Source organism: Onychomys torridus, chromosome 6 (assembly GCF_903995425.1).
Source record: "Onychomys torridus chromosome 6, mOncTor1.1, whole genome shotgun sequence".
Classification (NCBI taxonomy): domain Eukaryota; kingdom Metazoa; phylum Chordata; class Mammalia; order Rodentia; family Cricetidae; genus Onychomys; species Onychomys torridus.
Window position 1 is genome coordinate 55,599,647 of NC_050448.1, and position 288,358 is coordinate 55,888,004.

At 39.3% G+C, this 288,358-nt stretch overlaps 1 pseudogene; it reads right to left on the minus strand.

Moving 5' to 3' along the window:
* Positions 1–42,557: 42,557 nt before the first annotated feature.
* LOC118585163 lies at positions 42,558–43,293 on the minus strand (annotated as a pseudogene).
* Between the last annotated feature and the right edge of the window lie 245,065 nt (positions 43,294–288,358).

Here is a 288,358-nt window from a genome sequence, read left to right on the forward strand (position 1 = left end):
GTGGATATCGCTCTATGTAAATAAAATTCTGATTGGCCAGTAGCCAGGCAAGAAGTATAGGCAGAACAAGCAGAAAAGAGAATTCAGGGAACAGAAAGGCAGAAAGAGAGACCTGGCAACCACCGCCACAACAAAAGATATAGGGTACTTGTAAGCCATGAGCCACATGGCAAAATATAGATTAATAAAAATGGGCTAAATATAAGAGTAAGAGCTAGACAATGGTAGCCTGAACTAATGGCCAAACAGATTAAATAATATAAATGTCTATATGTTTATTTTATAAATGAGTTGTTGGACTAACAGGGCTTGGCGGGGGCTGGAGAGAAGATCTCCAACTACAGTTACATAATTTCTTTCTTTTTTTGTGACCCAAGCCTTTAATTCCAGCAATCCGGAGGCAGAGGCATATTTTCTTTATGATGGGTGGAATGGGGTAAAAATATCAATGTAATTTTCATTTACATTCCTTGATAGTTAGGGACTTCCAAAACGTTTTCATAGACTTATTCACATCTATACTACAGCTTTTGAGAACTGTCTATTTCTTTGGCCTATTTGTTGACTGATTTGCTGGATGTTTTGGGATATTTAGGGCTTCTTAGTTCTGCATATGTTCTAGATATTAATCATCTGTCAGATTCATAGTTAGAAAACTCTTTAGTCTTTTCTATGGGCCATCCATGTGATTGTTTTCTTACCTATATATAAGATATTTCACCTTCATGCAACAAGTGTGTTGATGCCTTTTTTTTTTTGAAAATTCTTTCCTATGCCAATATCTCAAGGTATTTCCCCCAAGTTCACATCTATTGATTTCAACGTTCCAGATCTTCAAACTATTTTAAATTTATTTTGTACAGAATTAAGAGATATGAATCTAGACTCATTCTTCTACAAGTGGATATCCACTTTTCCAAACATCATTTGTAAATCAGACTGCATTTTCTCCAGTGTGTGTTCTTGCCATTGTGAAAAATCAGATGATTCAGCTACACAGGTTTGCTATCTGTGTTGTCTCCTATTCCACTGATCTGTGTCTGCTCCTGTTGCTCTAGTAACATGAAACCAGGCATGGTGATATCTCAGGAGTGATTTGGCTATTCTGGGACTTTTGTATTTCCATATATATTTTAGTCTCTTTTCCTGTTTCTATTGAAAAATATTGGTAGAAGCATGGTAAGGATTTTATGGAATATTTATATTGCCTTTGGTAACAAAATCATTTTCATAATATTAGTGTTGCTGGTTCAAGAACATGGAGGATCTTTCTATCTTCTATTGTCTTTTCCAATCCCTATCTTCAGTGCTCTGAAGTTCTTACTGGGAAAACCCTCCATGTTCTTGATTAGTCATTTTGCATGATATTTCTTTTGAAAGCATTGTGAATGGTGCTGCTTCACTTTTTTCTTTCTCAGAATGCTTGATATGTCAGAAGGTCAATGACTTTTGTATGTTCAATTTGTATCATGATATTTTGCCGATAATGTTAACAGACATGATAGTTTTGAGGGCTGTTTTTCTAACATCCAGGATTATATTACCTTTAATTAGAAAAAAAAATGAGTTTTCATTTCTGTGGCTCTGCTTCCTCCTTGAGATCGTTGGCTACATTTGGTCCACAAGGGTAGAGGGAGCAGAATCAGGGAACAGAGTTGGGATGGCTGTGGGTACAGTGGAAAAAGCCCTCCAAGTGAAGACATTGATGAATTAGCTAGACTTTATTCCAATAGGAAGTATATAGGATTGGGAAGCCTGGGGACAAACCCTAGTTTGCATTAAGTGCCATGGTCCTATCATGAGGCTTCATATGTGGCAGCAGAATCCTATAGCAAAGCTCCTACCATAAATCTTAGTTACCATATATGCAGCAGGGGAAGTTTCTAGCAGGAAAGAGTGCCAAGGATCACCCTAGGAATAAATCAGGCATCCATGCTTAGAGTCAACTTTCAGATTAGGTCAGTCCTCCAGGCCCAGGGACATTCTCCAGATAAGGATAGGTAGAGAACAGGAAATTTCTCATCTGGGAAGGGAGTCCCCATGTCACCAAGCTTTGGAAAAAGCTGACAGGCCATGATAGACTGCAACCTATGACCAGCAAGTCCTTTCAACACATTTCTTATTTGTATGTCTTATTTCTTCCTATTGTATTGCATAACTCAAATTTTAAGTATTGAATTGAAAGTAAAGAAAATGGACACATTTGCGTTTTTCTTAATTCTAGGGGGAATATTATGAAATTTTGCCACTGGATTTTATGTTTGCTTTTGTTTGTCATATGTAGTCTTTATTATGTTGAAAAATGTTAGTTCTGTTTTTCAGGGATTTTTATGATGAAAGAACATTGGCTTTCAAAGATCTTTTCTTCCTCTATAGAGGCGATTACATGATTTCTGTCCTTGAGTTTACTAAGTAAATGTATTGTGTACTGATCTGCCTATATTGAACCATCCTTGCATGCCTGAAATGAAGTCTGTTTAGTCATAACGAGGGATCTTTTTATATGTAATTCAATTTGACTTGTAAGTATTTAATGGGAAATTTTGCATTTTTTACAATGTCCCAAAGATTGCCCATAATATTATTATTTTCTTTTTTATTTCTTGTCTGTTGTTATTTTCATACCAAGTATTTTATGTCAATATAAAACTGTTCTGTATAATAAATTTGATAATGTGCTTTTCCTTTATATTTTTGTAGAATAATTTGAAAGGCATTATTCTTCTTCTGTACAACTAGTGAGTTGTAGTTCTTCTGTATAACTAATGAGTTAATGACAGAATAAAGGAGAATTTTAACATGTCTTGAAATACATGAAACTTCATCACAGTGCTTCAAAACCTATAGAATACAACAGAAGAAATATTAAGGGGAAAGGACCAAGCATGGTGACGCATGCCTTTAATAGGCAGAGGCAGGGGAAATCTTCCATGAATTCAAGGCCAGCCTGGTCTACAAAATGAGTTCCAGGACAGTCAGGCTGTTACACCGAGACCCTTTCTCAAAAAATAAAATAAATAAACAACCAGATAAATAAAAAACTAAAAAATAAAAAAACTTAAAAAAAAAAAGAAAAGAAAGATTAAGGGGAAGTTGACAGCAATTAAGATCTACATTTTAAAAAAAGGGCTGTGGTGGCACACGCCTTTAATCCCAGCACTCAGGAGGCAGAGCCAGGCAGATTTTGTGAGTTCGAGGCTAGCCTAGCCTACAGAGTGAGTGAGATCCAGGACAGGCCCCAAAACTACCCACAGAAACCCTGCCTTGCAATAAATAAATAAATAAACAAACAAACAAACAAACAAACAGACAGATAGATAGATAGATAAATGATTTATTTATTTATTTTTAAAAGGAGAGACTTCAAATAAGCAACTGAACAAACTGAACAAGGAAACTCAAGGGACTAGAAAAGCAAGAAATTCCAAACCCAAGTTAAAAGGAAGGAGTAAATGGTAAGTAACAAACAGGAGCAAACAAAACAAGACATGAACATGATCAGTTATGAACAATGGAACAAAAATTGGATTTTTTAAAATGCAAGCAAAATTGACAAGCCTTCAAGTAACTGAATTGATAAGCCTTCAAGTAATGAATATCAGTAATTTTTTAAAAGATAGTTTTAATATATTTCTTATTTTGTGTTATGCAAAAATTACATAATTTTACCTTATAATTAGAACTCATGCAATAATATTTTACCTTCTATAATAATTAGGCTTGGATAAGAATATACAGTGCTGTGATGCACTGACCCTGAAGCTTAGAGAAAGGCTTCAGTTCATTTTTGACAGTTAGGTAACAGTTGACGACCTTTCTGTGCCCCAGGGCTTCCTGATCTCTCAAACAGTATCTGCTCACCCCACTCAGAGGGTCACTCAGGTACCAGATGGGTTTCCCTTGTTATTCCTTATCAGAACGAAGCATACAAGATTTATAATTACCTAAAATCACTATTAATGACTTACTTCTTACATCTGTCTGCTGCACTGTTGAGAAAAGAACTCCCACATTTCTCATTTCTCTACATGATAAACAGAATAGAAATCCTGTTCGAAAGAGAGTTCATTGGTCTTGGAAACAAAGCACTGATGCTCTCTTCATGCTCACAACATGTATTTATCACATGACAAAGTAACTTTAAGTCTTGGTGTCATTGTTTCATGGGTAAAGTTTGTTTGATCCAAATGCTCTACTTTAAAGATTCACTGTCATTTGTAATAGTATTATCTACTTTCTGTCTGTCTTTCTGTATGTATGTATATATGTATGTTTGCAATGAAGGTGTTTTTTGTTGGTGGGAAGACAACCGCAACTCAGATAATATTTGAAAATGTGTCCAAAAGGTCAAGCTATCTGTGAGTGAAGATGATATGAGTCACGTGACACTGAGATAATTAAGTGGTCAGTGAGACACTCAAAACCATCTCTCAAAGGGCTACTCTAGAGCTGGATTAAAAGAGGTCATGGTATCAAAATCAATGACCACCCAGATGAAAATGTCCACTCAAGAAGTGACCAGTAGAACATCAAGGCTCAAAAGATGTAACACAGGAAGAGATTTTTCCTAGACAGACACAATAGGTTTTAGGGACTGGTCTATTGTGGAAAGTGAACAAATGTTGCAAAAGAGCAAAGTATTTATGCTAAGATATAGTTTTTTCTAGTATCAACATTTTGTAGGTGACATGTCTGACTAATTTTCCTCTTTTAAAATTAAAATCCTGTCACCTCTAATTAACTATTATAAGGAATAAAGCTGTTTTTTAATTGATTTTATTGTCTCATTAACAATGATTATTATATTAGTTCCAGAATTTTTAAAAATGGGATTTAGAATTTACATAATTACAAAGAACAACTACACCTCTTCCACTGCTAACAGTCCTTTTTATTATAAACCCATCACCATTTAGGCAAAATTCATTATTTAGTCATAAGATCAATGTGCTATCATCTGTCAGATTATTGCAAAATTAGATGTTGGGAGGGGTTCCTCAGAGAAACTGAGCCCTGTGATGACTTTTGAAGTTATTTAAAGTTAAGCTCAGGAAATAATTTGTGTTCCATAACTTTTGTGTTTTTTAAGTCAGCCCCACCATGGATAAACTATGAACACAGATGTATCTATGTCTTTCATTTCCTCCCACACACCATCAGTCAGCCAATCACAGATACCAGTCACCTTTCCCTTTGACCTCTGTCCCTGGCTGTACAGAATCCCTGGGAATGTGGTCTTCCATTTATAGATTTTACTCCTGCCCTCTGACACTCAATCTAGGTAAGTGCATGAAAGATACAGGTGGGATGCTGTATGACTGTGTGATATTTTTAAGTTGATTATTATTTTTAACCTTTTTGCTTTTCTGGAGATAGAGATTGAATGAATATATGTCTATAAGATTTTTAATGAACTTTAAATAAAATTAAATATTTATATCATGCATAAAGCAGATTTATAGTGACTTTTAAAATAACACTTATTAGAATAATTTCATTAGTATACTACATACTAGTAATCTCTTCTTAAAGACATGTGAAGTATTGGTAGTGTAAGCTTTATTTATGTTGTGTATTAGCTATGTATTTCTGCAACTAATGACTCTGCCTTCCACAGACAATACTTAACCAATATCTCACTGTATGTATGTCTCTAATTTCATAATTATAACTCCAAAAAGAAAAATAACATAACCAGATAATTGTGGAAAATGTTGGATTGACCATTGTTGAAAGGATTTTTTTTTTTGAGGCTTCTTGAAGGTTTTCTTTGTACCATTATATTTTCACCATACTTTAGTCTTTTAATAAATAAAACAAGGCAGTGATGATTTAAGTAATTTTGTGTGCATTTTACCATTATGCAAGATGTGCATTCACAAAATAGTGAGATGCTGTTTGTTCTTGCAGGAAGGCCTAGCTGTGTGGTGCACTGTACTGGCCTAGTCCACAGTCTCCCACATGACATCCCAGCTGCAGGCTTTCTTTACTCTTACCTTCCTTAGGCAACATCAGCATCAGTAGTCCAAGTTACAACCATTTCCATAGATGGGCTCTAGCCTGCCCTGCTTCATGAAACAGTGATGCTTTCAGAGTTGGGATCATTTCTGATTTTGAAAAATACACACGTGTGCCATCATCCTGAGCTCGGGCCTCTGGTGATTAATACAGTCCTGCTAACTCTACTTACATCAGTGCTGTCTATGGACTCTCAAGACTGTTTGTTGTTGCTTGCCCCTGGCCACTAAACCTAACTGGAAATATTCATGGCAGACTTTCTTTATTAATATTATTATTATTATTATTATTATTATTATTATTATTATATTTGAATGGCTGAAAGACATTTAAGGAATTGCTCAACATCCCTAATTATCTGGGAAATGCAAATCAAAATGACTCTGAGATACCACCTTACACCTGTCAGAATGGCTAAGATCAAAAACACAGAAGACAGCTTATCCTGGAGAGGATGTGGAGAAAGGGGAACTCTCCTTCACTGCTGGTTGGAATGCAAGCTTGTACAGCCACTTTGGAAATCAATATGGTGCTTCCTTAGAAAATTGGGAATCCATCTCCCCAACGACCCAGCTATATCACTCTTGGGCATATACCCAAGGAATGCTCAATCATACCACAAGGGCATTTGCTCAGCTATGTTCATATCAGCATTGCTTGTAATAGTCAGAACCTGGAAACAACCTAGATGCCCTTCAACTGAAGAATGGATAAAGAAAATATGGTACATATACACAATGAAGTACTACTCAGCAGAGAAAAATAATGACATCATGAGATTTGCAGGCAAATGGATGGATCTAGAAAAAATTATCCTGAGTGAGGTAACCCAGACACAGAAGGACAAACATGGTATGTACTCACTCATAGGAGGATACTAGATGTAAAACAAAGATGACTAGACTGCTACACAACTCCAGGGAGGCTACCTAGAAAACGGGACCCTAGGAAAGACACAGGGATCACCCAATGACAGAGAAATGGATGAGATCTACATGAACAACCTGGACGACAGTGGGAGTAATGAAGGGCAAGTTTTGAGGGAAAGAAAGCTAAGGGGAGCGGGAGATCCCAGGTGGATCAAGAACAAAAAGGGAGAACAAGGAATAACAGACCATGATAAATGAAGACCACATGAGAACAGGAATAGGCAGAGTGCTGGAGAGGTCCCCAGAAATCCACTATGATACATCCTCTGTAGACTGCTGGCAATGGTCGAGAGAAAGCCTGATCTGACCTAGTCTGGTGATCAGATGGCCAAACACCCTAACAGTCGTGCTGGAACTCTCATCCAATAACTGATGGAAGTGGATGCAGAGATCCTCAGCCATGCCCCAGGTGGAGCTACAGGTGTCTAATGGTTGAGAAAGAGGAGGGACTGTAAGAGAGTGAATTGTTGAGACCAAGATTGGAAAAAGCACAGGGACAAATAGCCAAACGAATGGAAGCACATGAATTATGAACCAAAGGCTGTGGAGCCTCCAGCTGGATCAGGCCCTCTGGATAAGTGAGACAATTGAAAAGCTTGAACTGTTTGGGAGGCACCCAGGCTGTGGGACCAGGACCTTAGTGCATGAGCTGGCTGTTTGGAACCTTGGGCTTACACAGGGACACTTTGCTCAGCCTGGAAGGAGGGGACTGGACCTGCCTGTATGGAATCCACCAGGTTTAAATGAATCCCCAGGGGAGTCTTTGCCCTGGAGGACATGGGAATGGAGGGGAGGGGCTGGGGGGAAGGTGGGGCTGGGGGCGGGAGGGGGAAGGACAGGGGAACCCATGGCTGATATGTTGAAAGGATTCTTAACTGTGGCATTTTGATTAACATGAACTGCTACCTCTGGCAATGAGAAGCTTCTCTGATGAAGGCTAAAGGCAGAACCAATCTACAGATATAAAAACATGAGTATTTAGAAAGTAGTCTGCTCACATGTACATTTGGCAAAATGATAGACCTATTAGGACCTATGGTCTCCACAGCTACTAATTCATGACCAGGCCTGAAGTACCAAGCATGCATTTCCTCCTGTGGAGGAGGTCTTGATTCCAAGAAAAAAGTGCTTGATTAGCCACATAATATCCATGCCACTATTGTCCTAGTGGTCATGTGTTACCAAGCCGGTTTCTTTTGTAACTCACAGGGTTCATACCTGAGTAAAACTACTGGAGACTATACTGGATAATTTTGTGTCAAATGACATAAGCTAAACCATCTACAAGGAAGGAGCCTCAATTAATAAAATGTCTCCATAATATTGGGTTGTAGGCAAGCCTGTAGGACGTTTTGTTAATTAGTAATTGATGTGCCTAACCACAGTCCTTAGTGCCATCCCTGAACTGGTGATTCTGGGTTCTAGGAGAGAAGAGAATGAGCAAGCCATGGGGAGCAAGCCAGGAGGCAGCACCTCTCCCAGGCCTCTGCATGAGCACCTGCCTCTAGGTTCCTGTCCTGACTTCCTTTGAAGATGAACAGTGATATGGCAGTGTAAGCCAAATAAACCCTTTCCTCCCCAATTTACTTTCGTCATGGTGTTTTATCTCAGCAATAGCAACCATAAGCCAGACAATGACTTTTCTCCAGAGGGTTGAGTGATTGGCTTAAGTAGGCATCTGTAGCACTGCTTTTCAGACTTAAGGAACATCACAGATCAGAGGAGAGGAGATGGCAGAATGTAAGAACCAAAAATCTGGAAGGTGTTTTGTAGAAACAACCTGTTTTAGACATGACATGACCGTTGTATTCCTGAAATCATGGCAGCTACACATGTCCTACAACACAGCCTTGGTGTCCTCAATATCCATTGTGGAAATGTAAAGGATTCATGAGTCCCCACCCCTCCATGAGAGGTAATGAGCATTTAAATAGTGGCTAGAAGGTGAGATTGATACTTTATTCCACAGTATATCCACTGATAAATTGCCCATACACCAATAAATAGTTTTCCATCCATGCTCAAACAAGTAACCTTAATTAAAAATCAGACCATCACACACACAAAAAGACAAGAAAGTAGAAGAAAGACTTGATGAAAGAAGGAGGTGTAGATGTATCCTGCTTGTTAAATAAGAAACACAGAGCCAGTTGCAGAGTTAAAAACCACGAGGTCAGAGCCAAAGCAGAAAACCTTACCCTTCACTGCTTCTGCGGTTCCTCCTCTCCGCCAGAGACCTACTTCTGTGCGTCCTGTCTATTTAAAGACTTTCTGTTCTCCTCCCTCATTGGTTGTAACCCAGCCACATGACCTCCTCATCACTGCCTGTTTGTACAGACCTCCAGGTCTTCTATGGTTGGTATTGAGATTAAAGGCGTGTGTCTGCCATGCTGGCTGTGTCCTTGAACACACAGAGATCCGCCTAGCTCTGCCTCCCAAGTGCTGGGATTAAGGGCGTGCACCACTACTGCTCGGCTTCTGCTCTGGCTTGCTCTGACCTCAAGGCAACTTTATTGACATACAAATAAAATCACATTTCAATACAAATAAAATATCACTATAAGGAGGGTTTCAGCAGTAGATGGAGGAGGGGTAAGAAATGGTAATGGGGTGAAGGGAGGTAGTGACCGATGGAAATAGGAGGTAAAAAGAGGGGAATAGAGATGATTATAGGGGACAAGAGTGATAAAGTCATTATATACTTGTATGAAACTGTCAAATATTAATTAAGAAAGAAAGGTGAGAGAAAGAAAAAATGATTTAGTGTAGTAATTCTTCAATTTTTTAATATGTGCATATACACTGTGCTTGGGAAGGGATACTAAAAATAACTTATAGGACCATCTGGATATTTTTAAGACATTGCATTATCTGATGCATACTAGGAAAACCTTGATGCACATCATCAAGGTGAGGATGTGATTCAGAATCTCGTTTGGTGTTTCTTCTCACTTCTAGGTTATTTCCAATTTTTTTGTCCAATTTTTAGGCTTTAAAAGACAAATAACTCTACTGCAGAGAATGCTCGGTGGTTAAGAGCATTTGTTGCTCTTGCAGAGAACCCAGGTTCAGTTCCCAGCACAAAAATAGAGATTCACCACCATCCATAACTCCAGTCCCAGGGAAACTGGGCCCCTCAGTCACCAGTGAAGCACATAGTGAACACACATGCACGCAAAACTCTTGTGTACACGAATTGAATTAAATGTTTTAGATGTGTTTATAACTGTTCTCACCTCTCTCCATCTCCCCACAAAATACCCTATTCTGCACCTGTTGCAAGATGATATGTTCTCATGTTACTTCCTATGAAATAAGCTCCTAACCATATCAAAGTAATCATGAGCAAAACCTGGGCATATTTTCTCTGGGAGCTGCACACAAATATTTTTAAATAACTGAAATGTTTGAATTGGGATTTTATGTGCTTCTACTTTAAATCCATTTCCAAAATAAATGTGTAGCCAGTAGCAACCTCTGTGCCAACAAATGCACAGGACTCAATCCAGCTGAGTCCAACAATGCAATTACTTACAATGACCAAAAATGGAAGCTGAGTGGGAGGACTCACAACTGTGCACAATTCCCACACTCTACTTGTTGCCTTCCAGCCTGGGAGCTCTGCAGAATGACATAAGCATGTGACCAGAAAGAGTAACTCCAGAAATCCTGGCTTAGCTCAGGGAAGCACTTCCTTTAAAGTCGCAGAACTAGAGATGAAGTAACTGAAATACCTTTGCAAAGTGAGAGAGGGACGGCATTACCAATTAAGGCAGGTTTCCATTAGCTCAAAATAAACTCATTATCATGCTGTATTAGTAAAACATTTTAAAACAGTCAAAGTCTAAAGCTATATTTCTTAGTAATCATGCTAACAAGGATGATGTTGTCCTCTCTTCTCCCTCAATTTAATCATAACATGGAAGTATGAATAATTTATACTAAACTATCCATAATTTTATTAAATAAGAAGTAGCTGATGTAACAGTAACATTTGGAACACAAATATTTTACATACATTATCTTATTAATAAAAAGATTGGTGGAATTTGATAGAGTGAAGCACAGACGGAATACTGTGCTTCCAATACCACAGAAGGAGCACATTTCAGAGCTAGGATTCAGACCCAGCTCTTAGCTGGTGAAACATTGTGATGAAGTTCTCTCCTGCATGGACTGTGAACAAATGAACACACTCCATGCATCACACATACCTAGAGCCACTCTACATGCAGATTTGATCTTTTCATCTGACAGTTCATAGATAGACCCCTGGAATGCTGGATCCTGTGTTTTTTTAGAGAGAACACATATACTAGAGACTCCTTTCAAAACAAAATGATGTCCATTTGAGAAACAGCTCACTCTGCTTTACCCATTTAATAATAAATACTACTCAACTATTCCTTCTCAGTTTAGGCTCCATCTGTAATGTTAAGACTGAAATGACCAAGAAACATCTAGTGAAACCTTTTCATTTTATAGAGAGGAGAAACCAGCAGTATGGACAGCTTCAGCAGCCTTTCCATGGAAAGTCTAGCTCTACTTGCTGTGTCCTTTTGCGGGATGGCTTTTGAGCGCTTGCTCACTCTTCATTTTACATGAGGTTTTAGCAAATAGGAGAGATAAAGGATTGCATAATTGACAAATAAGGCCTTGGAAATAATTCTCATGTAAACAATAAAGAGTATTCATTTCCTTTCATATGAATACTCCCCTCTCTGTTGAGGGCAGGCAGAGTCTCAGCCCTTTGAGTTTCCTCCTAAAGCATACCTTTCAAACCAAGCATTCTCTCTCTCTCTCTCTCTCTCTCTCTCTCTCTCTCTCTCTCTCTCTCTCTCTCTCTCTTTCTATTTTATAAATGCATTTCTAAATTTCCAAGCCAGTTCCCTTTCTTCTATCTCCTCCTAAAATTTGGCCAAATCTTCTTGGCCCAGGAAATAATGAGGAGGAAGATTTCTTTCTAGAATTACCTGCCAGATATGTCATATAGACTTTTCTGTTAGAAGCCTTGAGGTTGATTTCAGGATCTACTTTCATTTATTTTTATTTTTTGCCAAAGCTGAGGACTGAACCCAGGACCTTGTGCTTGCTAGGCAAGTGCGCTACCACTGAGCTAAATCCCCAACCCCCTACTTTCATTTTTGATACTGGTAGATACAGCAATTGGACAGCTGTAATAAGAAGAGATGGGGTATGAACAAAAATCTCAAGATATCACCCCACCTCCATTTGGGGTTTTTGTTGTTGTTGTTATTGTTGTTTCTTGGTATTTTGAGACAGGTTTTTATATAACCTTGGCTGACCTCAAGCACTCTGTGTAGTTGAAGATAACCTGGACTTCTGATCCTTCTGCCTCTGCCTCACAATATTACAGGTATATACCATCATGCCTGACTGAGACGTTGTTCTTGATATCATGTGATTATAGTCAAATCAGTTAACATTTTCCAACCTGGAATTTTTATGTGTAACCTGGAGATAATTGCACATGTCCTGCTTACCTCACATGGTTGATTTGAGATTAAACTTGGTGATGAAGTAAGACTGTTTTCCTAACTGATGGTCACTGTCAATTAAGTTATTCATTTATGCAATTTTTTCAGCTCCTAGCTTATTGTGTCAACTCAATCTTAAGCATTGAGCACATCAAAATGACTCAAAAATATAGGTAAGTAGATAGATAGATAGATAGATAGATAGATAGATAGATAGATAGACTTGATCTCAAAGCCTAAGAGAAATACAGAGAACAATGAAGTATGTAATTAAACTGTGATCAACTGAAAAGAATTCATGAGTTCTATGCAAAACAATAAGAATATAAACTTACCTTGAATTCAGGAAGTTAGACTTTAAAGGAGCATAACCAAATGAAAACCAAGAGGAGGAGGAGGAGAAGGAGAGAAAAGAATGAAAGGAAAAGAAAAGAAGAGAAAAGAAAACAAAACAAAAGAAGACATGGACAGTTGGGTGGAGAAAACTACTCTCATAACAGGGCATAAGACATATTATCTTGAAAGAAATAATTTTTAGTTATATCAAAATAAAAAGCAAATAGAAGAGAATAATGTAAGATAATGGGATGTGAGAGAGCAAGAGAACAAGAGAGCAAGAGCGTGAGCGAAGTGACAGGTCTAGTGAGGAATTAGTTTTCTGCTCAGTGTAATGGGCAATCATCAAGGTATATTAAGGAATGTATTGACACAGCACAAAGTCTTGATGAAGAAATTGTTCAGTTCAACATGGAGTGGTTTTTGAGGTCCCTTTTGTGATAAATGATGAATCATCAAGTCAGACTTGGTAAACTATCAGGAAGAAAAAAGCAGAAACAGAAATAATACTTCTTTATTTAGGAATGGCTGGATGAAGACGATATGTACTGCAGTGAGGATGCAGAACCAGGAGTTAGGAAACACTATGACAAACTTCTGAGGTAGAAATATTGTGTTACTGTGACCTAAGAAGGTACACAGATGAAACTGGGTCTCTGAAATCTCAAATTATCCATGCTTTGGTTTGTATGAGCTCCCTCCAATATGCCAGTACATGGTGTTCAGAAATGACTAGGTTTAGAGTAGTAGTTGTCAACCTTCCTAATGCTAAGACCCTTTAATACAGTTCCTCCTATTGTGGTGACCCTCAACCATAAAATTGTTTTCATTGCTACTTCTTAACTATAATTTTGCTACTGTTATGAATCATAATATAAATATCATATATTCAGGTCATCTGATATGCAACCCCTGATAAAGGGCCATTTCACTCCCCATAGTGGTCTCAACCCACAGATTGAGAACCACTGGTCTAGAGAGTTCCTTCCTCTTGAAAGATAAACATCTTTAGAAAAGAGTTTCACACCTACTTCAGCACCTAAAGTATGTGATATCCCAAGAACCACCTTGAAGTAGAGGTCAAGCCCTGAAGCTGCCAATGCTTTGATCTTAGACCTGCAACCTCCAGAGTAGTAAGAAAAGTTAGAAAAATGCAGTCCTAACAGAACACCCAAAGACAATCTTGTTAGCTTATGATGTCATTTAAATCTTCCCTGTGAATTGAATTAGTCCAGAGCATTTGCATGATATGATTACAAATTCAGAATTTTTAGTCATTATCTCATACATCAGTATACAATGCTTTGGACTCTAATATATATTCCATTTCTGTGAGAAAGTCCATGATCTACAATTTCTAAAATCCAAAATTGGTTTTGTAACTCATTTACCATCAATACTTGGCATATTATAACTGAGTTTAGAATCAAAAGACATCCTGAACTAATGTGCAGCTTTCCAGTCTCTATTTCCTGCAGTTAAGTTTGACAATTGCATGTTTCTTGACAGAACTATAAACATGCTTGATCATAAAGGCATTGCAAATGATCTCTGGCCGCTATAAAAACACCTTTCTAAAAATCTCAAATATCTTCACTAGAGATGACTAAGAATGTCAGATAGTGGAATATGGGCCAGTAATACCTTCCTAGAATCCTGGAGCATGGCACAATCTGTGGTTGACCAAGGATGGGAAACATTCTGCTTCTTTTTTATTGTAGTTTAGTTAGATTAAGGAGCAAGTTGTCACAACAAATGGTTACACCACCTGTCTCAACCCATTCAAGAAAATGGTGTTTGGGCCAATTTAGAAGGTATGTTATTTTTGTTTATTCCTTTATTTGTTTGGTTTGGTTTGGTTTGGTTTGGTTTGGTTTGATTTGGTTTGATTTGGTTGGTTGGTTGGTTGGTTGGTTGGTTGGTTGGTTTGCTTTGTTAAGTGCACAAATATCTAGCATGAGTACAGGTGCTTACCAGAATATCACTGTAATTTTGGTATCAGTTTTGCTAGTGAGAAAAGACATGCCCATCTGCATTACAGGCAAGCTATGCCGGGAAGACATGTGACTGGTAATATAGACTGATCAGAGTTAGAGTGGCTGACAGCACCTTAGATGTCTTTCTGACAGGAATACAAGAACGGAGGCAACTGCACTTTTTGAAAAAGATTTCTAGCCACATTTTCAGAGTTAAGAAGTCAAAATCTCTACTAAATTTGATTTTTATGTGAGCTCAAATCTCTCCTGAAAAGAACTACTATGAGAATTACTATCAAGAGTGTGAGGGTGAAGAACAAAGGATTTGGTTCAGCTGCACAGTGATTGTCTGACTTATAGGAGGGCCTCAAGGTTAATTCCCAGTACTGAAAAAAAAAAAAAAAAAGGACCAAAACTGGGTTGGTTGCAGAATTGCAGAAATTCACATGCACACAGAGGCCAGAAACAAGAAAAATAAGGAAGCATGAACCAACATCATAAACATGAAGCTCTGGATGACCTATTCAGCTCAGTGTATCCATCCACCTACCTATCAGCTATATGGAGATAAGGTGGATTCAAAAAATTAAACACAACTATCAAGACTGAATTAGAAGTTCTGATCCTAAATAATTAGAGAAATGATATAGGGTCTAGACTAAATAATAATAATGATAATTATATCATAATGGCATAGTGTGTGACGGTTTTGGTCAGTAACAGATGAGAGATGTCCCATAAAGTGAAGTCATCTAATGATATAGTAGCTATCTGACCTTGCTGAGTAAAGTATGTGTATAGCTGGGGTTATCTCCTGGTCTTTCCTGGCCCACAGTCAGGACAAATCTCTCTCAGTTGCCAGTCCCACAGCCAAGTAAACATACAGAGACTCATATTATTGAAACTGTTTGGCCTAATGGCTCAGGCTTCTTGCTATCTAGTTCTTATATTTTAAATTAAGCCATTTCTATTCATCTATACCTTGCCACGTGGCTTGTGGCTTACCGGTACTTTACATCCTGCTCCTCATAGTGGCTGCTGGCAGCATCTCCTGATTCAGCCTTCTTTCACCCAGCCTTCTCCTCTCTCCTTGTCCCACCTACACTATCCTTCCTGCCTAGCTACCAGCCAATCGACATTTTATTTATCAATCAATCATAGCAACATATATTCACAGCATACAGGACATCCCACAGCATATGTGATGTTTTCATAATAATGAACTAGTCTATCAGTTCAACCCCTAGAAAACACTCCTATCATTAAGTGAAATACAACTTTATTTTATTATTAACAAATAGTTGGTATTATTTTAATACCTATACGTACTAATACCTCAACTGAAAACCTACCTAATTTATAATCCTCCTGATATTCATATCAGATGTGCAAAGCCAGACATACTGAAAGATCAAATAATCTGCTCTAAGATGCACAATTAATAAGAACTAAAAGCAGAATTCCAATCCCCTGAGCTCTTACGGGACAGGATTTATAGCCAGGTTTATTTCCAAAATAATAACAATTTAAGTGGTATTTGACAATGTAAATGAGATAATTTTCTAATTCTAAAGATGGACTTTGAGATGGAAAAAGGCACTTTTAAGATATACAACACATAACAAGAGAGGATAAATGATTTCTTTTCAATCATCTAGCTAGAGACAGGAAGACCAAATTCTAGGAGACAAAGCTTTGTCTCATCTGTGATTCCAGATGGCTTCTGGAGTTCAAAGAAATATAACTGGAAAATCAATCTCTTCTGAAAATTTTTTTCTCAAATCCAAGAGTTTGCATCCCATAGTGATCAAAGACCATGATCACAGCCTGTGGGATTATACAGACTTCACTCATTTGTGCCACACTGAGCTTTGCTTACTATGACTTCTCATTGCTCCTTTATTGGTGAAATTATTAAGGCCATTCCATGTAGTTAAAAGGGAGGTTTATTTTGTGGGGTAACTTACAAATGAAGGGATAGCTTACAGAGTCTGGGAAAGGCGTGGCGCAGTCCACCAGTGTTCTCTGGAGAACTCTGCTAGGTCTACCTCCAGTGTCCAGGGTCCAGGAACTAAGAGAGCCTGTGCATCTGGAACCTGGGTCTTCAGCATCCTCTCTCAGCCCTGCCTTGTAGGCATGACTGTCACCAAAGCCTCAATGGCGATTGGAGCCTCCAGGTCAAAGCTGGAATGGATATCCACTACACTCATTGCTAGATTTTTTTAAAATTTCTGTTTGTGTATGTGTGATTACAATATGATTACATCATTTTTCCTTTCCCTTTTCTCTTTCTTCCATTCAAGCCATCCCACATATTCCTCCTTGTTCTCTTTAAAATTCATGGCCTCTTTTTTTAATTACTGTAACATATGTGTAATATGTATATATGTGTGTGTGTGTGTGTGTGTGTGTGTGTATATACATATATCCTAAATGCATAAGTACAACCTGCTTGCTGAATATATCCATTTGATATATTCCCTTGACAAATTTCTAACAAAGTCCAAATTATATGGAATTTATTGATTAATACCTATATATTTTCACATGACCAATATCATTTCTCTCTCAAAAGGAGTGTCATAGATATATTACACATATATCTAATCAATCAAGTGACCATATTATAGGTAAATAAATTATATGCAATTCCTATTTGAATTATTAATTTTAAAATTACTCTTACAATATGGTAAAAGCCAGGTTTTATCAAGGGAGATGATTCAGTCAGAAGCATGCTTGGAGCACAGACACATAGGCCTGCCAATCCCCAGCAGCCAGGAATCTTCAAAGTTCTCTCATTCAATGTCTATCCTTCGTTGTATTATGATTTTAGATAAATTATAAATACCAAGTGTCAAGCTGCAGCTTGGCATTTCCCTGAAGAATTTTCACTTTGATCTGGACCCCACTTTGAAATTTAAATGTTATATCCTTGTGACTCACTTAAACAAAATGGTGGAATGCAGGGTGCATTGTAGGTACTATGCACATTTGAGCAAAAAGTTAATGGTTTTAATAACATTCTTTAGAGCATATAAATTGTCACTTCTATATTTTCCAGAGGGGGCCTTCTAGATTTAGTACTTTTTACTGAGTTAATTAACAAGATCCATATCCCATTATAATAAACCTCTTGGCAAAGGCAGCCAGCAGTCACTATCTTATTTTAATAACTGCAATCTTTTCTTACAGCTTATCTATTACCAGAGCCAAGCCTACAAATTTTACTCTCTGCTCTGAGTGCTGACTGTGCAATGTCTTTAGACAGACCTTGCTGCGCTCTAAATCTAGATGAATTCGAGACAAACAGAACGTGTGCAAGTGGTGCAGGGAAGAATTCAAAGTTGAGAAGATTGAACAGATAATTTCCAATTGCATTTTTGCCAGCCTAAATGGGCCATAGTGTGTATTCATGAGTGACATATATTAGCATATGGTGAGGCCAATATATCTCCTATATGGTCATTTGTACACTCAGCAGATATACCAAAGTCCAAGATGCATTGAAATGTATTTTAACATTCATATTTCTAAGGGGTTTTTCATATTTTTTAGTCTTACAAGTAATTGATCATCTGAAACCAATTATTTCTACTCTCCTGCTCAATATTATCTTTTTTGCCAATGTCTTACATAGAAGAGATCCTACACAGGCCACTATGAGTATAATGATCATTGACCTTAATAATTACATTTATTTTATATGACCTTTACTTTCTATCCATCATTTGCTTAGGATATAAGCTTGTGACATTCTGTAGAAATAATAAAAGGGAGAATGAGAAATCTAGCAATGTTTTATCTTTTCAGCAAAATAGAACTTTGCAGGAGGAAAAAATCCTTACAAATAGGGTTCCTGTTTGAAGAAAGGATTTCTCTATTCCCTCCCTAATAGGATATCGCTATTCCCTCCCGTCCTCACAGTAAGAACTAAACTGGGAGCAACAGAGTGGTCAAAAAATAGAAAAAGTGTCTTTCGTTATTGGGAAAATAGGACTATGCTACATTACAAAGTAGGGCAACTAAAATAAAGGGTAAGTCTCCCTTAGCCTATAGAGGTTATGAAGGAATGACAGAAAGAGACTGGGAAGATACAAGGGACAGATGCCTGCACTGGACATCCTTCCCCAACAGAGGCCTACAGCATCTTCTTAGAAGTACCAAGATATTCTTTCCCTGGAGTTGATCAGCCCCCTTGCCTGAAGATACACGGCCCCATCTCTAGTACTACAGCCATTTCCTGCAGTTCTACATCAGGGAAACATGCTCTGTGGTGGGGAGATCCTCATGTCGCTGCTGTGAATGTGGAAGAATCTACTTAAAAAGAGTTCTAAACCTATCCAAGGGATGTCAGTTTTATTCTCTAATATGGATGAAATTCAGGAATGTCAGCTGAGATCGCAATATAGAGTCCAATTAGAAAGACGGAATAATTACAAGAAATGCTACCTCACTCAGACTTGGACTGAATAGAGGGACTGAAAGGAGATGGAATTTCAAACAAACTAAAAGTGACCAGAGATCTTTATTCCAATCCTTGGAATTGATTTGCAAAGGCCAGCACAAGTGAACTTGGCCTGGAGGAAGACAACACCAGACTACCTCCCACTGCACCATTTGAACTAAGGCATAGGCTCCCTCCAAAGAGGACTTAGCCATCATTTATAGAGTCCACAAAATGTCACCTACTTGGAGTTAGAAGGGGAGACATGAAACTTTTTATCACACACATATTGTACAGTATAAAAGGATTCCTTATTACATTTCCACACCTGCTTATATAATGCATTTGATTAGATTCAGCCCCTCTATTACTCTCTCTCATCCTGTCTTCCCTATGCCTTTCATATCTCTAGTATTCTCTTTTCCCCAACTAGTCTCAATATTAGAGAAATATTTAATTTCTGGGTCTGACTTATTTTACTTAACATTGATGATCTCTAGTTCTATTCATTTTCTTGAAAATGATACATTTTTGTCTTTCCTTCTGGTGAATAAACTCACTGTATATATATCATGTGTTAGTCACTGTTCTGTTGCCGTGAAGAGACGCCATGACAAATGTAACTCTTATAAAAGAAAACATTTAGTTGGGAGCCTACTTACAGGTTTAGAGAGTTGGTCCATGATCATCTTGGCCATAACCAGATAGGCATGATCCTGGAGCAGTAGCTGAGAGTGTTACATCCTGATGTGGAGGTAAAAGGCAGAGAGCCTGGGCCTGGAGAGGGCTCTTGAAACCTCAAAGCCCCAGTGACACACCTCCTCCAACAAGATCACACCTCCTAATCCTTCCCAAATGTTTCCACTAACAGGGGAACCAAGCATCCAAACACAAGTCTATAGTGGCTGTTCTTATTCTGACCACTACACATTGTATATTCTTCACTCACACCTCTGTTGATGGGCATCTAATTGGATTCTATAACTTGGCCATTATGAACAGTTCTGCAGGAAACACTGTATGCTGTGCTGCTATAATAATCTGACTGAGTTTTTTAGGTGTAGGACCATACTGTGGTTGTATCATATGAAAAGTCTACTTTTAATATTCTTTTTAACATTTTGCTTATGTATCCCAGACTAGTTTGAAATCTCAATCCTCCTGTCTCAGACTCCTGATTCTAGGATTATAAGCATGATTACTCTGCTGTTTTCATATTTGAGGAATCACCATCTTGATTTTCATACTGACTGTGCTAATTTGCTTTATCACCAGCAATGAGTGTGGGTTCTTTACCCCACCGTACATAAATTCCTATCAGCATTTGTTCTTTAAGATTCTTTTTTCTCCCTCTAATTTCTGAATATACAAACTTCATACTCTTTAAACTATTTTTGTTATTTAAAAATTAACCTGTCACATTAAAAGGCCATAGTCTTCTTATCTCTTTGGACAACATTAATCCTTTCACTATGCCCGTATTTCAAAATCACCAGGAAAAATTCTTGGCAGGAAAATAAACAAGAAAAAAGTACATTCACTGAAAAAATATGAAGACTATAAAGAGTGAGGAAAAAAATCAGTCACTGATGTTTTCACAGAATATTTATATCCCCCCAATTATACAAGGCCAATCAATATGTGAGGTACAAATTCAATTTATCACAAAGCACTCTCAATAAACACTTAATAAAAGTGGAATGCTGTATATTGTGCTTTTGACAATCCTCTCATTAAATATGCTCATTTAATATGCATGTATGTTTACATGTCAACTATGTGTAGGAAAATATGTTAGGTAACCTATAATAGGCTAGATCATGGCAGATATTGTTCTTACTTAGTTCAGCCTCTCCTGAAGAATAAAGACATGAAAGAATGCAAGGTGATAAATAATAAAACAATTTCAGTTCATAATAAACACCAACCCAGAAATACACAAAAAGTCAACAAATCAAAATAAAACTATATTCTTTATTTAGGGTACTTAGGAAAGATCCTCAAGAAAATTGTCTTAAAATTAAGTGATGATATGAGAACACAAAGTTGAGAGAAAAGTGAAAGATAAAGGTAATGTGCTGAGCAAAAGAACTATTCTGTGTCAACTGTATAAGGCCAGTAAGCACTTAGACTGGTCTCAGAACTGGAAACAAAAATAACAGTTGCAAGCCAGCAGAAAGGGGAATATAACCCAAAATACATACACCATAGGATCATAAGAAACCACCATGTGAGTTGCACTCAAGAAATAGGTGCTTTTATTAAAAGTTCCATAGCAACCCTTTGGAGAAGACACTATAGTTTTCATCATCGGTGTTACAGGCTCATTCACCATCTCACAGTGCTGGTAATAGAAACATCAGCAGAAAAAAGGTAGAGGTCATCAGGAGTATGCCCTTAAAGCAGATATTAGAAATTGATTCTCTTCCTCTCTCTCTTCACTTCCAGGCTGCTATGAAGCTAGCATCTGTGCTCTATCACACACTTCCTACCACAATGTACTGTCGCCTCAGCAGGCAAAGGGACTTCTGAAACTCTGAGCCAAGATAAACCTATCTTCCTTGTAACTCAATCATTTCATGTTTTCTGTCACAAGAACCAAAAGCTGACTGATACAGAAGCTGAGGAAAAAGAAACTGATCCAGTTATGAAAAGCTGTAACAGTGTGAACACTGGATAGGACAGACACTGAATGAAAAGAGGTGGGGTGCAGACCACAGTGGAAATCTAAAAACTAGTTTCTAACAGTGCAGAACTATAGATTGGAAGGAATTTTAGCAATGAGGATTACTAATGATTTTAGTTTGCACTTGAAGCAGGGTAGAGACAATAATGAAGGATAATTTATTTGCAGTCAAGAAAAGGATAATTTGAAGTAACTAAATTTTATAAATGTGTGAGAAATTGAAGTGTGGATGAATGATATAATAATTATGAAACTTTAAAATGTGCAGAAGGTTCTTGGGCTGCAGACTTTATTACTGTGGAAAAAAGTGAAGAGTACATGAAAAATGAAGAAAAATTAATGTCCCAAATACCACACAATGATGTGAGGTGGTATTGTCCTGTATTATCAAATCCACAAAGGAATGAATAAAGGAGAGGCACTTAAAGGGTGTAGAGTGTACAGCTTGCCCAAAGGGCACATTAATATTAAGAAATATAGAGTTCACTTCTGTCCAAAGACAAGACCTAACTCAAAGCAATTCAAATCAAGGCTGCCATTGAACAATATCAAACAAATGAAGCCTTGGGGCCAACTGATTGGATTTTTATCTTGTAACTTGAGCCAACTTATCTGAATGTCTTGAGCATGGCAGGTTGTATGTTTATTATATGTCATCAGTTTAGACCATCATGGAGGAGGGAACTGCCTGGTTTCTCCCATCATGTTTATAGTAACTCTGTTTATTAACCTGTTGTACATTAGAGAAGCTGGGTAGCCTTAGAATGAGTTCATGAGCTAGCATTAACCAAGAGATCAGAAAATTGCCAGTGGCCACGGCTTCCTTGTCATTATAAATTAACACATACAGAACCGTCTGGTCTCTGTGATACAGAAAGTTTAATTTTAACCCTTATATTTTTAAATCAACCTAACATAAATACTACATGTCATTGAATAGACACATTTTGTACGTATTTCTTCAAATATTAGTGAACATGGAAAGAGTCTGTAGTTTTATTTTTATTTCTTTTTTGATGATGTTTTATTTAACCAAATGTTTCAAGAATGTTATTATTTATTCTTTTTTGAAGCTAGAGTGAAAGGTGTTGTTTTTCTGATTTCCTTCTCAGTCCATTTGGCATTTACATATAGGAATACTACTGATTTCTTTGTATTAATTTTGTATTGAACAGATATTCAAAGAGTGGACAACTCTGTCTTGTTCCTTATTTTAGTGTAAATCTTTTGAATTTTTCTTTATTTATGTTGTAGTTGGCTATGGGCTTGCTGTGAATCACCTTTATTGTGTTGAGGTATGTTCCATGTATGCCTGGTAACTCCAGGACTTTTACTGTGAAAGAGTGTTGGATTTTGTCAAATTTCTTTTCTGCATCTAATGAAGTGATCATATGTTTTTTTTTTCTTTATGTATGTTGAACACCTCTGGGATAAAACCAACTTGATCATGGTGAAAGACCTTTTTGATATGTTCTTGTATTCAGTTTAGAAGTATTTGATTTGCAACTAACACTTAAAAGTATTAATTGTGAACAAATGGGGTCTACAGTGTGACTTACTACATCACACTAACAGCTTTCATGACGAGATTTTTAATGTTTTCCCTTTTTATCCCTTTTTCTCTTAAATATTTTACTATGGAGGGGGCAGAGGGCAGATGCGAAGGGATGAGAAAATGAATAGGATCAAGATACATGATGTATAAAAGACACATAGAATTTTTTTTTAATTTTGCATCTATTCTTAAAAGAGAGAGTAGTCTTTAACCATCTTGTTTTACACAGTTTTTAGGTAGCAAAGTAACTGAAGCCTTGTAAGAAGAGTTGGGGAATGTTCCTTCTGTTTCTGTTTTGTGAAGTAATTTGAAGAATGTTGGTGGTAATTCTTTGGAAGTGTGTTAGAATTCTGTACTAAAACCATTTGCCCCTACAAATTTTTTGGTTGGTAGAATTTTAATGACTGTTTCTATTTCACTGGAGGATTTATGTTTGTTTAAATTGCTTATCCCATCTTGGCTTAACTTTGGTAGGTGGTATATATTAGGAAAATTATTAATTTTTTTTAGATTTTTCCAATTTAGAGAAATATAGGTTTTTAAAGTATGTCCTTACAATTCTCTGGATTTCCTTGGTATATGTTTTAATGTTCTCCTTTTTATTTCTAATTTTGTTAATTTGGATCTTCTCTCTCTGTCTTTTAATTAATTTGGTTTTCTCAAATTATCAACTGGTTTTTGCATTGTTTTGTTTGTTTGTTTCTATTTTCTTGATTTCAGCCCTGGGTTTTATTGCCATATACTTCTTTGGGTTTATTTCTTAATGTTGTTGTAGAGATATGAGTTATGCTATTAAGTTATTCATATTAGAATTCTCCAAATCTTTTATGTAGGCACTTAGTACTATGAACTTGCCTGGTGAACTACCTCCATTGTGTCCCCTAGATTTTACTGTATTGTGTTTTCATTTTCATTCAATTCTAAAAAGTTTCCTATTTCTCTCTTGATTTTTGTCTTCACCCATTTTTCATTGTGCAGTGAGTTGTTCAGTTACCATGAGTTTGTAAGCATCCTGCTGTTTCTGTTTGTTGTTGTTGTTTATTTGTTTATTTAATATCAAGCTTTAATATGTGGTCATCACATGGGATGCAGGCCTTATTTCACTTTTCTTTGTTTCTGTTGAGACTTGCTTTATGTCTGCTTATAGTGGTCAATTTTGGAGAGAATTCCATGAGGTATTTAGAAGAAGTTGTATTCATTTGTGGTTGGGTGAAATGTTCTGTAAATATCTGCTAAGTCCATTTTATTTATGATGTCAGTGAGCTCCAGCTCTACCCTGTTTAGTTTTTGTCTGGATGAGTTTTTGGTGAGAGTGGGGTATTGAAGGCACCCATAATTATAGGGTGAAGGTTAATATGTGATGTTAATTGTACTAATGCTTCATTCATGAACTTGGTTGCCCTTCTATTTTATGCATAAATACTTAGAATTGTAATATCCTCTTGGTGGACGTTACCTTTGGTGAGTAAGCATTCTTCCTTATCTCTTCCAAATAGCTTTGATTTGGATTCTATTTTATCAGATATTAAAATGGCTACAGAAGCTTACTTCTTGGGTTCATTTGCTTGGAATACCTTTTCCTGTCCTTTTACCTTTAACATGTAACCTTGGTGTTAAGGTGTGTCTCTTAGGTGTAGTGGGAGGATAGATCCTGTTTTAATATCCAGTCTGTCAGTCTGTTTATAGTTATTGGGGAATTGAGACCATTGATGTTGAGAGTTATGAATGAGAATTGTTTGTTGATTTCCATTATTTTACTGTGGTGATGTGGAGTTTTGTTACCCCTCTTTTGATTAGTTGTTTTGGGGTTATTTGTTCCTTATGTTTTTCTTGGATTTGGTTAATGTCTTGAGATTGAGGTTTTCCTTCTAGTTCCTTCTATAGATCTGGATGGATAGATAGATATTGCTTAAATCTTGTCTTAACATGGAATGTTTTTCTTTCTGCATCTATTGTGATTGAATTTTTTCTGGGTATAATAGTCTGTGCTGGTATCTGTGATTTCTTCATGTTTGTAGAACACCTGCCAAAGCCTTTTGGCTTTTAGAGTCTTCATTGAAAAGTGAAGTATTATACTAATGGATCTTCCTTTTCCCTTGCATCTTTTAATATTCTCTCTTCATTCTGTACATTTAGAGTCTTAATTATCATGGGATTTTTTTCTGGTCCAGGCTGTTTGGTATTCTTTATGCTTCTCATACCTTGACAGGACTCTTTAGATTGGGAAGTTTTCTTCTGTTATTTATTGAAAACATTTTCTGGGCCTTTGACCTGGCTTTACTCTCTTTCACTATTCATATTAGTTGTGGATTTTGTCTTTTCACTGTGTCCTTGTTTCCTGGATGTTTTGCTCCTGGATATTTTATATTTAACCTTTTATTTGACTAAAGTATCCATTTCTTCATGTCTACCTGAGATTCTCCCTCCCAACTCTTTAGTATTTGGTGAGGCTCAACTCTGAGGTTTTTGTTTGACTTTCTAAATTTTTTGTTTCCAGTCTTACCTCAGTTTAGGTTTTCTTTAGTGTCTCTATTTTTACATTCATGTATTGGATTGTTCATTTCATCCCACTGTTAGTTTATATTTTCATAGATTTCATTATTAAATTTGTTCATTTCTTTAAGGTCCTTGAACATATTTATAATAGCTATTTTAAAGTCCTTGTCTTGTACTTCAGATATACTGCATTTCTCAGGTCCTACTAAGAGTAGGATACCTCTGGTGGAGGTATACTATTTTGGTTGTTATTGGTTGTGTTTTTCTGCTGGTGTCTAGGCATCTAGGTTTGGGGATGATTGTTTTTCTAGGTGGTAATATCTTGCCTTGTCTTTGTCAGGTGGATGCTGTGTTCTTTGTTTTCTGTTGCCCTCTCGGCCACAGATCTGAGTGCTGGCTGTGTGCTAAAATGTGCGTTGGTTGTGAGTTGTTTGGTAGAGAGCGCTTTTGAGTCTCTGCCACATTTGGTCACCAGTGGCTCTGGGTAGAATGAATTTCTGAGCATTGAAGACTTACACAAAGGAATAGGGTGGCCTAAAAGGGGGTGGGTGCTAAACGGGTCCACAAGATGGAGGAAATCTGAGTTCTCCATAAGATTTGGTGGGGTCTTCAGGGAGCAGAATCAGAGAGAGGGTACAGCTCCGTAGAGGTGGTCTGCTACAGGGGCTGAGGATGAGACTGGAAACTGGAAATCTGAGGACAGGAATATGAATAAAGACAGCCTACTTGTTTCTCGAGCCAAAGCAGGAAAGATTGAATCCAACGAGAGGCTCCATGGAGTCCCTCATGAGTAGAGGCAGTAAAGATGGACAGACTTCTGCTGTTGGTCTGCTTGAAGTCTGGGGATGAGACTGGGGAATTGTATACAGAGGACATGAAGATCTGCCTATCTGATTCCCAGACAGGGGTGCCCAGCCTGGTATCAGGGTAAGAGCACCTCCACATGACACAAAAGGAGAGATAGGATGGCTGACAGAGATCTGTGGACTCCACTGGGAATAGAAGAGAGGAGAGATCCCAGCAGAGGGGCTGCTACAGGGCTGGGGATAACACTAGGAAACTGAAGATGGAGGACAGGAATGTGACTGGAGATCATTGGATCCCAGGCTGATGTGGCCAGTGGGTTTCCAGCAAAGAGTGCTTCTTGGTTTTGGTGGCTGAGCCAAAGTGATGGAGTGAGGGACCTGTGGGATCACCTGTGTTGTATGAGAAAACTTTTCCTGGGAAATTGTGCTCTCTCTCTCTCTCTCTCTCTCTCTCTCTCTCTCTCTCTCTCTCTCTCTCTGTGTGTGTGTGTGTGTGTGTCTCTCCTCTTTCTCTCTTTCCCTCCAGACAAGAAGTCCACAACAGACCAAAGTACGGATACCATAAACGTCCAGGTTGGTCAACCAGTAAGTTTTATTGGGCTTACTTAAAGGAACATGGTGAGAGGTTACTTACAGAAACTGAAATGACTCAACTACAGCTATATCACCAAAACCCATGCCCGCTTTAGTAACAGCTCACAAAACCTGTGAACCTGGAGCACAGTGCACAGCCTGAAGGCAGCTTGACAAAAATGGAGCACATCCTTTTCAAGTGACTCTGGTCTAAACCTCTCCTACACAGCTCAGCCAGTCTCTGCTTTTTCCAGATAGCTGGTCTAGGCTCCAAGGCTTCTTTGTGGTTTTATTGGTCACCCTGAAAAGGAGAGGCCTAATGAATCTAATCAGTTTCAAGGACTTCCTGAAGCTTCTTTGAGTAGTTTACCTTCCTATTTCAGGAGCTTCCTGCAGGATGTAATGTTTTAATCTAGGAAAAATCTTTTACACAATATCCTGGGAATGGTGGCAGTGAGGCAGGAGAGGCCCCAGCAGGTGGAAGGCTACAGATCTTGGGATAAAACTGGGAGATTGGAATTGGAGGACATGAGGGAGAGGGAAGATCACCCACATGATTCACAGGCAGAGTGGCCATTGGTTTTATTGTTGTTTTATTTTGTTTTGTTTTGCAGTTTTATTTTTAACTCAGAAAGTTGATAAGGTTCAGAAAAGCTATGCAAAAGACTATTCATAATTTTAATTTAAATGTGTCATCCTCCTTCCATTTCACAACTGTACTGAATGTGAGTATGAATGTTGTTTGGCAGGCAAACTTTTGAATAGATTTTTAAGAAGTTTCTGTACAACATTCTTTTCTATTCTTAGGAGAATCGCTATAATCACATTCCTAAGAAGCTTCAACAATATAAAAACAAGCTTCCTTACGGGCACACAGAGATAAAAACCCACCGTCTTCCTGAGATTTTTAGGGATTAGATAGAATCACATCCCGAAGACTTTGGGAATATACAATGCTGCCTAGAATAGGTTATAAAAATCCATTTCTCATATTACCAAAACTTTTAACTTTGAGATGTTCACATTCAGAATTTTATTATAAAATATCCAGAAATTGAAAATCTGGTCTTGATCCTATAAACATCCACATGCCACAATGAGTAGTAATTACTAGAGTAAACCACAAACATTTAAGCTCCCAGATAGAAGACTGGGATGTATTATCAACAAAGTCTGAACATATCATACTGGCATAGCCAATAATCTATTTTATAAATTGACATACTTTCAAGTGCAATTCAGTGGACCCAGTCTGAAGTCTCCAGAACACATATTCATGGGAATGGATATTTCACACTTAAAGCACAATACATTTCTCACAAAACACACCAAGCTTTCCTTACATATTTATGGAGTAATTTATATGAAAAAAGGATACATCTCAAAATTTCTAACTGATGTATTCTAAGGAATAAGCCAGAAAAATAAAATATATGTGGCTTATAGTGTAAAAGTCACATTCTAATAAATGATGAATACATGTTTTTATGTTTTAATATACAAAGATCACAAGCAAACTTAATTGGTAATTACTTGCAAGTATTGAACTTAGTGCTTGCAGTCTGCCCTACATCACAGATAAGAAAGACGTTTGTGCTTCTAAGGAATCTTAGAGCACACCTAAGAAGGAAAAAGCAATACAGGAACTAAGTATCTTCTAGGACAATGCAAGTGGATTCAGTAGCCTCTGAGCTCCATTTTGTTTTTGTAGTAGAAATAAGCTCTGCACAGTGAGTTTCTCTGCCTTTGGCAGCAGCACACTCAACAGAAGGAATGTGTTTATTCCCAAAGGTGTCATTTCTTCCCCAATTTATACAAACTTTGTTTCATACTTTTAAAATCATTACAAATAGTGATTACATCTTCTACATTTTTGAGGAATTATTTCCTTATCGCTAGAGAAATATATGCATATAAAAGCTGGAATGAGTTACAGACGTGTCACTAGGGCTCACAACTCAGCTGAGAACTGTGTGTGTTGTTTGTTCTTATAATTTAGATTGAATCCCAAGAAATGCCTTTGGCTACAGATTTCCCTGATATAAAAAGTATTCATAAAAAGGCAGTAGTGGATTTCTTGCTCTAAAGCCTTCTAACTACAATCTTTTTCTTTGTCTGTGGCTGTGGACAAATGCCTTTGTCAATAGATAAGTAAATTACAGGATCCAGCTCCACAGTAATGCGAAAATACCACAGCTGGTCACCACCAACTCTGTTATTAGTGGGTAGTCACAAACGATTCCAGATGATCTTTAATGATTCAGTTACAGCCACCACCATTTCAAAACAGAAAATGATAATTTGATTATTCTGGTTGTTTCTGTTTAAAATGCTGTTTACCAATACATAATGAAATCAGCTCAAGGAGCCGCTGCCTGGGCTGCCTGGGTCGTGTTTCCTTCTCACAATGAAGCAGGAGATACAATTTGACTGCCTACCACCCAGTACATTCATAACAGATTAGCAGTGAATCTGTATATGTTTGGCTGGGAAGTTAACCACTGTTATCTTTGACTATGTGAATAATGGTATAAATGATAAAAATGGAGTCTATGGAAAAGCTACATTAGTGTCACCATGAAGTAACAAATGACTCAATTCACATGACATGTGTATTCCCTGCAATGGTCTTTATTATCCTACTTAGTCAGAGGTCATTGTTTTGTAGAGAGAAAGCCTGGGGTGAGATTTGTGTGTTTGTACTGCATTTTTCATCAATCAAGACTGAGGGAAAATGTGTGTACACGTGTGTGTCCAGCTTTGAAGTGATACACACAAACAACAAAAATGGGCTCAGCAGGCTATCACTGGGCGCAGCAGGTTTCGTTCATATATTTGTGCATGTGCATACACACACATACATAACAATAATCAAAGAAAAAGAGCCTATCAATTTGAGAATTGGGGAAATGGAAGGGATTTGAGGAAGAGCAGCTGAGAGATGTTGATGAGAGGAAAGGTATGAGGGAAAAGAATGTAATTCTATTTCAATAAAACCATATTTTAAAATAAAAATAATCATTGTGGATTTCTGGAGACCTCTCTAGCACTCTGCCTATTCCTGTTCTCGTGTGGTCTTCATTTATCATGGTCTGTTATTCCTCGTTCTCCCTTTCTGTTCTTGATCCAGCTGGGATCTCCTGCTCCCCTAAGCTCTCTTTCCCTCGAACCTTGCCCTTCATTACTCCCACTGTCGTCCAGGTTGTTCATGTAGATCTCATCCATTTCTCTGTCATTGGGTGATCCCTGTGTCTTTCCTAGGGTCCCATTTTCTAGGTAGCCTCCCTGGAGTTGTGCAGCAGTCTAGTTATCTTTGTTTTACATCTAGTATCCTCCTATGAGTGAGTACATACCATGTTTGTCTTTCTGAGTCTGGTTTACCTCACTCAGGATAATTTTTTCTAGATCCATCCATTTGCCTGCAAACCTCATGTTGTCATTGTTTTTCTCTGCTGGATGCAGAGATCCTCAGCCAGGCCCTAGGTGGAGTTCCAGGAGTCCAATTGTCGAGAAAGAGGAGGGACTGTAAGAGTGTGAATTGTTGAGACCAAGATTGGAAAAGCACAGGGACAAATAGCCAAACTAATGGAAACACATGAATTATGAACCAAAAGCTGTGGAGCCCCCAACTGGATCAGGCCCTCTGGATAAGTGAGACAACTGAATAGCTTGAACTGTTTGGGAGGCACCCAGGCTGTGGGACCCAGACCTGTCCTTAGTGCATGAGCTGGCTGTTTGGGACCTTGGGCTTACACAGGGACACTTTGCTCAGCCTGGAAGGAGGGAACTGGACCTGCCTGTACTGAATCCACCAGGTTTAAATGAATCCCCAGGGGAGTCTTGGCCCTGGAGGAGATGGGAATGGGGGGGGGAGGGGATAGGGGGAAGGTGGGGGCAGGGTGGGAGGGGGGAGGACAGGGGAACCCATGGCTGATGGGTAAAATTAAAACACAAATATAATAAATGAAAAAGGAGGAAAAAATAAAATAAAGATAAACTCTACAAAGGGGAGATAAAGTGCAGCATCGACTCACTAGATAGTGCATGCACACATTGACAATTTTAGTGAGAGTGACAGTGAGAGATGTAGTCGGCGTCCCTCTGACGTTCCTCAAAAGTGGTCAGTTTGTGCTGAGATACAGGTTGGAAGGGGACACAGACAAAACAAGTGTGCCAGAAGGAAAGCCCGGCTGCGGTGGAGCCAAGTGGGGAAAGCCAGACAGAGGTCGGAAAGGAAGTTACTAGGCTATAAAAGAGTCAAAAGCATGGCAGAAAAGCTGAGGCCATCAGAAGAGCGAAACATAATAAAAATGAAGGTTAGACTTGATCACTTAATGACAAAGTGCTTCTACATGAAAAATAGCTGTCTGAACCACAACTGAAAGACAAAGTGATTGAAAAATCACACCAAAAGTATCCTCTCCTCAACTTCTTTGAAGAATATCTTTAATCACTAAGACCAACTCTTATCTGTGTGGAAAAGCAGTTAATTTTACAAATGCCTAATTCAGAGAGAATGAAGAAAAATCTCACCCTCACGTGGAAGACACAGACTTCTCGAGAACCCAAAGGCCACAGTCTAAATCAGCATCAAGAAAGCCTTCTCTCCAGTTCAGGATCAAGCAGAGTCAAAAACGCAGCCACAGCTACTGAGGCAGAACGGGGAGTCCTGTTTCCAAATGGCATGGGTGTAAATGAGATGATCATTCCTTTTTAGAATCATGACAAAGAATTTTAAATATGGTCCGAACTGTGATTCTGGGAAAAATACAAACCTGCTGCTGAGCAGAGTGCTGAAGGACATTCCCAGCCCCGTTGGCGCTTTGCGGTGCCAGGCTGTGGAGTAGAAGAGGCACCGAAGCCACCTCCGGGCAAGGCCCACAAACATCTCCCATACAGTCTCCACCTCCCATCCCAGGCTGTTAGCTGGATTCACCTGGGTGCCCACAGAAGCTATCTGTTGATAGAAGAGCCTACAGCCATTATCTACAGACCTGAAGGACTTTCCTTCTCTATCACTAACCCCAAACCACACCTCACTCTGGTTAACACTAGGTAAGCAAAATTTACATCCAGGGAAGACCTGAAACATGGAGTGTAATTACCAACGTAGCTAAAAGAAGTAACACAGATCCTAGTTATATTTAAGGTTATGTGAACAGCAATACTAGGGGAAAAAAATGAGAATTTAAAAAAAAATAAATTATGGAAATATTACTGAACATTTCTTTATTTTTTCGTGGACATTTCTTTATTGGACTGTCTCATAAAAATTTGAAATCAAGTTTATCCACCTTCAAACTCTTTTATGTTTTTAATTAGTTTGCCATATAATAGGACTCCAATTGGTTTACTCGTACTCCATTTTATTCACTCTTTACAATCATTCCCTGTCTCCCCTACTCTCTTTCCACTCCAGTATAGCCCTTTTCTACCCTTATTTGCCTATGTGCCACAGTCCCTCTCATTTTATGCAAGCCCCATCTACAGTCACCTGGCTTTCAGAAGCACCCCAAGTTAAAGACATATGACTAAAGAGTCAGCACTAGCATCCCCATATGAGAAAAAAAATTATCTGAAATTTTATCTGCAAGTTTATAATTTTGCCTTTCTTTATAGCTGAATAATTATGTACCACATCTTCATAATCCATCATCATTTGATGGGCATCTGGGATGTTGCCATTTTCTAGCTATAGTGAATAGAGCTACTGTGAACATGGCTGTGCAAATATCTCTGTAATGGAACCTAAATTCCTTAGCATGTATGGCCAGGAGTTGCATGGTTGGGTCATACAATAGATATGGTAATCCAATTAAAAACATAAATGGGAGTTTGAAGGCAGATACACTGTAGAGTTAGACAATGCCTATCCTAGAATGAATGGGTCACTAAACAAGATGTAGCATCTCTGGGATACCTCTATAGGAGTTGTTGGTCAATGAGAACCTAAAGCCTCCCTGCAATCATATAAGCTCTTGCCATTCATTTTATTTACCCATCAAAACTAGCTGATACAGCCCTATTGCTCAAGATACCACATGCCTTGGGTGCAAGGTAGTTTACTCAAGATGGCACTTAGCTGGTAGCTTACTCCAGGCCAACTAATTTCCATGGTGCAAGATGGTACTTTGTAGGCTTCTAAAAGTGTAAAGGCAGCATCAGTTTTATCCAGGTGTAAATTCTGTGAATTAGAATACCATTCTAGCCGGGCAGTGGTGGCGCATGCCTTTAATCCCAGCACTCGGGAGGCAGAGCCAGGCGGATATCTGTGAGTTCAAGGCGAGCCTGGTCTACCAAGTGAGTTCCAGGAAAGGTGCAAAACTACACAGAGAAACCCTGTCTCGAAAAACCAAAAAAAAAAAAAAAAAAAAAAAAAAAAGAATACCATTCTAACAGGCATAATGCAGCATGGGGTAATCAGCCACTTCTTAATTGGACTGAAGGCCTTCTCTATAAGAGGGAAGAGTCTTGGTTTAGGGGTCTTGACTGATGCTGAGCTGAATTAACACAACATCATCCACCTTCTCAATATCTATGTGTATACCCACAGGTAAAGCCTCCTCTCAGACTCAAACAGAGAAGCCTCTCTTTGCGCTGAATAGAAGTGAACAAAAAGAGCCATGGCTGCACAAGATTCTGAAGGCTCAGCCCTAAATAAGGCATTCACATCCTTTATGCTCAGGGAACACCATGGAAGAAGAGGCAGAAAGACTGTAAGAGCTGAAGATGAGAGAAGCGTTGCAAAATGCAATCTTCTAAGCTTGACACGGCCGTAGCAATCATGAACTTAGCAGCTGTGCCCACTGACTTCCCCATAGTCAGCTCTGGAAGAAGAAGAAGAAGGGATTCATGGCTCCATAGCATCCACTGCTAAACTATTGGAAGCTAACAGATTCTAGAGTCGGGAGAGCAATAGTATCTAGTTATGCACAGGATATATATAGAGAGAGTAGTAAGAATGCATTAAATCCATATGTGAATTTGTCAAAGAACAAGTATTTTTCATAAAATTTAAAATAAATAAAAAATTGAATTAAAAATCATATCTAATTCTAAAAGGAAATTTATGCAAGACATTAAATTTATAAAAGCAGCACAAAACTGTTAACATAAATTATGGTCACAATTTATATATACAGTATAGATTCAGTTATTTTGGAGTGGTGGAATTATGAATAACTTTATGCTATTTCCACCAATTATTCAAACATTTTATACCACATGTTTGCTATATTAAAAAAATATTCTAAGCATGTTTATTACAAGAATGGGGCAATGAAGGAAGAAGCAGCGAGAGAAAGAGAAGAGAAGAAAATAAGAAAGAAAGGCTCAAAGTTTGTGTTTAGGGCACTCAAGCTTTCAGGTATAGCAAGCTACCCTAGCACACAAGTCAGAGCTTCTCAAGCAGGATGCTGCAGACAGGAGCCAATGAGCTGAGACAAGCATCCTCTAGCCCTGGACAGTGTGACATCCTGCCATGGTGTCACAGTGCAGCAAGCACACATATAGGTCACCATCAGCCTTGCTGTTGACCCTGGTGTTCAGTACATGGTTATCTCCAATCTGTACACATAACACAGTGTGAATAACACTAATCTTCATAAATACAACACCTTGGCTATAGGAAAGGAGTGGGCTTTATATGCCCATTACCTACATACATACAGAATCCTGAGATGCTTACATTAAGGGAAGGTGAACTGGGGCTGGAGACATGGCTCAGTCCTTAAGAACATTGCCCACTCTTCCAGGGGACCCTGGTTCAATTCCCAGCACCCAAATGGCAGCTCACAACTGTCTGTCACTTCAGTTCCAGGAAATCCAACTTCCTCACAGACATACATGCAGGCAAAACACCAATGCACACAAAATAAAAATAAAATAATTACTAAATTTTAAAAAAGTGAAGTGAAAACATATTCCCAGCATCAAAGGACCCAAATTAAATCAGTACTGGCTAAAAATGTATTACAATAATATATATAGTAAATCTAGCATAATGATTTTTAATAGAGGCTAAAGTAACAGGTTCATCCTTTACCTGCAAATTTTACTACCAAAACCTGACGGTAGTTTAGCATTTCATTGTGAGACATCTCTCATCACTTAAATCAAGTCATTTTATAATAAGTGTATTTTTGATAGGTAATTTTTATTGTCAGCTTAATGGGGCTTAGAATCACCATGGGAAGCAAATTTACGGGTGTGTATCTGAGTGTGTATACTTCCAGAAAGTTAACCTTAGCATGGAAGAGCTGCCCTAAATGTAAGTGGCACCATTCCATAGGCCAGGGCCCCAGGCTGGATTAAAAAGGGGGAAAGTTAAATTTGTACCAGCATGCATTGTTCTCCACTTCCCGATTATGGATGTAACATGACCAGCCATTACTGCAGACATCATTCCTTTCCTTCCAAACATGGTGGACTGTACCTTCACACTTGAAAACACGCCTCCCTTCCTTTAAGTTGTTTCTGCCAGGCCATTTGTCAACAGCAATGGGGGAAGTACCTAATAAAATAGTAAATGCGTAGATGTCGACAATGTGTTAATGGTGAAAAAACGACTGGAAAATGAGGCAGGGTCTGCTTCCCTGGCAGTGTCTCAGTGGCACAATGAACCACCTGAGAATGGAATACTCCCTGGAGTTCCAGTACACATACTAAAACTTCACAGAATATTTGCATTTGCATGATCCAGGGTGAGAAAAAGGTAAATTTAAAACTCCTTCTTAGCCTTCTCTACTACCATGAGGTGTTATATGATTTCCCAGGAATCCTTTCCTAGTCCACCCCCCATGTGAGGCTAAGTGAGTTCCCAGGAGTCCCTTGACCCCGTGGAATTTACTTCATTATAACCACTGTATACTAAGTGCTTTGCCAGAGATAAGAGAAACTATACCAATGTCACAAAACACACCTGCAAGCTATGACTAAACAAGCAAAATTGTGCACCAAAGTGCAGATCTTAAAAAGAATTATGAGCTTCTCTTCCCCTGCACATGTGCCACCCAAAAAATAAAAATCATCAAATCTTTGGTTTTCATCACACTTTTCAGACATTATGGTTAATGTGCTACACTTTCGAAGTTTAAAACTAAGGTAAATTTAGATTATTTCCAGGGATTCTTTTCTTGTAAAGCAGAAACAGAAATGTATCAAGGTACACTTTTCTGCCTTGGAAATGTGCTCTATCTTAAAGGCCTTAAAACCAGAAATGGCACAGAACTTGTGAAGATGCTCAGTTCTGGAGAGAAGGATACTGGTAAGAAAAGGCTTGGGCCCATGAGGTCAACTCTGGCCTGCCCATTGGGCCAACTAAACCCCAGCTAAAACAGCTTTTCCCAGACCAACATAAGGAGTGAATTGTGAAAAGAGGAGTTATCATCCTGTTTTCTGTGTCTAGCAACCTTCCCTCCAGCTTAGCACCTGGTACTCGGCATTCCAGAGTATGTGCTGGTCTGTATTTTCCAATGGACAGTATGTGTCCTCCATGTGGGTGGGACTAGTAACACATCCTGCCCATCACTGTGTCATCAGCTCTAGGCACTACGATGGTACATGTGAGGTTCTAAATAAATGTGTGTAAATGATTTAATACATGCATGTATTCACATAGAAAGGAAAACCAATCTTAGGTTAGCCCTATCACAAGCATTAGGGTTCAGAAGAGTGTAGAAAATATGAATAAGACAAGGTGTCTTGTAGCAAATAGAAGCCAGTAGCTATAAAAGGATCTAGGAGACAGAAATACTATTTCTCAAGAGTGACAGGACGGCAAGCTGTGTCCTAGGGGAAAGGAAGGATCAGGAAGGCTCTGATGTAAGAAGACTAAGGTCCTGTAAGATGTCCCGAGGGGTCTAAGCATAGGCCTGGAAAATTGGGAAGTAGGTTCTAAGTTAAAAACTGAATGCTACACTTATTTGGCAGGTCAATGCACAGGTGAAATGGGAATATAAATCAAAACATATCCTAGTTAGTAACCACCAGATAGTGAGACCACAGCTGTAGTATACAAAACTCCTCGTATACTGAGGCACATAGTACTGGAGAAGCTTTAATCATGCAATCTATGAACAGAAACATATGCACACATGAGCTGGGTCAGTTTTGTTGTTATAGTTGTTTGAAAACCAAACCTTCGGCTGACATGAAATCTGAAGTAAGTTTTCTGTTAGGATTCTAATAGTTTCATGTTTTAATACAACACATGAAAATTCCATTTATGAGTAATTTAATGATAAGTTTTAAAAGAGAAAGTGATAAGTATTTGAGAACTTAGTCACCAGAAAGGGATACTATTTGAGAAAGACTAGGAGGTGTGGCTTTGTTAGAGTAGGTGTGACCTTGTTGGAGGAAGTGTGTTACTGTGAATGGGCTTTGAAGTTTCAAAAGTACACACACACACACACACACACACACACACACACACACACACACATGCCTATAAATCAGGATGTAACTCTCAGCTACTGCTCCAGTGCCTGCCTGCATGCCACCATGCTCCCTGCCATGATGATAATGGACTAACCCTCTGAAATTGTAAGCAAGTCTCCAACTAAATGTCTTACATTGAAAGAGTTGCAATAGTCATGGTGTCTCTTCACAGCTATAGAACAGTGACTGGGACAGAAGTTGAAGGGATGCCTCTTCTGTACACATGATGATGTCCACATGCTCTGTAATTGTAACATTTTTCATTATAAACCAAAACAGATATACAGATAAAGAAAAGGAGAAAACTAAAGACTAATTCAAATATATGTTAATAGGATTTCAAAAAAAAAAATCAGATCACATTGTCTAACTAGAATGGAGGGTAATGTCAAACTTTGAAATGTGAAAAGGGAGATGAAAATTCTGCTTCCATACAGCACAAGCACAAACACATTTGCTCTTGTAGAATGCAGTCTGGCAGAGCATATTGAGATTAAGGCTGCCTAAGCCCTGCCCTAGAGTTCTCTCATTTGAGTAAGAAAGCCAGATAAATACTCTCTGGAGTCCAAGGCTTTCCAGTGTTCATTATTCATGATGCCTAGGGACTGGAGGGACTCTAGTACTCATCAAGGAGGACACAAGTGCTAATATGTGCTTGATGAGTGTGGTGAATATCAGGCTATATTTCACCATCAGAAATTAGATGACATCAGAGAGTGGCAAATCTTAAATGCAAAAATAAACCTAAGTGGAGTACAAATTCTAGAGGACCAGAGCAGTTGGGTAAACTCAACTCCATATGCCCACAAACCAATACTTTTCAACTTCATCAGCATTCAAAAATATTGTCGAATGTGTAGAATATGTCAGGGTAGATGGCAGAAGCAGAGCATAAAAGGGAAAAGATGAAATGACCATACAGAGAAACTGCTGGAATGGGCCGATTATGACAGCTGCTGAGACGTGAGCCCTGCAGTTCACACTGCCGTCCTACCCTAAGATTTGCACAAGCACCACATCTATACATCTGTATCTGAAATGCAGATGAAAACACAAAAGTAGATTAGGTATGACCTGACCCATGGAAATTTTGTGTGTTGTTCATGTGGTGGACTGAGAGGGTTCCCAAGAGTCAAGACTCTCATTGCTAAAGCAAGGAAGATCCCCTCTGTTTCCAGATAAGCGCTCAGTCTGTTTCTTTGTCTTCATCTCTCCAGTAGGATCATCTCTCTGTCATTTCTGCCCCACCCCCTAAGTGTTCATGGTAAGTCATTACTGCTAAGAGTATTGCTATTTTACACTCTTGTTGTTTACTACATAGGCCAGGCTAAGCCGTAACTCACAATTCCTGCCTCAACATCTCATGTGGTAGGATTGCAGGTGTGCTTTTTGTTGTCAGTCTATAGCATTTCAAAATCATCCTTTTGAAAATACTCCAGGGGTTTCGGAAATTCAGGTTTTTGAAATCCTCATCCTTTAAAAAGCAAATTTCATGTCTCTTACATATAAAACCAATTGTTTGCTTAGAACATTTTATATAACTGATACAAGATTGAAAGAAATTATATACTAAAGCACTACAAAAATTATCAAGACATCAAATTACACAGAACATTGACAAAAATCAAGAAATAAGGTGGAATCCCTTGTCAAAGTTTTTTTTTTACAACAGATAGATGAAAGAGCAATCAAATATAAAAGTCTGAGTAGAAAACCAATACCAGAAGCCAGATAATAATAAATTTATCATTATATTAGAGTCACAATCTTATATACACTTTATTGAAGCCCATATACAGAATTTTTCACTCACTTTCTCATATAAGATACATTAATATTATATAAAGTAACTTCAATTTTACTGCCCGAAATCTAATCTGAAAGGTATGAAATTATTTTTTTATTCAATTATTTGTTTTCATTCTTAAAAGTCTCCACTGGGTTAGTACATTTTTATAGCTTGTAAGATGTGTGTCTTATTTGGAAGACCAGAGCAAGCTGTGCCCATCAATAAATAAATGTTAATATTTGGTCTGCTTCAAAACAAAGTGACAGTATCTTCATCAATGTCTATGTTTTTATTGAATAACATTGAACTCCACAAAAGAATAATTTGATTTTATTCATCCTTCGAAACCATCACATGGCTGGGAGAGCCATCCTAGGACGATCGGATTCATCCTCAAACCTTACACATGTGGTACATACGTGACACAATTGAAGACCTAAGAACTCAACATTAGAAACTTGGAACTGTGGTACATTCAGGATCCTTCTTCTGGCCTAACATTGTTCTACCTTAGTCTGTGGAAAAGTTGTAAGAAAGTGAGTTGTGATGGGAAGAGCTCTGTCCCTTTCCCTGTGCTTCCTAAGGATAAGAGGCCGGAGCAACACTTCTCTGAACTCAGAAGCCAAGCTAAAGAAGCACAGCCAGGAAGCTACCCCAACCCACTGCAGCCAAAGTTGGAACATCAACTTATAGACTGAGGAAGAAAACACTATCAAAAGGGAACAACAGTGAAAATACTTCAGAAAAAAGTAACTAAGAAGAGATAAATCATATCCCAGTGAAGTTTGAAAACATGAGAAGATGAAGAGTTACCATCACACTTTTGCTGCACTCAGTCCAGGAGCTTGTGTCCAGGTAGAAGCCAGATCCAATACCAACATCCTAGCATGGAACTGCAGTAAACCAGGGTAAGCATGTGGACTGCTGAGTTTCCTAGGTATTGGAAGAGGAACATACTTGCTAACCAGGACAGCAGTGTGCCCTCTAACAGGTCATGAAGTTTGCCAGGAATTTGAACACCAGGAGCCCAACAAGAGTCACTTCCTCTATGGCTGAAGAGATGGATCATCAGTTGAGAGCGCATACTACTTTTGTAGAGACCCGAGTCCAATTCACATCAGTCACACTGGGCAGCTCACAACCACCTGTAACTTCAGTAACTCCATCTTTAGGGGTCCCAATGCCCTCTTCTAGCCTCTACAAGTACCTTAAACTAATTTGATAGCTAAACATAGATACATACTTACATAAATAATTAAAAGTAAACATTAAAAACAATGTTAAGGTCATTTTCTTAACCAACCCCACTGTAGAGGGGCCGTAAAAGGAGGAATCTGAAAACTTTCATGTGTGTTTTATGATTTCTCCAGAACTTTCCTCATGTGCAAACCCCTCTCTTCATGATCAAGAAAGTAAAATAATCCTGACCTACATTTTTATTGAATTTTTTTTTTATTCTGATCACTGTTTCCCCTCTCTAATCTCCCAGATCCTCCTCACTTCCCACCCATCTAACTGCATTCCGTTTTTCTCTTTCTCTTTAGAAAGCAAACAGGTAAATTAAAAAAAAATAGAGAGAGAGGAGGAAGAGGTAGGTGGTAACTAATACAGAGACCCAAAACTTGACAGTGCGCAGAGAGTGAGAGACCTTGGAACACTCAGTCCTGAATGAGATAGTTCCATCAAACCTCTCTCGTAGGGGCTCAGAGAACGATGCAGAAAATACATGGGAAGAAAAGAGCCACAAAGGATGAAAGGCACCGAGGGAACAAGACCTTAATGACCCAGCAAATCTGGTGCACATATGAACTCACAGAGACTGACAACATGCACAGGGCCTGCACTGGTCTAAACAAGATGGGGTCCCAGCGCTGAGAAGGGAAGTAGACACAAATTCCCATCCCTAACCCAGAAACTATCTCCAGTCAATAACTGCTCACAAAGAAAAAAGCAGTTTTCACTAACAGAGTATCGTTGGATAAAAACACTTAAAGTCAGTCCCTATGCCCAGATGTAGATGGCCAAAACAAAACTAACTCAATGGTATTTTTTTAATCTCATATTGCTTTCTTTTTTGTTGTTGTTGTTTTGTTTTGTTTTGTTTTTTAAATTTATTAGTCTTTCCCTTATATACTATGGTTTCCAACTGTGTGTTTTTCACAGGGTGTGTGTGTGTGTGTGTGTGTGTGTGTCTGTGTGTCTGTGTGTCTGTGTGTCTATGTGTGTATTTCTTGTGCTTTCCTGTTTTTTAATATCTGGTTTATCCTACACTATAATTTGGGGATTCTGTTATTTTCAGCTTTCTTAAAGAGTATTGTTTATAGTCAGCTATATTTCCTACTAAGCATGCATATCATATGCCTATGATTTTTTTGTTTATTGTATGCTTCATGTTCTACAAGTCTCTGCATGTTTTAAAACATTGGAAATGGTTTTATTTTAAATCAAATCAGTCACAATTTTTTAATATGTGTGCTATTAGCATGTATTTACTTGTATAAATCAATAAAGTTAAATATGATAATTTCATTTGTGCATACAGTCAGTGCTGATAACATCTAGCCCTTTTAACCCAAATTAAGCTCATATGCACCTTCCTAATTTCTAATTGTCACTATTCTACTTTAATTAAAATTTTCTTTTATGGAGAAGCAGGCAGGACTCAGGAGTACACATGTTAGTTGCTGTGAAATAATTCTCTCTTTTTTTTTTTTCCAGAGAGAGACAGCTTTATTGTAGGAAAGCTGTGCCAGCAGGTTTAACACGGGGACACAGTATCAAGGGCACACACAGAGGAAGAGTCTCCTGTTCATATCTGAACCCTTCCAGTCAGTTTCCCATGTGCATCTAGACCTCTCTCCTCAACCTCAGATGTGTCTGTCCTCTTCAGCAATCACCTCCTCTTCAGGGTCTGTCACTGTCCCAAAATAGACACGTTTCAGAACACATGACATCACATAACCCTAGACACGACTCCCTTAATCCCCGACTTCTTCCCTAGTTCACAAGTTCTAAGCAGTCTGGGAGCCCATCTGCTCAGTGGAGGTTTCTGCTGGTGGTGTAGTGGGCAGCACCTCAGGCATCGACTCAGGTGGGGGGCCACCTTCTTCTAGGAGATTTCCTTGATAGAGCCGGCGAAGGCGGGACAGTTCTCTTTCTGGTGGCTGCTGCCAACTGTACCACGGGTACCAAGGTTGGGCCTGACAATAATGTGAGGGCCGGTTGAGTGACACTGACAGCCCCATGGATAGCCCGGAAGTCAGCGTCTCGGGGCTCAACCTGGCTTTTTGGATGGCCTGGGTCAGCTTCTTATGCTGCTTCATACAGACCCCTGTGTATGGGGCGTGGAAGATCATGCCGGTGTGTGCGCAAACAAATTGTTCCAAGAGTTTCACATTCCTAAAGTCAACATGCAACTTGTGATCCCGGCAGATAGAACTAGGATTTCCAGCATCTTTATTTTTAGGAATACGTGTCTTTCGGGTCTGCTGTGGAGGTACACCACCTTTGTGATTGCGGCGGTAGTCGGCCCAAATGGGGCGAGAACCACAGCGGTTCTGGTACTCTTCTGAATCCAGATGTTTCCAAGGTTTGTTCTCATAAGGGGAAATGGGAAGTGAGGATGGAGAACCTTCTTCAGGACGACCTTTGGAGCAGAGAGTCCGGAGGGGAACCTGAACTCCCATAGGAACTTCGCAAGAGGTTAGGAAACCGCCTCAGAGGCGTGTGCGGTAAGGCGGCCCCCATCTTGACGCACGCCCGACGTAGGGCGGCCGTGAAATAATTCTCTTGTACATTGTAAAGATGGGTCACTCAAACTGGTTTAATAAAACATTGATTGGAGTGGCCACCCGTACATCCGGCGTGTGCAAAAACATTGATTGGAGCTGGGCAATGGTGGCGCACACCTTTAATCCCAGCACTCGGGAGGCAGAGGCAGGCGGATCTCAGTGAGTTCGAGGCCAGCCTGGTCTACCAAGTGAGTTCCAGGAAAGGCGCAAAACTACACAGAGAAACCCTGTTTCAAAAAAAAATAAAAATTTAAAAAAAAAAAAAAAAAAGGACAGTAGCCAGGCAAGAAGTGTAGGCAAGGTGACCAAACTAAGGATGATGGGAGAGGAAGGACAGAGTCAGAAGTCACAGCCAGACACAGAGGAAGTAACATGAAAACGTTGACCTGAGAAAAGGTACCAAAACGTGTGGCTAAACATAGATAAGAATTATGGGTTAATTTAAGTGTAAGAGGTAGTTAGTAATAAGTGTGAGCTACTGGCTGGGCATTTATAAATAATATTAAGCCTCCGAGTCAATTATTTGGGAAGCAGCTACTGGGTATTTGGGAATAGGCAGGCAGGAGAAGAACTTCTGCCTACATTAGGTAAGCCCTCTACCATGAACCTATGTTACCGCCCCTACAGTTATTTTATTAATTGTATGTGAAAAATAGCTTTTTTTATGCAGTAAATTTGTAGCACATAAACTTCAGACTTTACTAATGCACTCTTCTTTGGTCAATAGAAATAACAATCAATTATTTGCTAACATAATAATTGATAATTGAGGATCTAGAAAGTACATTCACTAAAAATACATAAAAAATAGTTTATGTTTGGGTAGAACTACTAGTCTAGCAACTTGTAAAATTGTGGTTTAAAATGTGTTGGGAGCATGAAGGTCCTTGTGCCCACAGATCTCCAGGGAAATCAGGAATGTTAAAATGCAGCAAGATCTTTTTTTCTTTAATTTGAGTATGTTATTATTTTTGATCTTTGAAAATACAAAACAATTTTAGCAAACTGAGGCATACTGTGACCACAGAATTCTCATAGGAGCTAATGAGGCTGAACTGTATCATTCTGTTATGATGTTTTCAGAAATATGGCTTCACAACCCTTCTGAAGATAATAAAACATTGGCTTCTACTGCACTTCCTAGACAGAAACTACACACACACTGAACTACCAACTTTCTCATGCAGCCATTTAATACATGTATACCAAGACTTGCATGGAAAGAAAAAGCATACTAGAATGTCAAAACTTGTAAAATTAGGATGTTTTAAAAGTCACTTGAACTTAACTTAGTATCATCCTACACATTTATCTTTGGAGAAATATGGTCTGACATTTCCTTTTCCCCTTGGTACATTGCATATGGAGCCTGTTATATGTATCACCCAAGCTCTGAATACTTCCCCAGCATGCACTACTGTTCCAGCCCCAGAGCCTCAAAGAACATGAGTGTTTCAACACACCATGTTGTTAACGCTAAGAAAGGTCATGCAATGACCATTATGCTTGAAGACTTCCCAGGTTCCACTATAAGTCTTAGGAAAGAGTGAAAATTCAGAGTAAAAAGGTGAATAGATCCTGCAGAGGAGGCCACATGAGCTGAGAAAGCTATAAGCTATCCTGGACAGGAGACCTCAGCAAAGTGTCCATTGGTACCAGATAGATAGACCTCCTTTAGGACGAGAAAGTATTATATACATAGTGCTGCTCAGACCCAGCACAACCAGCTGAACCAAGAGTTTCTTTACCACTTAGTAACAGGCATGTACACAGCAGAGGAGGCTATTAACAGTTAGATTACATGAGCCATGATATGACTATAGCTTGCTTTGTCTTTCATGAGCAACACTAAGGACTACCTTCCTTAATGAGTACAGGAAATCATTTTCTTCTGAGTAACTAACACTAGCCTTTCCCAGGCCCATTATGAGAGAGCATGGTAGCCCACTTGCATCCCGCATCCCTGTGTTCCTTTCTCAGCTGCTTTCCTTGTCCCCTTGAGTTGGCAAGAGACTCAGGACAAAACAAGATCTTTAAGAGACATGAATCTTGATGCTTGGTCCTTGCCTTTCTTAGGGATCATACAGAAGGGATATGAAAAAAATGGAAGTCAAGATAAATGATAGAGTTGCTATGGAATACACTGCCATAATTCTTGTAAAGTTAGTTACTCCTTGTCAATAGAAATGAAATGTCCATAAAGAGGAGGCTAAACAGCTGCAAGATGACTAAATAGAGTTATCTACTGGCCTCCATCTTAGAGAAGAAACAAGGCAACAAATGAATGGCTGACTTTTGGTTATCTGAGGAAGAAAACCACAACTCCACAAGGGATCAATGGAACCCTAAAGTCAGAGACATATGGTATGACAGCAAAGGTACACTTCCTTGGCCAGCAGAGGCTACATGCCTTCAGAAAAAGATAAGCCAGAGAGCCCCAGTAGCTCAGGCTTATTACTAACCCATAATTCTTATCTACATTAACCCATAATTCTTATCTATGTTTAGCCATGTGGCTTAGTACCTTTTATCCATGAAACATTCTCATCTTCCTCTGTGTCTGGCTGGTGACTCCTGACTCATCATCCTTAGTTCTACCTGGCTACTGGCCAATCAATGTTTTATTAAACCAGTTTGAGTTGGACTCTCCTCCCTAGTTGCTGCAGTCTGTTGATCCTGGGAACAGGAATGTTGCAATCATAGGCTTTGCCTGTACCCATGCAAATACTTTGCTTAAGAAGGAAATTGACACTAGGCAGCCATAACAAACCAGCCCAGAGACTCTGTTCCTACAGGATAGTGCCATCTTGGAAGCTGGTACCTACACTAACCTGATGAAGATGGTGTCTTCTGCTGTGCTGTCTGTGCCAGAGACAACTCCAGAACCTCATTCAACAGGCCTAAGGACCATGCCTCTCTGCTCCCATATTGTAGGTGCTACACAGACCCACTGTCCCTTGTTTCATCAGGGCCTATAATCACGGCTAACACATCAGAAGTCAAGGGCTTGGGTATTGCCCTCCATGGAACCTCTGAACATATCCATCTGCTGTCTAAGGCCCTGGTATCACAAATGCTTCTGCAAGAAACTAGAAACAGATGATCTGACAATCTATCCCACTATGCTGTGTATGCAACATCAACATATCAAAGGGATACATGCATACTCATGCTTCCTGCAGCACTGTTTACAGTAGCCAAGAACATGGAATCAACCAGATTGTTCATAAGTGGATGAATGAATGAGTTAATACAGCCTGTTTACACAGTGGATTATTGTCATGGACTAGAGACAGGGAGAAGTTAGACAGTAATTAACCAAAATACAGTTTAATAGTGCTGTAGAGATCAGTAGGGTAACCAAAGTCAATATTGAAAAAAAAAATGGCAGTATCCAAAGGCTCCCAACATAATTGAAATGTTACATGCTCAAGGAAATTAAAATGAGGCTTTTTATCTTGATTTTTATCATTACACATGATATACAAGTGATGAACTGTCATATTTCAAAGTTATGTTTAGATATGGGCAACTAAAATTGTTTAAAAGTGATAAGTAAAGAAGTTTTGGATTGACATGAAATATTCAGCATTGAACGAAAAACCTATATGCTTGAAAACACAGCAAATATCAAAAGCTTCATGCTGGGATGAAGATACACACACACACACACACACACACACACACACACACACACACACACACATCTTTTGTTTTATTGACATCAAGTCCTCAGAAAGGCAAAACTAGAATGATTGACAGCTGACCAGTCATTGCCAGGTGCTGAAAGTGAAGGAAGAAGACTGAGTGTAAAAGAAAGGTTTTGAATAGAATAATCTCCTGCTCTTCACTGTGGTGATGGCTACACAAGCATGTTCAGCTGCACACCAAGAAATGAGTTGATTACAATGAAGTTAAATTACACTACAACTAAAATAAACAAATGGACATCAGTGAATAAATAATAAATGAAATAAAATATTGCCTGGAATTTATGTAACACCAATTAAGATGATAGTGTAAAAGTTAAATAAGTTCCATGGTATTAACTGCCATAGAGAGGAAGAAGGAAGTCAAGAGACAAGTGGCCAGTGTAGAGATGGGATATTAGGTTGTGAACACAAACAGTCTCATTGAGATGGTAACAGTTGAGCTAAGTTCAAAAGCATATGAGGTGAAGTTCCTACAACCCCAGTTTTGTGGGGATGGTGGCTAGAAGCAAAGGCATTGAGATTTAGAGGTCAGTCTGGACTACATGAGATCCTATCTTATAAAACAAAACAAAAAGAAAGGGAGAGAGAGAGAATGAGGGGGTAAGAGAGAGAAAGAGAACATTTACAGAGAGATTTGATAGGTACATAATCTGGTAAGTCTTCTAACATAGTTATCACTAAGTGAAGTTTCTAGGGCTTAAGAAAAGGGTAGGAGAAAGTGAACAGAAAATAGTAATTTAGCATTCTTTAGACAAAGACAAAAATCCTGAGCCTAAAAACCTAAGAAGGTGTTGATGAGTCTTTTATTGTTGTTGTTGTTGCTATTTTAGACATAAAGCAAGATGTTTTTGGTTCTTATAAAGATTTTCCAAACAATACAAGCTCAAATATAGAGGAGAAAATGGAAAGGAATAAAGGACATCTCTTCCCCTCACCCTCGGGATAAAGGCTGGGTAAGGTAGACTGCAGCTAATGGTGTCTTCCACCTGTCTGACCTGGGGCTTTTACAGCAGGAATGGATATTTCTTAGAATGTGGTCATTGGTAATTGACTATTTTATCTTTACAACATTCTGTGCCCAAATAAAGAAAGAAAATACCAAACGTAATCCTGAAAGGATGAATCCCTTTCCAGCACAACCTAGAATGTAATCCCTATTCAGATATGATAAGGAATGCAAACTTTTACCAATTGCACAATTTGGTTCTATTAATTAAAAAATAATAAATTTAGTTTCAAAAATGAGATGATCTGAAATATGTGTACCCTGTGAAGCAGGGCACAGCATGGCTGAGGGGAGAACAGCATAGGTTCTACTGATTCAAACTCACAGGGTACACCATCAACACGCCAAATGGGAAAAAAAAATGCCTGAAAATATTTCTCCAAATATATACCATCTAGAGGAAGATATGGGATGTTTTTATTTAAATATTTAAGTTACAAAAGGCAGTTTGTGACAGGGAGCAAGATGTGGGGTTTTTGTTGTTGTTGTTGTTATAAAGATTTTTCAAACAAATGCATGATACCATCATTTTCAGGTCAAATAAAATATTAGAGCCATTTTGATAAGTTGAGGAATGATGGTTGACAATTAAGCCTGTAACAGACATCTCTCCTCTCCATTTCTTTTATCACGATTTCTATCCTCTGTCTACTCTTCCTCTTGGTGTCTCCCATGTTTATGCCAGTGGCTGCCTGCAATACTGACTTCTGCAGTCAGTTCTGGGACAGCTAATTGTCACCCAGGTCTAGTGAGGAGGATGTGGGATGCTTGGTTCCTGGGGGCGGGAAGGGAGCACAACTCATCTGGATCACAGCGATAATCAAGGCAGAGATCCCTTGGAGTGCTGAGGATTTTAAGTCTGAAAAGAGTAAGACCTAAAATCCCCTAAAGAAGAAATCAGACTCTTCAATTCGACTGTACAGACTTCAGCAGTTCCATTTGCAGATACCAGTATGTCCTCCACATACTGCCAAACTAATATTCACAAAGTACAGCTCACCTGTCATCATTCCAGACTCCCACTAAAAGCACTACGCTCTGTCCTGGGCTCTGCACTAGGAGAATCTAGTGACTATATTAAAAGTAAACTGCAGTGGCTTCTGGAAAGTGAACCCAGGAAAACAGGAATAAAGTCTCATTATGCCAAGGAACAGTTGGTACCCAGGAGATGAGAATAACTTATTGTCCAAATTTAAAGGAGTAGCTATTGCTATTAAAACTATATTTTATAAAGAAAATTTCCCTGCAAAGAGTAGCAAACTATTTGGTTAGAAATGTGATTTAATTTTATCATTTAACATGTGTTTGGGTTTAAATTTGTTTTTTAGAGAGCCATAAGCATACATATTTGTACATTTCCCCAGGAGGGATAAATATTTAATGAACCGGGCTATTCTGAAAGCTACCTGCATGCTCCCTACCAACATATGACTTCTGAAATTCTGAACCAAATAAAGCAGTGTTTAGTGGTTTGTTTTGTTTTTTTTTTTTTCTTTCCTCTCTGAAAGCTACCATTGTTCCATGGTGCCTGAATTTGGCCACATGAAAAAGATACCTTGATTGTTGTCTGTTAGTTATATTAATTAGCATCCCATAAAACCTTTCTTCATGGCTTCTTGGTTTTTTGCTAGCTGCCTTGATATAAGTTAAAAATAAGTAAAGCAGGTTCTAAAGTATATCACAGTGGCATGGCATGTTCCTGGTATGCAAGAGGTCCTGGGCTCCATGTCCAGCACCAAAACAAACAAGAAGTTGGACCAATCATACTGATAACATCCCCTGAGAAGAGGCCATGGTATGTAATTTTCACAGGAAAGCTTTGTAAGTAAGAACAACTAGCCTGGTGGTGGTGGCGCGCCTTTAATACCAGCACTTGGGAGGCAGAGCCAGGCGGATCTCTGTGAGTTCAAGGCCAGTCTGGGCTACCAAGTGAGTACCAGGAAAAGGCACAAAGCTACACAGAGAAACCCTGTCTCCAAAAACAAAAAAACAAAACAAAACAAAAAAAAGAACAACTAAACCCCACACACAAAAGCCACATTAGGGAAAACAATTATGTCCTTGTTTGTACCTTCCCCACATATTTTCACTATTTTTAATATTTTGTTAGAAAACTGCTCATATTCTGCCTTGTCTTTCCCTGACCATCTTTCTCTGCTTTCCCATACTGCATGCGGTCTTGCCCTCTTGGCCTCAGTCCTCCATAGTCAGACATTTCCTTTCTGCCTTCAAATGTGATTTTTGAGAACGTGTTCTCCTCAGGTTCCACCCAGTTTTGTAATTATCACCCCATCTTCTTTTTACCAGTGTTTAAGCCTTCTTTGCCTTCCCTACAGAATAGCGTTCTATTCATTTGCTCTCAACTTTTCCTGAGTTCTTGTTTTAAGGAAAGTTTTGGGTTTTTTTGTTAAGCAGAAAAATCAGTTTGGGGTAGCATTTGGAGCCCCATCTCATGGACATCCAGACAGAATGCTCCATTGAAACTAAGTATTTCTAGATAAAAGTGCACACAAAGCTCCAGTTTCTTGTGAGGAGAATCTATTAAACTGGAGGATTTTAAGAGCTTAGAAGCGTCCTTGAAGGCCATCTAGTATCACCTCCTTTCATTTTTATGGATGGAGGAAGACATAAAGCAGCAGTGATTGACTCCTTTCATGTTTCAGGCTTTGTCTTTTATATTGCTGTTGCTATTATTATTAATATAAATTATATGGGCCAGGTGGTGGTGGTGCACGCCTTTAATCCCAGCACTTGGGAGGCAAAGCCAGGTGGACCTCTGTGAGTTCCAGGCCAGCCTGGGCTACCAAGTGAGTTCCAGGAAAGGCACAAAGATACACAGAGAAACCCTGTCTCGAAAAACAAAAAATATTTATTTATTTATTTGTTTGTTTGTTTATATGTGTATATTATACATGTGTTATTATTACATATGTATTATATATTTCTGAAATCTGTCCTTATACATCCCAAGAGTTAACTATTAAACTTACTGTCTACAGTATTTGCCAACACCCTCCTCAGTGCTGATCCCAGGGAAAGAAAATAAAGAACTGCATGGTTGGAGCACCTGACATCTTCCAAGTACTTCATGCTCCATCTCCTTTGACAGGCAAAGTTTGACAAGGTCGAGATACTAAAGTGATCCTCAATGAAAAGTATTCAACTGTCAAGGATCACAAATCTATGAAAAGACAGAAATGGAATTTAAATCTTGGATTATTTCAATTCAAAATCTGTTTGGAGCTATTGCTTTTTGGCTTGCTGTTCTTCCCTGTGTGTGCTCATGCTACTGATCAGGGCTGTCTGGGAAGCATATGTCCACTTCAGATGTGTTTTAGTGTTGGACATGGAACCCGGGGCTTCGCATATGCTAACCACATAAATTCAGTGTCTCAGTGAGATAACTGGCAATTCCAGAGTCTCCAAGCCAGGTGGAAATTTGTTCTCTTTAATCCTGAGCTTTGTTGCTCATGTCCACATCAGTCTTGAAGCTGTAGGTCACCATGTCTAAGCTGTGATGACCGACAGCCTCTTGGTTTGACTCTGGTATGTTTTTAGTGCTTGAAGTAGCAGTGGCAGATTAGAGAGAGAGTATGGAAGAAAGTGGTAATGATTTAAGTAATTAACTTAAAGGTCTTGGCTTCAAAATTAATAGCCATCATTATTTTTAAAGTCACCTCCTGTGATCTATTCTATGACAAAGGCTTTCCCATTCTTCCGCAGCTTTAATCTTAGTGATTTTAGTTTCTTTTCATTGCTGGCATCCCATTCCAACCCCCTAAGTCAATAGTTTATGATTCATCTTTTCTGATACAAGGATATCTGCTCCTTTTCTTTATTAATAACATTAATTCCTTCATCTGATTCTTTTCTGGATATAAAGAATCACACAAAAAATAGACTGCAGAATCATCTTACAAAAGATGAAAGTCCTTACAGAATATAAATAAATTATTTAGCTTACACACTTTAATGCTTTGGTAATTTAGCATTATGGACTAAATGTCTCATGTCTTTGATCACGAAGCTAACACAGTCTCTCCACGTCATCCTCGGTCTCAGAAAGTCCCATTTGCCTTCATGTGACTAGTTAATCCTGTACCCAAACAGCAGCCTGTGTACAGACCCCTGGGGGCAAACTTGTTTGCTGTGCAAAGGTATGGTACCTGTGTTTCACCTTTGAGCTGTAATGTGAGGGTTATTTAGGGGTGATCTTTTTTATCATTCACAAGACTCCTATTACAGAGGCTGCAGGAAAGATGTGTATGGAATTAAACTGAAGTGAAATTTCATCACAGTCCTATAGTTTGCCTCTGGTGCTCAATTCTCTAAGGAAAAGAAATTGAGATTGAGAAAAAATAAATGAAAAAGAATATAGAAATTGATGTCAGTTAGTGATACCATCTTCTATTTTCAATGATACGGGGGGAACCAAGAAGTTCATGGGTAAACCTAAGTTCTCAGAAGTTAGAGAATAACTAACATACCAAACAAGTGTTTTTAAATGTCTACTCTATGCCAACAATTATGCTATGTGACTGATTGTGTTTGACTGCAGCACAACTTTTGAGTATTTATTATGTTTGCTTTAATAATAAGAAGTGAATCTTTCTTAGGACACTTCTGCATCTCTCTGCAGGCCATGCATTCCAGACATAGTGGAGCTAAAATGTGAACCTTTGTGTGTTTTAAAGCCCCATGCTCTCTCACCTTACCAAGCTCCTTCACTAAACATAAATTACTCTGCACTGATACACAAAATAGATCCTCATACAAACCAATTATCTGAAAGAGAATTACTAACACTGCTCTCCATAGAGAGTTTAGTCTGAGACATTCAGTAAATTGATCAATTTATTAAAGGCTTCAGTCCTAAAGAGTCTGTCTTGTCATCTCATATAAATAACACAGCCAGCTGTGAAGTCCATAACAGCTTGAAAGTAATGAGTCTTCATTTCCAGATGCCAAGGGGACTGTAGGAGATAGAATTGGTCACATGTTTCCACAAGGTGCATACCTCTTCCCTCTGCCTCCTAAGTCAAGCATCAGGGAGGTCACTCAACCCTGTGAATGCTCTAAATAGAAATATAGACAGTGGTTGAAAACTCACTTAGACAGTGAGTACTTCTTCAGCAATAATAACCAGTTAAGAGGGTCTTTTGCTGACATTTTAGTACGCTGACATTTTAGAGTTAAGATTCTCCCTTAGGTGTTCTCAGGAGTAAATATAGACACACCAATTTTAGCTGTTTATGTCAATAAGTAGGTCCTTCTATAAATACTTCACTGGTAGTAAGTTAGTCTTAGATCATGTTCTGGTTGTCTTCTGATGCAGCCAGCTGAAGTCTAGACAAAGTCCAGTTCCTATAGAAGAGTTTCTATAGTAACCAAAGGTTTTAGACTGGAAATAACAAAGAACATCTTGAATTATTTGATGTTTCATATCAGGAAACAGAGGCTAAAAGAGATTGGAGGTAGGGATATAGGGATATATCTCAGTGGTACAGTGTATGATTAGCATTCAGGATGCTTCAGGTTGGACCCCCAATACTCCCCTCACACACATACATAGAAAATTGACTTGGCTGAGATTGTTGATTCTGTGGGAGATAATTGATCTTAAAAATTCCTGGATTCCTTCTACTCTATGGAACTGTCAGCAAAGGCTATAGAAAGCCAAGCAGCAGGGGAGGCAAAGGCAAAGTTAGTGAATGTGGCTAATCTGATTATCATCTGATTCCACAGTAAGCCAAAATGATTTCCTTTAATGCCCCAAAGGTGTCAGTAGCTCACATCCGATTGTTGTTTTTAAATGTCTTTCAACTGTGCACTATCTACTCTGGGCTTCCCATCCAGTGCTTGTTTGGTTTAAAACACTGGACAGTTTTTCTGATCTTGGATTTGTATAATCACACTTCTCGAGGATGTGCACCCTTGTATGGCTGGCTATTCATTTTATAGAAACAAATTCCAAAAGAAGTGAGGCTGTATCACTAACTCAGCAGAAATTTTATCTACTGCTTCTTAAAAATGGTTAAGCCGGGTAGTGTTGGCGCATGCCTTTAATTCCAGCACTTGGGAAGCAGAGCCAGGTGGATCTCTGTAAGTTTGAGGCCAGCCTGGGCTACCAAGTGAGTTCCAGGAAAGGCACAAAGCTACACAGAGAAACCCTGTCTCAAAAAGCCAAAAAAAGAAAAAAGAAAAGAAAAGAAAAAAAGGTGTATTAATCTAGTGTGAAGAATAAAGAATTTGTTAAATAAAGAAATTCATATCAAACAATGCAAGTAGGAGTTTTCAAAGTAGGCTTGCCTATTGAAGCCAGCCAACTACACCATCTGCTCTCATCTCCCAGGTGTCTGGCAGCTTCATTTCTACTTCACTCTTTAAGTAATTGTAAATTGCATCAGTTGAGGGTACTCATTTTTCTCAAAAGCAGTTTAAAAATCATCACTTCCACATTTGTGCTCACCCTGTAGGCCCCATTCTATCTACATTGAAGACTCCCAAACTCCATTCCCTATACCTCTTTTATACCTCAGCACATTTATGCTCATTCCCATATCTGTATGATCTCAAAGGCCAGCCTTCTTAGATAGCCAAATCCCACCCAAATGGTACTGGGCATATGAAATATCATTTTCTGTGACTTTTCTCAAACTTGTGAACTATCGAAATCTCACCCTCCTTCTAGCCTAAGTAACACTTATCCTTTCTGTCACTTTACTGACATTTAGGAACTAGTGAACTCGGTAGACACAGGGAAAACAGCTCCCAGGGTATATTCTGGCCTTTGACATCATTGATCGTATCTTGGACAGCACTGCTAATACAGCTATTCCCTGTAAGGAAAATGCTGGCATGAAATACCAATGCAATAAAATGAGGCCACAGAAGAAATAAGCAGTGATGGGTCCATTCAGAAGGTAGAGGTTTCTCCAGGCCAGGAAGGTAACTATCATGCTAGAGTCTTCCAATAGCATCATCTCCTTCCAGTGAACCAGACCAAAGGTTAACTCTGCTTACTCCATGTCTCTCAGAATGCTTGCCCTAATGCTAGCTATATTATTTGTTCCTTAGCTGCCTATCATTTATCTAGTTATTTATCTTTTAGATCTGAGGTCTCAAAACACTATTTGATATTATGCTCTGTGATCCCAAGGTTAGACATGGCAAACTAGGTTTTTATCCTAGCAGATGAAATCCTGCGGGTTTTTCCAGTAGGGAGAGTAGAGGGGGGTATGTTATGAATTTGCACAAGTGAGCAACCGCCAGCTGGCCAGGCCAGGGTATTCTACACATGAAGATAAACATACTGGGCAAATGCAGAGGGGGTGGCGGTGCATATGGAAAGTCACTCACACCCAGGCGCTGCATCCATGTGGATAGTTTATTATAATAGAGAGATGAAGAGAAAGATAGGAAAGAGGGAAACAAGGAAGAAAGAGGAAGGAAAGAAAACAGAAGTGTGCACACCTCTTGAGGATGGAGAGATAGAGAGAACAAGAGAGAGTATGGAAGAAAGAGAGAGGAAGAGGAGAGGAGTTTTTCCTTGAAAATGGAGGCTTTTATGTCAGGCTGCAGGGCAGTCCCAAGGGCGGGATTTCTAAGGGCTGGTCAGAATACCAATATTCCTCTGTTTTGATTATTATAAAAAGAGGTGAGTTATGGAAGCAAGTGGGGGAACAAGGATGCTCCATTCCTAAGACTGTTTCAAGTTGACAAGGGGTGAAGTGGGGAGAGGGAACCGGGAGTCATGCATCAGGAGAGATCTCAGGTGTGTCTGTTCCTTGGGGGACCTGAGAAGGCAGGTTGCTGTAGCATGAATCTTAAAGAGCCTTGTTAATTAAAACAAACCTGGAGCCAGGTATTGGGGTCAATGCTGGAAGATCAGAGAAGCAGAAGCCACAGCTTCCTCACCTTGCCAATTCCCCAGCTGATCTTGTTTCCTCAGACTGGAAGCTTCTGAGTTCTCATCCAAATGGATCCTAGCTGAACTGCTACTCAAAAGCCTAAAAGCTTAACCAGCTCTAGTTCCTCACACCTTATATACCTTTCTGCTTTCTGCCATCACTTCCTGGGATTAAAGGCTCACTTCCTGGGATTAAAGGTGTGAGTCACCATGCCTGGCTGTTCCCAGTGTGGCTTTAAACTCACAGAAATCCAGATGGATCTCTGCCTCCCAAGTGACAGGATTAAAGGCATGTGTGCCACCATTTTCTGGCCTCTATATCTAGTGGCTGTTCTGTTCTCTGACCCCAGATAAGTTTACTAGGGTACACAATATTTTGGGGAACACAATATCACCAGAGATTGCAGCAGTGATGTTCCAGGAGCTTGGGGGGAAATAATAATTCTACCTGCAGGCAGTCTTAAAAGCTTTGGGACCCTATACTACCCACCATTTTTCTGGCTGGAGGACTGTGAGGGACTCTTTACCCTATTGGATTGGTAAGACTCTTCCCTTCCCTTCTGTCATTTCCCACAACTGAGAATTAATCTTGTTTCGCTCACTGGTACCGAATGTCTTTTGGGCATTAAGCCCCCTGGCCCTATCCCTATGCAACAGCAAGTGGAGATAGCCTATGCCCACTCAACTCCATGGCCCATAGCCTTTGTTATGACTATTCTTGGCTATCTTGCACCTTTATCACTGGCCCTCGCCGACCCTCTGAGATGCTGGAAGTCAGTCTGCTGGGCCTCGTACCTCATTGTGGAAAAAGGGGCCTACCCTCTCCCATGCTCTTCCAGCCTCTGTCATCACCTGACACCGGGTTCCTTTCTGTGACATGGAAAACTGCCTGCCAGGAAAAGCTCACTGTCTTTGCCTGTCTCTTGCCTCTAATTCCTCTCCTTGTCTGTAATTCTATCTCTTAAATCTTTTCTCTCTGCTGCTAATTGCCAGGACCTCCTTCCTGCTCCAACCTCGAGACCTTGGTGCCGAGCCCCGCCCCTCCTCCAGCCTCCCACAGACTCCCGCAGAGATGTCTGTTCACTTGACTATATTTCTGCCACTGCTGCAGCCGCCGCTCATGCTGTTGGGTCAAGCCAGGTGGCGCATAGCCCTCCACCTCCACCATGGCCACTCACAGCATGCCACAGCCCACGAGGGTTCCTCTCTCCCACCCAGCTGCACTGCTACCCCATTTCCCAGGGTCCTCCACAGCACTGCCTCTGAGCTTCAATCTGTAAACTGTTAAAGTTTCCCAGAAGAACTTTCCTCTACCTTCCTTTCAACAAGTCTATTTCCTGTGTGCAAATGGAAATGTATGATTTATGTGGCCACCTACATTTCTTTCTGTCTGACTTTTAAATACTCCACTTTATATATTTCTCATCTGTTTATTTCGGGGAAAATAACCCACATGAACACATGGTCAGGTGCCATATTTGATAGTGGTGATCAGGTGGTCAGGCAGCAGCACCATATTAAATAAGGGCAATCACATGATCAAGGTGCCATCTTAAGTAAGGTCAAAACAAAGAGGCCATATGGCCTTACTGCCATCTTTACTAAGGGCAGCAAAAAAGTCATTCCCTGTCCACAGCTCAAGCACCCAGCCTTCAGGCCATCTCTATGGAGGAGAGGTCAGGGAATCACCTCATACTGTTCATTGTTTCACCTTGTTTTATGAGCTGAGGAAAAGTCCTCCAGTTGTGGCATGGTATTCCCCAGCTGCTGCTCTCAGGCTTGAGAGGGCAGGGCCTGGAGACTCATTCTCCCAACATGCTGGTGATATAACTAGCTTGCCAGCTTATTTCATTGCTTGACTCAGTCGTGGACAGGGGCAACATGCTCCTGTGCTGGGATAATGTAGCAATAAAACGACATGCCTGGGTTCCCTCCTTACCTTTAACTAGCCAGAGTCCTGACCACTGGCACCCTGATTCAGCTTGAAGCAACTATGGAGAATACATCATCCTGTGCTACCTGTTCCCATGACGGGCTGGAGGAATAAGTTAAGGATGGAACCCCCTGGCATAGGGGACCAGATTGGCTATCTAATGTTCATTTATATTTATTAATTAAAATGGTTCTGCAATACGATAAGACACTTGAACTTCTTTATGCAGGGAGGTATTGTATGATCTTAAGAAATTATTATTTCTATATAAGTCATTTAGGATGGAGTTTCTGGTCCACTAAGAGGGTCCTTTTCCTTTTCTCAGAGGGTCCTTTTCTCTGATTTGGGCTGCACCCTGACTCACAAGTCCCTTTTTCCCTGTTCTCATTTGGCTTTGGGATCTCTACCCTGTCACTCTTCTTTGCCTTCCCAGGAGACAGCAAGTCCTAGCCTTATGGAAAATGCTAAGATATGGAAGATTTAGGGAATACTAGCTGACAGTCAGCTATTCATAACTAGTAGACAGGCAGTCCTCAAAAGCTCAGAGATCTGCAGAATATGACATTTAAAATGTTAATCAAAAAAGCTTATTATATTAAACAGACTCCCAGATACTAACAGTGACCCAAGTGCTCTGAAGAAGTCTTCACCTGGACGATGGCAACACTGACCTCTGGGAAAGTTGTTCAAATACAACACCTGCCACCAGGACCTGGCCCAGACTGTGGACAAACAGCAGGACATTTGGGGAACTGATTGCACCCCTTTTTTCCCTACACAAAATAGATCAGTCCTCCCTATGTCCCTCTTCTGTGAGAAAACTCCCACCTTATGGTCCTGATGGGTCGAAAATTGATGCTGTTCTGATACTCTGCCAACAATTTGGAGACCTGGGTATGGCTAACTGAATCTGGACTGGTCACTGCCATTTTTAACAGATTGGAAAGCTACTTGGTCTGCACTCAGATATGATTTATCCTGCTCAGATCTCATTCCATTTGATGATCAGGCTTTGCTTCAGCTGCTTTCTCAGTGCTCTATATAAAACTCACAGATACCCCTCTTCTAGGGCTACTACTAGGTCTAGGCATAATTTACATAAACAAACAGGTATTCCTCATTCATAAACTTCATGGTACAGGTTTCAGATATAACTCCAGAGGTTCAAAGTTTTAAATGCAATTTTGATAAACTAATACAACATTGACTACAAAGAGTTCTTAAGAGTCCTTAAACCCATTTGCTATGATAAAAATCTATTCCAGCTGTCTTACAGATACCTACAGGTTCCTGGGGAAAGTTCTGCTACTGCATCAAGAAATCTGGTCTGATGAAAACTAGCAATCTCCAGAGCCCATTTCTGACCCCATCTATTTTTTGAGCATATTTTGCAAATTCACTGTCCCCACTTGATCTCCAGAGAAACAGCAGATGCCATGGCTTCTATACTCCTGATTTGGCATGTCATTTCCCCCGAAGCTCCTGGAACATCACTGCTGCAACCTGCCTTCTCGGCTCCCTCAAGGAACAGACACACCTGACATCTCCTGCCATGTGTGACTCCTGCTTCCCCCTCCCCACTTCACCCCTTGTCAGCTTGAAACAGTCTTAGGAATTCAGTGCTCCCCTACTTGCTTCCATCACTCACCTCTTTTTATAATAATCAAAACAGAGGAATATTGGTATTCTGACGTGCCCCTAGAAACCTCGCCCCTTGGAGCTGCCCTGCATCCTGACATAAAAGCCTCATTTTTAAGGAAAAACTCCTCTCCTCTTCCTCTCCCCTTCCCTTCCCCCCCCATCTCTCTCACACACACACACACACACACCCTTCTCATGAGATACACACCTCTGCTTTCTCTCCCTTCTCTTTCTTCCTTGTCTCCCTCTTTCCTATCTTTCTCTTCATCTCTCTATAATAATAAACTCTCCAGGTGAATGCAGTGTCTAGATGTGAGTGACTTTCCATGTGCCGCCCCCACTGCATCTGCCCAGCATGTTTTCCTTCACGTGTAGGATACTCTGGCCTGGCCAGCTGGAGGTTTCCCACTCGTGCAAGTTCATAACAGGAAAAAGGGCTAACTTCCTTCCTTGCTATAGTCGTTCTCAATGGCTCATGTTGGGCAGACTCATCCATTCACTTCTCTCTCTTCTCTCTCTGAACAGCCTCCTGTGGCCCTCAGTGGTGGACTTCGGAGCTGGCAGAAGCTGGGTCTTTAGAGGGATCAGCAGCAATCCTATGGGCCATTTATAGTTGTTTGAGTGGTACCCTGTCTTCCAGGGTCTTAGTGTCACGTTCACAGTATTCCCCTTGGCACCTCAAGTCTTTGTTCTCCTGGGGTAAGGACAGTGATGTTTCCTGCAGTTACTAATTCTAGGCTAACCCAGTATTCCTTCCTGTGTTTTCACTAAACCTCGCCACAAGTTCCTTATGCTAGAATAAATATCTTGCTTGACATAGCCGAGAAGCATGTTCCTTCCTATGGGAAAATAGGTATATTATATAAATACTAATCCAAGGGAAACTGATTTAACTCCATTAAAAGAATAGGTTAACACATGAAAGAACACTACTAGCAACAGATACCATTCATACTGGTGATACATTAAGAAAAAACACAATTCTAAATGTGAGTTGGAAATGTACCTAGTACTGTGTGCTTGACTTCATAAAACAAAACAGAATTAAAGAAAGTTCCAGGGAAACACATGATTATAGTGACTTTTTTGTTAATGTCTCGAGAGAGAGAGAGAGAGAGAGAATAAAGAGACAAAAGAAAAACCAAGATTTGGATGATCTGGACACTCCAGTTGAGGGAGGTGGTGGTCAGTGGGAGACAAAGCTAAGCGAAGGAGTTGGGGTCCCTTTGAACATCTGGGCAAGGGGGAGAGGAGAACACACACCTAAAGCACCCAGTGAAAGATGAGAGAAGTGATGGAATTGTGTATGTATGCTGAGGATTAAGACAAGACTTCCTGACTTGATAAGGGATATGAGGGAACAAAGGAATCAAAAATCATATATTGCCGGGCAGTGGTGGCGCACACCTTTAATCCCAGCACTCACTCGGGAGGCAGAGCCAGGCAGATCTCTGTGAGTTCGAGGCCTGCCTGGTCTCCAAAGCGAGTTCCAGGAAAGGCGCAAAGATACACAGAGAATCCCTGTCTCGAAAAACCTAAATAAATAAATAACCATATACCTGGGTCAATGGCAGTGCTCCGTGGTGAGATTACCCCACCTGCAGCCTGCAAATTTAAGATTTAAGGTATCAGGCTATAACAAACCAACTAAGACACTAAAGAGATGTTGTCTTTGTAGTATAATATGGTCCCACCAAAAACTAAGGCCACATACTAACTTCTAAATTCACCATCTTTTACACTAATACTGCCAGGCCAAATATCAATTCCTAATGATTTCTATTAAAAATACACAACAAAACATCCCTCGCTTCCTTATAGTTTAGGGTAATGTGCAACATTTCACGTGTAAGCATATGAAATTAAGAAGGGTAGTTATTGTGCTGGATCTCTCATCCAATAACTGATAGAAGTGGATGCAGAGATCCTCAGCCAGGCCCCAGGTGGAGCTCCAGGACTCCAATTGTCGAGAAAGAGGAGGGACTGTAAGAGCATGAATTGTTGAGACCAAGATTGAAAAAAGCACAGGGATAAATAGCTGAACGAATGGAAGCACATGAATTATGAACCAACAGCTGTGGAGCCCCTAGCTGGATCAGGCCCTCTGGATAAGTGAGACAATTGAATAGCTTGAACTGTTTGGGAGGCACCCAGGCTATGGGACCAGGACCTGTCCTTAGTGCATGAGCTGGCTGTTTGGAACCTGGGGCTTATGCAGGGACACTTTGCTCAGCCTGGAAGGAGGGGACTAGACCTACCTGTACTGAATCCACCAGGTTGAGCTGAATCCCCAGGGGAGTCTTGGCCCTAGAGGAGATGGGATTGGAGGAAAGGGGCTGGGGAGGAAGGCAGGGGCGGGAGTGGGGGAGGACAAAGGAACCCATGGCTGATATGAAAAATTAAAACATAAATATAATTTTAAAAAAATAAGTCTGAGTTACCTCACCCAGAAAAAAAAAAAAAAAAAGAAGAAGGCTAGTTATAAATAATATTGTCAGAAATTGTTCCATTCTCTTCAGACAAGCCAAGTATCTCCTTGTCAAACAACGTTGGATGAGTAAAGTCTCCTTGGCTGGCTGGCAGTGCTAGTTTTTCTGTTATAGAACAGCACTTCAATGATGCTCACTGCTTTGACGCTTTATCACTGTGATCATGTTTTCATGGCCACTGCCTCTAAAATTTCCCATCTGGCCATTCAACCCACAGTAGCTCATTAAGGGTAAGGACGCCATCTCAACAGGCAGTTTTGCTGAAATTCAGAGAAGCAGTATATAGACACTTCCTCAGATGTGAACAATGATAAATTCAAAACCAAACACAAACCTACTTGAGTCAACACTGAGGGAAGGGCCTCCTCACAGCCAAGTGTCAGAAATTTGGAAGAAAACCTGAAAGCAAACTCCTTTTTAACCTTCAAAAAGCAGTGACTCCCAAAGTCGGTTTGTAAATTTGTTCATCTAATTAATACCTCTAATGAGGTATGTGGAAGAATTAAAAAAAAAAAAACAAAAAACAAATGAGTGTATCCAATTACACAGAAACCTCTTTTCTAAACAGCAGAGACATTTTTCATAATTATTTTATGTTACTTAATACAGATGATTTTCATAACAATTAATGGACTAGTTCACTCTAATATCTGTGGTTTTGCTGTTTACCAATCTAGGTAAGAATTAAACATTGGTCTGCAGCCCATTTCAAATGTCTTTGAATTCCGGTGTTTATGGTGATATTTTATTTGTACTGAAATGTGATTTTATTTGTATTTTAATAAAGTTGCCTTGGGGTCAGAGCAAGCTAAAGCTCAAGCTGGACGGTGGTGGTTCAATGCCTTTAATCCCAGCACTTGGGAGGCAGAGATAGGCAGGATCTCTGTGTGTTCAAGGATACAGCCAGCATAGCGACACACACCTTTAATCTCAATACCAACCATAGAAGACCTGGAGATCTGTACAGATAGGCAGTGACGAGGAGGTCATGTGGCTGGGTTTACAACCAATGAGAAGGCAGAACAGAAAGTCTATAAAAAAGACAGGACATAGGAAGTAGGCCCCTTGTGGAGAGGAAAGACAGCAGCAGCAGTGAAGGGTAAGGTTTTCAGCTCTCAGCTATTGCTCTGACCTCTTAGCTATTAACTCTGTATTTGGCTCTGTGTTTCTTACTTAACAACACGGTTACATCTACAGGTGTTTCTTTTGATACTTGTGTTTAACTTTGTGCCACAAAGCTCAGTGGGTGGGGCAAAAAAGCCAACAAGGCACTAATGAAAGAAGTCCATCTTACAGGAAGGAAAGCAGGGATGTTGCTAAGCACAGTACTTTTCCTAGCACCCTGTTTATGCCTTTTTTCCAGCATATCATTTATGAGACCTAAGTGTAGTAGGAATATTAAATGGTCTTATCAATAAAAATAAAACCTGAGGCCAGTTATTGGGGTGATTGCTGGAAGATTAGAGAAGCAGAACAAGCCACAGCTATCTCACCTTGCTAGTTCCTCAGGTGATCCTGTTTCCTCAGGCTGGAAGCTTCTGAGTCCTCATCCCAATGGCTCTCAGCTGAACTGTGTTGCTCCAAAGCCTGAACCAACCAAATGCTTAACTAACTACATGCTTTTTCTTTACTAGTTCCTGGTCCTCACGCCTTATATACTTTTCTCTTTCTGCCCCCACTCCTTGGGATTTAAGGTTGGGTTTCTGGAATTAAAGGCGTGGGTCACCAGGCTTAGCTGTTTCTAAAGTGGCCTTGAACTCAGAGATCTGGCTAGCTCTGCCTCCCAAGTGCTGAGATTAAAGGCGTGCCCAACTTCTGTTATGGCTTACTCTTCCCATTTTCCAGCCACCATTTTTGGCTTTGTTCTAGTGGCTGTCTGTTCTCCTACCCCAGATATGTTTATTTTGGGGAACACACAATATTTCAGGGAACACAATACCCACCACACCTGAGCAGCTGTTGCTCTGCTGATTCACAAGCCAACACTCAACATCCATCCTCTCTCTGCTCTATGTAGATCTCTACATCTCTGGCTTTTTCTCTCCTTAGCACACAAGAGGCATACTATTGAAATGGAATAGTATTACTTAGAATGTAGAGATCTTTTGTTTTATATCTGGGTTGTTTCAACAATGTGCACTATTTCTTATTTTAAAAAATGGATATTCAGTAAAGACAAAAGTCTCCAGAGTGAGTGTAAGAACACAGGCTTCAACCAAACAACTATCCCCAGGCTATGAGGGTGGGAATACAGATTAATTAATGCTTGCCCTGATGATTCTTTATTTCTTTTTTTTTTTAAATTTTTTAATTTTTGTTTTCCAGAGCTGAGGACTGAGCCCAGTGCCTTGTGCTTGCTAGGCAAGCACTCTATCACTGAGCTAAATCTGGGGACCAACCCTGATGATTCTTTAGAGAAGCTTGGAGGAGGAGGCAAGATCAGGAGAGAGCCTGGCTTGAGGCAGCCCTCTGTCAACCCAGACTTCCTGGCCTCTCCTAGAGCAGATTGTGTTGCTCCTTCATGTTTTCTAAATTTACCCTTTTAAGACTTTTAATGGTCTATAGTAAACTGGTTGACCATTTTCTATGTTCTATACCGAAGTATTTGTCCATATCATAAAGTAAATGATAGAAATAATATTATAAATTCCAGAATCCTTGTCAATCCTAGCATTTAAGAAAACAAGTTTATTAGAATTATTCAACAATAGTGTACAAAAACAACTTAAAACTCATCATTAAAAAAATAAATAAATAAAAACCTCATTACTAAACTCTGAGTTGATGTTTCTGAGTGCTGAATTGGACAATTCAGTCAAGTTGCCCCTAAAAGCAGTACATGATCAGATCTGTCGTTTTATTTTGGCAGATGCAGCAGAGAGCTTCAGGTCAGCCATGGGACTGTTTGCCTTACATTTTTCAGAGAGGTGAAACCTCTTCACCGAATCCTCCCTTTAATCATCCCCAAATCCCAAGTTCTATCTTCAGATCCCTGTTCTGATTTAAAAAAAAAAATTCATCTTTTCGTGTACTGTGTGAGTTTGCCTCGGGCTCAACTTAGAGATTTATGAAGAGCATTTACTGTTTGCTTGCTGACACTTCAGAGTGCCGATCCCCAGAAGCAGCATCCACAAGGCTGCGGTGTGTTAAGAGGCAGGGAGGAGACAGACTGGAGAATAAGTTCACATAGTGACACAGCACCCGCACCCTGGGAGCCAAAGCAAATATCAGGAGACTGAAGAAATCTCTTGAATTCAAGTAGCACATTTCATGTAAGAACAGGGGGATATCTGAAGTGTGCACTGTGCTCCCATGTGCCTACCACGTCCTAGTTCTGTATTTCAGAGATGAAATGGGAAGTGTGATGATGGTGGAAATGATGAGTCTTCCTTTTGCTTTGGGAGTTTTGCTTTGACTTTTGGGGAGTGGATTCTAAATAATACCCAATGTATTTTTTGCTAATAATACTTTTCTTAACTTCTCACTGGAACTCAGTATCAAAAAGATGAGAATAATGGCAGAATTCCTCAAAGACAGCCCTGAAGTTTTAATTGCATCGAAAGAAGCAGGTTGCACAGGGTGAATGAAGGCGGTGACTGAGTACAGAAGAATAAAGGACAGCCCAGGAACCACTATCCAGTAGAAATAGCCAAGCAAGTTTATCTCTAGAGTTCAACACTCTAAAATTTCAATATTAAATAATCCCTGAACTTTGCCCCCCAGAGACAAGGTCTGGATTTCTGTATGTCCTAGGCTGTCTTTGAACTCCTGCCTTAACCTCTTCATTAACAGGGATTGTAGGCACACACTACCACACCAGGTTGTATAAAGCCTCACCTCTCCTGACTTCTAAGACAAACAATTCTCTGTCCCTCCTTTAATGATCCTCCTTTTAGGTTCAAACTATTCACCCTACTCATGAATCTTCTTCAGGGTGCTAACCCCAAACAGAATCCCTTAGGTGCTCAGTCCCATTCCTGGAACTTGATCGTAGAAAAAATGTTTTCCCATGTTCCATGATAGGATTTCTATACCCAACAAAGGACCTCAGTTCTAGAAGTTCTCACCTCCATGTTTCATCTTTCTCCTATCATTGCTTTAACAGTCATATGCAGAACACTTTTTACAACCATCACTTAGCGATTTGTGAATTGCAAGCATAAAACATTATCTTGGTCTCCAGGTCTATTCTCTGGGCATCATTCTATCTGCCTCCATAAGAGGTATCTGTGTGTTCCACAAGAATTGAAATCCCTACTCCATACAGAAACTCACATATTTGTTTATAATGAACAAGTCTGAATTTAGATAGTAGTCATATTCACCATTCCCCACAAAAACACTAAACTCAGAGTGACTCCAAACTCTTCTCCTCTATATTAACTCATAAAAAGTCTAATTAGCTTAGATTTTATATGTCATTATTTAGTCCTGTGTCTTACTTCAAGACCCCACAGATTTTGATTAGGATGGCTGGAGTGTCCTCCCAAGTAGCCATCAATGCTTCATCAAGGGGCATCATGATGTACTTCAAAACATTTGGTACAAGAGACATCTGATGTCTCTTGATATAGCTAAGGAATTACAAAAGCATCACTGCTTCTTTTTGTTGGTTAAGTGACTTAACTTTCTTATTCTGCCAAGCATGCAGAGAGAAGAACACTTACCCACAAGACCCAGAAGAATACATTTGAGATGCTTCTTGACTTCCTTGGAGAAAGAAGGCCAGCCTTCATTCCATTTTCAAAGGCATTCTTCATCACTGAGTATCTTATCATGAACAGTTTACAGAGATCCCTGTCATCTGCCTGTGCACCTCCATTGACCATCCCTACAATGCCGAAAGCCACTGATGTGGCACTCGAAGCCCTTACTCTTCTGTTCTGTCCTGGACTTCCTTATCACTGGGATTTATTAAAGTCAAATTACAAACATAATGCCATCTCAAACTTAAGAATGAAGAGCAAAAGTCACCAGTGTCATCTGCTTCCCCATGCTAGTCACAAAAGGGAAGAGCCAATCAATGCTGATAGGCATGCTATTTTTGCAATTAATCAAATTAGTGATTTGTCTCTCTCTCTTTCTCTCTCTTTTTTTTTTTTTTTTGCCAGAGCTGAGGACCAAACCCAGTGCCTTGTCTACCACTGAGCTAAATGCCCAACCCCAATTTGTCTTTTAAAACACAACAAAACCCATTGTATTTGAACTCCCACATGTTTTTACAAAACATTTTCCAAAGTGACATGGGCAGAATAGCAGCATGAATTTTCAGTGAGGGTACCTCAGTCACCAACTCCTCAGCCTTCACTAAGAGATCTGTTTATTCATTTCACACTGTCAGGACTCAGAAATGGATCTCCATTTTTCTTTACAATACCTTCAGGACCTATTCACATAAGGTTGGCCCTAGGGCAGAAGCAAACTTCTCTTCTAAAGATTCTGTCTTGGGGATTCATTTCCAGAGCCCCTGAAACGCTTTGTAGCTAAAGAGACCACTGTTCAAAGAGAGGTCAAAAGCTCAGTAAATCCGCTCTGCCCTTCCCCAGCCTTCTGAAGACCGAAAATCTGTTCAGGAGACTCCATGATCCTGTGCACCCTCTGCCTATGAACTCCTCAATTTCCAGTGCAAGGTCTTTTCAAGACATTCCTCCTCACTCACTTAAAATAAAAGAGGGTCATCAAAGGAGAGTAGCAACACATTCCTTATGCATAATCCTGACAATTATATTGAAAAGAATTGTAGATTTGCCTTAAAAGAAAAATGCTCACCACAAAAAAGTATTTGTCCTTATTCTGGTATCATGATTATAAAAGCACATGACCCATTTTTCTATGGGTAATGTATTTGATAACCCTTCTTCCCAAACTGAAATTCAGATGTTTTCTTTCTGTGACATAGTATGCCAAATGTTTATTTTACTAAGCCCTGTTACATTTCATGCAACAATAAAACAATTCTGAAACACTCACCTGAGCAAACTGCTCTTCCCATTCTCCCCTTCTTGTCACACTTTCCCATCAGAGTTTCCCCTTTGTTCCACTTATTTCCTTAAAGGAAGGGTGGGAGGAAACAGAATTCTGGGAAAGGGGGAGTGGCGGTATCCTACTGAGTTTTGTGTTTGAAACAAATTAGCTAAAGGCATAAAGAAACAAGGAGAAACACTTAGGGGATGCAAATATTTTTAAAGGTTTTATAGATTTTTACACTTGAGAGATCTCAGGGGAGAAAAGTTAAACTGAGTAATTAGCAATGGCACAGATGAATAAGAGCCCTGGAGAAGGGATTCTGAAGACTGTCCCCAGCAAGACACCCAGACTGGTAGCCATTATATGAGACCCAAGCATGAAAAAGGAGAGCTTGTCTACCTAGGTGACTCCTTACAAGATGCATGGCTAGACCACGGTTTTGCATTGTCTGAACCAAATGTCACTAACAAGACATGAAATTTACAAAATGAGTCCTGTGACCCCCTGTCAGCCTCAGAAAATGCAAGGATATCATCACAATGTTAATGGAACAGAGGACAGACCTGGGAGAAGTTTCAGCATGATTTTTAGGAGTTAAGGTTGAAGGTTCTGTGAGGAAGCCAGTACTTTGTTGTATCTGGGCATGGCCAGAAAACATCTGCACTCATATTCCCAATTCTAAGAATCCACACTAGTCCTTAGCGCAGCATGTCTTTCCTGAACATGGGGCCCTAGAATTGACCCAGATAAGGTATTCCTGACTACACTTAAGTGGGTGTTTGAAATAAAACTGAAATTAGAAAATAAAAATGGAGCTATTTTTAATGTGATTTTGTAACTGTCAGTTCATTATTTTTAAAAAATGCATGCAATCTGAATATGCTTAACATCCTAACTTTTTATTAAGACTCATTACCCTTCCCACATATACTATTTGTCATTAGGACCCAAGTATATATTGATCACATTCTTTTTGTAGGACATTGAAGCTATGTCCAGATTACATGGACAGCATTTGCATTTTGAGACAGGGCCTCAGTGTGTAACCTTGTGGGCATGAAATTTGCTATGCAGACCAGACTCACCTTGAACTCATATAGATCTACCTGCTTCTGCCTCCAGAGTGCAGAGAATAAAGGCATATGTCACCATACTAGGTTGTTTAAAGATTTTTTTAAGTGAGAAACATTATAAAATAAAATGTCTCTAGTATTTTCTATTTGAGGATGAGGAAATAACACACTAACAACATGAAAATGAACAAAGATGTGTGAAGTCTATCAATCTGTTACATATCTCTGTGGATATGTAAGAAAATATGGCCAGCCTAAAATGTGTCAGTGAAAACTTTAAATGAGAGACAACATGGACACTGCTCAGAAAAGCCTAAGGCAGGATATACAGCCCCCGCCAAATAGTGCCGATTTCATAGCCATGCCAACTTGGAACTTTTTGATTGCTAAACAATTTCAATATTGGGAATATTTACTAAGCTATCCAAAGACCCACTTCAAACTTGATAATTAGAATCATATTCCATCTTAAATCACACCACTCCTCTTGATCTTACTATTCTTAGACACTTCAAGATGCTCAACGTGTTAGAAATGAACAAAAAGCTAGCCTGGCTGGCACGGTTTGCCAGTCAAAGTCACCGAGGCTGCCTGCTGTTTGCAGCATCACACTATTTTCTTGCTTGAGAATGGAGTCGGGAGAGAACTACCAGACACATTTTTTTTTTCAAGGAGTCTTTTATTCTGTCACTTCTCAAGCAGAGAAAGAAAACAATACCTTTCTTCATCCCCTCCTAGAAATTCTGTGATTTTTTTCCATCAGCCTAGAAACTCTGCTGAAAGTCCCTTTAGTGCACTGGTATGCATAAAGAACTGTACTTCCTTGCTAAAGAAGTGGGAGACAGTTCACTATGAAAGCATATGTGTGATATACTAGCTTACCTCATATAAAGTACACTATTAGATTTCTAAACACATATATTTTAATGTAAGGAAAGTCAAGAGAGTCATGGGTCATGAGATACAAGAGCTTGTGTCCCAATTTGTGTTTTAGTAGATATCTGCCTGACATAAATAACATGAAGCGTAAAAGTTTTAAAATGAGAGGTTCTTAGTCACCAGATGGTATATCCAAGCCACAGAAATATTTAAGACTTACATTTTAGTTCACACTCTATCAAATGACTTTAAAATCCCACTAACAAAAGAAATAAAATCATGATACTTTGGTGAGATATTAACAAGAATATATTAATAGATTTTTAACATATGGACGTATGCCTGGCTCTTGGATATGTTCCAGCAGGGGATGGAGAAGCGGACCAAAAAAGCGAAGGAGAGAAAAATTCAAGAGTGTGTTGTAAAGAAGCAAATGTTCTTTTAAAACACTGTGGACTTGGAAAGAATATAGAAGACCAACACAGAGCTCCTTAAAGCTGGAGGACTCAATGGACACTAGACTCTCCCTCGTCTGTTTCAGAAGTACTGCTTTCACTTTTGTTCTATAGTCAATAGAATCGTTGCTATGGTAAAACACCATAGCCAGCAAGGAGTTGTGGCTGGTGCCACAAGAGGAGTAACATTCCATCACGGTAGGATGGCATGGTAGCAGTACTGGGCAGCTGAGCCATCACATCTTCAACTATAACCACAAAGAAAAAGCAAAGAGGGGACAGGAAGTAGGATGAGGCTACAAACTCTCAGAGCCTGCCCCCAGGCTTTGTCCATCAAAGCTGTACTTCCTCTAGCAAAGATGCATTACCTGACCTTCCCAGGACAGGACCACCAACCAGCAATCAAATGCCTGAGTACACGGGCAACGTTTCTCATTCAAACCACCACAAAATTAAAAACACCTTATGCTGTGATTTAGATTTCAATGACCCCAGTCCCTTTAATTACATGATACTTAACATCCCTTTTGTTTCAAATATTTGTGTAATGATTAGAAAGTGTGAGGGAACGCTTCTCCGGTAGGTTTTATTAGAGGATTATGTGTTTTACAAAACAGAAATAATTTCAATTATTCAGATTTCTTAATTTTCTCTACTCTATAATACACAAACATAGTTTCTTTTCAACATACAATCCTTTAAATATTACATGTAATGACATTAGAGGGATACCCTTAAATTCACTTCGTTTTTGAATAAACTAGTAAGGTTCTATATATTCAAATATTGTCCTTAAATTACTTTTCAACTGCACAACTTAAAACTTAACACTGAAATAATTTTTATTCCATAAAATTAAGAAATGTCATTGATTATCTTCCCTCAAAAGCTATATAAATTGAATATTTTAAAAATATGAAATCTACTACTTTGGTGCCAAGTAAATTATCTATGTAGTAACATACTAAGCTTTTATGGTTTATGTCTGTAACAAGATAAACAGCTAACCCATTCTATCCACATTTCTGAAACTTGCTAACACAAGCACTTTTAATTATTTTGTTATGCCCGGATCATGGGGACCCCTAAAAGACCCGCATTTAAAAAAAAAAAAAAAAAAAAAAAAAAAAAAAAGAGCCTTTATTTCAAGCTCTGAAGCTTGGTCCCTCTGTCTGTCCAACACAGCAGAGAGCCCTGAGCTCAGGTAGGGCAGAGTTTTTAATCATATCAGAGGTTAGTGCCAGGGGATTTCCAGGATCCAGGACCCAGATTGGCTGACAATTGTCTAGGGGTATCTGTAAAACAAAAAAATAGATGTATGCTAGACTCAAGGATATCTGGCCAATTTATCTAATGGTTGGAATGTTTGGGATGTCAGGTACTTCCTCTCACCTGGGTGGATCCCTGGGTGGTATCAGTTTAAGGCTGGATCTGAGTGTTGCCTGCCAGTTAGCCTGTCACAGAAGCTGTTTCTAGGCCCCTAAGCCTGTCATAGCTGCTGTGTGGTCAAGCTATTTTGGGGCCCTCCACAGCTTATTTTTTAACTTTTATTGATTTTGTGTGTGTGTGTGTGTGTATTTCACAACATTCACTCAGATTCCTCTTGTCTCCCTGTCCCCTCTCGGTTGCCCTCTGTCCTTGCCAACACTCCCCCCCCCCCCCCCCCCCCCGCCACAAAACAAAACCAAATTAAAAAGAAAAACAAACAAACAAACAAACAAAATGAGAAGAATCTTGTCATGGAAGCTGTAGAGTGGCCCATTGAGTCACACTGTTTACCCTTTAGTCCATTCATCTTTACTTGCAAGTGCTTATTGTCAAAGTCATTGTCCTGGATCTGGCTGGAGGCCTCTGGTTTCTGTTATGCCACTACCACCATAATGGGATCTCACTAGGGCTCTTCTCTCTTGCATATCCTGTTGTTTTCACGTGTCATGGAGATCCTGCTGTTTTGCATCTGTAGGTTTGTCCCCTTCACATGCTCCAACAGTTCATAGATTCTGTGGATGCTGAGGTGAGCCAACTTATAGCCCTGGTTCTGGTCCTGGATGGTAGCTGGGTTGGTCAGCCTGTCAGCTTTCCCTCATTGTCACTACCTGGGAGAGCTCTCCAGTACTGCCTTGGCTAGTTCACTCAGTGAAGGCTGCAACAAGGAGAGGGTCCAGTTCTGCTCTCCAGCCCTCACAACACCAGGGCCAGCTCTACTGTTTTGCCCAGATGACGTGCAGGGCCCTCTCTCCAGATTGCTGTAGGGGCAAAACATTAAAATATTCCCAATTTAACAACAAAAAAGCAAAACCCAAACAAAGAGAACTGAATAACCTGAATGTCACATTGATACATATGCATATGAAATGGGAGCTTTAAAAATGTTTCCCCATTCATCCTTCACCAATTAATTGACATGATGAATAGTTAAGTAGATAAACATTAGCTATCTACCAACCTATTTCTGCTAACCCCTTCTCCAGGTCTTGGGAATACTACTTTCCTATCTGCTCTAAAGCAGAGCACAGAAGAGAAAGCAATGCTTCCAACAGAAGAGCATGTTGTAAGTTCTGTTCTTTCAGAGTGACTTCCCTAATTTTAAGCGAAGTGGAGTTTTCTCCAAATAGCTGATGCGGTGTTAAGATGACGGTCACAGTCCTCCACAGGCTGTTTTTCAGCATTCCTCTTCTTCGAGTTTATTACTCAAGCCATCTTAGCTGCATGTACTCAGCGACGGTGGTTGTCCCTTTTCATTGAGTGTGAATGAGGGTAATTCTGTGTAAGAATCAGTATACTTGAACTCCAGTGTGTTAATTTTTCTCAGCTTGTCAAGGAAACATCAAAGCCATTTCTTGTGGCCTATTGAGTGCTTTGATAGGAAAGAAAACACAGAAGCGATTCCAGGTTGCTTCGGGCAATTCTGAATCAGATCAGTTGCTCATTCAGACATGAAAATTCCCAGAACTCAAGATGAGTCAAATTATATCTAGATGACAAACTCAAACACAGAAGCTTGAAAGGAGGCAGTCCATGGGGATAAGACAACAAGCCATTGATATTGATATGCATCTTAAATCATAGCATCACAAAGTAAGCATGGGAATTCGTTGTTACTTGTGGTATGCTGCAAAGACTCTTTCCAAGTGGGATTCTGAACATGCCATCTCTCGTAATGTATTACAATATCGGTCTCAAGACAGATACACACTCAGTCTACAGTTCCCTTGTTAAGCAGCAGCACTTACTTCAGTCACATAAGAGCATATCTACCTCATTCAACTGCTCAAGGCAGATACCTTTGGATTTTCTGGGATATATAGCTGCTCCTGAGCTCCCACTTGCAATCATCCCATAATCCCGTGGGCTCCATCACCTGACTGACCCCAGTCCTATCCCTTTCCTTGTTTGCTATGCTGGCTGCTTTATTCTGTCCTTCAGGATGACCCACTTGTACCCCTGCAATTGTCTGGTCTCCATGCCTATGGTGCTTCCTGCAGCTGTCCAACTTTCGGTTCAGGAGAAGCTTTTCCTATAGTTCTCTTGCAAGTTTTCTATAGGCGGTGCTTTGGGTTTTGTTGTTTCTGGGGCTAGGGGGGTTGATTTGTTCGTTTGTGGTTTCGTTTTGTTTTCTGCCTGCAGTATTCACATCCTTCGAATGCAAAGTGTGGTCTTCTTAGCCTTGTTTGCCAAAAAACGCTCTCTCACCATTTTCTACTTTAAATGTTTTTTGCCAGTTCCTTGGGCATATCAGAAAACTTCAGGCTTTCAACTTTATAAAGCTTCTGTTGCCTATACAGTTCTTCATTCCCTAGTCCAGCCCCACCATAGCCATCCATCTAGGAATGTTAGCTTGCTCAAGCAATGCAGATTGTAATGGATCCACACTGTTCCCAGAATGCCCATCCAGCCTGAGCACATACCTGCCCAGCCCCAACAATTGTAGTACATGGATGTCTTTTCTCCTTGCAAGTTCTTTGAGAATGGAAATTGAGTTACAGTTATCATCATATGACCAGCATCCGGTAAAGTCCCTGGGTCATATGACCTAATCAGTGTCTATTAAAGAAGATACTGAATTAGCAACATGAAGTTTTCTTTCTGAGATGAAATCTATATCAAATTACAAATTTGAATATCTCTTGAGATTCCTATAATAGTGATATAAGCAGCTTATAAAATTGGCATTGATTTTGAGCTTTACCTTTTGAGTAGTGAGTCATTGGGATGAAATCAAATCACATATACAGTCATCAAGTGAATAACCACTCAGCAAGGTTTGTAGCTAGGAACAGAACTCAAACAGAGTGCTTACCTGGCATTCCTAAAACCCTGGGCTCTATGCCCTGCACACACACATATATATACAAAGACAAAATAAGCAAAAAGGAAACTGAATTTGATACAGGCTTGTTGGCACATGCTGAGAGGTTGAGGGAGAAGGATCACAAATTCCTAACCAACTTGAGCTGCACAGTGAGACCCTATCTCAATACAAAAATAAATAATAAATACCAGGTACTTGAAAACACTCAAAGCATAAGTTTTATTATTTCCTGTTGAAAAACTATACAAATATTTTTTATGGTTTCTGGTCAGGAAAAAAAATACAAAATAAAACTTCCAAGTACTAATTGTAAACAAAAAGACTAAAAATTACAACAGGCTTTTTTTTTTTTTTTTTAATCTTCAAAAGTGTCTGAAAAAAACAAAGAGTAAGAAGAAGTACCTGGTACATTTCCTTCAGAAAAAGGAAATAACTAAAACAAAACTAAAGTGTCTGCTCTTCTCCAGAAAAGTATGATAGAGAGGAGGGAAAACAGACTGGCCTGACAGGGAGATGAAGACCCAGAATGGCCTTATCATTCGCAGCATACACCATTCTGTCTCCTAGTGAGACTCACCTTGGATTGAGAGAAGCCTCCTGGTAGAGGAAGGACAACAGGAAGCCCTTTTAGTCCCAACAATCACAGACCATGAAAGAATTGTTGCAGAAGCCTAGAGCCCTCACATGTCCTGAGCCAATTTGAGGAGCTACAAAGAAATTCATTCCTGTACTTACCCCAGAGAAAGTGTTCAGCAAGTGGTACCCTGGCTGTCCTAGGTTTTGGTACACATTGTCATGTTAAGAACCATTCACCATAGTTCCTCTGAACAGACAAGCGTCCAGTACACTGTGGCTTAGGATCAAGAAAGCAGCTCCTCAACCTCTTGGAACTCTATGAGGCATCTATGAAACCTACTCTGAATATCATGCTGGGGAACCCTGAGGTAGCCATACTCACTAACTGATGGCCCAACAGCACAGCTGGACAGAGTACTTACCTACTGCAGCCCTCAGAAACATGCAAGCAGCATGCAGGGCTTGTCCTGACAAGTTCTCAGAAAGTATAGAAATGGGACTTCTACTCTTTCTTCAGGCCAGCCCAACCTGAGAAATGTGAACCCACTGAGGCCTCTAAAAGTACCAGCACAGCCTACTTGCCCAGGCCTATCTGTGTGTCCCAGTTCCCATGAAGCCTTCAAACACTGACCAGGCCCTACCTCATGCCATACACCACAAGCACCTCACCTGAAGTGTGCATGACTGTACTTCTATACGACTCCAAAATTGACAGATTCCCTTCAACCATGGCCATGCATATCACAGGCAGAATTTCTAGAGTATCCGACGTAAGAGACCTGGATCTCAGCTTGTGACCAATCCCACAGACACTGCAGTTCAGGCCACTAGAAAACACACAGCTAGTGATGACACTGTCTTGAGCCGAAGGACTTCCCTGGAGATTATACTGGAATGACCACATGGAACCAGAGCCAAGATAACTTGACACTGCTACCCCAGCACACATCTCCAGGAGAAAGCCTTTTGCTGTGAAAGACACGACACAATGGGTACAGGCTCCTGAACTTTTCAAACTCACAAATTGGTATGCAGGAGGCAAACATGGAAAGGATGCACCAGGACACCTCAAAGGAATACATTGTCTAGCAACAGACCTCCAGAAGAAAAGATCAGCAGAATGCCTCAAAAGCAATTCACAATCATGACAGTAAGGAAACTCGGTGAAATACAAGAGAATCTAGACAAAAAGTTCAACATGTTAGAGAAAACAACATGATCTGAGTAACATAGAAACAATTAAAAAAAAGAAAAATTCTGGAGTTGAAGATCAGATAGGAAAAATGGAAACAGAATTAAGTTCCTCACCAAACAAACTCAGCAACAGAAGGGTTTTCTACACTTGGAGAGGGGTCATTGGAATGAATGCCACTGGGCTGGAAGGGAGAGAAAAACAGTGAGGGAAGCTCACAACTCTCACCAAAGAGCGTTATGCAAGCAAATATTCACACTGTAGATGTTCCAAGAGAGCAGAGAGGAAAGGGCATGAAAAATTGATGCAACAGCAACAACAAGAGAGCCAAAAATTCTCCAAATCTTGGAAAAAACACAGACATTCACGTCCAGCAGCTGAGGGTAGCCCCAACTAGAGTCAACCAAAGGGACCCTGTCATAGTTGATTCAAGCTGCCTGGAGTTTATGACAAAGAAAAAACACTAAAAACAAGAGAGGTCTATGGATCTGGGAGTCATCATTACACTAAAGGCAGATTGTGTGGGGGAACTTGACAGACCAAGAAAGAAGGAAATGACACAGCCAAAATCCAAAGAGGATCAGAGCCAGTCAAAACTCTAGACCTAGCGAAGCCACCCTTAAAACATAAAGGACAAGACAGAAGCAGTGTGAAAAATTCCCCACCATTCGATGAGCCTTAAAACAAGGGTGTGGAGAGTTTCCTCTGTGTGAAAGGTAGAAGACAGTGTCAGGAAAAGACACAAAGACAGTCTTAACTAGAAAGGAGATAAACAAAACAGAAATAGAAGAGCATCAAACCTTATTAACACAGAAAACTACTAAAGCATGAAAGACAAACGTGAGAGAAAGAAAGCCAATAAACAAAGCAACCAGCAAAATTGCAATATGGCAGGCTGAAGCCTTCCTTATTAATACTGATCATGGATATAATCACATTAAACTCCACAATTAAAAGAGATAAGAAAAACATTACTATTCTATTATCTGTATAAGTAAACTAAAAGTGAGCATATGAAAAATACCATCTAAATAAATGAAAACCAAAGCAAAAAAAAAAAAATAGCTGTGTATATGAATTAGGATTTAAGTAAAGCTAAAAGCTGTATTGTAAAAAGAAACTCATTATATAATAGCAGTCATTAACTCAGCAATAGGACAGAGCCATTGTGAAAACAGCATACCAAATGCTGAAGTGTTTATGTAAAACAGACATTATTAGAACTAAATGGTGAGACTCGCAACAATTGCAGCTGGTTAGTTCAACATCTCATTTTCACTGACGGACAGATAATCTAGATGAAACATTCACAGAGGAACATTGGAGTTCAACTGTAGACCAGATGGATCAACAGGCATTTACAGAGCACTCATCCCTCAGCTGGAACATGCATTTTCTTCTCATCACACAAAACACATCTCATAAAGTGTTTCATTTATGAAGTCATACCATGTTTTCTTTTTCTCCTACTATAGAGTAAAATTGGAGTGCAGCTATAGAAACTACAGTATTCATAGAAATTAGGTAATACTTTTGTCCCTAATCACTGCGTGGTGAAAAAAAGAGGAAATTTAAAATTTCATAGGAATAGAAATGCAACATATGAAATCTGAGTTACAGAAAAAAAAAATCAGTACTAGGAGAAAAATTTATAGCAAAAAGCATCAGCATTAAAAACCAGAAGGATTTCTCTAAACCACTTAGTGCTGCTATGCAAAGAGCTAGAATGACAAACAAACACAACATTGTTCGAGGAAAGAAATAACAAAGTTTACAGAAGAGCAAAAGGAATGGCCGCTGAAAAACCATGAAGACCAAAAAAATATAAAAGCTGCTGGTTACTTAACAAGACACCAAAAACAAAACAAAGCAAAACAAAAAACAGTCCTTACATAGATGGAGAGACAAACACAAATAAATCAGCATGAGGAATAAAAGAGGAATTTAAAAGTGAAAGAAACCACAAAAACAACAAAAGTGAGCAATTACGTAAACTACAACTGTAAGGGAAATTGTAAGGTTCTAATAATGAATAACAAATCCATCCACCTTGATGAAAGAGCCCCTCATTCGATTCCTTGCTGCTGAAGTTTGCCAAAGTTTGGGTTGTGTTTCATTGTTTTTTGTTTGTTTGTTTTTTGCTGTTTGTGTGTGTGTCTTTGTATGTGTGTTTTGTATATATTCATAGATGGGTGTGTGTACATATGCATGTTCACATATAAGGCAGCTAGAGGTAGACAGCTGGTATCTTCCTCAGTTGCTTTTGGCTCTTTTACTGAACCTGGAGTTCATCCATTCAGCAAGATCGAATGGCCCATGAGTTCAGGAATCTGCTTGTCTCTGCTCCACACCCCTATCCCTGTCATTAAATAAATGCACTACCTCACCCAGCTTAAGGGGGTGCTATGGATCCAACCTCAGGTCCTCATACTTTCATGGCAGACACTTTATTGACTGAGCCATCTCCCTGGGCCTCCCAAAGTTCTAAAGAACCAAAACTAATTCTTCTCAAATTACCCAAAATACTCACATGGAAGAAACTATTCCATATTCATCCTATAAGGCAAGAATAACCCTGACACTAAAACCGAATGGGGATACAGAGAAAGAAAACCACAGGCTAACACCTCTAGTCAACATGGGTATAAAAATTCTTTACAAAGCCCTAACAAAACAAATCCAACAACACAGCAAAATTATTATATACCCTAATTGCCAGAGACAGACCCTACAGGGCAATGATGGTTTATCATAGCCAAGTCAACAAACACAAAACAGAAAGCATCGTATAACTAACAGAACAAGATAGTGATTCCTGGTGTGGAATAACACACTAGCTTAGAAGCGTGGGCCACCAAGGAGTGGTGAGACAAGTAAGGGAATTCCATTGCCACTGAGCAATTACAGAACGTGTATTTCAACACATCAAATGCTTGAAACGTAACGCTACTAACAAAAGACAATTATCGGAAAAATAATGATTAAAGTCACACTCATCCTTCTGAAATAAGTGCAAAATGATAACCCCTCTCCTTTTTCCCTCCCAACTCTGCTCTTTGTCTACACATGTCTTCACTCTTTATCCACTCAACAGCTACTTTTTTTTTTGTATGTTCTACATTCCAGGCACTATGTAAGGCTCTGTCAATCCTGTGAAGAAGAGGACACAAGCCCTCACTAACTCAGACATTATGGTAAGGTGGGAACAAGGGTTACTGCTTTGTAAGTAATGACACTGAGAATGAATCAACTGACTTACTCAGACCCTGGGTAGCAAGAAAGGCCACTTTTAAATCCAGACTTGAATGAATCAAATTATACATTTTTCTTATTATAATTTAGCTCATATTCTATTTAAAAATTAGTACAATTGTTAGACAATCTTTTCTATGAAATATATTTGCATGTTTGCAGAAAACATGTAACATGAATGCCTATGTATGCTGGGTATGCAAATGTCCATCATCAACATGAGAAAGATTTTGATGAAAGCATCAAAATCAACTTTATTTTAAATCTTTAAAATGAAATTATAAATTTTGAAAAAGCTGTGAGAAATATAAGTGCTAAAACATTTAACTTTTAAGATACAGCTGTTGAATTGCAAATTTCATTAATAATAAGATAGATTTAACTGACATCCTATTCATAACCTTACATCACATAATGAGAGTGGAAGTCACTGCAGGCTTAAGTTTGGGAGCCATATTGACATACATTACTATGTCACAGTATCCTATTAAAACATGAAATTACATTGACTATATTGTTATAACACTGTGAATATTAAGATTATATTACGCCTGTAGCTAGAATCGCTTTATTGATAACTGTGCCTCTGAAAATACACTTTTTAAACTCTAAATGTATTTCATTGTTACAGGTCCATGTTATGACTATCAATCCTTTGCGCAGGATAATTGAAAGCAGAAAGTTTTCAACTGTTTTACATAAGCCATTGTTAGTCTCTGGCACATAAAGGTGACATATTAATACTTATTGGGAGGTCTTATGCTTAGAATGGATAGTTATGCTTTGACACTCATGATGATCTAAATGCACTATTGAAAATAACTATTTACAGTAAACATTTCCTTTCCTTTCAACTCGCTGCCCCCTTGCCTAATAAAATAAATCTAACTGTATAATCTAGTAGCAATTTAATAAATAACACTGAATGAATTTGTAAATAGTACCACAGAACAGCTATTACTCCAGGAAAACTGTTTCATCCTTTGATTAGTACCTCTGGTTTAGGGGACACTTGTTCAACATTTATGATACTCATTTATTCACCAGTCCATTGCTTCAGTCAATAATATTTACTTAGGATCAGTTTACTATCTCCAGAAATGAAGTGACTAAAATATTACTTGGTTGAAGAAGATCATGCATAAGGCAGGGAGTGTCATCACTCATAAGGCAGAGAAACATAAATGTAGTCATTGCTGTAGCACAAATGCATGATGTCCCCAAGGTTAAGTGTTCTGGCCGCTGTGTGCCTGGGGGATGTTCACAAAGATATGGAGGGAAGTTACAAAGTTACAGGCATGCTGTTAGAGAAAGGGGACATATCTTTTTTTAGTTAGTTTGTTTGTTTTATTATTTGTTTTTGAGACAGGGTCTCACTATGCAACTCGGCTGGCCTAGAGTTCACTGTGTAGACCAGGTTGACCTCCAACTTGGAGATTGCCTGCCTCTGCCTGCTAAGTGCTGGGACTGAAGGCATGAGCCACCACTGCCATGGCCAAGGGTTATATCTTTCATGAAGAATTAAAAAGAAGAATTCTAAATAGAAGAAAGTGAGGGGGTAAAACCATGATATTGTCAAGCAGTCATCAATGAACCCAAATGAATGTTTGCTCCTATCTGCTCTTGAGTGTGGTATGTTGGTGTATTTGACCCATAACTAGTCTAGCTAACCTAAATATCACAAACTTAATTTTGGAATTTAATAGTCTAGAATATCTTGTATTTAAAAAAAACTAAAAATCCCATTCTGAAAATCCCAACTGAAGAGAAAGAATAGTAGAATTCCTGGAAATATTGCCGGTATAATAAAATAAAATAGAAAACTCATATGGAAGTGCTAGGACATAGGAAAATGCAGGCATTGATGGAGATGATACACATGCAATAAAAGCCAGATGGGTGCACTATCACTATGCCTCCAGGAGAAGAACTTATCTAACTCTCTAGAGAGTGTCATCACTAGATGTCTGAAGAGGAGACCTCTGTTAACATTCTGGAAAACAATTAGGCAGAATTCCCATGGGGGCATAGTCTAAGCATTTTTCATTTTCAATATCCTGCTACCATTAAAGTGTCAAGTGTTAACATTTGTGACAATAAAGTTACATACTTAAAAGGGGATAATTAGAAAGATAAGCAGTGTCCAAACCCTAACATTGAAGCAAGAAAAATAATAAACTCACGTAGAAAATAAAGCATCAAAGAAAGGATTCTTCTTTCAACATTTCAGAAGTCATAGGAGAAGATTAATTACTTTTAGAGAAGGTGAGGAGTCACTGGAAATGGAGGAAAGGCCAGACAAATGGACCACGACAGCCCAAAGCACGTCCTCTGTATCTGTTCCAATTCAGCATCCAAGATGGTCACAGAAAAATGAGCAAATAAAATAAATAAGAGAGGATGATTTGGGGGATACCTACCTCTCTGGAAATCAGCAAGACAGAAATGGAATAATGGCTAATAGCTGGGTGCTTAATAAGTGGGGTTTTTTTGAAACAACAACACATATAACCAATACGTGTGTGCCAACAACACATTTATTAGCTATTACCTTTAATAGAATACTATTCTTTTTTTGCTGATGAAGAAGCAAGCAAAGAGAAGTTAGGTAACTAGCTGGAGAAAGTGTACCATAAATTCCTGCAAAACTAAGTATGAAACACAGCTCAGGGCTTTCCAGACTGTTCATGCATCACTGCTGTAAAGTAAGAAGTCAGCACAAGGCATTATTCCAGTTGGAAGTAGAACAAGCTTCTGGATGGATGCCTTCAACAGCAAACACACATCAGAATCAAGTGTATTCAATGGTAAGCACAAATAAATTTACTCTAGTAGTTACCATAATTACCATTTCCTCACTAAGGTGTGTATTGAGCATCATTTATACCTACCCATATAAAGACATTTAAATAATCTAGCAATATACAAATACATTGTAATTTCATACCTCCTATTTAGAATAAATTCATATTAACATCAGCTAGTGAGTTGATTTCAAACACTAGCTTGTCAGGTAAATACTCTATACAAACCACAGAAAGAAACATATAATCTGGAAAAAAACAATAGCATCTCTGGATTCATGAAAAATCACTTTTAATAGGATATTGGTCAATAAGGCAAATTGCAAAGGGGCTTTCTCAGAATGCTGCTGGCCATAGACAAATCTATGGTGTTGAGTGATGTTTTCAATCTCTTGGCTGCTTTACGGTGATTTGCAATACGTTTCCATAAAAAATAGAAAGCATTTTTTGCTGAAAATAAGATAATTGCTTTTGTTCACAAGGAATCTTTGTGGAATTGTTAAATATTTTATAGTAATTATAGTTAATACAAAATACTACATTGTAAGTACTAGACATTATTGTATGCTTGTCTTACAGATTTTAACAGAATGGTGAGCATTCTCCAAGTCACTGGGGTTTTGTTTGTTTCCTGTGATTCTCTTGGACTCCAGATTGGAACAGATAGAGATGGGGACACATTTTACGTCCAGTAGGAAATGTTCCATGCATAATAGTCTTGGCCTTGTTAAGTCCTTCCTCTGGAGGCACAGTGACTTAGAGTGAACAAATATTAATGAATCAACTAAGCAACTTAGCACCTTCATGTTCACCCCTTTCTGGAGTCTGTTCTATTTCCTTTGTCATTGTCCATATACATGGCTCATTTTCTTTAAGATTCAAAATGGATCTGGAATTCCATGGATCTGGAATTGGACAGAACTGTCTGCATAGGGAGGGTAAACTTGCCTCATTTAAGGAAGAAACATTGATAAGTCCCATTTGGTCTCTATAATAAACCATATCCTTCAGTATCTTCATGAGTGTTGATAAATTGACCTCTGTTTACCCAATCCACATTTCTGTCTCTTAAATGGCTACAAGCTTGAGAGGGTGGTATTTATTAGCTCTCTAAAAGGTCCATATTTAAAATTAAGGGCACCAGAATTTGTAGCAAAAGTAATGCTCCAACAGCAAACTTCAGGAAACCCACGGGGACAGTGGACACATTTACAAGGAAGTAATTAATAGGTGCCCATATGGCACTAAAACACTTTGCAGAAGCCTTGTGTTTGAACACACCATAGAGTAAATCCACTTTGAACACTGCTAATTTAGCTTTTTCTCAACTTCCGTGGAATTTAGTTTTATATGAGCGTTTGCATTGATACACTCTTTCACAAAGAGCCACCTAAAATGATTTTATATGGAAGAAGGTAAAGGTTTTAAGCCAGTTTGATGTCCTTCCTCTGTTCTACAACTTAAAGCCTCCTTCTTCTTTGAGATCAGTGTTTTTTGTACAAAATAGTGGGTGATTATTAGGACATTTTCATGCTTCAACATTATGCAGTCTGCTCATGTGACCCTCATTTCCCTGGCTTCTTCCTCCCACTCACACTTGTGCCCTCCCCTTTCCAAATGACCTCGCTTCAATTTCCATATCATAGATTTATATTTTTTAAAGTATAGATTCCACAGCTCAGGCAAAAGCATATGGTGTTTGTTTAAGGCATTCTGAAAATAATATATCCAATGTAGTCTTTGTTCTCACTCACCCATCATATCTTAGACTCTGAAGGTCTCTATAGCTATAATTCTGGGTGCCACTGTACATAGCATTGTCTGAAAGAAGCAGATGGGCTTGGGTTACCAGGCTCTAGGAACAATAATTATGAATCAATAGCTCACTTAGGACCTTTGTGTGTGCAGCTTGGAGCTTTTTCCTGGCATAAAGTTTGAATGCTGACTCCTATATACTAGACTGAGAGTTTTAGTACATTTCTTTCTTCCAAAATCATTTAACCTACATATTTATCAAGAATAAAATACCTTTAAGGAGAAGGAAGTCTCCCATCTAAATCCATAGGGTACTATGGGCACTCTCCTCTCTTTTCTCTCCTTCTTTTCAATTATATGAGGCACTTCTCCCTTAGCAAGCCATCTTTGACCTTTTGTTCCCTCATTTTCCTCTCAAGATTCAACATTTACCCCAACTTAGCTGTCTATAACCATGGCTACTTACTGTTATTCTCCAATCATAATTTTTCATCATGTTTATTCATAGGCCTCCAGTGCCATTACAGCACTTTATACAAGACAGGTGATTATTATCTACCCATTAATTATTGGACTTTGTCCTCATCCATCAAAATGTGTGACCTAATGCCACTTCAATAATTTAATTTTAGCAGTAATAATCCTACTATTTTATGATTCTATGAAATTCTATTTTTTTGGTTCGACTACAGATTTCATTTGAGACATTTTTCCTCCCCCATACCCATTTCATAATATAATCCTCACTAATATCTCACCGTGCCTTAGCTAACTATTCCACTTATAACAGTTGACATGGGGATACACAGCTTGGAAAACACCATATAAGATTTTCAGATAAACAGAATTTATTCTTCTTCTTCTTTTTTTTTTTTTTTTTTTTTTTTTTTTTTGAGCTGAGGCTCAAACCCAGGACCTTGTGCTTGCTGGGCAAGCACTCTACCACTGAGCTAAATCCCCAACCCTAGAATTTATTCTTATATGCCATAAAATGTAAAGTTTGGATTCTTATATGCCATAAAATGTAAAGTTTGGAGGCATAAATATGTTTATGCTGATTTGACCATGTCATTATATACACACAAATGAAAAAATACCACATGGTGCATGTGATGGTTAATTTTCTTTAACTTGACTATATCTGGAATCACTCAGGAGACAACATACCTCTTGGCATATTTTTTGAGTATGTTTGCAGAGAAGTTTAACTGAGGAAGGAAAACCCACCCTGATGTGGACGATACCCTCCTATGTACTGAACTGCCTGACTGAATAGAAAAGAATAAAAGCAGGAATCCAGCAGGGCACAGCGTTCATCTCTTTACTTCCTGATTTTAGTCAGCTCACACTCCTGCCACCACAGCTGGAGACACTCTAACTGCCACACCTTCCCACTGAGACTGTCTATATCAAAATAAACCCTCCCTCCTTCAATGACTCTAGTACAAAGCACTAATATTATGTACATTTTTATGATTTTACATGTTTATTAAAATTAATTTAATTTAAAACCAAAAAGTTTATAATAAGTTAGCATTAAAGCACACCAATAAAAGTAAATGCATCTGCTTCTAAGCCTAAGAAACTGAGGGCTTTATTTTTATTTTTCAAAATTATAAAATAATTTCATCATTTCTCTCCTTCTACTTAGTTACCTTCCCATGTGTAACCTCTTGCTTTCTCTGAAATTCATGGCCTCTTTGAATTGTTGTTACATACATATATTTTGCAATATATAAATACAACCTGATCAGCCCATATATTGTTGCATAAATATATTCAAGTAATTATAAAGATATATAACTATATTACATTATATATCTATATAATTTCAGGGCTGACCAAGGTATTTGATATCCAACAGTAGGGGGAGGGTGGGCTTTTCCCTGGGGAAGACTATTTTTCCAACACTCACTATAACGTATACCCTAGTTTCCTGTAGTTCTTTGTTTAGGGTTGAGGCCTTGAGAGCTTTCTTCCTTTAATGTTAACATGTCTATTGATATCATTGTTCAGGTCTTGTTGGCAGCCATGTTAGTGAGACTTCACGGGTATATTTTCTCTGACATTTCTAGAAGACACAATCTTACTGCAAACTTCCTATTCTTCTGGCACTTACAATCTTTCTGTTCCCTCTTCCACTAGATCCGCTAGATCTGTAAATTTTATACACAAGAGTTGTGTTACAGTTGTATCACTGGGGACTGGCAATCACACAGTCTCTTGTTCTCTACAAGTTGATATGTAGTGGTTTCCTATAGTGGTCTGCAGCAAAGAGAAGTGGATTTTTTTGTTTTTTATTTTTTGATGAGAGGCAAAAACTACACTTATCTGTAGATATAAACATAAATATTTATATTGTAAGTTCTGGTTGAGTAAAGGGTGGTTGTGGGCTCTCCTCCAAGATCTACCACTTCACTTGTCCCTGGTAGTTGGCTAAATTTCCAGGAGCAGGCATGATTCTACTCTCGCTGAGTATGCCTTAAGTTTTAAAATTCATATGGATCCACAAAGACCCCAGATAAACAAAACAACTTCCAGCAAAAAGAACAAAGCTTGAGGGGTTATCATTCTAGATCTTAAGATATATTACAGAGCAATGGTAATTTGAAAGGTACAATACTGGTACAAAAACAGACACATAGACCAATAATATTAAATATTTAATAATTAAAAATGCCAAAAGCATAAGCTTCTGAAGAAAATAAAACATTTTTAACAAATGATTCTTTGAAAAATGGGTGTCTACCTGAAATTATGTCTGTAACTATCACCTAGAACAAAAACTAAACATCTCAAAAAATAGATCAAAGATCTGAACCCAAAGAAAATATAGACAATACCCTACAATATATCCAAGTAGAAAATGACTAGCACTCTATTTTTCTAAGAAAATAAAGCAAACAATTGATAAGCAAGACTTCATAAAACTGAAACACTTCTGCACAACTATTGAGGAAAATGTTTTTTAATAAAAATTATATATATATATAATTAAAATAAAAATCAAATGAATGATGAGGAAGGAAAACCTTTGTCAGCTATGCATCTGACAGAGGATTAATATCCAGAATATATAGAGAATTCAAAAACAAAGAGTCAGAAAAAGTGGTCCATTCCAAACAGTTCTTAAAAGAAGGAAAAAATAGCTAAGAAATATTTCAAAATATGGTCATTATCCAAAACAATTAGAGAAATCAAATCAAAACAACTTTGAAATTTAAGCTCACCTAGTAAGAATAGCAAGGATGAATAAAACAGCAAATAACAAATGCTAAAAAGGTGTACGGGAAAAATGCTTCTTCTCGGCATATGTCTGGACTTTACAATGTACTCCATAGACACTTAATCAGCCACATTCACTGCTGTTCTATTCATGGTAGCCATGAAAAGAAAACAACCTAAATGTCCTCAAATTGGCAATTGTTCAATGAAAATTTGCTACATATACACTATGAGATACTATTTAGCTGTAAAGAAAAAATAAAATCATTAACTTTTCAATTAAATGGATGGAACTAGAAAAGATCATATTGACTAAGGTAACTTAGATCCCAAAAGACAAACATCACAAGTTTCCTTATATCTGAGGCTCCTAGCTCAATCTTCAGATGTGAGTCCATACCCTATAGCAACTATAGAAACTAGGAGAGTAAAAGGGGACTATTGCTGGGTTAAGGAGGTTGAAGAACAATAGAGAAAGAACTAGTGGGGTATATGTGATCTAAATGTTCATCCTAATACCCACAGATAACTGTAGTTCTCACCTTTTCTCAATGTTTCTTTCCAGCATATGGCAATTATTATAGAAAAACCACAACCAGTCCAAATGCAGAGTTTTGGAGCCTAGCCTCAATGGATAGATGTACAAAACAACTCCTATACCTAAGGCTCAAGAACCATAATGGAAGAGGGGGCAGAAAGATTTTATGCCCCAACCTGGAGACACTCTCTACCTAGAAACCCACTGGCAAAACCAGCCTTGGAATCAGGCAGGTGATCTTCATTTCCTTCCTGTCCTCCATTTCCATTTCCCCAGTCTCATCCCTAGCCCTGCAGCAGACAACCTACAGGGGCTGTCCTCGCTCTCTGACTCCATGCCTGGGGACGCCTGAAATCATTAGAGCAGACCCTGCTTTCCTCCCTTCTGTGATCTCTTTCAGCACCCCTTCTAGCTCACCCCCATTCCTTTATGTCAGCCCCCAATACCCAGAAATACATTTTACCCAAGCCTTCCAGTGGCCACATCTGGCAAGAACTCAGAAGCACTTCTTACCAGCCACCCACAGCCACCACACCTTGCTAAGATCAAGAGAGGGCAAAAGAAACCAAGGAAGGAGACAAAGACAAGATAAGATGTAAACACCTAGGGTTATATTAGCCCAAACCCACATGCCTAGACACCAAGGTGAAAGCACAATCAATAATAACCAGGACAATATATCTCCAACAGAACCCAGTAACCCCACAATAGAAGACCCTGAGAAATGCAATATAGATCAGTCATAAGACAAGGACTTCAAAATCGCTATTGTGAATATTTGCAAGGGCCTTAAAGGGGATATGAATTAATCCATTAATGAAATTCATGGCAACACAAACAGTTGGATGAAATGAAGAAAACAGCTAAAGACTTGAAAGTAGAAAGAGGATCACTAAAGAAAAAGAAAACTGAGTGAAGTCTGGAAATGAAAAATTTAGAAAGTCAAGCAAAAATCACAGAGGTAAGTGTCATCAACAGGGTACAAGATATGGAAGAAAGAACTCAGGCATTGAAGACAAGACAGAAGAAATGGATACCTCAGTCAAAGAAAATGTTAAATCTAAAAATAAAGCCAGACACAAAATATCCAGGAAATCTGGGCAACTATGAAAAAACTAAATCTATGAATAATCGGTATAGAGAAAGGAAAAGAAATCCAGGTCAAAGGCACAAAAAGAATTTCTTTGTTGTTGAAAAAGATTTCAACAAAATCATAGAAGAAAAGTTTCCTAACCTACAGCAGGAGACACTTATAAAGGTACAAGAAGCATACAGAACACCAAATAAGCTAGACCAGAAAAGACCTTCTCCTTGACACATAATAATCCAGATACTAAATGTAGAGCATGAAGAGAGAATATTTAAAGCTGCAAGGGAAAAAGATGGAGTAAAATATAAAGGAAGATCCATTAGCATAACGTCCAACTTCTCAATAGAGAAGGAACTGGATGAATGTTCGACAAGCTCTAAAAGACCATAGATGCAACCTGGACAAATATGGCATGTTTTTGCTTATATGTGGGTCCTAGTGGTTAAATCTTCCATAAGCAGGCTACAATTGGTATAACTACAAGGGTTATTTAAGGAGTAAAGGACTAGGGGAAGGGGAAAAATCTTCCTAAGAAGGGAAAATAAAATAGATGTTTGAGGATGGATGGTCTGGTGACCAGGAGGAAAGGAATAAGAGGATCAAATGTAGAAGAAAAGGAAAGAGGTGGTAAGTAAGTGAATACAGGGAGGGACAAATAAAAGTAGGGATCATTTGTGGGTTGCATGGAAACCTAAAACAGTAAAAACGCCTTAAAATACATACATTTATGAATGAAAGCTAAGTGACATCACCAAATATATGGGGAGACAAAGCCCCAACTAGACATCTCTTGCAACCAAATGAAACCTCTAGTGCAGGGAAAGGGTTACACCTAATTGAGTTGTTGGCCTAAGAGACATTATGGAAATTCCCAAACAACCCTGGCTATTGCCAAGGCTGTTGGTTGTTCTCCACAAACTGATGATAAAGTACCATTGCTAAAGACAACACCTATATAACTCACTGAGAGGTCGAATGTTGTTGGGTGTTTTACTCTTGGCTCTTTAGAAGGGGTCTGCCACCCAGCTCCCAAATAAACACACGGAGGCTTATTCTTTCTTATAAATGCTAAGCCATAGCTTGGCTTATTCCTAGCCAACTTTTCTTAACTTAAATTATCCCATCTACCCTTTGCCTCTTGGCTTTTATCTTTCTTTGTTCTGTATACCTCTCTTTCCTTCTTACCTGTGGCTTGCTGTGTAGCTGGGTGACTGACCCCTGATGTCCTCCTCTCCTTTTTCTCACTTCTTCCTTCTTCTTTTATTCTATCTGCCTATCAGCCCCTCCTATCGTTTCTCTGCCCAGCTATCAGCCGTTCAGCTCTTTATTAGACCAGTCAAATGTTTTAGACAGACAAACTACAACAGCAACACAGAGTTAAACAAATGCAACATAAAAGAACACAACACATCTTTGCATCATTAAACAACTGTTCTACAACATAAACAAATGTAACATATCTTAAAATAATATTCTACAACAGTTGAGCTGCTACCTATTGAGAACCTTCTCCCCTACTGACTAGTGTTATGGTACTGAAAGGTACCCTGCATACTCCCAGATGATAAAAGGTAAAAACCAACAAAGCTACAGACTCTGAGATCTACAATAGTGACCTGCCTGCAAGTTACACTGCTGTGATGGTGATGCAAATGTTGTGAGAGCAAGCAATTCCTATCTGATTAGGATTAAGACCCACCTCCATGAGATGAAACCCCTACCTGACACCATCTATGTGGCACAGAACCTGAGGCTAGATAGGCCATGGACATAAGGGGAAATCAAATAGTATTATTTGGTTAAAGGAATGTATCGATAAAATGAGTACTGAAGACATTCTGCTATACTCATAGATTAGTTTCTTGCTCAGCCATCATCAGAAAAGCTTCCTTATGCAGTAGATGGGGACAAATACAGAGAAACAATTGGACAATGTACAAATAGTAAGAGACCTTGGAACACTCAGTCCTAAATGGGATGTTTCTATCAAATCCCTACCCTTGTACGTAAGGGAACTTTGCAGAAAAGGAAACAATGATTCAGGGCCAGTGGGCATTGAAGAAACCAAGGAAACAAATCCTTCTAGACACATGACTGATGCCTGTATGAACTCATAGCTACTGTAGCAGCATGCATCAGGGCCTGCACAGGTCTAAACCAGATGAGGTCCCATTACTGATAAAGGAAGTAGACACAAGCCCCCATTCATAACCAAAAGGCTATCTCCAGTTTATGGCCACTTGCAAAGTAAAAATTAGTGTTCTCCAGTGGAATCTCACTGGATATATAAACCACACTTAAAGACATCCCCATGCTTAGAAGTTGACAGCCAACAGAAAGCTCAATGATATTTGTGGGAGGTTTTTTTCCCTCTCATATTGCTTTGCCCGAGCATTTTTTTTAACCTTACAGATATTTTGCTTATATATTATGGTTTCCATTTTTGTTTTTATGGGTTTTTTGAGTGTGTGAATGTGTGTGTCTCAGCATCTGTATGTGTTTCTTAGGCTTTTTCTTTACTTTTATGTTTGTTTATTTTGTACTATTCTGGTGTTTTTATTTTATTTTATTATTTTTAGATGTGTATTTGTCTTCTAATTAGAAAAAAAGTAATGATGTGGATTTGTATTGATGGGGAAGTAAGGAGTAGCATGGAGAATTTGAGGTAGGAAAAACCATAAACAGAATATATTGTATGGAAAAAGAACTACTTGAAATTTAAAAAAAAAAAAAAAGAAAGAAAGAAAGATGGTATGAACCCAGAGCATCAGGGAGTTTGGTGTGAGTTTGTGTCTCCTAGAAAGTCAAAAGTTACTTCTGTAAAGTCTCACCAACATGACTGACTACACATGAGCTGAATATTTCCAACAATAATAGGCATTTCCAAATGGAAGGGAGAAAAGACCCACAAGGCCTCAATCCTACACAAAGAACTAAAGAGTACAGAGAGTTGGAGATATAGTCTTCCCTAGGAAGAGAACACCTACTGGCCATCTAATATCCCCAAACCAAATATCCATCCCTAGAAACATACATATAAGTAACATTCTACAGATAGAACAGAGTGTGTTGGTGTATTCAGGAATATATATATATATATATGTGTGTGTGTGTGTGTGTGTGTGTGTGTGTGTGTGTGTGTGTGTATTTGTAACAATCAATGAAACAAGGAGACCATGGATTTGAAAGCAAACAATGAAGTATATACAGAGGGTTTGGAGGGAGGAAAGGGAAGGGGAAAATGATATCATTATAATCTCAAAAACAAAAGAAGTACACAAGTTGTATCCTAAGCATATAGCTTCGGTTTTGGAAGATACAAAAGTTAGGATGCAAGTAGACTGTCCATAACACTATTAAATAATATACTTAAGACAGGACGTTTATTTAATAGCTACTATGACCAGGTTTTATATTAAATACATCATATAAGTTCGCCCAGTTTCTCTTCATGAGGCTGGAATTGTCTCTGTGTTCAATTTTCCAGAGAACCTAGAGGCTGTTTGTGCAGCTTAAGAGCACACACAATGTCACCAAGCTGTGCAATGGCTGAGCTGTAATTAGACCCACAGTCCACCATAGATGCCTGCTCATGTTGTTATCTGCTCTGTGATGTGCTTCTCAGCAGTTTTCCTAAAATAACATAAGCAAACACACTGCAAGAATTGATGTTTCCTACTATATTTAATGGAAGGAAGTGTCTGAACTAGTTTCAATCATCAATTTTCCATCTAACAATTTATGTGACAACTCTGATATATTTCTTTGGTACTGCCTTACAAATATGTCTTTAAAATAATCTCCTTAAACATATATCTCCTAGACACTTATAATGTATTTGAAAATTAAAATATTGATTTAATTCAGGTAACTTTATGATCACCTTGCTTCGTGGAATTTCAATTTTAGGGTGCATAGATTATTCTTCCTCCAGAGGGGCAAAGTCCTCTAGCTACACACAAATCCTGACTGGTTCCTTTTACAACTTTAACCTACTATATTCTGCAATGTTTAGAGTTTCTTTCATTTTTTTTTTATAAAAAAATATGTTAAAAGTATAATCCCATGGTCTCCTTTATTTCTCAAGAAATTTTATAACCAATCAATCAAAATTTATACATTCTACTATACATACACCTATAGCAATCTGCTCAATTTAGATTGACTGAGTCAATTTTTGTTTTGGGTTTTGGTTTTGGTGATTTGGTTTTTTTGTTTGTTTTTTGGAGTGAGTGTGTGATTAAGTTATATGAGTGAAGATTCTCACGTAAAACAAGGTAAAACAGTTGTCTCACTTATCCAGAGGGCCTGCCCCAATAGCTTGAACTGTTTGGGAGGCACCCAGGCAGTGGGACCCGGACCTGTTCTTAGTGCATGAGCTGGCTGTTTGGAACCTGGGGCTTACACAGGGACACTTTGCTCAGCCTGGAAGGAGGGGACTGGACCTGCCTGTACTGAATCTACCAGGTTTAAATGAATCCCCAGGGGAGTCTTGGCCCTGGAGGAGATGGGAATGGAGGGGAGGGGCTGGGAGGAAGGTGGGGGCGGGAGGGGGGAGGACAGGGGAACCCATGGCTGATGTGTAAAATTAAAACACAAATATAATAAATTAAAAAAATAAAATAATTTTTTTAAAAAAGAAGGTAAAACAGTTGCAATGTTAATCAATAATTACAACCAGCTTGTTACTGCTTGTATTTTAGAAATAAGAACTTTTTTTCCCAGAAAGGAGAAAAGGCCCCTTTCCTTTTTTCTTTTCTAATTATGGCAACCAAGGCATGGAGCTAATCACAGGGGCTGTGACAACTGACAAGAGGCCTTGTTTACTCCCTGTGCCATCTGCCACTTCCTCAGCCCTAGAGTCTTCTCACTGATTTCCCTTCTCAGGGAAATTCCCCACCTGCACATGCACACCAGTCCCCCAAACACTCCTCTTTGTATTCTTCTTCCTGAGAAAGGTTGTGAAATGTTGTAGCAATCAATCTTATCTCTCCTCAGCAGAAGACCAGACCTGGGCAGAGCACTGCTGCAGATCTGTTATGTGATCTGTAACTGACTGGCTGGTTTTCTGATAAATTTTGGGTTTGCTGGGCCCTCTGCCAGGCATCTTCCATTTAAAACCACTGGGATGATTAATTCTAATACAGGGTTCTATGCTCAATTTTTAGTAGAGGTCCTTTAGCATTGACTTAAACACAGCCCTCGCAGTGTGGGCACTTGCTGTTTAGCCCTGTGTAGATAAGGGAAAAGACACATAGCTTTACACTCTATGCCAGCACAGAAGACCACCTTCAAATAAGGAACTGCTCCATACCTGTTCTACCTCTTCTTTGTGGATTGAACCCAAGTCTAAATTATGCATAGGGCCTGCTTTAGCCACAATCTCAAAATGAAAATGAACTCCATGACCCTTTCTACTAGTATTCCTTGAGAATTCCATATATGCATACAATGTATTTTGAGCATTTTCACCCTTACTGTCCCCTATCAATGTCCTTCTGGATATCCCATGTCCCCCTCCCAACTTCATGTCTCCTTTTTTTAAGAATAAACTCATTTGGTCCAATTAGTGATGCCCATTTACACATGGTTATTAGGCCATCCGCTGGAGCATGGTCAATGTGGCAGGGGCCATATCTGGAGAGAAAACTCACCCCACCCCACCCCCAGAAGCCATCAGCTGTCATTTGCTCTTCTGCTAAGAGTGAAGGCCCTCCCCCAATCCATGCTGAAATGTTGAATGGCTTCATCTTGTGCAGGTCTTATACAGGCAACCACATCTGACATGAGGTCATGAATGCAACGCTTCTGTCATATCCAGAAGATTGTCTCAGGCAGTCTTTCCCAGCTCTTTCGGTCTTCCCCCTCCACCTCCTTTTGAGATGTCCCCTGAGAACTGGAGATAGGAAATGTCATATTTGGGCCCCATTTATGGCGGAGCGCTCACAAGGACTTACTCTGTACCTTTGACCAGCTGTGGGTCTCTGTATTAACTGCCACCCACCAGACAAAGAAGGTTCTTTCATGAGGAGTGAGAGTGGCATTAATCAAAGGGTATAAATATACAAACTCTGAGGACAATTTGATACTGAGTTAATTTGGCAAAATAATATAATAATAATCATAATAGTTTCACCCCTGGGGCCTATGAGCTCCCCCACCACAGGACCTGGCCATGTTTATGAGTTTCCTCTTGAGGAAAGGTCCTTAAGTCCAATCAGAAAGAGGCTGGTTACACCCACAGTACTCCAGACATAGGGATAGCTTGCCAGGCCAGTTGTTATTGCAGCTCACATACTTCACCACTGGGTAAGACTGCTGATGACTTTTGTCCCTGAACAGACTTAATAACACTTTCTGGAACTGTGAAAGCTGTCCATCGAGGAGGAACCTTTCAGGTCAGTACGAGTTTGACTTCTCCACACCCTGTGACCAAAGTGTGGAGTGTCTTCAACAATAGGATACTGCTACCAAATTCTGGAGAGCAACCAAGAGCCTGTGTTGTTTGGGGTCACCTGGAAATCCCTGAGCAACAACTCAAGAAGAATCCCTCACCTGGCACTGAACTTTTTGTTTGACAACCTAAGGCTTCTGGGAGGGATATTACACCCTGCATAGGGTAATTCTACATCAGTTTTTCACGTGTGTATGTATATTGTGTGAGCACATATGCATACGTTTCAGGAAGCTTATAACTTAGTAAGTTTCCATGTAGCTTTTCAAATTTCCTTAAGTGTTAGTTGTCCACCTTCTTGATTCCCTCCACTGCCCTACCTCCCATCTACTTGTAAGTATACACTAAAAAAAAATCTATGTATGTCGATATGTCATTAAAACTGTGGTTTGCAAAAATAATAACACAGAGTAAATAATGTATTCTCATCCTTGTCTAATGCACACAATAGCCTCACCACTCTCTATTAACTCTGAACTGATTTATTTCATATTGAAAGACTATTCAACAAGTTCAAATACATCTTTACATGAGATTTAGATTACTAATGCCCTCTGAAAAGCTGTGGTGTATCATGTTTCAAAGCAAGTAATGCTTCCTAAATTTTAAATGAATTTTCCTTTTCCAGATGGGTCAGTTTATCTGGTCTTGATTATCTCACCTCACAGAAAACTGACAACTATTTGATAACTGAAATACACCTTTACACTGCAATACTTTAAAACAAGACACTTGTAAGTGTAAGACACACTGGTTCTTCTACAATTTATCCTATGAAATAGTTTATGAATATACTTATATCACATCTGTGTATACATTTAGACACAAATTTGCATATTTATATATATACTAATTCAGACAAAGGAATAAAAGTGTACAAGAAAGTTAAGATTGAAGAGTCCTAACAGTGTGATCAGGGCACTAAAAGCAGAGCAGTAATCCACTGTCTCCTAAAGATCACACTAGATAATGCATGTTCCTTAGTTTTTTTCCATCCACCTTCAAAGTTTTGCTTCTTTGATTCAACATTTTTCTTGCTATTATTTCATAAAATCTAAGCAGTATAATCACATTTTCTCTGTTGTCTCTAACAACAGGAGTTGGAGTCTGACAGGAATTAAATTAAATTTCTAAGCATCCCATATATACTACATAACTGTGTACTTTGGCAAGTACAAGGGAATTGGAGAAATGACTGAGCAGTTAAGAGTACTTGCTGTTCTTCCAGAGCAAGAGTTCAGTTCACAGCACCCACATCAGAAGGGTTACAATAGCTATAACTTCAGCTCCGTGGGCTTTATCTCCCTCTTCTGGCTTCCACAGGCATCTGGCACACACACACACACACACACACACACACACACACACACACACACGCACAGGCATATACACACAGGTACACAGGCATATACACACATAAATAAATAACTAAATAATAACATCTTTAAAAACAAAAGTCTGACATAGTATCTAGAATATGAACAAGAAATTAGAAACTCATATAGATTCACAACCTCCAAAAAGTAGTGGGGGTAAGACATGGAACTACATTGATTTTAAGAGCTTCCCAAGCTTCACTTTATATTTCCACCGAATGCTTACAGGACTTTGCTCTGCTGAGTGAAGTACTTAGTAAGTGCAGGCAGCCAAGACTGCACAGGCTCACCAAGAGTACTCAGAAGGAGCAGGTGTTGAAGGGCAGCATAAGACTTAGAGCGCAAAAAAAAAAAAAAAAAAAAGACTTAGAGCGCCTCAGACATGCCAAGACAGTTTCCTTCCCAACCATGGAAATTCGCAGCAGGCAGATGTCTGCTGGAAAGTGTCCAAATCAAACAAGTCTAATTACGGGTTCTCAGACTGAGGGCATGTGTACAGAGACAGGCCATATTTTCCATATTGTGTTCTGGCACTAGAGAAAGCCCTTGAACAGTAAGTCTAGGAAAACCACCTTTGGCCTCCACATTCACTGTGCAGGAACTTGCTTGTGCCTGGGAATGCAAAATAATGCATCCCAGCACTTTATTCACAAAAGGAAGTACTGGGGTGTGGCTCAGTGATACAGTGCTTGCCTAGCATACATGAAACCCTGGGATCCATCTGCCACATCACAACACACACACACACACACACACACACACACACACACACACACACACACACTTATTATCCAATCTCATGAATTTTATATTAACAAAAAAGTGACCTGATTAATTGCTATTCAATGATGAAATGTTTTTTAATAATTACAAAGTAGAAAAACTGTAATCTCATATTAAATACAGGGTGGGTAAATCAAGAAAGGCAAAGATTATGAAAGTGAAGTATAAATCAAAACTAGGAAAGATTAAAGGAGCCTAAACAGTACATAGCTGTGAAAAGAGAATTGGTAGAAGTTAGAAAATATGTGAATACTTTTCAAAGCTAAGAAAAGTCTCAGTGAGATTTCAGGATTGGAGCATTTGTTCTTCTATTAAAAATAAATTATAAATGGTTCAGTGGTTAAGAACACTGATGACTTTTCCGGAGAACATGGGTTTCTTTTCCCAGTGCCTACAAGTTGGCTCACAGCGCTCTGTAACTCTGGTCCCAGAGATCTGCCACCCTCTATTGGCCTCCTTAGGCACAGCATGCATGTGGTATACAGACATATATGCAGGCAAAACATTTCTACATATAAAAGTGATTTGACAAAAAATTAAAAAGATAGGTGATTAATGAATAGGTTGAATTGGGGATTGGGCTAATGATAGAACTCAGATTTCCAATTGGTTCACCATACAAGTCATTCTTTTGCCTAATTGTGATCTGTAAATGTCCAAATTGTGTAGTGCTGGGTACACTTTAAAGTAAAAGAAACACTACCACCTATGATCCAAGTATTCCATTACTTCCTTCATGTTCTCTTTTCCTATGGCCAAGCTAGCTCCTTCCTGTGCATTTTCTCCCAATTCCTCGCAGTATGCCATGAAACTAGCTGCAGATTGGGTGCACCCATCCCAAGGAGAAGGAACCTCCCTAAATAGGGGTCCTTACCTCTATGGGCCCTGTTTAATCCCACTGATATTCCTCTAAAATATCTAGGGACATTTTTGACATCCCGTGAGATATTTTAAGGCTCATCTGACCTAAATCATGAGCTATGTCGGACACTTACAAGTTTTATTTTGGAAAGTCCTTCAAAGCAGCTGACAATAATGTAAAAAGCCAGACGAGTGCTTGCTGACAGGAGAGATGAACCATTTGTATTAAGAGGGTGGCACAAAGAAAATAAATGGGGATATCAGAGATGAGCCCTAAGTCAGGAGTCACAAGGACAGGCGCTCTAAACTGAAGGCAATAACTTACAGTTGAGCTGTTTCTCAGAGGAGTATCCATGGCTGTTTGCCTCATGCTGAGTAGACACAAAAATGTGTTGTCTGGAGATGGTTAATGAATTGCTGACAGAAGGCCAGTTGAGCTATTAATAGTTATGTGACATGATTCAGCGACTGGTTGCTTCAGCATGGGCAATAGCAGTGGACACAGGGAACACCGTCCAGGGCCTCATTAGCACACTGAGTTCCAGCCCGGCTCTAGCTCTCCTAAAGCCAGCATTTTAACAAGACCCTCAGGTGACTCAGACATCCGAGGAAGTTTGAGGAGCAGTGCTCTGAGAAAGTGGTCCTTTCATTTTCCACGGTGTGAAAAAAATTTCACAATAATCATAAATATGATGTGTAACCTAATCACTCATTCAGTAATCATCGTTTGAAGTGCCTCCTTGAATACATAGCATGAACCAGAACTGTAAGAGGCCACAGGCATTGACAGACATCTTATATTGAAGAAGACAGCTGTGGCTTCATCAGTTACAGAATTATAGAATAGAGGAAAGAGGTAAAAAAAAATGGAAATGTTGATAAATATCAGGCACCTCTGCTCTAGGTGCTAAGTGAGTGTATACAAGAATGAGAGATGGTGCGATGGGTAAAGGCACCTGCTGATGGATTAAGAGTTTTCAATCCTCATGACCCACATAGTGGAAGGAAAAACCAACTTCTTCAAGTTCTGCTCAGACCCCCACACATGCACCACTGGACACATATGTGTGGGAGATATGTACACGCTAAGTTAAATGCAATTAAATAATCTTTTCCTAAAATAATGACAAATTCAGTTTTGCTCAATGAACTGGAAAAGGAAACAAATACAGATACAAATACAACAATTCTTCAAAGCTTATAGGACAATTTAGTTAAAACAACCCCCACCTAAGCTAGCTCATATGTTAGTAGGTCAGCTTCTCATGTGCTAGCTGCTCTCACAATATCACCAAGAAACAATCAGAGTAAAAATCACAGGAGATTGCTGTATTTGGGGCAGTCATTGTGTGAAAGTATCATTCTAAGACTGGAAAAACAATACAGAAACTAAAGGATTACCCGCCTCTGGCAATGTGGATGAAAAGAAAATGATTTCAGAAAGCTCTTACAAATAGGTAGCTTAACAGCCTGCAGCAGCCCCCATGTGCTGAAATTCCCTTTGGCAGAAGCACTTGCCAGATGCAGTCTGAATGACAGACCCACTAATACAACAGGCTGTGTGTGCTATAGGCTCTCAACGGACCCATGAATCCAGAAGGCCAAAGAACAGGCAAAGAATTGAAAACACTCGGCCCATTTGTATTATATATAAGTTTTACTTTCCAAAATTACCTGAACCTTCAGTGAAAAGTCATTGAATAAGTGATTACTTCAAATGTCCATTTGTAGCCATTGGTTCCCTTCTATTGTGCAGCAAGCTGCAGAGAGTTTTACAGACAGATTTTAGTTTAAAGCTCCACTCTCTTTTTCAGTTTTGTGATACAGGGAAAGTTATTTATCATTCGTGAGCACTCACTAGCCTTTTGCTATTTGTTATAAAACAGCGATGGCACCTGCCTCCCAAGATAAGCAAATTCGGTATTAGTGAAGCACCATTTTAAAGAGCTTTACTGAAGTGTGATGAAAAGCAACTTGATCCCCCTGGAATTCTGCACTTGAGGAGGTGAAGGCAGAAAGATTGAGAGTCCCAGATTATCTTCAGCTACATTTAGCAAGTTTAAGGACAACCTAGGTTATATAAAACTCTATCTCAGAAAAGAAAAGAAGAAAATTAATAGATTAATTTCAGTTTTAAGAGAATACCCCCAAGAAAGCATCATAATTATCTATGCCACAAACCTATCTGTCACCTCCAAAAGTTGCTTCCTACCTTCTTTGTGTGTGTGATAAGAAAGAATGCTTAACACAGAACTCTCATCTTAGAATTTGAAGTCCATGCTCTTATCTGTAAGCGTCATGTTGAACAGTGGACCTCTTGCATAATTACTTACTCCTCCTGTGCAACTGAAGCAAACCCTTGATCACACCTCCCTCTCTCTACTGCCCTCTGACCCTGGGAACCAGAATCGGCCCCTCTGCTTTGATAAGTTTGACTACTTTGGGTTCGTCGTGCAGAATTTGTATCTGTCCGGTTGATTTCAGTTATCCCAAGGTCATCCAGGTTCCTCTGTATTGTTATAAATGGTAAGATTTCTTTCTTTGTCTAGATTAATAATAACCCATCATATAAATATATCTCATTTCTTTCTCCATCTGTCAAGAGATACTTAAGTTGCTTCCACATCTTAGTTGTGAATAATACTTCATTAGCTTGAGATTTAGAGAGAGAGACAGAGACAGAGAGAGACAGAGACAGAGAGAGACAGAGACAGAGAGAGACAGAGACAGAGAGACACACACACAGAGAGAGAGAGAGAGAGAGAGAGAGAGAGAGAGAGAGAGAGAGAGAGAGAGATTTCAGATATTTGTTCAAGGTCTTGATTTCACTTCCTTTGGACATGTATCTAGGAGACATATTTCTGGATCAGATAGCATTTCTATTCAACATTTTTTGGTGAACCTTGATATTATTTTTATAGTTGTAGAATCAACTGAAATTCCTAACAATGGCATCCAAGTTTCTTTACTGGTACAGTTTTACTCACAGTGACCTTTTGATTTTGTGAACACATCGTGCTACCAAAAATGAGTTGCTATTTTGCCACCGGGTTTCTCTGCAGCTCCCTGATGATCTGTAGACATTGGCCACTTTTTCATATTCCTACACCACTGCAGTGTTTTACCTGGAACCATCTTTATTCAGTATCATTGTCCAGTTTCAATAAGGTTATTTGGCTTTCTGCTATCAAGTTATAAGAGCTCATAGCATGTTTCTCTATATTAATTCTTTATTAAATGCAATGTGAACAACTTGACATTAAAAATATAATCAAGTTTATTTGATATCACAGAGACATTAATCTTACCCTATAAGCTTCAACAAGATGCCCATCAGCTATTAGTTGATACCTGAGGCAAATTTCTAAGTAGTAAAATTAACTAAGTTAAAACACATTTGGGGAGAACGTTTTAAGTAGAAGAGCATTAGCAACTAGTGTGGAGAAGAAGCTGGAAGGGACAACTTCAGTGACAAAGGAGCTATGTTGATGCTCTTGATACTCCCCCTAGAGATGTGTGCTTGTCCGGGCACTTTCCGTTCTCATATCCTCCTCAGTTTCTACACATCAAATGCCTTACCCTTCTTCATCTGCCTCCAGATGTTCTCCATCTTCCAAGCTCAGACAGTATCCTCCATTCCCTTATTGCTTACACACCGTTATTTTCTTCCCAGTAAGAGAAGCTATAAAAACAAACGCATTTATCATCATACAGTATATTTGTTCCCATTGCTCTGTGTCCCATCAACTAGATTTTCAAGCCTTGCCATGTGAGACATAGTATTTTTGCTCCTTTCTTAAATCTTCAAATGTCCAGAATCAATGGAAAATCCATTTGGCCCTTTAACATTTCACCTTTGCTCCTGATTGGCTCTTATTATTTTTGCTGTGTGGATGAGAGGAAGAGAGGTAGGGGGAGGAGAGAAGAGAGAGAGAGAGATGGAGAGAGTGGATATGGGGATTTTTGTCTCGGTCAAACTTCCAGTAGCATAATAATCTTTGATTCAAAAGTCTCTAGAGAAGAAAGTAATCTCAAGACATCTGTTTGTATTGCATTTGCTATCACTCATCTGAAGATAAGATCTGGTATTTATTTAGTTTATCTTGGACATGGCTTGCTCATTTTTTCCCCCTTTGTTTTAGTAACCAGAATTTTTCCTTTATCCCATCCATATAATCCCTTTAGCTTCAGGGACAAGACACATAGAACAAATCTTTCCCAGATTTCCTTGTTTCCAGACCCTAGATATGACTCACACTGCCAGTGACCTAACAGGGTATAGGATTTGGAAGAAAAGATGCACAACCTACTCCTTTATCTTGCAGAGCAAAGGTGAATGGGTAACAGCTTTAGCCAGTACAGAGGTGTAGCAGTGGCTTCACTCACTTAATGTGATAACTGTCCCTCTGCAGCTGAAAAAAGGTGACCTTGTGAGGTTGGAGACCTAGATTTTTTAGGCCACATCTGAAATCTCAAGTACCTTTACTGATGTTCAATGGCCCTGGCCTTTCTAGTTGTTTACAAAGCTCTCATTCACTATAATAAATCCCCTTTGCTAGAAATACCCAACTAAATGGACCATCGATGATACACAACTATCCCACTCACACAATGCAATTCTTGTCTCAAGCTTGGGTTGTTGCACAGTTGAGGAGCATTTGCCTAGTATGTGCAAGACCATGGGTTCTGTCCTCTATACTGAAATAAAAAATCCTGCCTTGCTAAAAGAAGAAATGCAAGATAATTGTGACCAGTAGATTCTTAATTTGGAACACTTTTAATTTCCATATTACTGTGTTTTAAACCTGTATAAGTAACCCTCTGTGGGCTTCTTTGAGTAACTAATAAGTGAACTCTGCACAATGAGAATTTTCAAGTATGTCTTTGGAGAGAAAAATTGAATAGGAAGAGAAGATGTTATTTTCCACTCTGCAAGCAGCTTGGAAGAAACAGGAAATAATGTGTGGGGTGAGAAGAGGAGAAACGAGCAGCCTGTTCAAGGATGAAAAGAAAATAACGGGAAGTCAGCTGTGCTTGAGAAGCAATCTCTGTAATTAGTGGTAAGTATGCATTTATCATGACTAATTACATCCAAAACTTCTGTCTCATCAGAAACCTCCATCTATGCCAGACATGGAACTGCCTCAAAAGACTCATTCACAAACATTATTTCTTCAGAGAACCTCTTCCTTAAGGACCCTCACCCTGATGTCATTTGGTATGCCCATTCACTGGACACTCACTGGCACTGTTAGTCAATCCCTTAGTCCATACAGACACTTACAAGCAATGGAGGGAGTCATTAATGTCACTGTGCTCACAAAGTGGGACACAGTGTGAGAGGCAGACAAAGCACAGGTGAGTCGAACCATTCCAGATCTTAAAAAGTCATAAACTAAAGGAAACCAAATGATGGATTGATTATATTGTGGATGTAGGAGAACATTATGTAGAGGATGGGATGCAGGAAAGGGCTTTCTAAGAAGACAATATTTAAGCTTATAGTTGGAAAATAATGAGCCAGATATATAAAAACAGAAGAAAAATCTTTCATTTTTCTATTTGGTGCAAAAGTCATGACTATTATCAAGTGAAGAGACCTTGGCAGAGCTGGCTAGAGTTGTGTTTCAAAGGGAAGGGCATGGTGAGCGAAAGGAAGGGTGATGAAAAGCCCTGTGCACTGGAACAAATCTGTTCCTCACAAGATTATGGAAGCGGCCATGGGAGAGACATAAGACCTCATTCTCTTGAGCAGCAACCCATAAATGCAAGGAAAGAAGAAACTTGCATGTGTTTTGCCAAGTTTCAGACACACACACACACACACACACACACACAGAGAGAGAGAGAGAAAGAGAGAGAGAGAGAGAGAGAGAGAGAGAGCTCTTCTCTCACTTGTAATGTTCCAAAAGTGTCTCTACAGTGACATCTGTCCCTATCTTTACAAAAAGAGCACCCAAAATATACTGTGCTGTAATCTGACCTCTGACAAATTTGCCTTGAACAAGACCGTAACAAAGCCAAAACATAATAATTAAGTTGAAAGATGGTCTGTTGTGAAAATTTAATAAAACAATGAATTCGTGTGTTCCCTTTTTCAATTCAAGATCAATGTACATAGGGTGCCACTAATTCTAAAAGGAAGTGTTCTCCATATTATTACCATTAATACTATTGTTGAGATGAAAAATCTGTGAACCTAGATTGGAAGAAAATATGTGCAAAAGATAGAACAGACTTACTCAAAATATAATGACTCAATATTCAACAACAAGAAAACCCAATTTAAAATGAGTTACTCAACAAAAGATTGGATGTTAAAAAGGCATATGAAAATATGTTCCACATGATATTCATCAAGAAAATGCAAACTAAAAGATATTAATGTACTTCTTGTAGGATCCTGGTCAGTTCCCAAGAGTGAACCGTCCTGGAAAGAGGACTTGATCCTTCCCAGGCTCTATATTTCTGTCTTGCTGTGCCTCCGTCACCCATGCTCCTTCCATGACGTCATCTGCCATGCTGTGATATAGCCACACTGTCCCACAACAGAGCCGATCAAAAGTCATGCCATACTCCTGGGTTTCTAGAACTGCGAGCTAAATAAATCTACCAACCACCAAGCCTCTGGTGTTACTTTACAGCAACAGAAAAGAGGCTAAAGCAATCTCTTGTGGATTTTTGTCAGTGCCTGAGAATTAAACTGACATAAAAAAAGATCATTGTGAGACAGGCATGCACACTTAATACACATTTGTTTATGTTTTATATATTGAAGTTATTGGAAGGAAATAAAGACCCAGTGCTGCAAGTAGAACAAATCTTGATGCATTAAGATGACAAAAGCTGTGTATCATACACTTTCCATTACCATCTAGGAATCCCTTCAATGACTTAATCACCACAGACCAAGCCCCATCACTTCTTAGCATCACTGTGCAGTGGACCAAGCTTTCAACACAAGAATATCAGAAGAAATGATCAAACCATATATATTGCATTGCAGAAGAGGAAATTACAGAAGTGTGGCAAGGCAATATGGCTTTGTCATTCATAAATAATTGTTTAGAGCAGTATTTGGGAAGAAAAGACTGTGTGTGTGTGTGTGTGTGTGTGTGTGTGTGTGTGTGTGTGTGTGTGTCTTTGTGTGATCTACACACATTTCACTCAGTGCCGATATTCTGTCCCTAATCATAAAAAATGACACTTCCTTGATATTGAGAGAGTATCCTTCCCCCTGTGAATTTTACTGGCTTTTAAGAAAGAGCACAGAGGTTGGAGTGTTTGTATCCCTCTTGCTTTTTGAATTCTCTACACTAGATATGGCCACTACATTTTCTGTCATAGCCATGGTTCATATTTGCACAAACTTGGCTAGCAACGAAGATATTCTTCAGTAAGGTGAAAGGACAGATCTCTGGTACTCACAAATGGTGAAATTTATTATTCAGTGCTGACAATAGTGCCATAAAAAGAGGTGGCAGAGCTGTGCATTGTTGAGTGAATGAAGCCACACTCAGAGTTGTATGTCCTTGTCCAGTATCTAGACCCAAGGACTCTCCACACCAATAGGAATCCTGGTGTACAGTGTGGACCCTAAGGTGATGTTGTGCCAGTGTCCTTTATGACTGAAATGCTTGTGTCACTGTGGCATGGAATGTGAGTGTGGAGGCTGTGCATGTATGTGAACAAGGAGCATGTGAGAGTACTATACCTACAGCAAAATTTCACTGTACACCTGAAACTGTGCTGAAAAATAAATTCTACCCAAAAGCATATCTCGTGGTCCTCTAGCACCCAGCTAAATAAGGCATCAACTGTCAATGTGCTTCAAGCAAGTAAAGCAACATGATCTAATTCATAATTTTGAAAAATCACTACTGTGAGAGACGAAAATGCAGGGTGACAAACCTGGGAGCCTGGAGTCCAGTCCCGAGAATTTACAGCAGGAAAGGAAGTGAGTGACGGTGACCTGAGTGAAAAGGATGGCATTGAGAAGGAGAGCAATTTATATTTGAAGTAAAGACGACGGGACCAGATTGGATGCAGAAGAAAAGAAAAGGAGTAATCAAGTATCCCAAAAAGACTGAGTGATTGTATCATTTAGAGGAATGGAAGAGAGGGAGGAGAGGTGTGATGATGATGATAGGGAGAGATGTGAAAGGGCCTAGTAAGACTTCCTTCTCTAACTGTGGTGCATATGAGGTGTCCCTTAGCAGTGGCAATGACACTTTAATGACGACACTTGCTAAACTCTAGAAAGAAGTAAGCAAATGTTGTTCCAACATTTTTCTCAGGGAGAAGATGATACAATATAGTTTACAAATGATAAAACTATGAGTTGCTTTCATTGTAAAGTCCACATAGCTCATCAATTCTCCTGGGCTTCTTCTGATACTTTGGCCTCAAGCAGGGCCTATGCTGCTGCTCCTTCAACCAGAACCCCAGAATGAGAAGACATAGGAAAGGTAAGTAATAAATACCTAGTACAAAGGCCACCTTTGTGATATGTGAGGGGTGTTGGCATTATCTAACATTGAGAAAGAGAGCAAGTTCCTAACTTATTTCCACAAAGTGTGACTGGACTGGAGGGATGGAATGGAGCTAGAAAACGGAGACTAGGATCTACACATTGAGCACAGACAGTCCCTGAGGAGCGGGCAGTGTGGGGCTATTTGGGAGAAGGAAAGGGTTTAATTCATAGTTGGTAGAAGAACATATATATGCTTCCTGGGTGGAAAAATAGTATAAAGAATGGAGAGGGGACAAAAATCACTACAAAGAAATGTTAAAAGTTGCGAGTGTGTGAGTCTTAATGACCAAAAAGAGAGTGACTTCTGTTCAAAAGAGGGCACATCTGCCTCTGTGACACAGAAAGGCACAGGCTGTGGCTTCAGGTGGGGTGTGGGTACTGGGCTGTCAATACAAGAACAGCAAGAGGTTATCCTTGACATAGCAAGGGCATCATGGTAGTCTTTCAAAAATGGAAAATTTAAACTTACCAAGGGTATTGGGGAAATTATTAAGACCACTCCATGTAGTTTAAAGGGAGGTTTATTTTGTGTGGTATGGCGCAGTCCGGCGGTGTTCTCTGGAGAACTCTGCTCAGCCTACCTCCAGTATCCAGGGTCCTAGAACCAAGAGAGACCTCTCCTCTCTGTCCTGGATCTTCTGCTTCCTCCCTCCGCCCAGCCTTGTGGGCATGACCATTACCGAAGCCTCAATGGGGGTTGGAACTTCCAGGCCAATGCGGGGATGGCTACCCACTACATCTCCCCCTTTTGTCTAAATAAGAAGGTTTTAACCTAATACAATACTATATACAAAGAAATGGTTATCAAATATTGTCCAGGAGTAATGAGGGATAATGACCTAGATAAGTTGGAATTACAATAAATGCAAACAATATCAAGCAAAAAACACATACTAAAATCCAGGGAAGTCTAGAGTGTGGGTAGGTAGCATGTTACAAAGATCATTCTAAAAGGTGTCCTATCCTAAAGAACCTGAGTCTAATACTTAATGTATTTTATCTAAGATATTATATATGTATAAATACTAAGTTGTAACTATAAAATAGATAAATAGTCATCTATGATAATCATACTCATAGCCATGTTAGTTAAGTCTTCTAGATATACATAGAGATATTTCAGATAGCTAGGTAATCTTCCAATACTTCAAAGACCTACAGAATATGGCATTTAAAATACTTTTAAAATTTAGGCTTTCTGGACAGTGAGACATGTCTGCTCCTGGCAGCACCGATTTACTTCAGAGAGAAAGATGGGCATTGAAGACACTTCATATGGAATTTATCTTCACTTTGGCAAAAATAGCCATTTGGGCAAGGAACTGTTCTTGCCTGGACTGCTTGATCAACTGAAAATGCAGGACCCATAGAAAGGTGACCACTGAACTTTGCTTGACAAAATGATCCTTCAGGTTCCTGTTTCGCAGAGGAAACTGCCAGACATTCTACAGGACACTAAAAAGAGTGACCAAGAGACTCTAGCCCTGTGGGCTGAAGACAGTTGCCCCAACTTTACAAAGGAACATTAGGTGACTGTCCAGGCTGCCAGCTGTCTCTGTCTACCCTACAAAACTCCCAAAAGTTGCTTGCATCCTTCTCCCAGTTCTCAGGTAATATTGTATCCTTCTGAGGTCTTTGATGTGGTTGAAGACTAGATAGTTATAGTTTTCTTAGTTATGATAAAAGATAAGTTAGATATGAAACCTTAGACTCACAAATATAAGATAGATAGGATATCTTCTTTAATATTGTAACTATAATTCTTGCTTGATAATTGTTTTGTTATATGTAATTTTATTATGTAAAAGTTAAAACCTTCCTTTAAAAAAAAAAGAAAAGGGGAAGTGCTGTGGATATAGCTCTGTATAAATAAAATGCTGTTTGGCCAGTGGCCAGGCAGGAAGTATAGGCAAGACACGAGAGAAGAGAATTCTGGGAAGTGGAAGGCTGGGGGAGAGACACTGCCAGCCACTGCCATGACAGGGAAGATGTAAGGTAATGGTAAGCCACAAGCCACGTGGCAAAGTATAGATTAATAGAAATGGGTTAATTTAAGATAGAAGAACTAGATAACAAGAAGCCTGCCACGGCCATACAGTTTGTAAGCAACATAAGTTTCTGTGTGTTTACTTGGTTGGGTCTAAGCGACTGTGGGCCTGGCAGGTGAGAGAGATTTGTCCTGAATCTGGGCCAGGTAGGAAAATTCTAACTACACAAGGGTAATAAATTCATTGCTGAAATTGAATGCTATTACCATGATTATGAACTTTAAAAGGAATCAGCAGAACTATGTGGTGCTATTTTTAAAAATATTCATTCTGTCAGAGCAACCATGGAGCAGAAAATGACTCAGTAAAGAAGTTATTTAGAATTATGACAGAGAAGTAAACAGGAGGGGTAAAAGAAGCAAATAAACCAGAACTGTTACAAAACACCCCTACTTGAACCATGGTCTGGGGTGGGCTTGAGACAGTAAAGACAAGGGGAGGCAGATGGAGTAAAAGTAGCTATGAGAGCTCAGTTTATTTATATCAAAGAACCTTCAAGATTGGAAAGCTAGTAATGAGAAATATATAAGCAACAGAAATGAAAATTGGTCCCTTTCAGGCATACCTGACCAAAGTTGATGGAGGCCAGGGTCTTGGACATATTACCACATGAATGTTAAGCTTATCACAATGACAGTCACAGAAAACAGAGAAAGGCAGGAATGAGCTGGGAGCTACGTGTTTCAGGGACAGAGAAAGATTGGATTAGTAGATGGTGTTGGGAGAGAGTGGTATATGCTTCAAAAATAAGGCATGAATGAGAACAGAGGAAATAAGATCAACGAGGCACTGACAATCAAAGGGGACATTGTTTTATCTACTCTCCTTCTAGGCCCTGGAAGACTCATGGCTAATTTATTAATTAATTAATTCCTCTTGTGAAGCACTGTAGTGTTTCCACAGGTTGAGTGATGCCCAGTGATGGTAAATTACAAAGGGTGCAGGTTATAATTCACCATCAGACCCTAACAAGTAAGTAATGTTCTAGCTAACATGGGTTTTTTGTTTTTCCATATGAAGTTGAGTATTGTTCCTTAGAATGTGAAGAAATGTGTTGGTATTTTGATGAGGATTGCATTGAATCTGTAGGTAACTTTTAGTAAGATTGCCATTTTTACTACGTTAATCCTACCTATTCATGAGCATGGGAGATCTATCCATTTTCTAATATCTTCTTCAATTTTTCCGTCAAAGACTTAAAGTTATTGTCATACAGGTCTTTCACTTGTTTGGTTAGAGTTACCCCAAGGTATTTTGTATTATTTGTGGCTATTGTAAAGGGTGATATTTCTCTGATTTCTTTCTCAGCCCATTTGTCATTTGCATATAGGAGGGCTACTGATTTTTTTTTATTTAATCTTGTATCCTGCCACATTACTGAAGGTGTTTATCAGTTATAGGAATTCCTGGTAGAATTTTTGGGGTCACTTATGTATACTATCATACCATCTGTAGATATCAAAACTTTGACTTCTTCCTTTCTAATTTGTATCCACCTTATCTCCTTTTGTTGTTTTATGGCTCTAGCTAGAACTTCAAGTACTGTGTTTAATAGATACAGAGAGAGTGGACAGCCTTATCTTATTCCTGATTTTAGTGGAATCACTTTGGGTTTGTCTCTGTTTAATTTGATGCTGGCATTCAGATTGCTGTATATTGTTGTATATTCCTTACATCCTTGATGTCTCTAAGACATTTACCATGAAGGGGTCAAATAGCTGAAAGACATTTAAGGAATTGCTCAACATCCCTAGTCCTCAGGGAAATGCAAATCAAAATGACTCTGAAATACCATCTTATACCTGTCAAAATGGCTAAGATTAAAAACAATGACAACAGCTTATGTTGGAAAGGATGTGGAGTAAGGAGAACACTCCTCCACTGCTGGTGGGAGTGCAAAGTTGTACAGCCATTTTTGAAATTAGTATGGCAGTTTCTTAACAAATTGGAAATCAATTTACTTCAAGACATAATGATAACACTCTTAGGCATATACCCAAAGGATGTTCAATCATACCACAGGGACACATGCTCAACTATGTTCATAGCAGCACTATTCATAATAGCCAGATGCCCCTCAACCAAAGAATGGATTAAGAAAATGTGGTACATTTACACAATGGAGTATTTCTCAGTGGTTAAAAAAAAAATGACATCATGAAATTTTCAGGCAAATGGTTGAAACTAGAAAAAAAAATCTTTCTGAGTGAAGTAACCCAAACCCAGAAAAACAAACACAGTATGTACTCACTAACAAGTAGATATTACATATAAAGCAAAGGATAACTACAAGCTACAATCCACATCCCTAGATAAACTAGGTAACAAGGAGGACCCTACAAGGGACACATGGATCACTGTGAGAAGGGAAATAGATGTAGGGACATGCAGAGGGGAGGGGATGTGGAATGGAAACATGAAGGATCAGGATGGTCAACAGGGAGAGCAATGAAAGAGATATCTTGATAGAGGGGACCATTATGGGGTTAGGGAGAAACCTAATGCTAGGGAAATTCCCAGGAAACTACAAGGATGACCCCAGCTAAGACTCCTAACAATAGCAGAGAGACTGCCTGAAGAAGCCTTCTCCTGAAATCAGATTGGTGACTACCCTAATTGTTATCATAGAACCTTCATCCAATAACTGATGGAAGCAGATCCAGAGATTGACAGCCAAGAGTCTGGCTGAAGAGAGGGAGGAGGGATTATATTGACAAGAGGGGTCAGGATCATGATGGGGAAACCCCACAGAGACAGCAGACCAAGCTCATGAGATCTTACAGACTATAGAAAGACAGCTAGGGAGCATGTATGGGACCGACCTAGGCCCTCTGCAAGTGGGTGACAGTTGTGTAATTTGGTCTGTTTGTGTGGCTCCTAGCTGTGGTACCAGGATCTGTCCCTGGCACATGAGCTGGCCTTTTGGAACCTACTCCCTATGGTGGAATGCCTTGCTCAGCTTTGATACAAGGGGGGAGGAGATTTGTCCTGCCTCAATTTGATATGCCATGTTTTGTTGACTCCCATGGGAGGTGTTACTTTTTCTGAGAAGTGGATGGGGGCAGGGCAGAGGGAGCTAGAAAGGAGGTTGGGGAAGGGAACTGGAGCAGATGAGGGAGGGGGAAACTGTGGTTTATATGTAAAATGAATTTTAAAAAATTAATAAAGAAAAGAATGTTTTAGATGCCTATCGATAGGTTTGGAAGCTGTAAATCTGAGGAATACAGTGTGTGACTTCTAAAAGCAAACATCTTCTATAAAAAGATTATTTATAACTGCTTTGCCATGAAGGATAACAAGAATTGAATTACAAGTGTCACGTGTAGTTTATAAAAGCAACCAGAGGCCCCGTTATCATAAAAGGTTAGGAATCAGTAGGATAAAAAAAAAAAAAAAAAAAAAAAAAAAAAAAAAAAAAAAAGGAAGGAACACAATTACAATTTGAAAGCATTTGAAAGGTAAATGTTTGCTTGCACTTGCAAGGTCATTGTATTGTGAAATGGGAGAAGAGCTGGCAGGAGCTTTCTTCACTAGCTACTGCTCATTTATTAGCTACTTAGATCATCTTTAGGGTACCCAGCACAAGGTTATCCACATTTTTTGTGAGAATAGATTCTGACCTTATGGAGGAGATTTATGCTTTATAAAATAAAAATTACTAAGGAAAAGAACAGTCCATAGACAATCACTAAATAGTGTGCTCAGAGCCCAAATGTAACCAAGTTTCCAGAAAATGTAATAATCATTAGAAGTCTCAGGGAGAGCTAATGAGATTGCCTTTAAGCTAAGATCTGTCCTTTATTCTAATGATTTACTCAAGTGGCTTTTATTATAGGAGATTTTGGCATATGAAAACAAGTTGCATTAAACTAATCAGTAAATATAAATGAAAACAGCACTCTTATGACTAAATAGCCATTTTAAGGCGTTATCTGTCCAAAATCACTATGGTAACTTATTTTCAAAGAAGACAGCTCAACTATCAAACAAAAATATCAATAATGTTTACCACTTCAGCTTTTGCCAGGAATTTAACAACCCTGCACAAGCAGCCACGGATCCAGCTCCTTCCCACTCACGAAAGCATAACTGTGATGGGAATGGATATTCATTCAGTGACTGGCAGGGTCTCTGCTCTGGGGAGATCATAGTTTAAGTCAAAGCATGACTAAAACAGGTAGAAAGGAAGAGAATGAATACGTTCCCTCTTTTTTCCAAATCAGTTGCTCAATACACTCCTGACACAGTGTCTAGTAGTTTAAGTCCAGAAGAAGGAGAAAGAAGAGGAGCAGGAGGAGAAGGTGGAGGAGAAAGAGAGGGAGAATGACGTAGATGAAGCAAGCTCAAAGAGATCAGCTGGGCTTCACAGAGGAAGCAAGAAAGGAAATTAGCTTAGATCAGAATAGGCAAAAAGGTCAAATCCTTAACGAAAATTCAACAATGGAACACTATGTAGAACACATGGGTTCCCAAAAGTCCACAGAATAAATATTGTGCTTATTCAAACTTACGTAATGACAAGTGAGTTGAGAGACCATCTTCAAAGAATATAAACACGTGACAAACTAGAGCGTGAGAGACAGGATTTCTTTTCACAGGATAAATTATGTTCTTTGAATTATCTAAGAACATTAAATGATTTTCCACAAAAAGTAGGAGCCCTTTTTCAGAAAAGATTACTATTTATTTACCCTCAAAGATAATATTTAAAAGCTGGCTATGAATCATATATTTTGAAAGAGAACCTGCCAATGCCACGTTACTAATCCTTAACTATTTTCTAAATATTTGTCTTTATACCCACAAATACATGTACTTCTCACCCATAATCAAACTAAAATTAAATTACAATTAAAGTCTTTTGGCAACAGACAGAGACCACTACTGAAAACCACAGCCAGTTGAAATACAGAATTGTAGAACCCAGTCCCAGCAGATACACCTATAACACAACTCTCTAAGGCTCAGGTAACATTGCCGCGGAGGGGGTAGAAAGGTTATTAAGATCAAAGCTTAGAAGATCAAAGAGCTTGCTGTGAGACTGTGTCTCCTAGTAATGTCAGAAGCTACTCCCAAAAAGTCTCCCCAACATGTCTGCCTGAACAGGAATTGAACAAGGACAAGAAAAAATAGACATGCTAAAGTGAATGAGAGAAAGACCACAGTGCCTCAACCCTACGCAACGAACCACGGGCAACTAAGGAATGATAAAAGAAGGAGAAATAGTCTTCCTCGGGGAAGAACACACCAACTGGGTGTCCAATGCCAAATGGTCAGTCCTAAAAACATATGAACAAGTAACATTACACAGACTGTAGAGGATGCATTTATGCATTTATGAATTTACATATATCTATCTATCTATATATATATATATATATATATATAGATATATATATATATGTATGTATGTATGTATGTATTTGCAACACAAATTGCTAAATACTCTTTTAATTAAAAAAAAAAAAAACCAGAGCCGATATTGGAGTAAATGCTGAAAGATTAGAGAGACAAAGGAACAAGCCACTGCCACGTCTCACCTCACCAACTCCACAAATCCTCTGACTGAAATCCTCTGAGTCCACGCCTGAAAGGCTGCAGCCAAAAAAACTGCGGCTAAAAAGTCTTTAGTTCCTGTCTCCTCACACCTTATCTACCTTTCTCAGTCCAGCTGTCACTTCCTGGGATTAAGACATGTGTGCTTCCCAGTACTGGGATTAAAAGTGTGTGCCACCACTGCCTGGCTCTGTTTCTCTCCTAGACTGAGTCAATTTCATGTACTCCAGAGTGGCTTTGAACTCACAGAGATCCAGACAGATCTCTGCCTCCTGAGTGCTAGGATTAAAGGTCTGTGGCACCAGTGCCTGGCCTCTATGTTTAATCTGGTGGCTTGTTCTGTTCTCTGATCTTCAGGCAAATTTTATTAGGGTACACAATGTATCACCACATATATTTGAAGCAATTAATGAAAAAAAAAAGTGGCCACAAATTTGAAAGAGACCAAAGAGGGGTATAAAAGAGAGTTTGGAGGGAGGAAAAGTGAGGAGAAATGATGCAATTATATTATAATCTCAAAAAACAAAACTAAATAAATAAATTTTTATTTAAAACCTGGCTACATAGCTCAGTGACAGAGTACTTATCCAGGAGGTATTGAGCTCAAGGTTCCATCTTGTGTGATTTTTCTAAAAAGTGGGATCCATCTGACAGGTATAGAACCATATTTTTAAAATTAAAAAAATAGAGAGAAAATATATAATGGAAAGTCATTGAAGCCAATGGATGACTCTTACCTTCTACATGCTGCTGTGGACTCCCTCAATTATATGGACATTATATTATAGAAAAGTAGAAATTATGCAGCGTTCCAAAAAGACATACAACGTGACAGTGCTTCTGCCTTAAATGTTCAGTATGAAATGAACAGACCGGGCTCTGGAGGTGCCTTGGGACCACTGCCTATCATAAACTTGCCAAAGCAGCCCTAACATACTGGCAAACTCCTGCCTTGAAATGATGTGCAGGCCTACAGTCAACAGCTGCGAGAAAGGACTGGACAGTCAGGTCACACAAGGTGAGTTAAGTAGGATGATTGACTACAGTTTAAATTTGAAGCTGTAGACAAATATTTCCCTTTTATTAAGTAAAATGGCTTTGGGCGTCAGGGATCATGTAGCCAATTAAATATAATATTTACACTTTCTGTCTCAGGAATCTCAAGGCAGAAACAGATGAAGTTAACACTGTTGTGTATCACTAGTCACATGGGCCTGGAAGCAGTAGGAGGTAACCTGGGGTGGTGAGGTAACCCCAGCAGAAGGACTGTTCACACAGCAGGGCTAACTCTCCAGAGACCCCTCCCACCCCAAGACAGCAGAGATGTGTGGGCTTTCAGGCATGTCCGTTCTAGAATGTAATGTGTTCCTGGTGAGAAGGGGACAGAGTAGCAGTGACCTAATAGTTAACAGACACAGGCCAGGGCTGGGAAACAGTCAGGCTGCATAAAGCCATTAATTTTGAAAGTGAGAACATAATTGGCTGCCACTTACCACCTGTGGTTGATGTTAGTGCTTCAGTAAGAAAGAAGGGGAAAAAAAAAAAAAAAAAGATGATGTGAGGCCAGAGATCCTCGGGACTGTGCGGCCTCCTGCTGGGCCCCTTAAAGAGTGTTGACATTTTGACGGCAGACTTCTCCCCGAGGGGTTGCTCCCTCTCAGTTCTAATTTCTCATATCCTCGCAGGATGAGACTGTAATTTGCTTACCTCACTTTCACCATATTTCAAAAATAGAGAAACCGACCGTGACTTTCTCAGGGCGGCCAAGCTCACTCCAGGGCTTGTCTTCCATCCATTTTTCTAACATAAAAGCAGTGGCTGAAGATAGGGTGAAGACAGTGACCGCAGCAGCTCAGATCTCATTTACTTTGGTGAGGAATATGGGCTTCTGACAGGAAAAGAACATTCTGTCAGAATTGTAAGGGTCCGTGCAGTGAAATTTCTTCTCTTTGTGAGTGTAGCTAATGTCACACTCCTATGTTCTCTTGTACGATGGAGCCATAATCAAGTCATGATCATCATATATGATATACCCTCAAGAAAAGTAGAGTCTAATACAACATGAAAAACAATTCTCATCTCATGGAAATTAATGGCCCACAGTTCATGAAGTGCAGGGGCAGGTGGTTCATAGAAACAGAATTTTGGACATCTGTTACAGTTTACAATTGAATACTTTGATTATTGTACAAGACAATTACTTTTCTATCCCTATGCTTCTGGGCCTGGCCATGATTGAACAAATTTCCTAACTCTTTTCCCTCATTCACTGCCCTTCAACCAAAGAGAAAGGAGTTTACATAGTATTACTATAATGTGTAGAGTACGTGTTACATAAATACCAGGTATTACTTTATTATTTATCAAAACTGGTCAAGGGTTTCAAATTAACCAATGTGAAAGACCCTAATTTCTGCCATGAAGAAAATATTGAGTATATGGTCTTTGTCATCATAATCATCATCATTGTCATCACCATTATTCTTAGCATACAATGAGGCTTCTTTATATATCTCCCCAGATGGACCATTGAAGGCAAACATGATACTACCATGAATTTACATAATGTTATTTGTTGAGCATCTGCATTGTGCAGTGCACTGCAATGTGGATCCATGAGCCATACCCAGGACAAGCTATTGCAGCACTAGCTTTTCTAAGCTAAGCCAGCTGCACAAGTTAATCAGACTCTGTACCACCTGTTATATACCAGATAACTGCACTTTAATGCCATATTTGATTTTCCATTAATTGTTTATTTTATGGAGCCACAGAAAGTTTTCCTTATTTTTTTATAATGGGGAAATTTAATAAAACTTTATTGATCGTTTACGAGGTGTAGTGTTTGCATTTCTATAAATCACAATTGTATTTGTTGAAAGCAAAGTTTCCCATGTAGTATTAGGTTCCATTTATGAATTCTCAATTTTTTATTAATTAACTACTAATATTTTTATTGACTAATTTCAATGGCTTAGCTATGTGATCAGTGATCTTTCAATATAACTTTTTCTAGTATTTTAAAATAAAAGAAAAAATGAAGTCATATAACATATGGCTTCTCAACTGAGATATGAGAATTCCTTCATTTGAGACCAAAGTAAATTTCCTGGTGACACCATGGTGAAATCATAGTGAAATTAGCAACTCCTACTTAAGATTTCCCAGAGATCTTTACATCAAAAAATTAAGTGAAGTTCAGGAGAAGTGACTCAGTGGTTAAGAACACTTACTGCTCTTGCAGAAGACTCTAGTTTGATTTTCAGCACCACAAGATAGCTAAAAACTCTCTGCAACTCCAGTTCCAGTAGATCCTACACCCTCTTCTGACTTCCACAGGCTCTTGCATGCACATGGTGCCCATACATACAACCAAGCACACATTAAATAAATAAATATTTGTAAAACACTAAGTGCACTAAGTGTCTGGATATATTCACATGGAGGCCAATAAGCCTCATTTCCATCACAGCACTCAGTTTGAACATAGTCAGCTGCTTTTCATCTGAGAGAGTAACTAGACAACATATATACATATGTGTGCCACCTTCATATATATATATATATATATATATATATATATATATATATATATTAATGAGTTCCTCTGTAATTCAGAAGGAAGCTGCAGTTCTACTCCAACTGCAATCTCTGCAATGGCAACTGCACTTCATTTTTTTTGTTTTTGTTTTTGAGTTAGGGTCTTGCTCTTTAAACCAAGCTGGCCTAGAATTCACTGTATACCTGTCACTAGCCCTCAAACAATAATTCACTTGCCTCAGCCTCCAGAATACTAGGATGACAAGCATGAACTACACCTCTCAAATGTATACATTGACTTTTATTTTTCTAGTTTTCTTTTATTGAAAATAGTTTTTTTTTTCATACAATATATTCTGATTTTGCTTCCCCTCCCTCAACCCCTAAGAGATTCTCTCCTCTTTTCTTCCCATCCACATCCCCACTCTGTCTTTCACTAGAAAATAAACAGGTATCCAAGGAATAATTTTAATAAATAATATAAAACAAAAACAAATAAATCAGAATAGGATGAAACAAACAAACAAAAGGAAAGAGCCAAAGAAAAAGTAGAAGAAATGTATATAGATGCAGAGACACATAGGTTTGTACACATAAAAACAGAAAACCATAAATCATATACACAAAGGACTTCTAAGATAACAACAACAAAAATGCCCTGACAAAACATTATAAGACAAAGAACTTCAAAAGATGTAGCTGAGTCCATTTTCTGTTAGCCAGCTACTGCTAGGCATGGGGCCTGCCCTCGGGAATGGTTTGTAGCCTGTGAGACTCCATTGGAGAAAACTAATTTTTCATTTGTGAGTGATTATCAGTTGGAGCTAGCTTCTGCATGAGGGTTGGGGGCTTGTGTCCACTTCTCCCAGTGCTGGGTTGTGTGGGGTTCCCATCAGACCCCTTTGTCCAACAACTTGATTAGGTGTGACCCATTTCTGTCACTGGGAGCTTCATTTAGTGACAAGGGATGTAAATGCTGAACTTTTTAATACCTTTATCTTATGTTGAATTTCTACAACAAACTAACTTTTGAGATGCTCAACTTGCTTTCAGAGGAAGGAATTTGATGATTCTTAGGTTACCAAGACAGATGCTGGCAAAGACACACACACACACACACACACACACACACACACACACACACACACACACCTATGTACCAACAAAAATTCCATGTGTGTTAAAGTGTAGATGAAAATTAATGATCTATGGTAATTAATTTCAACTTGTGTTAGCTAATGTAATGAACAAATTATCATCTTCAACAACAGATGAAGAATTTTAAGATACAAAGATGGATTTTGTTTTACACCTTCTAAATTCTTTTGAAATCCACCTGTATGTTTGACACATGCTTTCTGTCAATTAATTTTCTTCAGTAACATCCCCTCATTTCCTCCAGCACACTAATGGATCCCACTGTGTGTTACAAGTTTATGGTTATATGATTCATTTCTATGATAATCTTGCTTTCATTAATATAACAGCTCCAGTCGTAGTACATCAATTCCTGAGATATCCATTTCACATCCTGATGGCTTTTTCAACCCTTAATGGGTTTTAAAAGAGAAAAGTCACATTGCGCTCTCTCTCTCTCTCTCTCTCTCTCTCTCTCTCTCTCTCTCTCTCTCTTTTTCAAAAAGCCTCCAAAGGATACTTCAGAAAACTCTGTTATTTAGAGTCCTCTCAGCAATGGTAATAATTCAAGAACTGAGTGGTCCAGAAATCTGCAGGTATGTGGATCAAGTCCTTGAAAAGATCCCAAAGAATGTAGTGGGAATACTGAAGCTATAGAGAAGAAAAATAAATATTCAAATTTATGATTCAGCACATATTGCTGTGCATTCTGTGCTACAAAGCTAATCCGATACCCATGGGACTGGGTGCTCTAAACTCCAGAGGGTATGCAAATTCTCTAATAGTTTACAAGCAATACTATATCATTGTAAATGTAAAGAAATAACCCTAGCCAGGCGGTTAGGATCACACCTGTAATCCCAGCACTCAGGAGGCAGAGGCAGGTGGATCTCTGTGAGTTCGAGGCCAGCCTGGTCTACAAAGCGAGATCCAGGACAGCCTCTAAAGCTACAGAGAAACCCTGTCTCAAAAGACAAACAAAAACAAAAACAAAAAAAAAGAAAGAAAGAACCCATAGCTTTCATTATAATCTGAAACTGTCTGAATGACCCAAAGGGAGCATGAAGAGAAAATCTTCATCATTAGTTTGTCTATATTTTCAAAGACAACAGGAATGTGGGCCTGAGTCTGACACTAAGTAGTCCATATGCAAATAGAATTTAAGAGTAAATGTAAATTATACATATATCTCTAAACATCCACATCATGAGCATCAATACAAATTAGAAATTATGAAGAAGAAAAACAATACCATTAGAAGTTTTACTTAAGAAGAGGAACTATGGCTTGTAATTAGAATACAGGAGTAGACATTTACATCCTTTCAGTGGAGCCCTATACAAATCAAAGCCATGTTTTCTCAGAGATAAGTTGGACTGTTTGTGGTCACTGGCTGAAAAGAAAATATGCCAAAACCATGTGGCAGTGTGCATAATGTTTTCCTTGGAGGAATTAGTGTGAGAATTCACTTCTCGTGTGAAGCATCCTTGAGGGAAAAAAAAGTCTAGTTGAAGCAAATCCCAATTGGAGCATCAAAAATGAAAGAGAAGTAAATCAATTCAAGTGAGGCACATAGACATTGTTTGATAGTCCTAGGGAAAAAAGTGGTAAGAAAAGGAAGAGTCTGTGTGGGGAGCAAATGGAAAGATTTGGAAGGAAGCAGAAGCCAAGAAACATCCAGAAAGCTAAAAGAAATCAGCAAGCAAGAGTGCTCAGGCGCAGAGCTCAGTCTTGTGGAAGTAAGCTTACATAATTTGAGTTCTCTTTCTTAAGGAAAAAGAACTCCAACTCTCAAGTTTCAAGTTAGGGATAGGGCCTCTAAGGAAACATGAACACTAAGGCACCTAATGATTCTTTGTGTTGGTTTTGTGAAAAGTCATGCTGTAAGTTACCTTGCCCAGCTCTAGAAGTCTGTTAACTTCCACCAAAGTTGTTTTCTCTGTGGTGTACGAGCATTGTCTCCACTCTATATCCAATACAAATTCTCTGAATCCATTTGATTTTTTTAGGCAATCCAAAAAGAGCCCCTGGAAAAGAACTAAGCCCTAAAACAACATTTCAGATGCTGTGTTCATGGCACTTAGTACTACAGTTACTGCCTGGCTTTTCACACAAATCACATTTCAACAAGGGGAAAGTCAGAACAATGGGGTTGAAGCAGGAGGATCTTGAGCTTGAGGGCATCCTAGAATACAGAGCAAGCCTCTGTCTCAATCAAACAAAAAGTCACCCCATTAAGATTGGTGAAAAGTTTGTAGGACCAATCAGGTAAGAAAGAGTTAACTATGGAATGGTTCTCTTGGATAGGATCACCAAATGAAGTTCAAGTTTATATTAGAAGGACTAAATAACAGCATTGCACTAAATGTAGAAAAAAAAAACACAATAGATATAATCTATAGAAGAGCAGGTTTAGAATGAACAGAACAAATAGTTCTAAATTAGGAAATAATTTGACTTGTAATGTTTTTCATAGGTAGTGAGTTCTCTGCTTGGATGTTTGTAGTTCTTATATCACCTGTTTATTCAAAACTCAATTTTTTTTTAATTATGTCTTACTTGTTCTTTGTGCTCTGTCCCTGTATAAGCTCTCATTGCCCCCATGCCTTAGCATGCTTTAGGTCTAGATTTGAATTTTATTTCCTTAGAGATTTTCCAAGTGAACCAAACATAAATGAAAATGAACAATCTCTCCACCTTTGTGTTTTCTTTTCTTTGTCCTGGAAGTCTCATTTTTATATTACACAACGCACTTATTATCAGTATACTAGCCAATGAGTTTTAATGAAATAGTATAGTTTTTAGAACAACATTTCAATTTTTTGTAAAAACATTGATATTGTCCCTCCCAAAGTTCCAGCATGCTCATTTATTATTTGTAGACAACCTGCACTCCCAGCAGCAAGTGATCTCTCTCTGTCATCTGGTCCTACACCAAGATTCTGTGGATTGAGCAGTTTCATAAGTATTCCTTCATGTAGGGTGCTTTTGAGATTCATAAATGCTGTTACACGCAGCAGTTCTTTGCTCCTTTCAATTGAGAAATAATATTTCATTGTGAAGGTATGCTTCATTTTGCTTACCAATTCATCAGCTGAATGTGTGCATTTAGATTGTTTTCAGCTTGTAGCTATTATAAACAAAGCTATCATCAGCATTCATATGGAAGCCCCTACATGGGCTCTTGTTTCCACTTACATTGCACAGACACCTACAAGTAAAATTGCTAGGTCACATGGCAAGTGTACATTTAGCTGTCAAGACATGATAAACCTTCTTCCAATGGGCTGTGTTATATTACATTTTCGTATCCGTGACAGCACCTGATGTATTTCAATTTTTTCTTTTCCTTTGTTTTTGGTTTGTTTGGTCTTTTGTAGTTGTTTTTATTGGAGACAGGGTCCCATGCAGTCCCATCTGGCTTCAAACTTGATATGTGGCCAAAGATGAGCTTATGTCTTTCATCCAGCTTCCTCCTCCCAAGAACTGGAAATTAAAGGCCTGCATGGCGTTACTCCTATGCTCCCTACTATATAGTGTTCATTCTACAGAGAATGATGCTTTTTAGTACTTTTAATTTGCTTTTCCTTGTGACTAAAATTTTAGCTCTCTGTCCAAATCTTGTGTCCATTTGCTATTTTACAGATACTGGATAAGAGTCTTATATCAGCTTATGATGCCTAAGAATTCTGTTCAATTTCTCCACGTCATCATTTCTCTATTCTTATTACTGTTTTCTAAGGAAGAAAAGTTTAATTTTAAATTAAACAGGTTTGATTTGTCATTGTTTTTGTTTTTGTTTTTGTTTTTTCTCTTGCAACTTATACCTTTTATGTGAGGTCTGAGATCTCTTTCAATTAGCTGAAAAACACAAAGGTCATCTCCTATCTTCCCTTCTGGAAATTTTATTCTTTTAGGGCTTACACTTAAAAACATGACCAAGTATGTGTTGCTTTTTGTTATTGGTCATGTCAGAATCTAAGTTCCCTTCTTCCTCGTTTTGTATGTTTTTGTTTCCTTTCATGATGCCCAGAGTTGCAGAACCATTTGCTGAAGAAATTTTTATTTATTTCCCCAAAGAATTCCAGAGGGGCTTTTGCCAAAATCAGTGAACCAGAATGATGATGGGCATGTCAAAATCATGAACACCTGCATAGTCCCTATTGTGCATAACAACTGTTAAATTCATTTCTTTTCATACCCGGAGCATGTACATGCATATGCATTCAGTACATGGACTAAACAAACAGTTGCATATTTACAAAGCAGGTGTCTTGAAAAATGCAAAGGTAAATGAAACCTGAATCTACTAACATAGTGTTTTTATGTTAGGTAGAAAATGGTAATGGTTTTTAAAAAGCAAAAGGTAAATTTCTTGGGAAAAAATTATTAACCTTTTTGTGGGGACACCTGTATAGGCTCCATTAAGACAAAAGCCTCAGGAACTTAATGGATACGCAGATAAGACTGAATTCTATGAATATGAACTAAAGCATGTTTTATCATGGAGACCAAGCTTGGACCCAAGAGACAAAGGAATAAAAAAGAGTGGCCAAGGAGAGCAGCAGGCACATATGGGAGCTATCCAAGGAAAAGAATAAGAACATGGGAGCTGAATTTGAATGCTTAGTGCCAGGTATGAGAATGAGATTTTATTGTCTAAGAAATGGGAGCAATGAGAGTTACTCGTGGTTTATGAACATAAGGTCATGATGGGCCTTCACAGCTGTGCCAACTTCAGTAAAATAAAGCCATAAAAATATTAGACATCACTTTCTGGAGTTATTTTATTTCATCTAGAAGATGCTATAATTCAGTTCTTGCTCTAACTCTTTTAACCCAAGGCCAATTAAGTTAAAACAGACTAATTCTAGCTTTGGTCATTCTTCTTCCTGTATTCATTCTTTTATTTATTCAATATATTTTTAAGTTCCTCCTATCTGTCAAATTTTGGATATACATTTTTCTTATTCTAAATTAACATAGAAATTAGATAGATAGATAGATAGATAGATAGATAGATAGATAGATAGAACTGGAAAGAAGATCAAGACAGAGTAAAAGTAGGTAATAAAAAAGGATGGAGCATGGGAAAATGTCATATGGAACAAGAAAGAAGAGTTTGGACAAGGACTTAGAAGGGAAGTGAGGGGTAGCAGGAAGTGGGCAAAATGACAACTCTAAAAACACTCACTTTATTAAAAATGTCATAGTATTATCTAATACCTTGGATATTACTTTTAAAAATAAATGAAGACTAAACTGAGAACTGAGAAAACCCAGAGATGTCTATAACCTGGTCAAAGGTTTTAATTACTGCCCAAGTGATAGATTTGGCACTAAAGTACCTCCTTACTTGCAGAAGACAGAGACATTGAGGAATAATCCCTACTCAACATAAATGATGGCATTCAAGGTCACAGTCTTGCCATTGTCTTGATGCTGTAAATTATGTCCATTTTTAAGAATTGGGTATGCCAAAGTTACTGTAATGAGGGTTTACTCTAATGTAAACTACCAAGTTAATGTGTAGACAAATTTCTAAAAACGGTCTTATTAAATAAAAAAACACAAAGACAAATATAAGAGTGAAAGCCTTAGATCAGGGAAGTAGGGATAGCTACCAGCCAACCTTAACTCACCAACTCTGCAGCTTCCAAATGCAAGTTACTTCCTGTCTACCCACACCTTTATTGCCTTGCTGTTCTGCCCTCTCATTGGCTCTCTTAGCCCAGCTACCTCGCTTCCTCTTCCTACACAGCTCTGTGACTTTCTGTCTGTCTGTACAGAACTCTAGGCCTCTATGGTTGGCACTGGGATTAAAGGCGTGTGTCACTATGCTTGGCTCTGTTCCCCTAGTGTGGCCTTGAACACACAGAGATCCCCCCTGCTAAGTGATAGGCTTATGGGCATGTGCAACTGCTGCCTGATTTCTTTGTTTACTTAAAGTGGCTTGCTCTTTCCTCTGATCTCCAGGCAAACTTTATTTATTAAAGCACAAATAAACTATCACCACATTAATGTCTTCAAAAAGAATACACTAAAAATTCTACTGGGATCCTAAATCCATATGTGGGTTGTTACATACACATCTTCATTTTTCATTTATGATATTTATGGCATCTTGGGAGCTTGAAATTCTAGATAAAATGGAAGGGAAATAACTGTATGCCATTCTTCATGTGTGACAAAGAAATTCCTAAGAAACTACAGGTGAAAAAGTCCCAGGACCCCTGCGATGCATTTAAAATCCTGAAAAACATATGTAGACTAAACATTTTCTGGAAGGATGTGGTGACAGACACTTGCATTCCCAGTTCTCATTAAGGTGGGAGAATCATGAATCATTCTAGGCTACATATGGTAAGACCTTGTCTCAAATTAGTAGATAAGTAGATGAATACAAAAACGAACAGAACATTTTAGCATTTAACACTATTGCACCTAATGATTATGTCTCAATTGATTCTTCCAATCACAGCTTCAAAATAGTAATTACTTAATCTTAGGAAATTCAGTAGAACATACCATATGGCAGGAATAAGTACATAAGGTTCTTTTATAGTTTTATTGTAAAGGAATTATATATTAGCAAGATACTATAACAGTAGTAGAGAGCCAGCGAGGTCTCATGTTCCCTTACCCAGAAGCTTCCCACTTTACCATTTCATTTCAGGAAGATACAACATCCACAAAAGAAGCTGAGCCTGGTACAGTTCCCAGAGTATTCAGACCTCAGCCCTTGTACAAGCACTTTTGTGTTTGTTCCTCTGTTAGCATACTTCCATCTGTATATTCATGGCATTTTATGTTTTATTTATCTAATAACTACCACAACGGACAAGAACAGGTCCGTCATCACCTCTGAAGAGAAGAGTATCTGCATGTCCATGCCCACACTGCCATCCCTAATTTGCTATGGCAGCGGCCTTTTGTCTCTGATTCTGTTATTCAGAAAGGTAATATATTTGGGGTCCTCTTGAGAAATTGCTCAGTCAGTAAAGTACCTGCTGCCCAAGCTGAGGGCCTGAGTTTGGATCTCCATAAACACCCAGGTATGATGACGCAGGCATGCAATCCCAGGGTCTAGAAGGCAGAGACAGGTGGACCACCAGAACTTGCTACCACCAAGTTGAATCAGTGAGCTCCAGATTCAATGAGAAACCCTCTCTCAAAATACATGGTAGAAAGCAATTAAGCAAATGCCCAACATTGACACACTCATGCATGCAAACATATACATAAGTATTTGTACACATACATAATACACACATGCACATAAAAGATGTAATATAAGTAAACAAGTAGTTTGTAATATTTCATTTTATAACTCAACAGCATTCTCTGGTGTTTCATCTGTGATATTCCATATAACAATGGTCTATTTCTTTTACTTGCTGAGTAGTATTCTATTGTACAAATGTAACCTAGTTTAATCACTTACCCATTGACAGACATCTGGAGAGCACAAGTGAAATTAATGTAAATGCCTGTATACAGGTTTCTGTTTGTTCATAGGTTTTCATTGTTTTGGAATGAATGTCCAAGACAACGCTCACGTATTCATTTAAACTTGATCTAAAGCCATCCACATGCATAGAAAACACCAACCTAATTCTCAACCAATCAGAGAAGTTTGGTTACAAACAACTAAAGCTTGCCAACTAATCAGATCATGTCTACACAAGACAAATACCCAGCTCTGACCAATCAAGCTACATAAGCCACTCCCTTTTTTGCCTATAAAAGCTATTTGTGCAGCTTGCTATGTGGTAACCACCTGTGACTGGCTATTATCAAAAACTCAAACAACTTAAAGGATTTGTTTTGGCTCATGCTTTCAGCGGGCCATGTGTTCATGGTTCCTTGGCCTCACACATATAGGCAGAGCATCAGACAGTGCAGAGGAGATATTTACTTTCTGACCTGCTGGGAAGCAGACAGGAAGATGCAGAAACTGGGTGCCAGGTATAACTTTCAAAGGCCCATGCTTGGTGACCGATTTCCTCCTCAAGTATTCATAAGCTCTTCGGTTAAATTTGTTTCAGGTTTTTATCTTAGGTTTTTGTGAATGGATTGTTTTGAGATTTGGGGGAATGGACTTGTTTCCCTGATTTCTTTCTCAGTATGTTTGCCATTGATGTACAGGAAGGCTACTAATATTTGTATGTTAATTTTGTATTCTGCCACTTTACTAAATGTGTTTATCAGCTCTGAGAAGTTTTTGGTGGGGTCTTTAGGTCTGCATATGGTTCTACACATACATCTGCAAACAGGGCACTTGACTTCTTTCCCTATTTATATTCCTTTGACTCTTTTTCTCATCTTATTGCTCCAGTTAAGACTCAGGCACTATATTGAACAGGAGCGGGGAGAGTGGACAAATTTGTCTTTTTCCTGATCTTAGTGGGAATGTGTTGAGTTTTTTCCCATTTAGCAAGATGTTGGCTGTAGGTCTATCTTATACACCCTTTACTAGGTAAAGATATGCTCTTTTCATTGCTAGCCTCTCCACAAATTTTTATCATAAAAGGATCTTAGATTGTGTCAAAGGCCTTTTTCTGAGTCCATTGAAATCACCATGTGATTTGTCTTTGAGTCTATTATGTGATGAATTTTAAAAAAGACTTAATGCATATTTAGCGAATTTCACATCTCTGGAATGATGCCAATTTAATCATGATGAATGAACATTCTTTTTGTTTGTTTGTTTGCTTGAGACAGAGTTTCTCTGTGTAGTTTTGGTGCCTGTCCTGGATCTTGCTCTGTAGACCAGGTTGGCCTCGAACTCACAGAGATCTGCCTATCTCTGCCTCCTGAGTGCTGGCATTAAAGGCATGCACCACCACTTCCCAGCATGAATGAACATTCTTGAGTTCAGTTTGAAAGTATTTTGTTGAGAATTCTTGTGTTTAAATTTTTCGTTGTGTCTTAATATCATTTTGGCAAGAAAATAACACTGGCTTCATAAAATGAACTTGGAAGCAGCCATTTCTTTTCTATTTTACAAAATAATTTGGGAGCTAATGTCAGTTCATGTTTGAATGTCTGGTAGTATTCAGCAGTGAATCTGTCTGAAAGTAGACTTTTATCTAATTGGAAGGTTTTCTTTTTAATTATTACTGCTTCAATCTTGTTCTCGCTATAGATCTGTTTAAGCTGTTTGTCTCTCCTTGGCTTAAAACAGATCCAGAAAATATCTTGTGTTTAGTATTTTCTAGTAGTAGAATATACATTTTTAATAACGTCCTTGTGATTTTCTCAACTTCATTGGCATCTGTTGTAATACCTCCCCTTTCATCAGTAATTTCATTAATTTGGATTTTCTCTCCCTTGGTTAATTAGGCTAAGGGAAGGTTGTCAGTATTGTTTACCTTTATTTTATTTTATTTTATTTTATTTTATTTTATTTTATTTTATTTTATTTTATTTTCACTTTCATTTTCTGTCCTGCTCATAATTATTCCTCATCATTTACTGCTTGGGGTTTGTTTTGCTCTTGCTTTTCCAAAACTCAAAGCTCCATCATTAAGATACTTGGGTTCTCTCTAATTTTTTTTTTTTAATGTTAGATCTTCAAGGCATATATTTCCTGCTTAAGACTATCTTCCTTCTATCCCAAAGGTTTGAGTATACTTTGTTTTCATCTTTATTCAATTCTAGACATGTAATCCCCTCTTGACTTTATACTGGCCCTTTCATTATCCAATAGTGTGATGTTTAATGTCCATGTGTATTTTCTGTTGTTTCTATGTTACTTCAAATGTACTCCATGTGGTCAGATAGAATACAAGTGAACCCAAGAGATCTTTGTCCCCCAGTGCTGGAGTGCAGGTACATGCCACCATGTTCAGCTTTTGTGTAGGTTCTATGGATCAAACTGAGGCCTCAGGCTTTCATAGCAAGTGCTGTACCCACTGAGATATACCCCGGACCTTTCTGAAACATTTTAAAATGGTTTTTATTGAAGAAAAAATCGTATAATATATTAAATGCTTCCCCCTCTTGCAACTTCTCCTCGTTCCTTTCTGCTTTCCTGCCAACTCAACTTTGTATTCTCCGTCTTTCTCTCTTGATTTTTCTGTTTCTGTATAGCTCCCTATCTCTTTCCCTTTCTCTTTTTCAGACAAAAAAAACCAAAAGGATATTAATCCTCTGCTAAATGTATAGTTAGCAAAGACTTTTCTCCCATTTCAGGCTGCCTTTTCACTGGATTAATGGTTTGCTTCACTGTACTGAAGCTTTTTACTTTCATGGGGTCACATTTGCCAACTGTTGGCCTTATTTTTTAAGGGGTTAGTGTCTTATTTAGAAAGTCATTACCTGTGCCTGTATGTCACGGCATACGCTAATGTTTCCTCTGGTCATTTCAGAGTTTCAGGTTGGGAGCAACAATCAAGAGATCCGGAAAGTGGAGAAACCTTGCACTCTGTCAGCATTCTGAAGATTAACTTCTTTGTGGCCTAGTGACACAATGTGCCAAGCAGCCATGGAAACTTGTTCCTCCATCCAGTGTGTATGAATAATATTCCTATAAACTCAGGAAGTGGTCCCTTCTCCTTTTTTGTTAGATATAATGGTAACTACATTAGTTCTGAGTCCACAGAATATTTTAAATCTAGAGAAAGTAATATTTCCAAAGTTTTCTTATGGACTGCTAAAAGATTATCAATTTTTAATGTATATTAATTGTTATGTGCTCATTAGCTTATAAGCCAGACTTGAAAGGTTTGATGTGCTAACATTTTATTTAGAATGCCATAGTGTCAGACTCATTGTGTTTTCACTCTAAAATCCTATAATAGAGTGGGAGAATATAATTGGAAATTAATATTTTTCAAACGTTATTAAGAAGCAAAACTTGAATGAGGACAGCCAAACAAGCATTAAATGCCTGGTCTACGAATGAAAAGAGCTTTAACTTGAACTTCTACCAAGTCCCTTCTGCCCGTTTTCCCTCCAATACCTACTGTTTGGCTCATCCATCCCTCTTTGTAATATTCAAATTAATGACCTTTCCATATAAGCAGTCCGCTGCAGCAAATTTACCTATGTGTAAAATGAAATACAGCTTATGCAGAAACAGAGTTAACATTTGGCTTACATGAAATCATCTACTTGAAGAATGGCATGAAGTAAATGAATGCCGTGGCTGTAGCCTAATGCTTTATTTATATAAGTAATGTTTCCAGGCAGACTCGGTGTATAAACGCCAGCAAATGGTTTTTAAATGTATGTATACATGTGAAAATTATTAGTGGAGACAGTAGATGTGTTTACAAATAATCAACATAACTTATGAGCAGTAGGCCCCCGTCACATAAGCAGAAGGCAAATAAACTAGTAGACGTCCAAGACAACTTCAGACGAGACCGAGATCAATTAGACCACTTGAAAGTCAGATGATGCTGAGCCTGGGACCAAGCATTGGGACCATCTGGCGGCTGTGAAACCTAGCCATTGAAAAGCTGAGAGGAAAAATCAAAACAAACAAACAAAAAAAAAACCTTAACAGTTGCCTGCCACCTACAGGACAGTGAAGTCACTGCGGGTGAGGTATTTTTGGAACTGTTTCTTAAGTCCAGATCTAGAGAATCTTTTAGAAAATTTCCATTTCTGCATTTATAAAAGGAGCAGCGTGCATGACTGCGTGTGTGCGTGTGTGCGTGTGTGTGTAGGGTGTCAGGAAATGAACTGTATTCTAGTATATGGAAAGGAATTCGTGGGTGCAAAAAGTCGTGTCTCAGGGTCTGACTTTGTGAGTCAAGTCAAAACTGGCAAAAATAAGAGTGTTCAGAATCAGATGTCTTTGTGGAACAGGTTTGGAGATGGACGTGATCCTGTGGAAAAGGCGGGTGGGGCAGGGCAGCCTGGAAAACACCACCATGACAGACAAGCATGTGACAGATCCGCAGTGCAAATTTGAAAGGGGAGTAGTTTCCCTGGGACATTTTAAAGCACACCTCAGAATCTTTCCCACCACTTAAAGGATTGTTTTTTAATCTCAAATTTCTAGAAAGACATGGAGGAAACACCACATCGTTGTATAACGCCTCTGCTGTGTTTCTCACTCTCTAAATCATACAGGTCAAATAAAAGCTATGGAGAAAAAAAATGTGATAAAATTTAATTTGGGGAAGATCATTTCACAAACACTTAAGCTTATTTCTGTCCCAGACAATGACTTCTCACCTATCCAGCAGTGTTCAGCATCCTGGCACAAAGTGCATCAGACATCAGCACACAGATCTGACAATTATACAGTGGAAAATCACATCCAATGTGACACCATTCACAGTTAATTCTGAGGTGGTGTCTCCTATTGAATTATGTTACTCTAGGCAGTAAGCTTAAGTGTCTAACACACAAAGCATTAAAAGTTTCTTTGTAAAAAGGTAAGCTAAAATCACTGGGACATAGGTCTAAGAAAAGAGTTCACAACCCAAAAAAACAGGATCCAAAAAAAATAAAATGGAACATCATATAATGAATATTAAAATCAAAAGCATTTTACCCTTGAAATAGCCTATAAGAAGATGAAATTACGAAGTACAGACTATCTGACCAAGAATAAGTTTGTAGACTATTAAATAACTTTCAAAAATCAACAATAAAAAATCTAAACAGAAAATAAGCAATAGACATTTTGCCAAAGAGGTTCTACATAGAAAAACAAACTCACAAAGTGATGTGCCATGTTACCAGGTTATCATGTTGCAGGATATTGAAAATCAAAACTGAAAGAACATAATGCTGCCCCTGCTAGGATGGCTAAAGAGACAGCAACAGAAGCTGGTGACCATGAGGAAACTCTGCTCTCTTGTGATTTTATTTGAAGCCAATGATTTGATAGTTTTTTACAAAGATAAACATGCAATTGCCATGTAACCCAGCAATGGAATTCTTTGATAGTTATTAAAAATTATCTTTTTTTCAGGAGAAAATACAAATGTTTGTAGCATCTCTCTTTACATCAGTCAAATCTCTATCCAAGAGTAGAGGTTAGAATAATGGTGTGTCATGAACACTGCTCACCAGTAAGAAAGGATACAATGCTGTTTCCTGGAACTTGCAAAGATCTCAAGGATTTGGGATAGAGTGCGGGAACATGATGGGGGCTGCTGTGTGTTATAAAATACAACATGGAATCCCTGCACTTAGAGAACCATTCTCTACCATCATTGTAGTGATGCACACTGGGATCTTTATGAGAAAAGAAAACTTACATTTTATTGAAGATACACATATGCATGTTTTGCACACACACATGCACACACAAATATATGAAAAACTGATGACATATGAGTAGGTGTGTATTGTGTAACTTGAGTAAAGGATGAACAAAAGCTTTATTTTATTTCAATTATATGTACATCTACAATTACCTAAAAATAAAAATTAGATTAATAAGAAGGATATTAAATAATTCACTATAAAAGTGATATAAAATATGAAACACATTCTTAATTTTCAATGAATTATCCAAATGTTGAGTAGGAAAGAATGTGGCAAGACTAATTGTAATACACAGTAAATATATGATTACATGTTTACATATTTTCCCCATTATGGAGGGGTGGGGTTGTGGGGCTGTGTGTTTTATAAAATACAACACAGGGAGTCCTTATACTTAGAGAACCATTCTCTACCATGATTATAGCAGGGCATACTTAGATCTTCACCAGAAAAACTTGCATTTTATCGAAGATACACACAGCCATGATTTGAACACACACATGTACACATGCATACACAAATATAAACACACAAAATTAAACATTTGATTCATGAAAATCCAAATGAACTGATTTCTTATACTTATTTGTTGATTTCTGGAAAAATACTAAAATGGGCAAAATCCAACTGAAGAACTGGTACACAGTAAAACTTAATTAGTAGGTCTCAAATGAAGTGTATAGCTGTAGTTATCTCCAGTCCTGCCCAGGCCACAGCCTCTCAGACCCAAGTAAACACACACAGGCTAATATTATTTAAAACTGCTCAGCTGTTAGTTCAGGCCTACCACTAACTAGCTCTTACACACAGAAAACTCAGATTTCTGTTCACCTATATGTTGCCATGTATTCCATGGCTTTACCTTGTGCCCATTACATGCTGCTCCCTGGGTGGTGTGCTGGCATCTCCTGACTCAGCCTTCCACTTCCCAGAATTCTCCTCTCTCTTTGTCCTGCTTGTACTTCCTGCCTGGCTACTGGCCAATCAGCGTTTTATTTATCAGTCAATCAGAGCAACACATTCACAGTATCCCCAGCAGAGGTGACTATCCACTTGGGCTTGTATGTGTTCTGCAAGAAGCTGGTGTAGGAAAATCAACACTGGAAAGTTTCTGTAACCCAATGTTGGATATCTCTGCCAATGCAATAAACCAAATCAGGCCAAATTAAATTTGATTTATATATGAGCAAAGCATCCCCAGGTGGTCCCAGGGGAAGAGAAGAAACTACAAGGGGAAACCACAAGGTTCTTCCCAAGGAGGGGTTCTTAAATACCCACCAGAGGAGGAGCTGCTGCTTGGCGAGGTGAGGGTGGGATTTGGAATGGGGCCCTAACTGGAGGACCCCAACAAACACCCCCTGTGCAGACATGATGAGGGTTCTGCCCAAGTGAGTCAATACTAAGCATAAAGGGAAGTGAGGCTTTGGATTTTTTCCCGTAATTTCTCAGGTACATGTGAGCCTTCTTGCCCTTGTGCCTTTCACAAAAGCATGCTACTACCGGGGGGGGGGGGGGGGAGCTGAACAAGTGACCGCATATGTACCTTCCAGCATACAAAGCCACAAATCAGTTTACTTCCTTTATAAGTTATCTAGCCTGTGATATTCTGCTATAGTAAGACAGATGAACTAAGACACAATCTCTGATTGGAAAGTCAATTTGAGAGGTTGGTCAGCCCTAGCCTGGAACTTGAAGAACAGAATTTCAGGAATATTATTACCATTATTTTACAAATAGAAGTGTTATACTGTGCCTACACTGTTTATACAAACACTGCCTAGAAGGACCATCTCAAAAAACCAAGGGATGGCAATATATCTCAGTGGTAAACTGCTTGCTTTCCTTGCATGTGGGAGTCCTCAAGGTTGATCTCTAGGCCCACAAGCGAATAAAATGACTTTAATCACAAAGAATAGTAAACACTGTGGGCGTGATTTCAACTTTATCTTTTATACAATTCCAATAAAAATAGCTTTACAAATATCAAATCTCAAAGAACTACAACTCTTAAGGAGAGTCATTCTTTCTATTCCCCTTCAAGTTAGTCAACAGAGTTTCTAGTACCTTCAACCAGCTGAATTTCTAGGTACTAGAAAATTCCATGGGACCACAGATATGTGTCTACTCCACTAGAGTGGATTTTCTTGAAGAATATGTTTAAGTTGAGATTAGATATGAACTTCAGTGGTAAAAACAAAATAAAATTTGTAAGATGTATTTGCAGTATAACACTAGGTCTGGTAGCTTCCACATAATCAGGCAAGTTTTCAAGTATAGCTTACAGGTTCTGTGCTGTTCTGTTCTAATGAGTGTCATACCTACTGTAAGCACTGTAAAATCTCATTAGTGAGTTTGACAAATAGAAGCATTTATAGCTACATGAACTTATCAAATAAGGAATAAGGAATTTTTTTTTGTTTATTTGTTTGTTGTTTTTTATGCCTGGTCTGAGCTTTGACCCATGGTTTTTTGTTCATCTTCTCAATTTAGATAAGACACCTCCCTACAAGGAACAGTCTACAGTTCTGGACATGCTCATGCCTCACTCTGAGGACTTACACAGATGAGCACACCTAGCTGCAGAAGAGAGTAGACATGTGCCCTTCTGGCTCTTCATATGTCAAGCTAAATTCTGAACTAGAGTAGTAGCAACTGTCTTCTCAAAAACAACCCATGGAGAAGCTGCATACACTTCTACACTTGCACACAGTGAGTAGTTAACATCAACATAGTTTCTGCTGTGCACTTTATGGCATCCTGATGCTTCTGTCTTGCCTACCAGATCCTGCACAGTTCTACACAAAGAACAGAAGGGAAAAAAGGCTTTGCTCTTCCTGGCAATTGTCATTACCCTTAAATAATGACTTCATTTCAACATTCAAACTTATCTTCTGAAACTCAGCTCCATCTCTTTATCTCTCCCTATTGATTGAAGTGCTGGAACCTTTGTTATCTTCAAGGATTACTGTATCTCCTGCTTTGACCACATAAGCAAATCTGATGAGCCCAAAATGCAATTTCTCTATCACAGGGATTACTAGATTCTATCAAATGTCTCTACTGAATATTCTGTAGGCATGTTTACAGAAGTAAAGTAGTGGTAGAGGATAGTTTTCACAGTCTGGGAAATTATACACACTTTTCCTTAAAATATATCTGCTTTCATGTTTATTAACATCTAAAAACAATGTCCTGATGAGCACTTGTCTTGTTTGTCTGTGTTCTCATGAAAAGCTTATTGACAAGTTTCAACCCCCTGAGAAAACCCCACACTTGTTTCTAATTCAATTTATTCTGTTACTGTGCTTAAATACAGAATTTTATCTTTTAAACAAATTATCAAAACCTCATTCATGAAGGGAATTAAGATTGTGAAAACCACTTAGGCCTTTGTGTTTGCTATAATATCTAGCTATCAGTATATTTCATTAGGGAAAAAAATACCTCAAGTTGATAGGATAGATCCCAGAAGTTCTTAACTTTTCTGTTGAAATAAAATCATTTTAAAGGAATTGGAGTAAGAATACATTTTTAAAAACTGAAAGACTTTTATAAACTATCATCCTTCAGTTTTTCACTCATCAATTTGTTCACCATATCCCTTAAAGCTAGGAGATTTCCTGTATACAGTGGATGTTCCAGAAGCAAATAAAGAAATATACTAACAGTTTATAAACTCCCATTTTCAAAGTGGTCTTTTGAGCTATTTGCCAAACCAAAGTAAAACCAGAACCTTCACAGGCAAACAGAAGCTTAGCAGAACACCACCAGGAAAATTCCTCACAGACAATACAAGCAGGAGTTTTTCATGGGAAACTTGAGGACAGAAACAGTGGTATGAAAGCATATATTTCCCCAGTGATGATAAATGTGTAGACAAAGGACAAAGAATATCCATAGACACAAAATTAGCTAATATGGTATGATATAAATGTGGGCATTAACCATACAAGTATTGGGTAAGAGTAAAATTATAGAATTCTGCAATTCAATTAATATCAGATCAAATGGACTATTATAACTGCTAAAAATTTTATGCACATATAGCCAAAAATAAAAATAATTGATTAAAAAAAACTAAGGAAAAAATCAAAATACATCACTAAAAAATTACCAAAGGAAAACAACAGAGTAAAAGGATAATGCAGCAAAGAACAGTATTTAACTATCAGTTATTATGTTAAATGTAAATGGATTAAACTTGCCAACTAAAATATAAAGAGTAATTGAATGGATATGTCAACAAACACCAAACTTTATCATGAGCAAAAGATGTTCACTTAAGATTTAAGAGTACATATGAGCTGGAAGCAAAGGTGTAGATAAACATGTTCCATGCACATGGGAACAGGGCAGCTCATAGGGTACCATGCCTCCCTCAGGCAATAGACACTTTGAGACAGAATGTCACAGGTAAAATTGTTTGTCTGATAAGGGTATCACCTTTGTAGAAACTGACAAATACAAATGAGGCTAACATCAGAGCACTGAAATACTGAACACAAACCTTGACAGATCAGAAGAAGGATAAGTACCACAATAGATTAAAAGTAAGACCCACCAATATCTCATTATAATAATGAATAGATCAGACCAAAAAACCTAATGAGAAAACAAAAAAACTTGAATATATCATGAACCTAATGGCCTAATGTACTTAATTGTCCCATTCAACAGCTATTCAAACCCAATAATCTCTAAGACAGATCATGAGCTAATTAAAACAAGTTTTACAATTTAACAAGATTAAAATCATGCATGATTTTTTTTCTGAAAATGTTAGGATGAAATTGATAACAAATAGCAGGAAGATAATAAAATTTCATAACCATGTGGTTGAATAGAGATACCTAGCTCTTATATCCTCATTCTCCTCCTCCTCCTCCTCCTCCTCCTCCTCCTCCTCCTCCTCCTCCTCCTCTTCTTCTTCAGGAAAACAAATAAATTGCATTCTACAGTAAGAGGCACTGGAATCCAACAAGGGAGAGACAAAAGTGCTCTAAGACACAGAAGCTGGTGACAGTGAAGAGTGAAATAGGATTCCGTAACAGCCATGACCCTAGTTTCCTGACAAGCAGACTCCTTTACTAGAGGAGATAGGATGAACAGGAGAGTCATTGTGGCCCCATCTCATCTCTATAAACATTGATGATCCCTTGGAAAGGAAAGATCCACAGTCAGCACATGCTTAGATCCTAGTGAAATATTTCACATTTATTCAGCACAAAGTTTGCTTCTGAAAAAAAAAATTACATTTTCTCTCCATAGCCCCTAGGACATAGGTGGTGGAGCATGGACAACATCCTGGGTGCAAAGAAACTATGCCATCCACCTCTAACCAGGAACTGTTCTTAGGCCTTTGTACCGCAAGCATATTTTCTGTCACATTCCTCCCATTGCTACCACTGCACCCAGCCCACAGTGATCCCAAGCTGCCTCCACATAGTTCATCCAATCTACATAAACAGCTGCTCTGAGCTACTGCTGGGTCTGAAGATATAAATCGCATTATATAAACCCCAACCTCCAATGCCATTATCAGCCTGTAGTTCTCCCAAGTCTCCCAACATAGTTGCTCAACACTGACCTACCAGTGTGACTACATGGTCATTCTGTACTACATGCCCCTGACATTGCCAAATTGTTTGGATCATACCTGACCTGAGCCAGCAACAAGGTGAACAGCATGCCAATACTGCTGAAGAACCATTCACTATTCCTTATATTGTAAGCATCCACTATGTTTTACATTATTAGTGCCGCCACTTCCATCACACAATGGACACCCAAACCAGTGCAGTATACCATACCATCCTGGGCCAACAGAGTACTATCTCTTTCACATGGCCTCTAGAAACAGAAGGGTTGTCCCACCCTTCTGCTACAGAAACCATGAAGAAAGGCATTGTTTATAACTAAAGTAGTCACAAGAAGCCAATGTTATGTCCCTCAATTGAAAACATGGCCACAGTAGATTACCAGAGAGTCTGAGTTATATCTTCAGAAGCCACTTAGGATAATTAGTACAATTTTAAAAGCAGCAGAGATGAGTGCCCTACAAATGCAAAAAGCCCATTTATAAATATGGGAAAAAAAACAGGATAATGCTAGTTCCAAGTACTCATGATAGCTCTGTAGTAACAGATATCAAAGAAAGGGATATTGACAAAATGCCAGTTAAAAATTTAAAATCATAATTACAAAGAAAGTGAATGAGAACCAGGAGAAGATGGACAGGCAATTCAATCAAATTAGAAAAGCAATTTATGATGGTCATGAGAAATTCAGCAAATAGAGATAATGAAACAGAAGTGATGAAGGACCCAGTGTAATATCTAAATATGTTCATATACTAAAAACTTGGTGCCCAGTTCTGGAAAGTTTAGAAGCAGGACATAGTATATCTCTGAGAACATGATACTCCTGACCTCTTCTCTCTGCTTACCTGTTGGCCATGGCATGAAAAACTTTCCTCCTCCATCATATACCCCTGCTGCTATGATGCCCAGTCAAAGCACATGAAACCAAGTAATTATGAGCTGACTCTTACAATCACATGACAAATAAATTATTCCTTTCTTGAGTTTAGAAATAACTACCACACTCAATAAGTCAAAAAATACCATTGAAAGCCTTACAAGATAGCAGAAAAACATCTGAAGAAACATCTCTTAAGAAATTTGCATAAATGAGCAAAAAGAAAAAGTCTTTTGAAATATCCCAGTAAAACAACTGAAGAAAAAAAGAATAAAAACAGCCTCCAAGACTCTTGGGGCACCAATGAATAGTGTGTGTTGGGCGGGGAGAGTTGTGTTTGGGTCTATCTGTAGGTAAAACAGTGGAGATAGAATAGAAAATGTGTTTGATGAAAGCATCATTAATCTTTGTAAAGACTGAAATTTAGGTAAAAGAGTCCACAGAATTCCAAACAGACATAACCAATGCAGAACATTGCATGGCATGTTGCCATCCAATGCTGAAAAGTACAAAATAAATAGAAAATTCTAGAACATGTAAAGAATAGTTTTAAATCACATTTAATGGCAGCCATATTGGACTAACATCAGATTTTACAGCCAAAATCCAGGAGTAGAATTATTTGTACAAAAATCTAAAGCAACAACAATGAAAAGATGTCAAAAAAGATGCTCTCTGGAAATACAGAAATAAATAACTTCCAAGACATAGAAAAATGATAGAATTAAATATTAGACTAGAGTCACAAAAGATATTTGGTGGGGGGGAGTCATTTATGAAGAAGTGAAAGAAAGATACATACTAACATAAAATCACATGAAAGGATGAGAAATGCTAGAGAAATAGAAATACAAGAGAGATTTTTAAAAATGGATCTGTAAGTAAATTGCTAAATCACCATGCTGGAGAACAAAAGAAAAAGAACAAATGATATTGAAATTGCATAGTTTTTTTTTTTTTTAATTCCTAGCATACTAATAGTAGATCCCATACACTTACTTTTCTATTGCTATGATGAAACACCAAATCACAGAAATTTATAAAAGGGTTTATTTCAGCATATGGTCCCAGTGTGTTAAGAGTCCGTGATGGGACTGGGCGGCAATGGCGCACACCTTTAATCACAGCACTCGGGAGGCAGAGTCAGGTGGATCTCTGTGAGTTCAATGCCAGCCTGGTCTGTAGAGTGAGATCCAGGGCAAGCACCAAAACTACACAAGGAAACACTGTCTCAAAAAATAAAACAAACAAACAAAGAAGAGTCCATGATGGCAGAGTGGAGGTGTGGTGACAAAAGCAGGGAGGATGAGGAGATGAGGGCTCATATCTTGGACTGCAAACACAAAACAGAGGAAGTGAACTAGGAATAGCGAGAGTCTTTTACCTCTCAAAGTCTGCCTCCAGTGACGGATGTCCTTCTGTCCAGCAATGCCTAACCTCCTAAGCCCCCCAAAACAATGCCATCAACTGCTGATCAAGCACTAAAATACATGAGAATAGGTGGTACATTTCTCATCCAAATAATTACACCCTACTGTATAAGAATACAGATTGTCAACACAGATGTAAAAAACAAGGTGATGTGTTTCAAACACACACACACACACACACACACACACACACACACACACAGAGGCATGCATGCACATGCACACAAACACAAGGAAAGAAGAAGAGACATACACAGACATGCACACATACATACAGAAAGACAGACACACTCCTAATTACTCATTGACACATACAGACAAATAAAAGTGATCAAAAAAGATAATCCAGGGAGGGTGTTAGGCAAATGTGTGAACAGAAGTAGCTGTATCTACATAAAATAAAATAGGATTTGGAATAACAATGGTAAGAAGAGTTGAAGGTCATTACATAATAATAAATGGGTTAATTCACTAAGAAGACATAGTAATTATAAACATACAGATAGTGCTGTAGCAATCAATTTCATCATTAAGTCTAAAGGGAGTAATGAGCTCCAGTATAAAACTATTTGAGGATATCAACACCCTGCTTTCACCAACAGAAAGACAATGCAGAGAATAATGTCAACAAAATCATAAGAACTAAAATATGTCATAGACCAAATGAACCTGACAGACATTCAGAGAATATTTTGAACATTTCAGTCCACAGCTGTAGAATACACAATCCTTTCTCCAGTGAATGATACAGTCCCTAAAAATAAACCAATATTAGGCTACAAAGCTAGTCTCAATAAGTACAAAAAGATCAAAATCATATCAGGCAATTTTTCTTAGCAGTGAAATAGAACTAGAAACAAATAAGCAGAATCTAGATATTATAAAGGCACATGGAAACAAACTGAATGAGCAAGGGGTCACTGCAGAAATCAAAAGGAAAACCTGGGCATGTCCTCAAAATAAATGGAAACCAAAATAATACCAAAACATGTGGGGTACAGCAAAATAAACCATAAGAAGATGGTGTATAGCAATGAACATCTACAAACATAGAAAGATTTCAAATGAACAATTTAAGGATGCACTTCAGGGTCCTAGAAAAGAGAAAACAAAATAACCCCAAACATAGTAAAAGAAATTAAAATGAAGCAGAATATAATAGACAAAAAAAAAAAATCAGCCAGGTGTGATGGCACACAGCTATAATTCTAGCTTTCAGGAAGCACAGGGAGAAATGTAGAGACTTTCCAGTATGCCTGGGACACAAAGTGAGACATGTCTCAAAAATAATGATGATGATAACACTCAACAGTATAAAGAGTACATCATTTTGAAAAATGAGTGGAAAGAAGTAAAAATGGCCGCTGATAGCACAGGAGCATAAGGGACCACCATCACAACTCTACACCTGTGTTCTGGGTTCACCTCTGTTGCTGTGATAAAATATCCTGACAAAAAGCAGCTAAGGGGAGAAAGGATCTATTTATCATAGTTCCCAGTCCCATGTCACAGACTACAGAAGCGGAGAAGTCAAGATGGCAGGGACCCCAAAAACGTAGTTGTATCACATCAAGAGCAGAGGGAAATAAGTATATTTGTGTTTTCTTTCTTGCTGGCACTCACCTTGGCATCTCCACACATATAGGATTTTCTTGCTTAGGAATGGTGCTGCCCACAGTGGGCTGGGTCTTCCCATGTCTCTTAACTTAATTAAGACTGCACAGACAGTGACATTCTGAATAGGACTCAAATATCCCCAGAAAGAAATGGTTAAAGAAGAGAAGGCCATGAGTTTTTGAAGAGGAAAGTGTCAAGCATGGGAGCAGTAGGAAGGAGTTGAAAATAATGTGATGATATTTTGATTTGAAAGTTTTAAAGGCAAGAATGTGGTTGATGAGATAGCTCAGCAAGTAAAGGTGCTTGCCATGCAAGCCTGGCTGCCTGAGTCTTATTTCTCCAACCCAAGTAAAGGTGGGAGGAGGGAAGGAATGCTACAAAGCTTTTCTCTAGCCTCCAACCATGTGCTATGGCATATATGCCCACACACTCACTCCATGCATGTGCACACAATAATGATGAAGAATTAAATCAAAATTAAGAATTAGTCTGAACTGCCTAAAATTTAAAAGTACATCCAACAGGAGAGGGAAAATTATTTGTCAGATATTCAGTTGGGTATTAATAGCCAGAATGTGTAAGAAAAGGAGAAAATATACACTCAAAGAACAACACATAATCCAATCAATGAACAACACAAAAGTGAGCAAATACTTTTCAAATGAAGACAAGTGCATGATGAAGTGTTCAACATCCTTGACCACCACAAAAATAAATTAACCAAAACTGCTCTGAGAATCCATATTATCCCATTCAGAATGGTTATTACCAAGGGAAAAAAAGCAGCAAATATTGGCAAGGATTCAGGAGGTGGAGAATCCATATATGTCAGTGGCAAGAGTGTAATTCATTTAGAAATAGAACTGTCATACACTCCAGCTAGACCATTGTTGGGTATATACCAAAAACTTCAGTCTACTTACTATAGAGATACCTGCCCATATATACAACCCTTGTGATGTAGGGCACCTTCAATGACCTAAGGACCTCCCACAGGAGCCCACTGTGTATAGGGTTTTTTGTCTCCTAGTCACTGCAACAGTGCCAATCCCTTAACACATGGCATTTGTCTATACTGTACTGATGACTACGACAATAGGCAGCAACACTTGAAAGAGCTTTTCCACTGAGAGTCAGCTGGCCTTTGAAAGAAAAGGTTGGGGAATTAGGGAACCAAACAGCTTTTCACCACCCTGTTAATGCTGAAAATGTATGGCAGTGAAAGGAGTCAGCTGATTGGAAGAAAGATGCTCTTTGGGAAAGGCCACTCATAGCAAATTACTGAACATGTTTTAGAATAACACCAAAATGCTTCTCACCTCATGGTGACAACATTTTCTGGAGTCAAAGTATTCATTAGGGTCAGAAGTACTTTCTTATTATTAGCTTCTCTATTGAAATATTTGGAGTCATACTCTCATTGTCAATTAGCAGAGAAATGAAAGTCTCCTCCCAAGGGGTCAAAGCAACAATGTTCATGCAGTTCCTGCTCTTGATGATGTCCTTCCACACTATTTTTTTTCTGATTTCCAAGCAGCACAAAGAAAGAAAACCTGTGTGTTGGAACATTGATTTATTGCCACAATCCTCTTGCCTTGGCTTCACTGCTTGGGTGGAGGTTAAAAATCCATTCTTGGCCCTTGACTTGGGGCATGACCATGTGGCTTGTTGATATCACTGAGAGGTCAACACAAATAATCTGAGTGGATAGTGGCTCACTTCTCTGTGTCATTCATTCTTCTTACAATTCTGTCTTCCTCACAAGGAGAGGATCACCCATTAACCTTTGATCCATGAAAGTTCAGAAACACAGGAGACAGTCAGCTTGGACAGTCAGGAGAAGAGCTCCTGATACAAAGACAAGCATGCTTACCATCCTATGAGCAAAGAAAGGCTTATTTCATAACCACTGAGCTTTCAGAATGTTGTACACCATTATGGTGCAAAGAGTTCACTAATCAAATATTCAAATGAAAGATCTTTAAACTCTGGCTGAGAATCATGAAGCAGAAGTAGATGTTTATTGATAAAAAGCAACTCAATCCTTCTAATGTCTATAAAGCAGTTGTTGCTACAATACTTTAATCTTGCCTGGTTTTACTGTTTTTAAAATTGCAATGATGTTTTTCAAACACCTTTGCTGTTTCCTATTATGAGATGAATGTCTATTATGTAACACTGTTCAAAGTATGCAAAAGGTTGGATTTAACAGTGATTGGTATGATTTTGAAATATAAAACCAAGTACCTTGAGCTGATGCATTTCTTTCTTGCTACAGCAAATAAAGGCACCAAGGAAGATCAAAGAACCACATGTGCTTTGGGGGATTCAAATGTAGAAACTCATATTTTTACAATTAAAAATTCTTAGGATGTCAGGAGACTCTTACAATCTACAATAATGTTCAGGACATTTCAAATGTCTTTAATCTTAGCTGCCATGTCTCATACTACCAAGTTTAGAAAATACCTAAAAGAAATGAATTCTTCTTTATCTACCATGCATAATATAAAATGCAATGATGTGTGTGTGTCTCCAGTACAAGACTAGCTAGTAGACTCTAAAAGCCACTTAATGAACCACTCCAATGTCTGTTACTGTCTGTATCAGTACACATTGATCGATATTTACATCATTCAGGAAGCACATTTTCAATAGTATATGTAAATAAATCAAAAAAATGAAACATTTTTTCAGCTGTATTCTGAATTTAGACTGTGATGTCACCACAGAGATTAAAATATTTTGACCTGCACTCATCTTTCATCCTCTTTTGATTAAGAATGCCACCATGCTAGCACCTCCAATAGTAACACTCATCTACCAGTGGGATAAGTCGGGGTTAAACTCCTTGACACACAGACATACATACACATGTATTACATAAGTTACTGCTAGGAGAATCCCCATATGTTCTCTCATGTGTGCAATACCCTTTTTGATACCATATATCAATTGTTGTCATGTATAGATATTTTATGTTTAGATCAAATATGCTCAGGTAGTTCAGAAAATTTCCTGCAATACCTGTAAAAAAATCCATTTTTCCATTCCTTTAACTGGCCCCATGATGTTCTTTCTTCCTGTCCAGTGTCCACTCTAGTAACTAAGAAGGAAATTGAATTTATCTCCCTACTACACAAGCCAAATTGGCTTCAACAGTTCAGATGCTTTGTTGAAAACCCTTGATGTGAACATATGGGATACCAAAAACAACTACAGTAACAAGAGACGTTTCAGACATTATAATTTTCTATATTTTCAGTGTTTCTCAGGTATTTGGCAACATGACACATCTGGGAAGGGTTTGATTGTTTTATAAAGATATATACATAATATCTAGATACCATAAACTCTTTCTTCATGTTTGCTAGTTTTCTTATTTTGAATTGTTATTGGTAACAAAATTAAAAGAGAGCAAGAACTGGATTTTAAAAACTTCATCTTTCTACTCTGTACAAATTATATAATCACTCAATATCTTTTACTCAGCTTTAATAATCTCTAGACGCCAGTCAACTGCACCCATGACCCTAGCTTATCTCCTTGGGTGGGCTGCTGTTACTATTGGATCTGTTCCTGCTACTGCTGGTGTTGCAGCTGTTACTGGTATTGCTGGTGGTGGTGGTGGTGATGGTGGTGGTATGCATGTGCATGTATGTGTGTTTGCATTATATAATTTTTCTTTTATTCTTGAAAATTTTGTAGATATATACAAGTGAAATATGATTATATCAAAAGAGAAGGCAAAAAATGAGAATAGGTGAAATTATTTTTATCTATGTGTCTCCCATACAGTCTCAATTCAGAAGACAGTTGAAAGCAACTGGTTCATTTTTGTTGTTCATTTATGCATAATATTAAAATGTGTTTTTCTGAACTATGAAATTATATAGACAGAAATAGACAATATCTTGTTTTATCACAAGATTTTTGGAATCTACTAATTAATCTAATGCCAAGGGTACAAAGACACACATATTTGAATAGTATACATACTAAATAGTAATGTATCTGTTTGGGTTATATGCTTGCTGGACTTGATAAGGAGGCCCAGTAGACCAGATAAAAGTAATGTTAATGCACTGGTCATTACTGTAGATTCTTATAATGATGTTAGGAGCATTTCTAACCTTTAGGAAACTTAGCTCTTTGGTTTCTATGGTGTCTTTGTTGCTATGACAGTTCTCCACTTCTGCTTCCCACATCAGTCATTAGTGTCTTCAGAAGTCAGCAGCCTACATGTGCAGAATATTTTCCACTAAGACTCTTAAAGGTACAAGCATGGATCTTGTACCTCTATAAAGTTAGGTTTTCATGAGAAATTCATTTTAAAATATCAGAAAGGCTCTCAATTATGACACAGTTTCCCCAAGTTGAACTGATAGATTCCAAATGGGCATAGTTTGACAACTGTCCATATAGCCTAAAATCACTAGGCAGCTGAGACTCTGAAAGTTGCTATTACTTATTAAAACATTCTGACCCACAGGGCACTGTCCCATCTCTATACCCACCCCCAACCTACAAGGTTTCACTGTTTTTTTCATGGCCACTGTACAGACAAGGAGACTGACACTCTAACAGGTACACCACTCAAATAAGTGACACCCTCAATTGAATAGCAGAGAATTGATTATATCCACCCAAATGTCTAAATCAACTCTTTCTACCAGTTCTTGCCATAAATGATATCCTTCAAATCTATCCTTTCTGATTTCTGGCTCAGGGACAAAAGCTCTAACAGCATGGCCCAAGAGATTACGCTACCCTGCACACAGACTCTGCTATATCAGAAAGCAAGACTCTTAATCCTCACCAAGTAGTATGTCTGAGCATTTTCCAGGCTTTTGTCTTCTTAGTTAGCAGAGCAGAGAGCAAAGCATAGATGGTGTGAGCTGCCCCACCCCACAGAGGCAAGACTGGAGTGTGATCATGTAGTCTTGTGTCTCCTTTCCTCTGTTGCCACGCATGTTTTCCCCTCACTTTTCTCTTAGTAAAGCAAAGAAAGCAGTCCATCATGAATGTGCCCTGACATACTGTCATTAGGAAAGCAGAATGCCATAGGACAATGGGGAGGGCTGTACAACTTCTTTGCTCTTTCAAAACATATCCCAAACCAGCTCACACTCTGTACTTCTGGGTAGTTTGGAAGAGAAGGCTGGAACTGCTGAGAATACCAGGGCTTCTGGCAATTGGGAAAATGACAGAGGACTACCAGTCCCCAGAAGAGAAAGCTGCACCTTCACTTGCACTGTGGTTCCTCAGATCACAAGTACCTAGAGGGAAATAAGTCCCTGTGTGGTTCTCCCAAAGACTACCATAAGTGCTATTGAGGTGCTCAGTAGTGATACACCCACAAATTCTCAGTACTAAGCCTTTTACTGCACAGACAGTACACACACACACACACACACACACACACACACACACACACACACGCCATTCTGGCAACTGTCTTATGGTTAGAATGGAAAGGGCTGAGGTTTTCCCCCCAGATACCATCAAAGAGATGGTATTAAAAATGGAGGGATGTGAAGTCAGCACTCAGGAGGCAGAGGGCAGAGGCAGGCAGATCTCTGAGTTGAAGGCCAGAGCAAGTTCCAGGACAAAGAGGGCTACACAGAGAAGCCCTGTCTCTAAAAAACAAACCAACAAACAAGAGCAAGCAATTGCAAATAGAAGGAGGGTGTGTTGGGGGAGAAGGGGGTTCCAGCTGCTCCATAAAAGGATAAACACTACAGAGAAGGCCAGGTCAGCCATGGGTTAAGTCCTGTAAGTGTAAGCTGGTAAAGGAGTGGGCCTGGTGCCACCACGGTCCCCATCTGCCCCTCTTACCCCATGAGCATGTGTTATCATCTGCCATGTCTGACTCAGCCAGGAAGCCCTCACCAGAGGGGAACTAACTAATTAGGACACACCCAATGACACTGAGCCCTGAAATTGTGACCTAGATATCTTTATACATTTCTGAAACAAAATAGCAACATGATAGAAGGCATAAAGGAGACTTTGAGGTAACTGTTTGTAGTTCTTGACATTCAAGGCAAGATTCAATTTTACTTTGGAAAGACTGCGAGTCGCAACATGACCAGAAGAGGTATGCTTTAGGAAAGAACACATCCCTGCTGTGGTTCTTCAGAATGCTCATATTGTGCTCCCTCATACCACGTGCTACAAGAGAGTGTGGGTTTGAGCTGTGATTGTCTTTTCAGGAAGCCATTTTGTCACAATGTAAAACTTACTTCTGAAGCTAAGGGTCGTGGACAGCTGCACAAAGCATTCTAGACTTCAGCCTGAAAATGAAGTCCTGGAATAGAATAGACTCTTTATTGTAACTGACTACCAAAAGGATGAAAATGCTAAACCTCCAGCTGTGTCACCCAATCAAATAAGCTCTGCAAAAAACAGAAAAGAAAAAAAAAAAAAATATGTGTCTGTAACTGTGCCCCCAACACACTTGAAATTGATCCATCCATAATTATCTCTTCCCCTGAGCAAAATGTTTTCATGGTTTTTTGGAAGCTAAAATAGGAAGAGAGAAAAAAATTTTTCATATTGTTGTTTCTTAGAAAAGTTATTTAACATTCCGTGTACAGTTTTAAATGATCGCGCACACCACCAGAGCATGCTGTATGATAGAGGTAAATGCTCCCATTGTTTCCCTGGTGGAAGACTGTCCTCCATGACAAGACACAGATGTCAGAGCTTCAGCAGAACCCTGCTTTTTTTGGCAGAGAAAACAATTACAACTTGAAGTTTGCTGACTCCCTTCCAAATATAGATCCCTTGCCTACAGTAGTACATGACAGACTGTACCAACTCCACCAACTGAGCACCAGGGCTCCTGCTGCCTTGTGAAAAGACAGGACAACTGAGAGTCTCAGTCATACAAAGAGAGGTTTCAGAATTCATAACATTTTTTTAAGGCCTAAGAGAGACAGCATCTTTATGGCACTCCTTAACTCATGAACAAATGCCATTATTATTTGCTAGTGGATAAGAAGGAAACTCAGAGCCAAGATGACAGATGTAAATCTGAGGGAACATTTATAAAATTGTCCATTTCTTGTCTCCAGCCCATCAGAAAACCAAGCATCTGTGCTTCTGTGCCAAGCTTTTTGATTGTGTGTGTTCCATTAATTCTGTGCTATCAATCTCATTGTGCTGAAGTTACTTGCTTAGTGATCCTTCAGGCATTTCCAAAGGCTGACATGGTGACCCAATGAGATTATCTGCAGATGTCACACTTGGGGACCATGAAGTCAAATTGGGGGTGGGGGACTGCAAAACACAATCTCTAGTACTTGAGGGGAGTTCATGCCTCTAGTTGGACACACACAACTGATGGTTCTCCCTGCTCTACTAGGGAAGAACCCTACATCTAGCAGAACAGGCAACTCAATTGTAGTGGGTAGCCATTCCAGCCTTGGCCTGGAAGTTCCAACACCCATTGAGGCTTCAGTAATGGTCATGCTCACAAGGCGGGGCTGAGGGAGGATGCTGAAGACCTAGGATCGAGAGGAGAGGCTTCTCTTGCTTCCAGGACCCTGGAAGCTGGAGGCAGACCGAGCAGAGTTCTCCAGAGAACACCGCCAGATTGCGCCATACCTTTCCCAGACCCTGCAACCTGTCCCTTCATTTGTAAGCTACCCCACAAAATAAACCTCCCTTTTAACTACGTGGAGTGGCTTAAATAATTCCTCCAATACTCGATGGTCCTAAGTTTATGGAATTTTGAGGCAGAGGAGTGTCTGTAGCCGGGTGCTAGGCTTGAAGGCGGGGATCTAAGCCATGGACAGACTCCTTGCTGAGACAGATGTTCTGAAAGAAGGCCTGCCTGACACTGCTGCCAACTGGAGCAGGGTCTCTAGGAAAGGACCGCCTCTGCATAGTGTAGGCTGCTCAGTTGTGTTGTTGCAGTTTGCCTTCAAAAGTTGTTCTTGTTTGGACCTTTTATTTGGGGGAGGGGGTATTTTTAAAAGTTTGGCAAGAATGAGGTCAGCTAAAAGCAAAGTTTTAGAACATTTTTACTGAGTCTAGTGAGATGAATGACTCATCAGGAGAAGACACTTGCCACCAAGCCTGACAACTTAAGTTTGATGCCCAGGATACATGGGGTGGAAGGAGAGAACAAGCTCTCACAAGCTGCCCCTGACCTCTTCACACGTGTGCCATAACACAAACACACACACACACACACACACACACACACACACACACACATCTAATAATTTAAAAAACCTCCATTACTGTTCTAAGCAGATGAGGTCTTTCCACTTGGAAAGCTGAAGTCTGTGCTACTTCCAAATCATGCTGAAAACTCTGGCTAGCTGGTTGCATTCCATGGCACTCATCCTAAGAGCCTTTCATTCTGTTTAAAACAAACAAATGAACAAGTCACACTGGCCTCTGGTAGTCTAAGAAACCCCAACACTGAGATATAGACTGCATCTTTCCATTTAGCTTATTACTTTTTCTTCTGCATCTAAGAAAAGAGGATGAAAAGTATCCATGTGAAACTCCAAGCTATTAAGCCTGGACAGAGACTAGCATGAGGATAGCTAAGCAACAATGACTTAGCCATGAATTTAACTCTGTCACATGAAAACAAAGCTGAAAGAGTATTGCAAACAACTATGTGTTTATCTGTCACAGCAAACATTGAAGGGAAAAAAAAGCAGGCTAGGGATAAAGACACCTCTCTTTCCATTAACTTCCAAAACTGTTTTCAGATTATTCCTGCCACTTTCACTCCAGAACTAGAATCATGGCTGCGGTGCTTAGGATGGGAGCAATAGGCTACTGACTTAGGAAAAGATTGAAGACCCTTACATCAAGCTGAGCACGTGATGCATGCTTACAGTCACACCACTTGGGAGACTGAATCATGATACTGAATTTGAGGCTACCCTGAGTTACATGATACAGGTTTGTAAAACAAACAAATAAGACTTGTATTTTGTACCTGTGTCAAGGGTTTGCATTGAGAAGATTGAGAACCTATCAACTGTGAATTTCTTATCTTCAGAGAACATAGGACATAGTTCTGCATTTTTCCACCCCAGGGAACTGAATTCTGCCGCCTATATCATCCCTTCTTCTAGAAGAGCTAGACTGATCCCCACCCGAGGCTCACTCCAGCCATTCTTTTCTTCCAGAATCACAAGATCAAACAAGAGCATCCTTCAAATCTTCTGTGAAAAAACTCAACAATACATATAAACTATAGAGTACATAGTAGGAACTCTGTATAGTTTGATTTTCTTGCCCTTTACTACCTATTGTGATGTGAATGTGAAGCACACTCCCCCCATACACACACAGAGTTGGTGCTCCTGTTTTTCAAGCTGAAGGCAGTGAATCACTGGGAGGCAAATTTTAAGGGGTTATATCAAGTCCTTCTTCCAGCCCAATCTCTCTCTCTCTCTCTCTCTCTCTCTCTCTCTCTCTCTCTCTCTCTCTCTCTGTGTGTGTGTGTGTGTGTGTGTGTGTGTGTGTGTGTGTGTGTGTGTGTGAGCAACCAGCCTGTAGCTTGAGAGCTTCTCTCCAGGTGCCACCAAGCCCCCATGGTCGAATAACCCACGTATAAAATAATCTCTCAGATACTTATATTACTTATAAACCGTATGGTCGTGGCAGTCTTCTTGTTATCTACTTCTTTTATTTTAAATTAACCCATTTCTATTAATCTATAACTTGCCATGTGGCTCGTGGCTTACCTGCACCTTACATCTCACTTGTCATGGCGGGTGGCTGGCAGCTCTCCCCGCCTCAGCCTTCCTGTTCCCAGCATTCTCTTCTCTGCTTGTCCTGCCTATACTTCCCGCCTGGCTACTGATCAATCAGCATTTTATTTACACAGAGCGATATCCACAGCACCAGCCTCACACTCCGGCCACATAGACGCAGTTCTTCACCCACTCTGGCTTCACTGCCAGTGCAGACTGTATCCCCTCAGACTGTGAGTCTACATAAATCCTAAATTGCTTGTTGTCAGACATTTGGCACAGCAATAAGAAAGTCAATGAAAAAGATAACTCTTTATCCATTCTTCAGTTGAAGGGCATCTAGGTTGTTTCCAGGTTCTGGCTATTACAAACAATGCTGATATGAACATAGCTGAGCAAATGCCCTTGTGGTATGATTGAGCATTCCTTGGGTATATGCCCAAGAGTGCTACAGCTGGGTCTTGGGGGAGATAGATTCCCAACTTTATAAGGAAGCACCATATTGATTTCCAAAGTTGCTGTACAAGCTTGCATTCCCACCAGCAGTGGAGGAGAGTTCCCCTTGCTCCACATCCTCTCCAGCATAAGCTGTCTTCTGTGCTTTTGATCTTAGCCATTCTGACAGGTGTAAGGTGGTATCTCAGAGTCATTTTGATTTGTATTTCCCAGATAATTAGGGATGTTGAGCAATTCCTTAAATGTCTTTCAGCCATTTGCACTTCCTCTGTGGAGAATTCTCTGTTTAGTTCTATAGCCCATTTCTTAATTGGACTGTTGGGCATTTTGATGTTTAATTTCTTGAGTTCTTTATATATTCTGGATATCATCCCTCTGTCAGATGTGGGCTTGGTGAAGACCTTTTCCCATTCTGTAGGCTGTCACTTTGTCTTGTTGACTGTGTCCTTTGCTCTACAAAAGCTTCTCAATTTCCCATTGATTGATTGTTTCTCTCAGTGTCTGTGCTACTGGTGTTATATTTAGAAAGTGATCTCCGATGCCAATGCAATCAAGAGTACTTCCTACTTTCTCTTCTATCAGGTTCAGAGTAACTGGATTTATGTTGAGGTATTTCATCCACTTGGACTTAAGTTTTGTGCATGGTGACAGATATGGATCTGAATCCACTAGGTTTAAATGAATCCCCAGGGGAGTCTTGGCCCTGGAGGAGATGGGAATGGAGGGGAGGGTATGGGAAGAAGGTGGTTTCAGGGGCGGGAGGGGGGAGGACAGGGCAACCCATGGCTAATGTGTAAAATTAAAACACAAAGATAATATTAAAAAAAGAAGAAAAAATAACTCTTACAAACTAATAAAATAGAATCCTTAATTGATAAGCCTGATTTACAGGTAACTCTTGACTTTCTGAAGTGAAAATGAATCATAAAAATAATTGAGAAAATAAAATAAGGAAGTTAAGTATATATGATAGCTCAATATATATTCTTTTTTGGGGTGGGATTTTTGTTTGTTTGTCTGTTTTGTTTTGTTTGTTTTCAAGATAGGATTTCTCTGTGTAACAGTCTTGGCTGTACTGGATCTCATTTGTAGACTAGGCTGGCTTTGAATTCACTATGATCCACCTGTCTCTGCCTCCCAAGTACTGGGATTAAAGGCATGCAATTTACATAACTAATAATAAAATTCAATCTTTATAAAATTTTACAAAAAGACACAAACCAAATAAAAAAACCAAGGTGAGATCCTAAATAGCATCTTTTTTCCTCTTCCATTGTCCAAACTTAATATGCACTTGCCTCTATTCCCAAATGCAGGATGGATTCTGATCCCTTTAGGCACACCAAAAACTGGTCCTGGCTCCCAGCACATGTTTTGAGTCCAGGAGTGGCCATGTAGCCATGAGTGTCCCAATCTGGATGGAAGGACTTATATTTCATGGTTAGGGAAGACTATTGCTCCATCTGTTCTGTTGGCTAAAAACAAGAAAATGCCTAGAGCTGATATAGAATAGAGTCTTTAGGACTGGCAGCACACTTGCCCACAGGCTCAAGGCCTTCAGTTCCATCCCCAGTGTTGCAGAAAAACTTAATAGGGTAAGTCTGAAGACAAGCAGCTCCAAGTGCCAGGACATGGAGGAAGAAGTCATATTATAAGTGATAATAAAATAAGTTATTATATACAAAAAGTGATAACTAAGCAGATAATTCTGCTAGTCTAGACTCCATGATGTCTGCCAACTACCAGTTATGTGATACAAACAACATGTGGACACTAATTAATATGATGTAACAATTAAGACTGGCACATTACATAGCTATCAACCATTAAGCACGTCAATCAATGATGATAAAAATTTAAAATTACCAATAAGAAAATTCAGTTTTACATATTTCATATTAAATTTGAGTTTGAAAGTAAACATTCAACTTGGAAACAACAGAAATCCGCAAATTGCCTCAAGACAGAGATGAAACCTGAGTAAATAAATAACTCTAAATGAGACGTGTTATGGTGTGGACCTGAAGTCTTCCCCTCCCCCCAGGCTCACAAAGCACTCCATTTCTGGCTGGTGGAGCTGGTGGGAGGTTGTAGAACTTTTGACAGGTGGTGTAGATGGAAGAAATGGGTTCTGTCGATGGGAGTACAAACTTGTACAGCCGCTTTGGAAATCAGTATGGCCATTTCTCAGAAAATTGGGAATCAGTCTTCCTCAAGACTCAGCTACCACTCTTGGGCATATACCCAAAGAATGTTCAATCATACCACAAGGACACATGCTCAACTATGTTCAGAGCAGCATTATTCATAATAGCCAGAACCTGGAAACAACCTAGATGCCCCTCAACTGAAAAATGGATTAAGAAAATGTGGTACATATGCACAATGGAGTACTACTCAGCAGAAAAAAAAAAAAACAATGACCTCATGAGGTTTGTAGGCAAATGGATGGAACTAGAAAATATCTGAGTGAGGTAACCCAGACTCAGAAGGATGAAGATGGTCTATGCTCACTCATAAGTGGATACTAGATGTAAAGCAAAGGATAACCAGACTACAATCCACAGCTCCAGGGAAGCTAGCTAGCAGGGAGGATCCTAAGAAGGATGCATAGATTGCCCAGCAAAGGAGAAATAAATGAGATCTACATGAGCAAACTGGGGGTGAGAAGGGGGTAATGGAGGGCAAGAGATGGGGGATAAAAATATAGGAGAACAGGAGGTTAGACCTGGAACAGGGACAGAGTGGGAGAGCAAGGAAAGAGATACCATAATAAATGAAGACATTGTGGGAATAGAAAGAAACAGAGTGCTAGGGAAGTTCCCAGGAATCCACAGAATAACCTCATCGTAGACTACTGGCAACAGTTGAGAGGGTGCCTGAACTGGCCTTCTCTGGTGATCAGATGGCTGAATACCTTAACTGTCATCATAGAGCCCTCATCCAGTGACTGATGGAAGCAGATGCAGAGATCCACAGCTGGGCCCCAGGTGAAGCTCCGGGAGTCCAATGGATGAGAGAGAGGAGGGATTCTATGAGCAAGAGACATAGAGATCATAGTGGGAAAATGGACAGAGATGGCCAGCCAAACAAGTGAAAATGCATGTACTGTGGACCAATAGATGAGGAGCCCCAATGGTACTACACTAGGCCCTCTGGATAGGTGAGACAGTTGTTTAGCTTCAAATGTTTAGGAGGTCCCCAGGCAATGGGATCAGGATCCATCTCTAATGCATGAGCCCACTTTTTGGAGCCTAGTGCTTATGGTGGGATACTTTGTGCAGCCTTGGTGCAGGAAGGAGGAGCTTGGACCTGCCTCAACTGAATGTACCAGGCTCTGCTGACTCCCCATGGGAGACCCTGCCTTGGAGGAGGTGGGAATTGGAGGAGGGTTGAGGGGGAAGGCTGGGGGGAGCAGGAGGAGGGAGGAAAGGAGAATCTGTGCTTGGTATATAAAATGAATAGAAACTCTCTTAATAATGAAAAAGAAAAGAAATGGATTCCCAGAGGGAACCTTGCAGGCTGTATCTTCACGGCTCTAGCCCAAGGTTCCTGAGAAGCTGCTGTTCAAGTTCATGTCAATGACACACAGTTAACCCCCACTGCAATGCATCCCCACCCCACATGCAGGACTGTGGCCTCTGGAACAAGAGTCAAAATGAACCTTCCTCCCTGAAGTCATTCTTGTCAGAGAAGAAACAGGAGATTAACACACATACCAGTGATCATGGAAGAACTAACCCTAACTCAGAACACCCACAAAATGAATTCCAATTCATCTAAGATCAAGTACTAAGAAATGAACAATATTTGAAAAAAATTAAATAACGAATTTGTGATCCAGAATTATCAAAAGCAGTAAATCACATTTTACCCAGACACCCACTGCACTGAAACTTTCAAATTCTATACAAACATTTACAAACAAAATTAAAAGAAAATGATAGAGAAGACATGGCAGCAATTCATGAAAGACTTGCACTGAATTAAATGCTTTCTATTAATACATCACTAGTATTTTAAGTAAGACACGAATAGATATTTTGTATAAAAGAAGTGCAAATAGCCACTGAGCGTGGGAGAAGGAACACTACTAGTAACTGAGATAATAACAATGTAAGTTACCATGCCCAGCTTCACACTGGAAAAGACTTGAGTTGGTAACTGGCAACTTAGTACTCTATCAACCTGTAACATAAGGCCCCTGCAGTAGCCATGTTAGTGGTATGGAGCACTATTGAAGTGGAATGGGTCCTAAGTACAGAGATTTACTTCTGAAGTGTATGTGATACATGCGATCTGGCACATCAGCTCAACAAAAAAATAAAACAATTTTTAATTATAACCCAAAAAGTTTTGTATAAGTAAGAATGGCAAATAAAATGAAATATTTCCAAATTATATACTAGTCATGAGTTAAATCTATATTTCACATTGTATTTACTGTCCTGTACAAAGGCAAAGTATAAAAATATGAAATGTGATACCATTTTTATACAAGCCAAGAACTAAAAAATAATAATGCACAGCCTTTCCTAAATACCTTTCAACATACATAGCTGAAATCATGAAAGGGCTTTGGATATTTCATAGCAATTTAATTTGCTTAGCATTTTGATTTTAGCATATGTTAGTTGAAGAAAATAATGGGTTTCTTTATGATCTTCTCATATGTTCATTTTATGTCATTTGTCATATTCTCTCTCCTCCATCACCATTTCCTACTCTGTAGCACGAATCTTAACAGTTCTTATTAATAAAATCAAACCTGAGCCAGGTATTGGGGTGAATGCTGGAAGATCAGAGAATCAGAACAAGCCACAGCTTCCTGCCCTTGCCAGTTCCTCAGCTCATCCTGTTTCCTCAGACTGGAAACCTCTGTGTCCTCATCCAAATGGATCTCAGCTGAACTGTGCTGCTCAAAGCCTAAAAGCTTAACCAGCCAAATGCTTCTAGTTTCTGTCCTCATGCCTTCTATCTCTTTCTCTTTCTGCCATCACTCCCTGGGATTAAAGGCTCACTTCTTGGTATTAAAGGCATGTGTCATCATGCCTGGCTGTTTCCCATGTGGCCTCGAACTCACAGAGATCCAGAGGGATTTCTGTCTCTGGAATGCTAGGATTAAAGGCATGTGCTACCACTGCCTATCTTCTATGTTTAATATTGTGGCCGTCCTGTTCTCTGACCCCAGATAAGTTTATTAGCATGCACAATATTTCAGGGAACACAATACCACCACACTATTCCCTCTCCTCTCCTCCACTCCGCATCTAGTCCTCCTTTTATTTGCATGCTTTATGTTTTAATCTAGAGTGTGCATCTGAGAGAAATGCCTTTCCCTGTTAGGCTTATTTCATATAACATGACAATTCCCAGTTCCACCCATTTCCCTGTAAACCACATAATTTCACCTGTCTTTACAGCTGCATAAAACTTCATTGTTTATATTTATATCTCTATGCCATTGGGCACTAGGTTTATTCCAAATCTGTGGACAATGCCACAGTATCCATGAATGAGCAGATTAGCTGGGCAGCATGCTGGCTTGTATCCTTGGGTGGATACCAAGGGCTGAGGGAGCTGTAGCATATGGTAGTTTTATTTTTGGGGTCTTTTGGGGGGAATCGCTGTATTGCTTTCCATTGTGGCTGTGGTAATTTACATACCCACTAAAAGCATGTAAGTTTTCTTTCCCCACACTCTTGCCTGTATTCATTACTGTTTGTCTTTTTATTGATAGGCCTTCTGAATAGAGTGAGAGAGAAGCCCAATGTAGTTTCAAATTGCGTTTGTTTCCCTGGGAGCAAAAGATGTCAAACATTTTTTTGTGTATTTATTGGCTATTTATATTTTTCTTTTGAGGCTTGCCTGTTCGTTAATTTGACAGCTTATTGACTGAATTCTTTAGAAGTTTTTGTGTTTAATTTTTTTTTTTGAGCTCATAAATTCTTACAGCATCTTTTATGGAGAAGGAACGGAGTAACAGTTGGAAGGCATTCAAAGCAAATGAATGTTATCTATAATGGTTAATATATTTTAAGTGAATGTGTTTATGGATTATTAATATTAGTGTGTTAGTTTTCCATTGCTATAGCAAAAACATAGCTTACAAAGAAGAAAAAGGTTGTTTGGGTTATGCCAGTCCATAGCCAGTTTGCCTCATTGCTTTTTGCCTGTTGTGAGGCAACACATTTTTGTGAGCAAATGTAGCAGAATGAACTTATTCACCTCACAGCAAAGACTCCAATGGCGTCCTACAAAGACTATGTGTTTTAAGGTTCCCACAGCTTCCCAGTAACACCAACCTGGGGACCTAGCTTTTGAGTGTTGGTCCACATGGTCCTTAGAAAGCATGCTACATAGAAACTGTAGTAGACAGGAATGAGACAAAGACAAAAGGGAGAGAAAACCTTAAACCAAAGGATCTATGCTCCATTTGAATAGCCAAGTAAAAGTCATAGTTCAGACGGAAATACCAGAGCAAATGGTTAAACAAGAGGAAACATTAGGTCTCATTGCCAAACACAAACAATTCCATTTTGGAACAAAGCAAATGCTTACATGTAGATTGTTTATTGAAGGCAGAATGGCCCCCTAGAGATGTTTATACACTAATCTCTGGCTCTTGTGAATATACTACGTGGCATGGTAAAAGGGACCTTACAGATTCAATTAAGTCTAAGAACCTTAACATGAGAGATTATCCTGGATAATCCAGGTACACACGGTCTAATCACATAAACCCTTAAAAGCAGAGTATTTCTTTGGATGGAGACATCACATAGAAAGACAACTTGAACCGATGTAACAAACAGATAAGAGGAACTGTCCACTGTGCTACAGGAAGCCAAGTACAAGGCAATGGATGACTGTATGAGCCCTGTAAAACCATGCACATGTGTGTAAGCCTGCAAGACTGCATACACACTACAAAACTAGGTATACATGCCAGCCTGGAAGAATTCGAGCACCCTGCAGAAGCAGAACCAGGCACCAACAACAGCCTGGATCATTGTGAACACCCTGCAAAACAACATCTACATGCTTGCCTGTATGGCTGTGCATACACTGTAAAGCAGAACCATGTGCCCATGCCAGGCTACATGCTTTGCACACTCTTCAGAAATAGAACCAGGTACCATCGCTGTCCTGAAAAAAAACAAAAACAAAAACAAAAACAAAAAACAAAACACCAAACTACAGGCACTAGATTCTGAATTAGGACAGTAATATTATATATAAGAATGGAAACAAATTTACCCCTAAAGTTCCACGCACATGCCTCAACCTGGCTTCAGCCTTGGAGATCCCACACAGAAGATCCTGGTGGGCCACACACTAACCAGATTTCTAAGTTTTAGTACTGTGAGAAAATATGTGACTGCTCTTTAAATTTGTGGTAGTTTATTAGAACAAAGAAAATGAATACCAAGTTGTAAAGGCAAACATTATTGAATACTTTCCTACTTTTGACATATGGGAAGAAAAAAGTCGTAATCATAACACTAGAATCAGAACATTTGCTAGCTCTTAATTCATATTTGAAACACCTTCTCATTGAAAAAAGATACACTAAAAACAAATCTGATAAGTAAATGAAAAATTGTGGTACTGATATGATGTCTGGTAGATAAAAACTAGTACCATTACTGAAGACTTTTTAAAAACAATAGCCGGGCGGTGGTGGCGCACGCCTTTAATCCCAGCCCTCGGGAGGCAGAGCCAGGTGAATCTTTGTGAGTTCGAGGCCAGCTTGGTCTACCAAGCGAGATCCAAGAAAGGTGCAAAGCTACACAGAGAAACCCTATCTTGAAAAACCAAAAAAATATATAAATAAATAAATAAATAAATAAATAAATAAATAAATAAATATAACATTTAGAATGGATAAAGTATATAGTGTTTTATATTATATATATATATATATATATATATATATATATATATATATATATGTCTAATTTCTGGAGTTCTTTATATATTCTGGATATCAGCCCTCTGTCAGATGTGGGCTTGGTGAAGACCTTTTCCCATTCTGTAGGCTGTCACTTTGTCTTGTTGACCATGTCCTTTGCTCTACAAAAGCTTCTCAGTTTCAACAGGTCCCATTGATTGATTGTTTCTCTCAGTGTCTGTGCTACTGGTGTTATATTTAGAAAGTGCTCTCCAACTCCAGGGAGGTTACCTAGAAAATGGGACCCTAGGAAAGACACAGGGATCGCCCAATGACAGAGAAATGGATGAGATCTGTATGAAAAACCTGGATGACAGTGGGAGTAATGAAGGGCAAGTTTCAAGGGAAAGAAAGCTTAGGGGAGCATGAGATCCCAACTGGATCAAGAACAGAAAGGGAGAACAAGGAATAACAGGCCATGATAAATGATGACCACATGAGAACAGGAAGAGGCAGAGTGCTGGAGAGGTCCCCAGAAATCCACAATGATATATCCTCTGTAGACTGCTGGCAATGGTCGAGAGAAAGCCTGATCTGACCTAGTCTGGTGATCAGATGGCCAAACACCCTAACAGTCGTGCTGGAACTCTCATCTAATAACTGATGGAAGTAGATGCAGAGATCCTCAGCCAGGCCCCAGGTGGAGCTCCAGGAGTCCAATTGTCGAGAAAGAGGAGGGACTATATGAGTGTGGATTGTGGAGACCAGGATTGGAAAAGCACAGGGACAAATAGCCAAACAAATGGTAGTACATGAATTATGAATCAAGGGTTGTGGAGCCCCTGGGCTGGATCAGGCCTTCTGGATAAGTGAGACAATTGAGGAGCTTGAACTGTTCCAGAGATGCCCAGGCAGTGAGACCCAGACCTGTCCTTAGTGCATGAGCTGGCTGTTTGGAACCTTGGGCTTACACAGGGACACTTTGCTCAGCCTGGAGGGAGGGAACTGGACCTGCATGTGCTGAATCCACCAGGTTTAAATGAATCCCCAGGGGAGTCTTGGTCCTGGAGGATGGGGGGTGGAGGGGAGGGGCTGGGGGGAGGGTGGATGCGGGAAGGTGGAGGATGGGTAACCCATGGCTGATGTGTGGAATTAAAACACAAATATAATAAATAGAAAAAGGAGAAAAAATTAAAAATTAAATATAACATTTAGAGTGGATAAAATATATAGTGGGTGAATATGAGCAAATACAACGAAACAGATGTATAAAAGTGTAATAATGAAGCTCATTGTACTATATGATAATTTAAAAATAATTAAATAAACCAGACATAGTAGTAGATGCTTGTAATCCTAGCACTCAGAAGGTATAGGCAGAAGACCAGCCTAGGCCACATGGGCTCTGTGTCCAAATGACAAAAACCTAAATTAACAAAGTATCTTTAAATTATTAAAGATAAAATCTAAAACATAAATTCATAAGTTATTATGGCTAGTAATACGATGGAGAAATAAAATGAAGGGTTTTATGCATGAAATAGAATTTTTTTAATATTTTCTAATATCCCATGTTAGTATGGAGGTTAAAAAAATAGATACCTATAAATTTCCAGTAAAAATGTTCTAAAGGATAATTTAATGATAAATATCTTCTTAATTGATACACTTATGGACATATTAAATTTTTTTAATGAAGTTCCTTTAAAATTTCCGTACTAAAATACCAAATGAATAAAAATTAAGCCCTTACAGTCCCCCATAAGCTCATGGATTTCAGTCCTTGGTCCCCGATAAAGGTGCTGTTTAGGGGAGGTTGTGGAATCTTCCAGAAGTGGAGGCTCACTGCGGGAGATGGAGAACTGAAGGCAGGCCTCATGAGTTGTAGCCCAGTCCTAAGCTGGAGCCTTTCCTGAGCTTTCCAACAGCCAATGTGGTGCAACCAGAGGCCCCATGCTTACAGTTCCCCAGCTGTGAGCCATGCCTTGCCTACCTTGATGGACTATCTAACCTTCCTTAAATGGATGTTTTGTCATAGCAATGAGGCAGTGACGAGTGCACACTATATACAGCACTATCCCCTGAGCAGAACTGCCTTCTTTATGAACTTCGCTGTGTCTACTTGCAAAAGATCATCATCTCTGGGCTTGTTGACTGTTCAGAGTGTGGCGATGGTTATTTGACCCTTTTCTAATATTCCAGCTGTTGCATATAAATTTACCTAAATTGCAAAAAGTGGCCTTTGTGTATCTGAGAGAGGGTATTTTCTGTAGGCTGAAGCAGGCTAGGGGAAGGAGGTTCCATCCACACAGCCTTCCAGTGAAAGTGATTCAGGGTAACCCACTTTCCTGCCTGTCACCCCTCACCCATGCTCAGTAAGGAAGCCTAATACACTCATTGGTTCCTTAGAGGGAGGTCGTGTTTGGTGGAATGAACTCTTGTTTGGATGGTGGTTGGAATAAGCATGTCCCCCAATGGGTTCGTGTATTTAAACACTTCGCCTCCAGTTGGTAGCACTGTTTGGTGTGGTTTAGGAAGTCTGGCCTTGTTGGAAGAAGTGTGTCACTAGATGCAGAATCTGATAGTCTAAAGACTTATGCCATTTCTAGTTGCCCCGCATGCCTCGTCCCCACTATTCTTTATGTAGCTATGTGCCCTGGGCACACGTAATTGATTATCACACTTTACCCCAGATAAAAGCATGGTTATCACATGCTATTGAAAAGAAAGTAGAGGTCAGCTGGTTTTATCTTTAACCAAGTACATAATAGTCATTCACAGCATCCTGCCTCAATCCATAAATTGGTTGAATTAATAATCAAACTGCCATTTATGCCACTTTTAGAAAGGACGCTCTACTCTTAATATGATTAATAACACAACCAAGAAATTAGTTTAATGGTCATTGATCCTGGTCTCAGTTTTAGACTGAGGGACAAAAACACACAAAGGATACAGAAACCCTCATGCAAATGCCATAGCGTTGATTCATTGTGTAAGTTCCTATTGCTATTGTAGCAAGCTATGACAAACTTAGTGACTTGAAAGCAACAACAATCACTCTCTTATGTCATAGAGGACAGAAATCCACACAAAGTCTTAGAGAGCTAAAAAATCACAGTGTCTTCTGAGAGCTGCCATAGACACATGGTGTCCTTGACTTCCCCAGATTCTGAGTGCACCTGAATCCTTTGGCTGTGGCACTTTCCTCACTTAATCCCAAACACCCGCTTCCTCTGTCACAGGTCTCATGGCTGCTTCTGATCTTCCTGCATCCATCTTAAAATGCCTTTATCACTACATGGGACCACGGGGATAATCCAGAGAAGTATCCATACCTCAAGTTCCTTACCTCAACCACACCTGCCACATCCTCATCACCATCTAACCACACCCCCAGGCTCCAGAAGCAAGGATGAAGACATTCTTAAGAACCATATCTACCTATCTTACTCAGCAGAAGACTTTTGACAGTCTACATAGAGAAAAAATAATCTGTTTGAAAGAATGAAAAATACTACTTATTCTAAATCAAGTGCCTTTTGCAATAGACTTCTAAATGACTGCAGAAATGAGATTGGCTGCTTGAAGGACATTTTTATTATAATAATTTACAAATCTCATTAAGCTTTGTTATTTTTTTCTTGATTTGAGTGCACAGCTGTCACTAGAATGAAATGTATGAGTTATAGGGGACAAAAGCCAGTGGTGGGAAGAATTCCTGGTTCTTTTTTTTTATATTTATGATGGAACTATTTTTTCCTTTGCTGAATATTGTGTAATGATTAGGTGCCATAAATTGTTGTACTAGTAGAAAAAATATATATATAATATAATGTTCCTACTAATTTCTTTAGCTGTCAAAAAAACCTTTCTTATGCCATCCATCTTGAAATGATTATTGTTTATCCAATACACACACACACACACACACACACACACACAAAGTGTATATAATCTTCAGGTTTAAGATGCAGATGTGGAAAATATGTGTCATTTTCTCTCAAAATCATATTACAATTGGAACTCTACTAATGAGTCATTGGTAACTTAATAAATATTGTAAAATTAAGTCAGCCATCAGAGCAATTGTCCTGAACCAATAAAATATCTTCCTTTTATGATCACTAACATTTGTGTTCTTATAAAGGAATCTATATTGCAATACAACATTTGTTAAAAGACTTATTATTAATTCTCCATCATACACATGATGATGAGAAAGAAGTAAGAACACCAAGGTTCATTACAAGGTCACAAGACTAATTTTATGTATGATTTAAACATCTGACTCATTTTTTTCTACAAATATTTGACATCATCTGAAAAGTGTACAGAAAGCTGAATCCTATAACTCAAACTTCTACATTAATTTCAATAGATTTTTGCTGCCTGTAACAGCATATTATAATCTCAGTAAACTCACTTCAATCATTGAAATCAACACATACATTCGTTGTGGGATATCTTTCTGTACACTGTGAATATGTGTGGCTCCTATTGGATAATAAATAAAGCTGTTTTGGTTTTCGGCAAGAAAGCTCATAGCCAGGCAGGAAATCCAAGCAGAGATACAGAGAGAAGAAGGGCAGAGTTGAGAAAGACGCCAGCCTCTGCCAAAGAATCAACAAGTTGCCATCAGACTGGTAATGCCACAGCCATGTGGCATCATAGAGCTTAATAGGAATGGGTTAATTTAAGATGAAAAAGTTAGCTAGCCAGAAGCTTAATCTATTGGCCATACAGCTAGTAATTAATATAAGCCTCTGAATATTATTTTATAAGCAGCTGCAGGACAATGGGGCTGGGTGTGGACAGAGAAATTTCTGGCTATATACATTCCAATTGACGGAAAGGTAGATTTGTCAAAAGTCATGCTATAGGTTAAATAAAAACCTGTATTTGATTTTTTTCTGTTTTGTTTATTTATTCTTTGAGAAATTCATGCAGTATATTTTTATCATATTCCTTTCCATCTCCCAACTCTTCCCAGATCCTCTCTCCTCCTTAACTACACAATTTCATGTTCTTTCTTCCTTTATAAAAACAATAGAAAAAGGCAATTAAAAACCATGGAGTCCCATTTGTGTTGGCCAGCTACTCCTCAGCAACAGGCCTGCCTGGGATGTGGTTAATACACCAAGTGCTACTCCACTGAAGAAAACTAATGTTTCCCTCTCTCAGCAGCTATCAATTATAAAAAGCTTTGTGCCCACTTTCCCTACCCTATGCTGGGATTTTGTCTGGCTTGCGCTTGTACAGATTTTGTGCATGCTGTCATAGTCTCTGTGAGTTCATAGGTACATCTGCTTCACGGTTTCTGTAAAATTCTGTGCCCTTAAATTTGTCTACCTTCTCTGGTTCTTACAGTGTTATTGACCCCTCTTCCACACAGATCCCTGAGCTTGAGGGAATGAGTATGATCTGACCATGATGCTAAAGCTGAATATCAACAACAATAGAAATGGCAGAAAATATATAAGCTCATAGCAACTAAACATCTCAGTACAGAAAGAAAAATTGGATAAAGGCAGATATCAAAAAGGAAATTAAAATATTTTGGAATTGAATGAAAATGAAAACACAACATACCAAATTCTGTGGGACATGATTAACACAGTTCTGAGTTCACAGCATTAAATGGCATGTAAAAAGTGGAAAGATCTAATATTAATTACTTAATGATTCACTTGAAAGCTGGGGAAAACAATACTTCCAAAGAGTGACAAGGAGATATAATCAACTGGGGCTAAAATTAATGAAATAGACAATAAGAAAAAGAATTGATTAAATGAAGACTTGATTCTTTGAAAAAATCAACACAATTCATAAACCTTAAAAAATTAAACAAATTAATAAAATTAGAAATTAAAAAGGAGACATTTACAGCAGACATCAGAAAACTCAGAGAATCATAAAAACATAGTTTTAAAATCTGCATTGAACAACCTGAAGGCTGAAAGAAATGGATTAATTTCTTTATATATATAACCTATCAAAGTTAAATCAAGATAAAGATAAATAATTTAAACATACCTATAATTCCAGGACAGGCACCAAAACTACACAGAGAAACCCTTCTCAAAAAACAAACAAAAAAACAAAAAAACAAACAAAAAAAATACATCAAAAAGAATATCCACCATGGTCAAGTTGACTTCATCCCAGAGATGCAGGGATAGTTCAACACACATAAACCAAAAAACATAATCCACCACATAAGCATACTAAAAGACAGAAATTACATATCACCTCAGATATAGAAAAGACCTTTAACAAAATCAAACATCCCTTCATGATTAATGTCCTGGAGAAACTAGAGATACAAGAGACATATTTCAACATAATAAAAGTCAATTTACAGCAATCCCACAGACAATATCATCCTAGATAGAGAGGAACTAAAAATATTTCCACTAAAATCAGGAACAAAATAAGAATCTCCACTCCCTCCATACCTATCCAATAAAGTACTTGAAGTCTTAGCTGGAGAAATGAGACAAGTGAAGGATATCACAGGGATACAAATAAGAAAGAAAGAAGTCAATGAATTCTTACATGCTGAAGTATAATTTTATATGTAAAAAGCTCTGAAGACTCTCCCGGGAAACTTCTACAGTGGGGTATATGAATTTTTGAAAACTATCAGTAATACCCTGACTCCAAAGGCACTAACTATATTGACTTCTAAATTTTGAATTGTGCCCTATAAGGCTCACATGCTGAAAACACAATCCCCAACACAGCACTAAAAGGTAAACTTTGAAGTAAGGGTCAGATAATAGAGGTGCTGCCTTCAGGGTGAATTGGAGTAGTTATGGGGAGAGGGCTCATCATTATGAGAATGGGTTCTTCAGAAAAGAATGCTTGGCCGGGTCCCTTCTTTACCTCCTCACTCTCTCTCTTTCCTTCCTTTCATCCTTCCCATTGTCTTTGCCCTTTCATTAGAGGTTAATGCAATATGACAGCCTTTACTAGGTGTCATAGACTCGACTATTTAGACCTTCCCAGGCTTCAGAAATCTGAGTCAACAAATTCTACTAATTTTCATTTTAATAATTCTCAAATATCCTTTTGAAGTATGCTAAAATGAACAAAGACAGTTGCACTATAAGCACATTTTGTGGTTAACCTGTGATTAAATCAATGGGCTCTTTTTATTCACTATGTGATACATGTATTATTTGAATTTTTGATATATAATATCATTGACAAGGACACATCACATCACTGGGTTGTGGAAGTTTGAGTACCTCATACTATTCCTCATCTAATATGCCTACTCCATAGTCATAATGAAACATATCCTGATGCACAAGTGTTATTAAAGGGTTATATGACACAAGGCATGAATTTTTAGTCACCAGGGCTTGCTCCCTGTATTTAATTACTCAGGGACTGATTTGCACGATAGGCCCATCTTTTCAGTAGAAACAATTCTTTAAGTACTGTTTCTCTTCCTGTAAGTGGGACTGACAGCACACATACTTGTCTGTTTTCTCTGACTGTAATGAAACACTAGATCAGAATAATGCGAATTGATTTAGTTTACACCTCTAAAGGCTATAAAGCTCAAAATCAGACATAACCATTTACTCACCCTCTGGCTCAGTCACATCATAGATGTCATTGCTATGCTAGGAATATTCACTTAAAGGAAAGGCCACAAAAAGATTGGGAACCAGAGGGTTTGAAAAGACCTGAAGTGACCTCCCACTGTGCCCCATCTCCTCTTACTTACAAAGGAACAATTGTCCAACAAATTAATTTTTGGGAAAATAAGCTATATTTAAACCATTGGTTCTAAATCCCCATGACAACGTAGTGGGGAAACAGCCCAACCTTTGGAGTCAGAGTCCTCCCTTCTCATGCGGTAAGAGTCCTCCCGACCCATGGGGTCAGAGTCTTCCCCACTCATAGGGTCAGAGTCCTCCCCAACCCATAGGGTCAGAGATCTCCCCAACCCATGGAGTCAGAGACCTCCCATGTCATTTTACTAAGCAGGAATCAAGTGAGAAAAACCAATTTCTCTTTGGTTGTGCGGCTAGAACAACATGAACCAAATTTCTTCTGGTGATTTTGATTTATTCTTCACATAACTGGTATAAAAGAATGACTACTACTATAAAGAAAAACTTCAGTGAAAGATTCAGCATGAAAAGCATGGCAGTGCATGGATTCTGGGCTGCAACCTGCCAAAGGTCCATCTCTCCCTACCTGTCCACTGGCTTGAGCACAGGACCCAGCATACTCCCTTATTTGCATATATTGGTATGAGTTCAGGAGTTAGCAAAGGATGGGCTAGAAGAAAAACAGAATGTATTTCAGAGACAGAGGTGACTGAGGATTTTAGAGATGAGTAATCTCTTGATTGTGGGAATAAGAACTGAGGAGCAAGCAAGAAAGAGTATAAAGAGATGTAACAGTAATCAGTTTGCTGTGCAGGAATCACAGGACAGAACTGGCAGGGACAGGCTTCCTTCTCTAAACTAACAATGGCCTAGGGACCATGGCTGTTATTTTCTATTTTCCAGGGTGGCCAGGAAAATAGAAATGAAAAATCATTTTTTACCTCTCTGGTATTCATGTCCTAAAATGTATTAATTTCTCTAAGAAGATCTCACTTCCCTAAATGCAAGTATGCTGTGTCAGACTCCACTGAACTCTTCCTGGAGCTCCCATGCCACTGGCCCAGCTCCCAGACTAGATGCCCTTCACTTTGACTCATCCTCTGTTTACTGCAACACAAACGCACAAATTCAGGGCTTGGCTTTGGTTCTAATAAACCTTTTAACACAATGCTTGCCTTGTAAATCAGTTTTCTTGTCCTGTCTATTTCTAGAATAGGCTTCAAAAGTTTGTTTAAAACAATAAAGATGAACATTTCTTCTAATTCTCAGATGAACACTGATGAGCCTGGATAAGTTAACTGGTTATCAAGAAAGGCACAAGTATTTATTGAGCTCTTACTCCATCAAGGCAGTTCTGAAGTCAGAAAAAGCAGAGCCTATAATTCTAAGCATTGTCCTACAGCATTCTTCAATTGGGCCCATGTCACATCTGTCAAGATCCTTTTCTCTTGTCTTTGCTCCCATCCCAGGGACTGACAAGCACTTCACCTTCTATACCATGAGTTTTCTCCTTCCTCCCCTTGCCCAGCTATACACTGTGGTGGAACTTTTTGCCCTCATTCCTTTCCTGGCAAGACTAGAAGATTGGAGTCTTCTAGGTGACCTCCTCCTCCTTGCTAATGGGGTTCTATATGTCTTCTCTGTGATCACTAGCTATGACCATTAATATTTTCACTGTCATGGTGCAGGTAATAGTTGCCTGTTCCCGAGTTTCTAGAGTAACCTCAGATGGCAGGGCTTTCTGGGATGGTACAGTGGAAGGCATTCCTCCTACTCATTTTCAGTCTAGCTGTTGACATTCATGTCTCATCAAGGGATCTTTTTCTATCATTTTCTCAGTCTGCAATGCTGACCTCATGCCATGCCTTGCATGGCTCACTCTGGAGGCTCAAGGAACCATGGCTGACATGGATTCTATTTGTTAGATACTGGCTTATGCCAACACTATGCTGCAGTTCTGTCAAGACCACTAAGAAGGCCTATGCAGACAAAAGGTGACCTTCTTGCCTGGACTTGAATTAGGAAGAGCTGAAACTCAACTCTCCAGCCAGTGGAGGAAAGGTCACATGCACACTCTTCCCTAGCCTCTCCTCTTTGGAAGAGACACCTTCATCCAACCAACATTCACCTGAACCTTGTAGTTTAGGGAAAGGAAGATGGGGCTCAACCAGCTGATCTTACTTATTCAGTTTCTTCTGATCTGGTATCACATTTTCTCATTTGTGCTCAGCAATCTAGGACAAAAGGTATTCATAAAGAACTCAAACTTTAAAAAAAAAAGTCCTGAGTAAACCTTATTATACCTTAATTACATTTCTGAATGTTCTAAGATTGCTTGAGACTGTGAATGACAGTGACAGAAAGAAGCTAACTGCAAACTCCCAGGGATCAGAGTCCAGCCTGATCTTACTTCCTTTCACACACCCAAGATTATCTTGTCCAGAGCAAGGCTTAACACACCAGTTCTCTGGAGACTTTCTGGAAATCCAGGCTCAGATTTCATAGACCAGCTGGCAGCTCTCATTTTTCAATTAGTTCAGCAAATATTTATTGACACATACTATTTGCCAGTCATGATGTCCATGGTCCTAGAAAAAGATTGATTGTTTTATAGCAGTGGTAAAAAGTAACAACCAGACTGGAATTAAATTTGTTTGCTCAATCAATGATAACTCACTTCAATAAACATGCTTCTGAAAGCCAATCAGGGGACACACAGAATCAGGCAAGCACACCACCACTGGCCTAATCTGTAGATACTGTGGAATCAACAAAAGAGCTATAGAAAGATTTGGAGAAGAGGCTGCTTGAGATGAGAAGGATGCCTTCAAGTATGTGTCTGAATCCTGGATAATAGAAAGCTGAGTGTGTATATGGCACATCAGTCTCTAAAGAAACCTGAGCATGTGTCTTGATCATCATTGTTGCCATAGCACACATAGACATTATCAAAAAACAACTATAGGCACATCTCAGGATGGTCTACATCTTTACTGCTGCACTGGTGTTGCTGATTTGGAGCTGGAATCATCAGGAGTGAGCAGACCTGTGAGTGCGCCATCTAGCGTACAAACAGGCTATAAAGCAACTAATTGTTGGTGCCATGGATTTCAATGAGTCACCTTCCAATAAGAAGAGAAAGGAGAAATTGTTAAAGGAGACAGCACCGACAAAACAACAATGGACTATAGCAGAGTATGGTGCCTTATGCCTGTAGTTCCAGACTTTGAGAGGTAAAGAAGGACTGCTGAAAGTTCAAGGCCAGCCTAAGCCATATAATGAATTCCAGGCCAGTCTGGGATACAGTGTGAGACCCTCTCTCAATCCAAGTATATCCCTTGGAAAGAAATAAAATTGGCTACAACTCTGACATTGCAGCCTTTGTGCTGATCTCTGCAGCCGTTTGTGCCTTGCTGGGGCCAAGCCTTATGATGCCTTTATTCATGTGATGGAAAGCCACTTGTGAAGGTGGCAAGGCTGGTGGAAACGTTCTCCTGGGAGCCTTGGAGGGCATTCTCCAGAGTACCAGTTCATCCAACTGACACGCTTTTGTTTCTGCCTCTCCACCTCCAAAAATGGTATCATTGGTACTATTCCTGCAAGGTGGGTGAAGATTGGCATTCTCAAACCTGGCACAATGCTCACCTTTGCTCCAGCCAGGAACACGGGTGTAGTGCAATTTGTTGAAATGTTCCATGAGACTTTGAGTGAAGTTCTTCCCAGGAACCATGTGAGCTTCAACGTCAAGAGTAGCCTATCAAAGAGGTTTGACGACGGAACATTACTAGTGACTGAAAAACTGACCTATGACAGAAGCAGCTGCTTGACTGCTCAGGTAACTGTCTTAAACTTTCCAGGCCAGTTCTAGCAATGCCCTTGTGCTGTGCTGGATCATCATCCTCTAATACCAGTTGCAAGTTGGATGAGCTGAAAGCAACAATTGATCTCCCTTCAAGTAAGAAGCAGAAAGGTGGATCTAAGTTCTAGAAATCTGGTGATGCTGGCATCATTGATACAGTTCCCAGCACGTTTGTACATGCAAAGCTTGTCTGGATGCTCTCTGGGTTGTTCTGTTATTTGAGGTACAATAGATAGGTTCATGAATATCATTGAAGCCATAGACAAGAAGGCTGCTGGAGCTGGCAAGGTCACCAAGTCTGCCATTTGAAAACAATCAGAAGCCATATGGAATATTATCCCTAACCCCCAGCCTTAATCAGCATCAAGGTCCCAGAACTGTTTGCCTCTATTGTCCATTTAATTTTCACAGGAAAAAAAGAAAGATTAGTTAAGAATAATAGTACATGGCAATTCCTTCAGAAGGAAAGGAAAGTGTGGACTCGTGTATTTGTGTGTGTGTGTGTGTGTGTGTGTGTGTGTGTGTGTGTGTGTGTGTGAATTTAAGTTACTAGCTTTTAAAAATAAGCTTATTTTAAAGGAAATAATGTCATCCAAAATCTGTCACAGAATTTTGAAAACCATTATTTAAAGACTTAATGAGAAATAAGGTAAAAACTATAAGATGGTTTCTTTGAGGGCTAGAGAGATGGCTCAGTGGTTAAGAGGACTGACTGTTCTTCCAGAGGACCCAGGTTCAATGCTCAGCACCCATGTGAAACCTCACAACTGCTGTCTGTAACTCCAGGACCCGACACCCTCACAGAGACATACATACAGGGAAAACACAAATAAAATAATTTTAAAAAAAGAAAGATGGTTTCTTTTTGGCTTTAATCTGCGACACCATCTAATTGCTATTGATAGAGTTGCTGTAGCAAAATACCACAATTGAGGATATGGGAGGACTGGAAGGTAAGCAAAGTTGGGGTGCATGATGTAAAACTCCCAAAGAATCAATAAAGAAGTTAAATTTAGCTGGGCAGTGGTGGCGCATGCCTTTAATCCCAGCACTCAGCAGGCAGAGACAGGTGGATCTCTGTGAGTTCGAGGCCAGCTTGGTCTCCAAAGCGAGTTCCAGGAAAGGCGCAAAGCTACACAGAGAAACCCTGTCTCAGAAAACAAAACAAAAAAAGTTAAATTTAAAAAACAAAGAAACCTGACTCCTGCTTACAACTAAATTATAAGGAAGTATAAGTAATTATTATAAGGTTGAGATTCTGTTTGGTCTATCCACTGAAATACATGGCCCATAGTAAGAGTAAAAAGAATAACCCCAGGATGCTGAAAGTGTTAGCAAGACCTACAGCAGTCAGACCTTTACAGAATTGTCTTGCCTAGAAGGTTTTATTCCCCAATGTCATGTCCATTTCTCGGAGTAGACCATATGCACAAACAGATCAGTGTGATGCTCCAAAGGCCCCTCCTGGCTTCTGCGTGTAACAAATTGGAAGTTTGTCCCATTAGGAGGCTGAGGCGTCTACTGCGAGTCCATCCCGTATCAAACCCTCTCCCCTGTCCTGCTTCACCCTCCTATCATTTAAAGTCCAAGAATAGTCCCTAATGTATTTCCCAAGCACTAATCTCCATCTCTAAGACGATTAGTTCCTAGGGGACCCAGCCTGTGACTCTTCTGAAGCAGATTATGATTATATTGGAAAAAGTAAATGGAAGTAAATCTGATTAGTCTGTTATATTATTTATCAGTTCACAGAATATGGTATTCCCACAAGGTTACAAAACTGGAATGGAATGTGTGCATTTCTCTTGAACAACAGTACTTTGCATAAATAGTTTATCATAGGTCAGAAATTCGAGTCCCTTATGGGCCATTTGCATGAAGTTAACACATTTAGATACTCTCTAAGAGATGGTGTCTATTTAAGCTGTCATGAAGTATGGAGTTCTTAGATCTTGATAAATTTTCCCCAGGGTTCAAGTGAGATGAGCATATGGTATTTAATAGAACATGAACTAAACAAGGAAACTGCTTGGGATGCACCAACCTTGCCTATCTGGAAAGGCAGATGTGGTCACATTCCCTGCCGTCATTGCTGATAGATACATCCAGCCTACTACCCTTGTACTCTTATTGAGTCCCGACTCTTAAGCATGAAAGACAAAACTTTTCTTAGAAGCCATAATGAAGAGTCAGCATTACTACACATGTGGGATCTGATCAATTCTAAAGAAGATGGCTCTCCAGAAACTCCCTTTCCCTGTACAACACAACTAAACATAAGCATAGTTCTTAAAGTATAGGCTGTGCTCCAGGAGCCCACTCCCAACTGTCAGCCTACCTGCAGACAATGAACATGCCCTTTCTCTATTTAATTAAGAAAAGATGGTACTTTGTCTTGTCTTCAAGGTTTTTGTCATTTTGAGTAAAGAACTCTCCAAGTCCACACCTACCACATTCAACATTCACACATATGCATTCATACAAAAGTGAAAAGGAAGGAAAAAAGGAAAACATCCTCATAGCAAAACTCCATCAGCATCAGAATCGTGTACAAACTTCCCAATGAACTAGCCAAGTGAGCCTTCACTTGATTTCACATAAAAGGATTTTAATCACTATGATGAGATGCTTCCTCCTTGAAGTTACACATCATTATTAAAGGAGAGATGCAGAGAAGAGTACAGATGGTGTCATTACCAAGTCTTCCATTCAGATTTCCAGAAATAATTACTCAATCTATCAGAAACAAAGACTGTGCAGTAGAGAGGGCTGTGTCCCTGTCTATCTCGTTGATGTCAGTCTGCTCACAGCCACTGCCTCCCAAGCCATCTTTCAGGGAAAGATCAGTTTGGCGTTGTTGCTTCTTTCTCATTTTCTATTCAGTCTTAGATGGTTGGATTCAAATCTTCATCCATATCATGTTCAGAGTGATGAGTATGCCAACACAGTAGAGCATTTGATGTCAAATTTCTATAAAATATTTGTATTCACAGGCTCTATTTCCCCATTCATATTATAACAAACTGGCAACAAGTCATTTATGGACAAGTCTGCTCTGTGAACAACATAGCTCCATGTAGCATCTGTTTCTCTGGAAAGAAGATACAACTTTCACAGCAAACAATATCTACCTCACCATAGAGCAACATGACTATATGTATATATATTGTATGCTGTGGGATGTCTTTTGTATGCTGTGAATGTATGTTGCTCTGATTGGTTGATAAATAACATGCTGACTGGCCAGTAGCTAGGCAGGAAGAATAGGATGGATAAGCAGACATTCTGGGAATTCTGGGAACAGGAAGGCTGAGTCAGGAGATGCCAGCCCACCATCCAGGGAGCAGCATGTAATGGCATACACGTAAGGCCACAGAAAACGTGGTGACATATAGATTAACAGAAGTGGGCTAAGTTTAAGTGCAAGAGCTAGTCAGTAGTAAGCCTGAGCTAATAGCCAAGCAGTTTTAATTAATATTAGCTTCTGTGTGTGTCTGAGCAGCTGTAGGACCAGACAAAACACAGGAAAACTTCAGCTACAATTGTATATGTAGATATGTATATACAAATGCTCAAAATCTATCTTGCTACATTAACAATGATTAACATGACAATCTACCCTAAACTCAAGCTTAAGTTTTAATAATCTATCTGAAGTATCAAGTTTCATGCCTAGTCAACAGAAAAGATATTCATTTTCTAATGCCCATATCTTTTTGAAATTCTCAAATAACTTTGGGAGATGAGAATTAGTTCTGTGTTTAAGGAATACTGTGTGCTCTAGACCTCGGCACTATGGATAATGCATGGGTATCGTGCATTAGATGTGGACTAGGTGATTAGATGTGGAGAAATAAAATATGGTAACCTCAGATGAATTTTCAGTAGCTTTTAGCCATAATACCTTTAGGAAATTTTTGTCATCAGCAGTAAGTTTCCAGGTCTCTGAAACATAGGCAATTTTCCCTCACATGAGGTATGTCTCTGTGCACCTGTTACATCACAAAGAGCAGAGGGCATTGCGGCACCTATTCTTACCCCAGCTGATCAACTCAGGCATTAAAGCAAGAGATCCTATGCTGCTGCTCCCATGCTCAAACACCAAGGCAAGAGAGTCAGTGGACAGAAGCAGAGACTCAATCCTCACTGTAGGTGGGGTGCATAGATACCTGTAGACTAGTACACACAAGAATGGGGGGAGAAATAACCAGGTATGGCACCTTCAAACCAAGCTAATCCCAAACACCTTTAGAGATAATGGCATTTGCCCCCAAGTATTCCTCTTTGTGTATTTGTTAACACTTGCAGATAAACACTGGCTTTGTCTACCCTGGGCTTTTCTCCCTGTCTTTGAATTCTTTAACCAATAGAGAAAAAGAACCAACTGAGCCTTGCTGGCATTAGTTAATATTAACTGTCAACTTGACAATTAAAAGGCAAGCCTCTTTGCACACCTTTAAGGGCTCATCTAAATTAAAGTTAGCCTCTGAGAATGTCTGTGAGGGATCATCTTGATTATCTTAGACAATAGCAGAAACCCTGTCCTAATTGTGGGCAGGATCATTCCCTGGTCAGGGCATCCTGGACTTTGAAGAACAAGCTGACCACTAGCATGTGTGTATTCATCCATTGCTCTGTCATTCTGTCTGGGAACAACAGCTTCAAGTTCCTGTCTGAGACTTCTCTGCAATGACAGGCTGTGCCCTGGAACTGTAAGCTAACTAAGCCTGTTCTCCCTTAAGTTTTTATTTTTTTCCAGAGTATTTTATCAGAGAAACAGAGAAGAAACTAAAGCAGACTTGCTTAACTTGTGGTCCCCAGTTCAAATTCCATCTAGGGAAACAGTAGAAGGGACCCTTGTCACGAGGTAAACTGAGTCCCTCAGATCTTCAGGGGGTCTGTAAGGACACGTCCCATGGTGACACTGGCACTATGAAGCAGGACAATTTAGCCTATGCTGCTGAACTAGACTCAGTCAGTGCTGCCAGCCGCAGTGAGCAAAGGCTGCACTGTTCTCGTCCGGCAGCGGTATGTCAATATGTCAACCCCATAGGTAGGACCTTGCCTTTGATCTGAGCAGTGCCTGGGTTCTGCAGCAACTCCAGATGTCACAGTGTCTTGAATTATATCTCAGAACTTAGGAGCTTTGCAACATGGAACATTTTTCTGATTAAAGAGAGATAATAACTTTTGACTGCCTCATTGGCTTAAGGTTTACAGTAGCTTTTTCAAACACCTACCAAATTGCTGGTCAATAACCAGTCACATGTATTTCATATTTATCAGCTTTGATACTCAAACATTTTCAGAATTATCTGTAACACAAATCTTAAATGGTCTTATTAATAAAAAAAATACTCAGGAGCCAGATATTGGGGTAAATTCTGAAAGATTGGAGAGACAGAATAAGCCACAGCTAACCTCACCTCGCCAACTTCTCAACCTATCCTGTTTCCTCACTGGAAGCCTCTGAGTCTTCATCCGAATAGATCTCAGCTGATCTGCTGCTAAAAGCTAAAAGCTTAAAAGCCTTTAGTTCCTGGTCCTTATGCCTTATATACCTTTCTGCTTCATGCCATCATGAAGATTTAATCCTGGGATTAAAGGCATGTGTCACCATGCCTAGCTGTTTCCAGTGTGGCTTTGAACTCACAGAGATCCAGACAGATCTCTGCCTCCTAAGTGATAGGATTAAAGGCGTGTATGCCACCATTTTCTGGCCTCTATGTCTGTCTAGTATCTGTTCTGTTCTCTGACCCCAAATAAGTTTATTAGGGTGCACAATATATTGAGGGTCACAATATTACCACAATTATCAAGTTTCCAGATTTCTCCTCACTATATGAATAATATATATCACAGCCAACCAGTGTATCTTATGGCACATTCTGCAGATCACTACTCAAGAACAGTGAGGAAACCCAAATCAAGTGACTTCAGATTCAGCCCCACATAAGAGAGGTTTTGCCAGGGAATCTCACCAACAACCTATCTTTAATATGGCTGCTAAAGGGAATACAATGAGGTATGTAACAAAACATCAATTAAGATCAGAAGTTTTCAAAATGGAACCCCAAGAAAAATCATAGTCCACTTCTAAATTTTATTTTCTTTACTGAAAATAGCTTTTAAAAAAATCACACAAAATAATAACACCCTAATGACTACATTAAAAAGAATAATAATAATTTCAAAATCTATAAAGCAAACTTGAATGTTATAAAGAAAAGAATACCTATAACTTAGAACAGATACAGATACAAATATAAGTAGATAGGCATATAGTGTTTAATGTTATAAGAATACTGTGAGAAATGTCTTGGTGCTGTCTATAAAGAAAATCCATGATGTTATAAACACCTATCTATTGTATGACTTCAACCAAGCTGGAAAAAAAAAGCTTACAAAATATAACAACTTGTCAAACCAAGTGTTGGTCTCTGAAGTCAAACTATCCATATGGAAAACATGATTTTTCCCAGGTATACTATCTTGAAAATACTGTTCTGATAATTAGGAACAGTGGGAAGTTATTCAAAAAGTAAGAGCAAAATACAGGAAAAGTTTAAGATGCACAATTATTTTGTCGGTTAGGAAAACAACAAAGTTATTTAAAATTTTTAATACAAAAAATTAAAACAAAAATGTCACTTTTTCTTCAAAATATTACAACATTGAGCGAAGGAACTCAACTACCACTTTTGGAGCAAGATTAAAACAGATCTTCCCTTTCCATTGACCTGTTCCCTAAAGCTGTAGAAGCTTAGGAAGTTTCTCCTCAAATAATTTTCAGTAATGAAAGTATGTTAATAATTTAGGCTTCTAGTTATAAGTCTTATACTAGTTAGGCAATTTCCCTTAGCCATTTTCAAACTGGGTCAGGTGGGTCTCCCAGTAAAGGATGTAGCAAACACAAATGCCCATTCCCCTAAATGCCCCTCTACCTGGAATAGATGTCCTCTCACTGCTTTTCATTTATAATTTAACTAAAGAGAAACTCATTATCAAAACAGAGCTTAAACTTATCTCTCTGTTTATATTTATTCTCTGCATTATTTCATGTTCCTAAATCCAACTAGAGGTCTCACCCCCAGATAATGCTTACTTTATGCTGAGGAATATCCACACAATATCAGAAAACCTGTGCCTTATATTTAGATTAACTATCAGAAAGCCAATTTACATAAATGTAACATATATTTAAATGAGGGGTTATGGATTGCATTAGTAAAACAAGTCTTGCATCGATGCTCTGATGTTGGCATAAGTAATACTCTGGCTAGCATTTGATGTGTGATTAATAATAAAACTGACATCAACAAATACTATCTGCATGTACCAGATGTTCAATTAAAGCTTATCTCAGGCTCCTGCCCACACACTTTAGGATGCTCAATATCAATTATGACGGCAAAATTGTGATGATAGGAAATGAAAGAAAGAGTGATTCTGTCCTGGACACAATGAACTCATAGTGTACCTGACTGAGAAGTGCTGCTATCTGCTCCCCCATGCTTATCACTGAGGAAGAATCAGACTTTGTGTGGGAAATAATGCAAACACATGAATCCCTGCCAAGCTCTGAAAACATTTACATGCCAGGCAGTGGTATCACTAGAGTATTCCTATTGACCTGCCAAGTAGCTGCACTTTGACAAGAAAAGTGAGAAAATCAAACTCCAAGTACGTTAAACTAGAACTTTCAACCTTATACGAAACATTATTACTTAGGGATATTGACTTCTGGGTGAAGAAATGAGCCAAGCCGTGTAATATAAAACATCTCAAGGCCGGAGTTAGTGCTCACTACTTTAACAAATACTAATACCAAATTTATCACTTCCACAAGTTGTAATGGCCTTTACAAAAAAGATGGATTTTATTAGCACATACATATAGATTTAATTTCACTGTATCATTATATATAATATCTTTAAATTATTGGAATAAAATTTGTACGATGTAAAATTTGACAAATTAACAAGTCAATTTGGAAGTGAAAATTGGTAGTAATAAAATTTGCTAAGTTATTCATGTTTTAAAAGCAGTTAATTTCCTGTACATATAATAACCAATGTAATTTATCCTTCATAAATGGAAAGACTCATGTAACTTAAATGGGTCGCAATTTTTTTCACAAGAATATTTTACATTAGTTATGTTTCAGTGTCAATAATTATTTTGTATACATGAACTTTAACCATATACTGTAAAGTTTCTAAAAGAAGTATTTGTTTTTATTTTATAGAGGTTCACATGGATATTCTCAAAGTATTTGGGGTTTTGCTTGTGATTTCTGGTTTATGTTACTCTTGTAGTTGAGAGGTCAGCGTGAAGTCTGGAGGTGAAAATGTGTTCTTGTTGCTCCACTCCAGTTAAGTAGAACTGATAGAGTAACAAGCACAAGAGGCATCGTTAGTGTAGGCTACCATTTGGAGAGTGAGGAAATCTTGTGTCTTCCAAGGAAATTGTTGCGCCTTAACCAAGCACTAGTTTTGTGTTCCTGTGAAACAGCCTTGACAGTCCACAAGGTATCAAATGACAAATTATTATCAAGCTCATGGTAATTTACTCAGGATGACTACATGTTTTCTGATCACAAGGTATTTAACCTTGATTTGTAAATAGAACATTTTGTTCATTGTTCATTGAAGCTTATTTGAAACCAAGGAATGTGAGACCAATAAAGAGTTATCGAGAGAAAGCAGGAAGGCAGGAGTCACAGCACATATGTGAAAGGGAAGGACCTATGTATCTATCATCCATGCCAATTCACTGTAAAAGGGGTTTCTGAATGCTTATCTATGAACCATGCTAAGAATGTGCTCCCTAAACTGCCAAATGTAAACTGAGTTAAACTGTATTTCTGCTTACTTAGATTTGGATAGAAATTAGCCTTATATAACTGAAATGCACAGCCTCCCACATCAATCTAGGTTTACACTTCAGCTCATCTACTCATTATCTTTTCAACCTAAAGACTTAGTCATCTATTTGTTGTAACTGTAAGTTCTAAAACATGCGAGCTATTGGGTACTGTTCTAATTTCTGAGTCATACAAAGCTTACATCACCACCTCATCAAGCCTAGACTTTAGTAGAGTGGAGCTAATGAGTTGAGAAATGGGAAATGAGGAAGTGTCTCCCCAAAGGTTGCTGTGAAGACTGCTAGACAAGACATTATATTGTAATATGAAAAGGTTAAGTAGTATATAAATTGCTTATCAGGCTCAGGACCTTAACCTGTGCCAATCAGTGCCCAAATAACCAACCTTCTGCCTTCCCAAGGCAGAAAAAAGGGCACATAAGCAGTGATAAGAAGAGGGATGCTCTAGACTTGTCCAAGGCCTGGGTTGGGCAGCAACCCAGCTAGCACTGCTCTCCTGAGTTATGCTGAGCGCAGGAGGCCAAGGCAGGTCAGCAAACATGAAGAGAGCTGCTCAAGCCTAGCAGCAACCTAACCAAAGCCAGGGTTGGCTCTGGCTAAGGCCCTAATGGTCAGAAGCAAACCCCAAATGACATTTATTCCTAGAGTACAACCTCTGGTCCTCTTTGTGCTGATATTTTATCTGTGCACTCCAATAAAGCTTATGTGAGGATCAGAGGAAAAATCAGCTACAATATAAATATAGAAATCAGGCAATGGTAGCACACACCTTTAATCCTAGCATTTGGGAGGCCAAGATTCATCCTGATCTCTGTGAGTTCAAGGCCACACTGGGAACAGAGCCAGGCATGGTGGTATGTGCCTTAATTCCCAGAACTAGTTAATCATAGAGGTCTGTAGGTCTGTATAGACAGTCAGGGAGCGATAGATCTGGGCAGAAAGAGGAAGCGATGTAGCTGGGTGGAGAGAGGAAATGAGATGGCAGGCACAGAAAGGATATAGGCGTGGGTATACCGGAAGTATCTCTCTCTTTGGCTGAGGATTTGTGAGTGGTAAAAATATAGCTAGCTTCTTTCTGCTTCTCTGATCCCTCAGTTTTAACCCCAATATCTGGCTCCCGGTTTTTTATTAGTAAGACTGTTTAGCAATTTGTCTTATACCTCCTTGCCTCAAGTTGTTATAGAATCTACACTAAGAACTTAGCCTCAGAGATCAACACAAAACCTTACCCACTTGTATTGACCAAACAACACAATTGCCCAGTCAGGAAATACACTCTAAACTTGTCTTGTCAGAAGCAATCACAAAACCCAGTGGCAATTCCCCTAGTCAAAGTCCAATCATCTGACCTCAGAGCACAGCCAGGGGCATCTTTTGATCTCTGAGCTCAGACAGTGACCCAGTGCAGTGACAGAGCCCTACAGCAAAGGTCTGCCTATCATGTTTGCTATGAGCTGGATGCAATAAATACTGAAGGCCTGTCAATACCACACACACACACACACACACACACACACACACACACACACACACACCTGTGCACAATGAAACTGGTGGCCATATTTTCTCCAATGTACAGGGACCAACAAAAGGTCATAAAATTGATATAAAAAAATTGAAGTAGAGAAGAGTGCAAATGAAATTCTTGAGAAGAAGCTGGGTCTGGCTATAAACAAACAAACAAAAATCCTGTGTCCTGCAGACACAGAATCCTGTGTCTGCAGACACTAATAAATGAATTCGAATTTCAGTACCATGGAGAGATTTCAATTTTGTAGGTTCAGAGGCTAATTACTTTATCTTGGACTAGTTTTAGTTCTCTGGAACAGCTATTCCTTACCCCATTCTATATTTGAACTAACACTTCATGACAAATAGAAATCTCTTAAAAGCTATTAACTTAGAACTAACTTAGTAAAACATGAGTTTCCACCACGTCAAGAGCTAAGAATATCATCAGACAGCATCTTGGGCCTAGAAAATAAGCCCTTCCCCCATAAATTGGTACCCACCCACCCACCTCTCTGATATGCCCACTTTAATGTTACCTTGAATAATCAGTTTCTTTGTTCTGTGAAACTATATTAAAAAAAAAAAAAACCTGTGAAACTGCTTCCACATTGAAACATGGAATTCAGAGTAATCTAAATCTCTGTTCCCAGGCCACGGTCACTCAAAATGGCTCCAGAATGCACTGTCTTTTAGTCCCTTTATGATGATAGCTGTATTTTTTTTATATCAGAAGTAGTATACAAAACTACCAAAAGAAACAAAGGAAACTCCAATAACAAGCTGTGGAGGAGTGAAATTAACTAATGTGGATATAAAAAAGAATACTAAAAACCTCAATTTTATTAATTAATCAATGAATCAGTTTTTCCCAACACAATCACAGTTTCCCCTCCCTTCTTCCTTTCCTCCAAGTCCCTTCCCCCATCCTCCTTTGACTCCACCCCTTCTCCCTTCCCTTCAGAAAAGTGCAGTCCTTCCATGTATACAGCCAGACATGGGAAATCAACTTGCAACAAGACTAGGTGCCTCCTCTCGTATTAACACTGGACAAGGTAACCCAGAATGAGGAAAAGCTCCCAAGAGTAAGCAACAGAGTCAGAGACAGCCCCTGTTCCCTCTGCCGGGAGTACCACAAGAAGACCAACCCACAAATTTGCAACACATATGCAGAGGGCCCAGATCAGTCCCATGCAAGTTCTTTGGTTGATGTTCAGTCTCCATGAGGAGCCCAGGTGAAGCACAGGAGCACAGTCATTTGACTGTGTATTTTCTGGTGATGTCCTTGGCCCTTCTAGCCCCCTATAATCCTTTCATTCCCTCTTCCAGGGGATTTCCTGAGACCCTTCTAGTGTTTGGGCTGTAGGTATCTGCATCCATTTCTATCAGTTTCTGGGTGAAGCCTATCTGATGACAATTGAGCTTAGCAACGATCTATGAGTATAGCAGAATATCAATAGTACTCATTTCATTGACTTTCTTTTTGGCCAATCACATTTGGTTCTATTCTAGATCTCTGAGCTGTTCAGGTTCTGAGTCCTGTCCTTCCAGACACTGTCAGGGATGGGCTTCCTCCCATAGTCTGGGTCTCAAGCCACCTTTGTCCTAGCATTTCTCATAAGCATGGAAAATTGTACGTGAGAAGTTATGTGGTTGGGTTGGAGTCCCAATCCCTCCCCTGGAAGTCTTACCTGGTTACAGGAGATGACTGATTAAGACTCTATCTCCCTTTGCTAGGAGTCTTAGCTAGGGTCACCCGCATAGATTACTGGGAGAAAAACCACTTGCTTTTAACAATCATAAATATGAAGGAAGAATACTAAAAACTGAGTGGTTTAAAACATCATATTTAGGAAATATAATATGGCTAAGAGCAGGTTTCTCAGAAGATCAAGGGAGAACAGGAGGACATGCTCAAAATGACAGCAGCAAGGAAACAAGGCAGGCAAGCCTAGGAGTCGCTAAGCAACCTGGGATTCCACTTGGCTTGGGATACTTACCTATCCCCCTCCAAACAACAAACCTAGAAACCAAGACCCTCCGCTTCAGTGAGCTGTTCCTCCTTTAACAACCCCATACTGATTCCCCTTATGTGGACACTTTTCCATTTAAACATATTCCAGACCATTTCTGTAAGACAGGCATAGGCTAGTTCTGCCTGAACTGATTGGAGTTAATACAGGCCACTCCAGGAATGTGTGCTAGCCACAAGGCACTGTGCTGTAACTGAGCAAAGTTATCTGCACTTTGCTATATAAGTTTTCTCCTAGAAGTCAACAGGCTTGAGTAGACCATACACTTTCAAACTGCCCACATCCCAGTCCTCCACCGCAACTGTTGCCTGGGTTGGAGACAGGTTCTTGATGCATCTTATGCATGATGCTTAACTTTGCTATCAATTTGACTGAACTAATAAACATTTAGAAGGTAAGTAATGGCTGTGTCTGCAAGAGTGTTTTGGAAGAGGATTACATCGAATGGATCGCTTATCTCATTGACGGAAGTAATAATATGAAAAAAATCATCGGGAATAGAACTAAAGAAGGAGGAGATTATTCTGTCCAGTGGCCTGGGGCCACATTACCATGGCCTTAAACTTCTGAAGCTGTGAGCCTAAATAGATTCTCTTTAAATTTCCATGTCAGTTATTTCATTACAACAGTGAGAGAATTAACTAACAATGCATGTTACCAACTTCCCAGAATCTTCCTGGGGTTTTTACATTACTAACCTCACTTTCTAAATATGAAAATGAAGATATTTAGAAAGGTAAATCTCATCCTCAATCAGATATGTGATGTTTCTATTCCTTTCCCTCAGAAAAAGCCATCAATGTTGCACTTAACACAAAGGGAAAAAAGACCAATTATTTTGGTATTTATAAACAGAAGTCAGTATTCCCTAGTGTGGCCATTCAGATTACTAATGAAGACCTTTTCTCTCAGCGTTCAAGTTTCAGTTTTTGTTATTTTAATCCAAAACACAATATTCTTGCTTCTAAAAAGCAAGCAAATGGTACATCTCAGAATCCAAATGTCTTTTATTATGAGTTAAGACAAACTCTCTAAGAAAGACTAAAGGGTTTTTTTTATTGTCAAAAATCTTTAATAAATTTTTTATTCATTTTATTTTAGATATTATAATACAGTTACATTATTTCCACATTCTTTTTCCTCTCACCAGACCATCTTGATATACCTCTCTTTGGCCTATTTTAAAATCATGGCCTTTTTATTCTTTGTTATTACATGCATAAATATATATATGCATATATTTTCATAAATATAATCTTCTCAGTCTGTATAATGTTACTTATATATGTGTTTTCAGGGTTTATTATTTAGTATTATTAGATCATCAATCAGTATGCCCATTCCTAGAGAAGACCGTTTCTCCCATTCTCAGCATTCCTTAGCTGTCTGAAGTTCTTTGTGAAGGGTCGAGGCCTCTTAGTCTTTCCCCCATCCAGTTGGGTGTGTCTACTGTTGTTGTCCTTGTTCAGCTCATGGTTAGGCAGTCATGGATTTCAGTGATTTCTTCCACTGTAAAAGTTTGTATAAAACACTAAAATTAATGGGATCGTTTTCAACATATAAATCCTTATTGTGATCTGGAAAAGCTCTTGATTAAATAAAACATTTTCTTGTTAGATTTTCCTAGGTATGTAACTTAATCAAGAGTTGTCTACAGTTCTAAAAAACGAAGTTTACCTCTGGAGATAAATATGAATAAATTTAACACTACATGTTCACACTTTTAAAACCCTTCACCTTAATCATCACAGTAGAGGATCTCAGTGGGTTACTTCATGGCACAGGCCATAGACTCCAACTTTGGCACTTCAAGGAGAACAAGACACATGAGGTCTAATGACTTGCTTCACCTTTTCACCTTTAGCATCAAAAGTATGGGTAAAATCATCAAAAATGTTGAGTGGCCTGCTGTTCAGTGAAAATACATTATGAATGAGTTTGTCAAAGGCTTAGAGTAAAACATAAATCTCTAAACCTAAAGCAAATGATTCTGAATTCCTCTGATCCTCAATTAATATTTGTGAAAAAGTAGACTACAATACTATAGTTGCTACTGTATTTAATTAGTTGCAATTGAAGACAGATGCATTTATATTCATGTACACAGATGGCTCTTTCCATTTGTCTTAGTCCGTTTTCTGAATCTATCACAGGATACATAAGAGTAGATAGTTTATAAAGACAAGGTGTGTGTTTCTTGCAACTTTAAAGCCTGGGAAGTCCAAAGTCAAGGAGCCTCAAGCTAGCAAGGGCTTTATTACTGTTCATCTCATTGCACAAGGTAGAAGCAAAGGAAAGGTCTCAGGAGACAAAAAGCAGGAAGAACCAAACTTGTTTTTATTTTCCGACCTACAACAATGGCAGACACTCATGATTATGCTACCAATCTATTTATGAGAGAAGAGTTTTGTGACCTGATTACCTCCAAAAGGCTCCTCATTTCTGAAATGTCCCTCTGAGGATTATGTTTCAATACAGAAACATGGGGCGGGGGGGGGGGGGAGACACACCGATCCTTAGCACCATGTTAGTATGAAAAAGCTTAGTCACAAGACTAAATGTATTTTCTTAATTTTACTTGGTTTATTTGGAGTTCCACCTTCTGTTCAAGGTTTATATAGTTAATGTATTCTCTGCAAGGTCAGGACACAGAGCAGAGTGATATATCTCAACTGCATTTTTTTAAGAAAAAGAAGAAAGGACATAAGTGCATGTCACAATTCAGCTGTCAGATGCCTTCAGCATGATGGAGGCATACCAGTGAACTTCAAAGGACAACTAAACAGAAGCTTCTCCCTACGTGCCTTTTCAGTAAACCATTGCAAGTTCACAATATCAGCACTCCAGGAAGGGTGCTTTATTCAGGTACCTTCATTCAGTGTTTACCATGCTCACTCATTCTTTTAAAGGATTGCAAACCACAGTAAAAAAATAATAATAATCAGCAAACGGACTCAGTAGAAAGAAGCAAGGGTTTAAAACAGTAGTTTTAAACAGTTACAACCTATGTTTGAATGTCAGCGGGTTAACAAGACCTTCAGTTCTATAGGAGATTAAAAAACAACCAGAAAGACAAATCTCTGACATTCTATGCCTCTTCCTTATGTGCTTTGAGGCCCCAACTCCATAAAAGGCGAGGAATAACAATTCATTTTATAGAAAAGTCATTTCTTTTTGTTGCTTTGCATATGAAAGCTTATCCAAGAATATTGGACGTGCATTTGAGGCTGGGGGTGAAAAGAACAGATCAAGTCACACTTTTTGAAGTGTTTCAAATGCTAAATCATCCTCAAACATTCTTTGATCTGACTTGGCTCGGAAGTCCCTCCGCTTTTTCCACACTCAGTTGCTTCTTTCCATTCTGAGAGCACAGTCAGCTCTTCTCAAGGCCTGCGGGAGTGAAAGGAAGAAATTGACTTTTCCATAAGTCAAACTGCCATCTGCTAAGGATCCTGGCCTCTTTCTTTATCTCTGTAGAGAAGTAACTTCCTGGTTACTTCCCCGGGCTCAAATGGAAGCATTAACTAAACTGAAAGGCTTAACAACTCCAATTTCATAGGCTTCCGGGACAGACTAGAAAGAACATGAAAGCAAGCAATTGCTTTTCCAGTCTGCGAGGAAGTGGACTGAGTCTGAGTCTCACAACCCTCCTGGCATCTGGACCACTTATATAACCCTCAAGAGAACAATGGCCATTGTCAAGTCCCAGCCATGCATGACAACTCAACATCCCCCCTTTTCTTCCTTAATTTTTTTCAAAATAAACTCTCTGTTGGCCACACTAAAACGGGGCATCATTTCTAAATTTCTTCCTGCACTGCAGAGAGACCTGCAAACAGAACACCATCTGCCATAGCCTAGTATACTTGAAGGGACAAGGATATCCCCCTGGGGAAAGAAGGGTATGCCCCAACTAGCCAGCATGTTCATTTTTCCTTTTCTTTCTTTCATATTCATTTTCTGAAATACTCCAAGGGGAAAATAGCATTGTAATTGAGATTTCCAGTGGGCATAAATATTTTACTGAAATATGACAAGTCACAATTCACTTGTGGCATTTCATTCATTATAGCTGTGTCAATGCATCTCATTTTTAAATCGGGGATGACCTGCAAACGTTAACAGTGGGCTTGCAGCAGCTACTTCTATGCATGTCCTGCACAGCTTAATTATTTCATGATTGAAAGATGGCTTCTGAAGAAATGCCTGCTTTTTAGTTTCAAGTAATTGTGTGGCTAGAAAAAAGCTAGGAGAAGATTGTCTAAGGAAACTCCAGGCTTTGTGCAGGCACTATGGCTTCCCCAAGCAAACCAGTTGTCTGCAATGTAAATATTTACTTCTATTATGCTTAGGAAGCATACAAGGTTTCCTGACACTCCCCATTCAGCAAATACACAGTTGAGATAACGTAAGCTCCAGAACGGCATCCATCCAATAAATTCAAGAATCTGACTCAGAATCAATGTCAACAGACCCTTTTAAACCCATATTTATTGCAAGGAGCTGTGCTAAGAAATGGAAATGCAAAGAGTCATATAATATAAGCTTTGCCGTAAAAGAGTTTATAATCTAATTGAGGGCATAAATCTTACACAAAAGTACACCATCCATGGTGTTGGGGATTATATGAGTGATGAAACCAATAAATTCAATATAATCTTATCAGAGAGCGCAGGAAATGAAAACACACAGCACCAGTATCCCAGGTGGGAATGCAGGGGGAAATGTAGATGTCCACAGTAGATGTCCACAGCACACATGAGCTCACTGGCTTCTGGTCTCACTGAAATTGAAATGTTGAGACGTTAGCTGCAAATAACTGAAGCATATGTTTCAGAGAACTCATTACACACGAAAACATTCAAAGTTAATTGATAAACTTCAGAGAACATTAGGTAATCAAATATTCAAAATAGTGTCTTATACTCTTTTATATTCTATTTAGGGGTGTGTGTGAGAGAGAGAGAGAGAGAGAGAGAGAGAGAGAGAGAGAGAGAGAGAGAGAGAGGTGTACAAGTATCCATGGAGGCAAGAATAGAGAGTCAGATCCCCTGGAATTGGAGTTGTAAGCCACATAACATGGGTATTAGGAACTGAACATGAGCCCTTCTGAAGAGCAGCAAGGGTTCTTAACCTCTCAGTCTTCTCTTCAGCCCCCTCAAAGTGGTATTCCTTAAAAAAATTATTCCAATGATAAAACTATCAAGGTAGGGTCAGGGACATTTTGTGGTATATACTCATATACCATATCTCAGCTAATTATGTGCTTAGATATGTCATTTATATAGATGTATACATGCTTTATATCTGAATATGATATTAAAGGTAAATTTATGAAAATTTTTTGTAGGATTGTGGGATTGCTTGCTTTGAACAGTTCATTTTTTGTTGCCCTTCCTATCTTATTATATACTCATTTATGATATGTCAAGTGCACTTTTAATTGATAGGGTTCATACTATAGAACACTATTATGTTTACAAGACAAAAATGAGCAGAAGCTACATTCTTCCTGCCTGTCCCACCCACATGATCCCTTCCTGTGGCATCCTGCACTGAGTGGTTCATTTACTACAACTTATCAAATAATACTGATGTCTTATTACTACCCAAACTTCCTATTGTATAGTGGACTCACTGTATTGTACAGTTCTGCTAAAATAGATAATGTCATGACTCCACCATCAGAATGTCACATAAGGTGCTTTCATTGCACTGAAATTACCATGTGCTCTGCCCACTCATCTATACCATTTCTTTGAACTTCTTGTACCACTGACTTTTCCTTTATATTCTTGCCTTTTCTATAGCAGTGTGCATTTACAATCATGTTGAATGTCATCGTGTCAGGCTATTTTCATTCATTTAATAGTTATTAAGATCCCTCCAAGTCCTACTGTGACTTGATAGTACATCTCTTTTCATCATTGAACATTAGTTTCTTTTATGAATGTACCAGTTTGTCCACTCGTTCATCTGGTGAAAGTTATTTTAGTTACTTAGAATTGTTGCAGTTGTGTGTTGTATGACAAGACTTTTCCTGGGGAGACACAAGACATGTCTACTCAACTCTAGATAGGGAACACATGACAGATCAAAGTATAGATATCACCAAAGTCCAACTAGTTGAACCATGAGTTGTTTTGTGGTTACTTACAGAAGTAAGGGTGAGGTACTAATTACAGGAGCAGAAATGAGTCAAAGGCAGCTGCATCACTAAAGCCCACCCCATCATGAGTGACAGCTCACAAAGCTCGGCAACTGAGCATACTGAACAGCCTGCAGGCAGCTCAACAGGTTGAAGAGTGTCCCTTCTAGTAATTTAGTCTATCTAAGCCTCTTCCAGGCAGCTGGGCTGGTTTCTGCTTTTTTAGGCAGCTAGTCTAGTCTCCCAGTCTTCTTTGCAGATTGGCTTGTCTGAGAGTGACTCTCAGCAGCCTTTAGTGCTTACTCTGGGAAAGAGAGACCTACATACTGAATCTGATCACTTTCAAAGATTTCCTGGGCCATTTTGAGTTGTTTAGTTTCTGGGTTAAAGCCCTTCGTTGCATGATAAAATGAGTCAATCTCCAAGAAAACTGCTACACATTATACATAGAATTCCATTTGTGTGCAGGTGTCTGAGAAGATAGACATCATCATCAACTCTTGGTGTAAATACTGAGAACAATACTGGACAAAATGATAAGACTAAGTTGATCTTTGAAATACTGTCAAATTGTCTTCCAAAGTGGCTGCTCCATTTGGCATTTCCACCAGCAGTGGGTGAAAGCTGATATCACATACTCATCACTGCTGCTGGGGTCACTGCTTTGTGCTAAAGCCATTGCCAGATAGGTGCACAGAGATGCCTTACTTTTGTCCTCACTGAAATTCCAGGTGGCATATGACGTGGAGACCTTTGCAACCTCTCCTTTTGTCATCTGAACTTCTTCAATGTTGAGTTTTCTGTTTGAACCCTTTGTCCATTTCTTTTTAATCTGGTTGTTTGGAGTTGAGATTTTAAGATAAAAAATATTTGGCTTAATTGGTTTATTAGGATTATTGCCTGTTGCATCCATGTCTCTGCAAACCATACAACTTCATTCTGTGTCTGTTCGTCCCTTGATAAACACCCACGTTGGTTCCCTAATTTAGCTGTTGTCAATTGTAATGCAATAAACATTGATATGTAACTGTCTCTGTAGTGTGTCAATTTGGAATCCTTTGGGTAAGCCCATGGCTCATATGGGTCATCTGGAAGATCTATTTTTAGTTTTTCAAGAAATCCCCAGTCTTATTTCCATAGTGGGTAGAGTAGATTACATTCTCACTAAGAGTATAGAAAGGCTGTTTTTTCTAGTCTTCCTAGCTTTAGTTGTTGTTTTCTTAATAAGTGATGTACTCCTCAGGATTCTCTAGAGGAACAGAGCTGATGCAATGTGTTTACATATATACTGAGAAAGGCAATTTATTAGAATGGCTTACTGGCTGTGGTCCAGCTAGCCCAACAATGGCTGTCTACAAACAGTAGGTACAAGAATCCAGTAGCTCTTCAGTCTTCAATGAATTCTAGAATCCCAAAGAAGTAGGCTCTAATGCCAGTGAAGAAACTGACTTGCAAGTGAAAGCAAGATCAAGCAGGTAAAGTGTGGTGATATTGTGTTCCCCAAAATATTGTGCACCCTAATAAACTTATCTGGGGTCAGAGGACAGAACAGCCACTAGATATAGAGTCCAGAAAATGGTGCCACACATGCCTTTAATCCTATCACTTGGGAGGCAGAGATCTATCCAGATCTCTGTGAGTTTAAAGCCACACTGGAAACAGCCAGGCATGGTCACTCATACCTTTAATCCCAGGAAGTGATGGCAGAAAGCAGAAAGGTATGTAAGGTGTGAGGACCAGGAACTAGAGCTGGTTAAGCTTTCAGGCTTTCAAGAAGCAGTTCAGCTGAGATCCATTTTGATAAGCACTCAGAAGCTTCCAGTCCAAGGAAACAGGATCAGCTGAGAATTGTTAAGGTGAGGAAGCTGTGGCTTGTTCTGCTTCTCTGATCTTCCAGCATTCATCCCAAAACCTGGATTCAGGTTTATTCTTTTTAATAAGAACTTTTAAGATTCATGATACAGTAAAGAGCAAATTTTCTTCTCCTGTGTCCTTTATATAGCCTGCCAGCAGAAGGTGTGGCTCAGATTAAAGGTGGATCTTCCCACCTCAAAGAATCTGGATTAAGGTTGTGTCTTCTCAGCCAGGCTGTGGTGGCACACACCCTTAGTCCCAGAACTTGGGGGGCAGAGGCAGGCAGATCTCTGTGAGTTTGATGCCAGTCTGGTCTACAGAGTGAGTTCTAGGATAGCCAGGGCTATACAGTGAGACCCTGCCTCTAAAATAAAGTGTATCCTCACCTCAAGAGATCTGTACTAGGGGTATATCTTCGCATTTCAAAGATCTGGATTAGAAGTGGCTCTTCCCACCTCAAACAAGTTAATTAAGAAAAAAAATCCTTCATGGTGTGCCCACCCATTTCAGTTTTATTCATTCCAGAAGTAGTCAAGTCAACAACCAAGAATACCCATCACACATGGTATCCTGATTAGGAGCATTATGGAAAATCTCAATATAGTTTTGATTCAAATTTACCTGAACATTTTTCAGATGTATGTTGACCACTTGAATTTCATCTTCTGAGAACTATCTGTTTATTTCATTAATGAATTTATTGATTGGGTTTTTTGACTATTTTTGGTTTTGGCTTTTTGTTTTATTTGATTTGGTTTTTTTTTAGGTCTTTTTTTTGGGGGTTTCTTTAGTTCTTTGAATATTCTAAATATATATTTCAGACATACAGCAACAAAAATGTTCTCCCATCCTACAGGCTGTTTTTTCACTTGATTAACAGTTTCTTTGCTGTAGAAAAACTTTCAAATCTCATCAAGGCTAGGTATTTTGGAGAGAGATGGCAGGGTTCAGATGGATTATCCTTTAAATGAGAACTCTATTAAGAGAGCTATTAGTGCCAAAGAACAACGGTCAACACAGTTCAGTAGGCTTCTGAAGCAAAAGATGCTTCAGTCACACCAACAAGGCACAGTGTCCTTCCCCAAATGCTTCTGACACCGGGAGTGGGTTTTTTGATGAGGCAGCATGCTTAGTAAATAAGTGACCAAAGCCACTAACATTAGTCAGGATGTACTGGATTCTCAGGCAGCTGAGGAAATGGAAGGAATTTGGCACTCATGAGAGCAGTGAAGGAGAAAACTTGGGAATCACATCAGCTCTTTGCAACAGGTGCAGTACAGAGAGGCTGCTGGGCATGTGGCCAGAGCTGGAAGGCAACAGCTCCTATGATCTAACTTGTCAAATGTTAGAGTCATTTCCTTAGCAACTGGAGCCTCATTCAGGAGTTCATAATTATACCTTGAAGTGTTTGCTTGACTTTTTCCTCTAAGAGTTTCAGAGTTTCAGATCTTACATTAAGGTCCTTGGTCAATTTAGAGTAATTTTTTTCAGAGTGAGAAATAGGAGTCTAGTTGCAATCTTAAACACATGGAGACCCAATTTTCTCAGTGCTGTTTATTGAAGAGGCTGTCTTGCTAGTGATGCTATGATTATACTTGTGTGGATTTATGCTGTTCCACTGATGTATTTGTCTGTTCTTTGTCAATACCCCTTGTCTGTATAACTATGGCTTTTTAGTAAGTTTCCTATGACCCATAAGAAATTTCAGTAGTTTATATTTTACAAGTTTTCTTCTTCACCATAATGAAAATACTCCTGGATACTTTGAGGTTTTGTCTTGTTTTGTTCTTTACATATAAACATTCAGCCCAAGTGAAGAAGAAAAAAACCAATACATTTCTAAAAATAATATGGTGTGCGTGTATACATGTGTGTCTGTGTGTGTGTGTGTGTGTCTGTGTGCATGCATTTATGTGCGTGTTATTCTGGCTGAGGAACATACAATACCCAGCCCCAACCTAGGTTACTGCACTAGGTCCTCATACAAGTCATTTTATCCTCCAAATAAAGTCATCTTTGTGGTAGAATTACTAGCTTCTTGCATGGATGTGAAGAAAAAAAACACCCTTTAAGTCACACAACTAGTAAATGAGTAACCTAATTTCAAACTCATGATGATCCAACTCTAAACTGCATGATCTATACAGGGTTTCCTTGCTTTGACTATGACAGCAAGAATTGCTGCAGCAGCGTGTCTGCAGGTATGGGTAGTGATCCAATAGAATTATTCAAAAGTGGAAGAGGATGGCAAGAATTTCATGCTGATTTCCCATGCTAACACTTTAAATATATATATAACATGCTTTTTTAATTTCTCATGTAAATCTCATAAAACAAAGTTAAATTCAAATATGGCCATTAGTAAATGTGGTCAAATTATCTTTAAATCAGTAACTACATAGATATATTTTCACATAGAGGGAATATAAAAATAAGCTGTTCTTTACTCCACTATTCAATTATCTGGAAAAGAATTTGCCATGTTGGAGTTCATTTGAATGATAGTTTGCAAAGGTCTCACAGCGTGGAAAATAACTTTCTCCAACAAATTTGGGTCAATAATTTTTTTTGAAATTGGATAAAGCAGCGTGATAGTCAGGATGAAGAATGAAACCAACTTGTTCAAGCTTAGTTTCCCCCAAAACATAATATGATATAATATTGTGCTGGTTAGTTTTATGTCAGCTTGATATAAGCTAAAGTCATCTGAGAGGAGGGAGCCTCAATTGAGAAAGTCCCTCCATCAGACCAGGCTGTAGGCAAGTCTGCAGAGCATTTTCTTAATTAGTGATTGATGTGGGAGGGCTCATCCCACTGTGGGTGGTGCCATCCCTAGGCTGGTGGTCCTGGGTTTTGTAAGAAAGCAGGTTGAGCAAGCCATGAGGAGCAAGCCAGTAAGAGACACTCCTTCATGGCCTCTGCATCAGCTCTCACTGCCAGGTTCCTGCCCTGTTTGAGCTCTTGCCCTAACTTCCTTCATGATCAACTGTGACATGGAAGGGTAAGCCAACTAAACCGTCTCCTCCCCAAGTTGCTTTTAGTCATGGTGTTTCATCACAGCAATGGTAATCCGAACTAAGACGAATAATAATCTGTTTTCAATGTGTTTTACAGATGTGAACGCAAAATCACTAATTATATCAAATTCTCTTTTCATTCCATTATTCTTTTAGCTGACTGTGGTTAAAAGCTAGCTCCTTCTACATTAGGATGTTGCTCAACCTAAAGCCACAAGGATTAGGTCAGAGCATTTCCTAGTGTATTTCATTTACTTGCTTCCCATAAGAGTTGCCACAGTGTTTCATTATTAGAGTAAATGTCACAGAAACATAGCCTCCCAGCTTAAACAGCCAAGAGCTATTATTACTCTTTTCCTGAACAAGAGAAATTTGACCTCATGTCCACAATCATCATATCCTGCAGCACAGCAGGCTTATTGTTGAATTTGTAACTAGATGGCTTTAATGTTTTTACTTGATAAAGAGAGCAGCATCTTGACCCGGTGCCTTAATAGAAAGTCCAGGAAAAAGACAGAAAAGAAAAGAAAACATACTTTCACCATCGATTTTTCTGGAATTTGTCATTTGGCTAGAGGTGGGGAAAGGGACAAATACTAATATATGGCAGATGTTACTCTATTGTTATCGGTTTCCATATGCTAAATTTCCAGAGACATTATATGAAGTTAATTAATTTTGGTAAGGATTAATAAAGACTGGTAATAGTCAAACTTTCAAATGAAACCTTATCAAAGCCACTAAGCAATCATTTTATTTACTGCTAAATCTCTTATTTTTAGTAACATGTTTTAGTCTTAAACCTTCAAAAATTAGATACCTAATGAATCAAAATTTCGACATCATTCCTCACCTTAAAGCTGCTTATAACTTTTGGAGATATAGTTCTATATTATTTTAAAATACACAACTTATTTCAGAAGAAATTATATATGACTAGAAATATTAGCTCAAGAATCTAGAGAAGACCTGATTATGAGAAATAAGTTCAATGCAAAGGGACTTAGTCTGCAGATACCAAGAAAGGCAATGTCATTAATAATAATTCACAATTTATCAAAAAGGCTCAACTGAGTAATCATTACGTACAAAAAGTACAAATATCACAGCCAGGTATGTAAATAAAATGCAGCACTATTCTAGTATCCCATCAATAGAAATGAACAATGCTGGTGCAAAATACAAATGGTCAGTAACAACTTTGAAAAGGTGAACATAGTTATGTAAATGTGACATGTAAATGCAAGTTAAAATACTTTGAGATAGGCCAGCCTGATCTACAAAGCAAGTTCCAGGACAGGCAGGGCTGTTAACACAGAGAAAACCTGTCTCAAAAAAAAAAAAAGAAAACTTTGAGATTGTATCTCACCCAATCAGAATAGCCACCAGCAAGGAAGGAAAAAAAAAAGTGTGGCGAGGATGTGAAAGAAGAACATTTTCCATTGCAGGTAGGGATACAAACTGAGTCAGTCACTGTGGAAACCAGTGTGGAGGTGCTTCAAAAAGGTTAAAATGTGACCTACTGTGTAGCCCACCTCTCATGATCTTGGGTATGGAAAGAACACATGGATTACTAGCCTCCCCTCATCCCCGCCACTATTCTCTCTTGCCCTCTCCCCCAACCCTTTAGTTCATTTCTCTGCCCCAAGCAGTCTCTAATCCTTCCATGTCTGCCTTCCACATTTGATAGAAAACTTGTAATATTTGTCTTTCTTAGTCTGCTTTATGTTGCTTAATGTAACAATCTCTGCGTTTAGATTCAACATCATTCTTTTTCATAGGTAATAAAACTCCATTGTGAATGTGCACCATTGGACACCTATAGATGGACATCTAGGTTAATTCCTACTGTGATAACCTGTTGTGAATGGTTCCACAGTAACCATGGCTATGCAAGTGTCCTCATGGTATACTAAATTGGTTTCCTTCACCTGTATATGCAGGAGAGGGATCTTTGGGTTTTTGTCTTGTTTTGTTGAGGAACCTGCATATTAATCTCCATAGTGGCTGCACTAATTTACATTCCTGATAGCCATGTACAGAGGTCTTCTTTCCTCATATCCCTGATAGCCTTTGTAGTTGTTCGATGTCCTGGTGGTAGTCACTGTCACTGGAATGCAGTGGAATTTCAATGCAGTTTTGATTTGCATTTCCCCGTGGCTCAGGATAAGAAATGGTTTTTCATCATTTGCATCTACTTAGCATTATCTATTCAATGCATTTATTAATTGAATTGATGCTTTTTTTATTTCTTTGTATATTCTAGATATTAATCTCCTCTCAAGTGTATGTCGAGCGATGATTTCCTCCATTTTATACTTGTCTCTGGCAGTTATTTCCTTTGCTGTGCAGAATCATTTTAGTGTCGTGCAACAGCATTTGTGGATGCCTGCTAATATTGCTTGAGATACTGCAGCCTGTTTCAGAAGGTCCTTGCCTGGGCTCATATCCTGAAGTGTTCCCCCTGCTTTTCACTTTAACAGGATCAGAGTTTCAGGTCTTACATTTAGGTCTTTAATCCACATGGAGATGGTTTTCCTGCATCCTGAAAGCAAACTATCCAGTTATTTTCTTCTACTTTTATATCCAATTTTCTCAGCACCCATTGTTGAAGAGGCTGTCTTTTCTCCAGTATGTATCTTTTGTCAAGAATGAGATGGCAGTAGTTTCCTGGGTTTATCTATGCTTTGCTCTTGATCTACACATTTGTTTAGTGCTATTTTGTTACAATTTTCTCTGTACCATAACTTGAAATCAGGTATGGTGATACCTCCAGCATTATTCTTTTTTCATAGTGGATTTGGCTATCTGGGTCCTTTTACATTTCTTCTTATTATTTATTTCTTCTTATTATTTATTTATTATATTTTCTGTGGAGAATATCACTGGGATTTTCATAGGAATTACATTTAATCTGTAGATCACTTTTGGTAATATGGCCATTTGCACATTGTTCGTTCTTCTAACATATGACAATGGGAAGTCGTTCTGTCTTCTAGAGTCTTCACTTTGTTCAATTTTTTAAATTTTTCATGACATAAATCATGCATGTCTTTGTAGGTTTACTCCTAATATTTGTTTTAGGTTATTGTGAATAAGACCATTTTTTTAATTTCCTTCTCATCATTCTTAGTGCATGAAAAGCTGCTGGTATTTGTATGTGGGCTTGGGTCCTGATGCTTTGTGGATGTGTTTATCAGATCTAAATGTCTTTGGGGTCCTTTACGTAGAGAGGAGTATCATCTGCATAAAGCAGTACTTTTCCTCTCTCCTTCTATATTTTCATGCATTTTATTTATTTTTCTTGACTGTTACTGTAACTGAAACTTCAGATTTTATATCTAATAGGAGATGGTGCAGACCCTAATCCTATTGCTGATTTTAAAGGAAATGCTTTCAGTTTTTCTCCGTTTAATATAATGTTGGCTTTAGATTCACTGTAAATACCTTTATCATATTAACGTGTTCCTTCTATATCTAGTTTTTTTAAACAATTTTTATCATAATAACATACTGAAACTTATCACAGACTTTTTCTGAACGTTTTGAGACAATCATGTAATTTCTGTCCCTGAGTCTATTTTTGTGTCCTATTACATTTAGTGATTTGTATATATTGAACTCTCTTTCATTCTGGGGCTAAAATCATAGGGTGATCATTTTAATGTGCTGTTGGATCTGATTTGCATGTATTTTATTCAGAATCTTTGAGTCTATGTTCATCAGGGAAAGTCTCCTATAGTTTTGTGTTGGGAAGATAGCCAATAAAATTCTAAAGCTTATACTCTCTAACACGACAGTCATAGTCAGTATTGGTAAAGAAGATCATTCAGATTAGCCTAGCACCCATGGGAGACAAACTAAAAGTAAGACAAAATAGGAAAAGTCAGACATTAAAGAAATGAAAGAAAAATAAGAATGGCCACACCAGGAAAGAGAAGTCTGAATCCAGAAGAGGGGGATGATCTGCAGTCTGTGGTCCTGCCTCAACTATACCCTTGGGTAGGTGTTATTGTAAGAACCAGTGCTTTTCCAAAAACAGTTTGACTTAGGAATTGAGGTATAACCTTTAATTTAGGACACAACCACCCTAAAAAAAAAAAGTTAACAACATTTGTTTGTTTGTTTGTTTGTTTGATTGTTTTTAATCACCTCAGATTACTTGCTTATCTGGAGTTGAAAGCCCTTTACATGAACAGCATTTTAAATCAGAAGTTTTCCAAAACTTAAGTCTAAGTGGATCAAAGACCTCAACATAAATCCAGTTACTCTGAACCTGATAGAAGAGAAAGTAGGAAGTAGTCTTGAATGTATTGGCACTGGAGATCACTTCCTAAATATAACATCAGTAGCACAGACACTGAGAGAAACAATCAGTCAATGGGACCTTTTGAAACTGAGAAGCTTTTGTAGAGCAAAGGACACTGTCAACAACACAAAGCGACAGCCTACAAAATGAGAAAAGATCTTCACCTACCCCACATCTGACAGAGGGATGATATCCAGAATATATAAAGAACTCTAGAAATTAAACATCAAAATGTCCAACAGTCCAATTAAGAAAAGAAACAGAGAATCCTCAACAGAGGAAGCTCAAATGGCTGAAAGACATTTAAGGAATTGCTCAACATCCCTAATCATCAGGGAAATGCAAATCAAAAAGACTCTGATATACTACCTTATACCTGTCAGAATGGCTAAGATCAAAAACACAGAAGACAGTTTATGCTGGAGAGGATGTGGAGCAAGGGTAACTCTCCTCCACTGCTGGTGGGAAGGCAAGCTTGTACAGCCACTTTGGAAATCAATATGGCGCTTCCTTAGAAAATTGGGAATCCATCTCCCCCAAGACCCAGCTATACCACTCTTGAGCATATACCCAAGGAATGCTCAAACATACCACAAGGGCATTTGCTCAGCTATGTTCATATCAGCATTGTTTGTAATAGCCAGAACCTGGAAACAACCTAGATGCCCTTCAACTGAAGAATGGATAAAGAAAATATGGTACATATACACAAGCAGTACTACTCAGCAGAGAAAAACAATGACATCATGAGGTTTGCAGGCAAATGGATGGATGCAGAAAAAAATCATCCTGAGTGAGGTAACCCAGACTCAGAAAGACAAACATGATATGCACTCACTCATAGGTGGATACTAGATGTAAAGCAAAGGATGACTAGACTGCTACACAACTCCAGGGAGGACCCTAAGAAAGACATAGGGATCCCCCCAATGACAGAGAAATGGATGATCTACATAAGCACACTGGACATGGGGGGGAGCAATAATGAAAGGCAAGGGTCAGCAAAAGAGAGCTTAGGGGAGCAGGAGATCCCAGCTGGATCAAGAACAGAGAGGGAGAACAAGGAATAACACACCATGATAAATGAAGACCCCATGGGAATAGGAAGAAGCAAAGTGCTAGAGAGGTCCCCAGAAATCAACAAAGATACCTCCACTATAGACTACTGGTAATTATGAAGAAAAAGATCAAGTGACCTACTCTGGTGATTGGATGGCCAAACACCCTAACTGTTGTGGTAGAACTCTCATTCAATGACTGATGGAAGTGGATGCAGAGATCCATGGCCAGGCCCCAGGTTGAGCTCTGGGAGTCCAATCATCAAGAAAGAGGAGGGATTGTATGAGTGAGAATTGTTGAGACCAAGACTGGAAAAAGCACAAGGACAAATAGCCAAACTAGTGGAAACACATGGTCTATGAACCAATATCTGAGGGGCCCCCCAACTGGATCAGGCCCTCTGGATAAGTGAGACAGTTGATTAGCTTGAACTGTTTGGGAGGCCCCCAGGAAGTGGGACAGGGGGACCTGTCCTTAGTGCCTGAGCTGGCTGTTTGGAGCCTGGGGCCTATGCAGGGAGACTTTGCTCAGCCTGGGTGAAGGGAGGAGGGGACTGGACCTGCCTGGACTGAATCGACCAGGCTGAGCTGAATCCCCAGGGAAGTCCTTGCCTTGGAGGAGATGGGAATTGGGGGGGGGGGGGAGACAGAGGAATCCATGGCTGATATGTAAAATTAAATTAAATTATAAAACACACACACACACACACACACACACACACACACAAGAAGTTTTCAGTGTGATCAGATTCATAAATGTTCTACTTCCACTGCTGGACTCACAATTGTTAATGCTTTCAAGTGAGACATTTGGAAATACATACAGCATAATCTCAAGTGGGTTTTTGTTTTGTTCTATTTTGGGTTTTTTTTTGCCATTTCTAATAAGTTCCAGTCACAGTTAGTACTTCTCTGTCTTAGAACTAGAAAGTCAGTCACATTTCTCAAGAGTCATAAACATATCATACAAGAATAATGAGTACTTTCTGCATACGGTTTTGCCAATGGAAAATAATCACTTAGATTTTCTTCAATAAATGTACTAGAGAGATGTATTTATTCATAACATCTTATGAGCAAGGTGTCTTATGTAACACCCCTTCTCTCAATTCTGACACTGTTAGCTTCTATCCCAGGAGCTAAAAACATTCTATGCCATAAGACTAATTCTGCTTCTCCTGATAGCAGAAAGTTCCAAGTTGTCACTTAATGTCACCCTTTAGTTTCAAGACACAATTGTATCTAATGTCACCCACTAGATACAACCGAATAGTAGCCAAATGGAAGATGTGATAAGGCAAAGAGTGAGGAAACTCCAAGCTGTTTCAGAGAGCACCACTCTCCCACCACCACCAAGTTCTCCAAATCCCACTGTTTAAGGACTTATACATAAAGTCCACTACAAAATAATGATTGGTTATGCAACATGCCATTAATGAGAGATTCAGTCCTCAGCCAATCTTCAGCCACCCTCTAGAGTTCAGGAAAGTGAAGGTACAGTTCCAGTCCTCTAACCATGCCCTGATCTTTCTTGCTATCAGCCCCTAGCTGCAAGCTTCATGAGGTCCCAGCCACTCACAACCCAATTAGCATATGAAGGATATTTATCACTCCAGAAACTCCTAAAGATATATTCCAGGAACTGGAAAAAAGACTAACATATGGCATCTGGGGGTATTTGTGAATTTTAAAACCACTATATTATACTTTACTTGTTCTTGCAAGGCACACTTGATACACAGGCAAAATCCAAAATCACACTTCTTTATGCTACATTTGTGATTATGTTATAAAAGCTATTAAACTTCTGCATGGCCTATATATATGATTAGTTTTTTCTCTTTGCAATTTTCAGCATTTGATATTGATCAAAGATAAACCTGACAAAGAAACTATTTTAGTGACTTCAAGAATCAAGCTTAGATGTCAAATTGGTATGTCAAAAACTCTTAGCCAGCATTTTCTTTCTGAAACAAATTGAAAGTGGAAAAAGAGAAAAAAAAATGGAAATTCTATCTTCATTGATACTAATAAATAGTTTTAAATCCAACTCCAACATAAATAAAGAAGAATTCCTGGGGGGTAAATATATATATTTACCAAATATATATATCAAAATGAAAAAGCATAAAAGAGAAAAGCCACTTTCTACAAAAGATCTCAGGAGATGCTGCTATCATGTCTAAAAACAGGAAGTCAATAGACGGAACACACAGGCACCTTCACTGTAATTACTACATCCAGATTGATAAGAAACTGTGTCTCAGTTAGTTTTTTATTTCTGTGATGGGACACCATGACCACAGCAACTCTTATAAAAAATAAAAAATAACCCAACATTTAATTGGGGTGGCTCGCTTATAGTTTCAGAGGCTATGTCCATTATCATCATAGTGGGGAACATGGCAGTGTGCAGGCAGACATGGTGCTGGAGCTGAGAGTCCTACTTTTTTGTTTTGTTTTGTTTTGTTTTTTGAGACAGAGTTTCTTTGTGTAACAGCCCTGGTTATCCTAGAACTCACTGTGTAGACCAGGCTGGCCTCAAACTCAATGAGATTTGCCTGCCTCTGCGTCCCAAGTGCTAAGATTAAAGGCGTGTGCTGCCACCATCGGGCAAGAGTCCCACATCTTGACTCAGAGGCAACAGGAAGTAGACTGACTGTCACCGTGAGTGTAGCTTGAGAAAAAGACCTCAAAGCTCATCCCCACTGTGACACACTTACTCCAACAAGGCCACACCTCCTAATAGGGCCACTCCCTTTGGAGAGTCATTTTCTTTCAAACCACCACACTGTAGATAAAGAAATGCATGAATTCCTTTAGCCAGAGTTCTTAGAATCTGAGCCCTGCCAGTTTGAACAAACTGACTTACCAGTCATCCTCGATAAGCCAATAAAAATAATGAGTAATAATGAAGCACAGAGAAAGGGTGTTTTTTTGCAATGTAGCCCCAGTGGCAAGAGAGACAGGTACTGTGGTCCAGTTTTACCTTCAGAACACCAACATGAGATTTAACTTTAAATGGAGAACAAGATGGGTGTTTAACTAGGCAGTTCCTATCGAGGTGTGGGTCCCCCTCCCCCATCATTTACTCATCATTGTCTCAGCTCTAGTTTGTCCTGTAAAATGGCTTGGAAAGTTATTAGGGGTTCAGGAAATCCCTCTCTCGGAAAGAACTTCTTTCTTTAGCTGTCATTGGCCTTCAGTCTTCTCCTAGCATGAGATCCTGACACATCTGATTCTCTCCAGACCATTGTCTGAAAAGTCCAATAGCCAGGAGAGGACTGCAAGTCTTTCTCATCAGAATATCGTCACCTCTCCTAAGATAGTTACAGTTCCCAGAAATTTTAGCTGGTATGCTGATTATAGTAAACTAAAATGCAATGAGAAAGTAGGACACCCTGGAACAGGCTTTAAAAATCCCCTCATCTACCTAAAGACAGGAGCTACTAAAGAAAAAAATAATTTCCTTTCTTTCCTCCTCTCACTTTTCATTGTCTAAACTCATATCTGCAAGACAGAAGACTAAACAATACAACCACACCCCGACAGGTTTTATCATAACCTATCCTCAACTCCCACATAAAATTGTTTACTAATTATTATCTGAACATCGGACATATTCACCCACTCAAAATCAGTGATTGCCCTTCAAAAGTCTCTCTCTCCCTCTCTCTCCCTCTCCTGTCTCTCTTTATCTTACAAACAAAGGCTTGTGAGTCTTTGGACTTGGTTGGTTGTTATATAGTGTTTAGTGCTAGTTGTGTGTGTGTGTGTGTGTGTGTGTGTGTGTGTGTGTGTGTGTTTGGTAGTTATATAATGTTTGGTGTTAGTTTGTGTGTGTGTGTGTGTGTGTGTGTGTTTGTTGGTTATTATATAGTGTTTAGTGTTAGTTTATGTGTGTGTGTGTGTGTGTGTTGGTTATTATATAGTGTTTAGTGTTTGTGTGTGTGTGTTTGTTGGTTATTATACAGTGTTTAGTGTTAGTTTTCATGTGTGGGTTTGTTAGTTTTGTATGGCTATGATAATGACATAAGCAACATAAAGGAATTGTGGTTGAGAGGTCTCAGTCCACGGGTATTGGTTCCATTGATTCTGGGTCCACAGTGAGACCAAACATCCATAGTGGGAGCATGTGGCAGAAGTCACTTACCTCATGACAGGCAGGAAGCAAAGAGTTAACAAGGGACTAGAAACATGCTATGATTCACAATTACATGTCCCCCATGGCCAATCTCCTCCAGCCATAACCACCTCCTAAAGTTTCCCAAATAGTATCATCAGCAGAGGACTGAGCAGAAGTTTGAATAGGAATGCCCCCCATAGTCTCAAATGTTTGAACGCTTTGTCATTAGAGAATGGTGCTACTTGAGGAAGATTGGGAAGAGTGGCCTTGTTGGAGGAAGTGTGTCAACAGGGGAAGGATTAGGGGGTCTCAAAAGCCCATGCTAGTCCCAGTGTTCTTTCTGGCTGCTGCCTGTGGATCTGGATGTAGAATTCTCAGCTGCTCTCCAGCACCATGTCTGCCTGCATGCCACCATGCTTCCTGCTATGATAACAATGCACTAAACCTCTGAATTGTAAGCAATCCCCAGTTAAATGCTCTCTTTTTAAAGAATTGTCATGGTCATGGTGTCTTTTCATAGCAATAGAACATTGACTAATATACTGCTCAACAGACAAGTCTATGAGAAAATTTCAAGCACACCCCATAATATTACCAGGCACATTTATTAGTTAAATACATTTGTAATTTTTTTCCTATTAATATATTATTCATTCCAGCAAACTTTCAGAAAATGAAGAGGAAAGCCCCCCCTTTATCCTTACAAAATCTATAACCCCAAATGTTGTCAACTAAAAATAAGACAAAGAACACACACACACACACACACACACAATTTTGTAGAACTCTAATAAATCTACCATGGGGGTATATACCTAATCCCAACACATTTGGATGGTTGGGGGAAAAGATCACATTTTTAACTATATATACAGGCCCCACCTCCAAAAACAAAACAAACAAACAAAAACTTCTCTGTAGAGTCAAGGAGATTTCCTGATTCCCAGACTGAGAGTTGGCCCTTCCTTGTACTGTCTGTTCTATAGTAGCCGACCATAAAGCAACTCTAATCATTAAAAAGTATGCAATAACTTAAATGATAACAATAGTTAGTAACAGAGATAGAGTAAAAGGATTTTAATAGCTGCCTGCAGATCTTCTCTTTTCTCTCTGTTCCCCTACATCCAATCCCCCAGTCTCATCCCAAACTCTGCAGCAGAACACCTGTGATAGCCTTCCTTGCCCCCACCTCTTACCATCACCCATTATTCCCACCAATCTTCCCTTTCTAACCACCCCTGACACAGTCATTGCCTTGTCCTAGCCCCTAACCTCAGCAGGCACTCCCTGCTAACCCAAGAGCTGCTCCTGACAGGGAAACAAGTAGGCTGACAGCAGATCCACACTGCTCCTTCTGCTCCTCCAGATCCAGTCCTGCCAGTATCATCCCCAGCTCTGTAGCAGAAAACCTGATTCAATCCCCCTTTCCTCTCCAACCCCATCCCCATGGCTCACAAAGATCTTCTCCTACAGCCTTCCTCCCTCCAACCCATCCCATTATTCCAGCCTCCAACCCAATAGGCATCCCCTGGGAATACACCAGCTGAGCAGGCCAGGGAAATAGGTCAACCACCTCATGACCTTCACCATTCCACCCTCCCCTCCAAATCCAATCCCCCAGTCTCATCTCCAGCACAGCAATAAAACACCATCTGCAGTTTTCATTGACCCCTCTCCACGTCTCCTGTGGACCCCACAGATGATCCTGCCTAAACTCCCTCCCCACATTGGTCACTTTATCCCAGCCCAGAACTCCAGTAAGCAACCCCTGCTAACCCACCAACCACACCTGCCAGAAAACCAACTAGGCTGCCTGCAGATCTACACTTCTTCATCTGTTCCCCAAGATCCAAATCCCCAGGCTCATATCAAGCTCTGCAGCAGAACTCCTGTGGCAGCTTTCAGGGTACTCTGCCCCCATCCCCACCCTCACCCCCACCCCCATGAGTATGCAGTTCCCATCACCTGTGGATCCCTCAGATCTTCCTGTTCTAGCCTGACTAAGGCTGCCTGTAGATTTTCCCCTCTCTTTCTGTTCCTCTAGTCTAGATCCAACCCCCACTCTCATCCCAGCGCTATAGCACACCCTTTGAGGTAACCTCTCTTAGCTTTCTCCCCCTATTCCAAGGAGGTGAAATGAGCAGATTCTGGTTGAACACTCTGCTCTCCTCACTCCTGTGAACCTCTTTAGTCCCCTAGACTATCCACATTTCTAAGTGACAGCTTCCAATACCCAGAAACACATTTTACCTGGAACCCTTGGTGACCACAACTATGGGTCCAAAGAAAATTTACTACAAGGCAACACATAGCCAACACACTCTCAGAAAATCCAGAAAGAAAACAGAATCCAAGAAATAAAACATAAACCCATCAAAAACAAATCCAGAAATCAGCACCTAGACCTATTTTCATACCAGTTCTAGATGCCTAGATGTCAGCATGAGAAAGAGCACAATCAATATCAACCAGGACATGTCCCCACTAGAAACCAGCTATCCTACCACAGCACACTTGAACATTCCATATAGCTAAAACACAAGGAAAGGACCTTAAAATTGCCTGTATGAAGATGATAGAGGTCCTCAAAGAGGAAATTAATAAATCCTTTAAAGAAGTACAGGAAAACACAAACAGTTTGAAGAAATACATAAATCCCTTAAGAAATACAAGAAAGCACAAACAACCCTGGAAGGAAACAAATAAAACAATCAAGACATGAAAATGAAAATATAATCAATAAAGAAAACAGAAACTGAGGGAATTTAAAAAAAAAAAACTTTAGAAATTTGAAATGGAACTACAGAGGCAAGCTTCAGCAACAGAATACAAGAGATGGAAGATAGAATCTCAGGCATTGAAGGTACAATAGAGGAAATTAGTGTACCATTTTAAAAAAATTCTTAAATGTAAAAAACAAATCCTGGCACAAAAAAAATCCAAGAAATCGGGAACACCATGAAAAGACCAAAATGTAAGAATAATGGGAATAGAAGGAAAAGATTGCTAGCTCAAAGGCCCAGAAAATACTTTCAAAAAATCATAGAAGAAAATTTTCCTAACCTAAACGAGATGCCTATAAAGGTACAAGAAGCATACAGAACACCAAATAGATAGGATCAGAAAAGTAAATCCCCTTGCCACATATAAATCAAAACAACTAAACATACAAAACAAAGAAGGAACAGTAAAAACTACAAGGGAAAAAGACCAAGTAACACACAAAAGCTGATCTATTAAAATGGCACCTCACTTCTCAATGGATACTCTAAAAGCTAGAAGGGACGGATAGATGTGTTGAAGATTCTAAGATACCACAGATACAAGCCTAGATTCACCCATCAAAACTTTAAATCATCATAGTTGGAGAAAATAAGGTATTCGATGGTAAAATCAAATGTAAACAACATCCATCCACAAATCTAGCCCTAGAAAAGGTACTAGAAGGAAAACTTCAATCTAAAGAGGTCAACTACAACTATAAAAACACAGAAAATAAATAATCTCATACCAACAAAACCAAAGAATGGAAACCACACACACACACACACACACACACACACACACACACACACACACCAAGAACAAAATTACATTAATCAACAATCATTGCTCATAGATATGTCTAAATATCAATGACCTTGATTCCCCAGTAAAAGACACAGAGTAAGAGAATGGATGCAAAAATAGGATCCATCCTTCTATTGCACCCAAGAAACACGCTTCAACATTGAAGATAGACATTACCTCAAGGTAAAGGGTTGGAAAAAAGATATTCTAAACAAATAGATCTAAGAAGCAAGCTTGTTTAGCCATTTTAATATCTAACAAAATAGACTTAAAACCAAAACTAATCAAAAAAGATGGGGAAGTACACTATGTACTTACAAAAGGAAAAAAAAAACACCAAGATGATATTTCAATTTTTAATATCTATGCCCCAAACAAAAAGACACACAAGTTTGTAAAAGAATCACTACTGAAGCTTAAGTAACATATTGACCCTCAAACACTGATGGGGGAGACTTCAATACATCACTCTGACCAATGGACAGGTCATCCAGATAACAACTAAATAGAAAATATTGGAGCTAATGGGCATTATAAACCACATGGACTTAGCAGATATTTGTGGAACATTTCACCCAAACACAAAAGAATATACCTTCTTCTCTGTGCATCATAGAATTTTCTCCAATTGACCACATACTCAGACACACACAAGTCTCCACATATACAAAAAATAAAATAAAATAACTCCTGCATCCATTTAGAAAACCACAACTTAAATCTGGATATCAACAACAGTAGAAACAGCAGAAAGCTTACAAACTCATGGAAAGTGAACAGATCTCTACTGAATGAAAAATGGGTCAAGGAAGAAATGAAGAAATAAATAAAATAATCTACATTTCCATGAAAATGAGTATACAGTATATTCAAACTTATGGGACACAATGAAAGTGGTTCTAAGAGGCAAATTCATAGCACTGAGTGCCTATATTAAAAACAAAAACAAAACCTGGAGCAACCTAAAGATCTCATACTAGCAACTTATCAACACATCTGGAAACTCTAGAATGAAAAGAAGCAGACCCAAGAAGAGTAGATGGCAAGAAATAATCAGACTCAGGGCTGAAACTAATAAAATAAAAACAAAGAGAACAATGAAGATAATCAAAGAAACAAAGAGTCAGTTCTTTGAGAAAACCAACAAGATGAGCAAATCCTTAGCTAAACTAACCAAGCAGCAGAGAGAATATCCAAATTAAGAAAATCAGAAACAAAAAGGAGGACATAACAACAGACACTGAGGAAATTCAGAAAATCATAAGGACATACTTTAAAAACTATACTCCGTTTTCTAGGTAGCCTCCCTGGAGTTGTGTAGCAGTCTAGTCATCTTTGTTTTACATCTAGTATCCTCCTATGAGTGAGTACATACCATGTTTGTCCTTCTGAGTCTGAGTTACCTCACTCAGAATGATTTTTTTCTAGATCCATCCATTTGCCTGCAAACCTCATGATGTCATTGTTTTTCTCTGTTGAGTAGTAACTCCATGGTGTATATGTACCATATTTTCTTTATCCATTCTTCAGTTGAAGGGCATCTAGGTTGTTTCCAGGTTCTGGCTATTACAAACAATGCTGATATGAACATAGCTGAGCAAATGCCCTTGTGGTATGATTGAGCATTCCTTGGGTATATGCCCAAGAGTGCTACAGCTTGGTCTTGGGGGAGATGGATTCCCAATTTTCTAAGGAAGCGCCATATTGATTTCCAAAGTGGCTGTACCAGCTTGCATTCCAACCAGCAGTAGAGGAGAGTTCCCAATCCAGGGATTACCCAATGACAGAGAAATGGATGAGATCTACATGAACAACCTAGACCACAGTGGGGGTAATGAAGGGCAAGATTTGAGGGAAAGAAAGCTTAGGGGAGCAGGAGATCCCAGCTGGATCAAGAACAGAAAGGGAGAACGAGGAATAACAGACCATGATAAATGAAGACCACATGAGAACAGGAATAGGCAGAGTGCTCGAGAGGTCCCCAGAAATCCACAATGATATATCCTCTGTAGACTGCTGGCAGTGGTCGAGGGAGGGCCTGATCTGACCTGGTCTGGTGGTCAGATGACTAAAGACCCTAGCAGTCATCTTGGAACTCTCATCCAATAACTGATCCTCCACCAGGCCCCAGGTGGAGCTCCAGGTGTCCAACTGTCGAGAAGGAAGAGGGGTTGCAAGAGAGTGAATTGTTGAATCCAAGATTGCAAAAAGCACAGGGACAAATAGCCAATCGAATGGAAGCACATGAATTATGAACCGGTGGCTGTGGAGCCCCCAGCTGGATCAGGCCCTCTGGATAAGTGAGACAATTGAATAGCTTGATCTGTTTGGGAGGCACCCAGGCTGTGGGACCGGGACCTGTCCTTGGTGCATGAGCTGGCTGTTTGGAACCTTGGGCTTACACAGGGACACATGCTCAGCCTGGAAGGAGGGGACTGGACCTGCCTGTACTGAATACACCAGGTTTAAATGAGTCCCCAGGGGTGTCTTGGTCCTGGAGGACATGGGAATGGAGGGGAGGGGCTGGGGGGAAGGTGGGGATGGGGGCGGGAGAGGGGAGGACAGGGAACCCATAGCTGATGTATAAAATTAAAACATAATAATAATAATAATAATAATAATAATAATAATAATAACTATACTCCAACATCCAACAAATTGGAAAATCTAAAAGAAGTGGATAATTTTCTTGATTGGTGACATGACACTTACCAAACTTAAATCAAGATCAAATAAACAATTTAAACAGACCTATAACCCTTGTGAAACAGAAACAGTCATTAAAATCTGCCAAAAAAAAAAAAAAAATCCCAGCACCAGATCGTTTTAGCACAGAATTCTATCAGACTTTCAAAAAAGAGTTAACACCAATACTCCTCTTATTATTCCACAAAATAGACACAGCAGGAACATTTCCTAATTCATTTTACGAACCCACCATTACCCTGATACCCAAACCACAAAAAACCCCAACAAAGAAAGCAAATTACAAACCAATTTCCCTTATGAACATAGATGCAAAAATACTCTATAAAACACTTGCAAACCAAATCCAAGACTACATCGAAAAAAATCACCCAAGATAATGAAGTGGGCTTTATGCCAAAGATGTAGGGATGGCTCAAGATATAAAAACCAAAAAAATGTAATCCACCATATAAACAAAGTGAAAGACAAAACCACATGTTCATCTCATTAAATAAAGAAAAGGCCTTTGACAAAATTCAACAGCACTTCATGATAAAAGTCTTCAAGAGATTAGGGAAACAAAGGACATACCTAAACATAATAAAGACAATTTATAGAAATCTTTTAGCCAACATCAAATTAAATGGAGAGAAACTCAAAGCAATTCCATTAAAATCAGGAACAAGACAAGGTTGTCCACTGTCTCCATATCTGTTCAATATAGCAACTGAAGTTCTAGCTAGAGCAATAAGACAACTGAAAGAGATCAAGGATACAAATGGGAAAGGAAGATGTCAAAGTATCATTATTTGCAGATTATAGTTCACATAAGCAACCTCAAAAATTCTATCAGTGAACTATAACAGCTGATAAACTCTTTCAGTGAAGTAGCTGAATAAAAAATCAACTAATGCCGGGCAGTGGTGGTACATGCCTGTAATCCCAGCACTCGGGAGACAGAGGCAGGTGGATCTCTGTGAGTTCGAGGCCAGCCTGGTCTACAGAGCTAGTCCAGGACAGACTCCAAAGCTACAGAGAAACTCTGTCTTGAAAAACCAAAAAAGAAAAAAAAATGAACTAACAAAAGTCAGTATCACTCCTATATACAAATGACAAATGGACTGAGAAAAATCAGGGAAACAACACACTAAACATGGAGAAGTCAAGCTGGTGCCTATGTGGAGCCTTCACGCCTTATAATGTAGTGTCTTTGGTGCTAGCAGGCACTCTGAAGGCTACCAAGGGAGAAACACCAACACCAACCAAACTACAATCTGTCCTCTCTGCAAGACATGCTGGAGCAGTGGTTCTCAACCTTCCTAATACTGTCACTCTTTAACACAGTTCCTCATGTTGTAGTGACCATAACAATAATATTACTTTGTTTCTACTTCATAATTGCAATGTTGCTACAGTTATGAATTGTAATATAAATTTCTGTTATGTAGGATATCTGATATTCCTTTTTTAATCAGTCTCTTCTCCATTATTTTGAGCAATTTTGTTAGTATATATATATATATATATATATATATATATTTTTTTTTTTTTTTTTTTTTAATGACAGTACCATGCTGACTTTGTCAACGGGGTTCTGTAATATAATTTGAGGTCAGGTATTGAGATACCTCCAGCATTGCTATTTTTGATTTGAATTTGACTGTTTTAGGTCTCCAAAGTCTGAATTTTGGATTTCATTCCTATGTCTGTGAAGAATTTCATTGGAAATGTCTTTGAGGTGTACTGAATGGGTAGATGGCTGTTCCTTAATAGAGTCTTCTATGCACAAACCATGCTGTCTTCATAGGAATAATATATCTTCCTTTCCTCTTTGTGTCTCTTTTCTTTCTTCTCTTTATTATTACTCTAAGTATTCAAAGATTGTGTTGAATAAAAGTGGAAAAGACATAAAATGATACCCTGATGTTATTCCTGAATTTAACAACAACACTTTCAGTCTTTCCTCACTTAATACAACATGGGCTATTCATTCATTGTATTCAGACTGATTAGTGCTCAAATGTGTTCCTTCTAGTCCTCATTTCTTCCTTTCATCATAAAGTGATGCTGAACATTATTAAAGATCTTTTCTGTGTCTCTTGGGATGATAGGCTTTTTCTCCTTGACTCTGTTTTCACACTATCACTTTACTGATTTGCATATGTTGAGCTACCCTTGTGTCCCTGAAGAAAAAGCAATTTGTTAATGATGTATGATCCTCTTATATGTTCTTGAGTTCAGTTTCTCTTACCAGTTTCTAAACTGACAACTGTTACTCTTGATCATCAGGTGGTTTGGGAGTTCCAAAGATGTCATTTCCAGCTCACTGTAAATATAACCTTTTAAGATTAAATAGCTAACAAAATATATTTTAAATTGCACTCTAAAGAACATGGTTGACTGTGAGTATTACTTGAGAACAGGATACAAGAGACAATTCTTGAAGCAGTAGATAACTAGTTCTGTTGGCTTGTTTTGTTTGGGTTGATATAATTAGAGGGAGTGTTGCAGTATGTAGCCCAGGCTAGTTTGAAACTCACCCTATTCCCCTCCTCCTTCAACCTAGAGAGTTGAATATAATAATGCCTTTGAGTAGACCTAAGCATTAAGAGGAAGTTATGGATACCAGCCCTGGACTGAGGACCAGCCCCATAAAAACAGAAACTTTAAAACCCTTTCACAGATCCAAGGGTAAATATCTACATGACTTTTTGTTCTGTGCTTTAAGATTTTGGATAGTTTGTATGTATTATATGAAGCATAAAAATCACTAGTCTGAATTCTTATTTCTCTAACATTCTAGTTAAGCATTTTTTTCCTAATTGAAAAGTATTCACCAGCCAATACACTTTAACTTTGGATGGAGGAGCTAGCTCTCTGTCAGTATGAAGGAAAGGGGGCCTATGGAGAAACCTGTAATTTGCTCAGATATATATTCCATAGCCAATGGACTCTAGGTTTAAAAGAAAGATCGGGGCTAAAATAGCCAACTCAAGAACAATAAGGATGAGAAACAAAGAAGCTTGTATCTGAATATGAAACTGCAAACCTAAACTGACAAGATGAAAGACAGAACTCTGGGCTAACAACGTCAGGCCTGCTGGCTTCTCTGCAACTGTTGAGTAACATATGCAAGACACTGATGTTGCTTTATACATCCTTGCTTCTAATGAAGCTAGACAGCCTCCACCTATTTCAGTAAAGATACCATAGGCCATCTCATACAGAAGGAATTTACAAAGAACAACCACTGTTACTTCTTAGTATCTTCTAAGAACAAAAAGCAATGAGATAATAGTTTCCTAATCATTTGCATTGACTCAGCTCATGATATTCCAGAAAACTAACCAACATACAGCAGATACCTCAGTCTTTGTCCAGTTTCTGCCTAGCCTGATGAAAACATCTGGACAGAGAAGTTCAACAGCTTCCCTCTTACGAACCGCTTTCTCTCTCTCTTAGGAGTGTATTTCACTTTCCTCTAATTCTCCACTTTTTTCTTAGTTTCTCACTTTTCCAGAATCCTTTTCGTACAGCATGTCTCAGCTTTGCTTACCCTCAGACATGTCTGTATCGTTTGCCTTCACTGGCACGAAAGCACGAACTTAGCAGCCTCTGTCTCAGGTCAATCATTGGTGGCCTTGAATATCCAATACCCTAGATCTTCAGAAAAAGGTCACATGGACCCTTTGCAGTGAAATGTCCCATTGCACTCACAAACTTGTATCACTTTGAAAGCAATTAACTAAACATGTGACAAATCCTAACATTTTTTTCCTCTGAAGAAGTATGTTATCTAGACACCTATTATACTTTAACCCCTATGGCTCTTGGCACCTTTTAACTAACTTCATTACACTTAAATTTCAGTTACACTCCCATAGTTTGATATAAGATAATGGCATTGGGGATAAAAGTGAAATAGTTCCCAGAAGAATGCAAGGAATGTATTTTTAATAAGATTTTTTACTTGAAAAATGACTGTTAAATCACATTTTCAATATGTCTGAGGAATCTGAAAATAATCAAAAATTTTATTAACTATCTTTTTTAATACTTAGTTAAATTCTTCCAATAGTTTTCAGATATTTAACATCTGTTCTTACTCTCCTTGAGCCCATACTTCTATTTAATTTCTTTCACATAGTTTGGTCCTAGTGGAATACATTTTATATTTGAAAGTAACCCTTCAGTTAAAAATATTATATTAATTTACAAAGTTTAAAAAAGTCAACACAAAAGTGTTAGTGAACGAAACTGTAAAAGATAAAAGAGGCTACTACTTGCATACAAAGTACAGGTAGTTTTCCTTATTCTGTCCATCAAGAACTAAAGTTTTGCTTTTGTGTACAGATGGCTCATTAGGAGAGTCTGGAAGATGTGAAAAGTCTAGGGATCATAGGCTCCAAGAAAGGATACCGTGGTGAGACACTTAGGTTTTCCTCTTGCCTCAAATTTCCCAAGTTGCAGTTGATGAACCTGGCAAATTGTAAATGCCACACAAAATGAAGCCTCAACGGAAGCCTCTCCAACCAAATGGTGAGGGAAAAGGCAGACTAGCAAGGCTCACAACTTTTGGAAAGTACACCACCCATTGCAGGATTATAACCATTCTGATGCACCTCAACAGTGCTAGTGCAGGTGGGTGAGAAGCTATATCTTAGCTCTTTCCTCCTAATTAACACAGTCTGTCCTACAGTGTCCTAAATCTTAGAAAGGTCACAAACATTACAAGGCTCAAGAAGCTCAGAACACAACCAGCCCCCAGCTCCCATCCACCCTGGAACTCCCATCTGGACCAAAGGTGAGTGCCTGGGGTTATAGTCAAAGAGGCAACCGCCCCTGGGTCCCACCCCTGGGCACCAGCCATCCCTGGAGGACCTGCCCAACTTGACGCCAGTTTCAGGCCATTCAGCGGGCCCTGTGGGAAGGCTCCCCTTTTCCAAGACAGCAGGCAGACCCTGCAGTCTCCACACACTGCCCCCACACCCATTTGCCAGAGATGCCAGCCACTTCCTGAGAATAGGAGACCAACCCCCAGCTTCCATCCTGCCCTGGAACTCCCACCTGGACCAGAGGTGAGTGCCTGGGGTCACACCCAGAGAGGCCCGCACCTGGGTCCCAGCCCCGGGCACCAGCCACTTCAGGAAAGACCTGCCCAGCTGGGCCCCAGGTTCTGGCCATAGGGCAGGACCCCCCATCCCCACCAGGAAGGTTCCCCTCTCCAAGACACTCTGGTGAACTCTACAACCTCCACGCCCTGCCCTCACACCTATCTGCCAGAGACCCCAACCACTTCCAGAGATGTAGAAAGCAGTCCCCAGCTTCCATATTGCCCCAGAACTCCCATCTAGACCAGAGGTGAGTACCTGGGGTTATAGTAAGAGAGGCAACCACCTCTGAGTCCCACCCATGGGCGCCAGCCATCCCTGGAGGACATGCCCAACTTGGTCCCAGTTTCTGGCCATTCCTCAGGCTGTTCAGGAAGGCTCCCCTTTTCCAAGACTGCAGGCAGACCCTGCAATCTCCACACCTTGCCCCACAACCATTTTCGCAAGACCCCAGATCCCATCCGCCCCTGTACTCCCATCTGGACCAGAGAGACCCTCCAGTGGACACTACAACCTCAACACCTTGCCCCCACACCCATCTGCCAGAGACACCAGCCACTTCCAGAGACTTAGAGACCAGGGTCCAGCATTCCATCCTGCCCCAGAACTCCCATCTGGACAAGAGGAGCTCCCATCTGGACAAGATAAGGAGACCCCATGGACTTCCAGAGACTTAGAGTCCAGCCCCCCCAGCTCCTATCCAGCCAGCACTCTCATCTGGACCAGAGCTCCCATCTGGCCCAGAGCTTCCATCTGGACCAGAGAGAGGCTCCCTAAATCTGTCAGTTCTGTCTGGACCAAGTACACTGATAAGACCAAGAATGAATCCACAAGGATGGTCAGACATCAAGGCAGAAGTGCATACAACAAAATAAAGAGCAATACAGCATCACCAGAACCTAGCCCTTCTCCAACAGCTAGACCTGAACATCACAGAATGGAAGAAGAAGAAAACAACCTTATAAATAAGTAACATTATGAAGAGGCTAGAGCCTTATATAGAAAATCAAAAATAAAGTGGAGGAACAGACAAACCAAAACTAGGAAGAACGCTATAAAAAACTAGAGGAAAGGACAATTAAGGCAGAAGAAAACAATAAGTCCATGAAAGAAAATCATGAAAAAGCAACGAATCAGACGAGGGAAACAGTCCAAGACCTGAAGAGGGAAATAGAAAAAACGAAGAAGACACTAGCAGAAGGAATGCTGGAAATAGAAAATCTGAGTAAACGAACAGGGGACTTCAGATGCAAATATAACCAACAGAATGCAAGAGATGGAAGAGAGGATCTCTGGTGTTGAAGATACATTAGAAGAAATAGATTCATCAGTCAAAGAAAACACTAAAACCAACAAAGTCATGATGCAAAATGTCCAAGAAATTTGGGACACCATGAAAAGACCAAACCTACAAATAATGGGGATATAGGAAGGAGAAGAATACCAACTCAAAGGCACAGAAAATATATTTAACAAGATCATAGAAGAAAAATTTCCCAGCTTAAAGAAGGAAATGCCTATGAAGATACAAGAAGCCTATAGAACACCAAATAGACTACACCCTCCAAAAAAGTCCCCTCACCACATAATAATTAAACAACCAAATGTACAGAATAAAGAAAGAATATTAAGGGCAGGAAAGGAAAAAGGCCAAGTGACTTATAAAGGAAAACCTATCAGAATAACACCCGATTTCTCAATGGAGACTTTGAAAGCAAGAAGGACCTGGACAGATATAATGCAGACACTAAGACACCATGGATGCCAGCCTAGACTAATATACCCAGCAAAACTTTCAATCATCATAGATGGAGTGAACAAGACCTTCCAAGACAAAACCAGATTTAAACAATACTTGTCCACAAACCCAGCCCTACAGAAAGCACTAGAAGGAAAATTCCAACCTAAGGAAGGCAGATACACCCATGAAAACACAGGCAATAGATAACACCACAGCAGTAAACCCCAAAGAAGAGAAGTACACACACAATATCACCAAAAAATAAAAATAACAACAAACAATCACTGGTCATTAATATCCCTTACTATCAATGGACTTAATTCACCTATAAAAAGACACAGACTAACAGAATGGATATGAAAACAGGACCCATCTTTCCGCTGCATACAAGAAACACACCTCAAATTCAAAGACAGATACCTCCTAAGAATGAAAGGCTGGGAAAAGACTTTCCAATCAAATGGTCTTAAGAAGCAAGCTGGTGTAGCCATCCTAATATCCAGCAAAATAGATTTCAAACTAAAATCAATCAAAAGAGATGATGAAGGACATTACATAACCATCACAGGAACGATCCACCAAGATGAAGTCTCAATTCTGAACCCTTATGCCCCAAACTCAAGGGCACCTACATATGTAAAAGAAACATTACTAAAGCTTAAATCACATATAGAATCCCACACATTAATAGTGGGAGACTTCAACACCCACTTTCACCTCTGGACAGATCAGCCAAATTGAATCTTAACAAAGAAGCAATGGTCTTAACTGATGTTATGGCTCAAATGGACTCAATCGATATCTAAAGAACATTCCATCCTAACAAAAAAGAATATACCTTCTTCTCAGCACCCCATGGAACCTTCTCTAAAATTGACCACATACTTGGCCACAAAGCAAATCTCAACAGATACAAAACAAGAGGAATAACCTCCCTGTGTTCTATGGGACCACCATGGTTTAAAGTTAGATTTCAACAAGAGAAAAAAACTACAGAAATCCTACAATCTCATGGAAACTGAATAATGCTCAACTGAACCACCAATGGGTTAAGGAAGAAATAAAGAAAGAAATTAAAGACTTCCTAGAGATCAATGAAGATGAATACACCACATACCCAAACTTATGGGATACTATGAAAACAGTGCTAAGAGGGAAATTCATTGCACTAAATGCCCACATAAAGAAGCTGGAGAAATCTCACACTAGTGACTTGACAGCACACCTGAAAGCTCTTGAACAGGAAGAAGCAAAGTCTCCCAGGAGGAACAGACACCAGGAAATTATCAAATTGAGAGCTGAAATCAATAAAATAGAAATAAAGAGAACAATACAAAGGATTAATGAAACAAAGAGTTGGTTCTTTAAGAAGATCAACAAGATAGACAAGCCCTTATCCAAACTAACCAAAAGACAGAGAGAGAGCATCCAAATTAACAAAATCAGAAATGAAAAGGGGACATAACAACAGACAATGAGGAAATCCAGAGAATCATCAGGTCATACTTCAGAAACTTCTACTCCACAAAACTGGAAAATCTAAAAGAAATGGATAATTTTCTGGATAGGGACCACATACCTAAGTTAAATCAAGACCAGATAAACCATTTAAATAGTCCAATAAACCCAAAGAAAATAGAATCAGTCAGTAAAAGTCTCCCAACCAAAAAAAGCACAGGACCAGATGGTTTCACTGCAGAATTCTACCAGATATCAGATCTTCAAAGAAGACTTAATACAAATACCCTTTAAATTGTTCCACACAATAGAAGCAGAAGGAATGTTACCAAACTCCTTCTATGAGGCTACAATTACCCTGATTCCTAAACCAAACAAAGATGCAACAAACAAAGAGAACTACAGACCAATCTCCCTCATGAACATTGATACAAAAATACTCAATAAAACACTAGCAAACAGACTCCAAGAACACATCAAAACAATTATCCACCATGATCAAATAGGCTCCATCCCAGGGATGCAAGGGTGATTCAACCTATGAAAGTCTGTCAATGTCATACACCATATAAACAAACTCAAAGAAAAAAACACATGATCATCTCACTAGATGCACAAAAGGCATTTGACAAAATCCAACACCCATTCATGATAAAGCTCTTGGAGCTATTAGGAATACAGGGAAAATATCTAAACATAATAAAGGCAATCTATAAGAAGCCAACAGCCAACATAAAATAAAATGGAGAGAAACACAAAGCAATACCACTAAACTCAGGAACAAGGCAAGGCTGTCCCCTCTCCCCATAAGTATTCAATATAGTACTTGAAGTTCTAGCCAGAGCTGTAAGACAACATAAAGATATTAAGGGGATACAAATTGGAAAGGAAGAATTCAAGCTTTCCCTATTTGCAGATGACATGATAGTATACATGAGTGACCCCAAAAATTCAACCAAGGAACTGATACAGCTAATAAAAACCTTCAGTAACATAGCAGGATACAAGATCAATTTAAAAAAAATCAGAAGCCCTCCTATATTCAATAGACAAACAGGCTGAGGAGGAAATGAGAGATACATCACCCTTTACAATAGCCACAAATGATATAAAATACCTTAGGGTTACTCTAACTAAGTATATGAAGAACCTATATGACAAGACCTTTAAGTCCCTGAAAAAAGAAATTGAAGAAGATGTCAGAAAATGGAAAGATCTCCCATGCTCATGGATAGGCAGGATTAACATAGTAAAACTGGTGATCTTACCAAAAGCAATCTACAGATTCAATGCAATCCCCATCAAATTACCAACACAATTCTTCACAGATCTGGAAAGAATAATATTCAACTTCATATGGAAAAACAAAAAACCCAGGATAGCCAAAAGAGTCCTGTACAATAAAACAACCTCTGGAGGCATCACCATCCCCCACCTCAAGCTCTACTATAGAGCTACCGTAATAGAAACAGCTTGGTACCGGCATAAAAACCTACATGTGGACCAATGGAATCAAATTGAAGACCCTGATATTAACACGCACATCTAGGAACATATAATTTTTGACAAAGAAGCCAAAAATGTACAATGGAAAAAAGATAGCATCTTCAACAAATGGTGCTGGCATTACTGGATGTCAATGTGTACAAGGCTGCAAGTAAATCCATATCTGTCACCGTGCACAAAACTTAAGTCCAAGTAGATCAAAGACCTCAAAATAAATCCAGTTACTCTGAACCTGATAGAAGAGAAAGTAGGATTTACTCTTGAATGCATTGGCACTGGAGATCACTTCCTAAATATAACACCAGTAGCACAGACACTGAGAGAAACAATCAATCAATGGGACCTCTTGAAACTGAGAAGCTTTTGTAGAGCAAAGGATATGGTCAACAGGACAAAGCAACAGCCTACAGAATGGGAAAAGGCATTTACCAATCCCACATCTGACAGAGGGATGATATCCAGGATATATAAAGAACTCAAGAAATTAGACATCAAAATGCCCAACAGTCCAATTAAGAAATGAGCTATAGAACTAAACAGAGAATTCTCCACAGAGGAAGTTCAAATGGCTGAAAGACGTTTAAGGAATTGCTCAACATCCCTAATTATCTGGGAAATGCAAATCAAAATGACTCTGAGATACCACCTTACACCTGTCAGAGTGGCTAAGATCAAAAGCACAGAAGACAGCTTATGCTGGAGAGGATGTGGAGCAAGGGTAACTCTCCTCCACTGCTGGTGGGAAGGCAAGCTTGTACAGCCACTTTGGAAATCAATATGGCACTTCCTTATAAAACTGGGAATCCATCTCCCCCAAGACCCAGCTATAGCACTCTTGGGCATATACCCAAGGAATGCTCTATCATACCACAAGGGCATTTTCTCAGCTATGTTCATATCAGCATTGTTTGTAATAGCCAGAACCTGGAAACAACCTAGATGCCCTTCAACTGAAGAATGGATAAAGAAAATATGGTACATATACACAATGGAGTACTACTCAGCAGAGAAAAACAATGACATCATGAGGTTTGCAGGCAAATGGATGGATCTAGAAAAAATCATCCTGAGTGAGGTAACCCAGACTCAGAAAGACGAACATGGTATGTACTCACTCATACGAGGATACTAGATGTGAAACAAAGATGACTAGACTGCTACACAACTGCAGGGAGGCTACCTAGAAATCGGGACCATAGGAAAGACACAGGGTTCACCAAATGACAGAGAAATGGATGTTCTACAGGAACAACCTAGACAACAGTGGGAGTAATGAAGGGCAAGATTTGAGGGAAAGAAAGCTTAGGGGAGCAGGAGATCCCAGCTGGATCAAGAACAGAAAGGGAGAACAAGGAATAACAGACCATGATAAATGATGACCACATGATAACAGGAATAGCCAGATTGCTGGAGTGGTTCACAGAAATCCACAATGATACATCCACTCTGGACTACTAGCAATGGTCGAGAGAAAGCCTGATCTGACCTAGTCTGGTGATCAGATGGCCAAACACCCTAACAGTCGAACTGGAACTCTCATCCAATAACTGATGGAAGTAGATGCATTGATCCTCAGCCAGGCCCCAGGTGGAGTTCCAGGAGTCCAATTGTCAAGAAAGAGGACAAACTGTAAGAATGTGAATTGTTGAAGCCAAGATTGGAGAGGCACAGGGACAAATAGCCAAATGAATGGAAGCACATGAATTATGAAGCAAAGGCTGTGGAGCCTCCAGCTGGATCAGGCCCTCTGGATAAGTGAAACAATGGAATAGCTTGAACTATTTGGGAGGCATCCAGGCTGTGTGACTGGGACCTGTCCTTAGTGCATGAGCTGGCTGTTTGGAATCTTGGGCTTACACACGGACACTTTGCTCAGCCTGGAAAGAGGGGACTGGACCTGCCTGTACTGAATCCATCAGGTTTAAGTGAATCCCCAAGGGAGTCTTGGCCCTGAAGGAGATGGGAATGGAGGGGAGGGGCTGGGGGAAAGGTGGGGTTGGGGGCAGGAGGGGGGAGGACAGGGGAACCCATGGCTGATGTGTAAAATTAAAACACAAATATAATTTAAATAAAGAAGAAGAAGCTCAGAACACTGCAAGACTCACAAGAACCCTCCCCAAAGTTATCTGAGCAATAAGTTAGATGGAGCTGAGACTCTTTCTAATGGGGATGCTTACAAGCTATGCATTGAGCTCAGGGATGCAGCTATCCACAACTTGTCACCTATGTTGGGATGGGCATTTCAAGGATGCATCTGGATTGAGCCATAGAAACTCTTGTCAGTTAACTTTAAAAAATTTCGTTGGCTAACAAAACTACAATTGAACGGAAACACTTCTCTGGCTTGTTGTCGATGTTGTCTTGGATAAATAGACATTTGTTTATGTCTTCCCAGGAAAAATCATACCACAAAACCATTGAACAGCACCCTTGAATAGAGTCTAGCAAAGGACCCCGAATTCCTATTACCAGATTGTTCAAGATGTGGGGAAATGAGAACCCTACCATTTCAATTCCAGTAATGAAAAATCTTCCATGAAGTGTTAGTGTAGACCTTAGGCAACCCAGAGTTCTCCAACCACCTACCCCAAAAATCAATGAGGTACAGTACTAGCCAAGTACAAGAAGGTGAGGAAGTTGTGGCTCTCCTCCCATCTGACAGTAATAAGAAGCTTTTACTGCTCCAGTAGAATCATACAAATCCTGAAAATGCAGGTTTAAATAGAAGACAGTATCTACCACAAGGAACAAAATTTCAAAGTATCAGGTAAAATTCACTTGTCATACCAAACCTGAGATTAGAAACTGAGTGAAAATATGAATCGATAAATATCAGCCTAAAGTTGATAGAGTTATTAAAGTAATCTGACAAGTATTTAAAAGTAGCCATCATAAAAATGCTTCAAAAACCAAAATGACACCAATCAAAAAACAAAGACTTCAGTAAGAAAGTATAGTATCAGCAAAGAAATAAAATGCATAAAGAAAAAACAAATGGGAATTCATAAAATAAAATATCATGACCTAAATAAAATATTCCATAGATGGAATTAACAGAAGAATGGAAGAAAAAGAGGAAAAAATAAGTGGGTGGAGGGATCAGGAGAGGACACAATAGGTGACAATGCTTGTCAGGCAAGATTGAGGACCTGAGTTCTGATTCCCAGCACCCACATAAAACCATGCATGGCTGCATGTGCCTATAACCACAGAATAGGTATAGGTAGGTAATGGCAGCATTGGAATTAGCTGGCTGGCAACCCTATCGAAAAAAATCTGAAAGTGAGAGGCCCTTACTCAAGGGGATAAAACATGAAATGATACAGAAAGACCCTAATGCCCCACCGGATTGCCCATAGGCACATACAGACCCATTCACCCACTGACACATACCCCCATATACAGTGAAATGAAAATAAAAACAATAATAACAACTCACTCAACAACAAGGAGAAAATAAACTAAAAGTAAACACACACACACACACAACACACACACACACACACGCACAACACACACACACACACACACATACACACACACGCACACACACATGCACAACACACACACACACACACACACACACACACACACACACACACACACACACGTATATAACAAGAGACAAAACACACATGCCATAAGAGCCTGAGGACATAAGAAGCATGTAGAACTGTATTTACACTCAGATAAATATTGACAGAAACAGAAAATCACCCAAATTTTCAGGAAAAAATCATATTGCTATTGAACTAAGAAAAAGTCTCACATAGTTTAAGCCCTACCCCTATCCCCCAAAAAATGAATGCCAAAACAGACTACAATTAAGTGTCTTTCTTGATTACTTTTGGTTTGGTTTGCTTTTTTATTTGTTCAAGACAGCATCTCCCTGTACAGACCAACCTGTCCTCTACCTGACTATGTGCCCCAAAATCACCTCAAGCATATGATCCTCCTGCCTCCATCTCCAGGTGCTAAAATCACAAACAGGCACCAATAACTAAACTTTTGAAAGCCAAAGTGAAGGAAAAATATTGAAGATGATCACCAAAAAAAAAATATGACTCAGTTATATAGAAAAATAATTCAAATGAACCTCTGAATTTTCATGAGTAGCTATGGGTCAGGAGGAAGCAGCAGAAACCTTTGCAAGTTCTGAAGAAGTTATACACCCAGCAAAACCTTTGTCACTAATGAAGGAGAAATCAAAATCTATTCATGGGAAAAGCTGAGTTGATGCCTTGCAACCAGACCTTTCCAGAAAACACACCTAAATGATATTCTGTGACACAGGTCTCAAACTCTGGGTTGTGACCCCATGTGAGGTCATGAGACCTAATGTAAACTTCAAGAAAATTTTGGCAACAACAGAAAAAAAAAAACAGTTTATGAATGTGTCACCAAAAGTAGTTAGAAAAAAAAATGCATAGGCACTGGAGAGATAGCTCAGCACATAAAAGCATTTACCAAGTGAGCCTGGGGATTTTCTTTCAGGACCCCAAACTCACATGAAAAACTGCATATGGTGGCATACATTTGCAATTCCAGCAATCATGTGATGATACTGGAGGCAGAGACAGGAGAAGCTGGTAGACAAATCTCTCCCATAACCTAAACTACACAGATAGGACCGGAAACAAGAGACCCTGCCTCAACAAGGTGGAGAGAGAAAAACCAACTTCCTAAGATTGTCCTTGGCCCTGGAAACTTGTAATAAACTGTGGGTACACACACACACACACACACACACACACACACACACACACACACACACACCAAATAAATAAATAAAAATATTTATTAAAAGTCAAATACATTCACTCAACCTATATCAGAGAAGTTTTTCTGAACATGTACAGAAACTGAGAGACTTTGGAGCACTCATCCCTAAATGGATGTTTTTATCATACCCATCCCCTCAAGGCTCAGGGACATATGCACAAGAGAAGGCAGAAAGATGGTGGTAGATGACTCTAAGGAAACTCTTCCACACACAACAGGGCTGGCAAACATGTAAACTCACAGACCCTGGGACAGCACTTACAATGCCTGCTCAGGTTCAAACCAGACAAAACTGCACCATTGAGAATGGAAGGTAGACACCAAGGCCCAATCTTAACCCAGAACCTATATGCAATTGATATTTTCTGTAAAAGGAAGCAGCAGTTTCCTCTACTGGAGTGTCTGTGTGTACCAATCACACTCTGGGTCCCACGCCAAGTAGTAGCTGGACAATACAAAACAGACTATGTTTTTTGAGGGCTTTTTAATATTGCTTTGTAGGTTTTTGTTTTATTGGTTTTCTATTATTATTTTTATTATTATTAATATTATTATTATTTTAGTTTGCTTTTCTGTTTTGATTCATGGAGACTTCTTTTGTTTTGGTTTTGGTTTTTTGTTTTTTGTTTTTTTATTTGAGAGTTGTTTTGAGAAAGAACATGGAGTTTGGTAGATAAGGAGATGGGGGAGGGAAAAGAATATGATTAAAATATTTTGTATGGAAAAAATGAAAACTCTTTTTTAAAAAAATCAAATGCATGACTCAGGAGTTCCTGGCAACATTTGCCCATGTTACCTTGCAGAATTTCCCTGTAGTTAGTTCTGAGCAGATGGCCTGGGGACTTGTCAGCCAATAGGATTTCATACCATGCAATGCACATCAATGGCTCCCTAAAATATCTCAGATCCATGACTAACACATACAATGAATTGCAGCATTTTTTACTGTGCATACAGTAGCCTTCTATTAGAGAAATAATCTTTTAATTATGGAAAACAGACTTGTAACTATTTTTTACTGTCATTCCCTTATAGCAAACATCAGAGTCGTGTGCCTCTGTATTGTACTGTGTTTAAGCATTGGATTTTTTTTTTAATTGCTCTCTGAGTTGCTGACTTGAGTTTCATTTTTTCTTAATCATTCAGTAAATTTTAGCCTTGGATTAGAACAGAATTTCCAATGATTTTTGAAATATGTTTCGGCCATTTTTACTAAGCATTCATGTGACTCAATGTTCCCACCATCAATAAAGTCAAAATATCATCAGCTAACCCTCTTCTGCAAGTACTCCAACATCACCTCTACAAGGTCAAGAGCTAAAAATTCCAACGTGGAAAAGATGGGAGTCCCTGTTGCCCCAGTCTGGCTGAGGAGCTGATGACACTGAGTGGCTGCTGAGGGAGGAAGGATGACTTTTCTCATTGGTACATTGCCCATATCCCAATGGATGACCTCATAGGCATTCCCATGTGGGTAGCACTAATGAGCCTTAGTGGGTTATTTTTTTAATGACATGAAGTTGGGAGGGAGATGGGAGATATTGTAGGAGCCAGGATGATCTGAAGGGAGGTAGTGGAGGATGTATATAACCAATATACATTGCAAACATGAATGGAATTTTCAAGAAGTAAAAAAATAATATATCACTCAATTCTGAAAAATGTTGAAAATGCTCTATGTCCTACAGGAGCAAATACTTGGCCATGATTTAGTTCCTTAAGTAAAAGCAAATAATCATGCAAAATAGTATGCAAATTTGATTTCATTTTCATATGGGATACAACCATATGCACACCAAAGTGTTCATCCTGACCAGCAGCTTCAGCATCACTAGGCATTTAGTGGACAAGCACACTCTCCATTCTCAATCCAAGCATTCTGAATCTCTCTGAAAAGAGAGGGGCTAGTAATCTGGGTTCTAACAAACCCTGGGGGTGATTGTGAGGTGTGTTGAAGTTAGAAGGACCACTTGTACAGTTAATGGGGACAGCAGATGTGCATGCACAAACTTACTAAATGCAACCACATCCCTCCAAATACATAGGCTGGCATCAAAATTGAAGAGAAATCTAGTTATTCTTCTATTGAAGATACATAAGAGGCCTACTGTAGGAAGGCATTCAAACTCTACAAAATATTCTACTTTTACACTATTTCAATTGGTTTTCTTTTATTATTATTATTATTATTATTATTATTATTATTATGTGTTTTAATTTTATACATCAGCCATGGGTTCCCCTGTCCTTCCCCCTCCCACCCCCACCTCCACCTTTCCCCCAGCACCTCCCCTCCATTCCCATGTCCTCCAGGACCAAGACACCCCTGGGGATTCATTTAAACCTGGTGGATTCAGTACAGGGAGGACCTGTCCCCTCCTTCCAGGCTGAGCATGTGTCCCTGTGTAAGCCCAAGGTTCCAAACAGCCAGGTCATGCACTAAGGACAGGTCCTGGTCCTACAACCTGGGTACCTCCCAAACAGATCAAGCTATTCAATTGTCTCACTTATCCAGAGGGCCTGATCTAGCTGGAGGCTCCACAGCCATTGGTTCATAATTCATATGCTTCCGTTCATTTGGCTATTTGTCCCTGTGCTTTTTGCAATCTTGGTCTCAACAACTCATACTCTTACAGTACCTCCTCTTTCTCAACAGTTGGACACCTGGAGCTCCGCCCGGGGCCTGGCTGAGGATCTCTGCATCCACTTCCATCAGTTATTGGATGAGAGTTCCAGCATGACTCTTAGGGTGTTTAGTCAGCTGATCACCAGACTAGGTCAGATCAGGCTTTCTCTCGACCATTGCCAGTAGTCTGCAGAAGATATATCATTGTGGATTTCTGGGGACCTCTCCAGCACTCTGCCTATTCCTGTTCTCATGTGGTCTTCATTTATCATGGTCTGTTATTCCTCATTCTCCCTTTCTGTTCTTGATCCAATTGGGAACTCCTGATCCCCTTAGCTTTCTTTCCCTCAAATCTTGCCATTCATTACTCCCACTGTCTTCCAGGTTGTTCATATAGATCTCATCCATTTCTCTGTCATTGGGTCTTTCCTAGGGTCCCGTTTTCTAGGTAGCCTCCCTGCAGTTGTGTAGCAGTCTAGTCATCTTTGCTTTACATCTAGTATCCTCCTATGAGTGACCTGATGATTCTCTGGATTTCCTCATTGTCTGTTGTTATGTCCCCCTTTTCATTTCTGATTTTGTTAATTTGGATGCTCTCTCTCTGTCTTTTGTTTAGTTTGGATAATGGCTTGTCTATCTTGTTGATCTTCTCAAAGAACCAACTCTTTGTTTCATTAATCCTTTGTATTGTTCTCTTTATTTCTATTTTATTGATTTCAGCTCTCAGTTTGATAATTTCCTGGTGTCTGTTCCTCCTGAGAGACTTTGCTTCTTCCTGTTCAAGGGCTTTCAGGTGTGCTGTCAAGTCACTAGTGTGAGATTTCTCCAGCTTCTTTATGTGGGCATTCAGTGCTATGAATTTCCCTCTTATCACTGCTTTCATAGTATCCCATAAGTTTGGGTATGTGGTGTATTCATCTTCATTGATCTCTAGGAAGTCTTTAATTTCTTTCTTTATTTCTTCCTTAACCCATTGGTGGTTCAGTTGAGCATTATTCAGTTTCCATGAGATTGTAGGATTTCTGTAGTTTTTTCTCTTGTTGAAATCTAACTTTAAACCATGGTGGTCCCATAGAACACAGGAGGTTATTCCAATTGTTTTGTATCTGTTGAGATTTGCTTTGTGGCCAAGTATGTGGTCGATTTTAGAGAAGGTTCCATGGGGTGCTGAGAAGAAGGTATATTCTTTTTTGTTAGGATGGAATGTTCTTTAGATATCGATTGAGTCCATTTGAACCATAACATCAGTTAAGACCATTACTTCTCTGTTAAGATTCAATTTGGCTGATCTGTCCAGAGGTGAAAGTGGGTGTTGAAGTCTCCCACTATTAATGTGTGGGATTTTATATGTGATTTAAGCTTTAGTAATATTTCTTTTACATATGTAGGTGCCCTTGTGTTTGGGGCATAAATGTTCAGAATTGAGACTTCATCTTGGTGGATCATTCCTGCCATGGGTATGTAATGTCCTTCATCATCTCTTTTGATTGATTTTAGTTTGAAATCTATTTTGCTGGATATTAGGATGGCTACACCAGCTTGCTTCTTAAGACCATTTGATTGGAAAGTCTTTTCCCAGCCTTTCATTCTTAGGAGGTGTCTGTCTTTGAATTTGAGGTGTGTTTCTTGTATGCAGCAGAAAGATGGGTCCTGTTTTCATATCCATTCTGTTAGTCTGTGTCTTTTTATAGGTGAATTAAGTCCATTGATATTAAGGGATATTAATGACCAGTGATTGTTTGTTCCTGTTGTTATTTTATTTTTTGGTGATAGTGTGTGTGTACTTCTCTTCTTTGGGGTTTACTGCTGTGGTGTTATCTATTGCCTGTGTTTTCATGGGTGTATCTGCCTTCCTTAGGTTGGAATTTTCCTTCTAGTGCTTTCTGTAGGGCTGGGTTTGTGGATAAGTATTGTTTAAATCTGATTTTGTCTTGGAAGGTCTTCTTCACTCCATCTATGATAATTGAAAGTTTTGCTGGGTATATTAGTCTAGGCTGGCATCCATGGTCTCTTAGTGTCTCCATTATATTTGTCCCGGTCCTTCTTGCTTTCAAAGTCTCCATTGAGAAATTGGGTGTTATTTTGATGGGTTTGCCTTTCTAAGTCACTTGGCCTTTTTCCTTTGCTGCCCTTTGCTGTGGATATCACTCTGTATAAATAAAGTGCTGATTGGCCAATAGCCAGGCAGGAAGGATAGGGTAGGCGGGACAAGGTAGAGGAGAAGGCTGGGAACAGGATGGCTGGGAAGACACACTGCCAGCTGCTGCCATAAGAAGCAACATGTAAAGACACCGGTAAGCCACAAGCCACATGGCAAAGTAGAGACTAACAGAAATGGGTTAATTTAAGATAGAAGAAGTAGATAACAAGAAGCCTGCCCCGGCCATACAGTTTCTAAACAATGTAAGTTTCTGTGTGCTTTCTTGGTTGGATCTGAGCGACTGTGGGACTGGCGGGTAAGAGAGATTTGTCCTGACTGGGCCAGGCAGGAAAACTCTAACTATAGCCCTTAATATTCTTTCTTTATTCTGTATGTTTAGTTGTTTAATTATTATGCGGCGAAGGGACTCTTTTGGGGGTCTAGTCTATTTGGTGTTCTATGGGCTTCTTGTATCTTCATGGGCATTTCCTTCTTTAAGTTGGAAAAGTTTTCTTCTATGATCTTGTTAAATATATTTTCTGTGCCTTTGAGTTGGTATTCTTCTCCTTCCTCTATCCCTATTATTCATAGGTTTGGTCTTTTCATGGTGTCCCAAATTTCTTGGACATTTTGGGTCATGTCTATGTTGGTTTTAGTGTTTTCTTTGACTGATGAATCTATTTCTTCTAATGTATCTTCAATACCAGAGATCCTCTCTTCTATCTCTTGCATTCTGTTGGTTATACTTGCCTCTGAAGTTCCTGTTTGTTTACTCAGATTTTTCTATTTCCAGCATTCCTTCTGCTAGTGTCTTCTTCATTTTTTTCTATTTCCCTCTTCAGGTCTTGGACTGTCTCCCTTGCTTTTTCATGATTTTCTTTCAAGGACTTATTGTTTTCTTCTGCTTTAATTGTCCTTCCCTCTAGTTTTTTATAGCGTTCTTCCCATTTTTTGTTGGTCCGTTCCTCTACTTTATTTTTTATTTCTTCTATATAAGGCTCTAGCCTCTTCATGATGTTACTTATAAGTTTGTTTTCTTCTTCTTCTTCCATTCTGTGATGTTCAGGTCTAGCTGTTGGCGAAGGGCTAGGTTCTGGTGATGCTGTATTGCTCTTTATTTGGTTCTATGTACTTCTGCCTTGACATCTGCCCATCTCCTCTTGGGTTCTTTCTTAGTCTTATCAGTGTACTTGGTGCAGAGAGAGCTGACAGATTTAGGGAGCCTCTCTCTGGTCCAGATGGAAGCTCTGGGCCAGATGGGAGCGCTGGTCCAGATGAGAGTGCTGGTCCAGATGAGAGTGCTGGCTGGATAGGAGCTGGGCGGCTGGACTCTGAGTCTCACAAAGTCCCTGGGGTCTCCTTATTTTGTCCAGATGGGATCTCCTCTTTTCCAGATGGGAGTTCCTCTGGTCTCTGGTCCAGATGGCAGTTCCAGGGCAGGATGGGAGCTGGGGCTGGTCTCTGATTCTCAGGAAGTGGCTGTGGTTTCCAGAAGATGGGTGTGGGGGCAGGGTGTGGAGACTGCAGGGTCTGCCTGAAGTCTTGGAAAAGGGGAGCCTTCCCACAGGGCCTGATTGGCCAGAAATTGGGGCCAAGTTGGGCAGGTCCTCCCAGGATGGCCTGTGTCTAGCGGTGGGACCCAGGGGCAGTTGCCTCCCTGGCTACAACCCCAGGCACTCACTTCTGGTCCAGATGGGAGTTCCAGGGTGGACAGGAGCTGGGGTTTGTCTCTCAATTGGTTTTCTATATACACCTTTGACAAATAAAAAAAAGTACATTTTCAGGGCTGACCACTTGGTATTGGGTAACTAATAGGGAGCTACTCCATGGGGATGACTATTTATCTTCCTCCCAGAATTCCTTAGTTCTTTCTACTTCTTGTCTAGGCTTGGGGGCCTCATGAGTTTTCCACCTCCCATGTTAGTGTATCTTTTGGTGTCATCCTTGTTCGTGTGTGTGTGTGTGTGTGTGTGTGTGTGTGTGTCTGTGTCTGTGTGTCTGTTTGTTCTCTATCATGCTAGTGGCTTCATAAACAGTCCTGTATGTGACACTTTCAAAATGTCTATACAACATAGAAACTTAGACATAATATTTATCCAAGTGCTTTCTATAGTATAAATATATATACATATATTTATTTATATGTATATATATATATATGTATATATATATATATTACATCCCCTTGCCATTGCACTTAACCTGACTAATAACCTTAGCTGATGCTCACCAAAATGAACTTGCAAGTATCTGAAGACAAAGGTTGAAGTTATTTTTCCATTCCATAAGATTTTTTTTAATTTGTATGAAATATTTTTTAAATGCTTGAAATAGAGTCTATTGTTATCTCCTTAGATCCTTTCCATTTCTAAGCCACCCAGAACATAAACCAATTCTTATCACATTAAAAAAACATGTTAAAGTTAGCCTCCATGACAGTATGGCTTTCCTTTGGAAGTAATAACAAAAACAAGCTTCAGCTTTTAGTTTGAACCAGGTAAATTTTCATATGAAGAAAAAAAACTTTAAATATTCAAGTCTTCATGATCTTTATGCGTTACTTACAAAAGTCTTGTGATGATTTCTAAAATATATCTACATCTTTCTTAATATTTCTCCCTTCTTTAAGGAGCCCAGCAATTTACATCTAATGAACAGAACATCTTGGAAGTTATGTGCTTGTATTTCTGACAGTATCTTACAAAAAGACTACAGCTTCTATCTATGTAGACAAAAAAAAATCTCTTTCTGATAATTCAGTGTGGAGCATTCAGCTAGCATGCTGGGAAGACACCTGGGAACCTGTGGAGAGATCCATGAGGTAAAGAAACTGAGGTTTTCAGCAAATATTTGGCAAAGAAATGGAACCTGACAGCAGCCAATTGAGTGAGCATGGAGTTGGATCCTTACCTTCCTTGTCAGCAAGGGGTACAGCCCAGCTGTGGTTAGCACAGCAGGCCTCCCTTCTCTGCACAGTGAGTGTGCCTACCCCCTACCCAGTACTAAAGCCTCTGGTCCTGTTCTTCTGGTGAAAGATTGCCATCTGTCATACTGTCAGTTTATGTCTTCTACTTACAAATTTGATGACTTTCTGCTTTTACTAAGCAATTTCTGTTGGTAGTAGAAATCAGACTGAGGTAGGAAAGCATAAGAGATTATTTAGGAAGCCTGGGACTCTACTTGGTTTAGGCTATTCATATGAACGTCTTTCAATAAAGCAATGGGCAGCCTGAAACCCTTGCCTGCAGGTATTATGAACATACATCCTTCTCTAACCAATGAATGTAGAACCTACTAGCATCATAGACCTCTACCATCATGGGGCTGTGTGCACATCCCACTCCAAACAATGAAATAAGTTTGTCTTCCTTAATGATCTTAACAACCATCAAACTTGGACAGTTTCTATTCAAAATATTCCCAATATATCCTATTCTGAGCATTAGGGAATTGATCCATCCTGAACTGGTTCTGAATGCATGCAAAATACAGCAAAACTATGTCTCCATATGAACTTTAAAGGAAAATCCATGGTATGTATATGCATATTTGGGTATATTTAATATTGTGATCCCATATTGTGATACATTATGGGAAGGAACATTCACAGTGAGCAAAGATGTACGTAACCTATGCCTGTCAATCAAAATAGAGAATCAGCAAATTAAATCCCTAGCAATAAACTTCTCCTTCTCCTGAACCCCATAAGAACAACTTGCCCAAACAATAATCAGGGCCTTGAGTATTTCCACATTTATGTCCCACTGTCAATTTTTTGACAGTACATTACTTTCTAATATGTACTATTGCTTCACTTTAAATAAAGTTTCCTCTCTACTTTGCAATCTGTATGAACTTTAATTTCATTCTTGAATAAAACAGAATTTAGCAGATTGAATACCACTCTGAGTTTCTGAAACCACACAAATAAGAATCTTAGATATGGGTAAACTATTCTAATTGACTGAAAACTCAAGAAAGACTCAGCCAGAGCCATCCAACTAAGGTGCTTTGGCATACATACCTCACAGAAATTGTGAGGTGATAAATATTTGTTGTTTTAAAATAACAAAGATTTGTCGTAATCTGTTATCAAAAAACAAAGGATAGCTAATACAATTTCCAAACAACATCTTCAGTTAAATATTGTGATGGATGATCTTTTCATATGATGGGATCTAGAATCAATCAGATGAATGAGCCTCTGGGCAACCTGTGAAAGATTTTAGAGATTGGGCTAAATTAAGTGGGAAAATCCCATCTTCTGCTGGCAGCCTCATTCCACAGGCTGGAGTGCTGAACTCAGTAAAAAGAGAAAATAAGCTGAACACTCATCACTCTCTGCTTCCTAACTATGGATGTTTATAAGACCAGCTCAGGGGAAGATACATAAAATTGTCTTTATTCACCGTTGTCATCATCATATATGTAGAAAAAAAACTCAAGAAATCTGAAAAAATATACTGGAAATAATTACAAAGTCTAGTAATACTTAACAAGCCAGCATGTAAAAATGAATATTTCTATAAAAATTAATCAATAAATGTTATTTGAATGAAATTTCTGTGAAGCTGCAATAAGTAACCACAAACTAATAATTTAAAGCTATTGCTATATACAATATCATCAGAAGTTCTGAAATAATTGTGGACAAGTTTGACAAAGTATCTATATGACCCACCCACTGAAACATTGCCAAAAGAAATCTCAAATGTATAAAACAAAGAGACATATCATCTTCATAGGTAAAATCAATTATCAGAAAGATATTGCTCTTTCTAAATCAATGTATGAGTTCATACCAATCTCAATTATTATTCCTTCAGGTTTTTGATAGAAATTGACCATTTGACTATAAAATTTATATGTAAATTCATGAGACCTAGAAAGGCCAAAACTATTCTTTATAAAAGAACAAAGTTGGAGGACTTACACTATTTAATGCCATAATATATCATAAAACTACATCAATCAAGAAAGTCTGTTATTGGCATAAAGATAGCCATATAATTTAGTACAACTAAATAAAGCCCAGAAATAATTCCATATGTATATAGTCAATTGATTTCAACAAAAGTGCCAAAGCATTCAATGGAAAAGTGATCATCTTTTCAACAAATGGGACCATGGCATTAAATAACTTTATTTTTAAAAGAAGAAAATTATCTTGTGTCTTGCTAGGTATACAAAATACATAAGTCCAGACCCCATGCCCAACAGTAGACAGCTAATACACACACACAAAAAAATAACTCAATCATATTTTCAGAGATTTTTGTTTCATATTGCTTTATTTGGGCATTATTTACCTTGCTGGACTTTTGCATGTAGGTTTTGAGTGTGTGTGTGTGTGTGTGTGTGTGTGTGTGTGTGTGTGTGTGTGTGCGCGCATGTGTGTGTGTGTGTGTGTGTGTGTGTGTGTATCTCATGTGTGTATCTCATGCTTTTTCTTCATTTTTTTAAATTCTAGTGTATTTGGGTTGGGTTTTTTGTTTTATTATTTTGTTTTGTTTTGTTTTGTTTCCTGTTTGTTTTCTAAAAAGAAAGAGAAAGAAGATATGGAGTTAGTAGGTAAAGAAGTAAGGAGGATCTGAGGTAACAGAAGGAAAACCATGATGAGACTAAATTGTATGAAAAACATATTTTCAATAAAAAAGTTTAAACATATATAAAAGAAGAAAATTGAAAGTGAACCAAACTAAAATGTAGAGGCTTTTATTAAAATTTTAGAAGATATAATAGGATAAGAATCTTAGTAATTTTTCATTTAGAAATTATATTTTAGCCAGGCAGTGGTGCCACATGCCTTTAATCCCAGCACTCAGGAGGCAGAGGCAGGTGGATCTCCCTGTGTTTGAGCCAGCCTGATCTATGGACTAAATTCCAGGACAGCCAGGGCTACACATGAAACCCTGTCTTGAAAAACAAACAAACAAACAGAAGAAATATTTTAAATTTTACTCCAAAAGTTATTAAAGAAAATAATAAAAGAATCAATTAATACTAAAACATTTGCTTTCCATATGATAGTATTGAGAAGATGAAAAGGCATGTCAGAGGTTAGGAAACAATATCTGAAAACTATGTCTCTAAAAATGGAATTGTGTGTAGAAGACAGAAGTTCTTCAAATAAGTGTAAAGCAACAGATACTTTTAGATAAGCGAGATCAGAAAGATGGCCCAACAGAGTCACCAGTCACTCAGCTCACCACAGACACAGATCAGAAAGCAAAATGAACTGCCCTTTCCACCAGAGTGGCTGAAGAAGTACACTAGAAAGTATTACAAAGTTAGTCCCCTGGGGAGCATGACAGGCCAGGTCAGAAGCACCAGAGAAGGGCAAGATGTGATCTTCTAGATAAATCCACAGGGAAGATGGAGTTCTTATTGAGAAGACTGGCTGGAAACGCCCACAAGGTCTCCCATTGCTGCTTTGGATAACTACATAGGGAGTCTCATCACCCTCACAGATCCTGAGTGTCTTGAGGTCTTTGGGATCAAGTGCCAACCCACTGCCTCAAGCAACAGTCCATGTGCACACATTGCACACTCCCTGACAGCTAAACAGCTATGACTCATCAACACATTGAAAATAGATCCTCTAGTAGACTGCACCCCAATGAAGGGACTGCCATCACTCCATTGTGCTCAAGTGAGTTGGGCATGAAGACCCTGACTGCTCAGAGCCTTGACAGAAAGGCCAAGATCCTAGCTTCTGAACCCTTCTGACACCCCAGGAAAACTTCCATAGTGGAGCCAACACATGGCCAGCTACCAGGCATGCCCTCTGCTCCTCCACCAGACACAAAACCTGCCAGTACTGCAATACTACAATCCAGGAAGGCCACTTCACCAATAGCTGGCATGCAGTGCCAATGTGTATGTAAGCCTAACTAGTAGGCACACAGGAAGTAATCCTAGATCATGATGCAACACAGCTTACAGATCCTATTCTTGTCACCCAATAAAAAAAAATAAATGTCTGTGGTGATATTTTATTTGTGCTGTAACAAATAAAGCTTGCCTGGAGATCAGAGGAAAAAGCCAACCACTATATTAAAAATAGAGGTCAGGCCATGGTAGCACATGCTTTTAATCCTAGCATTCAGGAGGCAGAGATTCATCCAGATTTCTGTGAGTTCAAGGCCATACTAGAAACAGAGCCAGGTGTGGTGGCACATGCCTTTAATCCCAGAACTAGTTAACCATAGAGGTCTGGAGGTCTGTACAGACAGACAGGAAGTGATAGAGCTGGGCAGAAAGAGGAAATAAGATGGCAGGGCACAGAATGGTATATAGGTATGAGTATACAGGAATTAGCTCTCTCTTGGGCTGAGAATTTCCTAGCAGTAAGAACTTGTGGCTGCACTAGTTGAAACCCACAAACTGTGGACCAATAGCTGTGGAGCCCCCATGGGAATGGACTACGCCCTCTGAATAGGCGATGCAGTTGTTTAGCATGAACTGTTTAGGGGGCCCCCAGGCAGTGGGATCAGGATCCGTCCCTGGTGCATGAGCCAGCTTTTTTGGAGCCCAGTGCCTAAGGTGTGACACCTTACTCATCCTTGGTCCAGGGAGGAGGGGCTTGGACCTGCCTCAACTGAATGTGCCAGGCTCTGCGACTCCCCATGGGAGACCTTGACTTGGAGGAGGTTGTGGTGGTATTGTGTTCCCCATAATATTGTGCACTCTAATAAATTTATCTGGGGTCAGAGAACAGAACAGCCACAACATTAAACATAGAAGATAGGCAGTGGTAACACGCACCTTTAATCCTAGCATTCCAGAGGCAGAGATCTGCCTGGATCTCTGTGAGTTCAGGGCTACACTGGAAACAGCCAAGCATGGTGACTCATGCCTTTAATCCCAGGAAGCAATGGCAGGAGGCAGAAAGGTATTTAAGGGAGGAGGACGAGTAACCATAGCCTGGTTAAGCTTTTAGGCTTTTAGCAGCCATTCAGCGGAGATTCATTCTTGATTGAGGACTCAGAGGTTTCCAGCCTGAGGAAACAGGATCAGCTGAGGAACTGGCAAGGTGAGGTGGCTGTGGCTTGTTCTGCTTCTCTAATCTTCCAGCATTCACCCCAATACCTGGCTCTGGGTTTGTTTTTATTAATAAGAACTTTTAAGATTTGTACTACAGGAGGTGGGAATGGAGGGTGAGCTGTGAGGAAGAGCTGGGAGGAGAAGGGGGGAGGAGGGGGGATCTGTGGTTGGTATGTAAGATGACGAGAAAATTTCTTAATAATAATAATAAAAGACAAAAATACTTGTGGCTGTGGCTTGTTCTATTCCTCTGATCTCTTAGCTTTCACCCTAATATCTAACTCCAGGGTTTTTTTTTTTATTAATAAGACTATTTAGCAATTCATGTTATAAATGTCTAAAATATACAAGGAACTCAAAAAATTCCATAGCCCTCCCCTACACACACACAATAATCTGATTTTTTGTTGATTTGTTTGTTTTTGTTTTCCGAGACAGGGTTTTTCTGTGTAATTTTGTTGCCTGTCCTGGACCTTGCTCCGTAGACCAGGTTGGCCTCAAACTCACAGAGATCAGCCTGGTTCTGCCTCCCAAGTGCTGAGATTAAAGGCGTGTGCCACCATTGCCTAGCTAAATAATCTGATTTTTAAAATGGCTAAACTTTGTGAACAAACATTTCTCAAAATAAGGCAGAAAAAATGGCCAATAAGGATATAGAAAAGTCAATGTCATTAATCATCAGGGAAATACAAACCAAACCACATGATATATTCTGCCATGTCTGTTCTAATGACAATAATGAAATCATAAAACAAGCTGCCTGGTAAAAGTCTGGAGAAAGAGAGACTCTTGCACACAGCTATTGGAGACAGAACTTTAAAGACCCAATATGAAGAAAAATCTAGAGATTCCTCAAGTTGGAGAAACAAGACCCAGCAATCCCACTTTGGGTTATATGTGGAAAAGAAAAGAAATCAAAGAGATACCTTCATGCCCATGCTTACTGTGGTCCCATTCAGGTAGGCAAGATGTGGGGAAACCAAAACGTCTACCTAAAGATGGATAGGTAAATCAAAGATAAGTATGCACATACCATGCTATTACTCAGCCAGAAAGACAATCAAAATCTTGCCATCCACAGCATGCAACTAGAGGATATGAAGTAGAGTAAGCCAGACACAGAAAGACAAACACAGCATGATCACACTTATATGGGGAACTTTGAAAAAGAACATCGGACTCATAAAAATAGAGGACAAGGCAGTGATTACTAGAGGCTAAGAAGGAGAAGTAGTAGGCAGTAGGGAAGTTCAGCTCATGGGTGCTCAGATGTCATTAGACCAGAGGAATAATTTCAGTGTTCTGTCCATAGTAGGAAGCCTAGCTTAGCAATTTAGAATATATTCTATAAAGAACTATAAGAGAGAAGTTTGCATGTTTCAGGGAGTAGAATTTCTATCTCCCCTCAAATTTCATGCATTGTATACACAGACCCTACTATACCTGTATGCCACAAATATGGGCAATTGTCATGCATTAGCCTATCAGAAAATGATTAAACAGAATAATTTTGCCCAGGGATAGTACAAGTAGCTGATGACAGGGTCATAATGACCCAGTGCCAGTGGGTCTATATCAATTTGTAGTGCCATTATGGAGAGCATCTCAAAACAACCTTCACCTGGGTGAAGCTTTTTGTTCACAATCACTGGTATAACATAAAATTGCCTTTTAGTGCTGGATATTTTTCCTAAATATTGCATAAAATCTTGGACAAGGGTAAGAAATAAGATATTTAAGTTTTGCGATATATACAAATATAGACACACAGAGACATGTACGTATACATAGAGATATATAGGCACATAGATACACATAGTGACACAGACCCAGAGAGAGAGATTCAGAAAAACAAAGGTATTTTAGAAATAATCAAAAACAATACCACAATACTGTAGCAAAAATGTAATAAGGGGAACAGATAATATCTGCCAGAACAAATATGAAGACAATGAGTCACATCAGAGTCTGGAAGACATCACAAAGTATGGATGAAACTAAAAAAAAAAAAAAATAGAAATGAGTGTGAGAATCCCACATCCCTGTCATTGCTAAGACTCTCCTCTTTGTTTATGTTTTAGAATCATGGCTTTTAGGAAGGAATGCATGAAAGTTCCCAGTGGTTTGAATAAGAATGACTGCATAGACTCGAATATTTGAGTGATTAGTCACCAGGGAATGGAACTATTTGAAAGGATTAGAAGGATTAAGAGGTGTGGACTTGGAGGAAGTGTATCCCTGGATATGGGCTTCAGGGTTTCAAAAGCATATGCCAAGCCCAGAGTCTCTCTCTCTCTCTCTCTCTCTCTCTCTCTATCTCTATCTCTATCTCTATCTCTATCTATCTATCTCTATCTCTATCTCTATTTCTATCTCTATCTCTCTCTGCCTGAGGATCAGGATATACTAAACCTCTAAAATTGTAAGCAAGCCCCCAGTTAAATTATTTCTCTTAAAATTAGTTGCCATGGTCACAGCGTCTCTTCATAGCAATAGAACAGTGACTAAGACAGAAGTCATGGAAAATTCAGATTTAAATATCTGATGATTTTAAACCACTTCACATAATTTCATGTAAACATTTACATTTTTATTGATTATTTGGGAATCTCACATCATGAACCCTAATTTTCACTCACCTCCCAGTTTTCCCAAGCCCCACCCCCTGCCCCTTTAACAACCCCCCCAAAAAACAAGTCCATTTTGTGTGGTCCATATATTCACTGGAGTATGGTAAAATCCTATTGTCCAGCCCCATAAGGGAAGATGAATCTTTCTCTGCCTGCCTCCATGCCAGAAACCATTAGCCAAGGAGAGGAGTGTGGTGTCTGGTGTCTATGCACTGCCTGCATCTTAGTGTTGCAGGCCAGTGGAGAGGCAGGGTTAGCTCTCTTGAGAGGGGCAAAGCCAGTTCTCCCACACCCAAAGACATTGACATGTTTTCAGGTGGCAGCCCAGACCACAGGCATCACTTGGGCTCCAGTGTTAACATGGACACAGACATCAACATTAGGACCCCTGACCCACTCATGCCCTCAGTGGATATGTGGACCACAAGCCTCAACATGGTCTCCAGTGCTTACATATGCCACTCACATCAGCTTGGCTTGCTTGGGTGGCTTCTGGCCATTGGGTAGCTACAGGGTCCTGGGCAGCACTTGCTTTCGTGGCTTCCAGCTATCCAATAGCCAATTTCATGTAAAGTTTTCAAACTTAAAGCTGTAAGATCAAGCTTAGTAATAGTTGTTGGCACCTTGCACAGGCCAAGGTGAGACCATCCTATCCCTACAGTATTATCCTATATTGATTATGAAAGCAAGGAGTTGGCTTAATAACAAGCAGGCAGGTTATGAGGCAAGAAGACATTGGTTAGCAAGAGCAATATTTGCCAATCTGAAAGAAAGCAATAAGCCTATTATTCTAGGTCCACTCCTGATTGATTAGAATCTGTTAAATAGGCCACTCTTAAGTATACTGATTGATGCCTGTGTTCCAGCCAATATTAGTTAAAACACAGTTTGGAAAGGAGGAAGCTGGTCTTTGGCAAAAATATCAGTTACTTCTTTATTGCTATGATAGTACAGTATGACAAAGGCAACATATAAAAGAAAGAGTTTATTGAGAATTTACAGTTTCAAGGGGTTAGAGTCCATGGTCATCATGTTGAGGAACATGGCAGCAGACAGACAGGAATGGTGGTGGAGTAGTAGCTGAAAGCTCTCATCCTGAGTCACAAGTACAAGACAGAGAGAACAACCTGGGAATAACACAGGCATTTGAAACTTCAAAGCCTGCCCCCTGTGACACACCTCCTCCAACAAGACCATACTTTCTAATCCTTCCCAAATAGTTCTACCCACTGGGGGCCAAGTAGTTAATCACAAGCCTATGGAAGCCATTGACATTCAAACCACTGAAGCAAGATAGATCAAATCTCTCCCAGAACAGGGAAAAGGGATGTTAATGAACAGCCATACTTATAGTCCAAAATATTTGACTTCTCTGAGCATCTCATTAAGCCACATCAGTCCTGCCCATTCTGTTTCTGTCACTGCATCATTCTGAGCAGTATACAGGCCTTTCTTAGGGATGTAACCTTATAGGGATGTAAACATGACCCAAGTAATGTCTCAAAAAGGGTAGCCCTCTCATCTCCCCTTGCTACAGTGGAAAGAAATATAACTGCAAGTCTAGAATCAGAAGTCACCAAAGGTAAGTGTCACAAAAGAAGCCACCAATGCCTGAGTTTACATTGCTCACCCCTGCACTGCATTCATATCACACACACACACACACACACACACACACACACACACACACACACACACTGTATTAACATTCTAAAGCCTTTGTCACTTAGCAATTATGCATTATTTCAAATGAACTCCTCCATTTAATGAAAATAGCTCAATTTGTTGCTCATTTCATGAAATACTAACCATTCCCAGGTATCCATGTGTGCCAGTTGGCATATTTCCAAATGCCTTACGTGAATTACCTCATCTAAGCTTCATGAAACCCTTCTACAGAGGAGGCTCGATTATCATCAATTAGCTACCTCCACTTTGCAGAGGTGAAAACAAAGCTCACAGAAATAAAAGTGCCTCCTTGGAATTAGACAAGCTAAACAATACTACTGCCTGTGTTGAAGCCCTGCCACAATTTCAGTCTAATAACTAGATAAGCCTCTTTCTGAAGCAACCAGTGAGAGCAACTAACATGCTGGGAAAACCCCAAACAGGGTAAGTATTCTTCAGTGTGTCAGTTGTTTTGACACCAAAACACAAAGGTATAAAGGAATGTTCCCAGATTGTCTTGTCATATCAAGTCTGAGTCCATGAACAGTGAACATCCCTCACCCTCGTACACACTGCAACTCCCCTAGAGAATGTTCTCTCTTGAGCACCGAAGAGTTGGGTCACCACTCAGAAAGCATCTGAGCTATCTGAAGGCTGTTGCTGTGGCCATGGCAACCCTCACCTTCCAACTGTGTCACACCTGCTTTCCATCACAAGAACAGTTCCAGCTAGCTAAGGAGCTATACATTTCTGCAAACAGTGATTTCAGCAAAATGGTTCAGCCCTGTGCTGTAACCCAGCTTTTCAGACAGCCACTTCATTACTGTTCCTCCAGAATGAAAGGAGAGAGAGGCGCTTTCAAAATGACCTAAATGGGATTTGACATGACTTCAAATGACTGTAGCAAATAAAGCGGATGCTGTGTAAATATGATCCTGTTTCTTGGTTCATCTGGTTTATTTATCACATCAAGAAATTCATATTAAATCAAAGGGAAATTAAAGTCTGTCATGCCAGGTGTGGTGACATGTGCCTGTAATCCTAGCAGTCAGGAAACAAAGGCAGGAGGGTCAAGAGTTTGATGTTCATATGGACAATATAAAAAGACTCCAAATAAAAAATTATTTAATTAAATTTTCAAAAATAAAGTCTGTTGTCATTAAAATAAAAGATGAAATTATTTTTCTAATTTGGTAATAATTTTGAAAATCACACATAAACATACACACCCTTATTTTTTTCAAACTAGATTTGGGACATACACTACTTCATAAAGATTTGAAATCTGGAATTATTCACTAGGCTTTCCTAAAATGTAATAATTTAAAGTTATTAGTTATTTTGTGTTATTAATCTCTCACCACTGACCTGTTTTTTCTTTGCTATGTAAAATGTGAAGTGAATAAACATTGGCACACACATTAATGAGTAATTGCTCAAACATCTCGTGGGTAAGGCAATGCTTCTCTGCTTTTGCATCCTTCACACTATTCTGTTTGCTGTAGGTTCTCAAAGGGTGTGGAGATGATATAGAGGGGTCACGTGGCTGGGAAGTCATCATGCCACAAAGAAGAGCAGAGGTTGGAAACCAGAAAGCGCGCACTGAAAAGAATGAGGGGACAAGAGAACTGGAGTACACCTTAACCAAAAGCGTACCTCACATAATGAGTCACATTGTGGTGATGCATGAAGCTGAGCTATTAACAAGTCCCCTGGCCTAGGAGGCCTACTTCTCAGGATATGAACTTGCTGAGTCACTACCCTACCCCTGACCGGTGAGCTCTGATTCCCTTCCATAATGGGACCGAGCTCATAAGAGTCCGTGAGGGTAACCGTGCTGGCACATGAGAAGGCTCCAGCGCACTCTTGGGACTACATCCATGCTGTTACTGTGGCTATTACTTTTAAAGAATGAATGGGAGGGCTTCAGAGGCTTTGTGATCAGAGACTGCGACATCCATCTCTTCCTTCTCTCCAATAGCTTTGAGCCGTGAACATAACAACCCTTTCAGTGTGCTCATAGAACTCTTCCCCAGACCACATTGTAGTCTGGCTCTTGCGAGCCCGTTTCTTAGCTAAGACTGTGCCTGGTCTGCTGATCACGGCTTAGAGAAGCATCATATTGATCCCAGTTGCTACCAAGGGTTCATCTAGGCCACTTTATTTTTAAAAAAAAAGCCCGCCAAACCTAAAGAACAAGTTGCGTTTCCCCTTCACTGCCATGTATATCCTATTAACAACTTCTAAACAATTACTAGAGAGTCTATCCATTCACAACAAATGCACCACAGTTCTGACCATACTGAGTCTAGCTCAGTCTCTCTCCTGTGTGCCCATTCTCAACCTCAATTTCCATAATCTGAAACCTTTCTTCTGCCTATTTAACTGTTCGGTGCAACTTGTCTTGGACACTTACCAAGGCAAAACCAACACTATCTTGGAAGTCTCTGCCTTGAGTGAAGGAGGAGAGGAAAGGGAAGGTACATCAGTCTCCAAAACTGTTGTCTCTTCAAGCCTCTCCCTCCTCAAGTGAAAGTGATGTCACCAAGAGTCATTGTAGTTGAGAATATTTCATCAAATATCACATGGAAAGGATTTTGAACAGAGAAAGCATGGTGGAGGACAGACAGAATTAGGGCACTGGGCACTTATATGGGCAGAGGTGGTAGCCTGGGAGATGAGGAGATGACTGGGAAGGGGGCTGAAGAAGTGGTGCTTTCACAATTTTGCCCACAGATAGGGGCTACATGTTGAACATGGCAGAAAACTGAACCTTTCTTCTCTGCTTAAAAGGCCCAGTTCATCCTAGACTGACTTGTAAGGCATGTGTATCTCCAGAAACTGCCTTTCAGGGCCTTCAACATGTTTCTACCAAAGCCTCCCCATTGTGAAGCACTCCATTATGTAGATTCAATGGTTCTTAACAACAGGCAGGCAATGTGTCACAAAGGCAAAAAATGAGAAAACCATCCAAGAGCTAGAAGAAGCACCATGGGAATCATTGACAGCAACAGTATTTAAAATGGTGTACCAGAAGGTTTGTGGGAGGGGCTGTTTCTGTTCTTAGGAGTCTTTGCTCTCTAAGATCACTTCTGAAAGAAAGGCTGTAAGTTGTGTTCCGTGTGTGGGAGATAGGACACATTCTAACTAAATGTTCTTGGAAGGAAGTCTTGCTGTAATAGCTTTGTCTGCCTTGGAAGTAACCGGACCTATTTTTGTGACATTCGTAGGGGGATAACCCTTGTGTGACAGTTCTGTAGTTATGACTGGCACTGGAATGTTGAACAAGCCCAGGTGCAAAGCATCTTCGTTGGATGCTCAGATCTGATGTGACAGGTGCAGTGGCCACTCCTCTCAGGTTTGGTGGAGCTTTCTCTCATCAGAGCCTGGAGACAAACTGTGAGTCCTGTGGGAAGCCTTCCATCATGGCCATTCACATGCCCAGTGACAAATTTCTGAACACAAGAGCACCATTGAGAGTGGGCCTGCCTTTGGGTCCTCAGTGGATTCTATATTTCTTTCAGGTTCCCATGTGGCTGGTGTCACTCTGTCCTGGGTGGTGATACCTGGAGGATTAGTCTTTGATAGCACAGACCTAAATGACACTCAGAAAGTAGCCGAACACAGAGAAATAGCACCAGAGTGTGGGTTTCAGAAATATAACCCCAACAATTAAGTGATGAGAATCTACACAAGTCCATGAAGTATAATTTTCTGATCTGCAGCCATGCTAGCAACCAGAAGCAGCATCCCGTCTCCACAACCATCTCTCCAAAATAAATGGAGCTTCTTGTCTCCCTGCTATCACACTTGTTTAATAAGGTAGTTAGTCCTTATAGTTCATATCAGCAACTTTCACTGGTGTTTAGATGACCATGTTACCATTTTAGAATGTTCTAGAAATGTGGCCCTTTGGACCTCTTTTTCTTCTGGGGAGTTTATTTCAATATGCCTTCCAAATAAGCACATTACATTTTCAGATGTCACATTTGAGTAATTTAAATGGTTAGGAAAAGTGAAAACTAAGATTCGTGTTATGATAATTTAAGTAGTTGATCTATTTTTAATTTATTGGTTAAGTAAAACTTGGCTAACTCATTCTACTGCATATTTGGAAAGTACAAAATATTTTAGGTTATGTCATACATGACATAGAGGTTTAGGTGTGTAGCCTAGAGAAAGGTCAAGGTCACAGGAAATTTTGGGTTTGGCGGACATTGTTTTTGTTTGTTGTTGTTTAGTTGGTCAGTTGGTTAGTTGGTTTGGGGAGTTTTCTGTTTGTTGATTGTTTTGTTTGTTTGTTTGTTACTGTTTTCAAATGCTTAAGACGATATAGTTGTGATCAGACAGGGGACAACATCTGAGACTATGGAAATAATACATGTGGTCACACTGCTTTCATGAGTGTCTATGAGTGGCACAGGTGACCCTGCTCTGCCTCTCTGTGGTCTGGTCACCATGGTCATTCATTAGAGCAATCAAGAATGAAAATCAGGGGGAGGGGGGCACATGCCTTTAATCCCAGCGCTCGGGAGGCAGAGGCAGGTGGATCTTTGTGAGTTCAAGGCTAGCCTGGTCTACCAAGTGAGTTCCAGGAAAGGCGAAAAGCTACACAGAGAAACCCTGTCTCGAAAAAAAACAAAACAAAAGAAAATCACACTGAGAATCCCTGATGGAACCATATACTTGTGAGTTTTACTTTTGAATCTTCTAAAGCAAAATACCATTGCAACTATTCCTAAGATAAAGCACATCAAGGATGAAATTTATTGCTCATTTCAAAACCATAAACAACATGTTCATAGTTGCTAAGCTTGGCACAGATTTATTGAATGTCTACTTGAATACATGCATGCTTTACTCATATCCTTGAGTTTGAAGGCTTTGTCAGAAATACCCATTTGTAACTTATTGGAGTTTAGGAAAATACCTGACTGAGAAGTCTAACACAGAAGCAGAATTTTCTCTCTCCTGCACACACTATTACTTAATTTTCTTATGACACTCATAAGATATTTGGCACACAATTAGCTTGGGCAGCCATAAACAAATAGAAGTATGTGTGATCATTTGAATGATTTCTATTTTTGATAAATATTTAATGCAATTGTATAGGAATTACTATTTTAGTCATCTCAATATGCACAGAACCCTTATTTCTGAAGTGATAAAAGCTCCACTGTGGGCTAATGAGATGGGTCAGCAGGTCAAAGTGTCTGCCGCCCAGCCTAACAACCTACATTCACATGGTAGAAAGAGAGAATGGACTCTTGCAAGCTGTCCTTTGGTGGCCACTTGTTCACTGTAGTATGATTCCACACCCATGTACACACGTGCACAAAAAATAGTAAACAACAATACAATTTTTATAAAGTTCCTTCACCACAAACCAACCAAAGGAAGATAGAAATCCTAGGACACTGGGTCCATGAAAGTAAAGGAGGGGTCTGTCAGGGAAGATGAGCAAGCAGGCACATGGGGGGATAGCCTTCAAACACAAGCTGACACCTTTAAGCTGTCATCACAGAGGACTCTGTACCAGAGAGACATTTCTTTCATCATTTGAGATCACATATTCTCAATGTATACTAACACAGTGGGCCCTGTAAAATTCTGTGCTGCCACCAGAGACCATGTCGATATCTGTGATCCCTGATGCCACTGGGGACCAGGTTGATGTTCGTGATTGGAGCTGGTGCTGGAAACCATGTTGATGTCCACAATCAGTGCTGCTACCAGGAAGTATTGGTGAAATTATTAAGGCCGCTCCATGTAGTTAAAAGGGAGGTTTATTTTGTGGGGTAACTTAAAAGTGAAGGGGTAGATTGCAGGGTCTGGCAAAGGTATAGCGCAGTCCGGCGGTGTTCTATGGAGAACTCTGCTCGGTCTACCTCCAGCATCCAGGGTCCCGGAACCAAGAGAGAGACTTCCTCCCGGTCCTTGGTCTTCGGCTTCCTCCTCTGCCCTGCCTTGTGGGCGTGACCATTACCAAAGCCTCAATGGGGGTTGGAACTTCCAGGCCAATGCTGGGATGGCTATCCACTACATCTCCCCCTTTTGTCTAAATAAGGAAGTTCTAACCTAATACAAGACTATATACAAAGAGATGGTTATCAAATATTGTCCAGGAGTAATGAGGGAAAATGACCTAGATAAGTTGGAATTACAATAAGTGCAAACAATATCAAGCAAAAAACACATAGTAAAACCCAGGGAAGTCTAGGGCATGGGTAGGTGGCATGTTACAAAGATCATTCCAAAAGGTGTTCTATCCTAAAGAACCTGAGCCTAATACTTAATATATTCTATCTAAGATATTATATATGTATATATACTAAGTTGTAACTATAACTGCTAATCTCCAGCCGCATCAAAGACCTGAGAAGGAATATAATACCTGAGAAATGGGAGAAGGACACAAGCAACTTTTGGGAGTCTTGCAAGAGTAGACAGACACAGCTAGCAGCCTGGAAAGTCACCTAACGTTTCTCAGCATTGTTGATGCATTCAAATTGGCTACAGGCCTAGAGTATCTGACAGACCTTTTTCAGAAGCAGGAATTCTGAAAGACCATCTTACCCTGTCTTTCCAAAGTATAGTGGTCGCTTTCCTTGTGTCCCGCTTGTCCAGAAAGGACAGCATTTGTACTCTCAGCAGTTGAGGCAAGGGCAGTTCTTTGCCCAGTAGGCCATTTTGTGCCAAGAAGACAAACTTCCAAATGGAAATGTCTTAGAAGCCCAACATTCTCTCGGGATCAAATTGGTGCTGCCAGGAGCAATTGTGTCTCATGTCAACAGAATTCTAAGTTATTTAAATGCCATATTCTCTAAGTCCATGAAGTGTTTGAAGATTACCTGTCCATCTGACCTATGCATTTATAAATCTAGATAACCTAACTAACATAACTATAGAGATGACAAGCATAGGTGACAATAACTCTGTAAGTCTTATCTACCTAAACAACCTAAGGACTAAGCTTCCTATAAATAAGGCAAACAGTCTGTAAACAAATGTACAGTAAAAGGACAATGACTTTAAATTGTGACAATACACAAAATATCTTTAACAGAGGTAGGAATGTATAGTGCAATATGCAATATGATAATAATCCTAAATATATATCAGTATACAGAATATCTTAAACAGAAGTAGAACATACATACAGTATGACAGATATAAATTCACATTTGTATCAATATACAAATATTTCAAATAAGAGTAAAAATATGTGTACAATATAACAAACATAGTTCTGTATTTGTATCAATATACAAATTATCTTAAATAGGAATGTAAAAAGTTTATATTTGTATCAACATATAAGAATTCATAAGAGTGCAAAGGCTGCAATATTACTAAATTTGTTGACTAATGTATAAGATAGTCTACCATAATATCTTATAACTATGCATTCCATTTCTTCTTTTCCCTTTTTTTTTGAGACATATTTTCTTTCCTTAAGGAGAGTAGTGAGTTTAACAGTTTCTTCCACCCCCAACCCTAGAACCATTATCCATAACCCTGAGAAATATGAAACCTTAGGGATAAGGGGCGTCGTTTTCTTAGAATTGCTTCCTGCTGTTTAGGGGGCGATGGTATCTCTGTTGGGTATTGTGATCAGATAGTTAAATCTCAGTTAGACTAACTGTAGATTCTGCAGCAACTCTCAGAGTAATGGGTAAGATTGTCTGAAATTCTGGCAAGAAGTGTAGTATGATGGTGATTACCATGGCATCATTCTAATCAGGTAGAGTTGTTGTTGGGGCCCCATCTTCGTTCTGGAGACTTCAGAGATTGCTATTGGAAAAAACTTATTTTTTATCAGAATGGAAGGTTTGGATTTAAAGATGTCATGACATGTAAAAAAGGATTCCAAGAAATCGAGAGTAAGCATGGAGAGAATTAGAATCTTGAAGATAATGGTCCCTTATAATTGGTTTCCTTCTGTCTCACACCAGAGGGCTCTTCTGATATGGGACTGAAGAATCTCTCAACCTTTTCTTTTATCAATATGCTTGGGTTTAGAGAAGGAGTGAGCCAATTCCATATCCAAAGCCAGCTTGGTTTATAATTAAATTGGAACCACAACTATTCTAGATTGATAGAGATATAGATGTTAGACAGTGATATCTTACCCTTTATAGATTGGTACCAATAGATTCTTTCTTTCTGCTGTAAACATCCAGATATCCAAGGCCTTATGATTTCTGGAAGATGGGTATTTCCATTATCCTGGAAAGACAAAAACAGAACCCTACCCCAACCTTTGATTGTTACATTTTTCTTACAACCTGAAGAGATGTCACATTGGTGGATGATCTTTTACTTCTCCTCATCAAGGGGTTTCTCCTGTTTGAATCGAATTTTTATTAATTTTGTTGGTATCCATAGCTTTTCTTCTCCTGTGGAAACAAAAGCAAAACCCCGTCCCCAACATAGGGCATATCCAGGTTTCCATTCTGAGGTCAACACATCTTTGAAATAAACCGGTTGGTTTAGCTCAGGAGTTCTGTCTGTCGTCCAATGTCTCTCCGCAGCTGTTGTTCCTTTCTCATCACCACTGAAAAAATTCAAGGTTAATAAAGCACTATGCAATCTATTTCTAGGAGTCATTGTTACCTGTTGCTGTTTATTTAGCATATCCTTTAAAGTTCGATTAGATCTTTCTATGACTGCTTGGCCTGTGGGATTGTGTGGTATACCTGTAACATGCTTTATATTGTAATAAGCAAAGAACTGTCTCATTTTATTGGAATCATATTCTGGGGCATTGTCTGTCTTAATTTGTACAGGTATTCCCATGATGGCCATAACTTCTAATAGGTGTGTAATCACAGAATCAGCCTTTTCAGAACTCATAGTAGTTGCCCACTGAAATCCTGAATAGGTGTCAATGGTATGGTATACATACTTTAATCTTCCAAATTCTGCAAATGAAACACATCCATCTGCCAAATTTCATTAATTTGTACACCTTTTGGATTGCTTCCTGCAGGTAATGGAGTTTGGTTATAGAAGGAACAAGTAGGACATTTTTTTCACAATATCCTTAGCTTGTTGCCAAGTAATGGAGAAATTCTTCTTCAAACCTTTGCTATTTACATGGTGTATCTTATGAAATTCTGAGGCTTCTAGCACATTACCTACTAGTAACTGATCAATCTCGTCATTACCTTGTGCTAGAGGTCCTGGCAGACCTGTATGGGATCTGATATGTGTTATATATATATATGATGTTCCCTTTTTTTGATGATTTCCTGCAATTGTATGAATAATGAAGTTAATTCTGTATTATCAGGAATAAATTCAGCAGTTTCAATGTGTAAAACAACTCTCTCTGCATATTGAGAGTCAGTAACTATGTTGAGGGGTTCTGTGAAGTCCATCAGTACCATAAAAACAGCATACAGTTCTGCCTTTTGTACAGAGCTGTATGGACTTTGTACCACTTAAGTCTCCTGATTTGTATCCTGCTTTCCCTGATTTATTTGCATCAGTATAGAATGTGAGGACTCCAGAAATTGGCTTGTGTCGTACAATGTGAGGAAGGACCCATTCAGTCTTCTTTATGAATTCTATTCTCTTGCTTTTGGGATAATGGTTGTTATCTCTCCCAAAAAGTTACTGCAGGCTCTCTGCCAGTATTCATTATCTTTCCATAGTGACGAAATTTCCTCATTAGTTAAAGGTACTACAATTTCTGCTGGGTCCATTCCTGTCAACTGATGAAGTCTTAATTTACCTTTTTGAATCAAATCAGAGATCTTTTCTATATAAGTCTTTAATTTCTTATTTGTTTTATGTGGTAGGAATATCCATTCCAATATAGTATCTTCCCTCTGCATCAAAATACCTGTAGGGGAATGTCTGGAGGGGAATATGACAAGAATGCATTTAAGTTCTGAATCCACATGATCCACATGTGCTTCTCGAATTGTCTTCTACTAGAGCCAATTCCTTCTCAGCTTCGGCTGATAATTCTCTTGGACTATTTAATTCTTTGTCCCCTTCTAGAGTATTAGCTAAATTTTGTAGTCCATCTTTGGGTATTCCCATGATATCCAATAAGTTGGAAATGCTTCCTAACAACTTTTGTAAATCATTAAGAGTCTTTAATCGATCTCTCCTCAGTTGTACCTTTTGGGGTCTAATTTTTTGTAACTCTATCTTATATCCTAAGTAATTAATAGAATCTCCTCTTTGTATTTTTTCAGGAGCAATTTGCAGTCCCCAATGAGGCAAAACTTTTTTTACTTCTTCAAACATGCTTTCTAATGTGCCTAACTTTGGATTGGCTAATAGGATGTCATCCATATAGTGATAAATTATGGATTGTGGAAACTTTACATGAATTATCTCCAATGGTTTTTGCACAAAGTATTGGCATAAGGTAGGGCTGTTTAACATTCCCTGTGGGAGGACCTTCCATTGATATCTCTTGACTGGCTGAGAATTGTTATAATTAGGAACTATGAAGGCAAATTTTTCTCTATCATTTTCTTGTAAGGGTATGGTAAAGAAACAGTCTTTTAAGTCAATAACTATTATAGGCCATTCTTTGGGTAGCAGAGAGGGCAAGGGCATCCCAATCTGTAGGGAGCCCATTGGCTGAATTACTTTATTAATAGCTCTCAGATCTGTCAGCATTCTCCAATTACCAGACTTTTTTTTAATAACAACTACAGGAGAATTCCAAGGGCTGGTAGATTCTTCAATGTGTTGAGCATTTAACTGCTCTTGAACCAGCTGTTCTAAAGTTTGTAGCTTCTCTTTTGTCAAAGGCCACTGTCCAACCCAGACAGGTTTATTAGTTAGCCATTTTAAAGGTAAGGCAGTTGGTACTTCTGAGAGTTCAATAGCAGTTGTGCTCTATTTATGTACAGCCTGAATGGTTGGTGACTGTTTTTTATAGCATGTTATGATATTATTCCTAGAAACATGCATTGGCCTGTATTCCTTTTCTGAGAGTGTAGGAATTTTAATCTGGGTATTCCACTGTTGTAACAGATCTTGGCCCCATAGATTTACTGTTACATTTGCTACATATGGCTTCAGCCTTCCTCTCTGTCCTTGTGGCCCTATGCATTCAACCCATCTCAAACGCTGTTTTATCTGAGATAGGGTGCCAATTCCTAAAAGCTGGACATCTACCTCTTGAAGAGGCCAATTAGGATGCCATGATTTTGGTGTAATTACAGTCACATCTGCACCTGTGTCTACCAGGCCCTCCAGGACCAAGCCATTAATAGGAATTCTAAGCTTTGGTCTTTGTTCACTTATGGAAGTCTGCCAAAATATTTGTTTTATTGTGTTCTTTGTAAACTGTGATTCATCTATCAGAGCTGTTTTATCATCCATTGCAATATCGGTTTTTACATTAGGCATTGGTTTATTCAGTTGTCCTGGAGAGGAATGTCTTCCACAGTGGCTGGGAATGTTCTTACGACATTTGATTTGGGGGCCTGCAATTATCAAATAATGATATTTTTTCTTCCTTATATAGTGTCTGAGTAGCTACAACTTCACTCTGGAGAGTTAGTGTTCTATCCATTAAATACTCATATTTATTATCAATAAAAGCAATTTTGGGTACAAGCTTGTTTTGTAAATTCTGGTTAGCAGATTTCAGAGAGAGAATATTTTTATGTAAGTCCTGGCCAGCAGATTACAGAGAAAGAATCTTTTTCTGTAAGCCTTCATTGCTATCTTTTAAAACCTGTAAATCCTGGTTAGCAGATTCCAGAGAGAGAATCTTTTTATGTAAGTCCTGGTCAGCAGATTCCATAGACAGAATCTTTTTCTGTAAGCCTTTATTGCTAACTTTTAAAGCCTGTATCAGTCCCAATAATGACTCATCTTTGTTCTTATTATTAAACCAGTGTTTGAACACTGTGTGAATAATTACAATGAATGTCAAAATGGTACAGGCCAGATATGTCTTAGGGAGGTCGTATATTTCCAGGAAAATGCCATTCATCATACAGGCAAAAAGGTTTTTAAATTTTTGTGAGGTAATGTTGTCAACCATATTACAAGAATTACTCAAAATTCGTTAGTCAGTTTTAAGGTGTAAAATTATCAAGTACTTTTACTTGAAATAAGCTTACCTTTCCATGGTTTTGGGGGGTGCAGTAGCACTTTTCAGCCAGCAGGAGGCTTTGGTATAGCTCCAAATCAAGGCCTGCTGGGGCCTTGGCTGGGGGCAGCTGAAGGCAGGAGCCAAGATGGCGGGGAGCCGGCACTCAGGGAGGAGTGGGAATGCCTCACTCACAGCGGTTTTTGCTGGTCTAGGAGCTAAGCTAGGGAACTGAGCCCAGACTAGCTGTTCCGTTTTTCAGGAATGGAACCGTGTAGGTGTCCCCTGGTTAAATAGAACTTTGCAGGCGGGTTTAGGTACCCACCAGCCGGGGAGGAGGCTGAGGGAGGGAGCCGCCTAGGCCTTTGGAATTTGGTGAACTTATTAAGGCCACTCCATGTAGTTAAAAGGGAGGTTTATTTTGTGGGGTAACTTACAAATGAAGGGGTAGATTGCAGGGTCTAGCAAATGTATAGCGCAGTCTGGCGGTGTTCTCTGGAGAACTCTGCTCAGTCTACCTCCAGCGTCCAGGGTCCCAGAACCAAGAGAGAGACTTCCTCCCGATCCTTGGTCTTCCACTTCCGTCTCCACCCTGCCTTGTGGGCGTGACCATTACTGAAGCCTCAATGGGGGTTGGAACATCCAGGCCAATGCTGGGATGGCTATCCACTCCATGGAAGTCCGTGATCAACACTGCTGCTGCCACCTGCTATGGGGAGGGAAGCTTCTTTTGCAGTGGCCTTGATGACTGCAGACTTGTAACTGAGAGTGAAAGACTTTGAAGGTTTGTGTGTCAACCTTCCCCTACCCCCAAAAAAAAGAAAGAAAGAAAAACAAAGAGCCCAGAGAGGAAGCTATGGAAGAGCATCCTTAAAAATTGTGACAGGGATGCTGAAGTGTAGCTCTTCACAACTGATGACTTCTCATAAGGGAAGTGGTGCTGTGGATACCGCTCTGTGTAAATAAAGTTCTGATTGGCCAGTGGTCAGGCAGGAAGTATAGGCGGGACAAGAGAGAAGAGAATTCTGGGATGTAGAAGGTTGGGGGGAGACACCGCCTACCGCCACCATGAGAAGCAACGTGTAAAGACACTGGTAAGCCACAAGCCATGTGGCAAAGTATAGATAAGCAGAAATGAGTTAATTTAAGATAGAGGAAGTAGATAACAAGAAGCCTGCCACATCCATACAGTTTGTAAACAATATAAGTTTCTGTGTGCTTTCTTGGTTGGGTCTGAGCGACTGTGGGACTGGCGGGTAAGAGAGATTTGTCCTGACTGGGCCAGGCAGGAAAACTCCAACTACAAAGTGGGGAAAGACACAGTTTTCTTTTAAGGGGCTGGCCACTGGGAGTTTGCCCATGCTCCAATAAGTATATGGGCAACACAAATTGGACTTGGTGTTTGCTTGGGATGTTTTTCCATTTTCTCTTATTTTTTCTGGGGGGGGGATGCAAGAATGAGAGGGTACGAAATTATATAAAATTCCAAAATAATTAATTAAAATACCATGTTGGGGGAGAGAAAGCTCATATTGGAAAGAGAAAAACAAAATGTCCTCCTGAGCCTGGCACTCTGAGCTTCTTTTTTGTTAGTTTTAAAGTCGGATCCAGGATGCTCTGTGAGTTTTAATAAGAACCAAGAGTGACAGACATGTTTAGCTATTGACTCCATGATCATAGAAATTATTTTCAGAACTAGGACACTCCAGTGACAGAAGCAGATTGACACTAACATTGATCTAGCATAACGGTTTGTCTCAGCCAAACCCTGACATAAGGTCACCAGCAGTCAATGATCACGCCTGAGGAACACTGCTGGGAAAAATTAAATATCAGCTACAGTGAGTCAAACTGTTCACATTTGAGCTGATTGCCACGTGAAACAGTTTGTTAACTTTGAAATTTTAGTCTTAAGAAAAGTAGCTGATGCAAGTCTTATGTGTTTTCTTGTAATCAGACGCAACATTTTGTGCCTTGCTCCCTGACGATCCCTGCTACCTGGATAGGCTTATTCTACCAAATATTGTTTTAGTTTTCACAATTCATTTTCATTTGTCATTATTCTCCCCTCCATTGCCTTCCATTCCTCTCCTTCCCTACCTCCTTATAAACAACAGTCAACAGGATGAAAGTTTTAGATATATTACCATTGTTTGTAAACTGCGTTGGAATCCACATTGGAGAAAAAGCAGGTAACAGGTGTCTGTAAAACAGACTCATGCCTTTGAGTCATAGCCAAAACCATGGCTTTGTGTTAAAAAGCATGAACATTGTTTTGTTTTGCTTTTCAATCCAGAAGGCTGGATATAGATTGGACAGAGGAGTTTTTAGCATGATGAGAAGCATCTTTGAGTCTATATTTAGAAAACAATTTAGAAAAAAAGGAAGTTTAAAATCTTGGGCTTGTGACTGATAATAGTAGCCAGTGCTTTATCGGCTTATCAGAGCTCCATTAATTCATATTAAAACTCAGAACCTCTGAAGTCTTAGTATAATAATAGCGTAGAGAGAGGAAGATTTCTGAAGTATATTTTTATTTTAAATCATTTTAGAACGCTGACCCAGGCAGAATAGGACAGTCAACTCAACAGTGTCCACAGTTTGTATAGGGCTCTGGCATCAGGAAAGGAATAGGGCAGTTTTGTCCAGTGGTTAGTGCCACCAAAATCCAGGTCTGTGCCCCATCTGTCATCTTTGGAGACCTTAGATTCACCACTGGGATCTGGCATTTCTATCATAGGAAACTTTTTCTTTCATTAGACCTTTTAAATTCCATAATTCAGCAGATCTCTGAAAAGTTTTGAGGGCCGTCTATTAAGCATACATAATTTTAAATAAACTTTACTTGTTTTTAATGATTTGCCTTAGGCTTAACCTTGAAAATATTTACAGGAGGCTAAATAAGGCTTATTACTGTAAAAAAAATTACATTTGTACTTAGCTACAAGAATATAACTACAAGTATAATTTTGTACATATTAAAGAATTTGACCATTTACAAAATGACTAACAATTAACCTTCATATTTTAATTATCTTTAACAGTTTATAACAAGTTAGCAATTTTTATAAGATTTGGGGTTTTGCAATTTATCCCTGTTGAGTTTAGACTTTTCAAAATTGTAATTTTGAATTGAAGATTTTTAATATCAAAATAAAAATTTAAGTCATAAATGCAGTCCATATGGAGACTGACAAATTTATTTTCTTGGCCTTTTCATAGTGCATTATTACAAAATATCAGTTTCTTATATGACTCTGTTTACCAAAATAGCTAAAGTTTAACAAAGTTAGTAAAGACAAAGAGTCTAGACATATATATTTTAAGTCAGTTTCAGTTATCCTGAATAGTCCTTAGATAAGGAAAGACATTTTATAGGTTCCTTGCCAGATTGTTTGTCTTGTTGCATCATAACATAGGAATATCCTAGTTTCTGGTATTTTGTAGTTGGTGCAAACTCCAACAATGTAAATAATTCAATGCTCAATATCTGGATCTCAGTCATGATACTCCAGGTTCCTCTAATGTGTATATATATCCTGTCTGCTAGGCTTCTATTGACTCCATTTCATTATGGCTGCTGTTCATGGTGGCCAGCTGACATATGGTACCGGTATTTCTGAAATTGCTGGGGTCCCTTATTATAATTGGGCTGCATGTTCATCAATAGCCTTTCCTGGGCTCCCTTCTACAATTTCAGTCTTGCTGTGTAGTGCCAAGGCTTAGCTGCTCTTCACAACAATCTCATGCTTTTAAAACCAGTGCCATCTAGGTGACTCTTACATTACAAAGTTTGGCTGCCACCATGAGGTACATTTTTGGATATAAATGCATGGATGTACAGCTTTAATATTTCATTATAAAGTATTGTTTAATCTGAATGGGGGTCAGTTCTCCTGCTCTCACACCCTTGGGTCTAGATCACCCCACTCAGATCACCAGAGTCAGCTTTCCTGTTTTGCCCAGCTGAGGTGCAGAGCCCACTCTCCAGATTGTTGTGTTTGGTGAGGGGCAGGAGCCTGGCTATGCAGGTCGCTTAAATCAGCGTGGACCTAACAGCAGTATGGCCCTCAAACCCCCACATAGTCTCAGACATAGGCTGGGATCCTAGGCATCTGCATTGCCTTCAGTGGCTACAGGAGCCTTGGATATCAGCACAGATCCTCTCTGTGGCAGGGCCAAGGACCCAGATACAGTTTCAGCTACACCTCAAGCCCATACAATGCCCTGGCCCCAAGTGGCAGCACGTGTTACTCAGGTTTGTATGGGCCCAGCATCAGCATAGCCCTCAGGCACTGAGAAGGCCACAGATGGAGGCCCTGAGCATCAGCGTGGCCTTTGGTGGCAACATGGGCCACATACATCAGCACAGATTCGGACTGCAGTAAAACCATGGACCCAGACGTAGTCTTTGGCAACAATCCAGGCCTGGATGGCATTATGGGCCTAGTTGGAAGCAGATAGGCAAGTGGTGATATGGCCCCCAAATGCCAACATGTCCCCATGTGGTGGCCCAGACATTCACTTAGCCCTTGATAATAACAGCAGCTGCAAACATTGGCAAAGATCCAGACATGGTCTGCAGCCAAAGTTTGGGACTAGACAACGCCATGGCCCTGGGTAGCAGCACAGGCCACTCAAGTCTGTCTGGCCCTGGTGGCAGCTTGACCTTTTAAGACTGATGTGGCCTCAGGTGTCTGCCCAGACTGCAAGGCTCTGCACTGTTACTGGGGAATTGTCCATACAACCATTCCACTGTGCCAATAAAGTAACCTTAAATCTAGGATGGAGTCAGCGATTAGCTGACTGGAATTAGCTATAAAGTTCTTGGAGGACTTTGCAGGGTGGCTAGCAAGGTCAGGAAGAGACTCTGGATGAGTTTGGGGAAATTTCTGGGGCTGGAGGTTCTGGAAAATATGGAGAGTCAGCCAATTGTTCTGCTTTCTTGGATTCATCAAGTATGTATCTTAATTTCTGACTCCCAAGTTTTTATTATACTAGAACAAATTAAGTAATCATTTCATCTGGCAGCTACATCTGGTACCCACTATCAGGAAACACAGATACATATAGAACCTGAAAAAACTTTAAAAAAAAAATATTCCAAACACACAAAAATGGAGTCAAACATAGCTTCTTGATAACTGTCTTTTTTCAGATGGGTTCAAAGCTAGTGGCAAACAGAGGTATGGCTCCTTTAAGAGGGGGCTTCCTGGCTTGGTGCTAATGACTAACAGGAGCTTAGCTCTTTTAAGAAGACCTGCTACCAAACACTCAAATTGGGTTTATGAGCATTGGGCAGCATGCTACTCAGTGACAGCATGGACCCAACAACTTCCCAGGGCTGGGGCGGTAAACATGGTTTCTGCAGATACCTCCAGCATGAAGCTAGGCTCTCAGGGAACCAAATGGAGTGGAGCCAGCCACCAATACCATTTGCCCATGCATGAGCTAAGCTGAGCCATGCCATCAACTAGCATTCATCTCATGTGATCAAAAAACAATACAGATGTTCAGTAAATAAAGATCCAGATGGGAAAAAAAAAACAAAAACAAAAACTTAAACCGGGTTACAGTGTGTTTAAAAATATCCATAGGCTAGGGAGAGAAAAGAGAAAGGATATGTACAGTCATGGATTTAAAACTACTTTTAAAATAATAAAGTCCTTAAAAAGGAATAAAGTAATAAAGAAAATAATAAGCCAGGTAAAGATGGAAAATACACAGAGAATGTTAATCCTGTATGGTATTGTGTTGTCTTTAGCTTTTTCTGATAGTTAATGAAGGAATGACAGCTGCTAAGACATATTGGATTATGAAAACTGCTGGGTTAAACCAACCTATATATTTGAAAAAGTCTTGACTTCAAAATGGAAGTCGAAAGATACACTACTTTGGGGAAGAAGTTATGCTTTTATTTCCACAGGAAATGAGAGGCTGTGGATTCATTCATTCCAGGCAGATATGGATCAGATTTGGTCAGGGAAAAACCCTCTAAAAGTCCTGGCTACAGACACGAAGAAGTAAACCTAGAAAAACTACAAAACACATAAAGTATATTTTACCTGCTCAATCATAAAACAAAAAAAACATCTTTGGTTAACTTGTGTGCAACAGTCTATACTTGTATTAATACAAACATGTATGTTACCTTTAAACGTTTATATATTTTCAGAACAAGGAGACCAAATACCAATAAAAATGGAGGATCCAGGTAATCCAGCATCTTAAAATGCCTCTGTTACAGTCTCCTCAAAATTCTGCATCCAAAACAGCTTAAGGCTGCTGGTTGAGGTGGTCCAGCCTCACAAACTACTCCAGTCAAGACTTAACAATTATCCTAATTTTTCTCAAGGTTGCCCCAAAGATACCAACACCCACAGACAATAGGAAATAGTCTAGAAAATGATGTCCAAATTCCCAAGAGATGTGGTATGCATGGGTTTGGGTTATTCAATAGATTATAAATGTTTGTCACTGTTTGGGGGGTTGGTTATAAGATGTTATTGATCATAGTTTAAAAAAAAGCTAAACAAAAGAGTTAAATTCAAATGAAGTATAGGATATAGGAATGATAGGGAAAAGGGTAAAATACTGAATCTATTTTAATCCTAAAAGCAACTATTAATCTCAAAATATTTTACATAGGTATGATTTTGGTTTATTTATACAAATTTAAAGTTATTTTGTTATATTGTATATATGTTTCTACTCTTATTTAAGATATTTTACATATTGATACAAATTTAAGGTTATTTTGTTTTACCACACATATGTTTTTATTTCTGTTTTAGGTATTATACCTATGTGGCTTGTTTAATTATGTAATGTAAAGTTTTAATCCTTAAAAGCTATGTAGGATATTAAAAAATGCAAGTTAATAGTTAGTCACCCATCACTATCAAACCTATAGTTTGTTATGTTATATTAGGTATGTTTTCAAAGTCATACAGACACATATTTTAGATAGAGGTGATCTTCAAACACTTCAAAGACCTACAAAATATGGCATTTAATATGTTTAATGACCTCATGGCAGTGAGACAAATCTATTCATGACAGGACCAATTAATTTCAAAAGATGATGATGGGCATCAAAGAAACTCCATATGGAGTCTGCTTTCTTTATGGCAAAAGCTAGCCATGTGAGCACAGAACCTGCCCTTGCCTCAATTGCTGACAGTTACTGTCCAAACTGGACCAGCAGGACACAAAAAAGGCAACTAGCAAACTTTGCCAAGGCTTATAGGCCAAAGATATACTAGGCTTATAGGCTAAAGATAGATGCCTCAACATTACGGAACAACTTTGGGTGACTGTCCAGACAGCCAGACATCTTTGTCATTTCATAGTTTTGGAAGTTACTTTCTCTGCACTTCCTGTTTACTCAGGTAATATATCCTTCTTGGGTCTCTAATAGAGTTGAAGACTAGGTAGTTTTATAGTTTCAGTTTCCCTTAGTCATGTTAGAAAGTAAATAAGGCACAAAACTTTGGACTCATCAAGAGAGAATAGATAATGGAATATTTTCTCTAAACTTGCCAAATACTGATAGACTGGACATTTTAAATATATTTCTTACTTGGTAATTGTTCTTATTGTATATATTTTTGCATTGTTAGAGTTAAAACCTTTCCTTTTATTTAGACAAAAAGGGGGAAATGTAGGATAATTGTCTATATAGCCATTCTACTGTACCAATAAAGCATCCTTGAACTTAGGACAGAGTCAGCAATTGGCAGACCAGGATTAATCATAAAGTTCTTGGAGGACTTTTCAGGGTGGCTAGAGAGAGCAGGAAGAGCCTTGGGAGGAGTTGGAGGTCAGGGAGACAATTTCCAGTCTTGGAGGTTCCAGAATATGGAGAAAGGGTTGGCCAGTTGCTCTTCTTTCCTTGGATTATTCAGGTCTTTATCTCAATTTACGGTTTTATTATACTAGAATGAATTAGGTAATCATTTCATCTGGCAGCTATACTACATGGCCCTAGATGGCAACAGGAGCCATGAATGTCAACTCACAGCCCAGCCACAGCAGGACCACAGCACCAGACATGGCCCCCAGAACAGTCTGGGCTGAATATCATCATGGTCCTGGGTGGTGGCCTTGGAATCTGGATTGGCTTGGTCCCTATGAGTGCACGTCCCTTGAACATCAATTTGGTCATGGGTAGTGGCCCAGACTCCAGGTGTCCACAGGTTCCTCAGTGCTAACAGGAGCGATGGACATCAACACAGACTCTCACAGCTGCACTAGGGCCAGATCTCACAGATAGGCATGCAGCATCCCAGGCCCAGACATCAATATGGCCCTAGGTGGCAAGCAGAGCATCTCAGCCTGTTCCTCCCCACCCTTGCCTCTTTGGATCTGCCTCTATGAATCATTCTGCCTCTTTTGCTCTCCCATTTCACCATCTGGTACTCACTCATCATAACGGTGCCCAACTGCCTGTTGCCAGAGGCACAGTCTCATGGGTAAGGTTCTTCCTACCCCAGGTCTTGAGACCAAAGGTGGATTTGTGCTTGTCCTCCTGAGTCTAACACACCTAGAAAACCTTATTATTATTTTTTAGATGTCTGTTAGTTTTCTAAAGAGGTAGATAAAGATCAGGGATTCAGATTGGAGAGGAATTGGAAAGGATCTGGGAGTAGTTGGAGAAGGGGAAACCGTAATCAGAACATACTGTATGAAATAAAAAAAGCTATTTTCATGAAAATAAAAATAGGAGAAAAATCACAAACTTGTAGAAATCTTTCTACTTGTATGTTAATATGTTGGATTAATCTACTTTATACAAGACAAGTGGTGTCCAGCTGGAAATTTTAGAGTTGATTAAAACAATGTTTTCCACATGTATCTCCAGTGTCAGCACTTAACCATGGACATCAACATGGATACAGGTGGCAGCACTCACAACAGATAGCCACATGGCCTTTGTGGTAACACAGCCCATGGACATCAACACAGCCCCCAGCTGCAATAGGACCATGGACATCAATATGACCTCAGGTGGCTGCATAGGCCACCCACATCAACATGGCCCCCAGAAGCAGTGTTCTGGGCCATGACCAAAAACCAAGTAGAAGTCCATAACCCCTGCTCCTACTAACTGTAAAAGGCAAGGAAGCTACTTTTACTGTGGTACTGATAACTGCAGAATCACAATTGAGAAATAGAGACATAGAAAGCTTCTGTGACAACCTATATCCTCACCCATACCACCCACCAAAAAGAAAAGTAACAGTCTAGAGAGAAAACCAATGTGGAGAACTCTTTAAAATTGTGATAAGGATGCTAAAATGTAGGTCTCCATAACTGATGGCTTCTATCAGGGGTATGGGTAAGGAAGGACACAGTTTTCTTTAGGGGAGTGGCCATCTGGAGTTTCAGAATGCTCCAGTGAGTATATGGGTAAAACAAACTGAACTTGGTTGTTCCTCCTCCTTCTCCTCCTCCTCCTCCTCCTCCTCCTCCTCCTCCTCTTCCTCCTCTTCCTCCTCTTCCTCCTTCTCCTTTTGCTTATGCTTTTGTTTATTCTTTGTCTTTTGGGGGGAGGTATTGGTGAAATTATTAAGGCCACTCCACGTAGTTAAAAGGGAGGTTTATTTTGTGGGGTAACTTACAAATGAAGAGATAGGTTGTAGGGTCTGGCAAAGGTATGGCGCAGTCTGGCAGTGTTCTCTGGAGAACTCTGCTCAGTCTACCTCCTGCATCCAGCGTCCCAGAACCAAGCAGCAAGCCCTCCTCTATATCTTGGGTCTTCTGCTTCCTCCTCCACCCCGCCTTGTGGGCGTGACCATTACAGAAGCCTCAATGGGGGTTGGAACTTCCAGGCCAATGCTGTGATGGCTATCCACTACACCTTCCCCTTTTGTCTAAATAAGAAAGTTCTAACCTAATACAAGACTATATACAAAGAGATGGTTATCAAATATTGTCCGGGAGTAATGAGGGATAATGACCTAGATAAGTTGGAATTACAATAAGTGCAAACAATATCAAGCAAAAAACACATAGTGAAATCCAGGGAAGTCTAGAGCATGGGTAGGTGGCATGTTACAAAGATCATTCCAAAAGGTGTTCTATCCTAAAGAACCTGAGTCTAATACTTAATATATTCTATCTAACATATTATAGATGTATATATACAAAGTTGTAACTATAACTGCTAATCTTCAACCTCATCAAAGACCCAAGAAGGAATATAATAATACCTGAGAAATGGGAGAGGGACACAAGCAACTTTCGGGAGTCTTGCAAGAGTAGACAGAGACAGCTGGCAGCCTGGACAGTCATCTAATGTTTCTCAGCATTGTTGATGCATTCAAATTGGCTACAGGCCTAGAGTATCTGACAGACCTTTTTCAGAAGCAGGAATTCTGAAAGACCATCTTACCCTGTCTTTCCAAAGTATAGTGGTCGCTTTCCTTGTGTCCCGCTTGTCCAGAAAGGACAGCATTTGTACTCTCAGCAGTTGAGGCAAGGGCAGTTCTTTGCCCAGTAGGCCATTTTGTGCCAAGAAGACAAACTTCCAAATGGAAATGTCTTAGAAGCCCAACATTCTCTCGGGATCAAATTGGTGCTGCCAGGAGCAATTGTGTCTCATGTCAACAGAATTCTAAGTTATTTAAATGCCATATTCTCTAGGTCCATGAAGTGTTTGAAGATTACCTGTCCATCTGACCTATGCATTTATAAATCTAGATAAACTAACTAACATAATTATAGAGATGACAAGCATAGGTGACAATAACTCTATAACTCTTATCTACCTAAACAACCTAAGGACTAAGGCTTCCTATAAATAAGGCAAACAGTATGTAAGCAAATGTACAGTAAAAGGACAATGACTTTAAATTGTGATAATACACAAAATATCTTTAACAGAGGTAGGAATGTATAGTGCAATATGCAATATGATAACAATCCTAAATATATATCAGTATACAGAATATCTTAAGCAGAAGTAGAACATACATACAGTATGACAGATATAAATTTACATTTGTATCAATATACAAATATTTCAAATAAGAGTAAAAATATGTGTACAATATAACAAACATAGTTCTGTATTTGTATCAATATACAAATTATCTTAGATAGGAATGTAAAAAGTTTATATTTGTATCAACATATAAGAATTCATAACAGTGCAAATTACCTAAGGCTGCTATTTTATTAAATTTGTTTACTAATGTATATGATACTCTACCATAATATCTTATATCTATCCATTCCATTTCTTCTTTTCCCTTTTTTTGAGACATATTTTCTTTCCTTAAGGAGAGCAGTGAGTTTAACAGTTTCTTCCACCCCCAACCCTAGAACCATTATCCATAACCCTGAGAATATGAAACCTTAGGGATAAGGGGCGTCGTTTTCTTAGAATTGGTTCCTGCTGTTTAGGGGCAATGGTATCTCTGTTGGGTATTGTGAGAAAGCTCAGATAGTTAAATCTCAGTTAGACTAACTGTAGATTCTGCAGCAACTCTCAGAGTAATAGGTAAGATTGTCTGAAATTCTGGCAAGAAGTGTAGTATGATGATGATTACCATGGCATCATTCTGGATTGGGTAGAGTTGTTGTTGTTGGGGCCCCATCTTCGTTCTGGAGACTTCAGAGATTGCTATTGGAAAAAACTTATTTTTTATCAGAATGGAAGGTTTGAATTTAAAGAAGTCATGGCATGTAAGAAAGGATTCCAAGAAATCAAGAGTAAGCATGGAGAGAATTAGAATCTTGAAGATAATGGTCCCTTATAATTGGTTTCCTTCTGTCTCACACCAGAGGGCTCTTCTGATATGGGACTGAAGAATCTCTCAACCTTTTCTTTTATCAATATGCTTGGGTTTAGAGAAGGAGTGAGCCAATTCCATATCCAAAGCCAGCTTGGTTTGTAATTAAATTGGAACCACAACTATTCTAGATTGGTAGAGATATAGATGTTAGACAGTGATATCTTACCCTGTGTAGATTGGTACCAATAGATTCTTTCTTTCTGTTGGAAACATCCAGATATCCAAGGCCTTATGATTTCTGGAAGATGGGTATTTCCATTATCCTGGAAAGACAAAAACAGAACCCTACCCCAACCTTTGATTGTTACATTTTTCTTACAACCTGAAGAGATGTCACATTGGTGGATGATCTTTTACTTCTCCTCATCAAGGGGTTTCTCCTGTTTGAATCGAATTTTTATTAATTTTGTTGGTAACCATAGCTTTTCTTCTCCTGTGGAAACAAAGCAAAACCCCTTCCCCAATGTAGGACATATCCAGGTTTCCATTCTGAGGTCAACACATCTTTGAAATAAACCGGTTGGTTTAGCTCAGGAGTTCTGTCTATCGTCCAATGTCTCTCCGCAGCTGTTGTTCCTTTCTCATCAGCATTGAGAAAATTCAAGGTTAATAAAGCACTATGCAATCTATTTCTAGGAGTCATTGTTACCTGTTGCTGTTTATTTAGCATATCCTTTAAAGTTTGATTAGATCTTTCTATGACTGCTTGGCCTGTGGGATTGTGTGGTATACCTGTAAAATGTTTTATATTGTAATAAGCAAAGAACTGTCTCATTTTATTGGAGACATATGCTGGGGCATTGTCTGTCTTAATTTGTACAGGTATTCTCATGATGGCCATAACTTCTAGTAGGTGTGTAATCACAGAATCAGCCTTTTCAGAATTCATAGGAGTTGCCCACTGAAATCCTGAATAGGTGTCAATGGTATAGTGCACATACTTTAATCTTCCAAATTCTGCAAAATGAAACACATCCATCTGCCAAATTTCATTAATTTGTACACCTTTTGGATTGCTTCCTGCAGATAATGGAGTTTGGTTATAGAAGGAACAAGTAGGACATTTTTTCACAATATCCTTAGCTTGTTGCCAAGTAATGGAGAAATCCTTCTTCAAACTTTGCTATTTACATGGTGTTTCTTATGAAATTCTGAGGCTTCTAGCACATTACCTATTAGTAACTGATCAATCTCTTCATTACCTTGTGCTAGAGGTCCTGAAAGACCTGTATGGGATCTGATATGTGTTATATATATAGGATGTTCCCTTTTTCTGATGATTTCCTGTAATTTTATGAATAATGAAGTTAATTCTGTATTATCAGGACTAAATTCAGCAGTTCAATGTGTAAAATAACTCTCTCTGCATATTGAGAATCAGTGACTATATTGAGGGGTTCTGTGAAGTCCATCAGTACCATAAGAATGGCATACAGTTCTGCCTTTTGTACAGAGCTGTATGGACTTTGTACCACTTAAGTCTCCTGATTTGTATCGTGCTTTCCCTGATTTATTTGCATCAGTATACAATGTGAGGACTCCAGAAATTGGCTTGTGTCATACAATGCGAGGATGGACCCATTCAGTCTTCTTTATGAATTCTATCCTCTTGCTTTAGGGATGATGGTTGTTAATCTCTCCCAAAAAGTTACTGCAGGCTCTCTGCTAGTATTCATTATCTTTCCATAGTGACGAAATTTCCTCATTAGTTAAAGGTACTACAATTTCTGCTGGGTCCATCCCTGTCAACTGACGAAGTCTTAACTTACCTTTTTGAATCAAATCAGAGATCTTTTCTATATAAGTCTTTAATTTCTTATTTGGTTTACATGGTAGGAATATCCATTACAATATAATATCTTCCCTCTGCATCAAAATACCTGTAGGGGAATGTCTGGAGGGGAATATGACAAGAATGCATTTAAGTTCTGGATCCACATGATCCACATGTGCTTCTTGAATTGTCTTTTCTACTAGAGCCAATTCCTTCTCAGCTTCAGCTGATAATTCTCTTGGACTATTTAATTCTTTGTCCCCTTCTAGAGTATTAGCCAAATTTTGTAGTCCATCTTTGGGTATTCCCATGATACCCAATGAGTTGGGAATGCTTCCTAAAAACTTTTGAAAATCATTAAGAGTCTTTAATTGATCTCTCCTCAGTTGTACCTTTTGGGGTCTAATTTTTTGTAACTCTATCTTATATCCTAAGTAATTAATAGAATCTCTACTTTGTATTTTTTTGAGGAGCAATTTGCAGTCCCCAGTGAGGCAAAACTTTTTTTAATTCTTCAAACATGCTTTCTAATGTGTCTAACTTTGATCGGCTAATAGGATATCATCCATATAGTGATAAATTATGGATTGTGGAAACATTACACAAATTATCTCCAATGGTTTTTGCACAACGTATTGGCATAAGGTAGGGCTGTTTAACATTCCCTGTGGGAGGACCTTCCATTGATATCTCTTGACTGGCTGAGAACTGTTATAATTAGGAAGTGTGAAGGCAAATTTTTCTCTATCATTTTCTTGTAAGGGTATGGTAAAGAAACAGTCTTTTAAGTCAATAACTATTATAGGCCATTCTTTGGGTAGCAGAGAGGGCAAGGGCATTCAAGTCTGTAGGGAGCCCATTGGCTGAATTACTTTATTAATAGCTCTCAGATCTGTCAGCATTCTCCAATTACCAGACTTTTTTTTAATAACAACTACAGGAGAATTCCAAGGGCTGGTAGATTCTTCAATGTGTTGAGCATTTAACTGCTCTTGAACCAGCTGTTCTAAAACTTGTAGCTTCTCTTTTGTCAAAGGCCACTGTCCAACCCAGACAGGTTTATTAGTTATCCATTTTAAAGGTAAGGCAGTTGGTACTTCTGAGAATTCAACAGCAGTTGTGCTCTATTTGTGTACAGCCTGAATGGTTGGTGACTGTTTTTTATAGCATGTTATGATATTATTCCTAGAAACATGCATTGGCCTGTATTCCTTTTCTGAGAGTGTAGGAATTTTAATCTGGGTATTCCACTGTTGTAACAGATCTCAGCCCCATAGATTTACTGCTACATTTGCTACATATGGCTTCAGCCTTCCTCTCTGTCCTTCTGGCCCTATGCATTCAACCCATCTTAAACTCTGTTTTGTCTAAGATAGGGTGCCAATTCCTAAAAGTTGGACATCTACCTCTTGAAGAGTACAATTAGGATGCCATGATGTTGGTGCAATTATAGTCACATACGCACCTGTGTCTACCAGGCCCTCCAGAACCAAGCCATTAATTGGAATTCTAAGCTTTGGTCTTTGTTCATTTATGGAAGTCTGCCAAAATATTTGTTTTATTGTGTTCTTTGTAAACTGTGATTCATCTATCAGAGCTGTTTTATCATCCATTGCAGTATCGGTTTTTACATTAGGCATTGGTTTATTCAGTTATCCTGGAGAGGAATGTCTTCCACAATGGCTGGGAATGTTCTTACCACATTTGATTTGGGGGCCTGCAAGAGGCCCCCTGAGGTGTTTCCCGCTAGTAAAGGGTTGCCTCTTATATCTATTTTTGATCTGCACTCACTGGTCCAATGTCGGCCTTTGCCACATCTTCTACATAATCCAGGAGGTGGTTGGGGTCTTCTGTTTAGACTATTCCTAGAAGGAGTATTACTTCTAGGATTACCCCATGTACAGTTTTTACTTATATGACCTGGTGTACCACATTTAAAACATTTGGTACCACGGGGCCTTCTTTCACCTCTGGGATTTGTCTCTCCTATCCAAGCCTCATTACTGTAGTTAAGAGATTCAACACTATTAGTATACTGAATACATTCTTCCCAAGGAGCTGATCTGATCTTTAATGGTATAAGTATTCTTTTGCATTCTGCATTAGCATTGTCAAATGCCAAGGACTCAGTTAATACTTTTCTTAATTCTTTATCTGATACAGCTTTTGTTATAGCTGTGTTCAGCCTTTGTAAAAAATCAGTGAAGGGTTCATGCAGTCCCTGAAATATCTTTGTGTATACCTCAGTTGCTTTTCCAGGTTCTGGAATTTTTTCCCAAGCATTTAGAGCTGCTGTACAGCATAGGGATATTGTATGCTCATTATAAATGGCTTGTACATTCCTGTCAGCTAAACATCCCTCACCAAGTATTTGATCTTGGGAGATCTCAAAACCTCTGAGTTTACCTTGTTGTTCTAAATTTCTTGCCTCTTCTCTCAACCAGCTTTTCTATTGTAACTGCTGGCTATATTCTAGAGCAGCTGAAATTAACTGATGCCAGTTATCTGGAATGATTCTATGTGAGGTAGACCACGAATTTAACATCTGTTTTACATATGTGGAGTGTATCCCATATGTAACTACTGATTCCTTTATATTTTTAAAGTCCTTTGTTTTAATTGGTTGTAATTTGTATGTCATATAATGGCTTGGGGTATGTGTCATCTGCTGGCATCTCATGGATCATAACAGGATAAGCCATTGTATGAGAGCCATTTGGAGATGTTACAACCTGTATGGTCTTGCCCTTCTGCTTATTAGATCCCTTGTCATGTTTATTGAGAGTTTCCTCCAGGGCTTGTAAATGAGCACCTAGTGTCTGTTCCATGGAGTAAACCTCCTCTCTTGTAAGGGATTCCAGATTTTTCATGGAATCATGGAAGTTTTTATGTTCTTCTGAAACACATGATTCCATGGACCTTATCTTATCAAATAATGATAATTTTTCTTCCTTATATAGTGTCTGAGTAGCTACAACTTCACTCTGGAGAGTTAGTGTTCTATCCATTAAATACTCATATTTATTATCAATAAAAGCAATTTTGGGTACATGCTTGTTTTGTAAATTCTGGTTAGCAGATTCCAAAGAAAGAATCTTTTTCTGTAAGCCTTCATTGCTAACTTTTAAAGCCTGTATCAGTCCCAATAATGACTCATCTTTGTTCTTATTATTAAACCAGTGTTTGAACACTGTGGGAATTATTACAATGAATGTCAAAATGGTACAAGCCGGATATGTCTTAGGGAGGTCATATATTTCCAGGAAAATGTCATTCATCATACAGGCAAAAAGGTTTTTAAATTCTTGTGAGGTAATGTTGTCAGCCATATTACAAGAATTACTCAAAATTTGTGAGTCAGTTTTAAGGTGTAAAATTATCAAGTACTTTTACTTGAAAGAAGTTTACCTTTCTGTGGTTTTGGGGGGTGCAGTAGCACTTTTCAGGCAGCAGGAGGCATTGGTATAGCTCCAAAGCAGGGCCTGTTGGTGACCTTGGCTGCAGCTGAAGGCAGGAGCCAAGATGGCGGGGAGCCTGCACTCAGTGAGGAGTGGGAACGCCTCACTCACAGCGATTTTTGCTGGTCTAGGGGCTAAGCTAGGGAACTGAGCCCAGACTAGCTGCTCCCTTTTTCAGTAATGGAACTGTGTAGGTGTCCCCTGGTTAAATGGAACTTTGCAGGCGGGTTTAGGTACCCGCCAGCTGGGGAGGAGGCTGAGGGAGGGAGCCGTCTAGGCCTTTGGAATTTGCCCCAGGTGAGCGCCAGATATTGGTGAAATTATTAAGGCCACTCTGAGTAGTTAAAAGGGAGGTTTATTTTATGGGGTAACTTACAAATGAAGGGATAGGTTATAGGGTCTGGCAAAGGTATGGTGCAGTCTGGCAGTGTTCTCTGGAGAACTCTGCTCAGTCTACCTCCTGCATCCTGCGTTCCAGAACCAAGCAGGAGCCCTCCTCTCTATCTTGGGTCTTCTGCTTCCTCCTCTGCCCTGCCTTGTGGGCATGACCATTACAGAAGCCTCAATAGGGGTTGGAACTTCCAGGCCAATGCTGGGATTGCTATCCACTACAGGGAGTCACAAGGATGGAGATGGACCTGGGAAGAATGGGAAGTGAATGTGATTGGGGTTCATGATGTGAAATCCCCAAATAACCAATAAAAAGATTTTTTAAGTGTTTACTAGAGTTGCCCAATTGCTGATTACACACAAAAAAAATCAGAATTATGGATCATTTTTACAACAATGTTGAATTAACAAAATCAGATACTATAACAAAAAGACCATTTAGACTCCTGTCTATAGGTATTTGTAGTCTGAAGAATATAAACTTTCATTATGATATTTTTGGTTGTGAGCCTAGTCTTTAACGGCTGAGCCATCTCTCCAGCCCTCATTATGATATTTTTAAAAAGCTACTCTTATATTATTAGTTCTTTCCATCTACTCCTTTTGAGTCTGTCTTGTTCTTTAGTTAAGACTTTGGTTGTTTCATTAAGTTACGTATTTAAGATCTAAAATTTTAATGTATTCACTCATAGCTAAAATAGTTCTACTTCACACAGCTTTTGCTATATTCCTGTGGCTCGGAACAGATGTACTTTCAATTTCTTTTGATTAAAGGAATTTTTAAGTTCACTCAAAGATTGCTTAGAAAATCCAATTATACAACAGTATATTGTTTAGTTTCCATGTATATTATAGCTTCTGTAGCTATCCTTGCTATTCATTTCTAATTTTATTACACTTTGATTTTATAAGCTACAAGACATAATATTGACTCTTTTGAACCTTTTAAAATTTCTTTTCTAACCTAAAATATGATCTATTTTAGAGAAAACTGCACATATGAGCTATTGAGAATGTGAATTCCATAGCTGTTCGAATATTCTGTAGATATCTATTTAGTCTAACTCTGTGATACAGATGAACTCCCTTTCTCCTCCTCCTCTCCTCTTCCTCTCCTCCTCCTCCTCTTTCTGTCCAAAGTCTCAAAGGACTTGCATTCACTTTCTGATCTTGTTAGTAACTTTCAGTTCTCCATTTTAGATGTTTCTGGCACCCCTCTACCACTATAATGCTCCTTTAGGAGTTTGCCACCTGGGTTTTAGCTAAAACATAGGTTCTCTTCCTCATTCTGGTCCAGTACTTACCGGTGCCCCTCCACCTTTTTTCTTGGCAGTTCCCCTTCCTTCATGCTTGCCATAACTTCCACCCCACACTTCTGGTCATCTCTGTCAGCCTTTTCATGAGAATAACAGGGTTGGGGATTTAGCTCAGTGGTAGAGCACTTGCCTAGCAAGCACAAGGCCCTGGGTTCAATTGTCCATCATTATCTCAACAGGTTCCACTGTTATAAGAATACCCCTTCATTGTCCTCATTTACCTTTGACCTCTCTTCTCCAAATCTTTAAACATGTATGTCTTAGTTAGGTGTCTATTGCTGTGAAGAGACACCATGACCATAGCAATGCTAAAAAAGAAAAACATTTAATAGGGGCTGGCTTACAGTTCAGAGGTTTAGTCCATTATCATCATGGCAGTACATGGTAGCATGCAAGAAGACATGGTGCTGGAGAGGTAGCTGAAAGTTCTACATCTGGATCTTCAGGCCAAAGGCACATACTGCCACTAAGCCTGGCTTGAGCTTCTGAGACCTCAAAGCCTACCCCCAGTGACACACCTACTCCAACAAGGCCACACTTCCTAATAATGTCATTCTCTATGGGCTTGTAAGAGTTATTTTACTCCAACCAACATACTATAAAAAAATATTCTCTTGCTGGGCAGTGGCAGTGCATGCCTTTAATCCCAGCACTTGGGAGGCAGAGGCAGGTAGATCTTTGAGAGTTAGAGATCTAGGAGAGGCGCAAAGCTACACAGAGAAACCCTGTCTGGAGAAAACAAAACAAAAAAAATATCCTCTTCAAGTGGAGAGGTAGCTCAGCAGTTAAGAGCACTAGCTGCTCTTCCAGAGGACCATGGTTCAATTCCCAGAACGCACATGGCAGCTCACAACTGTCCTTAACTCTAGTTGCAGAGGATCTGACACCCTCATACAAACATACATGCAGGCAAAACACCAATGCACATTAAATAAAAATATCCTCTTCAAAGAAAAATTATAATAGACAAAATTAAACAGGAAAACAAGACTTTATTAAAGGTTATAACACTGGGAAAGAAGAGCCAGGATTCAATGTGAACTCAAGTCATCTGAAACAAAGGCTGAGCAAGGCTTTACACACTGGTGGGAACAATTAGAAAAGTACTATAGGATGATAGGTAAAATAATAGGCCATCTGTGTTTGTGATCTAAATTATCAGAAGAAAAAGCAAAACCCTATATTTATGGCAGGAGGCAGCTATAGGTGCTGAGCCAGGAACGGTCTTCCCACAGAGAATGAGAGGGATGGGACTACTTCTGATGATAATCACCTTTCAAAGAGTGCTGGAGAAAGTGTGAGTGAGTTGTGAACCTGGCTGGAGGCTTTTGTAAATATTGACATTTCAAATGGGCAAAGAAATAATTTGCTTTCTAAAGAATAAAAAAGGAAGTCACGGGAAACAAATTGGAAAAGAAGCATTTTTGAAGTCTAGTTGTGTTGGGAGAAGCAAAGCATAGGACCATCCAGGGCATCCCTGGGATCATTAGCATCCACAATTACTGAGAACTCGTTTTGGATGTGGCCCTGGGCCAAAAGTTTCAGGTGCATAACTGCTATACTTTTCCTTCATCGCCTGCATCCCATTAATTACTATATGTTCCTTCTCAGTTCTAAAATTCTGTGACCATTTGGATAAGCCTCTCTACCTCCATGACTAGAAATTTCTGAAGAATGAAAGAACTGCCTAAAGATCTATTTATCCAGCATGCATAAGTCAGCATGGGTTGCCATAACGAAGTTAATAGGCTTGAATTTAGGCTTAAATGAGAACTTGATCCCTGCTAGTCTGGAGTTCATAGCGCTCTAGATGAAGGTGGAGGAAATTCTTCTCCTAGTGAGGGGGTTCTTCCAGGTTTGCAGAGATTGCCCTCCAACACACACACACACACACACACACACACACACACACACACACACACCAGTAAAAAATCAAGAACTGGTCTCCTTTGTGGTGGTTAGGTTTTTGGGTTTGTTGTTTGGTTTTACAAGTGAACATCATCCAGGAAGAGGAACTTAAATTATGAGAATCCTCCATCAGATTGGCCTTTGGACCTTTGGGCCTTTGGTCCAGTCTGTGGGGCATGGTCTTGGTTGATGACTGATGTGGGTGGTGCCATCCCTGGGCAGATGGTTCTCAGTTGTATAAGAAAGCAGGCTGAGCAAACTACAGATAGCAAGCCAGTAAGCAGCACTCCTTCATGGTCTCTGCTTCAGTTCTACCGTCCAAGTTTCTGGCTTATCCTCATCCCCTGACTTCTCTTCATAATGAACCATAAAAGCTGAAATAAACTCTTTCCTCTATAAACTGCTTTTAGTCATGGTGTTTTACCACAGCAATAAAAACCTAACTGGAACACCTTCCCTCTTTTTAAAAAATGGTGAACCAAAGTCCAGAAGCCCCAACCTTAGGACCTCTTCTAAGCTAAATGAGCCTCCTACTTCCAAATACTGTCACATTAGTCACTATGACTTAAGTATATGACTTGAGATGGGAGTGGAATATCAACCCTTTTTCTATGCACAGTAGTAATCTAATTGCTTGAAAGGATTACTTATGTGTTTTGAGCCACTGAGATTGACAGCGGGCGAATTTATTCCTTAAATAAATATATTTACATTTATGTCGCAGGTTATCTTGACAATGCCAGAGACCATGCAGCTTCTGAATTTAGAAAGAAAAAAAAAAGTCCCTAGAGCTCCTTTGTACAGTTGTGCAGATCACATTCAAACATCATTTGGAGGAATGACTATGTCAGAGTGTGAAGTAGCCCTCATTTAAACAGGCCAAGGGAGAGAGGGCAGATGGTGAGAAGTAAATGCCGAGTTCGGACATGCAGAACTGGATTTGACAAACTAGGAATTCCTCAAGGAAAAGAAGGGCTGTAAGAGAGAAAACACTGTTTATCCCTTCAGAGAAAATGGAACAATCAATAAAGAGTGTCTGGATCTGACTTTAGTCTCCTGGACCACTGCCTTGACCCCATCAGCCCCAGGTGGCCTGGACACCATACAAGGGAAATACCTTTTCTGAGCTGGTGGGGAAAGGCAGTCTGCACCTCCTGCTGGAGAGATGAAAGAAGCCACTACACAGGCGTAGTCCACAATGGGTGGGGAGGTGCCCAACAGCGTGGACTTCTATGAACCATCACAGAGCCTGGCACCAAGCTGCACATCAGGTAGTGACCCACACCCAGCAGAGGCGGAGGTCAGCAGAAAAGGACACTAAGACCAGAAAAGGACAAACCCAGCACCCAAGTCTCTGGTTCTGAAGAGACATAATCCACTTGAGTCCCATCCCACTGTAGGAAAGTGACACAATGAGACACAGAGACAACTTGATGACACATCAAGCCCAAATTTTCAACACTTAGAGACAGGTCCTAAGGAAAAGCTGACCTTTTTCTTTTTAAGAAACCACTTCAGGATCTCTGTCACAAATTTTAAGAGTTCTCTTCATTGGCTTCCTGTCTAAACTGTTTCATTGGGAGGGGGTGTGGTATCAAGCCTTCTATGTCTCTCATTCTCGACTGAATCCACAGTCATCAATACCACTGAAAAAAAGCTTCCTTGTCCTTTATATCAGTGGTCCAGTAGCTCATGGACCTCCACATGATTTCTGGTCACAGTACAGACCACAGATATCCACATAGCCCTCAGCTGCAGAATGGACCACAGACATCATCATGGCCTCCGGTGGTAACATGGACCACAGACATCAACATGGACTCTTGCAGGAGCATAGAACACAGACATCCTCTAGTGGCAGGGTGGACCAAGGACACCATCATGACCCCCAGCTGCAGCAGGATCACAAATACCAAGATGAAATACTCCGGAAAGTGTATGGGCAACACAAATTGGACTTCATATTTTTATTTTCTTCTTTTTGTGTGGGAGATTCATAAGTGGTTGGTGGGGATGGGAGGGTGCAGGGAACCTGGAACGACTGAGAAGTGAATGTGTTCAGGGTGCATTATGTGAAATTCCCAAATAATCAATAAAAATGTTATGTTGGGGAGGCAAAAAGGAAGAAACAGGGACAGAGACAGTCAGAATTTAAGCATCACTACAGATAGAATACTAGAATATGAAATTTCAAGGTTAAAATATTAGCATAATTAATGAAGTTTTAAGTTAAGTGTTCTCAATATGCCTCCAGGCAGGAGTTTATCTCTGAGTAGAAAGAGATCCCCCATCTTGCTTGTTCACTTGAGGACACAGATTTACCAAGAAACTCTTGTTTACCTCTCTAGGAACATAGGGATTTCAGCATCCAGATTTAAAGCACTAGGCAAGAAGCATTCAGTGCCTGAGCTGTGTGCCTCTTACAGAGCTCCGTCTTCCAATGATGACAAGGCAGAAAGCCTTTCCAGGTGTTTTCAATCTAACCTTTAACTGTGTTCTTCTAATTTTAAATTTGACATTGTCTTCCCCTCTTCAGAGTGAAAGAATTATTTTGACTTATGTTTGAAAAACAGGTTTTCTTTGTTTCTATTCAGATGTATTTTAACTGATGCATTTAGATGCATTTCAACACAAGTACACATAGTGCAATCTTTAAATCAGGTCAGCATATCTATTTCCTCCAACATTCACCATTTCTTTTGTATCTTTAGGATACAAAAAGCAGAGGCTTTGGGTTGGCAGTGCATGAGTTAGGCATGTTGGAATACTGCCACACTGTGGCTTCCAAATGGTGCTTGTAGACTTCTCTGTCTAGTACTATAGGAAATAAGAACTGGAGTATGCCAGACCCTCCACTGGAGGAAATGTCAGGTTGAAATAACTCTGTTTATTACCATTGCCCTAATTGTAGCCCAGAAATCCTTAGGCTTGCTTGCTAAAACACAAGACAGTCTTACCCTAACCCATGCAAATCCAAGAGGCATGGTTCCTTAAAGAAAAGCATTTCAAAGTAGGACCATGGATCTAAACATGGCTGTCAGCAGGCCTGGACATGACCATAGCCTTTGGTGGCAGTGCAGGCCACTCAGATCAGTATGACATCCAGCAGCAGCAAGGCTCATGGACATCAACATGGCTTTAGGTGAAGGCACAAACTGTATTGATGGCCATGGCCCATGTTAATCACCAAAGTCCATGTGGATGTCCATGGTCTGCGCTACAGCCTGAGGCCATGGTGATGGCTGGTTCTATGCTGCTTCCAAGGGCCACGTCTGGATCAGTAGTCCTACTGAACCTGGGGTGTTGGTCATGGTCTGTGCTTTCACCAGAAACAACCTGGAAGCAATGCTTCCTCTGACTGTAAAGAGCAAGGAATCTGCTTTTGCAGAGATATTGAAGACTACAAGCACACAGTTGAGAAAGAGGGACATGGTAGGCTTATGTGACATCCCCTAACCCTACCTCACCCACTCAAAAAGCAGCAGTCTAAACAGAAAGCCATTGAAGAGAACTCTTAAATGTGTGGTAAGGATGCTGAAGAGTAGTTATGCACAGTTGATGGCTTCTAGCAGGGGTGCTAGAGGGGAAGAACTCAGTTCTATTTAGGGGGCAGGCCACTGAGAGTTTGACCACTCTCCAGTGAGTATATAAATGACACAAATTGGACTTATGGGTTTTTTTAATCTTTATTTCCTTGTGGTGGAAAGTCACAAGGGTGCAGTGGTCATGAAAGGGCTGAGAAGTGAGTGTGATCAGGGTATATAATGTGAAATTCCTGGAGACTCAATAAAAATATTACGTTGAAAAAAAGTTTCCAAGGTGTAAACACGTTTTCCAGACCAGTGGCCAGCACACTTTGGAGAAAAACCATGGACCTGACAGAAACTGGCCATTCACTTGGTCCCATCTGAAGTCCATGAGGCAGTTTATGACAGAAATGTTATAGCAAAGGCTCCAATTATTTTACTAATGTTTTCATAAGTGAAAGGAATTGACCTTTGACCAAATGATCCAAATTTCCCCAAAAGCCCCACCCACTCCTGCACTTGTGCTAACCTTCTCCTCCAGCACGTGTTTTCTGCTCACCCTCCACTTGACATTCCCACCCCCAGGTCTTTGCTCAGTTTTCTAAGCCAGAAACACTTATACCACCTTTCTCTCACAAATTCCACCCATGTTCAAAGTTCTGATTATATACTGGTCTGGTAAGGGCTTCCTACTACCCAGCCTTGAAAACACCCCCAGGAACTTATATTGCAATCTCGTAAAAATGGTTTATGTATTGTCTTGTTGCTTAAATACAGACATATCTAACTCTCTAGTGTTTTTTTAGCATGTCTCATAAACTTGTATCATAAAATGAAGACTCTACCTTTAAAGAGTGTACAGTGTAGACGTTCCTTTGAGTCACATCCTCCTTTTGCAGATTTGCACCTGCTATTCGCACTTAGCCTCAGAATGCATTAAGAGCAAACACATAGGAAGAAAAAATTAAAATCCCTCATGCTAGGTCTTTGATATCAGCACTCCAGAGACAGATGCAAGTGACTCTCTATTAGACCAGTATGGAATATATAGTGAGTTCCAATCCATCCAGGTATGAACATTGAGATGCTATCCAAAGAGAGAGACAGACAAACAGAGAGAGAGAGAGAGATAGACAGAGACAGAGAGATAGAGAGAGAGACAGAGACAGACAGAAATACAGAGACAGAGAAAGACAGACAGAAAGACAGAGAGACAGAGAGCATTAAGGTGGCCTGTACCTTTGGATAAGACAAATCTTAATAATATATCCCTTCCCCCCGTTCCTTAGCACCTCATCTACTTTATACAGCTGAAAACTAGACAGAGTTTCAAGTAACCCAAAGGGGTTAATTTTTGAAGTCTATTCTGATTATCTCTTGAAAAGTACAGCTATGATTGGTCTAACTGCACCCCAACACTTCATGCATATAAACATGCCACATTTTGTTAAATCCACCTAGTTTAACAGTTCTCAAATGTAAGAACAATTCAGAAATACAAAGCCAGTCTCCAAATGGCAGTAGCTGACTTTGTTCAGAAAGAACCTAAAGATCTCAAAGGACCCTCCAAACCAACAGGAAGGCAAAGTCTGGGGTACACTGAGAAACTTAACAAGGATCAGGCTTTCTCAAAAGCCCAAGACAAACACCAAACATTCACTTCTCTGCTTCATCAAAGAGAGGTAAACAGCAGCTGGCACCAGCTAAGGCAGAGAGCAAGAAAAGTCTCTAAAATAAAGTGGTTCTGGCAGCGTCATGGGATCTTCAGTCTTTCCTTTTCACCTAGAAACAATATGCTATGAGTAGCTAAAACAGAAAAGTTTGCCTTTTCTTCTGACTGTGGTGACCAGAACCAATACTGGAGCAATAGGAGAGTCTAGGCTCTGGCAGGTCTAACTAGTGAGGCTCAACTCTTGTTTTCAGTAGGACAGTTAAACAAATAATAGTGGGCAGAAAAAAAAGAAAGGAAGGAAGGAGGGAGGGAGGGAAGGAAGGAAGGAGGGAGGGAGGACAGAAGGAAAAAAGGAAGGAAGGAAAGAAGAAAGGAAGGTGCTGTGGATATCACTCTGTATGCTGTGAATGTGTTGCTCTGATTGTTGATAAATAAAACTCTGATTGGCCAGTAGCCAGGCAGGAAGTATAGGCAGGATAAGCAGACAAGGAGAATTCTGGGAAGAGTAAGGCTGAGTCAGGAGATGCCAGCCCACTTCCCAGGGAGCAGCATGTAATGGCACACAGGTAAGGCCATGGAAAACAAGACAACATATAGATTAACAGAAATGGGCTGAGTTTAAATGTAAGAGCTAGTCAGTGGAAAGCCTGAGCTAATGGCTGAGCACTTTTAATTAATATAAGCCTCTGTATGTTTACTTGAGTCTGAGCAGCTGCAGACCAGGTGAGACACAGGAAAACTTTAGCTACAGGAAAGGAGGAAGGAAGGAAGGAAGGAAGGAAGGAAGGAAGGAAGGAAGGAAGGAAGGAAGGAAGTTTATTCAAAGTGCCCATGCCTATAAAATGAACAAACAAGGTCTAGTGATCCTCCAGTCCATCTCTGGAGTGCTGACTTGAGATTTCTGATTAAATAAAGGGCAAGAGGTGTGTGCACAGTGCAGCAGTCCTGGCCAAAGTGTGGTCCCATCCATTATCTTTTTCTCAGCTTCAGTCTCTCCTGTAAGGTGGTCTGACAAAGTTATCGCAATCATGTGAAATCTCTTTCTGAGAGATAGCAGGCCCATTGTTCCAATAGAGTTTGACAGTCAAAAGGGAGGCCACAAGTATGAATGTTTCTATTCTTTGAGCTAATCAACAAGCTTTATGCTTCCAGTGGGTTCTGAGAAATCCCAGCAGGTGCTAGGACAGAAAATACAGGAATTCTTGAAATGACAATGTCTAGAATTTAGTAAATGTCTACTCTCTCCAAGCTTCCCTAAATGTTTAATGAGCCTAATCCCCCCACATCCCTGTGTGAGGAACTGAGTCTTTCAAGACTCTAAGTCAACAGTTAAAAATCACACAGCAATGAATTAGAGTTCCCAAAGTCAAACTCTCTCATCCTGACTCCAGTGATCTGTGGTCAGAAGGGTAAGAAAATCCCTCTTTTGAGTAAAAGCAATCTTGCTTCCCAGGATGATACCAGAGGCAGGTGGTAGAAACTTTAAGAGCTAGGATGCCATGAGACATCTATGAGACATTGGGGTATACTCTGAAGGGAAATGTAAGTTCCTTCTTGACTCCCTTTTACTTCTAGATTATGAGGTAATCAGTTATGCTCCATGATGGCTCCCTTGCCAACATCCTAAAGCCATTAGGCCAACCAAACATGTCCTGAAATTTCCAAAACCAGAAGCCAAAGGGTGTCTTTTCCCTTCATAAATTGATTTACTTGGGTACTTATTATGGTAACAGGATGCTGACTAATATACTGCATGAAGAGGGTTAAAAATAACAATAAAATAAACCCTGTTTATGACAAGTTCTGCCCATAATGTGGCCCACCCCAATTTCTCAGAAATAATATTAAACTCTTTGTATATAAAATCAAACAAGGCACATTAACAACCTGGGAGTTCATGGTAGATTAAGAGGAAAGAGAGATTCAACAATGAAGCTAGTGATCTACAGGACATAGAAGCAAGGTATTATAGAGAACTGAGTCAAAACAGAGCAATGCAGTCTGGGGAGCCAGCAGTGCTATGATCTAATGTAACAGTAGATCACAAAGAGGTCACATTGGCAAGGAGAAGCAAGGCCAGCTAAAGGACACCAATATTTATCAAGGAACTTCTGGTAATCCATCTGGCAGAGAAATAAGTTAAGCACAAAGCAGTAGTAAGGTGGAAATTTTGGAAGGAGCCAAGAGCCACTTGGCCAAGCTCCCTGTGAAGCTACTATAGTCCTTGGGATAATGAGGTACCACCAAAAGGCTTTAAGCACCAAAGTACAATGGTCGCATTTACCCATTGCAAGAGAATGCGTTCTCTTTAAATCTTTATTAAGATAATTCTGTCTGAGAAGCAGGGTGGAATACACATTTGTAAAGGACAAATTGGACAGAAGAAAGGTAGTTCAAATTTATTGTAGTAGTGCAGGCAAGAAAAGGCAAGGCAGCAGAGTGGAGGGAAGACATTTCCTGTCTATAAACAGATGTTCCTTACCTGAGTTATATCCTAAAATTTACAATCCCATACACCTCACCACCCAAACAAAGTACTTATGCACCCCCATAAATATCTTGCTCTCCAGCCAAACAGTCAGCACATCTGCATTGTCCTTGGATTTCATGACAGAGACAAGACTCTGTTCTCTAAAACTCCCAGAAAAGTTTGTGCTTCAAGAGAAATTAAAGAGCTTAATAAAGGAACTCCCATCTGGACCAGAGGTGAGTGCCTGGGGTTATAGTCAGAGAGGCCCCCACATCTAGGTCCCACCTGGTGGCACCAGCCATCCCAGGAAGACCTGCCCAACTTGGCCCCAGTTTCTGGCCATTTGGCGGGCCCTGCAGAAAGGCTCCCCTTTTCCAAGACTGCAGGCAGACCCTGCAATCTCCACACCCTGTCCCCACACCCATCTGCCCAAGACCCCAAACACTTCCTGAGACTCAGAGACCAGCCCCCAGCTCCCATCCGGCCAGCACTCCCATCTGGACCAGAGCTCCCATCTGGCCCAGAGCTTCTATCTGAACCAGAGAGAGGCTCCCTAAATCTATCAGTTCTGTCTGGACCAAGTGCACTGATAAAACCAAGAACGAATCCACAAGGAGATGGGCAGACGTCAAGGCAGAAGTACATACAACAAAATAAAGAGCAATACAGCATCACCAGAACCTAGCCCTCCTCCAACAGCTAGACCTGATCATCACAGAATGGAAGAAGCAGAAGAAAACAACCTTATAAGTAACATTATGAAGAGGCTAGAGCCTTATATAGAAGAAATCAAAAATAAAGTGGAGGAACAGACAAACAAAAAATGGGAAGAACACTATAAAAAACTAAAGAAAAGGACAAATAAAGCAGAAGAAAACAATAAGTCCCTGAGAGAAAATCATGAAAAAGCAATGAAATAGATGAGGGAAATAGTCCAAGACCTGAAAAGGGAAATAAAAAATGAAGAAGACACAAGCAGAGGGAATGCTGGAAATAGAAAATCTGAATAAACAAACAGGAACTTCAGATGTAAGTATAACCAACAGAATGCAAGAGATGGAAGAGAGGATCTCTGGTGTTGAAGATACAGTAGAAGAAATAGATTCAGCAGTCAAAGAAAACACTAAAGCCAACAAAATCATGACCCAAAATGTCCCTGAAATTTGGGACACCATGAAAAGACCAACCTACAAATAATAGGGATAGAGGAAGGAGAAGAATACCAACTCAAAGGCACAGAAAATGTATTTAACAAGATCATAGAAGAAAACTTTCCCAACTTAAAGAAGGAAATGCCTATGAAGATACAAGAAGCCTATAGAACACCAAACAGACTAGACCCACAAAAAAAAGTCCCCCTCGCCACATAATAATTAAACAATTAAACGTACAGAACTTCCCACAAGTTCTCAATAATGTTTAATCTCAAACTGTCACATTGTAATTAGAATTCATGTAGCCTTTTTTATATTATTTCTTCACATTTTAGATGCCACTCATGTATTGTTTCCTAGGATTTTATTTTTATCTGTAGAATTTACTTTTAATCACAAATTAAAACTATTTGCTTCTGAATGCTTCAATTATACACATTTGATATTGCTGATGTATTCAGCTATAGCTTAAAAAGCAAGTGCTAAAACATAAGAAATGCTTACACTGGATATGATGTTCTACACTCTAGTTGCCTAAAATAAATTAAAGAATTAGTTGTTAATGTCATCTCCCACTTTCCTTAGGTCTTTATAAGCAGCATCCCTAGGGAGGTCTTACAGCCCATAAAGAAAAGTCAAGTTCCTCTACTTATATACCCAGTGTTTTCCCTGCCCTGACACTTCTCACCCTTAGGGAAACATTTGTTTAATGACTGTCCTTTCATGTCCACTATCCCAGAAACTCATTGAAAACAGATCCATCCGGAGCTTTTCGTTTCATGAAAATATTCTTGGCACTAAGATGTGCTTAGTATTTATTCAGTTGATGACGTAGTCTGCCCATTCACCCAGCCAAGCAATTCATAAAACATCAGATGGAATAATAAACACAAATTGGAGCAAGAGAAGAGTGAGACTGTGTTCTAAGTTGTGAGAACAGTTCTCCATTGCTCTAAGTTGACTATTGTTTATAAAGATTTTTTTTCATATTATGAAAGCTTTTATAATTAAAAATAAAAAGATTTAAAATTCAATAATAAATTGTTTCCTTCTTCTATTTAACCAACCTCTGAGAGAGAAAACACAGCTGGAAAACAGAAAGAAAACTTATTGATTCATAAATACTAAGACTCTTTTTATTTCTTAAGTATAATTAGATGTAATTGTTTAAAACAGTCTCTTTTTTTAAGATATCTCAGCTTTAGAGCTATTACAATAGCTATTTCAATTCTCCAGTGCTCGAGCAGTAGGCATTCATTTTGTATCACTAAATGAAATAGGTGAGAAAAACATTATCTTAAATTGAAATCCTTCCTGATGCATCTTGTCTACCGCAGTGATCAGAACTCCTTACCCCATTATCATGGAGGAACATTTTTCTCAGTTCAGTCAAAAGCAAGTAAACATCTCATTAACATCTAGTCATTGTCATGACTTTATTTCCAATTATCTATTTCTAATAGAGCATAACTTTAAATTCCCAGGACTATACAGATTGCATGCATTCACTATTCCAGCCCTTTTAGAATTCTTTTGTATGAGTAGCAGTTGGACAGCAAGAGGTAGAAGACCTGATTCAGTCCATGAGACCAGAAGCTGGAATGAGAATGTTTTCACAGCTGGATAGTTGGAAGACTCTTTGGACACTTCTGTTCTGCTCCTCTCAGCCTCGTTGCTGTCTACCTCAAAGACTCCAGGTAACTCTAGAGTCACATCCTCTGTCAATAACCCCTGAAGGCCACAAGACAGAAGTTTCATTCCCTGACCCTTTTTTCTTGGAAAAAAAAAAACCAGCAGCCTTCACCCAAACCTTCTCAATAAAACTTCAGCAAAGAGTACAGAGCTTCTGGGCCACCAGTGTTCAATAGAATGATGACAGATCAACAAACTACTTCCTCCCTGGCCCCTGAGCAAACAGCTGCCCAACATCTGGGAAATTTCACAGGTCTTGTTGTCAAGGAAGATAAAGGAAATGAGGATTCAGTGATCGACCACACACATCAGTCCCATGAGTAGATTATTTTTTCCTTTCATTTTCCAGTGTTAATGAATTAGTTGGTGATCATACTTATTAGGTAGAAGGTCATGCTGGTGAGGACAGGAGGGGAGAGCAGAGGGAATGGCATGCATGTATGTTTCAAGCTACCCTGGAGGTTACAGGAAGAGGATTACTTGAGCTCAGAATCTCAGGGACACACTGGGCAATATATTGAGATGCTCAGAAAAGAACAGAGCAGAGCAAGGAAAATGGAAAAACAAAAACAAAAAGACTAGGACACAAGAAAAGGGTGGAATAGCTGGTAGGTGTGGCTTCTGTTACTATGGGGTTTATACTGCAACAGAGACCACAAACATGTTTGCTAATGACAAAGGCATCTTCATGTGGAATCGAGTACTATGAAAGACCAAACTCATTGTAGTGGGAGGATAAGATGGGCAGAAGCACATAAATTCAATGGTCAGGCTTCTCTGGGCAGCTGACATGAAGCCTGAAGGATGAAAGAGAGATGGGTTGAGGAAGGTACCCTGCACACCTAAGAAATTTAAGAATGTCTCCTGATGAGACAATGGCCATGAGCTTTGAGATAACGCTTCTTCTTCTGTCTCAAGAGAGTCCTCTGCACACAGTTGCACATACAGACAAGTAGCAGTAAGTTGAGGACTTCCCTTCAAATAGGGTTTGTCTTCTTGCTGAAATAACACACCAGTGCAATGCCTGGGTACATGGCCAATGACTGGAGCCCAAGAGAAGCCTGCTGAGGAGTGGGCAGGCACTAGAAAGTTCCTGTCCTGGATGCGGAACTGAAGTACTGCTGACACCCAAGGAGCCGAGCCACTAAGCTGGGAATTTAAAAGAGTCTCTGGTTTGCCTGACCCCTGAGTGTCAGCATCACTCTCTCGGGCTTTCCTCCAGTGATGCACACAGCATTGCTGGAGGCAGTTCTGCAGGCAAAGGCTTCCGGCTCCAGGAGGAAGAAAGTGAAAGGTCCCCTATTCTTCCATCCAAAATAAACAGCACAAAGCCAGCCTGGTGTGCCCCTGAGTCAGTCACTATGGACAGGAGAATGGAGTAGTGCACTAACCCTGTGTCCTGTTAGTAGAGTCTATCGTCAGCAAATTCTTAAAAGATATGTGCATGTGACTGACAGCTAAATAAGCAATGAATTTTTAATAACCAGTCCCAACCCACTTATAAGTCACTACCAAAATCGCCCACCATCCCAGCTGTGACTCTCTACCTTAATTTACAAAGGGAAAATTCAAACAGCTGTAAGCCGGTTGCAGCCTGAAGATGGTTCCAAACCAAAAGGAGCCTATCCCGCCAGTGTGCTGGTTCTGAACCAGCTCCCTTCACTTGGTGTTCAGGTGTGTTACATGCTCCACACTAAGCAGATTGCAATTTGTCTTCCCTATATCCATCTGCAAATGCTGAAATTTTCACCTTATTTTTTCACTGTGCTTCATACCACAAACATCTGCAAAGATAAAACAGGGCCAAAATAAACTGAGAAACACCGCAATGGCCAGCCTTGATCTCCGCACAAGGCATGTAATCCATCCTTAGTTTGATGGGAAGTGTTAATAGTTTTTCTAATAGCGAAAGACCTTGGGGCTTACAATAACATTCAGCTTTAGTTTCAATAGCACCACCTGCAGAGCCATTGTGAAATATTGCAATTCAGAAACCCAAGCAAGCATAGCATAGCGTTCCCTTGGAAGAGTGGGAAACAGAACAAAGAGGCCAGGTCACATTGTGTGTCCCTCCTCCTTAGCACACTACACCACTCTACTGTGAGTGTGCTTCCTAGCGGAGTCCAATCCCTAGGGCTTCAAGGTTTCAATTATATCCAAAACTTGAAGCCTACGGACCAAGGTTAAAAATCTAAAAGAGGCATAAAGGAATTAAAGTACTGTTAGTCATCATTATGCTGCACATCTTCCTTCACATGTTTACACATCTTGAGGAGGAATGGGGACCCTCCTAGAAATAGGAGGCATAGGTCTTCAAGCCCCCATCCACACTCTGTTTCCCAAGAGTCTCTCTCCTGCCTTGTGGAGAAATGTGCCTGTTCCTCATCCCTTATCACATCAAGGGGGAAAAAAATAACCAAACAAATAAAGAACAAAAGCCACTAGGTGC